Source organism: Eulemur rufifrons, chromosome 7 (assembly GCF_041146395.1).
Source record: "Eulemur rufifrons isolate Redbay chromosome 7, OSU_ERuf_1, whole genome shotgun sequence".
Classification (NCBI taxonomy): Eukaryota; Metazoa; Chordata; class Mammalia; order Primates; family Lemuridae; genus Eulemur; species Eulemur rufifrons.
Window position 1 is genome coordinate 147,996,037 of NC_090989.1, and position 288,358 is coordinate 148,284,394.

Here is a 288,358-nt window from a genome sequence, read left to right on the forward strand (position 1 = left end):
GTATGCATGTGCATTTTTCTGGCTTAAGGGTACATGGGTTTAATCAGATTCTCAAAGATGCCATTGAGTCAGAAAAGTTTAAGAACTCCTGCTATAGATAATTATAAGACAATATCACAAAAGACAAACTAGAAAAACATGGACCCTATTCAGTGACCACTTCTGGCCCAAAGATTAGACCTTGACAGGCATTTGTTCAATTTGAAAAAGAGTTGAGTGCCAATAAGGTTCTTGAGTAGGAGAGAGCTAAAACATCATGTTTTGAATTGCTTAAATTCCTGAGTGCTTTCAGAATGTCCATTACTTTAACCTCAGTTTTAGATTTTCATTCTCATTATAATTTATAAGAGGGAATCTGACATGAAGGATATGAAATGCTGAGTTTCTCAGGTAACTTCCTCCTCTCAGGAACACCTAATGCCTCATCTTCCTCACCTCCAGATGATCATAAAGAATGTCTTGATTCAACCACATGGAAATTTCCTTCTTTAGGCAGAGCACCGTGTTAGATGTTGTAAAGGAGAAAAAAAAAAATCTTTTTTTTTTTATTTATTTTTTTTTTTGTTGAGACAGAGTCTCACTTTGTTGCCCAGGCTAGAGTGAGTGCCGTGGCGTCAGCTTAGCTCACAGCAACCTCAGACTCCTCGTCTTAAGCGATCCTACTGCCTCAGCCTCCCGAGTAGCTGGGACTACAGGCATGCGCCACCATGCCCGGCTAATTTTTTCTATATAGATTTTTAGTTGTCCATATAATGTCTTTCTATTTTTAGTAGAGACGGGGTCTCGCTCAGGCTGGTCTGAAAAAAAAAAATCTTTATTTTCTTCCTACAAAGAAGCATACGTGAATAATAATGATAATGCATGTAAAGTTAGTCAAAAATTTTTATGAGGGAAAGAGAAAACAAATTAAGAAAATTCACTTGGATCCTGGAGAGGAGTTAGAACAAAAAATACTAATTTTGGAGGCTCTAAAGGACTTCAGAGGTGCTCAGCGTGTCCCCTAAGAAAGACATTCCACTTCCACTTAGAGGGGAGCAAAACCAAGACACCCAGGAAGGGCTATAATTGTCCCCACAAAATAATTTGGATTTAAGATTCAGGATGAAGAACTGACCATGTGAATTTACCACAAAGCCTTCTAAAACCTCACTGAAATGACTGGATTGAGATTGAAACCCTAAGGGCTTAAGAACAAGGAAGTGAACCATCATCAGATGGAAAATCAGCAGCATTTTTGGTACACAAATAGCACGTGGCTTCAGATAAGAAGACAGTCCATAGCAGAAGCAAACCTAACTCAGCCACTAACGTGTGAGTCCTGGGGCATTTAATCTTCATCTTGATAATGGATGAAAGGAATTCCATCTCCACTACCCATAGACCTTACCACCGAGGGCAATGTCTTCCTGCAGTGGCTTTTGCCTTCAAGATAAAACATGGAAATATTAATATTTTCTAAGCAACATGAACAAAAGGACAGGGGCAGTGGAGAATGAAAATCTGCCTTTTGAATCATGAAGCCTTTCCTTTGGTCCCTTTCCTGCAAAGAATCATGGCAGCTAGTCTTCTAATCTCTGGTCAAAAGATTGGAATATTATTTGTTGGGAAAAGACATTTGAACAAGAAATAATACTAACATCTGGCAGGAGGAAAAGTCTCCTGATAAAAAGAAACTATGCTTCTAGACGTCATTTTTTAAAAAATTACTTCACTGCCTTATCACCACAAAATGACTTTCACTAATTAATAAACCCCCAAAATGTGCAAAAAAACCCCCACTGAATCAGCCTTTTAGTGCTATACTCTTGCATATGAACACATGGTCAGAAATATCAAGATATGTGAGGAAAGACTTACGTGAAAGAGATTAAAATAAACCAACCAACTATACTCCGGCCTGGGCAACAAAGCAAGACCACATCTCTTTAAAAAAATAAAATAAGCAAACCAATAATTCAAAGGAAGAAAACACAATGAAAAAGCAAACTTTTTTTAAAACTTCAAAAATTACAATTAATACCTCCAAAGATATAAATGCACCACAGTTTGCATTTTATTTTTACAAGTTGTGGTTTTTTAATTGGCAGTTGGATAGATTTTGTTATTTGGATTTTGGAACTTATTGACATTTTCTTTGTGGTGTAATGAGTGGCTACTATTTTTAAATGTTCCCCAGGTGTTTAAAAAGAAGGAGGTACATTTCTTATCTGTTGGGTTCAAAATTTCATATGCATATTTTCAAGGTTAGTGGCTGACATGTTCACATCTTCTAAACTTTCTTTTTATGTTGCTTTGTCCTACTTGCTCTGCTAGTTCCTGAGAAAGGTGTTTTGAAGTTGTTCATTATGATTGTGGACTTGTCAATTACTTGCTGGGTTTAATTCAAGGATAGTGAACTTAGAAAAATAACAAAATGGTCACAGAAGAAATAGAAGGCAAGCATTACTAAAGATAAAAACATAAATGAATGAATTAGAAGGGAAAAAAAATCCACTAACCAGGGGCATAAATTCAGAGGACAGGAGATAGTGTCCATGGTGCTCTTCCAGGTTGTAATTCCCCACAGAACCAGGCACACAAGCTGGCCATGATGGCATGGGGTCTCCTCTCTCAGGTTACACCAGCTCAGAGGATGGATTCTCCTGGAGACAGAAACTGAAGTCTGGGAGCCTCAGAACTAATGCTGTTCATTACTCTGGAAGTCATGCGAAGGAGCATGATCATCTTTCCGGCACCAGTGTATTAGTGTGAAGAGCCGGACACTACCTCCCTCCTGGATGGGATTTTCCCCCTTATAATAATAACAACCTATGAGCCCTTAAAATTTTATGACATTTTGGAATGTTTTTTTCCTTTAATAACAAAATTAATGACTCTAGCATCCATTGCACATACTGCATCAACTCCGGGGTAGGCTAGATTTTCAGGAAAATTTTATTTTTTGGTCTGTTCTCACAACATATTCATTAAGGCTTGGTCCCTTCTCATCATCTTATATCTAGCACATCCTATTCACATCTGTGCCTGCTTCCCCTCACATATCTGACAGTGTAGAAGGGGAGAAATTTTCCTCTAGTCTCATAAGCTCTGTGACTGGGCCCTGTGAATTGAACTGACAAAAGAAATATTGACAGGAGAAAAGCATACAAATTTTATTTGATGTTTACTCTTTCATTTTTTTAATGTGTACATGGAGGCCTTTATAGAAAAGAAATGAAGATCCAAATAAATAGCTAGATCTAGGGGCTCATATACCATTTTAACAAAAAGTAATAAATGGTAGAAACGCAAAAAGACAATAGAGAAAGAGATTTGGGCCAGGAGGTGGTAAATTGTAGGAGAGTGACTAGGAAATTTATGCAAAACAAATGGAAGATGAGCATTATCTTAGTAAGGTTTGTACAGATTCACCTTGATGTCAACTCCCTACCTCAGTGCTAAGAATGTTCTCTTCTTCCTGGTACAGAGAGGTTACCTTCTCACAGGAAATTTATATCCTGCTTTTAGAGAGAAAGAGGAGATTAGGGAGCCATTCCTGCATCTGCTGCTCCTCCCATCCAAGTAATAACCAAGCCTGACCCTGAAATCTGCTGTTTTTCAATTGCCTTCAGTTCAAAATAGTCAATATGTCAAAGTGGCATGTTTTGTGGTGGCATGTTGTGATCCTCTTCAACAGTACTTTTAACAGTACTTTCCGCCTCCTCCTTCGCTCCCCAAAGCCCATGGTACTGTGTAGTACAGACTTTTGCTGAAGATGTGGCAATAGCAGAGAGAGGTTATGGCATAGAAAAGGAAACAGATTAAAACTGAGTATTAGCCATGGTAGTGGTAAGGGTATTAAAAAGCAGGTACTTGCTCATTGCTGATGGGAGAGCAATTTGGTAGTATCTAGGAAAATGACAAATGCATATCCCCATTGATCCATCAATTCCACTTCTAGGAATTTATCCAATAGATATATCCTTATATTGTCAAAATGACCTATGCACGGGAGTATTCACTGCAACCTTTTTTGTAACAAAAAGAAATCAGTTATAACTCAAATGTTTGTCAGCAGGAGACTGATTAAATTAGAAATGAATTTGTGAACTAAAAATAACATCCTAGGACCTCTGCTAACTGAACGGACCGCTCTCAGCCAAGGGGATCCCAGAAACAGATTAAAACTGAGTTCTCAACCATGAGCAGATGGGAGACATAAAGCATAATTACAAATGTGCATGATTTCTCTTTTCGTAAATATTCATGACTCTTATAGCTTGTTGAATGTGTATATTTAACCACCCTGCTCAGTATAAAGTCTTGTTCCTTTTGTCTCTCCTTGGAAACCTGTGTTCCTGGCTTCTGACTGGGGCTCTGCTTTCCAGCCTGTTGGAATGGCCACCCACAGGTTGCTACCCTTTTATGAGAAATAAAGTTCTCCTTTTCCAAAATATAAACCTCATTTTTTTTTTTAGTTAACAAATTTGATCTTTGTGTACTGAGGTGAAAATATCTTCAAGATTAGATATTAAGGGGAGGAAGCAAGGTACATAACACTGATTATTGTATGCTACCATTTGTGAAGAGAAAAAAAGAGGGGGAAGAATATATACAGATATTTGCTTACATTCACAAAGAATAGTTCCAAAATCTCCTGAAGAATACTGATTGTATATGAAACCAATAACTGCTGACTTAAGAGAGATGTGGATGGGTGCAAGACTGGGTATAAAAGATGCATTTTGTACATTTTGAATTTGGAGCCACATAACTGTACTATCAATTTTATCTGTACATCACATAATTTAAATGAATATATATATTTTAGTTGTATGTATGTATACAATTATATATAGTATATATGTGTATATACACATACATAATAGATGTATGATGTATGTGCACATAACATGCATATAATATGCGTATATATTTTTATATATAACATATTTTATATATATAATGTATTTTTATGTGTATATATAAAACATTTAAATGGATACAATGGAGTATGGCACATTTATATCCTGCAAGCCCCTGAGGCATCTCACTCACAGGTGCCAGCCTCCTCCCTAGGACTCTGCCTGTAGCTCCTTCTTTTTTTTTTTTTTTTTTTTTTTTTGAGACAGAGTCTCACTCTGTTGCCCAGGCTAGAGTGAGTGCCGTGGAGTCAGCCTAGCTCACAGCAACCTCAAACTCCTGGGCTCAAGCGATCCTCCTGTCTCAGCCTCCCGAGTAGCTGGGACTACAGGCATGCACCACCATGCCCGGCTAATTTTTTCTGTATATATTTTTAGCTGTCCATATAATTTCTTTCTATTTTTAGTAGAGATGGGGTCTCGCTCTTGCTCAGGCTGGTCTCGAACTCCTGAGCTCAAACGATCCGCCCACCTCGGCCTCCCAGAGAGCTAGGATTACAGGCGTGAGCCACCGCGCCCGGCCTGTAGCTCCTTCTGTTTTCCCTTCTCACCTCTTCTACCCAGTCCAGGACTTTTCCCCTGTTTCTTCCTCATCTTCAGGGAAAAATTATAGGTCCCATCAAGTTATCTGGTGCAGCAGCTGACCTCTCCATTAATCACCTCTCTCTAGACAGAACTGACTCAATCTATTATCATCTGCAAGGGTCATTAAGGAGTTTTCCTAAACAAATGTTTCCTATTCCTTTTACCTTTAACAATACAAAGAATCTGCAGATTATTTGAATTTAGAGTTTTCTTTTACAAACCTAGGCCAAACTATTAGGCCATCCTCCCTGAACAGTCTCTGATGGGGGAAGGGAGAGGCGCTCTCTCCTCGTTCCTTTCATCTTTCCTACATAGTTAACACTGAAATAAGCATTGTTACACATCAATCTTGGCAACCAGCTCTGATTTTTTGTGAGAATAAATTCCTGTGTGATAGGGTGGTGTCAAAGGTTTAACATTTCCTCTGTGATTTTTAAAATATTATTTTTGGCCGGACCCAGTGACTCACGCCTATAATCCCAGCACTTTACCAGGCTGAGGCGGGAGGATCATTAGAGCCTAGGAGTTTGAGACCAGCCTGGGCAACATGGTGAGACCACATAGCCACAAAAATAAAAAATAAAAAAATTAGCTGGGCATGGTTCTGGGAGCCTGTAGTCCTAGCTACTTGGGAGGCTGAGCCAGGAGGATCACTTGAGCCCAAAAGTTGGAGGTTGCAATGAGCTCTGATCACGCCACTGCATTCCATACTGGGCAACAGAGTGAGACCTTGTCTCTGTCTTGCTCTTTCTCTGTATATATGTGTGTGTCAGTGTGTAGATATATACACACACATACATATATATAAATATATATACACACACACACATATATATATATAATTTTTAGGTTAGAAGGGCATTGCCCAATTGGAGATTAGATATTTGCCTATTTTTCTACTTTTACTATATCAATTTTACATCAGATTATTTAATCATCTAAAATTTATTTTGATGAATATTGGGAAATTAGAATATAAATTTATTACTCCTTATAATAATTAACCACTTATCCCAGCACTAGGATTCTCCCTTTCCTCCACAATTTGTGATGCCTCCCTCATTATAGACCAATTTTTTAATATATACATTAAGGTGTATTTCTAGCTTATTAATTTTGCTCCATTTTGAGCTGTTTTGCACTAGCTGGAGACAATTGTTAATAATTTTTGTTTCAAATTTTTATAATGAAGGAAGAAAAATTATCTTCAGAGAATGAAAGAGCAGGGATGATCATGAAGACGTAAAGAGGAGGGAAATGGTTAAGCCAAGACAGTGGGGTGTGTGTGACAAGGAGTCATTTAGAGTTGAATAATTAGGGCACTGAGCTGCACTAATGGCCTGGCTATAGACGGAGAACATCAGATTGCTGTGAGAGGAAAAGTCTGGCATTAGTACTCCCTGGAATCCACAGCAATATAAGAGCAGAATCAGAGGAATCCTGTGTATTATCCATCCATTCATTCAAAAAATATATGCTGAGGGCCTCCTATGTGCCAGGCACTACATTAGCCTGAGTCTAAATCAATGAACAAAAAGATAGGATCCAGCATCCTGGAGCCTCTTGAAAGTAGAGAGGGAAACAGTCTCTGGAGTAGGATATGTAGTCAGTGGGGGTATGTGTCCTGTTTTCTTTTGTAATTAAGATAGGCATTGTGGATGTTTGACAATTTTGGCAGTCAGAACATGAATCTCCTTCTTATATATGAATTGTTGCTCACTGTGAGTTGCCTAAAAGTAGAACCTGAGAAGGGGATTCTTGTGCATGTGATTTATTGGGGAAGTGCTCTTAGGCAGAGGGGAGTGAGGGAAGCAGGACAGGTCACAGGGAAAAGCTAAGCAAAGATGAGTCTAGCCAGAGACCTGATTTGGCCTGAAGCCATTGGAAGCTCTAAACCATAAACTACACTCCAGTGTTGGCCCCACTTTGAAACAACAGTGTCATTTCTGAATGCCAGAATTAGCCAAACATTGGCTGCCAGCTACTAGAAGTAGGCAGCCTAATTTCCAAAGCTGAGGTGGTTACCATCCAGATAGGAGTAATTTTTGTGAAAGTTAATGGAAGATGAGTGCATTAGCTTGATAAAGAAAACATGTATGAGACATCAAGAGCACTTACCACATCATAATGAGAGACTTAACACCCCCTGAGGAATGAACTCTGATCTTTTTCTTTGCCCAAAAAATTCCTTTCTAAGAAGGCCTGGTGAGTCACACCAACAAATGATAAAATCTCTCGGTAAACAGGTTTTTATGATGTGGTTTACTTCCCAACCTGATTCTGTCACATGAAGGATAGAAGACCCTTATCTTAACTCAAGCATTCCTTTCCTCTGATTCCTGGTCTTTGGACAAAACCTAACTCTTTCAGCGAATTGTCAATTAAAGAATCCCTAAATCCACCTAGTGACCTGTAAGACCCCTGCTTTGAGATGTCCCACCTTTTTGGGCCAAACCAATGTATACCTTCTACGTATTGATTTATGACTTTACCTGTAATCCCTGTCTCCCTAAAATGTATAAAACCAAACTGTAACCCAGCCACAGCGAGTCCACTTGCTCAAGATTTCTTGGGTGTGGCTCCAGGTCATGGTCCTCAAATCTGACTCAGAATAAACCTCCTTAAATTATTTTACAGAGTTTGTATTCTTTTCCCTTGACAACCTTATAACCATAATCCTAACTATAGGACTAGGCATAGCCCGGGCTCTACACTTAAGATTCTCTTTGAACTTAAGTTCACAAAACCCATAAGCCTAATCCAAGGTATAACAGTGAAACTGCCCCTTTTCAATGCTAGACATAACCCTAGAAGTAAACCTAATCCTAGCACCATTGTTACCCTAACTTTAGCAATACCCCAAACATCACTCTGGCACTATCCTAGCCCAAACTGACCCCAGCTGTAGCTGTAATCTGAGCCCCGGCCTAGCCCTAACACTAGCCCTGTGGCTCTCTGTATCCCTTCTAGTTTTTTATCCCAATTCTCTAACCTTTGCATTAAATCTGTGAGCTGCCCAGTATTTTGTAATGTATTCCTGTTTTATTTAAGTTAATCAATGTCCATTTCTATTGCTTCAAATTAAGAGCCCTGATTAATGTAGAAATTGGTACCAAGAGTAGATGCTGGCAAAAGACCCTCAGATATTAGGGGAAAGTTGGAGTGAATATCTGGTCTGCTTGGGAACAAATGCAATGAAATACAGTTCATTTAAAGAGATGGGAATTTGTCAGCCTTTAGCTGAATGTGAGAAAACAGTTGTTTAAATTGTTATCTGTAGTCACTTGGAATGGATATTCATTAGAAAAAAGGCTTTAAAGCCATAAGTGATTGCCACAGGAGACACATACACACAAACACAAAGAATTTAAAACCCATGAGTTGAGATGGCTTCTTTTAGTGATGCTGGAGAGTGTAAAGTCCTTAAAATCTAGATTCAAGGCATGGAAGGAAACCTAGGGAATCATTATGACTGTGAAAAAATAATCTCTCATTTTAAAACTACACGGCTTGAGTAGGAAAAAAGTTTAATTCTGTGGCTTGTAAATTACATCAGTTGAATTTACAGTTTTGTCTATGTTCTTAACTGATTAACTGAAAACTAGATTCAACAGTGGTCTGTGCTAAATGCACTTGTGATACCAGAAGTTCTTTGTATTATAGGCCATAGATTCTCAAACTTTTTGGTCTCAGGATTCCTTACACTCTTAAAAATTATGGAAGACCTTAAAAAGCTTTTGTTTATGAGCTACAGTTACTGACTGATATTTATGATATTAGAAATTCAAACTGAGAAAATTTTTAAAAACAGTTAATAATATTTAAGAAAAGAATAAACCGATTACATTTCCATACAAGTAACATTTTAATAAAAATAACTATATTTTTCAAAAGAAGAAAAATTAGTGAGAGGAATAGAATTGTTGGAGGGAGAACTGAATTCTCATGTCTGTTTCTGCATTCACTCTAATGAGATGTCATGTCATATGGCCTCTGGAAAACTCTGTATATTCATCAGAGAATAAGAGTAAAAACTCAGATAACAGTATAGTATTATTAATATCATGAAAATAGTTTTGAGATAATACATCCTCTGAAAGGATTTCAGGATTTCCAGTGGTCCCTTGGCCACATTTTGAGAGCCAGTAATATGGAGAAAGGGCTCCAAAGACTGAGAAGACCTAACCACTCCTTATATGTGTGCCAGAAGACCCTTTCTTCATCAAGGTCTTGAGATATATATTGGGAAAGAAGCATAAGCATCTCTTAAAAGCAGTTGGGTGGCTTTTCTCTATAGACTATGGATACTAGTGGGAAATGTTACAGTTGGAATGGGTATATTCATTTCAATAGGAATAGCAGGTTCCCAGGACGGTTTGATCAAATAGCGGTTCATGACTGTGAGAAACAAGGTGAGCGTGGTTACCATAATTAGCCAACAGGGATGGAGAGAGAAACAGAAGGTTCTCACCCACAGGGATGTTTAAGAGGGGCTATTTGATCACGTAATCTCTATTACTAAAATAGATAGCAGTACACTAAGATACTATTTGGTTTGTATAGCCCTCCAAAAAATTCAGGTCTGGAAAACAGAGGTATAATTTGAGACGCTATGTTGGGGAATCATGGCCCCTAACCTAAGTGCCAGACCTAAGACATATCAGAACACAGAGTCCTTGAATGAAACGGAGGCCCAAATGCTCGTGAGAAAACATGCAGTAAGAGCATACAGAAATCTACTGTATATATTCTTCCTAGCCTTTCCCAACAAGACTTGAAGCCATAGACCATAGTAACAGTACACCAGGGAAAGGGAAATACCCAGACTGCTAGGGGGACGATTGGGCACTAGCTTTGAAATAACAGTACTACCAAAGATCCCAGAATCCATGTGGTCCATCAATCAGGGTGGGACTTTTGGGTATTAAGTGATTAATGGGGCTTCCTCAGTGTCCATCTCAGTAGCCACAGCAGGACTCCAAATATAGCCTATGATTATTTTCCTAGCTCCCAAGTGTGCTGTGGGAATATATATATTCAGTAACTGAAGAATGAATATATACTCTGTGACCTGTGAAATAAAGGCTATTATGGTTCAAAGAATCAAGTAAACACTCCTGTAGCTACTCCTACCCACTAAAATAGTAAATACGGCATCTACATGGGATATACCACCATCAAAATTTGAAAAAGGCATGGATAATAATTCCTATCACATTCCTATTTGACTAGCAAGACTGACCTGGACAAAAGATGTTGAAAAATGACAGTGGATTACCATAGGGTTTGTCAGTTGGTGACTTAAACTGCAGTTGCTCTTCCAGATGTGGTCTTCTTCCTAGAGGAAATCAACCTTCATAGAATTTGATAGGTCACCTGATATTTGGCAAATGAATTTTCTTTATCCCAGTATTATAGAGAACACAAAAAGCCATTTGCTTTCACCTGACAGGGTAAGTAGTTTACTTTTAAACTTTGCCTCAGAATTATGTCCTCTCTGGCTCAGTGCCATAGCTTCGGCCACAGAGACACTGACCATCTCATCATCCTGCAGAATATCACATGGGTTCATCATATTAAGGCCATTATGCCGATAGAATCAGGAAAGATGAAAGTAGCAGGTATCCTAGATTCCTTGATAATATACATATTTACTCTCTGAGTTTAGGAGATAAATCCTAAGAAAAAGCAGAGCCCTTTTATCTGGTTGAATTATCTGACAACCCAGAGGTCCATATACGTAGGAATATTCCCTTTGAAGCAAAGAATAATTTGCCACATCTTGTTTTCACAAGAAAGATGTACAATGTTTGGTGGACCTCTTTGGATTTGTGAGGCAACATATACAATATTCAGATGTACTAGTCTGAATTTTCTAAGTGATGTGGAAAGAATGCCAACTCTGAGCAGGTCCCTGAACCAGAGAGATTCTCCAGTTTGCCCTGGCTAGTGAGCAAATAGCTCTACCATTTGGTCCACGTACTCCAAGGAAGGCAATGGTAATCTAAGTGTCCATATCAGGTCCATACAGATTTGTGGCCAACCTTGAGAGCACTATCACAGGAGTGGTCCCATGACTTTAAATGGAGAAGCGTTTCTTCATCAAGTAACTCCTTTTGAGAAACAGGTTTTTTTGTTGTTAGAGTTGTTCTATTTTATTATTACTTATTGTTGTTAATCTCTTACTATGCCTAATTTATAAATTAAATTTTATCATAGGTATGTATGTATGTATATATAGGAAAAAGACATAGTATATGTAGAGTTCAGTATTATCCATGATTTCAGACATCCTCTGAGGGTCTTGGAACATATTCAGATATGGGGGGACTACTGTATAATATATTGTTATTAACTATAATTACCATGTTGTACAATAGATCTCTTGAACTTCTTCCACCTATGTAGCTGAAATTTTGTGTCTTTTAATCAACATGTCCCCAATCCCCCCTTCCACTGCCCCAGCTCCTGGTAACCACCATTCTACTCTCTGCTTCTATGTTCGACTTGAGGAACAGTTCTTGCTTTGTTAGAGGGGCCTAGTAGATACCACTGGACATCAAATATCCTTGAGATAGGAGCTGCTTATCATGAACTGAGTTATAAGATCCAGTAAGCCATAAAGATGGGTGTGCCCAATATTACCGCATCATTAATTGCAGGTCCTGAAGACATTGGTAAGTTACCCGTGCAGCTTTTTCACACTACCAGCATACCTGCTCGTGATGCATGTCCAACCCTTTCTAATCCATATCTCTCGAGGAGTTCCCTTTGACCAATTGACTATGGAAAAAAAATTTAGGCCTGACTTACAACTTGCTCTGCAAGGTTTCTTGGAAACAAACAGAAGTGAATTGTTTTAGCATTACAGGCATGAAGGACAAAGAAAGATGGCCACGGAAGACTTAAAAAACAAGAAAATCCTTCTGATGGGGGAATTTTGAATAACAAATCCACTTCCCTGAGTGGAGAAAAGGCCTAAAGTAAAGAGAACCAAGATTCATAGGCAGGGACTAATGGCCACAAGAAATGAAAGCCTCCAGATTATTGTTCCTGTCTTGTACTTTTATCCGATGCCCTCTGCACAGCAATCTCCCACACATCCTTCCACTGTTCCTCCATTCCCAACGCTCCTCCCACGTGCTGTACAGCCTGTCGTCAGCCAAATCCACTGGCCATTTGCTGAAGACGCTGCTTTTCCCACAACCCTCTCAAGCCGAGGGTATTTTTTTTTCACCTACACCTGAAGTGATTTTTGCATTGTCCTCCACTCCCTTCTTGTTTTTACTTCCCCAATCACTAAAATTACTCTTCTCTGTAAACTCTAAACTACCCTGCCCTTCTCTTTCTTCGTTAAACTCATCTGGTCAAACTCAAGTTTGGTTAGGCTCAACTCCCTTCCTCCCTTCTGTGCCAACATGGGAGCAGAGGATTGTGACTGGAGGAAAACACATACTCCTACTGACCTAGGCCTGTTTTAGAAATATGACCCACAACTCACAAATGGCTACTCAGGTCTCCAGGAAATCCTACATTTTCTTAGGCAATTCACGTTCTCCTCCTTTCAGCTATTTTGCAACTTCCCTGTCTTTCAACCTCTGATATTCTCATCACTTCCCCTACTCTCAGCAGAATCACTAAATCATCTCACTTCCATAGATCTGAATCCAGGAACTCTGTCATCCCTAGGATACAATGCCTGGGCTGCTCCTATGTAAGGGTGGCCCCTCCACTGGCTCGCGGGACCCATCCCCTCTCATCCGCACACGGCCTTTGTTCCTCTCATTCTCTTGAGTCAGCAGTCTGTTCCACTCACAGTAATTTGCTGTATTTTAAAGTCTTTCCTCTTGTCAGATGTAATTTCATGAAAATAAATTAGAAAATTTAATGAAATTGAAATATTTTTAGCAAAATTCAAATTAATAAAATGAGGTCTAAAAAAGATAGAAAATCAGAAAAAAAGAATAACCAAAGAAGAAATTAAAAATTTTGTGAAAGATCTCCAGCCCCACCAAAAAGCTATGTCAAGACAAAAAGCCACATCAAGGTGAATTTTGTCGACCCAGCCTCACGAATAATATGTAAATTTAGGTAACTTGTCACAAAGCACTTCTTTTTTTCTTTTTCTTTTCTTTTTTTTTTTTGAGATAGAGTCTCGCTCTGTTGCCCGGGCTAGAGTGCCATGGCGTCAAGCTCACAGCAACCTCAAACTCCTGGGCTTAAGCAATCCTTCTGCCTCAGCCTCCCGAGTAGCTGGGACTACGGGCATGTGCCACCATGCCCGGCTAATTTTTTTCTATATATATAATTTTAGCTGTCCAGATCATTTCTTCGTATTTTTAGTAGAGACGGGGTTTCGCTTTTGCTCAGGCTGGTCTCAAACTCCTGACTCAAACGATCCACCCGCCTGGGCCTCCCAGAGTGCTAGGATTACAGGCGTGAGCCACCACGCCCAGCCTTCACAAAGCACTTCTTATCTTTTAGGGATACACACTGAGATACTTATGAATAAAATTATATGATGTCTGGGATTGGGATTTTCTTCAAAACAATTTAAGGGATGAAGGAATTGAGTGCGAGTAGAGATAGACTGGCTTTGTATTGGACAATTGTTGAACCTAGTGCTGAGTACGTAGCGGTTTATTATATGACTCTTTTTTTTTTTTTTCTTTCAGACAGGGTCTGGCTATGTTGTCCAGGCTGCAGTGCAGTGGCTATTCACAGGCATGATCATAACGGCTACAGCCTGGAACTCCGGGCCTCAAGCAATCCTCCCGCCTCAGGCTCCCCAGTACCTGGGACTGCAGGCTCGCACCACTGCGCCAAGCTATAGGATTCTGTTTGTTTGAAAATTTACATAATAAAATGCTTTTTAAAAACTGTTAATCTTGGAAAATTAAAGGATGAGATAAGGCTCCTATGGAACACAATGTCAGGATCATCTCTTCAAAAAGAACTGAAGTGAGAAGAAATTAGAGACTAACCGAACACTTAGAGAATTTTTTTGAAAAGTATTTTATCTAGGTTGGATGTTTCCCGGGGTTTTGCCTAAAACCCGTGTCACAGTAGCCACCACATGATTAATACAACTTCTTAAGATTCTCTTCCACTGTAACAGTTTCTATTTGAATTATCCATCCCCCCCCAAAAAAAATACGAACCACTAAAAAGGAGGGAGAATAGTGTCCTGCTAGCTATAAAACTAAATTCTCACAGATATTATTCTATTTTTCAACCCTCAATTCTGTGCAGTTGATGTATTTGTCTATTCCTATGACAGAAATAACTCCTTCATTACTGTTACTTCATGTTATAGTTTGCTTTCTGGTCAGGATTGGTACCCTTGATTGTTTTTTTTTTTTTAATTGTCTTAGATATTCTTCCAGTGTATTTTAGAATACATTGTCATTTCCTTAAAATAAAATTTCTTTGGCATTTGGTTGGAATTACATAAAATTCACTGATTAATTTGAGGATAAGTGACATATCACAACATCAAGTCTTTCCATCTGGTTAACTCAGTTAACATGTAATTACTATCCTCAGGTCTTAGTCAACACTAATTAAACATGACAGCCTTATATTAGCTGTGGCTGGGCAGACATCTGGGGGGCCTGGAAGTGGCAGAGCCAAGAGGCCTGCAATGAGTCATTTAGAAGCCCAGGGCAAGAGGCAACAAGAACAAGGGAAGAGATTTTTGGAAAGTATCAACGTTTTTCAAGATGCTCAGATTTACCGGGGAAAAGAACAGAATGTTCTGCGATCAGGCCTGATGGGGACTCAGGTTGCCTGTGCAGTAACTGAGGAAGGCAAGAGGAGAGAAGGTGAAGATACTGCTGTCGTAGTAATAAGGTCACCTATTCTTTCTTTTTCTTTTCTATATTTACTGCACATTCTTTTGTTATATTTTTCCCCTTTGTTATTTTCGCCTTTTAAAAAACCACGTTCTTTCAGGTATGTTTTTACAAATGCCGTTAAGCTGGATTTTTTTTTTTTCACCCATTCTGAGAGTCTTCTCTTTCTAAAGTAGGATTTAACCTTTTAATATCTGCTGTGACCATTCAATTACTCATTGGCCTTATTCTTGTCATATTTTGTGTTTTGACTTTACTGTGATTTATCAGTTTCTCCTCTCTTGATCTGCATGTCCTACAACTATTTCAGTTTCTCTGATAATAACTCCTCACATCTAGACAATATATATTTCTCTGTAAAAATCATACAATATATGGACAAAACCTTTAGATTTACCTCTTTTCTCCATTCTCTTCCTTCTATACCTTTCTAGATTTTGTAGAAATAGTGTATTTTAATTTCTATTTTTATATGTTTATGTTATTTTTTACACTTAAATATTTCTTTAATAACCAATGCATTAAATATCCTAATCATATTATAAATAATTTGGACTTTATGCTGGTTTCAATGTTTACCACCATTTTTAAAATAAACTTTTCACTTTAAAATAATTTTAGATTCATAAAAAAGTTTTACAGATAGTACAAATTGTTCCTATGTGCCCCTCACCCAGTTTCCCTGTTATTAACCTCTCATATTAATATGGTATATTTGTCATAACTGATGAACAATACTGATACATTATTATTAACTAAAGTCCACGTTTGAATCAGATTTACTTAGTTTTTACTGAATTCCTTTTTCTATTCCAGGATTCCATCCAGGATACCACATTACGTTTAGTCATCTTGTCTCTTGGGCTCTTCTTGGTTATGACAGTTTCTATGACTTTCCTAGTTTTTGATGATCTTGTCAGTTTTGAGGAGTACTTATCAGGTTATTTTTAGACTGTCTCTCCATCGGGATTTGTCTGATTTTTTTCTCACAATTAGACTTGGGCTATGGTTTTGTGGTTTTTGTTTCTTTGTTTTTTCAGTTTGTTTGTTTGTTTGTTTGTTTTTAGTATCCCATCAATTCTGCTCAATAGGTTTTGGGGAGGAAGAACACAGAGGTAAAGTGCCATTCTCATGACATCCCACTAAGGGAACATGCTATGCATGTGACTTAGTGCTGTTGATGTCAGCCCTGATCACCTGGCTGAGGAAGTGTTTGTCAGCGTTCTCCACTGTGTAGTTACTGTTTTCTTCCCCTCCTTTCCATACTACAGTCTTTGGAAGGAAGTTACTATGCACAGCCCACACTTACAAAATGGGAGTTATGCTCTACCTCTTGAGAGTGGAGATCTACATACTTTATTTATAATTCTTCTGCATGGGAGATTTTTCTCTTTTTCCCCAGGTATTTATTTATTCACTCATTTATTTATGTCAGTATGGATTCATGGATATTTATTTTTTACTTTGGGTTATAATCCAATGCTACCTTATTTACTTTGTTGCTCAAATTATTCCAGCTTTAGCCATTAGGAGCTTTTTCAGTTAACTCTTGCGCCCCTTTGACATAAACCCTGAGATTGTAGGTTTGGTTTTTGTTTTAGCATTTCTTTACTTTCTGGCACTACAAGATAATCCAGGCTCATCTTGTAGCACTATGTTTTGCACGTGCTCTTTTAGCTTCTGTATTCAGAGTATTTTTATTTGCTTTCCCAGAGTACATCCTTAATTAAGATTAATGTATTATTTTGATAAAGAAACATAAAATTATTAAAAATTTTAGGGTAAATATATTAAAAAAATAGAAATAGGTTGTAAAATTTTCAAACCTGTTGAGGGGGGAGAAAAAGAACAAATAAAATATTCTATCCAACAAACTTTTGCAATGAGAGGTAGGGATAAGGAAACAATGACTCCATCAAGTTTCTCCAAACTGTGTGTCATTTCTTCTTCTTGGCACGAGGATGTGCAGCCTTGAAGGATGCTTCAGACAAGGCTTCTGCATGACAGCAAACTCAACTTTGAGTTCTTCTCAGGAAAAATAGCCACTGTCTCTGCAGCATGTCCAAGATGATCAGATATAGGTGCTCCTGTACTTTATTCTTGGTTTTGTGCTTTTGTTGGCAAAAAACAGCATCCCACATGGGATAGGATAGCTTTTGTGTTCTGTCGAATTCAATGATTAAAATAAAGTGACAGGCCTCAGCACTTCATTCCCATTCTTGAAAGTCCTTCGTTGTCCACTCAGCTAACCTACAGGCCTGGTACCTTCCTTCAAGAGCCTGCTGCTGCTGAGTCCTCAATTTAATTAGTCCATGTAGGGTGGGTTTTGAAGGAATAAATATGTTCCCCCTGCCACATTCCCTTGGCTAAGTCAGCCTTACCTTTGCCAAGTTCTTATAACTTACATAAAGGTTACTTCTTATTGGCTTACTCATTCCTAAGGCCCAGGCAGAGAAACAGGAGTCTATTCATCTTGGGTCAACTGCTTTGTTTTGCTAAATGAGATAAATATAGTAACACCAGGAGGAAAACATTCTACTTGCTGGGGCTGAGCAGTGTAAGATTGTTACTTCTGTTTTCTTTTCACAGTCCTTGCAGCACAGAAACAGCTGACCCTGCCTCCCCTCGCCTCATCTCCTAGTGTGGCATCATCACAGCATCTAAGACGTTTCCTTAGAGGCTCTTTCTCTGCTTTGATGGTTACCAATGTAGACTTGTGCTAAGCTAAACACTGACCAATATGCATAATAGTAACAGCAGGAGAGGTGTCTTAGTTTGGCTTCCCCCAAAAGTAGCCTCTGAGATTTGCAAGCAATTATTTGGGAGTGATCCTAGGAAGCATGGGTCGGGGGCAGAGAAGTGAGACAGAAAAAGAAGGTAGCTAGTGAAGGATGTTTTATCAAACAAAAATAACTGGAGCTTAATCTCATGAAGGAAGTCTGGGAGCCAGCATAGAACATATATTGCCCAGAGGGACAAGGGAACAGGGACTTCTGGAAGAGAAGATCTCCAGTTCTTCAGATCTTCCAGCCCAGTGCAGTGAGCTGTGCAGGCTTCAGTAGCCAGAGGATGTGGTCAGCAAAAGAGATGCAGGTGCTGGCAGCTGGCACTGGCTGCACTACAACTGCAAGCCTGAGAGGACATGGGCAGAAGCCCAGCAGCATCCCCCCATGATAGGTTTTTCTCAGTTCTTATCCACAAGTAACTATTTCAGATGCTATAAGGTGGTGTGACGCTTGTACTTTGCCTGACCACATATAGTGGCAACTTCCTTGGTAAGCCTTAACCCCTAGTCCTAATAGTCACATGACCCAGCTGGGCCAATTATATAGCCTCACGCTTCCTACTGAAGCATAAAGTAAAATAAAACAATAACCTTGTAATTTGAACTGATAAAGCAATTTTACAGTATGTTTTCAAAATAACACAAAATAAATTGAATAAAAAATATATTTGGGATGTGTGTGCCCATTTTTCATACTCCCTGTGGCAGAAAATGCTAAGTACCAAAATCTATTCTCCCCCTCGTTCTGGTTGCTCAGCTAGACTACATTTCCCAGCCTCTCTTGCAGTTAAGTGTGGTCATGTGACTAAGACTTCTAGCAGGTGAAATCTGAGTGGAAGTGATGTGTGCCCCTGTCAGGCCTGGCTCATCAAGCCTCTCACACATGCTCTTCTGTGCTCTTTCCCTCATCTCCTGATAGGGTTGACCATGCCAAGGTGACCTAAGATGGCAGAGCCATGATTTGCCCAAGTCCTTGAAGGAGTGTATGGAACAGAGCTCCTCCACCAAACTAGAGTCACTCTGGACTGTTACTTGAGCAAAAACTGAAGCATTGTGTTGTGGCATTACATTTTAGGTTTACTTATTACTTCAGTTTAGTCCATGCTAACGAATATGTTCCTTTTTGCTCACCCTTGAACCTCCATGGATCCTGGGTGAAGAATCCTGCTTGGGGAAAGCAGAACAAAAACATACACACACAACACTAGGCAACAGACATCTAGAAGCATGTTTACCACACTTAAAATATCGAGTACCAGAAACTCAGAAAGGAATACGAATTTGAAAAGTGCTAGATAAGAGCAACTAAAGAATTAAAATAGCAGAGTTATTTTCCCAATAGGATAAACTGAGTAAGACTCTAGCTTAGAAAGAGGATTAGATGAGCTCCAAGTGCATGAAAGCCTGCGGTTTGATGGGTGTCAATAGTCATGCGATGAGACTGAAGAATCCTAGAACTTGGAGAGAGGAAGCAGCCAATATGAACATATATACCATAATGACAAAGTAATACAGGACCTTAATTACCCCAAGAATAATATTGTATATCTTGAAACCAAATAGGATCTAGTAAGTTTTTGATATAGTCACTTTATAGTGGGTTGTGGAAGGGAAACAAAGGATGTTCAGAACATATTCTCAAAAATTTTTAACTCCGAGATGAAAAAGAGAATTACTACACTCTTCACTCCCAAAAAAGCAATAAAATGTTAATTAGTGAGTACACTCCAAGTCATATGGATCTTTCGTTAGATACTGAAGGATTGATCTAGTCAACAAATATTTATTGAGCAACTACTATGGTCTAGATATTGTGCAGAGAATATATCTAGGAATAAGACTATCTTGTGACTCAAGAGGTAGGAAACAGAAAATAAACAATAATAAATAAATAAATTATATATTAAAATGGGCTAAATAATAAAAAAAGAGCAGAATAAGGGGCATTGGGAGTGCCAGGGGAAAAGAACGGTAGTATTAATGAGATGGTTAAAAGAGGCCTCAGTGAGAGGAGGGGAAGAGTCTCAAGAATAAGCAGAGGAAGCAATTCCAGGCAAAAGGAACAGCTAATGCAAAAGTTCGGGGGTGAGAGTGTCCCTGGCATGTTTAAGGAACAACAAGGAGACCATTGTGCCTGTGGAGCGAAGTGAGTGAGTTGAAGAGGAAAATGAGGTCAGAGTAGACCATGTAGGTCTTATGGGCCATTGTAAAGACTTTTGCTGATATTCTGGGAGGGATGGGGAATGATCAGAGGGATTTGAACAGAGGAGAGCCATGTTATGACTAACATTTTTAAGATCATTGGCTCCTGTATTGACAGTGGCCTGAGGTAGGGGGCAGAGAGCAGGGGAGCAAGTAAGAATTTAGGAGGTTCTTGCAGGTATCCAGGGGAGATGATGGTGGCTTGGACCAGGATGGAAGTAGTGGTGAGAAGTAGATTCTGGATTATATTTTGAAATTCAAACCAATGGGATTTCCTGATACATTGGATGTGGGGTGGGAAAAACAGAGAAGCCAAAGATGATTACAAGGGTTTTGGCTTGAGCAACTGAAATCTAGGAGACTATGCAAGAGTAGAGCTTAGGAAAAGACCAGCCGTTCAGTTTTGGGCATAATGAGGTTGAGATGCCTATTAGACATCCAAATGGCAGTGTCAAGTAGGAAGTTTGTTTACATGAGTCTGGAGTTTAGGGGGAAAGTTTGGGCTGGAAGTATAAATTTGGAGTTATCCATGTATAGATAGTGTTTAAAGCCTCGAGATTAGATGAGATCATTAAGAAGTGAGTATACAGTGCAATTTCCTAGAGGCCAAGTGAAGAAAATGTTTCCAGGAGAAAGGTCACAGAGGTTGTGTCAAATGCTGCTGAGAGGTCAAGTAAAGGGAAAACAGACTGGGTGCGGTGGCTCACGTCTGTAATCCCAGCACTTTGGGAGGCCAAGGCAGGAGTATCGCTGGAGGCGAGGGGTTCAAGACCAGCCTGAGCATCTCTGCAAAATAAAAATTAAAAAACTAGCCAGGCAAGGTATGGTACCTACCTGTAATCCAGCTACTGGGGAGGCTGAGGCAGGAGGATCACTTGAGCCCAGGAGTTTGAGTTTGCAGTGAACTATGATCACACCAGTGCACTCCAGCCCGGGAGACAGAGTGAGACTCTGTCTCAAAAAAATATTTTTTTTTTTTTTTTTTTGAGACAGAGTCTCACTCTGTTGCCCAGGCTAGAGTGAGTGCCGTGGCGTCAGCCTAGCTCACAGCAACCTCAAACTCCTGAGCTCAAGCGATCCTCCTGTCTCAGCCTCCCGAGTAGCTGGGACTACAGGCATACACCACCATGCCCGGCTAACTTTTTCTATATATATTTTTAGCTGTCCATATAATTTCTTTCTATTTTTAGTAGAGATGGGGTCTCGCTCTTGCTCAGGCTGGTCTCGAACTCCTGAGTTCAAACAATCCACCCACCTCGGCCTCCCAGAGTGCTAGGATTACAGGCGTGAGCCACCACGCCCGGCCTCAAAAAAATATTAAAAAAAGGAGAATGGAGAATGAACACTCAATATGGCAATATGGAGGTCAATGGTGACCTTGACAAGGGCTGTTTGGGTGGAGTGGTCTGGACAAAAGCCTGGGTGGCATGAGTTTAAGGAAAAAATGGCGAAGAATTGAGACTGTGGCAGTAAACAACTCTTTCAAGGAGATTTGCTATAAAGGAGAGCACAGAAACGGCATGTAGATGTGGAAGTGAAGTTAAGAGAGTTTCTTCTTCTGTTCAACATGGAAGGAATAACAATATGCTTGTGTGCTGGTGAGAATGCCCCAGTAGAGAGGAAAGCACTGATAGTGGAGAAGAGCAGGGAGGATTATTGTGGTGATGTACAGGTGTATTAGTTTCCTAGGGCTCCCATAGCAAATTACTACAACTTGGTGGCTTAAAACAACAGAAACTTGGTCTCTCACAATTCTGAAAGCAGAAATGTGAAATCAAGGTGTTGGCAGTAAGGCACTCCCTCTGGAGGCTCTAGGGGAGAGTCTGTTCCTTGCCTCTTCCAGCTCCTGGCAGCTGTTGGTTTTCCTTGGCTTGTGGCCACATCTCTCTCTGTTCTGCCTTCATATTGCCTTCTCCTCTGTGTGCCTTCAATTATTCTGTCTGACTCAAATCTTCCTCTACCTTTCTCTTATAAGGACATTGTCATTGGATTTAGGGCCAGGTGGAGAAGGAGGGAGAGAACAGAGAGAGAAGGAAAAAAAAAAAAAAGGATTTAGGGTCTCCCCAGATAATCTAGGATGATCTCATTTCAAGATCATTAATTTAATTACATCTGCAAAGTCCCTTTTTCCAAAGTCACGTTCACAGGTTCCAGGTATTAGGACATGAAATACGTTTGGGGTAGGAGGGCTACCATTTAGCCCAATGCAGTAGGTGAGAAGGAATGGGGTTTACTGCACATGGGAGGAGGTGGCTTTTGACTGGAGCAGAGATGATTCATCACTAGTTTCAATAAGGTCAGTAGAGGTTTTGGTCCCAGTCACAGGTAGGTGGGTAGATGTAATGGTGGGAGCTTGCAGAGGTTCTTTTGATTGCTTCAATTTCCTCAGTGACATAAGAAACAAGGCCATCGTCTGACAGTGAAGATGGGCAAGGAGTTGTTGGAAATTGGATGTAAGAAGAAAAAGTGTGTTGTAGTTTTCATGGGGGGTGGGAGAGGGACTGGATTAGAGAATTATTAATTGTCCAGTAGCATTAAAGCCCACCTGATTGGGCTGATGGTTATGAATTTAAAGTGAGACCCATCTCCAGCTATTAATATGTCCAGCTGTATGAGGCCAGGTGTAGAATAGGTAGGAAGTTGGATTTTTTCAGGCTTGTCTTGCCAAGTAAGTATGAAGAGAGGGTGTTTACTGAGGGACGAGGTAAGGTAGTAATTATAATGATTGACCATGGAATTTAAGATTAGTAAGGAAATCAGATGGGGTATTAGGAGTGTGAGAGACAACGGAAAGTGAAATATAGGTCCTAGAAGCACAAGATTGTTGGGGCCAGAATACCAGAGAGGAGGTGGTGGTCATAAAGTGAGATGTATGAAATCAAGATTGTGGAGGGTTTGGAGTCATGACCACACCTTGTCTAGGGCCTGGCCATAGTAGTAAGTAGTAAAGAATTCAAAAATGTTCATTCATTCATATTTATGGTGGACCTACCGTGTGTTAGGTGCCAGATAGACAGCAGTGAACAAGGAGTTCATGGTCCAATGGAGGAAAGAGACAAGGAAAGAGGCAATTCTAACATCTCATGCTGAGAGTCATGGTGGGGATGCAGAGAGACTACAGGTGTTATGGTCCCTGATAGGGGTTGTATGGCTTCTTAAAGGAAGAAACATCCAAATGGAGACCTGAAGATTAAGGACGTATTGGCAGAAAAAGGAGAGATAGGACCAGGAAGTATTGCAGGCAGTGGCACCAGCTGGCACAGAGGGCTGAAGAGTACAACAGGGAAACCCAAGGTCACAGATCTTTGGCCTGTGGCTGGATCTTACCTGTGACCAGGTTACTTTCAGGCTCTTCAATATTGATTTTTTTTAATTTCCAAAATTTAAAACAGGTACATTTCAGTTATAATCCAGATTTCTGACTTCTCTGAGAATCTAGGAGATGAGGCAACATTGGGTTTGCATTCAGACATCACAAAAATTGCTGAAGCTCAGTGGTCACCCCATAAAGACAGAGAAGACAGACTCCATATTGCCCTTTTGCCTACCTGCTTTCCCTCACACATTGATGCCACCTGCCTGGCTTCTGTAGGCATTTGAGTCCAAGGCCCCTGAGATAGGGCATCCCAGTGGTTCAGCGTAGCTGGAGGAAAGGGTGGTGAGGGAGATGGCTGAAGAGGTGGGTGAGGGCCAGGGAAGAATACTGTACCCTGAGTGAAGGAGTTTGGGCTGCACATGTAGGTCATTGGGGAGTTATTGACAAGTTTACAGCACAAGGGTAGTAGCATCTGGTTTGTTTTAGGAAGGTGAATGGATTCAAGGGAGAAGATTAGATGCAATAAAGAAGTTACTGGTATAAATCCATGTTTTTCTTCTAAGAAGTCCATGAGAAATGGGTCTGCATTATAAACACAAGGCTTCATGTCTTAATCCTAGAATTCTTTTCCCACTCTAGTCCTCCCCTCTCCATTCTTCCCATCATCCCAGACGGAGGTTGACTCTCCTTGTTTAATCAGTCAATGGAGGTAGAAGCCTGGACTGAATTCTGACTTTGTCAATGGTGTGTGACTTTGTGTAAGTTAATTAATGGTTAATTAACTGAGGCTCAGATTTCTCATCTATAAACTGCAGATAATAGTAGCTATCCCACAGAGCTGCTGTGAGGATTAAGGAGCTGATGTTATTAAAGCACTTAGCATGGTGCTTGGTGCATACTCTGTGTTCCATAAATGTGAGATTAAAACTGGGATAAAAATATCCATGATAATGTGGATGTGACATGATTGGACCTTTGTTCTTGTTCTGGAATGGTGATAGGTTCCAGTTCTTTTCTTGCAGTATATATAGGTGAGTACCCTACAATTATTTGGGGTGCTTTCAGCTCAGTTCAAACTGATGCTTTATTTGTAATAATTGATCTATTTCCTATACAGCTATTAATAGAAAATATTTTTTCTTCCCCCTCCCCACGTTATCTGTAAGATTGTCTGAGAAATATTGGTGTTAATAAATCTTCAGTTATGTAACCCTACATTCTACCAATTGTCATGTCAGGGCCTGCTGATGTTACAGTGGGGTTTTAGAATATTACTGAAGGATTACTGGTGGCAGTGGAAGTCGGGGAGGGGAAGCTGTGGGAGCTAAGCCTCCATGGCTGGCCCTTAAGCAGTCTGGTCTTCCTCATACCCGCCACGGCCGGCCACTGGCTGTTCTTCATTATCTACTTGAGTGCATCCTCCACACAGCAGCTGGAGGGAGTTTTTGAAATGTGATTTTGTCCAGATCACTTTCTTGCCTGAAACTCTTACTCCTTACCAAGTCCATCATGGCCCGCGATCTGGCTCTTCCCTGAAACCCCACCGTGGCTCCAGCCATCGAGGGTCTTTTCTGCCTCCTGCCTCTGGGTCTGAGGCTATCCCTCCCCTTTGTAAGTTTGGTTTCTGTTCCTTCTCTGAGTCTCACCTTAAGTGTTACGTCCTTAGATCCTCCCAGACCAACTAATCTATCATACCCCCAATCTGTAGCACCTGCATCCTTCTCTTCATAGCACTTTTCACAAGCTAATTGAACGTGTATGTGTGTATCCTATCATCCGACTCCTCTCCTGGACAGAAAGGGCCACTAGGGCCAGGAATGTATTTGTTTCCCTCATTGTTCTATCACCCTAGCCTAGCCCCCCAAAAAAACAAAAACAAAAAAAAACCAAACAGGTATACACACACAAAATTGTTGAAAAACAACTTATGTATCTTTTTTTTTATATCTTTTCTATTGTTGACCTGACTTAGTGTTTCATTCATTGTGTATCTATTTATTGGGCACCTATGACAAGTCAGGCACTGTTCTTGGTGCTGGGACTGCAGCAATGAATTAAGCAGGCAAAAATCCCTGACCACAGGGTGCATTTTTGCTGGTGAGTCAGGTATCTTTCGTGTATGTCCTGTGTCATATCCTCTTAGTTCGCTTTTTTGCTCAGCATCCACTTGACCAATGGGAGACAGGAGCTCTTTCCATCTTGCATTCTATGCATTTCCTCAGAGGGTCTCAGTGGGACTAAGCCCTAGTTACTCAGAGGTTACAAAGTCCTGGGTAGGATTTCTCTCCCTCCCTGTTTCATTCTTTCTGCTCCCAATTGCTTTTACCACCCCTACTCCACGGGATCACTTCCCAAAAGAAATGACCTGTCTGTGAGTCTTTCTCCAATGCTGCTTTCGGGGGAACCTAAGCTAACATAGCTAGCATCTTAATTCCTTTTTTTGGGCCATTTTCCACATTTCCACCTTAGGTCTGTGCTGTATTTTGAGTTCCTAAAGGTTAGGGATCAGATATTCTTTTTTGTGTTTTCCCACAGTTATTAATTCAGGGCCTGGCAAATGCCAATAAACATGTTGATTTTGATTTGATTTGACAAAAGTAAAGAATACAGTGGCTATCTGTGGCCCAAGGGGAGCCAGTTGCTTCAGGTACAGAGACCTCTGCCTGATATTGGATAAGGCTAGGACCTGCTGGGGCAATTACTGTTTTTTCTTCCATGTACCTATCCTGCTTCTCTCCCGGGTCCCTGTACTGTTGGCTTCCAGTGGCAGCAGGTTGGCAGCTACTCCAGGTAGCTCATGAGAGCTTGGGCAGGCCCACAGCTGGGGCACTCACTGGGGCCCCGGCTGCCACCTGCTTCCTTCCAGCTGGGAGTGGGAGAGGGAAACCAGCCCCACCTCATCGGGGGCGGTATCCACATGTCTGTCACCTGGCACCAGAGGACAGTCAGGGACTCCAGTGAATGAATGACTTCTAAATTCTGTACCAGCCTTGAGTGAATCTCACGGGTACAGGCAGTGACAGGGAGCTGGTGAAGGTGCAAAGAGAGTTGGATATATTCAGCAGACAAGAGTTGTACTTATGGGTCTACCACTAATTTGATGCTCCTGTGGTCATGCACTACTTATCTGCCCACAGTTTCCTGAAAATGACAAGGTTGGACTAGATGATCTCAAAGAACTCCCAGCTCTAGGATTCTTAAATTACATAATTGGAAGGTAACTGATATGTCAATTATACTTCAAATAGTTTTTTTACTTAAACTCCTTCGCTGTTGGTAACAGCACCATATCTATTCTAGATCCACTATGAGCCAGGTCCAGCTTACTTGCTCCTGCATGCTCCCAGGCTGCCATGCCCATTTATAGAAAACATGGTAGATACATGATTTCTTTTGTAATTGAAATTTTGATTGAGATAATTGTAGATTCACATTCGGTTGTAAGAAGTAATACACTTTGCCTAGTTTCTCCCAAAGACTACATTTTGCAAAACTTTAGCATGATATCATAACTAGGATATTGACATTGATGCAATTCACCTATCTTATTCAGATTTCTCCAGCTTTACTTATACTCATTTATGTATTAAGTTCTGTATAATTTTATCACCTGTACCACTACAATCAAAATACTTAACAGTTCCAAAACCACAAGGATCCCTTGTGTTGCCCTTTTATAACCACAGCCCTACCTTCCTCCCACCCCACCTCACTCCTCCACTTGATGGTTTTTCAGAATCTTTTTATTTGGAAATAAGTTCACACTTATGAAATGTTCCAGTACACCTTGTGCACAGACAGATTCACTGATAATATTTTGTCCATTTGCTTTACCATTTTTGCCTGTCAAGATGTTTTTCCCCCTAAATCACTCAAAGTTAAGTTGCATACATCATGATTCTTTTGCCTTTCATGATACTTCAGTGTGCTATTTCCTGATATTCTTGTACATAACCATAGTAAAAGTTATCAACATCAGTAAATTTAACATTGATCCAATACTTTAATCTACGATATGGATTCTGCTTTTGCAAATTGGAACGTCCATTATAACATTTCCTGTCCTCCAGTCTAGGATCAGGTATAGCATTTGGCTGTTTTGACTCTTTAGCACCCTTTAAGCTAACATTTGCCAAGCTTTCTTTTGACTTTAATGATACTGACATTTTTGAAGAATATAGCCCCTGCCCCCTTTTAATAGATGTTTCGTCATCATTAGAGTCAGGTTATGCATTCTCCTCAGGACTACTACACAGGTGATGTGGACATGATCTCCATCTGCTCTCACTGCTGATGTTAATTTTGATCACCTGGTCAAGGTGCTGTCTTCCTGGCCGTTTATATAGTTAAGATTTCCCTCTTGCTACTAATAGGTCTAAACCATCTATGGGGAGACACATTAACCCAGGCAAATATCTGCTCCCCAATAAGCCCCCCCCCACCCAGAGTTAGCATCGAGTGATGATTCTTGCCTTAACCAATCTTTATCATACATGAGATGATCTCTTCAAGTCTTCTGCCAGTATCAGAAACCAGGTTTTGTAGGATTTAGTTTCCTTGCATCTTTGGTTCTAGTCTGAGTCTTCTCCAAGTCCTCCCAATGTCCTCTATGACCTCTGAGCAAAGACTAGGCCAAAGAAGTAGACTCAGCAGCCTCAATTGGAAATGAGCTCATGTGGGTAGTTCCCCGTTAAACCGTCCACAAGTAATTTGCATAATAGAGTGGCCTGTGAGCGCTTACTTCCTGGATCGTTTCCTGATCCCCCTTTTTGTCCTTCTTCGCGTCACCCCTTGGTGTCATTTTGCTCAGACTACTGCTTACATTGTCCCCGCTAACCCGGCTCCAGCCTCCCCCCGTTTAAGCCTAAGTGCTTTCCTAGAAGACAGCCTTCCCTGAAGGGACGAAACGCCTGGACTTCCACGGTGTTCACGACAAACAGCCCAGGAGCGCGGGACAGGGCTGCGGAGCCCCATCCTTCCCTTAGACTGACACTGGAAGGACACCGATTAGTGCTAAAAGTAAATAAGCGCTCGTGGAGGGATGTGATAAGCTTTTTCCGATCCAAGTATTTCGCAGGTACTTCTCCATGCCCGGGGGCGGCGGTAAAATTGCAGGTGCCGCCCGAGGGCGGCCGTCTGAGAGGCAGGAGGGGCGCGGCTTCCCGCGGCTCGGACGCGCCCGGCGGGCATCCTGGAGGGCCGCCCGCAGGTGGCGGCGCGGGGCGGCGGCGGGCGGAGCCGGCAGAGGGGAGGGCTCGGCGCGCGTCGGGCAGTGACGGCAGCGCGGAGGGGAGGTGCGAAGCGCCCGCTCGCGGGGGAGCCATGGCGAGAGGCCGCGCCGAGGCGCCCACATCAGTGCCCGCGTCCGCAGTAGCGCCCCCACCCGCCGCCCCGGGGCCCTCCCGCCCGCCGCCCCCGAGCACCCCCAGCCCGTGACGCCCGCGCGGCGCGAGCAAGGCGCCCCCCGGAGAGGGGCCGCGCGCGGGAGGGATCGCGGGGGAGCCCGAGCGCAGCCCCAGCGCCCCCAAGAGTCTCCAGCACTCACACGACCTCCGCGTCCCGGAACCCCGGACCCCGAGCCCCGGAGCGCCCCGGTCGGCGGGCGGGCGGGCGGGCAGCAGGAGGACGCGGCGCTGAAGCGGAGCCCCGCCGCGTGCCCGGTGCCGCCCGGCCGGCTGCAGCGGAGGGAACGGGAGCCTCCGGGCGGCGGGGGCCGGGCGGAGGACGACGCGAAGGAGGCGGTCGGGAGAGCTGAGCTCCGGGCCAGCCCCGCACCGGAGACCCCGGGACCGCGCCTGCTACGGGGCCGCGCTCCGTGCGCTTCTTGCGGGTAAGCCAGGGGTCCGCTTGCCCGTGCCTCCGGCGCCTCGGGCCCGGGGGATGGGGAAGGACAAGAGTGTTCCGGGAGTGTCGGCGCGTGATAGAGTGGCGGCGGGAGTGGCTGGGCGCCGGGACCCCTGGGTGGACAGTCCTACTCCTGCATCAGCCGCACCTGCAGGAGGCCCTTGGGGACCCAAAAAGGTGCCCCTTGGGCACCGTGTCGGCCACGCTGCTTGGCCTGGATTCCGGGCTCTGGCACTCCGGGGTGACAGTGAAGCGACCTTCAAAGAGCCTGGAGCTGGGCCAGGCCAGAGCGCGGGCAGCACCCCGATTCCCACTCACCCGCAAAACTTAATGAAAATGACGTCTGAGCGTGTCAGGGACCAGACAGATGCTTTTTAAAGCTCCCCTTGCCATCCTGAGAGTTAACAAGTTCACTTGTCACTTTTTTCACATGAGATTTTAAATTCATTTCTAATCTCCAAGGTCAACCTCTTGCAGGTAAAAATAAATAAAATGAAATGTATTGTCTCTTGTTTTGTAAAGTTATGCCTAGGGAAGATGTCACATGTCCGCCTGCTTTTGGGGCTGGCACTGAGTGTCCCTTCCTGTTAAACCTCCCGGTTTTAGAGCCCTTCGCTCCACTTGTTCAGACACTGAAATTAGCTTCCACTTTGAGAGCCTCCCAAAGTATGAATGTTTAGGCCTCTGATTTATTTTTTGTCCTTATATGTTTCACCAGAACTTTACTTCAAACAAATATGTAAGTGTTGTCAATATTATCTGCCAGTGTATAGCCAGGATTGGTACATTTTCCTGCAGGGTCTTTTGGTTATCTGGGAAGTAACCACAGGGAAACTAATAGTTCCAGGGCCCTTTCCAATTTCCAACTACAAGAACAAGAGTAGCAAAGAGGGAGGTGGTCAGACTGGGTGCTGATCTGCCCTGGAGTCTGCACTGGGGAGCGTCTCTCAAGTTTGAGTGGAGGGGACGACAGGCAGGGAGTTTGACTGGTAGGTTCAGAGAGTTGGACCTGGGGTGACAGATGGCACCTACCCCACCACCGTGGTGAGCTGGTTAGAAAGCCCTTGTGTGAGTGCAGAAGGTTTGGCAAGAGTTGGGTTTCAGCTTGGCCTCAGCACCAGCTGTTTCCTGTTTGATACCCCAGGGACCAGTTTCCCGTTCCCAGCACTTGGTTGAGGGTGTCTCCACTCTGGCTGTGTTGCTTCTGCTCCTTCTCTCTGGTGAGTTAAGAAGATCTCTGGCCTTGGAGTGGGCAACTGGGATTCAAATTCCAGTCTCTGGCTCGCTATTGGCTGTGTGACCTTATTTAACCTGACCTGGCTCTCCCCTCTCTGGAATTTATCTTTTTGTTACCCTCTCCACCACAAAACCCCCAAACCTAATTGGACTGTTGTAAGGTTTAAAGAGACAGTGTTTTAAATGAAAGTATTTGTAAAAGTTTGACACAATGACATAGGAAGATTTTCAGGTCTCATTCCAGCATGATTAGGTTTGTGATTTAGTAACCTTTTTGAGCCCCAACAGAGATGATAAAGTAGATATTAAAATAGTAATTAGTGTTTTATAGGTTTATTGTGAGGGTCAAATCAAATAATGTAAAAAGGCTTGGAAAATAATGGAGCATTATTTGCATTGAAAGGAGTTCCTAAATTTTTGGTTTCCAAACTAATAGCATCTTAAGGTTTGCCTTCTGAAGTGGACTCTTTTTCTGTCATTGCATTCTGAGCCTCTGTCTCTGACCTTGCATGTAATGGGTAGACTTCTGTGATTGTTAGATAATTCTTGAATTAACCATCTGGCCTCATCTTGACCAAGTGCTTCCAAGGTGGAGAACAGACTTTGGGCTTTCTCTTCTCCATGAGCTGTTGGTGTTTTTGTAGATGTGATTGTTCTGTTGCACCATACAACTCATAAGAGAGGCAAGGAGGGCAGGCAGGGAGGTGGCCACTTTTCCTACAAGGGACAGTTCTTTTTTTCTCTTTTAGTGCTCAAGTGAGAAAGGCATTGGAGGGTGAAGAGTTCATTTAAACTCACTGAGGGGTGCAGCTATTCAGTAAAGTCTTTTGTGCTTGCTGCAGTTTAATGCTATATGGTTGGGAAGTTTGATAAATTTGGGGGTGATGTTACAATAACCAGCTTCTTCAAATGTATGATTCTGTGACCCTTGGTTTAGAAAACGGACTCTGATCTATATAACTCATCTGCGTTTGGTATGCACAGTGATTTTTGTGGGAGAGGACAAAAGGATGCTCCTTGTAGAAAATGGAGATGTTAGGGGGAGAACTGTTTCCACATGAACCCCAGGGCTTATATGGGCTCTTAGATTTTATTTATTTATAGTGTCTGTTGGATAGAGATACACTGTTGAATGGGTTTTCTGGCTCCTCACCCCTCTTTTTTCCTCTTCTTTCTGAACAAACGTTCCCTATTCTGACTTGCCTTCTTAGGTATATCCAAATGGAGGCTACTTTCAGTGTTGAAAAGTTCAAAATTTTAGTGAGGAGATAGTAAATAATAGCATATGTGTAAATCCTTGAGGATGATGCACCTTGTTTTCCCTGGGGTTCTCGGGGCTCCCCTTCAGTGTAAGTACATAGAAACCAGTTTGAGAATCTTGGAGCTAGAGTATTTCCAGACTCTCTGCTAGTTCTAGACTTTATAATATACCAGGACATTCAAAAGCAGAAGATAATCTACCCAGAGGAAATGGATTTTGTATTAACATCTGAAAAGCCCCAATATTGAGGGGACATAGGTATATTAGTAAATAAAGGAATCACTAGAATATAAGTTATTAGGATTTGAATGTTAAGTAAAACCATTCTCTGCATATTCAGGAGACTATAAGATCTTTTTTTCCTTTTAAAAATTAGTTGCAAATAACTGAACATGTGGATTAAGTGGCTTGACAGTTTCTGAAAATTGTCTCGTTAGCATACCATTCAGAGCACTTCACTCTATTGCACTCCTTTTTAATGACTAGACTTAGATACTAGATGACATGATTATGTTGATTAAAAACTGCCACTGTCTGCTGACTTATGTTCATACAGATTAGCTATTAGCACATCCTACATTCCATTACACAGATGAAGGTTTATGTCACTTAAAATGGGTATTAATTATAGTAGGGATAGGATCTTTTTTCTTCCTTCTCTCTTTAGGTTTGGAGAGAGAAAGCATCTATGCATGTGGGAAACTGTGGAATTTAAGAAGTTCTCCATCAGTTCTTCTGGTTGTTTTGCTAAAATCAAAAAGTCCTTCCGGGTAGTTCTTTAACATCAACAACATATTCTGTGGGTCAGTACTTTTTTGATGTTAACATTCTCTGTGAACTCTCAGTTTTTAAGTTTTATAAAAAATAGAACAGATATGATCCAGTGCAGGCTTGCCTCTCTATCAAATAACTTCCAGTTTGGGATATGGCCAAAAATAAAATATCTCCCTGTAATGTTAGAAGTGGTTTGGTTTCACCTGAATCATTGAGTCAGGAATTTAAACCTTGAGTGCAGAAGCCACCCTTGAATTTATGTTTATCTGGGGACCATTTCTTGGAGAGCAGGAGCATCGATTGTCCTCAGTGTGATGAGAAAGTCCTGGAGTCAGTGACTGTGGGTGGCTCGGCTGTTCATGCCAAAGGGATTGAGAGTCCAGGTTCATGGTGGAACCAAGTGGCCATGTGCTGGGTGGAGAATAGCAGTGGGAAAGGCCAATGCTCATAAGAGTTGTTTCTGTTTCTCCCTGACTTTTGGTCTCTGATGCGATGTGTGGAACCAATACTTTACATCATGTTGCATTACCATCTAAGAGTTGACAGATTAACTATAACTTTTTATTATCTTACATATTTAGCTCCATTAAGTTTTACCTACATGCACACCTTGTACTGTTGATACCCGTCGGTAGGTAACCACTAGTCTGAACTCTGTCAACATAGGTTAATTGTGCCTATTTTTGAACTTCATGTAAATGGAATCACAGTGTGTACTTTTGTGTCTGGTCTCTTTCGCTCAACATTTTGTCTGCAACATTCATCCATTTGTTGCACATATTAGTGCATCATTCCTTTTTACTGCTGAGCGGTATTCCATTGTATGGCTCTACCATAATTTGTTTATATGGTCACTTGTTGATGGACATTAAGTTTTTTTCTGTTAATAGTTTAGCATAATCATGAGTAAAGCTGCTATGAACTAAATCTATAAGTATCATTTCTGTTGAGTATATGCCCATGAGAGTTTCTCTGGGTCATAAGGTATATGTTTGGCTTTAGTAAGTATTAAGTTTTCCAAGTGGTGGTGGTTCTTTGGATGTGGTACATGAGCCTTCCAGAAGAAAGAAAGGTTACTCAGTACGACAGTACATTTTATGATTCTGAATATGGGCTTCTAACAGTAAGTTTGGTTTGCCTATTGGACTTTGAGTTAGGGTGTTTGGTGGTCTGATATTTGAAGAGATCTGGCAACACAGTTATAATATCAAGGGCCATTTTTTATTAAATGAGAGGTCCAAAGATATGGGCCTTGCCTGCACTGCAGAATTTCAAACCTGGGAAGAAAATTGGAGGTTGCTTACACTAAAGAGGCAGCAGATTCTTTTCATATTATGAAGCTGAGATTGGTAAGCTTTGTACCAGGGAATTAAAAACACTAAACAAATAAAAAAACAAACCTATGATTCAGGAATAGCACTATAATGATCTAGAGGAAAGGTGGAGAAGGGGAAATGAGCAAATTTGTTATGTGTATGACTCACTGGTACTGTGTCTGTGAGTGCTACCTTTGGGTGCAGAATTCCTGAGACAGTTGGTTTACTGGCTTTCATAGAGGAGAGAGTATCACCCTGACAGTGAGTATTTCATTCTAACTTTTGTATATATAATATGCTTTCAGTAAAATGTTGAATACTATGGGACTTGTACAATTCTGCTTTATGTACCTGAGTGAGGTGTAGCTTTGCTTTCATTCATTAGTTAAAAAATAAAGACTTTGAGATTCAACGGTCTGGATAAACTGTAGCACACCATTGATGTGTTTGAAGCCATGTTCCTTTTTTCCCCTGTAGGGTTGATGTTTAGATGTGCTGAACTCAGCAAAAAAGTCCTGTTTATAACAGCCAGTCCCTGAATCATTACTTTATGTGATAACCTGATATAGTTATTAAGAGGAGTACCTGAATTAGTACCTATGCTTGGCTCAGAGGAAGCACTTTGTGTTAACCGTTATTATTGTTGTTGTTACTGAACTCCTTGTGACCCATTCATCCACAAATAATTTTGGAGCAGGTATTCTGTGCCACACTCTGTGGGGGATGTGCTGGCCTTCATCTATTTGGCACTAATAAGAATACCGCTATGGCCTAAGGCATTCATGAGGGCTGTGGTTTTTGCTCAGCTGGCAACTAACTTCCCTGCTTTGATTTTGAGGAGAAAGGGTTAACTTTACAACGGTGCCAAGGTATTAGAAAAATCCCTTTGGACTTGATATCTGGACACAAGAGACAAAAAGTTTTCTTGTGGAAGAAATGCAGTTTGGTGTTATATATTTGAGAAAACATCATTCTATTTGAGAAAACAAGCAGAATGTTAAATTACGACATTGAATAAAAGGTGTGACAAGTCATTGGCAAAATAGACTACAATGTTGACTGATACAGTAGATGTATTTATATTGTAGTTGAAAGATAGGAAAGGATTTTGTGTTATTAAAAGAAATTAGCACGAGTGGAACGTTTTCACAACTGCTGAATGCTAACTTGAAAAACGTTTAGCTGGGCTAGGTCTCTTGATGTTAGAAGAGACATGATGCTCATTTGGGGGTAAGGAAAATCAATATTCCTGGACGTCTGGTTATCTTATAAGCAGATTTTTATTCTTTATAGTATACTGAATTCTCTATTTGGCAAGAGGCAGCATGGCAAAGAGTGATAATCTCAAGGGGGTTTGAGAATTGCCTTCACAGACTCAGAAGTTGCATCCACATTTGGTCAGTAGGGCAGAAAAGGAATGCACTTTGTAAATTTTCCAGAGAGAAGGCCCATGGCAGGGCAGGGTATCAACAGGAGAGGTGGTCAACTTCATCTTGGTAAACATGTCCCAGGCCAGTGTGTGATCCTAGGCCTCACCCACCTCCACAGCAACTGAGACCTGCCATGGAAGCTCTGGCTTGACTCAAGGTTTTGACTACAACTGGGGTAGTGACTGATGGTGTGGTTGGAAAGACGTGGGTGGGCTTGAATGATGTTTAGGAGGTAAGGCTTGCTTGTTGAGGAGGTGGTGGTAGGGTTATGGAGGGGGCGGAGTCAGGGACGAGGCTGAGGTTTTGGGGCTACTATAACTGAGCTGTCCTAGGGCCGAGGATCTGGAGGGTCTTGTTTTGAATGGGTTGGGTTTGATGTGCTAGTGAGATTTCCAAGTGGAGATGTTTAGGGTACTGAGACATCTGGGCCTGACACTTGGAAGAGAGATCTGAGTTTGAGGTTAGGCTTTGGGGCCTGCGTAGACTGTAGTGCTGTCAGGTGTAGAAGAACTCACAGAGGAATGACCAGCCGGAGGAGAGACTGTTCTTATGGTGAAGGGTGGGGTTCACAGGGTTACTGTGCTTTGAGAGGCCAAGTGAGATAAGGGCTAAAATGTCCTTTGAGTTTGTTTATACATAGTAGGTGTGCAAATACTTGTAATTGTATAACTTGGTTATCTGTTTTCCTGAAGAGATACTGGCTTGGCCTTATAAACATCTTTGCAGGTTTCCTTGCCAAGATCATCTTTTTGTCTCATGGATGTTCATATTTATGTGTTTCTGAAATTAGTGAGCTCTGAATTAAAGATTTTACTATATTTTCTTGTGATTCTTATACATCTTACTTGAGGTTTTACAGTTTATACTATTGGAGTCATAGAATCACAGTAAAATTGGAGAGACATGAAAATTCCTTGTTTTAGCAAAGATACCTCTGCAGCCCCCATGAGAATAGATAAAATAAGAAATCTGACAATACCAAGTGCTGGTGAGGATGTGGAACAACTGGAAGGCTCATGTACTATATGAAGAACAACCACTTGGAAAACTTAATATTTCCTAAAGCTGAACGTATGCCTTGTGGCCCAGTGGTCACTTCCTGGGCATATACTCGACAGAAATGACACTGCCTTAGTTCACAGCAGCTTTACTCATGATTAGCACAGACTGGAAAAAACCCAAATATGCATCAAGAGATGACCACATAAACAAATTATGGTATACCCATACAATGGAATACTACTCAGCAATAAAAAGGAAATGAAGCTCTAATATGTGCCACAAATGGACAAATGTTGCAGACAAAATGTTGAGCAAAAGAGACCAGATGCAAAAGTACACACTGTGTGATTCCATTTACATGAAATTTAAAAACAGGCACAATTATCCTATGTTGGTAGAGGTCAGATTAGTGCTTATCTGTGAGGGGTATTGACAGTATAATGTGTGTTTATAAATAAAAATTAATGGAGCTCAGTGTGTAAGATAAACGGTTCTAGTTAATTTGTCAACTCTCAGATGGTAATGCAACATGATATGAAATATTTGTTCCACAGAATTTCGCTGTGCTACGTGCACACACCCCCACATAGCCTTGTAGATGGTCCTTAAGGCAGGAATTGCCCAGTCTTTGGGGTAGTTAATGAAGCCTGGGTATTTATTCTTCCTTTCTTTGGTTTGCCCAGGGTATATTGTTATTATTGTGGGCAAGGGCCTGGACTAGGGTGAAGCCACTGAGGCACTGCCTAGGGTACAAAATTTAAGGGAGGGTAAAAACTGAGTAATCAAGATAAATACTATTTTAATTCAGTACTTTAAAAACTATAAATGCAAAAAGTGTATGATGAACAAAATAACAAAGTTTTAATTAGAGGCAGGATCAGTATTACTGGTTTTTCCTTTTGCCTCTGGCTCCCATATGGCTTGGCAGGGCACTGTCGTGGGCGTGAAGGTGGAGCCAGGAGGAATCTCTCAGACTTGAGAAAGAGTGACTTGACCTGGATGTGTGACCTAAAAAGAGAGAAAAGACAAGGTTGGAAGGCTAAAGACTGAAATAGCAATTGATTATATTAATGCTTTCAATGTTTTATGATTGTATAAAGCTATGTTGTGTCTTGGAGAGGATTCTTCTCAGTATATATTGAACCTTCCAACAAAAGGGAATCATGTATAAAAAGTATTTATTATAGTCCTCAAAATACTGTAATTGTTGTATTTGAATGTTTGTGAATTTTGCACTGTTTAACTTATGACATCAGTAGTATTGGTGTTGTAAATCCAAGCAGGAAATTGTCAGTGTTTACATAGCTTATTTATGGTATTAACAACGAATAAAACACTATGTTTTAAGGTGTAACAGTGTTCAACAGTAGGAAAAGTTAATGATTGTTCTGCTTGTAGCTAATCATGGGATTGCTGTTGATATAATTACCAGGTAGACAGGGATAGAATCTAGTAATTTGTTAGCTTCAATACTGCAGGCGTACAAACACATCATGCTATTGTGTGTTACCAAGTGTGAGTTTTGAAATGTGGCCTTCTTTGTTTTTCTCCTGTGAATAAGCCTCATATATCATATCCATTTGGCTCTTCCCAGAGGTCAGGATGTGTTGCCCAGACTGAGAGTGAGAGATCCCAGATTTTTCAGCTCTTCTTACAATTGCTATGGATACCGCCATCAGTGCCAACAGGAGTCTCCTCACTTTCTGCTGGACTTCCCCTTAAAAGCTAAAATCCTGCCCCTTCCTAATGCTAAGGTGCAGTTTCTTAAAATGCTAGAGGGTTTTAAAAAGTATACTGTGATGGGAATTAGTTTCAAAAAATTATGCAAGAGAGGGTTAAAACTTCCCAACCTTGGAAAGCCTCACTTCTTTGTTTGCACTGCCCGCCACCCCCAACAATTCTGCTGAGCTTGGTTTCTTCCTAGCAACATGCCCTGGTCAGTGAGAAAGTCTCCCTGTCAGACATTCCTCCCCTGCCCAGGGCTCCTGGAGGCGCCTGTATCCTGTATTGCGGAAAGGTTTTTCATTGGGAATTCCATTTTTGAAATAGATACAGAGTTATTCAGATCCTTCCCTCTTCTTACCGTAGTTTTGGTAAGTTGTATATTTTAAGGACTCTGTCCATTTTTATTCTAGCTGTTGAATTAACGGGTGTAACTATTACTCTTTTAATGTCTATAAGATCTGTAGTGATGTCCCCATCTTTTATTTCTGATATTTGCCTTTCATGTTCAGAATGTGTATGTCCAAAGGAACTGCTGGATCAGAGTAACTTCGTTCGGGAAAATGGGAGCGGGTGGTTTCTGGAACAGGAGAATGAAGGCAGTGGAGGAAATAAAGCATGAATGTGGGGGAGGGTAGGGGGTGGGACTGTCTCTGTTGTTGGCTGCCGCCTCTCTGAGGAGCGGCTCGGGAAGGAGCAGTCACGTGGGTGGTGAGCTCATTAGGCTGGGGACACCAGCTGTGCTATTATTAGGGCTTTTAAAGTCCTTGGCAGATGTTCTTAGGCAGAGTTCCAGCCTTGTTCACTTCCCACATATGGTATAATACAGTACATGGAAAAAAGACTCTAACAAATAGCTTTTCCATGGAACACATCACTATTTTTTTTTCCCATGAACTTTTTCCTTTTCTTTCTCCTTCTGTGTTTTTTTCCCTGTGTCTTTGTCACTTTTTCTGTTTCTCTGTGTTTTCTTTCGTTCTTTTTCTTTTCTTTCTTTCTCATCCTTTCCTTTTCCCCACCCCCCACACTAACTCTCTCTCTCCTTTCTCTACTTTTCTGTGTTCTCACTCTCCCTGTCCCTCCTTTCTATAATTCCTTCTTTTCTTCTTTGAGGCCCTTTTCATTTTATCCTGTGTGGAACCAGAAGAGGACATAGTGGGACATGAAGGTTTGCCCGTTTTAGATGAACCTGGGCATTTCACAGAAAGAGTAAGGCATGTGAGTGGGTAAGTCCAAGGCTCATCATATTCTGGATATATTTTTGACAGGAGCGTATTTTGAACTGCATGGTTAGCTGACTGTCCTCGTCACTGCTGTAGCACAGGAGTGGCTGTTGTGTAGGACCACTTTAACCTGAACATACTGATGAGCCAGGGATGCTGATTATTTTTGTGCACTGATTATTTGTGCCCAGGGAGTTTGGCTGATCTCCTCTCCTGCTGCTGTTGTCCTGGATCTCATTGATCAACTTTTCCAGTAAACTTCATGCGAACTCTCCCTCTCCCTTCATTTGTATAGTTACCTGCATCTCAGCTTGGAATCACAACGTAGAATCAATATCCCATTGACATAAATTATTGCTCTGAGGGACTGAATTTCTACAGCAGATGGGCTTTTATGTGACACAACCTCAATGTATACTTTTTAAATTTCAGAGTGATGTGATATAGAAGTTTCCTACTGTTTTATTTCAAAGTGCTGATATTTTGATATATTTACATTGATTTTGAGGCTATGACACAAAATTAATTACCAATTGATTATATTTTTATCTTAAAAATAACGAGATAATATGTGCATATATATTAGTGGCATCTCTTATTCTAATAATAGCCACAACTGCCAGAAGTACATTTTAAGAAAAGTTTCTATCATCTGGGCATTTTTCTTCAAAAGAAAAATGAAAAGTACTTCTGGATTTAAAAAATTTAGTTGTAAAGAAGTTTTTTTAAAAAGCTAAAAGCCTGAACTATGCAGTGAGACTAGTATGAGAAGAGAGGTGCTGAACTGGGCAACTAATTATTCACATTCATTTCTCCACTAATTCAGAGACTGGAAAAGAAAACCAGGAACAATCGTTTTTCATCTCCCTAATTTATGTGAAGGAGGGGAATCATAAAGTGAAAAGCCCTTTCTCGAAAAGGCGGCCCCCCGCCCTCCCCTTACAAGTGGCTGCAGGCTGTCCAGGCTACATGTTTACATGTGGCATCCCAATATTTTCTGAGTGGTTTATGCATATTCCAGGAATGTATGCTTGGTTCTGATTTCCTAGGTCTTCGGCAGGTAAGAATGACCTTTGGTTAGAAGCAGGGGATTCTGGCAGAATGGGGAGCTATAGACAGATCAGTGATTGCTAAGCATGTGTTGAGTGGCTTCCCTGGGCCAGGCATTGAGATAAGACAGTAAAGGAGATAGTCCAGGTCTGGGGGCAGGTGAGAGAGACACAACTGAGTCACAGATGTAGGATGTGATGCCAGGTAGTGACTAGGGGAGGGGAAGGGGTGACAGCGAAGATTATGGGCGAGCAGAGGCTGAATAATGGGGAATGAGCCATGGGAACACATGAAGGCAAAGCTTCCCTGGCAGACTAAACGGCAAGTGCGGCAGCAGCCTCGGCAAGGACGCCAGTGTGGCTGGAGTGCAGGGAGCCCCTGGGGAAAGGGGATGTGGATGAGGCCGGGGAGATGGTCAGGACAAGGCCCACATCCCCTGGCCTGTTGGCCACTTTTAGGAGTTGAGATTTTAATTTGAGTGTGATTGGTAGCTGCTGGAGGGTTCTGAGTACGCAGCAAGCTGCAAGGAAGTGATGCACATCCATTGGCTTTTTAAACAGATCCCCAGCTGCCCTGTGGAGCGCCAGGGAAGGTAGGGGAGGTAGGAGTGGGAGAAGGGAGAGAAGAGAGGGTTTTGCACCAGGACAGGCTGGAGGAGGAGGGTGGTGGCTCAAGGACGCCCCATGCCATAGGGGTAGAGGCTCGGGACACGTGAGGAACCAGGGGATAGAAGAGGCCACCGGTGATGCCTGGGTCTTACAGGCATTCTAAATGGAATTTTTAAAATCAGGAAGCATTTACATAATTTAAAAACCCTGGTGTTAAAAATCATTGTTATATGTAATTTTGTTGGTCAGGCAGTTAGTAGGGACTGCTTGGGTTAAAGTTTTCCCAGTATCAAGAAATAAGTGGGGGCATCCTCATCTCAAGCCGGGGCTGGGGGTGAGGAGGAACGAGAATGTTCCTTTCTTTTGTAGCTGAGAAATCACTTGTCTCCTCAGAAGAAGGTAAACTTCATCCCAAATCAATGAACCTGAGGTAACTGTTGAGCAGATTACAAAGACAGAAAGGGGTGATGTGCCTCAGAGCACGATGTCAGTGGCAGTCGATGATAGTTAACCTCAGCTATTTGAGTTTTCAAAATTGAAAATTTTCTGAAGATTCTTAAAGAGATTCGAGAATACCTAGTGTTATGTGTTGTAAAATTTGCTCAGGTCGTGTCTGGGTGCGGTTGCCTCATTTGAAATGTACTGTTTTAAATATGATCCTGTTACGTATTAGAGAGATGCGTTTCCACTTTCTTCATGAGGCGGCTGATAGCACGTCCCCCCCACCCCCATAAGGATCGGCATCTCAGGGACCAGGGAGATTATAAAAAGATTAAACAGCTGATCCAAGGCTCGCCATTATCACTCTTGCTGGCCTCAACAATCCGAGATTAGTTCGCACCCCGCAAAGCTGCTGGCCTTGAGGAAAGTGTCGGGGAGACAGCCTGAACTGTTCCACGTCTCCCGAGAAGTGAGTGGGGGACGGGCTCCTCCACCTGCAGGCCAGGAGGGACCCAGTCAGGAACGCTCAGCGGGTTCCCTCCTGAAGCCTGTGCCGGTGTTTCAGGTGGGTAAGTGGCTGAAGTTATCAGTAAAGAATCTAGAAGGTGCAGTTCTCTTGGAATCTGAAGTGTTTGAGGACAGAAAATAATGCCGCTTTCTGGTAGGATATGGTAAGAGTAGTCCCCATGAGAGCTGGGCTTGTTTGGGACGGCAGTGTGAGGACGAGTGGGGCACGAGTGGGGCACGCCTGGTTGTTCCAGAATGTGCTGTTGCTTCCCGGGCAGCAGCCGTGGGGCTTGTGTCCTCTCTGCGGTGCGGAGGGGCTGCCCAGTGCCCTGCGCTGTTCACGGCTGGTGAGTCTTGCCAAGTACGGTGTGAAGCCCTAGGATTTTTCCCAAATATACCTAGAGTGTGTCAACCTGAAGAAACATCTTCGTGACCTCTGAACTCTTCCAGGCCTTTCCACTATGTCTTGTTGACATCCAAGTAAATAAATACCAAATTATTGAAGGCCCACTTAAGTGTTAATGTTGGCTACAAGACTATTGTTATATCTTTTATTTCCTCAAGTTTTTTTTTTTTTGCCCCAAGACAATGGCACCAAACATTTTTTAACCCCCTGAAACAGGTGCGGTAGGCTGCTGTACTCCTTATAATGAAACTCCATTGTCTCTGGAATTAAAACACTGGCTGCTTTGTTTGGAAATGTGGGAAGGAAGGGATTTTTCCTGTTGAGTTATGATCAAGTCAGCCCTTTTAAACATATAAATTCTGGGCCAGTGTTTCCTTAAAAACTGATATTTTGATGTGTTTGTTCTGGAACTATTAGCACATCACATTCTGGGTGCTTTTTAATGGGCTGTAGGTAATTACCGCTGCCTCGTCTCAGCCTGTACAGTGAGCCATTCAGGAGGACAGCCGGCCCCTTATTACCCTGCAGCCTGGCCGCCCTGCCCCCTCCTCCTTGGAAATGGTGTGAGTGGCAATTAGGGAGCTCTTGCATGGGGATGAGTGATTGCTGGGGCATAAATAATGCAATCTACTCTGTCTCTCTGCGACTGTGGTGGGGCGGAGCTAAACCTCAAATTCTGGGCACAGCGTGTTCAGGCTCTGTGATCTTGGGAAAGTACTTAGCCTGAGCCTCAGTCTTTTCATCTGTAGAATAAGACCGTGTAGCATGCCTGTGGGGATTAGATATGGTAATATATATGCAGATCGGCCTTGTTCTTGCTGTTAGGCAGCACATGCATGTACTCAATGAAGGGGAGCTCTGAGCTCCATCCCTTTCAGGCTGGTGACATTTCTGTATTTCTTCTTCTTCCTCCCTCTGCTTCCTTCCTTGAAGACTGGGTTATTTGGTTCCAGATCACCTTCCCCTGACTGGCTGCATCATGCTGGGTTCTGATGACTCACCTGGCACCCTAACCATCTTCTCTCCAGTGGTACTCTCTGCCCTGCTTCACCCTCTGCTTTGGTCTCAACCTGGACTGTGTCATCTCCTAGAGTTACCTGGTCACCTCTGAAATCCTGAGCATAACCACCTTGTTCTTGGAATGTCAGTTCTCCCAACCTACTGCATGTGTTCCTTGCCCTGTCCAGGTTTCTGCCTTCTCCCCCTCCACCCCATACTTTCGTCACCAAGCACCATTGTCCTTCCTTGTGCACCTGGCAGAACTCAGCGCCTGCCTTCCTAGAGCTGCTGGTGAAGTCACATAATCACCTGTCACCCAGCATGGTGACCCTATAAACCAACTTCAGTTGGGTCACAAGATCTGCCAAGGGGTCCTTTTGTGTGTCTTTAGGCTTATCTTTCGGCCTTTGCCACAGTGACTGTTCTGGCCTTTCCCTCTGCCTTTAGTAGATGTCCTTAACAGTGTGAGCAAGAGCCAGTGGATTTGGCTACCGCCCAGCCCTCACACCCAGCCGAGTAAGAGCTGTTCTTTTAGCCTAGCTCCTGTTCAGCAAAGGAGAGCCCCTCTTCCTACCTGAGCTGATTCGTGCCACCATGTTGGGTCTTATACCATCTACTCAGGAGCAGCACTTGGTCTGTTGGCCCCTTTCTGTCTCTTCAGCCTCATCCTTTCTCTGGGCTCTATCCCATCATCATATAACGTTCTCAGTTCTCTACCATATTTCTGGACACCCACGTTCTCCACTCCCCTCTGCAATAGTTGTTTCCTTCCTTCATTTGTAATCTCACTAAAATGTCCTCTGCATCTTTTCTCTGTCCTATTGCCATCAGACACCTGAGCCTGTCATTCCACCTCCAATAACTCTTGACTTTGGTACTAAGTCCACAGCACACCTTCCAGTCCTGGTATTCTTAATGTTTGACAGCATAGTCTACATTACTTTCATTCCTTCCTTCTTGAAATGCTCTTTCCCTTGGCTTCTGGGAAGCTACAGCTTTCTGGTTTCCTCTTACTTCTGCAACCACGCTGCCTTGGTTTTTCTCGTAGGCTGCAGGCTCCTCTACCCCATGCAGCCTTTGAATGTTGGTTACTCATGGTGTGCCCTGGGCACCTTGCCCTGCACACTGCCCCTGGTGATCCTACCAGGCCTGTGCCTTAGTTGCCGTCACAAACAAATCTTGGTCCAGATCTGTCTCCTGAGCTGTGGACCCCTTTATCCACCTGGCTGCCCTCGTATACCGCCATAGTAGGATGTACAAACACTGCTGAGAACACCCCCATTACCCACTCCCCCGCCCCTCCCCACCGCCCTTTAAAGGCAAGGGTCTGCCTGTGAGCAATCACATAGAGGCCACTGCTGTCCCCAGCTGCTCAGGCAGGAACTGGGACCTTTTCCCGGCCCCTGCTTTCTCTCACTCCTGCCCCTCCTGGTCAGTTGCCTCCCAAATTTCCCTGATTGCCTTGTTGGGCTTAGCGACTCTAATATTTTTCTCTACTCTGCTGCTGAGGTGACCTTTCTAAAGTGCAGCTCGAATCCCATCACTCTTCTGCTTAAAATCAGTTCGGGAGCTCCCCATGGGGCCAAAGAGGCTGCTGCCTCTCCTTCCCTTGCTAAAACTATTCAGAGCTTTTTCAGTTTCCTATATGCTTTCTTTCCCTCCTCCAAGGCTCTGCCTCTGCTGGTACCTCTGCCTGTAGAACCTTCCCTACCCCACCCCCATTCTCTGCACAGCCTGTTCTGGCAGCCCCAGCTTGTTCTGACAGCTTGGCTAATTTCTGCTCACCTTTTAGGTCTGGCCTGAGGTTGGGAAGCCTTTTCTGACCCCAGGTGACCCATCTATGTCAGCAGTTTTCACAGTGGCCTGTCACTGCAGATATTTTTGTCTGTGGCCTCTTGAAGTAAGCATCTGTGAGAGGCTTCATTTGGACAGTGGGGGACACCCAGATGGCTGACCTGGCATCCGACACTTGACCTAAAGGGCTGTTCTTGTCTGTGTGTTGTAGGAGGCAGAGATGTTGAGATCAGTGCTCCCAATAGATTTGTAGGTTTCACAAGGGCAGGGATTTTTTTTTGGATTCATTTTCTTCTTTTTAAAAAATTTATTTATTTTTTATTTTTTTTTTGGAGACAGAGTCTTGCTCTGCTGCCCAGGCTAGAGTAACAGTGGCATCATCATTGCTCACTGCAGCCTTGAACTCCTAGGCTCAAGTGATCCTCCTGCCTTAGCCTCTTGAGTAGCTAGGACTCCAGGTGTGTGATACCAAGCCTGGCTAATATTTTTCTTTTGTGTAGTACAGGATCTTGCTATGTTGCTCATGTTGGTTTCAAATTCTTAGCCTCAAGCAGTCCTCCTGCTTTGGCCTCCCAAAGTGCTGAAATTATGTGTGTGAGCCACTGTGCCCGTTTTCTTCTATATTCCCAGCACTAGTAGTACCTCACAGTAGTGTCTGGGGCACAGTAGGTGCTCAGTAAATATTTATTGAATGACTAAAAAGAGAACTTTTCAACTTTTACTTGGTGGTTTTCATGATGCTCGAAGTGTGTTCCTTTCACGACTCTTAGATTTAAGTTGGTCTGTTCCTCTGCCAGGGTGACTAGGCAGGCACGGATTTAGAAAAAGGAGCTGGCCCAGTACAGCAGGCTTCTCTGCAGCTTCTCTGTGCTTTCTCCCCACACATTTGTGAACCCCTTGAAATCCCAAGCTGTAATCACCAGAGCAGTGTAACAGAATTCCTGGGTCATGAGATAGCCATGGCTGTTCTGACTCATGTCACCACTGGAAAAAATATGTGCTTCTAGTCCTGAGAATTAGGGGCTCACCAGGCCTGACTCTATACAGTGAAATGCCTTTTAGCCTTCTAGGGAGTTTACGCTACTTTGAATTTAACCTGGCCAAGTGCAGCAGATAGCGCTGTGGTGCCACAGAGCCGAAAGGTGCTGTTATTGTGGTGTGATACAACAGAAGCTGTTCTTAGAGTTTTAGGATTCAAGTAACTGATTAATTAGGTAAGGTTCATCATCATTCATTTATTGGACAAATATTTATGCTGTGCCCATTTTATGCCTCTTTTCTTCTTCTTCTTTTTTTTCTTTTTTGGTGCCTATTTTCTTTAATGATCTTATTCACTGGGTTTGGGTTTTGTTTTTAGCCTTTCCCCTGAGTAGAACGGAAGCTGCTGGAGGTCAGGGGCCTCATCCATGACGTGTCCTGTGGACGATCAGGACTTATCACGGTGCCTGGCAAATGCTGAGTGAATGGCAGGCAGGGTGCTGGGAGTGGTGAGCAGACACACAGGCCTGTAAACTCTCCTGGAGTTCACAGTCTGGTAGTGTAGACTGACACTAATGCAATCTCACAGATACCAAGTTGTAAGTGGGACAGGTTCTGTGACAGAGGCCATTGTTTCGAGGGACTAGTGTAGGAGCTTTGGCGTACTCAGGGAATTTAGTAAAAGCTCCCCTGAGGAGCCAAGAGCTTAGGGAAAGGTATGCAGGTGGAGGGAGTAGCATGACCCTTGTCTGGAGAGCATATGTTAGAGGAACCAATTGGAGTGAATTTGGGATCATCTCTGTCTCCAAAATTGGGCTCTATCACCTGCTTTTCCTTTCTTGATGATAATAACAGATGACATTTAGTGAGCGTTTGTGTGGATTATAGCAGTATAGCATTTCATCCTCCCAGTGACCCCTGCGTGCATCCCGGGAAGCCAATTAGACTGAGTCACTGGGCCAGGTGGCTGGGTGAGGGGTTTGTGTCGAGGTGGCCTCTCCTCCTCTCCTCCTTCCTGATACGAGTTGTGTGTGGTGTGATGTACAGAGGATGCCATGAGTCCTGGATTCCTGACAGGTCATTCAAAGGGACACTGCCGGGAGGGCTGCTGGACCACGCATAAGTGAAAGACAGGGTTGTAACGCCCTCAGCAGCTTGCCCGACAAGGCTTTAGTTCAGAGAGGTCAGTTGCCTTTTCTAATGGGGGACCTCAGCTGGAAAGGGAGGCAGTGGGTCAGAGACTCCCAGAGGTTTACAGCAGGGTGGGTAACATTAGAGTGCTTACACATTTTTTAAATAGGTCTCCTTCTAGGGATGGTGCGAGGGTGCTGGGACAGGGTCAGGAAGGCTCTATTGCATTTCTCTAGACTAAAATACCAAGGGTACATTTTTTTTTAAACAGCCTTGACCTATAATTCATGTACCTTAAAATTCATCCAATTTAGTGATTTTTAGTGTATCATAGGGTTGTGCAACTGTCATGACAGTATAATTTTAGAACATTTTATCCCCCATAAATGAAATCCCATACTGATTAGCTGTCAGTGGTAAATCCTCCCTCCCCCCCATTTTCCAGCCCTAAGCAACCACTAATCTGCTTTCTGTGTTAGTGGATTTGCCTGTTCTGAACATGTCATGTAAATGGAGTCATATAATATGTGATCTTTTATGTTTGACTTCTTTCATCCAGCATAGTGTTTTCAAGGATCATCCATATTATAACATGTAGCAGCAATTCCTCATTTCTTTGTATTGCCAAATAATACTCCATTTATGGATATGCCATGTTTATCCATTCATCAGTTTAGTTGATGGACATTTGGGTTGTTTCCACTTTTCATGTATTATAAATAATGCTGCTATGAACATTTACATATGACATGTTTTCATTTTGCTTGAATATACACATCTAGGAGTAAAATTGTTTTTCATATGGTAACTCTGTGTTTAACTTTTTGAGGGATTGCCAGGCTGTTTTCCAATGTACCTACACCATTTTACATTCCCACCAGCAATGTATTAATATTAGGGTTCCATTTTCTCTAGATCCTTGCCAAAATTTTTTGTTGTCCAATATTTTGATTATAGCCATCCTAGTGGGTATGAAGGGCTGTTTCATTGTAGTTTTGCATTTCGCTGATGGCTAACGATGTCAAGCATCTTTTCATGTGCTTATTGGCCATTTGTATATCTTTGGAGAAATGTATATTTAAGTCCTTTGCCTACTTTTAAATTGGGTTATTATTGACTTGTAGGAGTTCTTTATATGTTCTGGATACAAGTCCCTTATCCAGATATATGATTTGCGTATATTTTCTCCTATGGTTTGTCTTCACTTTTTCGACAGTGTCATTTATAGCACAAAATTTTTATTTTTGATGAAATCTTATTTATCTTTTTTTTTGGTCATTTGTAATTTTGGTGTCATGTCTAAAAAAACCATTGCCTGCCTTAAGGTCATGAAGATCTATTCCTCTGTTTTCTTCTAAGAGTTTTTATAGTTTCGGCTTTTACATTGAGCTCTAAGATACATTTTGAGTTAATTTTTGTGACATAGGGGTCCAACTTCATTCTATGAGGTGGAGGTTCAACTTTATTGTTTTGTATAAAGCAACTTTACACAAACAACTTTGTATTTGTCTGGTTGTCCTACCATCATTTGTTGAAAAGACTGTTCTTTCTACATTGAATTTTCTTGTCGAAAATCAGGGGACCATAAATGTAAGAGTTTATTTCTGGGTTCCCAGTTCTCTTCCATGATCTGTGTATACTTATGCCAGTATCACATTGTCTTGATTACAGTAGGTGTATAGTAAGTTTTGAAATAAGACAATGTGAGTCTTCTAACTTTGTTTTTTTAAAATCAAGATTATTTTGGTTATTCTAGATCCCTTATATTTCCCTGTGAATTTTAAGGCTAGTTTGTTAATTTCAGTAACAAAAGGCATCTGGGATTTTGATAGGAGTTACATTGTATCTGTTTCAGGAGACAATATTAAGTCTTCCAGTCCATGATCCTGGAATGTTTTCCCACTTATTTAGATTTCATTTCTTTAAACACTGTAGTTTTCACTGTACAGGTCTTGTACCTTTGTTAAATTTATACATAAGTATTTTATTAGTTTTGATGCTACTATAAATGGAATAATTTTCTTAATTTTATTTTTGGAATGTTTATTGCTAGTGTGTAGAAATACAACTGATTTTGGTGTATTGATTTGTATCCCGCAACCTTGCTGAATTTGTGTATTTGTTCTAATGGTTTTTAGTGGGTTCCTTAGGATTTTATTTATATAAGAGGTCATCTACAAATAGAGATAGCTTTACTTCTTCTTTTCTAATATGAGTGACATTTATTTATTTTTCTTGCCGAATTGCTGTGGCTAGAACCTCCAGTATAATCTTGACTAGAAGTGTCAAGGGTAGACATCCTTGTCTTATTCCTGCTCATCAGGGCAAAACATTCAGTCATACACTGTTAAGTTTTGGTGTTAGCTGTGGATTTTTCAAAGATACTGTATATTGGGTTGAGGAAGTTTCCTTCTATTTCTAATTTGTTGAATGTTTAATCCTGAAATGGTGAATTTTGTCACATGCTTTTTCTGCATCCATTGAGATGGTCATATATTTTTGTTCTTTATTTTATTAATAATGGTATATTATAATAAATGATTTTCAGATAATTACTTCATTACATTTTTAATATTATTTTTTAGTACTTCCATTAACTGAAAATACTTTTTTTCTTTTCAATGAAATAGAGACTTCCGAGTAGAAATTGTTTCTTGCTTGCAAATTGTTTTTTATTGAACTAAAGTTCTTTGTTCGTTTTCTTTTGGAAAATGAACCCATGAAAATGATTGCTTCACAGTATATGTTCCAGAGAAGGAATACAATTCTTAATGTGGATGGTGCATGAGCTTCTGTTTTTGTCACTGCTCTGATTACTGTCTCTAATATTTAAGTAGACCCTGACCTATTGTGGTCTGAAAGTGTTGCTAATTATACTGATCTTCTTGTCTCATCTTTTAGAAGGAATGATCCTAGGTTCTTGTTACCAGAGGATGTTGGCCTCCTTTGTAAAGAATACATTAGGAGGGATCTTTCTGCGGAATTTGATCCTAGGAACCCTGACTTTAGAGTTCTTGCTCTTTCCTCCCCCTTCTGGGGTAAGGATTAGCATATGTGCAGCCATCTCCTAGTTTAAGCTTTGTTGTTGTGGGCTTATGGGCAGCAGCTTAGCAACCGTTTCAAGGCGCTCAGCTGCCCCTGGGTTTGTCTCTGCTTGTAGCTGTCTCCTCCTGTCTTCCCTTTGCGCCTTTCCTCCTCCCTTCTTTCTTCCCCCGTCCTCCTCCTGCCTGCCTCCTCTCGTCTTTCCCTCATTCCTTTTCTTCCTGCCTCCTCCCCACTCCCTCTCGCTGTTTCCTCCCCTCCCCCCTTCTGGTTTTCTCTTCCTAGTCCCTTCCCCCTGATCCCTGCCCTCCCTTCCCCCTTAGTCTTTGGGAACCCTTTGTCCTTGCTCTCACCGTGTCCCCCTCCACTCCCAGTGCCCCCAGCCCTGTGAGCGAACGTCCCCAGCCTCTGGTGGATGTTGTCTTTGGCTTTTCGCCTGTGTTTCTCTAACTCCAGACCCTGGTCTTGTTTTCTCTGTGGAGGTGGGACGTAAAGGGGATCTCATGGTCGCAGACGGGCTCTGTCTGCAGGCCTTGGCCATGTCTGAGCGGTCCCTGGCTTTGCTCACAGTGGCCTGTTGGGTGACAGGAGTCCCCCATCTTGCCCTGAACCTCCCAAGAAGGGACATCGGTTTGGAAGAGGACCATGCATTGGCCTCTTAAGAACACTTGATTACTTGACAGATATAGCCTTCTTCCCAACTCTTTAAAATGATTTTCAGCTGGCGGTTGGCCAGCTGTTTCTTCTTTTTTTTTTTTTTTAATTATTTTAAATTTTATTGTTAATAAAACAAAAAGATTTCAGTGGTCCAAGTTTATTATTTTGTGAATGGGAACTTGAGTGTACATCCTCTGGTTGTGATCCTTTGCTCTGATCTCAGAAGTGGGTTGGTTGGAATAAGAATGGTGGCCCGCTGACCAGCTAGTTCTCTTGACTTGCCGGGGCCCCTATGCCCTGAGCCCCAGGCCTAGGCAGAAACCCAGCCTTCAGATGGCCCAAGGCCCTGAGTTGCCTTAGATTTGAGACCTTACGACTGATATTGGAATTTTAAATAATGCTTTTTCAGTTCTGCCTCAGCATCGAGGCTATGCCCCCTACCCCTATCTGCTTTTCATTTTATTTTCTTAAAGGCCATTTGTATTATGTTGTGTTGTGTTATGTTGTGTTATGTGGAAGGAGTTCTCTCTGCTTAAGAGGAAACTTTCCTAGAAAGTAGAGTCAGTAAATTGATTTGTAGAGGCTGGGCTCTGGAGCCAGGCGGCCTGGGTTCAAGGCCGTCTGTGCCACTTGCCAGCCGCCTGTTTGTTAAGATCCCGAAGTCATAGTCTCCTCCTTGTAGAACCAACATGGGTGCCCCCTCCATTGCCATGGGGAGAAGGGGCGTGCCAAGGGTTAAGTGCTTATTAATAAATGCTCTATTATTAAGAAGATTTAGTGCCAGAGGTCAACCATCGAAACAGCCATGAGCCTGCTGCCAATATTCTGTTTTCTGTTCTGTGCTCTGTTTTTTCACTTGAATTACGTGATTTCTCTGGATTCAAGTTACCTCAGTTTTAGAAACTAGAGCTGCAAAACCATCTTACTTGAAGAAAATAAAATCTTTACCAGCTTATGCCTGTGTGTTTATTAAAGAATTTTTTTTTCCCATTAGGAAACTGGAAATGGCAATTTAAATGTGATGATTAAAATTTCTCAAAGCAGAAATCTATTGTTACCATAAACTTCTGCTTTTGAGGACACTTTTCATAGTGTTACATCTCTACATGTGTGTACCTTTCCTTTCTATAACTTTATTTAGAAGCTGGATTCATACCTTCAGTTAAAGGAAACCTGTGGAAACTGTTCAAGAGTAAATTTTAAAGGTGGAATCGCACTGTTATTCATGTAAATGAAAACAAGAGTGCTCTCTGTGAGGTGTGTGCTGGGTCACCACTGATCTGATTCTAGGTGGAGGGAAAACATCCTTTGCCTAATGCTTGTGCTTAAAGTCTTGCTGTTGTGTACACCTTGAACTGGCTTTGGAAAGGTGGGAGTGGGGGGGCATTTGCTGGACTCGCTATTCACTGCCAGGGCTGGGACCCAAACTGGCCATTTGGAGACTGGGAGTCCAGTCATTAGCCCAGTTATTCTGTGATCCCAAGCGTGTGGTCTGGCTGCCACCTTCAGCCAAGGCTCCAGATAGTTAGAAATCAGCCTGTTGTGTTTAGTAAACAGAAGCACTGCATAATGCACTCTTCATTCAGAGGTACTTACTTCTGAATCAGGGCCATTGTTACAATTGCCCATTAGCATATAAAGGTAATTAAAAAATCTGTTTATTTGAGCTTTACGTGGCCTTTGGATAATCGAGCGTTTCGGTGTATTATATAAGAGGAATTATATAAGAGGAGTCCTTGTGCCTTCACATCTCTGAGCCTGCAGAGAATGGCCGTCTTCACCCTGTTACCTCTCTCCTATGTCAGCCAACATCTAAGCCTGTAATGTGTGTTCTGAGGCAGTGGTCCCCAAACTGAATGGCAACTGGGGACTCATTTGGGTAGCAGATCCATATTTGGAACTGGAAACTTTGCCTCCTCGATAATCATGGTTTTGACTGAGCAACTCTTGCAATTTTTTTTATCTTTTTGTTGATTTAACACTTGAGGAAAAAAACCCCACACATAATTTTTACACCTTTCAGGAACTCCTAAGAGACCCTCAGAGGGCCATAGCTTGGGAAGGCTGGGAGTAGGGTCATGTCTGTGGGCCAGGATGGAGTCAGGGGAATGAGGGTCTCTGAGGGCCTTGGTGGCGCCTGTGCTGTGTTGCCTGGCTGTGAGCCCCCCTCTCCCCCAAGTTTGTTGGCTTATTTGACAAGCCAGGATAAACTAACTAGCTGGTGCCTGGAGTTCCTCTGACTGTAGTATCCCCACTCCTGGAAGATGGAATCAAGAGAATGTCTGCAGAGTGCTTGGAGCCCTTCATGGAGGGGGAAGATGAATCAATGTGTTTATAGTTGTTAAGTTGGTTTACACTAAAAAGCACAGTGTCTGCTAGAATTAAAGTACTTGCTTTGGGAAGAAGAAATGTAAAATTTTCCCCCCCAAGACTAACTCCCAGTCATAAACCCCTAAGTACTAATGGGTTATATTTCTGGTGGTAATTTTTTCCTCCTTTTCAGTAAGTATGCTTTTTAGTTATTGATTCTGAATATTATGACCTTTGGTATTTCCTGAGTGCCTGAAATAAATTTATTTTTTTGTTTATTAGCATTACCTTAATCTTATTTAGTTTTTAAGGGGTGATGGAAACTTTGATCGAAATTGAAGATACTCATAGGTACATCTTGCCTAATTCAGGGTGACATTTTAGTACTTAATATTTACATTTATTTTTTAGGTTGAGCATGGCCAAGGTATTAGATTGTACTTTTTAAAAGGAAAAGCAGTTTTAAAAATACATAATTCTTATATACCTGAATTATCTTTAAAGGAAACAAGAGGAATGTAAATGCTCTCATAAAAGCTGACCTTTTAGCAGATCTGCAAGGTAGAAAAATGAACATACTTAAGATTTCCTTTTTCCCATTTTAGTCCCTCAGCTCTGGGTTTGACATCAATTGGGTAAAGTAGGAAGACAACAAGGAAGATGGAAGCTTCGGCACCCATAGATTTGAAAGATTAGCCCATAGATACCTATGGTTGACTTTTTGAGTTTAAAATAATGGCTATCGTTTTTGTATAAGAGCCAATTTTAAAGGTTCCAATTATTTAGGAAAGAACAGAGGTGAAAGCAAAAATCATACTACTCAGAAATAGTCACTGTTGATTAACAGGAAGCATCTTGCCAAGGAATCTTGCTTGTGTAATGTCTGCTTGACTTTATTTTTAAACAAATCATTTTCATCCAGGCAATAACATGCACATAACTTTTCAAGAAGCTTCTATTTATTTATTTATTTATTTTGTAAAATCACGCAGGGAAAGCCATATTAAACAGGGTATAGGATAGTGAATTACAAGATGAATACCTTGTATAACAACCGTCCAGGTCATGAAATAGAACTTCGCCAGCTTTCTCAGAAGCCCCTCTCTCCCTCCCTTCAAAAGTAACTGCTGTCCCTTTATCATAACCACCAGGCACCATAACATTTTGTCTGTTTTTAAAGAGCTTGATATGTATGTTAAGTCCCTTTTAATCTGTAGACTTCCCCTCTATCACTTTCCTTTCTCACAATTTATCTATTGAAAAATAGGCAGGTTGTGGACCTGGTGGGGTTACCACGCGTCTGAGTCGCTTTACTTTGTGCATAGTTGCTCACGGTGCAGGTCACATGGCTCTCAGTCCAGGGTATTTCCTGCTAATTCCATGTATGTGGTTTTTCAAAAGCCAAATAACATAAAAGGCCGATTAAAACCATTGTGGTTTCCATTGTTCCACCGGCTCAACCCTCAGTCTTATTCCCCAAAAGTCATTATTCCTGACTTTCAGCTTTTTCTTCTGGTATTTGTGTCTGTAGTTCTAAATACTATCCTGGCGTATGGGACATGATTCTGCTGTCATGCTCGACTGGTGGTTGGAGTGGGTATGGAATTCCAGGTGGAAGTAAGTTTCCTTCAGCGATCAGAGGGCACACCCCGTTGTCTTTTAACCAACCTTACTGTGGTGTCCTTGAGAAGTCCTTTACTATCCTAGTTCCTGTTCCTTTTTATGTCATCTGTTTTTTTCTCTGAAAGCTTTCAGAAACTTCTGAAATTTCCAGATGCTGCACTGAACTTTTTTTATGCATTACTCAGGGCACTTAGTGGGCCCTTTCCATCTATAAGCTTATATTCTTTAGTTCTAGGAAAGTTTCTTACATCATTTCTTTGGTAATTTCTTCCTTTCATTATCACTCTCACTTATACTGGAGCTTTTCTGGGATTGATCCTCTGTTTTTCTTTTTTTTCTATTCTTAACTCTCATTCTTTTATTTTCTTGGAGATTTCCTCAGCTTTATTCTTAGTCCTTTTATTTTCTTATTTCTGCTGTCAATTTTTTCATTTCCAAAAGCTCTGTCTCCTGACTTCCAAAAGCCCTTCCTACTTTTTTGGAATATGTCCTATTCTTATTTTCTGGATACAGTGCCTTCTCTCTCTGAAGGCATTAATGATAATTTTTTTGAAGTTTTCTTGTGTTCCCTTCATTGTCTCTGTTTCTTGAGTTCCTTTTTCTATTTGCTTTGGCCTCTGTCTGCAAGTTAGAGGCTTCCCTCAAGTGTCTCATAGCCTTTGGTTGTCCATGTTTGAAGGGCTGATTGGTTCTGTATGTAGGACAGGGCCTGTTGGTAATAAGGCTGTGTGATGAGTGCTAAAAGCACGTGTACCTTTTTCACTGGGGACTCCGAGTACCTGTTGTTTTTTCTCTTGGACTGGTCAGTTTGTCCAGGGGGCAGCCCTCCAGTCTCCTGCCTGGCTGCTTGCGTGTGGTCAGTCGAGTTGGGGAAGGGAGCTGGGGCTGGGGAGATGAGAGGGCCTCTGTTTTTAGTCCATTCTCAGTCTGGCCTTCTTTTGTGCCTGGTGTTCTGGAGCCCAGGCTTCTATGTTCCAAACTCTCTGACCCCAGTTTCTGCAGGAGTGGAGGAAGGGACCATTGCCTGCCTCGATGTTCAGGGAAGGGAGGAGGACCTCGGGAGCTGCGAGGGTGTCACACTGCTCATTTATATGAACCTTTGGCCAATCCCCCCATTTTTGGCCCCACGCCTGGATCCCCCTCACACAGTTCCTACAAGCCCAGAATCTTCTCGGAGTCCCTTGCTTCTCCTTGGGACCCCACTCAGGCACTAGTTGCCTTTGTTCCGTGAAGGCAGTTAGGCCTGGTCCAGCTGCTTTTCATCTTCTAAAATTCTGTCGAAAATTTTCATCCTTTCCTCTTTCTCATATTTTTGTCCTTGAAGCTTTGGATGGCCCAAGGCCTGGGTGAAGTGGCCTTCAAAGGCTCATAGGAGATGGCTAGCGCTTTGCCACTTGCAGTTGAATGCGCCATTATGAGAAAGAAGAGAAGGAGAATTATGGGTGCTATGCGGGTGACCTCAGAGGTTGGGAGACCTCCATCTTTTATTAATAAATCATGAAAGACAGTGGAGGCCCAGCTGCTTCATCATCAGCAGTCCTTGTGGCTGTCCCAATGTGTGTGGCTGGGGTTTTCTTTCTTATTAAACTTCTCCCCCTTCTAACCCTATCCTCTCTACTCCCCAGCGACACCCTGGTGACTCATTGGGAAGATTTTTATGATCTGAAGCTGCCCTATGCCCTTGTGATGTGGAAGCTTAGCACGTGCCCAACTTTTGAATGAGTAAATCTGCAGACTCTATCACAAGCGAGGAGTAATCAGTAAAGTCCAAACTCACAGAGAATTTAAAGATGATCATAAAGAATATGACACCGCTTCCCAGGCAGGGCTGTAGGGCGCGGCATCAGCCCTGTGCTGAAAAGTTCAGTGTATTGGTATCTTAGGGACATGTGCGGCTTGACATGGTTTAGAGCAGTGGCTCTACGTATGGTCCCCAACCAGCATCATCTGGGAGCTTGTCAGAAATGCAAATTCTTGGGCCTTGCTCCAGATCTCAGAAACTCGGACGCAGGGGCCCAGCCATCTGTGTTTTAACAAGCTCTCCGGGAGGTTCTGATGTTCCTGACTGGTTTAAATGATCTTGTAGACTGGTACCGAAGTCAGTCCCACAAACTGGAAGGAGGGAACGGTAATCTCATCTGAGGCTTCCTGAGGGAAATTACCCCTGCAGCATCACTGCTTAAAGCCCTTTATGCCATCGTTGAACGGATTCAGGCTCTGAGTTTGGGAAAGCAGCCAATTGGACCAAAAAGCACGATTCAATCTTGAAGGGAAAAAATAACTTGTGTTATCCTGCGTCATGTGAAGAAGTAACTAGGGCTGTGTGTGGATGCTAGTGATGACAGCAGTCGGCATTCTGGGGATTTCCTTCCAATCTGCATTCTGTGTGCATGCAGGATGGGCATTTAACCTAGCTGAGATCTCTCTGCGTGCATTGTTCTGTGTCGTGCCCTCCCCTGTTATGGAAGAGCCCTAGACACCACAGTGTTAAGGACCGAAGGTAGTGAGAGCCCTAGGACTTGAGTTCCGGCGGTCAGAGGTCCCCTCACCGTGAGAAAATTGGGGGCTGGATGCACAGGCCCTCAAGAATTCATTTTCCCATGGCATTTGGAGTTGTTGGTGCTCCTGGCTGATCCTGAACCTCTGTTAAGGAGGAAAGGCAGGGGACGCTGACTGACTGGGGCCACTCCATTGCCATTTAGATTCCCTGACTCTGCAAGCCGGCTGAATGTTGCTTTTTCATGTGCTGCCTAGAATAAAGCCGTCTGATTCTTTCCTCCTGAACAATGGCTGTTTTTATGAGTTCTTGCTTCTCCCAGGCAATGTCCCACACAATGAAATCTTTTCTTTCCCATTTGTGTAAGCTGGTGGGCCTTATGGACTCTGTCTGGTTGACTTTTATCTAATGTTTACAGTTAGCGTAGTGTGATAGCAGAGCTCATTTTCTGTGTGAAGAAAAAGAAAAGGTGAATGACACCCCCCACCCCCAGCCGGAAAGAAAAGGCACCTATGAGAAGGAAAGCACACAGTCTCATTCAGAATCAGGGATCAAGTTGGTAGCAGAGGTGGGTAAAAGAGGACCCCTGGGGCAAGTGAGTGGCTGCTCTGGGGGTGGGGTGGGAGTCCCCCCTCGTGGGGGAGCTGGGTACACTTTGTGTAAGGCCTCTATTCTATGGTGTGGGCTCCTTTCCTACTGGACCCAGGCGAAGGCTGGAAAAATCCTTATTGGAGAAGCCACTGCCTCCCCACCCCCACCCCAGGAACCAGGCCCAGAGAAGTTGGCAAGAGCAGGGTTGGCACCCGTGCTGAGGGCCTGCCCTGAGCCAAGTCCTCGCTGACCCTGCCTAACCTGGCTGGGCAGGTAGAACAGGCCTGAACTGCCCAAGCAAAGAGGTGTTCCAAGTTCACACACGCTGCCTTTCCTCCCTCCCTGAGTGAAAATGAAACCCCAGACCCTAATGCCAAGGGTCCCCTTTGCTTTTCCCATGTCTTGTGATGGATGTACTGCTCATCCCACACAATTGGGAACCAAAACCTGTGTCCCTGCAGACAGTCTACCCTACCCTGACACTTGCTTAAGTTGTGACAAAAGGTATTTGGATGCACAAAGGTGTGCTTTCGATTTTAGTAGAAATTTCTCTAAACATCCTGGCTCTTCCCAAATCTTCCCTGTTCTCTAAGACCAGCATCATGGTGTCAGTGTGTTTATTGAGCACCTGCTTATGTTGCCATTGGGTTGTTGAGGATACAGAATAGACAGAGACCTGTCCTTGGGAAGCTAACACTTGAGTGTGTACGTGCAAGTAGGCTCTCATAGAACTGTGCACGTCTATACCAGTAACAACAGCTGCTGTTTACTGAAGGCTCTTTCTGTGCCAGGTACCGTGCTAAGCATTTCGTCAACATGGTCAGTGAGTACTTGTGCAGTGAATGACCTCCTTCCATCTTCCCTTTGGCTGGAGAGTCGGGCTGGTTCCATGGCCTGCCCTGTTGTCTTGCCTCCTCCTGTTCCCAGCCTGGCAGGCAGGGTCAAGGAGGAGAGGAAGGAAGGTACGGGCTGCTCTCCAGAGCCTTGCGGGCCAGAAATCAGAAGCTTGGGTTTTAGCAATGATGGGAAGCTGTGAGCGGGTTTAACCAGAAGGATCAGAAAGAACTCACCACTCACCAGCTAACTAGTTGTATAGCCAGACCTACCTCTGACATACTTGTTTCCAGCATAGTTGCAACATTTTGAAGATATATGTGGTAGAAATTTTGTGTCTGGTGGAAAGTGGGAATAACTTGGTTATTTTATTCACTGCAAATATAACTAAATCAGCCAGAGGTGAATCATTTCCCATTTTCCAGACTAATCATTGGCATGATTATCTCTGAACATTTTGTTAATGATATGTCAGCCGTGTATGCCCAAAGCTTTAGACTTTTGAGAAAAATTTTATTTTTTAAATGATACAGCAAAATGCTTCTTTTGGCGTAGAGTTGAATGAATTTTAACTCCTCCATACAGAGTTGTGTCACCACCACAAAGATACAGAGTAGTCCCGTCACCCTGAAGACTTTTTAAAAAGCTTTGTTAAAGTAACAGCTTTTTAAAGATATAATTAACATGCTAGATAGTTCACCCGTTTTTTAAAGTGTAGAATTCCATGGTTTTTAGTCTATTCAGAGTTGTGCAACATCACCACAATTTTAGAACACTTTCATCACCCCCCAAAGAAACCCCATATCCATTAGCAGTTATTCCCCATTTCCCCCCGTCCAGCCCCAAGCAAACACTAATCTGTTTCTGTGGATTTTCCCATTCTGGACATTTCCTGTAAGTAGAATCATACAATAGCTGGTCCTTTGTGACTGGCTTCTTTCACTTAGCGTAACATCTTCAGGGCTCACCCATGTTGTAGCGGGTCCCAGTGCTTCGTTCCTTTTTATCCCTGGATACTATTTCATCGTATGTATATATGATATTTTGTTTATCCATTCATCAGTTGGTGAACTTCTGGATGATTTCCACTTCTTGACTATTGCAAATAATGTCGCCATGAACATTCATAGACAGTTTTTGTGTGGACACGTTTTCATTACTCTTGGTTATCATCTGGTAACGCTGTATTTAACTTTTTGAGGAAGTGCCAGACTGTTTTCCAAAGTGGTTGCACCATTTTTCATCTCACCAGCAGTGTGTGATGATTCCAGTCTGTCCATGTCCTTACCGACACTTGTTATTATCTGTCTTTTTAGACATTCTTATGGGTATGAAGTGGTATCTCATTGTGGTTTTGATGTGCACTTCCCCGATGACTAATGATGTTGAGCATCTTTTCATGTGCTTGTTGACTTTTAAAATTATCTTACTTGAAATAGATCTTGGATAAGTATCCTTCAACAATGCTGAAAATATTTCAACATAAACAGAAATAGCCTCTTTTCTCCTATATAATTGATTTTTAAATTATATTGAGGAAGCTTATTAACTGATATTAAATAGATTATTTTACCCAGGCGAATTATTAGAAATTATAAAATTCAAAAAATTTTTTTTACTCAGAAATCTAGAAAAAAGGTAAAAATATCTGCTTTTTAATATTGTCCCAAATGTAGTGTAAAAGTATGCATTTTTCATATCTTGACCTTTAAATGTTAGGAAATAATATTGAGTACTTGGTATATTTTTTGAAATTCACAGTCTTTACTTTTGTCTGGCCCCGATTGTAATAATAGGCTGCTCTGCATCCTATTTAATACCTTTAAGCTCGACATTTCTATTTCCAATATTAGGGTTTTAAAAATAAAAATCTTGTGTGAGAGATAAAGTTAAGTACTGAAATTGCCTTTGTCCGAGGAGTCAGTTTTATGTGGATTTGAACCAACCTGTAACCTGAGTCATGCATGGCTGCTATGAATAGAACAGGGCCTGGTGAAGGGCACCTTCTGCCACTTGAGCGGATCTCAGATCCAGCACCTTCCTGGCTGGCAGCAGTCATGATGATGGCAAGTAGGCCACTGGTGCATTTTAAGGTGCAGTAATTAAAATCACTCCAAATTACTCTTTGCTATTTAGACCACCTGGGATATCCAGTGCTACTTTGGATATCAAGGAAAATGGAATATTCTTACATAAATGTGGCTGGACCGTAAGCTTCTGGAGGGCTGGAATCCAATTTTGTGCAAGTATTTTCTTCACAAAGACAGCAGGCTCACAGTGGTGCTTGAATGAATGAATGAATGAATGGGATGAATGATGGGAGTTGTGGAAACTGATTACCAGCCCACATCCATCTTCTGCCACACTTTCTTCTTTCCTAACAGAATCTGGATTTTGTTTCACTCTTCAGCCTGCTTTGCAGTGTGCCTGGGTGGGGGTCCAGGGGGAATCAGGTGGGTGTTGATTGGTCCAGGCCAACATGGTGGCCCCATTCCCTCTGCCATAGTTTTGAGGTGGGCCATTGCTATTAGGACAAGTTCTGCTGCAGTCTCCTGAGGAGGGTTTTTCTTGTGAGTAAGGAGAAGACATGACGTCATGTGTGCAGGTGATGCTGTATCTGCTGCCCTCTTCTTGTGACCTGAGGAGAACCTTGCAGAAGGCAAACACTGACCCACTGCATATGGCCGAGCAGAAAGGGAGGGATAGACTTAGATTCCGGGTTAGCTCTGTCTCATTTGCATCTTGGGCAGGCCATTTGTCCCTCCTCCATCAAGTCCTCAAGTGTCCTGTAACCTTGGGAACTTACCCTGCTTAACCTGCTGCTTGGCCTGCACTTTATTAATCTATTTGATCTCTTCGTGTTCTTTCTTTTTTTTTTTAGAGACAAGATCTTGCTCTTTCACCCAGGCTGGAATGCAGTGACATGATCATAGCTCCACTGTAACCTTGAACTCTCAGGCTCAAGTGATCCTCCTGCCTCAGCCTCCTGAGTAGCTGGGACTACAGGTGCCTGCCACCACACCTGACTAATTTATTTTTTTTGGGAGACAGAGTCTCGCTCTGGCACCCAGGCTAGAGTGCAGTGGCATAATCATAGCTCACTGCAGCCTCACACTCCTGGGCTCAAGAGATCCTTCTGCCTCAGCCTCCCAAGTAGCTGGGACTAGGGGTGAGTGCCCCCACGCCTGGCTAATTTTTCTGTTTTTTGTAGAGACGGGGTCTTACTGTTGCTCAGGCTGGTCTCAAACTCCTGACCTTAAGCAATCCTCCTGCCTCGGCCTCCCAGAGTGCTAGGATTACAGGTGTGAGCCACTACTGCGCCCAGCTAATATTTTGTTTTTTGTAGAGATGGGGTTTCACTATGTTGCCCAGGCTGATCTCAAACTCCTGTCCTTAAGTGATCTCTCTCCCTGGCCTTCCAGAGTGCTGGGATTACAGGCATGAGCCACTGTGCCCGGCCATGTGCTCTTAAGTGTTTAAAGAAACCAGAAAATACAACTAATTGAAAGAAATTTTCATTTTAATGCCAGTAAACCTGAACATGTCATTTTATGAGCGTCCTCGCAAGGCTGAGCTCAAACTTCACTTCCTCTTTTACTCCTCCCCAGATTTGCCCTTTGTCCCTGTGCTGGGGTTACTTTTGCCACGGTTGCACTCTCCTGGCTTGGCGTATTCTTCTCTTACTGCTCTGCCATAGTGGGCATTTGGTCGGGAAATCAGAACTGTGGCCAGCTTTTGGGTAAATTACTCCTCCGAGCCTCCTCATCTCTAAAATGTAGCTAGTGCTCATGTCCCCTGGCAGTTGTGGAGATGAACTGAGATAAGGTTTGTTTGTAAGTATCCCTTTCCCCTTAAATTCTGTTTTATCATGTTCATCTTTATTGTGATAACTGAGGACTGGAAGGAACCTTTAAAGTCAACCTGTCCTACCTCCCGGCTGATGCAAGGATCTCCCCTAACGTCCAGTGTGGCCTTGACCAACGTTTTTGGGCCATTGTAATTGAGCTGAACATCCCCTGCTCCCTCAAAGCTGGAGGAATGACTGACTTGTCTGTATTTAAGTAGTTTTGTTTGACTCAACCTTTTGATATCCAGGAACCTCTCCTCTGCTTTCAGGAATGCACAAAGGTGTTTGTCCAGGGATATTCATTGCAGTACATGGCAAAAGATTCACAACAGTTAAAATAGTCTAAATTACCACCAGAAGGCAACTGGTTAAAGTTACGGTTTGTCCATTCAGTGGATTACTGTGCATCTGCAAAAGTCAAAGAGACATCTCTATGTGCATTGATAAGAAATATTCTAAGATATACTGCTAAGCAAGAAAAGCAAAGTGCAGAACTGTGTATATAGCATGCTGCCTTCTAAAGAAATACCAGTCTTTGTGTCATCAAAAGTTAAGGTACCAAGGAGACACCACAGATCATAAGATACACCATTGCTTTATGTACCTCTAAGAAAGAAAAAATATACTATGAAGTAAACATAGATTGGCTATAAGACATACTTCAATTTCAGAGATATTGAAATATGAAAAAATGTGCGTCTTCGGAGGCTTACTCTTTACCATCTGCCCTTTGTGTGTGATTTTCTTTTAAGATAAAGTGCACATTTACCTAATTTAAAAGAAATCCAGGTGTGTGTGTTTATCTGTATATATATATATATATATGTGTGTGTGTACATATATACATTCATATGACATAAGTAGGCATTGGACTTCAGAGAACTTCAAGTGTGCTTCTGTTTATATACAGATTGAGATTCCCACCCCCACTCCCCACCCCAGGATTGGGAACTGAGTTAACTGTGTTCTAGAAAGATACCAATTTGTCTTCACCAGTAGGCTTTCTGGTAATCTTTATGAAGTCTCATAAAATTTTGAAAACAGTGGCTAAGTCAGAATTGTGGCTCATTTTTTCTTGTGCCTCTCATCAGCAGACCTCAGATGTTTCCTTTTATCTCTCTTGGTATTTCTGTGCATTTTCCTGCAAGAATATGTATGTGATGGATCACGTATAATTTTCTTTAATATTTGTGTTGCATTAAAAAAAATCATCCAACTCAGAAAGCTTATTTTTTTCTAGGAAAACATTTAAAGTGACTTATTTCAAAGTGTTTTTTATTCCCCTACAGAGAGACAGCTAGCTCTGATGGAGACTGTTTCAGGCAAGGTGTTAGGTAAATTAGATTCTTGTCTTGGCTTCAGTTTCCTCCACTCTGCAATGGGAATGATAATGCCTGCTCCTCCTTCACAGATTTGTGGGGAATGAATGAGATAATTTACATAAAAGTAACATATACTGAAGTATATACTTTGTATAGACACACACAGTGTTTAAAGTGTGAGGGGACAGTGTTATATGCACATAGCAGATTCAGAAAGTGCTTGTTAATATCAGTCACTTTTTTTCCTGCATAAGAACTGTCCTTTATTTAAAATGTTCTTTTCTCATTGATCCTAGAAAACCGTGTCAGTAAGACTGACAGGGACAAGCCCATAGAAGATTTTTAAGAAGTCCCATTAGCATCGAACAAAACATACAAAAGCCCCACCCACAGGGGGCTTATAGTCTGTGTGGAGGAGATGGACAATAAACAAATGCATAAAGTATATTTAGTATACTAGAATGAATAGCTGCTAAGAAAAAAAGTAAAGACGGGAAGGGGTTGCAATTTTAAACAAGGTGGGCAGGAAAGGGCTTCCTGAGAGGTTGATATGTCAGCTAAGATCCGAAAAAAGTTAAGAGAAGACCATTAGGATCCGTGGCGGAGAGGTTAGCAAGCACCAAGACCTGGAGTTCTGGGGAACAGAGAGGTGGTCAGTGTTTAATCACTTCTGGAAATATTTGTTTAAATATTGAGTAGGCAACGGCATGAAAACTAAATAAAAATGATTTTAGGTGCACTTAAAATGATAAAGGGCAACCAAAGGGATATACCTCAGTGTTGCCCCTTTGGGTTTGGGAGGAGGGGTTCGGGATGGCAGAGTAGTGTAGTGGGTGGAGGAGTGCTGTTTTCCAGGTGTCCCTTAGCAATCGCACCGGTTTATAGCTATAGTCTGTTATCGGGAACAAGCTTTAATGGGAACATTGTCATATTAAAGTCACACCTGTTTGTCAGGGTTTTCCTTTTCTTCTTCCTTTTTTTTTCAGTCCCTTGGAGATCTCATCAGCTTCATTTGAGGGCTAAAGAAGACCTCCAAGGGATTTAATGACTTAGGCAGAAAGACCCTGTGAAAACTGGAATGGTGTGCCTCCGGCCTTGGAGCTGACTTAAAGTTTTGTTTTTTTAAACTCTTTGTTATGGTATAATTTTAGATTTGCAGAAAAGTTGCAAAGAGAGTACAGAGAGTTCCCATACACCCTTGACCCAGCTTCCCCTAGTGTTAACATCTTACGTAACCATTGCCCTTAAGTTTTCAAGACTGACGGGTTTGTGTGTGCACACAAATGCACATGCACCCAGTGTGAGGGAGGCAGCTCTGTTATCTGTCAGTCCTTTGAAAGCGTCTCATACTTACACCTCCTAGGTACAGAGTGGACTGGCCACAGCAAAAGCAGGCAAGGAGCTACTTTGAAGCTGAAGTTCCAAAGCCGGAGATATGGGGAGAACAATCAGCTGCTTGGAGAGCTCTGAGTATCATGTGAACTCAATGCCACTTGAACTTTATTTAGTAGAATATTGGCCTGAGATACTTAATATAGACATCCCAGCTATCATGTGAGAATTCCATTCTGCTTAAGTACAAATACAAGAGAATTTAGGAATGTTCACTTTTACTTGTTATGCTAAGTCATCTCACTTTTCCCATCTAATTTATGAATCAGATGATCAACGATATATACCAATTTATTAATTGATAGATCAGGAGCAAAAAGTCCATCCATCTGCCTGGATTTTAGCTTTATTCAGTAGTACTTTTTGCCCTGGAAGTGGTCCAGGTTACTTTGGAAGGAGATGTTCAGTTTGAATGATGACAGCCATTGGCACTGACTCCAGGCTTAAGAGGGAACCCACACCCTTTTAGGATGTTGCTGACGCCATCTCTCCAGAACACAGCTGTCTCTGGCGGAGGCTGTGGGACAGCTGCCTCTAGCTAAGGCTGCCCAATTGTGGCTGAGATCCTGCTCATGTGTGCCGCAGGAATCCTACAGCAGATGAGGTTTCGAGCTGAGTGACTTGGGCAAGTCACTCAGCTTTTAATATGTCCACTTCCCTGTGGATGAAATTAAATTTTCCAAAAGCAGGTGTAGAATGTGGTCAGTTATTCCTTCTCTCTCTTTCTTTCTTTCTTTCTTTCTCTTTCTTTCTTTCTTTTTTTTTTTTGAGATGGCGTCTCACTCTGTTGCCCAGGTTAGCATGCAATGGTGTCATCATAGCTTACTGCAACCTCGAACTCCTGGGCTTAAAGTGACCCTCTTGCCTCAGCCTCCTGAATAGCTGGGACTACAGGCATGCATCACTGTGCCTGGCTAATTTTTATTTTTATTTTTTTTTAATTAAAAATTCTTATTTTTTTGAAGACAGAGCCTTGCTCTGTCACCCAGGCTAGAGTGTAGTGGCATCATCGTAGCTCACTTCAACCTCAAACTTCTGGGCTCAAGTGATCCTTTTGCCTCAGCCTCTCGATTAGCCAGGACTACAGGTGCGCACCACCACGTCCAGCTAATGTTTTCTATTTTTAGTAGAGACAGAGTCTCGCTGTTGCTCAGGCTGGTCTCGAACTCCTGAGCTCAAGCAATCCTCCTGCCTCAGCCTTCCAGATGCTAGGATTACAGGTGTGAGCCATTGTGTCCAGGACACCTGGCTAATTTTTAAATTTTTTTTGTAAATACAGGGGTCTTTCTATATTGCCTGGGCTGGTCTCAAACTCCTGGGCTCAAGCAATCCTCCTGGGTTGGACTTTCAAAGTGCTAGGATTATAGGTGTGAACCAACACTCCTGGCTTGTTTTTGTGGAACTCTTATTCTCTTGGTGGACTATTGATATTATTAATATAAAGGGTTACCCTACTACTGGAGATGCAAAGAAAATACTTCAATACTTTTGGTTCCTTTTGGCTAAGGATCTTTTTAAAAAATTTTTTTGAATGTTTTAATTCTACCAGGGCCAATTTCAGAAAAGGAAAATTTGTACCTACATGTTAAAAAAAAATTCTAGTTATGCTTTTAGCATTAAAAAAATGCTTATCTGAGAGACTATTTTTTGTTTAACCTTTCAAAGGTACAAAAACCAGCTTAAATATGGTATGATTATGCTGCTGTGCCTCTGAAAAAATTTTGTATTTGAGTAATAACACTTCTGAGGCTTGTTTATTTTGGTGGGTTTTTCCTTCTCACTGACTATGCACTTATTTGTGAAATATGGTTGTGTCAGTGTTGTCTGTATGCCTTAACAAGGTATTTTCCTATTGAGAAAGAGCAAAACAGTGCCAGGTGTTTAGGAAAGATGGTTTGGGCTGCTGCACAATATAATTTTCATCAGTGAAGGCTTCATTTCTTTGGAGAACAGTGCCCCACAGTCCCTTCTCTCCTGCCTGGCTGGCCCTCCCTACGGCACCTGTTCTTCAGGCCCTCCCACTGGAGTGAAGGTGTGTTTGTTTTCCCGAGGGGGTGTGCAGTGCACTTTCACCTGTGTGATCTTACTCTGCAAACCACCTTGGGAGATGGGTGACATTATCCCTGTTTTTTAGATGTGGTAGATACACTTCAGACCCTTTGAGAAATTCAACCAAGGTCACACTGGTAGTGAGCAGTGAAGTCTGAATTCCAGGCCTGGTTTTCCAATCCCAAATCCAGTGCTCATTCTCCCAGACCAGGGGTCAGCAAATTGACCTCTGGGCCAAATCTGTCCCACCACCTGTTGTGGTAAATAAAACTTTATTGGAACACAGCCATACCCATTCATTTACATATTGTCTTTGGCAGCTTTTGTGCTACAACCTCAGAGTTGCATGGTTGCAACAGACACCATATTGCCCTCAAACCCTGAAATAGTCACTGTCTTGTTCTTCACTGAACAAGGTTGCCAACCCCTGCTCTAGATCATAACTGAGGAAGCATTCAGGTTCTTTAACACATCAGACTTTTCTACCAGGAGTGCCTTTGTGAGGGAGTGTTTGCTCTTTTGAGAAGTATGATGAGCCACACAGTGAAAAGAGAAATAGATGGGCAACCTGGCTGGCGCTGTAGTCGAAGGGGAATGATGCCATCCGGCTGCGTGGTGGGCCGCAAATTCTCGCCACATTCCCATCGAGAGGTAGAACCTACATCCTTTCCCCTTGAACCTGGGCTGGCCTTGACTTATTTTGACCAGTAGATTGTGGCAGAAGTGACACTGTGTAACTTTAAGACTGAATCTAAAGAGATCTGCAATTTCTGCTTCATTCTTTGAATATCCCTTCTTGGGATCCAGCCACCATCTGAAAAGCCTGAGTAGCCATGTGGAGACAACATGTTGCCACACAAGAGAGAAGTCCCAGTCTTCCAGCCATCCCTGCCAAGGCACTAGACACGTGATCGAACCCATTTTGGTTGCTCCAGCCCTTGTTACCATATGACCCAAGGAAGACCAGTGACAAGTCATGGGTGTGAATGTTTTCACAGATAGTCAGGTGTCAGTGTTGGAAGACTTTAAGGAATGAAACAAATTTTTGAACTTGTTGTTTGAGTTAACCTAAATGTAATTTCTAATTCTTAAGAACTCTGGAATATTGTCAGCTGGAATCCAGGAAGCTACCATGTGATTCTAGACTAATAAGCATAGAATGAATGTTACTTTATTATGAACTAATCATGGAAATACAAGTGCATAATAAACATTTTTAAGCAGCTTATAGATGTTTCCTAAAATATTTGTTAAAATATTTGTGATAGACTTCCCAGAAATGAAAAGCTTTTCTGATAATGATTTATGAATTGAATTTACCTTAGAATATTAATGGTATATTTTCAGTGGGTTAAGTAGCTATGCTATACTTTTTTTTTTTTTTTTTTTAAATACAGGTTGAGGATTCCTTATCCAAAATGCTGGTCCCAAGCATTTTGGATGAGGAATGAGTGTTTCCAATTTTTTCTGATTTTGGAATACTTGCATTATGCTTACTGGTTGAGCATCCCAAATTTGAAAATCTGAAATCTAAAATGCTCCAGTGAGCATTTTCTTTGAACACCATGTCAGTGCTCAAAAGGTTTCAGAGTTTAGAGAATTTCAGATTTTGAATTTTCAGATTTGGGGTGCTCAACCTGTTGTTATGTTGGGGAAAGTCTCTTTAGTCTGATATATTTTTGTTTTTTTTTGAGATGAGGTCTCGCTGTGTCACCCCAGCTAGAGTACAGTGGTGTCATCATAGCTCACTGCAACCTTAAACTCCTGGGCTGAAGTGATCCTCTTGCCTCAGCCTCCCAAGTAGCTGAGACTACAGGTACCTACCACCATGCCTGGCTAATCTTTCTATTTTTTGTAGAGATGGGGTCTTGCTCTTGCTTAGGCTGGTCTCAAACTCCTGATTTCAAGTGATCTTCCTCCCTTGGCCTCACAGAGTGCTAGGATTACAGGCTTGAGCCGCCATGCCTGGCCTAAGTTTGATATTTTTTTATTCTAATTAGAGGTCATAGAATTGTGGAAGTACTGGAATGGGTTTTAAAACGTGCCTTTCTGCAGATCTAAATCTGTGGTGTGTGTTTGTACTGAGCATTCCTGACCACCTGGTCAGGAAGCTTTCTAATGTCAAAGCCCATAGTTTCATTTAATTCATTGAACATGTCAGGGTGGATTTTGCAGCTGAGAAAACGTCTGCCCTGGTGGATTTATCTGCTGGTTAAAGGCCAAGCTCTTTTTACCATCGAGTACAAGGCCAGGGCCACCTTAGTGTAGGATTATGCTAAATGTCGTGTGCATAGATTACAATGTGAGTAGTACCCCTTGAGTTGTGTGGTGGAGTGGCCTGGATCTGCCCCTGCCTACCTCTCCAGCTTTACCTCTGGAGTCTTAAACTCTACCCATGTTGAACTTTTTATGGGTTTTCTTATTCCTTCTGACAAAAATGCTTTCCCTCCCTTACAACTAAACAAACCCATATTAAACTTTTATTTGTGAAGAGGAAGCTCTGGGATGTGTTAGGCCCACCAGGGCCATGGAGAGATGCCACTTGCTCTGCGATGGGATGGTCATGGAGAGAAAAAGAGGTAGCCCAGCTTGGGAAAGCCGAGTGAGGACATTGCTCCCCGTGAGCAGCAGGGTCATGAGCTGTGGAGAAGTGGGACTGCCCGCCGTTGGTGTTCTCGGGCTTGGTGGCTGGCAAGGACCGGGGAGGAGCGAGCATTCTTCTGCTTGGGCATGCCTCAGTCCTCCCTGCCCACCATCCGCCCAGCTCCTAGCCAGTGTATTTCCGCTTTTCACTTCCTGTCTTGCTCTTGCCTTTATATGCTGTGCTTGTCATGGCTGCTCACTCTGAGGCCATCTTGCTGTCCCTTGAAACTATGTGACTGAAGGCCCAGCTGTCACTCTTTGCTCAGTGTGTACATGGCTGTTTTGACCAGCTTCCTAGTAACAGCCCTGTGAATTTCAGTGAGAAAGGCTAACTGGGTGCCTTTTGTGGGGAAGACACGGCATGCTTCCTTTAGCCCCTCCTGGCCCCTGACCTCGCTGTTTCCTGGGCTATTCATACACAGAGGCTCTTGGCTTCTGCCCTCAATTCCGCACATTTCTAACTATTCACGCTACTTCTTGAGAAATCCCAAGGTCTGCTTTGGATTATTTACCAAAAGTGGCTGAAAAAAAAAATCAAGCTACAGTTTCCCATTCTTTCTTCATTCTTTCTAGTCGCCTGTGTTAGTGCTTTGTAGAGAATTTCTTCTTTGCCATCAAGCTGGCTTAAGTCCAGAATGTTACTTCTAATGTGGCCCAAGTGAAACCCACTTGCCTCTCTGGGGATTATTTAGAATTAATAAAATCAGGCACTTCTTCACACATGTGCCTGAAGTATGAATTGTTAGCTGAAGGAACTTTTATGGGGTACAATTTGTCTAGAAAATTAGAAATTTAAGGGCTTTATTTATTGGTTATGGTTAAGCACATTTTACTGACAAGGACAATATGTGTAGCTAAGCAGCTGTGTCCGGGCTGGGATGTTTCTTCTCACTGGATCCTACGGTGAAGTCAGAATATAGTGACAACTTCTGTTTCCATAGCTGCAGAATCTGTTTTCAAAAACACAAGGCTGTGATTTCACTGTAGTTCAGTGCACATTGAGAAGCTGATATGGAAATGAAGCTTTATTCAAAATACGTGCTTTAAAACAAAAACTTCAGTTCCTCTTTGGTGCTTAGATGAGGTTTTTTTTTTTGTTTTTTTTTAATCAAGCTTTATAAGTTTTGCAGATTTATTTCAGAAGCTGACCGTGACACAATCCTGGTTGACCGTCATTCTGTCCTGTCACTCAGGAAGTCCCTGAAACATTTCATTCCCTAATATGACAGGTGACTCAGTGAAAATCCATTGTACTTTATAGGTTGCTACAATTATAATTGTCCTGTCATGTAGTTGTAGTTAAGACAAAAGAATTGGACTGGTTATCTTCTGTAGGCTTGAGCATAAAGGGTGAGTCACTAAATTCATTGTGCACTCATTGAGTTTTACTATGTTCCTGGCATTGAGCAGTGAACTAAACAGGCAGAAGTGGGTCTTTATTTTAATCAATTTGTGCTCATATAATATGGGGAATGGAATGTAATTCATGGGTAGTTGGAATTTGTATATAGCCTGATTGTAGGAAAATGCCTGTTAAAATAGGGTCCTCCTTTCCCCAACAAATTAACTCCCTCTTATTGGGAGTTAACTCAGTGGTAACTGCAGCGCGGTCATTTATTGAGTGTTATGCTATATGCTTAGAGTATGTTTTCCTTGCTTTAGTGTATTAGTTCATTTAATCCTTACGACAGCCCTGCATTGTTAGGTTAATTTATTACTTCCCATTTTAAAGATGACAAAACTGAGAGTTGTAGGGGTTAACTGACTTTTACTTGGCCAACATCACATAGTGACTAATGCTGACTGTGTCTTTCTGTCCTCAGAAGGGTTGAGCTTGTAGTGGAAATGCTTTATGACATGCATTTGTGCCCATGTGGTCGTGATTAGGAAATGTGCTCATGTCCAGGCTGTTTAAAAGTTGTGGGTGGGTAGGATGGTGCAGTGGTGCTGAGCTCACTCAACCACGGAGAGGTGCGGCTGTCGTGTTGGAGGTCAGCCACAGACCTGAGTAGGAGGGTGACCCAGGACTGTTGGGTGCAGGTCTGTGGGTGGGGATGGGATGCCTGTGAAGATGAAATCCTACTGGAAATATTCTTTTTTTTTTTTTTGAGACAGAGTCTCACTCTGTTGTCCGGGCTAGAGTGCCATGGCGTCAGCCTAGCTCATAGCAACCTCAAACTCCTGGGCTCAAGCAATCCTCCTGCCTCAGCCTCCTGAGTAGCTGGGACTACAGGCATGTGCCACTATGCCCAGCTAATTTTTTCTATATATATTTTTAATTGTCTATATGATTTCTTTCTATTTTTAGTAGAGACGGGGTTTCGCTCTTGCTCAGGCTGGTCTCGAACTCCTGAGCTCAAACATTCCGCCCGCCTCGGCCTCCCAGAGTGCTAGGATTACAGGTGTGAGCCACCGCACCCGGCCTGTTAATATTTTTTTTTTTTTTTCTTTTTTTTTTTTTTGAGACAGAGTCTCACTCTGTTGCCCGGGCTAGAGTGAATGCCGTGGCGTCAGTCTAGCTCACAGCAACCTCAAACTCCTGGGCTTAAGCAATCCTCCTGCCTCAGCCTCCCGAGTAGCTGGGACTACAGGCATGCGCCACCATGCCCGGCTAATTTTTTGTATATATATATTTTAGTTGTCCATATAATTTCTTTCTATTTTTAGTAGAGACGGGGTCTCACTCTTGCTCAGGCTGGTCTTGAACTCCTGACCTCGAGTGATCCACCCGCCTCGGCCTCCCAGAGTGCTAGGATTACAGGCGTGAGCCACCGTGCCCGGCCTAATACTCTTTAATTATATTTGTATGTGTCTTATTTTTATTTAAATAGAGATATCATATTCTGCACCCTGTTTTGTGACCTTCCATTTTCCCACTTAATCTATCCCAAGCATCTTTTCTTGGACACCATGTGTTTCTTTGCAGTGTCATTGGAGATGATGTTATGGTGAGAAGTGTGCAGACATGATATATGGTGGACCATGCCTTATTTAATTGAAATCCGTATTATTAGACATTTTCATTTTCTATTTTTTACCTGTTACGTAAATGCTAAGAAGAGGAAAGTTAGATATCTGTATACAGTTACGATTTTTCTTAGAAAATAATTGTAGAAGTGGAATTGCTTTTGATGCATGTTCCTGGGTGTGAGTGAACTCATCACCTGCACCCTTGTCAGCAGCACAGGTTATAATTATGATTGATGCCAATTCCATAGGTAACATGATTGTATCTCATCTTAATTTTCATTTCTTTGATTACTAGCGATATTTTTTTCCTGAAAACTTTTATTATTAAGTTTTCTTTAATAAAGATTCATACATGACGGCTGGGCACAGTGGCTCACGCCTGTAATCCTAGCACTTTGGGAGGCCGAGGCGGGAGGATCGCTTGAGGTCAGGAGTTCGAGACCAGCCTGAGCAAGAGTGAGACCTCGTCTCTACTAAAAAGTAGAAAGAAATTATCTAGACAACTAAAAATATATAGAAAAAATTAGCCAGGCATGGTGGCACATGCCTGTAGTCCCAGCCACTAGGGAGGCTGAGGCAAGAGGATCACTTGAGCCCAGGAGTTTGAGGTTGCCGTGAGCTAGGCTGATGCCACAGCACTCTAGCCAGGGCAACAGAGTGAGACTCTGTCTCAAAAAAAAAAAAAAAAAAAAAAAGATTCATACATGAGTGTTTTTATTGTGGATTTTAACATTTTTTAGTGTGAAAAAATCTTCATGATTTCTTTGAATGCATTTGCCTTGAAATTGACATTATGTTATAATCTTAAAATTTCTTTTTTCATGTAGGGTTGTTCTTTTTATATCCCAACTTTTTGTTCTGAAAAATTTCAAATCTATGTAAGGGTGAAAGAAGAATACAGTGAACTACATTGATGTTTACCATACACATTTATTGGCATGTTTCTTGTGTGCTATGGTAGTGAAGAGGCTTGGGTTCAACACCAGCCTCACCTTTGGGTTCTCAGGACTGTGGGCAAGTTATTTCCAGCCCCAGTTTCCCCATCAGCGACTTGCGGAGGGCAGTGACGCAGGCCCTGCAGGCTGCTGTGAGTTTAGGGCAAGCGCTCCCTGGAGTAACGTGCCTGGGCCTGGCTAGCTATATAGTTACTGTGTGGTAAATGGCAGCCAATAGTGCTCTTTTCCTCGTCATAGTCATTATATGTGGGTTTTTTTTTTTTTTTTTCTTTAAAGCCAAACTTCCAAACTCCTCTTAGGGAGTGAGTGCAGTAAAAGCCAGGACCTAAGAAGGGGTCACAAATAGAGAACTGTTTTCTTCCTCTCCCACCCTCCTCCTGCATTCCTAGGCCTCTTTCTCACTCTATTATTATATTAACTTCATCCTGGAGTGTGACAGCTGGGCAGCCGCTGGTCTTGCCTGGGTGAGGTTTATTGCTACTCCAGGCCTGTGCATTGGGAGGGCAGGTGAGGCCCCATGTGCTTGCCTTCCCGTGGACCTCAGCTCTCTTTCTCCCCTTTCTTTCTCCCCCAGAGACCCCCTGCCATTCAAAGTGATGACACATGTAATGTGGGCTGCAGAGCATCCTGCTTCAGGACATCTGGCCCTTCTCAGGCAAAGTTCTCTTCTTCAGAGCAATAGCTTTTCAGCCTGGAATCTCAGATTTCTGATGAACCACCCCACAGGGATCTGGGCTGAGGTTATACCACTCTCGCCACCCTCTCAGGCTTTGGCCTGGCTCCAGAATTCCTGCTTATGTATTGGGAATGTGAAGAGAGCCCTGCAGTTTCTGTTTAGGACTTACAGTGGAGCATGGAATGTACCACTGTGATGCTGCTCTGAGAAGCGCCTCCATCCTGCCTGCTGCCTGTCAGGCTGGCCTCGTGCCCCTTGGCTGGCAGGATTAGGTGTCCAAAGGGCCACTCTCTGCCCAACACAGCAAGCCTTTTAGCCAGGTGAGCTAGGGAAGCCCCTCTGCAGAGTAACGTACTATAGTTACCATTCCTACACTGGCCTGGGAGTGCTCTCTCTCAGGGGAGGACACCAAGTTTTAAAATATCTTGACTAGCTTTTAGGGTCTCTCAAGTGACACACGTCTGCACTGGGCCCAGGCCAGCTGGTCTCACTGAGCTTGCTTTGTGCTGGAAGGCACATAAAGGTTCCATTGCAGATGAAAGAGGAGAGGCAGGCTGTGAGCGGGCTCTGCAGCTCAGCCTCTTAGCCTGGTCGTCTTTGGCAGGAGAGGGAGCTATTTATGGTGTTTTATAAATCTGCTGCCATCAGCTAGAGGGAGATGCAGACTGTTACGTAAGACTGTCAGAGTGTACTGTATTTTTATTCTTTTTCTTCCTCACTCTGGGAGACAGGGATGGGCTTACAGAAGGCAGCATGGTTGGGCATTTCAGTTCTCTTAGTTGCAGCAGAATTATTTTTGGAAAAAGGGATTTGGTTACGTGACAGTACTTTTCATTCATGAGACCTCAATCAATTAAATGGATTTGTTCTCACTTCATAGGTGCTACTGGCAGCAGGGTGTGTGTTTGCTTCTGTCCTAAGCAAAGTTTAGAAAAGAGAGAGGGCTGGATTTTGGAACTAAATTGGGTCAGACTCATTTTTCTCCAGTTGCCTTGAGTTATGGAAATTTTCTTTGAGTGATTATTGATTTCCTTATAATTTGGGGGGATTAACTTTCTCCATAGCCAGAGAAAGGTTTAGCCTTAAAAGTGGCATTTATTTTGTGTATGTGTATGTGTGTGCATGTGTGTGTTTGCACGTGTGTGAACCTGAGCATGGGAAAGAAAGAGCAAGAGAGGACAGGCACGTGCTACAGCCCACGCAGGTAGCCCCTAGTCCATGTGCAAATCTGCCCTGAAGTCATTCTGGCAGAATCTGTAACGGGCTGCCCATATCCCCCACCTGTCCTGGCCTCTCCTTTTCAACGGGCTGTCGAGGGCTCTCACAGGAGTTCACAAGAGGCCCTGGCCTGGTCTCATCTCTGAGACCATTTGGCATCCCTTTCCTGGGCCTTGGTTACCCTGACACTACTCTCACTTTCTGACTGCAGTTGCTGGTATCGGCTCCTACAACCAAATCTTTCTTGTTCTGTGGGTGGTCAACATACCCTTTCCTAAGATGCTCCTTCCCTTTGCAGCATAGTACAGCAGTAGTTGAAATTTCCAGGTAATAAGGAATTGTGTTCCTGCTTCCATTATCTGAGATAAAACTTTGATCAAATCACTTAACCTTTCCTTAAGCCTTTTCCCCACCCCTAACTCACAAAATGAGAATAGATCTCCCAAGCTATAGCATTGGGTTGTTTTACAGGAGGGACACATGGCGGAGTGCTCCTGAAAGCCAGTCATGAGCTGTGTAGTGAGTGTCCTGTGAGCCCGATGGCAGCTTCTTGATCCCTTGCTCTTGCATTGACCTGGCATCGTTGCTGTAAACTTGCAACTTGTCTCCTCTTCGTCTCCCAAATGTTCAGCTCTTACATGATATTTTCCACTACTCAGCCACTTGTCCAGTTATTTAAGGAGCTGGCCTGGACTGGTGGGAATGCCAGAGAGGTCAAATGAGGCAGGAGAATGGTAAGATGAAGTTGGGGAGGAGCAGACTTCTGCATGGTTGCCCACCAGTTGCCTACTACCTGGCATGGCCCCGGGGTCAGCCCCTGTCTTTGGGCTGGCTGGGGTGTGCATATTTCTTACATGGATTTGAACAGCCTCAGTGTGTCTTTGCTAGAGTTCCTTTGCTCTAGTTGTGGGAAGGGGGTTGTTTTAAGAGACAGTGGACACATGTAGGAGAATGGTTAGTGGTCAAGAATCACACAGAATGTCTGACTCTCCATGGGACTCTGGGCTTCTGTAAGCACAGTATTACTCAAGTTGTAATAGAGTAAGCCATTCAAAGCTGGGCTCGGCTGGGTGTGGTGGCTCACGCCTGTAATCCTAGCACTCTGGGAGGCCGAGGCAGGAGGATCGCTCGAGGTCAGGAGTTCAAGACCAGCCTGAGCAAGAGCGAAACCCCGTCTCTACTAAAAAATAGAAAGAAATTGTCTGGACAACTAAAAATATATATAGAAAAAAATTAGCTGGGCATGGTGGCGCATGCCTGTAGTCCCAGCTACTCGGGAGGCTGAGGCAGAAGGATCGCTTGAGCCCAGGAGTTTGAGGTTGCTGTGAGCTAGGCTGACGCCATGGCACTCTAGCCCGGGCAACAGAGCGAGACTCTGTCTCAAAAAAAAAAAAAAAGCTGGGCTCAAATCCTAGACAAGTTATTTAGTCTCTCTGAACCTGTAAAAAGTGGGTGCTGATATTACTTAATAGGTTGTAAGCCTTAAACAGGGTCACACATGTTAATTACTAAACATAGTGCCAGACCTGTGGCTCCTTTTACAATTACAGCAGTGCTGGAGTTGTCTGCACTTTAAAAGAGCACATGTTGGTCTCCTCCCCTTCGAAGCAGGCAGCAGTTTGCTCAGAGAAGTAGCTGTAAGATGGCAAGAAAAAGAATATTGCCCTGGTCAGAGAGTGGGGAGACTGCAGTGCTGGTTGCGCCTTAGGGGGGGCCCTTCAGAGTGAGCTGGCCTCAGATGAGAGCCAAGGTCCTAGAGTGCCCACCCTGCTTCCAAATGACTGGTTTCCTTTAGGACCATGTACAGCCTGCAGGTTAGCTGGCCTTCCCATGTGATTGCTCCTCAGACAGAAACAAAGTGTCTAAAACATGCCTCTGTTGCATGTTCATTGGCTAAATACTTACGACCCCTGAGGAGAGTCTCAGGCCTCCCATCTTAGGCCCGGCAGGCTACCTAATTTAATCATGTCTGCTTTCAGCAACTTGACAAGGAGGCGATGGTACCCACCTCTTGTAGACGAGAGAAATCTCACAACCTGACCAGAGGCTGCTGTCAGTAGGTGGTGGCTGAGCTGGGACTAAAGCCAGGTCTGTCTGGCCGTCACTGTCAGGTCTAAATCATCATCTTCTGGGGCCAGAGGGTCTGGGTGGCTGTGGGATGACTGTGGTTTGCCTTCTCACTAGGCCTGGGGCAACAGGGGCTCCCAAGGCAGCCTGTGCCTTCAGAACGGAAGGTCCTTGTGGGAGGCAAAATCCTAAACTCATCCCCTGAAGGTTGCCGCCCACCGGTTATGCAGTCGAGCACTGATCTAGGCGCTGCCACAAAGGGACTTTGTGGATGGAGTTAGGGCTATGAACCACGTGACCTTGATAGGGAGATTATCCGGGATGACCTGAATGGGCTTAGTGTAATCTCATGAGCCCTTAAAAACAGAAAAGGAAGGCGGAAGAGGAAGCTAGAAAGATGTGGCAGAAGGGGAAGTTGTGGCCATTCCAGCACGAGAAGGATTCCATGTGCTGTTGCTGGCTCTGAGATGTGGGGGCCACATGCAGGGACAGGAGAGGGGCCTCCAGGAGCTCATGGAAAGCATAAGGAACACGGGCAGCCTCTAGGAACAAGGACCAGTCCCAGATGACAGCCAGCTGGAAACAGAGACTTCAATCCTATAACCACAACTGAATTCAGCCAACGACCTGAATAAGCGTGGATACCAGTTCTTTCCCAGGGCCTCCAGTAGTGGACACTCCCCTGCCAACACCTTGGTAGGAGCTTGGTGAGATGGATTTCTAACCTGTGGAAGTGGGATTTGAGCAGTAGGTGTTAACTCAAGCCATTAAGTTTGTGGTGATTTGTTACAACAGCAATAGAAGACGGACATAATCCTGGTGAACACTCTCTTTTTGAAAACTTTTGCTGTACTTGGACCTGTTTGTTCAGAATTGTTGAATAAAATCCCAGTCTCTGGGTATGTCAGATGCATCTCCCCAGAAAGAGAAAACCCTGAAAGTTCAAGCACCTGGCTGGCCACAGAGGGGGTCACCCAGGACTGGTTTCTCCTTGTTACCTGTCGGAGCTCCAATCTGGAGCTAATTCTGGTTTTCTCCTTACAAATTCTGAGTTTGTCCTGGAGGAAGCTCCCTTTTTACTCCTTGTAAAAATAGGTGATTTATTGTTCACAGAGGGCAGCTCTGTCTGCTGGTGACTACTTGGATCTCCTGCCAGAAGTCACCTAGGTGTGGGTGGGGATGGTTTCATGGTCGTAGCACGAGGGAGAGTGGAGAAGCCCTCCTGCAATTCTGCCTGCCCTTTTTTTTGCAGCTCCTGGAGGGGTGTAGCTAGAAGGCTGCTTGTTGATGCTTGTTCAGTTCTTTCCTTGTCCAGATGAGAGGGGTCTGAGGCCCAGAGATGTGACACCATCTCCTCAGTGTCACACAGCTCCTTGGGTTTTAGTTCAGGTTCTGAGCCACAAAAATACATATTGGAGGGAGAGAAAAAGCTTAGGAACTTGCACAGGTGTACTTTGTCAGCAAATTTGAGCCCAGCAACAAACTGAAATAAACTTGAGCAGCCCATCAAGTACTCTTTAACAACCTGGGTGTTGCAGTCATTGACTACTGAGTTGAGAAGAGTGAGGCAGTGGACCTGGGCCAGTGCCGCAGGCTCAGCTCAACGGCAAAGCCTCCTCCATGTATACTTTCTCCTACTTCTTTTCCTGGCACCTCTTTTGCTGAAAAACTGACCAGGTTGCAGAATTTCTCACTCCTCTGCTAAGAAAATTCCTGCCTTCCTGCAGGCTCCCTAGGCAGAATTTGATGAATTCAACAGAGACGCTTTCATCTCTCAGGGCTATCCACCCTCACTTTTCTTAAGCCTTGTTTGTTTCCTCTGCCTGAAAGAAGCCTTTTGCATGGTGTGCCAGGGTTTGCTGGAGCCAGAGAGCGCCCAGGCTGGCAGTTGCTTTGTTCCAGAGCCCCCTGTGAAGCCCCAGAAATGCCCGTGTACTGGGTGAAGTTAGGCATTGCACCTTGGGGAAGCCTTATAATCCCTTCTTCCACAGTTCCTGGGTCTCCCCAGAGGGCTCATGCTAACTCTTTCTTCAACCTAGAAACTGGATGAGGGTCTCGCAAACCAGCTTTTGAGGGGTCTGTAAATGAGGCTTCCTGGTCTATATATGTTTGGCCATTAAATCACATTTGATGTGTATTGATTTGTATTGAAAAAGATGACATAGGGTTAAATTGGAGCCATCCAGAGAGCCCATGGGTTGTGGTTGGTCCGTATACCTGGAATACTTCAGGTGGTTTTCCATTGATTTCTGTTAGTCTGAATTCAAGGTCAGCAGTAGGTAATTTGGTTCCTGTGTGGATCATAGAACCACAGCTTTATAGTGTTGCGGGGTCCTCAAAGTCATTTGGACCAAACCCCTTATTTCATCATTATTGTTGTAAACATTTACATAGTACCTAATAAGTGCCAGGACCAGCCGATGCTTTCAAGGAGCTCACAGTGTTGTGGGGGAGATGAGCCCTGGATAAGTGGTGTTGGATAGACAAGGCATGAAGATTGTGTCCAGAATAGAGTGTCCCCCAAAGTGTACTCCATGAAATAAATGCCATGTGAATAGGTGTGTGGAAAAAGGTTTCATTGTTAAAATAGTTTTGGAAATGCTGACATATGAATATTGTGGTAGAACCAAGAAAGGTGCCTGATTCTGAGAATCTGGAAATTATAATGTCGATGATAACAATTATTTTGAGAACTTAATGTGTACCAGGCATGGAGGTAGGTGCCCTGTATGGATTATCTCATTTTACAGAATTCAGTAGTTTGGATGTGTGGTAGTTTATAACTGGTTTTCTATTGATAGAAATGTAGGGTATTTCCTACTTGATTTTAATAAGTGTGAAAGATTAGTCTTTTCACTTCAAAAGATACCTCTCAAGCTTTTGAATGGCTTTGCCAGTTGCTGCACATATGAAGTGTTCTTTGGACTTCAGAGCTGTTGCTTGTGTTCTCTTTTAAGGCTTGAGTGAGCATTTGCTGATGTCTCCGAATTTTGTGTTTTTAGAAAGTGCTTATACTTGAAATATTTATTTTATAGCAATATGTTTCCGGGCTAAGTGAAAGTTCAACTTGTTAATTCATTTTGTAGAACCTTTTGAAGTCCATGTTCATTTTCTTTTTCTTTCTTTCTTTCTTTTTTTTTTTTGAGACAAAGTCTCACTCTGCTGCCATGGCTAGACTGCTGTGGCATTAGCCTAGCTCACAGCAACCTCAAACTCCTGGGCTTGTTCCTCCTGCCTCAGCCTCCCAAGTAGCTGGGACTATAGGCATGCGCTGGCACACCTGGCTAATTTATTCTATTTTTAGTTGCCCAGCTAACTTATTTCCTATTTTTTAGTAGAGATGGGGGTCTCACTCTTGCTCAGGCTGGTCTCAAACTCCCGACCTCAAGCGATCTTTCCGCCCTGGCCTCTCAGAGTGCTAGGATTACAGGCGTGAGCCACAGCGCCTGGCTCACATTCATTTTCTACTTTCTGTCTGTCTATGGCATCTTTCCATGTTGACAAATTCATACCCACTCCGAACCTTCCTTTTCATGGTGGCGTAGTTGACTTCTCTATGACTGCACCGTAATTAATGTCTCAGTGCTCTTCTGTTGCATGTTAGGTTGTTTGTAGCAGTTCACTTTGATTAACACCTCTGACCTGTGCATACACAGGCCAAAGAGCCGCATGCATTTTGTCAGGCTGTCTTTGTGAATTTGTACTCCTCACCCTACTCCAGTAATGCATAAGACTATGAGTTTCCTAAAACAATTACCAAATTGAACACTATTGTAATTTTTTAATCTTTGTTAATCTGTTAAGAGATTTTTAAAATCACCATTTCCTTAAAATATTTGGGGGGTGTATTTTGGCAGAGGGAAAGAATTTTTATATACTTTGCCCGTTTCTCTTTGGGGCTGTTTGATTTAGGTTTGTGAATCATGTGCATTATTTAGACATTGATTTTTAAATGTTCCTGGCTTAATTTCACTGTCATTTTTACTTTACCATATTTTCTTTACCTTTAAGTTCTTGATGTTGACCTGTTGGTAACAGCTCATGAGTTGTTGTCAGCATACTTGGACCCCCCTCAAGAGTATCAGGGTCTTTAAGTTTTGAAATACCTGACAATGTTTTTCTGTTGCCTTTGCATATTATAATAGTTTAATTGGGTATAGAAGTGTTACATGATTATTTTTCACTTAAATTTCTAAGAAACTTATTCCACTGGCATGGCATATGGAGATATGGGGTTACCTTTTTATCTACATCTTTGGAATTTACAATTTTCTCTAGATTATATTTAGGATTTTTTTTTCATTAATTTTGTCTGAGTCTTGGAGTGGAAACTTTTGATTTAAAGGTGTAAATCTTTAGCTCTAGAAAATCCTTTAAAGATTGTTTTTATATACTTTGCTCTTTTTCATATTAAATCTTTATTGATTTTTCTGTAACTCTAATCAATGTGCCTTTTTATCTTCTTAGTTTAGGGATGATTTTTTAAGCTAATTCACAGATTCAGGATCTGCATTCATGAATCTGTCCTCCAGTTTATGGAACTATACACACAAAAAAGTGTATAGATGGGAGAGTGTAGCTTCGTGGCTTTTCACGCACTGACTGTAGTTGGCAAGTCAGCATCCAGACCAAGAATCAGAACTTGACCAGCGAGGAGAAGCCTCCTTGGGCCTGTGGCTGGGTACGTGGTGGTAGCGCCCAGCTTTCCTTAGCGTCGCCCAGTGAATCCTCATCCTGGCCCCTTGACCACTGCCGAGAACTTCTGGGAGTCTTCTAGTCTACCCTCTTCCAGCCCCTGCTGCCCACGTTTTGGGGTTCTACTTGTGGATTCAGGAATTTTTTTGTGAGGCAGCTTATCCATTTGTCTGTATTCAGGTCGCTGATTAGATACGACAATCTAGTTTTATCTATGCATTGTCTTGCAGAAATTCCTAAAAGTTCCAAGCTTTTCATGTTAGCTTTCCCTTTTCACCAGGGGTATATGCCCACACCCCCTTCCCATTTTTATGGTTTTTTTGCCCATTTTAATGAGGGTGGAAAGTTTATCACCTGGGCTGAGTTCATTTCTACAGGTTGAGTATCCCTAATCTGAAATTCTGAGATCCAAAACTTTTTGAACATCCACATGATGTTCAGAGGAAATGCTCATTGGAAAATTTTGGATTTTGGATTTTCAGGTTAATGGGATGCTAAACTGGTAAGTATAATGCAAATAATCCAAAATCTGAAATTTTGAAACACTTCTGGTCTCAGGTATTTCAGATAAGGGATCTATCTCTCTTGGTGTCTTTTTGTAAATAAACTCTTGATGAGGAAAAATGTCATGGCTTCAGGGTTATAGTTTTTTTTCAGAACTGACTGTACCATGTTGGGTAAAATGTCTGTTAACTTCTTCATTTTTCTGTTTTTGTTTTTAAAAAATGAACTATAATACATCATTTATTAAAGCAGTGGTTCTAAAGGTTTATTATTAATTTATATATATTTTTTTGGTCTCAGGACCCCTCAGAATTATTGAGCATCCCAAAGAACTTTTGTTTATATAGTTGTCTTGATTCATATGTATTGTATTAGAAATTAAAACGTAAGATTTTCAACCACAGAGATACCGAAGCACAGATTTCATTAAGTATTCTTCAGAGCAATGGCATCATCGTACATCATGTCGTCTCTGGAAAATTCCACTGTACCTCAGTGAAGGAATGAGAGTGAAAGAGTCGTAGAAAATAGTTTTGACTTTGTGGACCCTTTGAACCAGTCTCAGGAAACCCCAGGGGTTCTCAGACCACGCTTTGAGATCTCTTGTGCTAAAGAGTGTTTTGTAGACTTCCTGCCGTGTTCACTGAGTTCCTGTTTGACATTCTGCGAGGCGTGTGTGTTTGTGTGTACACACGCACACGTGCAGTGTGTGTGGAGGTGGGCTGGGGGGAGGGGCAGCAGTGCTCTCCGGAAATATGTGAGGAATCTCCTGCGTGTAGGTTTGTATTACTGAGGCAGAGTGGAGTCCTCAACAGCCGGTGTCATGTACCGCCCCTTTCTCAGCAGTCTTCTTAAAGGGGTCCTCTAATTTCTTGCTGTAGCTTAAGGTAGGGGCATACCCTAAAGTTCTTAGAGAGTTGAGAATATGACATGGATGGAAGAGTTAGAAACAGCACATCTGCCATGATTTAATATACAAATAAAGATGTTACCCACTTTGTGTGCATAAACCCTGTAGGAACACATCAGTTTGTGTCTGCTACGGGTTGCAAATGCACAGCTGTTCCCACACACGGCATGGTTGCCAGGTCTCCTGGATATCCGCACTTCAGGTTAGGCACCATCATTTTAGCTGTGGTCTAGTTAATTTTTTGCACAGAGCTACTTTAAGGCGGGTTTCAATAAGTAAAGGAAGCCATGTGCTTCTTATTTTGGTCTGTATTGATGCCTGATTAGTTGAATGAAACTTCGCTGCAGTTGTTTTATTGAAACTGATGTGATTGGAGATGCCTTGACTTGAAGGAAACACTTTTCAGAATTTGCGGTATGAACCCACATCATCTCGGGGCCCTTATTTTTAAAAGATTTGTCCAGGTTTATTCATAGACTCTGAGTAACCGTGCCCCTCTCTCTGGATTGTCCTGTAGATTCCCTGTGAAGAGCCCCTGCTGGTGCACCAGACCTACTGGGGGCCATCTGCCCGACTGCCCCAGACTCCGGCAGTGGGGCCCCCGATGGCAGTGGGCACCTCCCTGTGAAACCTGCCAAGCTGGACGCCACAGCTCTGCACGAAGACACTTTGGCCAGCTCCGTGCCCCCTTCGGAGGTGTGGAACCATGCAGTCCTAGCCTGCAGCCCGGGCATCCCTGAGGAACACTATATAAGTGAGGCTGTGGAAGATGCTCCCAGCTCCAGAGGGTACCGGGATGCCTGCACCATTACCGGTATGGGGACCCTTTCCCTGCTAGGGAGGAAGGGAGGGAGGCGGCCATCAGTGAGGACTGGGGAAGGGCTGCAGCTGCAGGAGTCAGTCTGGGGGGGAGGGATGTTTGGAACCACCAAGTGCAAAAGAGTCTGAGCTTTGGCATTATGAGACCTCCCATCCAGAACCTGCTTTGCTAGTGAATCCTTCTGTGACTTGTGTCAGTCACTGACCTGTCTGAGATGTAGACAGCACTTTCCAGAATTGTCATGAATGTTAAAGACTGTAACTTTGAGCTGTGAGCAGCATGCCTGGCCCCCAGCAGGTGCTTAGTGTAGTTTAGCCCCTTTCTCCTCTCTCTGAAGCTCAGTTCTTCACAAATAAGTTATGTGCAATGGAAGTAGCATGTGCTGTCATTGTGGGATGCAGAAACGGAGAACTATGTGCTGTGCCCTTTCTACACCATCAGAATTTGCGAAGGTAGTGGTTCTCATAGATACCTATGTCAGTCACAACTTCCCTGTGTCTCAGGAGCAGGACGATCACCTCCAGTTCACTGGCAGCATCTGCTATGCAAGCATTTTGTACTAGAGCTCTTTCTTGTCTCTTTTCCCCTGGGAAATACTGAGACAAGTGCTTGGAGCCAGCACAAGAGAGGGCTTTCTATGGAAATGGTGTAGAATCGTGTGCCTAACAGCAGCAAGTAGAAACATCATAGTTAAATCCAGTTGTGTTCATGCAGAAGTTTGCTCTATTTATTTTTTTATTGACAAATTATAATTGTACATATTCATGGGGTACATAGTAATGTTTCAATGCATATAATGTATAGTGATCTGCTCAGGGTAATTAGCATATGCATCATCTCAAACACATATCATTTCCTTGTGTTAGGAATCTTCAGTATCCTCCTAGCTATTTGAAACTATATATTATTGTTAAGTATAGTCATCCTACAGTGCTGTAGAATACTAGAATTTATTCCTCCTATCTAGCTGTAATTTTGTATCCTTTAACAAATCTTTCCCTATTTCCCATTCTTGCCTGCAGTTTTTGCTTTTGTCCTCCTGTTTAAATTAATGCCTGATGATAGTTTAATATATGCAGGTTTGCTTCTAGTAGGTTCTCATTGTTCTGTGTTACCAGTTAAGTCTTAGGACCTCCTGTGTGTCAGGAGTTTCCCGGCTATAGATGGGCACAGGGACGGCCCGGTGCCAGACCCCTGCACACCTCCTCTCCCATCCTCTTGAGTGGCCCACACATGTTGTCCTCCACCTGTGCACTGAGTCCCGCCCCTGCTCATCTGCCCCCTGAAGGACACGGTTTCAACTTCTTCCCTTTCTCTACTGCATCATCCTTAACCCCTCAAACATACATCTTTCCTGTCAGCACAAAAACATGCTATGATCTCTCCCTTCTTAAGCAGAATCCTTCTCAGCCTCACGTTCCCCACAGGCCAGTACCCTGTGTCTCTGCTCCCCTGTCTGTGTTCTCCAGTTTCTTTTCTGTTCTCTCCTGAGCCCACTGTGGACAGGCTCATGCCCCACCATCCCCCAGCACTGACGGCCTTGTCAGTCCAGGGGTACGTCCTCATTTTTTGCCTTCCTTCAAGGTTCAGCTGTAGTTGACACTGTCAATCACTCCCTTCTCCTGGAAACACAGTCCTCACTTGGGTTCTGGGCCTCCACCAGCTCCTCATCCTCCTGCCTTGGCGGCTACAGCTCCTCTTCTCCCAAGTCTGGGGACATTGGGGAGCCAGGGCTCAGACCTTCCGCCCCTTCGCTCTCCCATGCACGTCCACACACCAAGTGATCTCGCCAGTATCTGGGTTTTAAAAGCAACCTGTATTCTATCCTCAACCCGGACCTTTCTCCTATATGCCAGACATCTCAGTCTAATTCTACGTAAGTTTCTACTTAGATGTCTAACATGCACCTCTAGCTTACGCAGCCCAGAATGAGCTCCTGATTTCCACTGTCCCCCCCCACCCCCACACACACACTGCTTTGGGGGCTTCCCTATCCTTGTAAATGGTCGTTGCATCATTCTGGTGGCTCAAGGCAAAAACCTTGGAGGCCTTTATTACTTCTGTTTTTCTTTTACACCCGTTTGCCAGGAGTTCTGTTGGCTCTATCTTCAGAGTGTGTCCAGAATTTGGCCATTTCTCACGGCTCCCCAGCAGCCCAGCCACCTTCATGGCATGCCTGGGTGATTGCACTGGCCTTCCAGCTGGGCCTCCTGCTGCCGCCCTTGCCTCTTTGCAGTCTGTGTTCCCCCAGCCGCGACAGTTGGCTTGTAATATAAAGTCAGATGGTCGAACTCTCCTCCAAACCCACAGTGAGCTCCATCTTGCAGTGGCCTCTGAGGATCTGAGTCATGGGCTCCCCCTTCACCCCACTCCGCTCCAGGCATGCCGGCCTGCTCACTAATCCTTCAACAGTACAGGTGTGCCAGCCTCAGGGCCTTTGTTCTTGCTGTTGCCTCACACCTGGATTGCCTTAGCCCCAGATGTCCTCATGACCCCTCTTCCTTCTCCAAGTGACATTTCATGGGATGCCTTTTGTGACCACCCTAAGTAAAGAGTGATCCACCTCTTCTTTCCCTATCTCCCTTTCCTGCTTTATTTTTCTCCCCAGACTTAACCATCCTCTGGGCTGTTGTGTGTTTGCATTTTGTCTGCCCAACTTGCAATTGACTGTAAACTCCTCAAGGACAAGGACTGTGTCTGCTTCGTGCACACCTGAATCCCAGTAACTAAAATAGTGCCTACATGTGGCCAGTGCTCATTGAACATTTGTTGGGTGAATAAATTGTGTCGTTTAATTATTACTGCAACTCCACAAAGTGGGTATGGTTATCCTCTTTTTGCAGGTGAAGTGACTAAATCTCAAAAGCGTCAGCATCTTGCCTGCAATCCCTGAGCTCTGAGGGGCAGGAGTTGCATCCACGTCTGGGGGTCTCCAGGGCATGTGTTCTCTGCTGCCCAGGAATGCAGTCTGGTTGGGGAGATGGATGAGTGAGTGGAAATTGCCTGTACCCGAGGTTGACGCAGTGGCAAGCGCGGCACACAGGAGGGTGCCACAGAGGGTGCCTGGCCGAACCTTGGAGGGGAAAGGACAGGGGAGGACCAGGACGGCTTCGTGGAGGAGGTGATGTCCCAACTGCATCTACATTTGTCCAAACACGTGAACTTTGTTCACAAAGGGCAGAAGTTAAAAGAAAAAAGAAAGAAAAAAAAAAAAAGCCCATGTGAAAAGCCCTAGGATTCTAGTGGTGTCTGTAGCAGTGAAATCCAGGAAACAGCCAGCCTGTTAAAGTAGTTTCACTTTCTCTGGACTTGACCACTGAGGGCAAAGAAACAGCAGAAAGCAGTGCTGAAATGTCAAACCCTATAGGACATGGTAATGCGAGGTTCTTCGTTGGGACCGGGGGGAGCTGAGAAACAGCTCAGTGCTGTCATGGTTAGCAGAGGCTTGGTACACAGGCATGTAGACACAAGTGCTGTTGTGCGTTTAAGGTGCTGGGCGGCCAGAGGATGCAGAACATGCTCAGATTAAAGTCTTACTAGATGGTCATGGAAAGGAGACATAAAATGGAGACAGTTATCCGAGGGACCTAGCGTAGCCCCAGGAATGCACGTGTGGACGCCCAGCGCTCTGCCAAGTGCACTCCCAGGACGCTGCTTGGCACGCAGCCTCTGATAAATACTTTCCTCCCCCAGTTCCCAGCGAGCCCTGAGACGAACAGCAGACTTTTTGTTCCATTCTAATTTTTAGGCAAAACCAAAATGCCCGTCACAAAGCCGTGATTTCCCTGCTACTCCCCGGCCCCCAGTCTAGAGGTATCACATTTTTGGGTGCGTCATTTTGGGGTGGTTTAACAAGATGAGCCGATAGGGCTCCCAGGCTGCCCGGAGTTACGTAACCCATTGTGCTTCTAGGGCAGCTCACAGTCTTAGGATTTGCCCTAACAGGCACACTCAGAAAACTGCTGAGGAAGGCAGGCGAGGGTGGCTGTGCCCAGGCTGGGTTCTCATGGAGGATCACTTCTTTCTCTGAGTTGCGTTTGGAGTTTACGTCCGCACATGGCATTGGTTTTTCAATTCGGGCAGCCCGTAAGGGCCCAGACTCTGCCAGGACTCGGCCAAGGCAAGCTTATTGGGACAAACTCATGTGGTAAGTGTGTTTGCCGGGTGTGTCTGCTGTTTGTTTTCTTTGTGGTGTGTCCGGAAAGGAGAAAAGACCACAATAGAAGTTGTTTCTGTCTTGCTCTCTGCTGTTTCGCAGCTTGTCCGTGGCCATGTGGTAGGGAAATGGTGACACTGAATGATTGGCAGGCAGAGTGGAGGGACTTTAGAGGCTGCTTCCCCCTATCCGCTTGTCCCGTCATCCCCTTGTCCAGGCTCACAGGAGGCAAGTGACCCCTGTGGGGTGTGAGCAGCAGGGCTGAGTGGGGAGGAGGGGCCCCGGATTCCTACCACTTTCTCCTTCATAGTTCTCTGCAGCCGCAAGCAGGGTCTCTGAGCCCCCCTCTGGCCTCTCTAGCTCCATGATTTCTCTAATCCTGTGTCTTTATCCTCGTTTCTTAGAGCCTAGCCTGGTGTCTTGGGTCAGCAAGAAACTTTTCAAAAGGTGAAAAACAGAGTTAGACCAGCCTTTCTCCCTCTCTCCGTCTCTCCCTCCTTCCCTCTCTTCCGCCCTTACTTTCTTTTTGTCCTTTACTAGGTGCTTGGCCCTGTGACTCCAGTCCACACCTGGTGATGGAGAGCTTGCTAATCCTCTGCTCCGGCTCATCTGTCTTGCTGGGGGCTGTGTTTCTCCTCACTTCCTCTAAGCTGGTCAGAGTCTGATGGTTGATGACCTGTCTGGTTTCTGTCCTGTCTACACAGTGTTTCCTAAAAGCTCTCTGGGCCTAAAAACAGTAAATCCTTAAGAGGTGTGAGCTCCTCTTGTCCTGTTACAGTCAGTTTTAGGTTTTAAGACACATAAATCTTACTGAATAAGCCTAAAGACATTTTAAGCATGCATGAATCAATAAGATTATATTCAGGGCCAGCTTCTGGCTGGGGCTTATGTTAGTTGCTGGGGTCTGTCGGTGAGGACTGGTCCTGCCCTCAGAGCACAGAGGTGAGCAGAGCTGTGAACAGGGAGGACTGCTCAGGAAGAGTGTGCTCCTAGGAGCAGTCCTGCCTGCAGTCCTCCTCATCAAAAGGCCATGGTTTAAGATGTGTTCCTTTTCTGTCACCCATTAAAGCCATCAGACTTGATATTGTATCTTCTCAAAACATGCTCAAACAAAACATTATGGACTTCATGCACATTTTATTAATTAATATCTTAATTTCTGTCCAATATGTTTTCTTTTGAAAATTTATAAATTAGGCCGGGTGCGGTGGCTCACGCCTGTAATCCTAGCACTCTGGGAGGCCTAGGTGGGCGGAATGTTTGAGCTGAGGAGTTTTAGACCAGCCTGAGCAAGAGCGAGACCCCGTCTCTACTAAAAATAAAAAGAAATTATATGGACAGCTAAAAATACATATAGAAAAATTAGCCGGGCATGGTGGCACATGTCTGTAGTCCCAGCTACTCGGGAGGCTGAGGCAGAAGGATCGCTTGTGCCCAGGAGTTTGACGTTGCCGTGAGTTAGGCTGACGCCACAGCACTCTAGCCCAGGCAACAGAGTGAGACTCTGTCTCACCAAAAAAAAACACAAAAGAAAAGAAAATTTATAAACTAAATGATACTTATTTGGCTATATTAATGAATGAAACAGGAAAGAATGGACAGTGAAATATCCCTTCTTTGACAGTGAGAAGAATATGAATTGGAATTAGACTCTAGTTCTAAGTCTGTAATTTGGAAGTGTTTTTTTGCTCCTTCCCTCAGTGGAATGTCCTCTATTTAACAGTTGATTTGTTTTTGCAAATGGAATGCAGGATGGGGCCCTATTGTGCTGCTTTCTAGAGCGAGCATTTGGTCTTTGCAAAAACACAAAAACATTCACCTCTGCCTTTTAAATATGCTAGAAATGATTTTTGTGACCACTGGCTGATCATCCTCACCAGGGATGGATGGACAGAATATTTGTTACACAGGGTTTTTGACATAAATTGTAAAATTTAGTTAATGAATTTGTAAGATTCTTGACATGATTGGGGAGGTTATAGTTCTCGGGTGTTTGATATTTTTTTTTTATCATCTTCCTAATTGGTTTTAATTCTTTATTTGAGGCAGGTTTTTAATGTGTCCCCTGAGTGTTACAGACTTTGCCCACCTCAAACCATTTTAGAAATGTGGCAATTAATAAATTATAATAGAAAAAGATGCAGTTGCTGGCAGAGGGGCCGGGTATGGGCCTCCGCCCTTGGCGCCATGTTCGTCCTGCTCAGCTGAGGTCTGCTGTGTGGGCTTTGACTGGGACTGACAGACAGGGGTGCGCCTCTGCCAGGATCAGCCAAGCAGGTAGATTTGGATGTGACTCTGGACTCACATGAGCCCCACGAGGAACTTTGGAGTCAGAAATTTGTCTGTGTTCACTGACCCTTGATCTCTCGTGAATATTGAAAAACTTGAGCAAATCAAGCGGAAACAACAATGAGCCGAAACATTATACATTATAATTGTAATTAGACCTGAATAAATTGAATTTCATAAATCCTGTATTAGGGTTTTCTGGAGAAACAGAATCAGGTGTGTGCGTGTTTGTGTGTGTGTGTGTGTGTGTGTGTGTGTGTTGTAGGAAATTGGGTTACTCCATTACGAAGGCTGACAAGTCCCTAGATCTGCAGTTGGCAGCCAGAGACCCAGGACAGCCAGTGGTGTGGTTCCAGTCTGAAGGCAGATAGGTGTCAACGGAAAAGAAGCCAAACTCTGTAAAATAATTTAAAGAGGTTTATTCTGAACCAAATTTGAGGACTATGACCCAGAGCCACGCCCAAGAAGCTTATACATTTCATGGAGACAGGTATTACAAGTAAAGTCATAAATCAATACATGGAAGGCACACATTGGTTTGGCCGGAAAAGGTGGGTCATCTCAAAGCAGAGGGACTTACAGGTTAAGGTTATAGGCAGGTTTAAAGACTCTTTGACTTGTAATTGGTTAAAAAAAAAAAAAAAATGAAGCTTTGTCTAAAGGCTTGTAATGTTTTTAGATAAGGAAGAGATAAGCCATGGACATACATTTGTGTAAATTGAGGACCTGCAGGTTGGTCTTGCATAGCCTTAGGCCTGTTAATGATTTACAAAGGATATCTCCAAGAAGGGAGGTGGGGAGCATGATGAAGCATATCTGACCTCTCTCATGGCCCACAATTCAGTTTTAGGGTATCCCCTTGGCCAAGAGGGGTTCCATTCAGTCAGCTGGTGTCAGGGGGAGCGTTAAGATTTTATTTTAGTTCACATAGGCTTGAGACCCATGAAGAGCCCGTGTTTCAGTCCGAAATTGGGAAGGAGCTACCTCCCAGCTTGAAGGCAGGCAGGAGGAATCTCTCCTACATGCCGGAGGGCCGGCCTTTTTGTTCTATTCAGGCCTTCAGCTGACCAGATGAGCCCCGTCCCGTCCGTGGTAGGGAGGGCAGTCTGCTCTGCCCAGTCTCCACATTCAGATATTAATCTCACCTAGAGTAATTTTTAACCAAATTTCTGGGCACCCCATGGCCTTAGTCAAGTTGACATATACAATTAGCCTTCACAAATCCTGACAACGGCAGACACTGAGTAGTATCTCTGTGCCTGGCAGGCCTCCAGACACTGCTCCTGGAACTCATTTTGTCCTCAGCATAACCCTGTGAGGTGGGTGCAGTTATCACCCCCACCGTTAAGGAGGCACAGAGTGGGGCGGCTTAACTTCTTATGTAAAATGGGGATCCTTGGGGTTTAGACCCGGCAGTGTTATTTTCTGACCCAGTTTAAGTTACTGTCCTTCATTGTTTTTTGTTTTAAATAGTTTCATTTAACTAGGATTTTAAATTATAAAAATAACACACATAAGTGGTAAAACTTGAAAGTATACCAGAGCATAGTGCAGAGTAACTCTCACCCCACCATCAGTACAATTTCACAGTTAAAAAAAAATGATTCCAAGAAGTTTTTTGCGTATACTCTTTTTCTAAAAAACACAGATGGGACCACACCATACACTATCTGCTGGTGCTTTGATCTTGACTTCCCAGCCTCCAGAAATGTAAGAAATAAATGTTTGTTGTTTATAAGCCACAAGTTTATGGAGTTTTGTTATAGCAGCCTGAACAGACTAGGAAAAACCAGCAGTTCTTAATCCTGGAAGACGTAATGTTTCTTTTTGTAACAAACATTTTGTAATTCTTATTAATCTGTGATTAAATGAATAGATAACTAATCATTTTAAACACATAATTTTAAAAGAATCAATGTAATGCCTTACTGTAATATAAAGGAGAAACTGAAGTAAATGATGTAACCTGTATTTGAGTTGTAACTGCATGGACGAGGCCTCGTTAGGATGCGTAAGGAGCAGTTAGGCCCTGCCCCTGCAGGTAGAATCGCCATGAAGGCGGCAGCCACAAAGGCAACTAACTAATCTTGCTGGCTACTCAGGTCCAAGAAAGAACCACTGCAGCAGTCCCTTATTGTTGAGTACTGTAAATTGTTTCCAGTTATTGTGTTTAAATGGTGCTCCAAGAGACTTTCTTCCTCACCATCAGAAGCGCTGACTTAAAAAGTATGCAACAGAACAAACACAAACAGCTTAAAGAATGCACCTTGGGGTCTTCCACCCCAGCAGATCCCCAGACCGCTACCTTTCCTCCCCAAAGGAAACACTGTTTCTTTCTAAAAGTATTCTATGCATGTGTAAGTAAGTATGTCCCCTCCATTCCTTTAACATTTTCTCCAAATGGGGACATACACTAAACATACCATTGCTTTTCTGTTTAGTAATCTATACTGGAGAGCTTTCCAGTTAGCACACATCCATCATTTTCTTTTTGTCAGCTGCATGTTACTCATCGCCTGCGAGACCTATAGTTGATTTAATTACTTCCCTATTGACAGACATGTGGATTGTTTCCAGTACTTTACAAATACAGATGGGGTTGGGAGATAGATCTGTGTTCCCACGTCTTTGAGCAAATATGTGATGAAGGTACTTGTGAGACTTCCTAGAGTGGAGGCTTCAGTTCTGTGGGTAGTGTCAGAGTTGGTGCTGTGGGTGTTGTTCAGATAATGTGGGGAAGGGTGTGGGCCCGCACCATCTGCACCCGGGTGTTAGCAAACGCTTTGCTCTTTGCCAACTGAGGTGTATAAAACGGCAGCACATGTGATCTTGATTTGAATTCCTTTCAGTGTGTAGAGGTCGGGCATCTTTCAATATTTCCTAAAGGAATTTTTATTGTCTGTCTTGTGACCTGAGATAAATGCTTCTTAACAAGTTTCTAGTTTTAGCTCATGGAGTGGTTGCCTCTGTCATTCTAAATAAGATAATTACTATTTATGCGTTCCTTTCCGCCCCCCTCATTTAGTACTTCATTGTCTGCTAGGCTTGGATTTTGAATTCCAGAAGTGAGGGATCATGTTTTGGGTCATCTATGGGTGCACATGGTGCCTTATATAAGTGGAGCAGGGCTCACCATATATTTTGCAATTTGAGTCTTTAAATTTCCCAGACATCTGTCTTGGAAAACGGAACAAACACATACTGATAGGTGGTCAGTTGAGGTGTGGTCTAGGAAGGGCTGCAGGGGTTTCACTTTTTAAACTGTGGTGATACCAGGAGCTGGGTCAGTCCTGGGGTCACTCTGGTACTGATGGTAGGTGCTCTGTTTTCAGAGGAGTATCTTGCAGGACGTTTATTTTCAGTTTTCCTTTCCCTTCTTCTTTTTTTTTTCTTCTCACTCTCTTCTCTCCCCCCTTATACCCCCTCCTCCCACCTTTCTTCCCCCTCTTCCTTCCTCCTTTCTACCTGTCTCTCTTCCCTTCCCCTTCCCCTCCTCTTTCCCTGTGTCCCTCTTTCCCTCTTCCCCTCCTTCCCTTCCTTTCTCTGCTCCTCTCCTCCTCCTCTTAAAGAAATAATTTTTTTATTTTTTAAAATTATGCAACCAAGGTGGATTTAGGCTGTTGAAGCCTTTGGAAGCTTTGCAGCATTCAGTAGAGCTTCTTAGATAGAAGTGACAGGTCACAGGCTGTGCTGGGTTAGTGTTCTTTGGTGCTTTTCTGGCTCATGGAGGAAGGGAAGTTGGCCCGTCCTAAACCGGCCCTTTCCCTGTTGTGTCTGGCTAACAGGCATTATACCCTCTTACCCAGACACCGATGGTTGAGTTTGCAACGAATGGTCTGTTAGCACTCACTCAGCGTGTCATCAGTGTGCAATAAGACTTTTGAATTATTAGCTAGAGTTCAATGGGAAGGAAGAGGTGAGCATTTGAATAAAATGAAGTGGGAAGGCTGAAGACTGAGTTCTGCCCGAGGTAATTTGACCACTGAGGGGGTGGGGAGAAAGAACACAAAGAGCCAGCTCACCCTTCCAACTGGAGGCTGCACAGTTAGTGGTTTTGCCCTAATTTACTTCGTTGTCGAGAGGCTGTTTCATCCCTTATCCAGGCCGTCTCACTTCCTACCATGCCACCCTCTGTCACCGCATTGGAGGAGGAGGAGGAGTGCTAAGCCCTCTGGGAATGGGAGCCCGAGGTATTCTTGGGCTCGCAGTCAGCCCTGTCTGGAAGTCCCGCTTCAGGGAGAGCAAGGTGGACAGTGGTTTCATGCAGAATTGGGTTTTGCCCTGTGGGTGCCCTGAAAGTACCGTGGGAACGAGGGAAGATGGCCTCAGGCACCAGCAAAGGGCTGAGAGGTTCAAGCCGGATGGGAGTGGGGCGGTAGAGGCAAAGTGGAGGGATCCTGGGGCTGGGGGCTCGGCGTGGACGAGTGGGAATGACTGAGGGAGAGCTGTGAGGACAGGGACTATGGTCAGGGAGGGGGCATCTCAATTCCAGGTCTCAGAGGTGGCCGGGCTGTGGCTGGCAGAGGTGTATGTCAGGAGGACCACTGAGGGTACCAAGGTCCAGGAATTGATTGAGAGGTGGGGGAGTCAGACAGTGTCAAGCCCTGGGGGTGACGGCTACAGCCTGGACGAATGGCTGGACTTGGTGGAAGACGACTGTGAGCCTGGTACCCGGCTGGAGGTGCTAAGGGGTGGGCAGGTGAGCAGAAGGCAGGGGATGGCATGAGTGTCAAGCGAGCAAAGATTTTTAAAGGCAGGTGGAGAAAATGAACTGGAGGTGGCCCAAGGAGCCAGGGGATGCCGGCACCAACTCCAGACCCCAGTGGGCCAGCTCAGAGCAAGACCCTCATCTTCACCTTCCAGGACGTTTAAACCCTAGCTTGATTTTGATCTAAATGATGGACCATGAGTGTGGGACAAACTGGACCATCTCTTAGTGGGAGAGAGGGACGGCCTTGCTTCCGAATGGTCGGGAAGATGAGGGCAGGCGGAGGCTGTGGGCAGGGCGTCCCCTTCACACCCCCAGCACGCAGAAAGGGGAGCCGTGCCGAGGGACCCTGACATCCTGCTCTTCTCTTGGTGGGAATTCTGTTCTCACTCCCAACCCAACATGTTAGGATTCAGCTTATCTGATAAATGTAATTATGCTCTTTTTTTTTCCCCCCCAGCATTGAAAAATCCTCACCGCTGACCATTCAGGTTGTTCTACCTGCAGGTTTGAACTCCCTTGTCCAGTGCTATTTTAACTGCTATTTCTCCCTCTTTATGTGGGATTTTTTGGTGAGCAGAAATGGGAAGCGGTTTTCTGGGGCCGGCTCCTGCCTTTGCCGTGTTTGGAGTTGGAACCCTCTGGGATCGGGCGGGAGGGACGCAGCACCACCTAGTGGGCCCGGGAGGCACTGGCGCCGAGAGTCAGAGCTCTAGTGGGTTTGCAGCTTTGAAAGCGACGGAGGGAAAAGGGCATTAACTGTCACCGAGTCTGACAGGGGAGGCAGGCAACTTTAGGTGTGTAGAACAAGAGAAATCCTAGCCCCCCCCCCCCCTCCTGCCTTGATCCATCAACCTTTCTTCTATGCCTGTTCACTCTGTGTGCTGGAGCTACTTCCAGAAGTATTTTTTTTGTAAGGGAGGTTGTTATTAAAGCCAAATGTGGCCACGTTTTTCTTGCTTAGACTACGTGCACGGAGATTCTGATGGTGGCGAACTTTGTCCTAGCTGTCAGTGGTCGTACTTGACAGGACTGTAAGTTAGGGGTGTGTCGGGCAGGTGTGGCTGTGGACGTGCTGACGGACAGACAACTCCCAACTCCCGTAACAGTTACTTCTCACTCGTGCTCATGAGTCACCTGGGGTCAGCTGGGCTTCCGTTCAGGTCTGCTCCGCTTGTCTCTCATTTGGGGATTTGGGATGTGAGGCCAGTGGCTGCCTAGGGACAGGCTCTCCTCCTGGCGGAGGACAGGAGCTGAGAAGGACGAACCCGGCCACACCGGCACAGTCGGAGCCTCTGGCTGGATCTGGAGCTATGTCTACTCACTTCCCATTGGCCTCAACAAGTCACGTGGCCTGGCCCAAAGTCACAGAGTTGGGAAATGATACTTCATCTGCAGTGAACCATAGCAAGGGTGGGGAGTGAAGGAAGAATCGTGGACAACACAAACAGGCTGGGTTTTAGAAGATTCTTAGGTGACAGGAGTGGGCCTTGAGTGGCTGAGGGGCATAGGAAAGGCCTCATGGTGCCAGTCAGCTCTGAACCTTTGCTTCTCAGCCTTGCTGGAGAACTTGGGGTGGGGAGAGCTGGGGAAGGACGTGGGCTCTGATGGCCTAGAGCGGGGGTCGGGAAACTCCTGTGAAGGGCCGGAGAGTAAGTATTTTAGGTTTGCAGGTACGATGGTCACAGTCACAGCTGCTGCTCTGCTGTGGTAGCACAGAAGCAGCCATGGCCACTGCCTAAAGGAAGGGTGCTGGGTTTTATTTATTTAAACAGCAGAGGGCTGGGTTTCCCTCTGGGCCATAGTTTGCAGACTCCTGTCCTAGACCTTCAAGGACATCAACTTAACAATAAGAGAGAAATAATTCGTTTTAGTTGGGAATCCAAGTAAAATTCAAAGGGCTGTTGGTGTGTCCAGTAACACCCCACCCATTCAGCAGTGTTAAGCCGTGAACAGTCGTTTCATGTCATTGAAAATCTAGGAACCCAAACTTTATCATTTCTAAGCACGAAATCTCATTTTGCTTACTCTATCTTCAGTAGAAATGTCTGTAAAAGGTATTAGAAGTTCCTTTTATCTTGGGTTTTCTAAACAGTTGATGTGGAAGGCAATTTAACCTTTCTGGTAGCTTCAGATTTATCTTTTGTGAGCATTGTTTCTATGTTTCAGAGATTTGCTGATGAATTTAAAGGTAGTACATGTGCTCAGCAGCCCTACTTTCAAATTCCTTGTGGTTGTTTTTTTTCTTTTTTTGGTAACAGCTTCATTCAAATATAATTCATACTCCATATAAGTCATCCATATGAAGTGTATAATCAATGGCTTTTCGTATATTCTTAGGGTTGTGCAATCATCACCATAGTCAGTTTTAGAACATTTTCGTTACCCCTAAAAAGAAATGCCATACCCTTTAGCTGTCACCCTCCAGTCTGCTCCCATCTCCCCCAGAGTGGCTGCGTGTTTAATAAGCTTTCAAACACCTCTCAGTTTCTCCTGCCCTTATTCTTGACTCTTGACAGGCTCACTCCTAACCTTGAACAGCAGAGTGAAGATCCTTCTCCAGTGGTCCTCTGTGCTATTCAAGTGTACTCTTAACAGGCACTTTCTTTGCACTGGACTTTTGTGTGTAGTGACTACAACACCTGATGAGTTACTTTAAAATTTTTCCTTTATTATAACTTTATATTTCTTTATTTGTATTCTGCTTTGTAATGGGTTGTCCTTTGTAATTTTTTACATTTAGATTTCACATTCTTGTTGGTTTCAAACTAAGTAGCACAGAATCATTTTACTGTTGGGTTTTATTTGTTTTCTTTGTCTATTTTGTTAACTGCCTATTGTCAGGCTGTAGTAATATGTTTTGGATGAGTTTGAAATCTTTTAATATCCAGATGATCTCATTTGATGTTTTGAAAAAGTAACTATTGTTCACTTATAATTAGAATTTCCTGTTCAGGAAATAATTTAGATTAACAATAAAACAGATGAATGCATTGCATGGTAGTGGTACAGTTGGCATTGTGGTTTCACAATATTTTGTTCTATTCGTAAAATAAAGATTTTCTGATCTGGCACTTAACTCTCCTTTATTTTTTAGAGATAGGGTCTGCTCTGTCACCCAGGCTGGAATAATCATAGCTCACTATGTCCTTGAACTCCTGGGCTCAAGGGATCCTCTTGCCTCAGCCTCTTGAGTAGCTAGTGCAACCTCACCCAGCTAATTTTTTCTTAAAAATTTTTTATAGAGTTAGGGGTCTCACTGTGTTGCCCAGGCTGAGCTCAAACTCTTGTCCTCAAGCAATTCTCCTGCTTCAGCCTCCCAAAGTGCTGGGATCACAGATGTGAGCCACCTTGCCTAGCTAATCAACTTACCCCTTGATGCTGACTGACTTCCACTGCTCCCTAGTAAGGGCTATTTTGGGGGTGAGGAGAGAACAGCTGGAGGGATGTGGGCCCTGAGCTCTGGCAGCTGCTCAGGCCGCCTTTGAAAGCCTTAGAGAGTCTCACTGTAAATATTGAGTAAAAATGTTTTTGGTCAACAGAAAGCAAGTATAAGTGTAAGAAATTATTAATCATTTGAAAAATGGGAAACTTTGATCTGAACCCCTAGATTAGAGCAGCAAAACCCAAGAGGTGGGAGGGAGATCGGTGAGATGAAGTACAGTAGATTATCCTATTTTTGCTGTGGATAATTAGAGAAATACAGATGTACTTTCTAGTCATTTGAAGGTAACTATCTGTGTCAGAAGGGATTAAGTTTGGCTATATAGAACAGTGGCTTCACCCGATACAATTCATTTTTCTCTCACACGTAAGAAGTTCAGAAGAGGCTTTGCAGTGCTGGTACAGCCCTGTTGTCCTCAGAGGCCCAGGCTCATCTTGTCCTTTGGTCCCCCCATACTGGTTATGGTTCCTACCCTTAAAGTCACTTCATGTCTAATAAGGCTGCTAAAGCTCCAGCCATCATGTCCGAGTTCCAGGATGTAGGAAGGGTAGCCTTTGGGAAGGGGTCACATGCCACTGCTTATATCTCATTGGCCAGCACTTAGGCTTTGGGTCTCATTTTGCTGCAGGGGAGGCTGAGAAATGTAGTCTTTCCATGAGGCTCAGGGTTTTATAGGAACGAGAGCATGAATAGTAGGTGGCCACAAATAGTGTCTACCGTGCCTCCTTGACCAGAATTTAAAATATGACGTGAACCTGCAACATCAGCGTTCCCTCATCTTTCACTTCATGACCCTCACAGGAAAACAGTGGTGTCTGCGTAGCACGTGGGTAAATGGAGGTAGTTCCTGGCTGAAGGCCACCCTCAGCACTGCTTGGCACCCTCCATTCCCATCAGTGTTTGAGGAAGTTCTGTTCTAAATCACTAGAAGAAAAAGGAATCTGATAGTACATATTCTAGAAAGCAAAAAGACAGCAAAGTGATGAAACCTGCAGAAGCCAAACCACCAGGAGGCATGGCAGGAGTACGGTCTGTCATATCGGACATGACTGTAATTAATGCTCCTGGTCGGAGACACAGTGTCAGAATGGGGCAAAAGTGAAGCTTTAGCCATGTGCTGTGTTTAAGGAACTCTCAAAGCAAAGTACCCAAGAGACTGGATGTTGGGAATAGGAGAAAAATTTAGAGAAAGAAGAGTTATGAGGAAGAATTATTTAATCAGTGAGGTCAGGGTCTTTAGGGCCAGAGGCAACAGGGGTGGTGGTTAGGACTGTCGCCTCTGGGTCCAGACTGTTAGGAAACCAGATCCACTACTTCTATCTGTGTGGTGTGAGTCCGGTTATTCGATTAGTGTATTCATCCTTCTGTACGATGAGGATAAATCTCCACTCTTAGGGCCATTGGGAGGAGTAAATAAGTTGATGGATGTAAATGCTTGTAAGTGCTTGTGGTGGCACTCCATACATGTTTGCCATTATTCTTGATGGGGTGGTGGTTATAAAAAAAAGTACAGATGGATCCCTATATAACTCCTTCAAACCCAATAAAATCCAGATGGTTCAAAGAAATTATGTTAAAAATGAAGCCGTAAAAGTGCTAGAAGAAAATATTACTGGCTATTTCAATAATCCTGAGATGGGAAAGGCCATCCTAAGCATGGCATGAAGGCTAGAGCTATAGAGAAAATGACCAATCAATTTGAGTATACAAAATTAAACTTTATACTGGCATTCTTACTGTAACATGATATATTTGTTCCTGAAAACCTTGTGTGTGCTTCAAAATTAAATGCTAAAAATAACAGGAGTCATGCAACTTTGTAACCAGAACATTTACAAAAACTGTCCGTGGGGAGATAAATTGAATAGGCCAGGCAGGCAGCTCCAAGTCTGTGGCTGGAGCCACACAAACAATAGAGGGAAAAAGGCTGTGGGGTGTACACAGGGAACGGGGGCTCTGAGCCTCCCATGAAGGTGGGCACAGGAGAAAGTGCAGTTCTCCGCGAGCCGAGAGCCATGCAAGGCTGGGGTGCATCTCTCTGGGGATGGAGCCCTGGAGGCAGAGCTTATTTTAAATTTCTTTAAAATAGGACTGAAAGGTTCTTGGGTTTGCAGCACAAGAGCTGAAGGGCTTTTTCCTTTCCTGTTGAAGATCGTAAGTATTCTCACTATTCTGACTCCCCTTGCTTAGCAAAAAATTCTGCATGAACCAACATAGTGTCCCTGCCACACTGGTGTCCCCCCCCTGCTCACCAGTGCCACAGCAGCGCATCACAGAAAGTTAGGTTGTGGCAGTGGGGAGCAATTGTGAACATAAGTAGGGTTGCAAGGCAAAAGACAAGCTGGGAAAAATAATTGCAATATGTTGGATAGACAATGGATTTATATAAGACCCCTCTATGTATCAATAATAGAGTTGAACACCCCCAGAGTTAAAACAAGAAAAAGGACATGTATGAACAACTTGTCAAAACAATGGCCACTTTTTCTAAAAGAAGATGTCAAATACTGTAATTAATAAAGTATGAATTTTATTAATAAGAATAAAATTATATCAGTGATAAAAGCAAGATACCAGTGGTTGTCCATCAGATTGGCAAAACTTTAAAAGTTGAGCAAAACCATGTAGTGAGAATGTGGGGACACAGAATTGTCATCTCTGGTTTGTGGGTATAACTTGGTATGGCTGTGTAGGGGTCAGTTTGGTGATAGGAACCCAAATGTCTCCCTGTAATTTCTGTTCTAGGAACTTATCCTAAGGAAATAATTGGACAAGGGTGAAGAGATCTGGTAAAGAAGGATTTTTATTTCAGTGTTCTTTAATTGCAAAAGTGACCTTTCCAAGGTATATGGAGAGGGGAGAAATAAAGGCAAAGAAGTAGAAAAGAGATTTTCAAAATAGTTTTGGAATTAATGACCTGTGCCCAGGTGCTTTGGGACCTTTTTCCTTCCTCCTCCTCCTCCCGAAGCTTACCTGTGAAGTTCTCTCAGGACGTCTGATTCCATGTCCCTGAAGTCATAGAAGTGCCAGCTGAAAGGTTGATTTGCACCAACCTCTTAATTTTTGTTTCAAAATATTTTTAATTTTTAAATTTTGAAATACTTTTAGATTTTAGACATAAGTTGCAAATCTAGTACAACTAAAATTTCCCAAATGCTAACATTTTACTTCATTCGATTTATCATTTCTCTCTCTCTCTCGTCTCTCTTTTGAGAGTAAGTTGCAGATATCAAGACCTGAATACTCAGTATTCTGTATACATGAGGACATGCCCTTATAAAACTGTATTGTAATGATCAAAATCAGGAAATTAATATTGACACAGTATTAGTATCTAATCCATAGCTCTCATTTGCATTTTGTCCACTGTCTCACTAATGCCCTTTAAAGCAGTGTCTGAACTGTGGCACTGTTGTGTCACCGCTGTCATTTAAATGTGAAGTTCTTTGTTGTGGGACTGCCCTGTGCATGGTAGGATGTTCAGGAGCATCCCTGCCTCTACCTGCTGGATGCCAATAGCATCCCTCCCAGTTGTGGCAACGAGAAATGTCTCAGACATGTCAGTGTCTCCTAAGGGGCAAAATTGGAGAGAATCACTGCTTTGTAGCAAAAGAAAAACAAAAAAACCCCCATATTTTCTACTTCAGGACCCAATCCAGCACCATATGTTGGATTTTGTCATCCTGGCTCAGCTCTTTGCCTTTTATAGGTGGGGTGTGAGCTCTGCCATTTGGCAGACAGGCCCTTTGAAGCCCAGGGAGGAGTAGAGGAGTAGAAGATAGAAAGCAAGTCTTGCCTTGTGCATTTTTGTGACCAGGAGCGAGGCGTCATTTTGTCAACAGCCCCAGGTCTCTGGCAGGACATTCAGTGGAGGTCCTCGCTGCTCTGCCTGGTGTTGGTGAGGGCCGGCTTCCCCAGCACAAGGAGCAGGGGGTACTTGTGAAGAACCAGGCTGGTTGCCCTTTCCATTATGCAGCATTTATTGCGTGCCTGCTCTGACCCTGAACAGACCCTGTTCTTGTCCTCATGGATCTGTCGTCCAGTGGCAGAGACTGGTAATCAGTCACCAAATCAATGACTACAGATTGTGATTAGTGGAAAGTGCCAGGTGCAGAGAGAGGGTAACTTTGGGCCCCCTGCCTTGGCCTGGTTTTCCAGGAAGGTGGCCCTGCAGAAGTTACTCTATCTGGGATCTGAGGGCAAAGGGGCAGTTTTCAGGGAAAGGAAAAGTGTTCAGGCAGAAGGCCCAACATGAGCAAAGGCTCAGAGGCAGGAGGGAGCACAGTGCATGCTGGGATGGAAAGAAGAGCAGGGAGAGGATGGTGGAAGGCAGCCTTCGTGTGTGTGTGTGTGTGTGTGTGTGTCAGTGTGTGTGTCAGTGTGTCAGTGTTTGGGTCTATTGTGTGTATGTGTCTTTCCCTCTCTGTGTAGAGTTGGCTGAGGGAATGAGGGGACTGGGCTGATGAGTGTGGACAGGTGGGCAGGGGCCAGCGGGCAGGGCTTTACCACCTGCTTGAAGCTCGCATTGGTGTGTTGTGTCCTGGTCTGTTGGGCACAGTGTAGACAAGAGTGAGGGATAGGGTTTGTGCCTCCTTTGGAAATAGCAACAGGAGGAAGGCGGTCTGGAGAGGGTCTTTGATGGTGCTGGAATTGGAACTGAAGCCTTGGGGGACATGTCTGTTTTTCTTTATTCTCAGCCTCATGAAGGAGAGTGAAGACTGGGAAAGTAGATCATGGATGGGAATAAATCCAGAAGTCAAGGAATGCTGCTTGAAAGTGTGTTAACTGATCCCTCTGCTCCTACATCACTATCATTAAAAACAAACAAACAAAAAAAGCCAACATTTTCGTTTTGAAAGGTGCCGTGTCCAGGGCTGAGTTGGGGGAAAGATTGGACTGTGTGGTTTACTGAGACTCCCTCAACAGGGTGAAATGATTATTGTCTCTGTGAGGACTCAGCTTCAGGGACTGTGGGTGCTTTTGGGTGACATTATCACTGCTGACTTGGTTTGTCACTCTAAAGGTTACTTTAGGCAGCAACCCAACCAAAAAAGTAAACAAATAAAACAAATTAGGGCATCTTGCAATATTTACTTTTTTGTTAAACCCAGAAAAGGGTTTTCTCATTCCTGAGTCTCTCTTTTTCAGGAGACTTGGCCCCCGGTGTTCCTGGTTTTCAAAGCACCTTCCCATAGCAGGTGTGTATCTTCAGTGGTAACAAACGAGTCCCTACTCCAGAGTGTGCCAAGACGCCAAGGAAAGTTTGGGAATAGGGATTCTGTGAACTTAACGGCAATCTAACCCCTCCCCTCAGTTCTTTGAAGAGCAAATTTTTTGTTTGAATGAGTAAGCTCTAGTGTATTTAATTTCTATATAATCATTATAGCAGCTAACAATGACATTTTAAAAAAGAATGTATACTGTTCTAATGCTCCCTAAAGCCACTACTTATCACTATATAATTTGAAAAATAAATCTTTTAGAGAAATATGGTAGTTTTAAAAAGCCTCCTTAAAACCTTTGCACAGACCAATTTATATGGGTTGATGTAATATCGAATTCTGTAATAAACTGCTTATAAAAAAACAACATATCCATAGTTTTCACATAATTGTAATCTATATGAAAAGTCCCTTCTCACCCTTTATTTTATAAGCATTTTTCTCTTTGGCTGTGTCATCTTCATAACTCCACCCAGTCCATCGGCAAGCACTGCTATCTCTACCCTCAGAGTGTTTCCGGAATCCAATCACTGCTCCCACTAGTGTTGCTCTCTACACACCCGCCATGTTTCTTGTCTGGGCTGTGGCAGTGGCATCCTCACTACCCCCCTGACCCTTAGCCCCTTCATCTGTCCACACAGCAGCCAGAGTGACCGGTTTAATCCTTGCCTCAAGTCATGCAGCTGTTTCGGAGTGGCTTCCCATTGCAGGTGGAGTAAGTCCACACTCCCTGCTGCTGCCCAAAGCTCCTGGGTGCCGTGGCCTCTCTTTCCTCGTCTTCCTTTGCTCTCCCCTCCCTTGGCGCCAGCTGTGCTGGCTGCCGCAGGCCTTTCCTTGTGTTTACTGTTCCTCTGCCAGAACACTGTTCCCCCAGGTCTTCATTCCAGTTTCTGTCCAAGATGGCCCTCCCCAGAAATGAACAGATAATTGATTCTCATGGCTTTGTAACAGTTCGTTTAGCTGATATGATTTACTTAAATACTGTCCTTTTGCTAAACCTGGACGTTGTTTTTGGTAATACAATGAACATCTTTTAAAAAGTCTATTGAAGATATGACAGTTAACATATAGAGATGTGCAGAAATAATTTATAAACATATATGCACTCCCATTTATATTTAATAACCTTTTGTTGTTTTGATTTCAAAATTATCTCCTAAATGATTGGCCAGAGCTAGGGTGACCATTTGTCCAAGAAAGGACACTTTTGAAAAACAGCTTTATTGAGGTATAATTTATATGCCATAGAATTCACCCATTTAAACTGTACAATGCGATGATTGTTTTAGTTGACTTACAGAGTTGTGCTGCTGTAAAAGTGGCTATTCCATTTTTCCTTCCCATCAGTAATGTTTAAGTTTCCTCTCTGACTCTTGGCATTATCTGTCTTTTTGATGATAGCCATTCTATTAATAGGTAGTATGTAATAGTGTCTCATTGTGATTTTTAAACAGGGACACTTTTTAGTTTTTGTGTGTATGCGTGTGTTAAAATACACATAGCATTTACCATGTAATCATTTATTTTTCCTCTATCAAATGTTTATCGAGTGACTACACACATCAAGCGCTGTGGTGGGTACTGGTTTTCTCTCTGTGGTGGTCACTGGGACGCACTGCTCGGATTCCCCCTTCAGGGCTGAGGGTCTTACTCCGCCAGCTGCTAGGGATGCTGTAGGCCAACAGCTCTCAGCTGACAGTCCCTTTCAGCGATGGCCTCAGTTGAAGAGAGTTTCCTTGCCTAAGGGGACAGTCCCTTTCTGGGGTGGTCTGCATTCAATTACTGGTCTGTGTTGGGGGGGATAAAGGCCCAGCCCTCTTGCCCCAATTCAAGGCATCTTTGAAGGGTCATCCCATCTTCAGAATAGTCCAGCCTGAGGCTTCCCCCTGTCAGACCTCTCCCTTTCCTTGCGTTTCCTTTCGTAGGTGATGACCCCCAGAGCTCGCCTAATCACCCTTCTGCCTGCTAATCTCCAGCTCAGGATCTACGTCTCCAGGAAGCCAGCCGGTGCCATCTCTCTCACTGATTTCTCTCTGGAGCCAAGAAGGACCATTGTTTTTCAACTTTTTGACTACTAAACACTGCTGTAATTTATAGCATTAAGGCTTTATGCACTTCCCTTTGTCTGCTGCACTTTCCATCTCCTGGTCACCTAGCATGGAATGGGGAGATTCAGAGTCTAAGAGAATTGGGAACAGAAGGCCTAAGTGGAAGCCAGGGTCTGTCTTGGGAAGGCAGGATTAGGATGTCGGGTTTGTCTCTGCTTCCACCTCCCCTTTCTTTGCTGTTTCCCCCTTCTTCCCCCCGTCTCCTAGTGATCCCTGTGTCCCATGTGTTCATACTGATGGCTCCTCCTTTTTCAAGAGAGTAACTCATTCTCACTGAGGTGTCAGGACTTGCCTTAGTTGCAGCAGCTGTAAGTGAATACAATAGACTGGGCAGCTCAAGGTGCTGGCAGATCTGGTGTGTAGAGAGGCCCCGCATCCTGCTTTGCAGATGGCCATCTTCTCCTTTTATCCTCCTGTGGCAGAGAGAGCAGAGAGGAGAGAGGAACGTGAGGTGGGGGGGGTGTGGAGGGAGAGAGAGCCATTTAATAATTTTAAAGTGTACAGTTCTGTGGCATTTAGTATATTCAAGATGTTGGCCAGGCACGGTGGCTCACGCCTGCAATCCTAGCACTTTGGGAGGCAGAGGTGATTGCTTGAGGAAAGGAATTGGAGACCAGCCTGAACAAGAGCGAGACCCTTTCTTTACAAAAAATAGAAAAATTAGCTAGGTGTGGTCGTGCCCTCCGTGGTTCGAGATACTCAAACAGGCTGAGGCAGGAGGATTGCTTGAGCCCAGGAGTTTGAGCTATAGTGACTCCACTGCACTCTAGCTGGGGTGCAGTTTGTTTAGCCATTCATCTGTTGATGGACTTTAGGGTTTTTTCCTACCTTATGGCTATTGTGAATAATGCTACCATGAACACGGGTACAAAATCTGTTCCATTCCCCACTTTCACTTCTTTTGACTATATGCCCAGAAGTGAAATTGCCTCATCATATGGTAATTCTGTGTTTAACTTTCGGGAAACCTGGTTATGCATGTTTTTAACTTTATCAGGTATATCATAAACATGTTTAATTATTTTGCACTTTTGATTTTTTGGATGACTTTCTTAGATTTCATTGCAGGTGTAATTACTGGTTTAAGGATCATGGACAAATTGTTGGTTTCCCAAACCTGCTGTCAGACTGTTTACTGCAAGTGTTTTTCCAGTTTATACCGGCTCCATCTGTCTAAACACTGGTTCAGCCGTGAGCACTTTAATTGCAATCATACAACACTGGATATTTTCATGTAAAATAATCTTCCCCTGGTTATTTAATAATTGTAAGATACACTTTTAAGAGAAATTATCGAGAAAATCAGAAATCCAAAGTATTTTTTCTATTTCCTAGTAAAGCAAATTTAAATGGACAGTAATACTTCATTTTTTGAGTATTTTCCTAGAGGTTTAACTCTGGGCTGGACTTACAAACATGAATTTTTCCCTTTAAAATAAAATAAATTTCTGCACAATTATAGCTTTCTGTCTTAGTATTAGAATCGATCTAACCTGTAATAATTATCACCTGCTTTTGTAGATTTCTGTATAAAGCCTGTTGGAGTTACTGTTTCTGAAAAACACTGAATTTGGTTTTGAGAGTTTGGGGCCTCCATAGCGGGATCCTTCCTTCTTCCCCTTGCCCTGCCCCCTCTTGCCCTCTCTTGTTGCACAACAAGCCGGCATGTTCCAGTGGACTGTGCCGCTTTCCGTTGCACAAGATCGCCCTTTAGCCTCACATCGAAGACCCTGTTTCTACATGCAACTAAGTTGGGTGGACAGGCTATGTCCGCTCAGCTGCTCCTTTCAGGTATGTATCATTGGAGGGGGGGTGTGTGTGTGTGTGTGTGTGTGAGTGAGATTAGGTGATAGCTCAGTACCTGACACCAGTCTACGTGGAATTGAACCGTGTAGTTGTTTATCCCCTTTCTTAGAAAGAGTTGCTTTTGGTGGTAATTAAGGCCACAGCCATTCCAGAGAACTCCCCAGTGTCGGTTTTTGTTTCTGTCTCTGAAGCGTGGTTTCATTAGCCTTTCCTTTCCGGTTCCAGGCGGGTTTCTCTGATTGTCCTCCTCCCTTTTCTGGAGACCCTCTTTGCTGTTCACAGCAAGTGAGCTGCCCCTCAGTGGGGAGAGGCAGAAGGGAAAAGGAAGACTTGGACCTGTCCCTTTGGGGTGGAGTGTGAGCCAGGAGGCAGTGCTGCCGAGGGGAGGGGAGGGGGCTGGAGGGAGTCAGAGGTCCTGCTCCTGGTCCTCCACTGCTTAGCCTCGGGACCTCGCCATGTCTCTGAACCTCGCTGGGCCTCAGTTTCCCCTTCTATCTTTTAGACATTGGTTTCCTCATTTATGATCCTTGTCCTGCACTGGCTGGTTTGTGAGAGTAAATGAAAATACTGTAATAGATACAAATGCTTTGCATTTGTTCAGCAAATATATATTAAGCACTTACTGTTTACCAGGCAGGGTTCTGGATGCTGGGCAAACAGTGGAGAACAAATCAGTATCTGCAGCTTTTGTTGCTACTTTATGAGGCCCCTTGCATGGTGGGACTTGGAACAGGCTGAGCACCAGTCTCGGGTTTATTGCTGGTTTACTCTGTGACATTTGACCACTTCCTCAACCTCTCTGAGCATAGTATCTTCATCCATTAAATGAAGTGATTGAGTCATTAGTTTTTAGCTCTGATGGTCCCTTTGTAACTTGTGGAATCACAACTTTTGTGGTATAGAAAATAATGACTGAGACTGAATTTCCTTAGCCAAGCATGGTGGCTCACACCTGTAATCCTAGTACTTCGGGAGGCTGAGGCAGGAGGATCGCTTGAGGCCAGGAGTTTGAGACCAGCCTGGGCAACATAGTGAGACCTCTCTACAACAATAAAAAAAAATTCAGCCAGGTGTGGTGGCATGTACCTGTAGTCCTAGCTACTTAGAAGGCTGAGGTGGGAGGATTGCTTGAGCCCAGGAATCAAGATGACAAGCTGGGTGCAGTGGCTCTCGCCTGTAATCCTAGCACTCTGGGAGGCCAAGGCAGGTGGATTGTTTGAGCTCAGGAGTTCGAGACCAGCCTGAGCAAGAATGAGACCCTGTCTTTACTAAAAATAGAAAGAAATTATATGGACAACTAAAAATATATACAGAAAAAATTAGCTGAGCATGGTGGTGCATGCCTGTAGTCCCAGCTACTCGGGAGGTTGAGGCAAGAGGATTGCTTGAGCCCAGGAGTTTGAGGTTGCTGTGAGCTAGGGTGACACCACGGCACTCTAGCCTGGGCAACAGAGTGAAACTCTGTCTCAAAAAAAAAAAAAAAAAAAAAAAAAAAAAGGACAGTTAGCTATATTCACACCGCCGTACTCCAGCCTGGGTGATGGAGCCAGAGCTTGTCTCTTAAAAAAAAAAAGTTCTCTGACTCTAAACTGCATGATTCCATGATAGAGAGGAATTTTCTGGAAGGTTGTCTCTTAGACACCAGTTACCAAGTATCACTTATGTCCCTGTCACTAATATGGCCTATGTGTGAGTCTTTGAGTCTGTGCCCTTTAACATATTGACTGCCACGCAAAAAATCAGAAACTTTTCCTTGGGTCCACTGTGTTTTATTATGAAAATAGAATAAAAACTTCGATTATAATTTAAAGGTAAACATAAACAGAAAAATGAAATTTATTGACTTCATTTAACCCATGTTTTTAGCATTAAATTGTCCATATTGTAGCAATAAGAACATCAAGTAAGATTTTATATATGCTTCACGTGGCCACGGGGTCAAAACTGGAGTGAGTTAAATGCAACTCTCATGGCAGTTAATGTGTTAATCCTTACAATTTCAAGAAAATGTTTCCAAGTCTGTACAGAATGGTTTACCAGTGGCTGAGGAGGTGAGGAATCTCGTCTTAGGGAGCCTTTCAAACATTGCTGCGGGTTTGCAGTCACTGCCAGAGGTAATGGTTGGAGACAGAATTTGCTCAAGCACAGACCTGGGGTCACGCTCCTCACCCACTGCCCTTACGGCCAAATGGAAACCTGATGGGCAAAGAAATGGCATCGGGTAGGGACAGGGAATTAAAAATAGAAAAAAGACAAGCCACTGTAATGGGGCCTTATCTGATAAGTGAAGGTTCCTTTTCTTGTTCTTTGATTGTCACCTTTAACGTAGCCTAAAACGTTCTCCCAAGACCCTGAGTGAGGCACCAGGATGGGAGATCCCAGCAAGCAAACCGGAGGCACGCATGTTTAACTTGGCCCTCAGTTAGTGTCTGGCATTTAGAAATCAGGGAATCTCACACAAAAATGCAGATCCCCGGTCTCTCAGAAGGAGTCAGCATGTCGACGAGGAGGGGCCCGCTGCCTCGGTGGGGCAGGGAAGTGCTGTGAGTGGTGGCCGCCCTCAGACACAGCCCTTGGAGTGTGTGACCCTGTTCTAGCTGCTCAGAGAAGTTGAGGATGTGAAGAGAGCTTTTCTGCAGCCTCATGCCTTTGTTCTACAGATAAAGAAACTGAGTCCCAGACAGATGAAGATGTGACTTGGCAGGGTGACAGGGTGAACCAAGGCTGTGATCCTGCTGGCTGGCACTCAGCTCCTCTCAGATCTTACCAGCAGGTGGCAGTCGTGGTTCTGGTTTCCTCCCATCGTCTGTCTCTCCCCTGGCGTCCTTCTTTCCCCTTTCCTCTGTGCCCTCTGCCTTTCCTCTTTATCTCCCCCTTCTTTTATTCTTTCCTCTCCCCTTGCTGTTTTCCCAGGTCTCCTGCAGACTGGGTGAGTATTTAGGGCTATTTTCCTTCTAGACAGATTTCTGCATACTCTGCCCTCCCCCGAGCTGTGCAGGTCTCAGTTCTCCTGGGACCAGAGCCCTCCAGCTCTGGCGTGCAGGCAAGAGGCCAGAAACCCCTTTGGGACTACCCTACTCTCCATGTGGGGGCAGCCACCACTCAGAGCATCTAGCGGCTCTGCTGAGGGGGAGGGCCCTGGATCCTAGATATGCTGCCTTCTTCCAAGAGGCCAGGGATCTGTATATTTACATGAGAGTCTCTGAGCTCTAAATGTTGGACATTAATTTGGAGCTGTTGCCTCTGCTGTGAAATGTAAGCATTGTCTCAGACACCTGGCAGGTTTTGTGAAGCTGGCATGTCACCTGAGCATCAGTGCAAATCCCTAGATGGAGGAACCTCCTCCTATCCCCTCTGTGGGGGTGAGGCTGTAGCCCAGCCAGGTGTAGAATGGAAGTAGCTGCTTCTACAGCCCTAGACCTGCCAGGTGCTGAGCAGGCTCCAGCACCCTCTGCTACCTCCGAAGCTGCCCTAAAGGAAGCCCTTGTCCCTGGTAGGAGGGTCTACTCCAAATCTTATGCCTTGGAGAAAGCCAAGGAAGGGTTATAGTTCTGAAGAGGTAAAGAGCCCGGTAATGTTCTGCTCCCAAAGTGGTGCCATAAGAATGGCGGGTATTGGATCAGCATTTGCCGAGTGGTTGAGGGGACATTCATTTCCCCATGGGACTTTCCTCCATGCTGGAAAAAGACCTAGGGTGATACCAAGGGGTGCTTGAAAAGACATTGACACGAGGTGGCTCCACCTGCTTCGTGCTGAAGGCTGGGCTTGTCCATCCTGGGCAGGCGGCGGGTTGACAGACTAGACCTGCAATGGTTGCTGCTTCCTCCTCCCCTTTGTTCCGTTATTTATCTGGTGCTTACTGTTGCCGGCAAGGCGCTGAGGGCAGGGTTGATGCAGAGGTGGGTAATTCAAAGCCCTTTGTCCTGAGGGGCTCACAGTTAGTGGGGAAGAGACATGGAGAAAACACTTATCACATTGTAGTGAAGTCATTTCTGTACTAAGTGCTGTGTGTGGAAGCCAGAGCAGAGAGGTCCAGGGAGGCTTTGCAATACAGGGTGACATTTGAGTGACATTTTAAGATGGAGTTTGCTGGGCGGTGAAGGGCATTCTGTGCAGCTGAAACAGCCGGTGTGAAAACCCAGATTTGTGAAAAAACACGTTTGGAGAATGGTGAGAAGTTGGTGTGGCTTAAGTGAGGGAAGATTGGAGAAAATAGCAGAGGCTGAGTGTGACAAGAAAGGCTGTTTGGGTATCGATTTAGCTGCTTTAACAGAGACCAAAACATTTGGTAACCATCGCTTCACTGAGGGAGCCGTTTATTTTTTTCCCCTCTTAAAAGTCTATACAGAAGGTGGTCCATGAGCACTCTCTCCACCAGGTTGTCCCAGGCAGCCAGGGCTTCTCTGGTCATCTCCTGGGCATTGTCTTTACCTGTGCAGGTGAAGATGGCTCCAGCACCCGTCCAACTCAGCAGCTGAAAGGGTGAATGAGCACGACTGGCAAGTTCTGTTTACATCCCATTCCCCAGGCGTGTGGATCTGCCTTACTGCAGGGAAAGCCGCGAAACGCGGTTTTCAGCTGGGTGGCCATGGGCCCGTCCACGTCTTGGGGGTTACATTACCAAAAGGAGGAAGCAGGATGTTGGGAAACACTCAGTAGCCTCTGCCCTAGGAAGGTGCAGGCTGAATCATGAAGCGCTTTATAGGGAGCTGGGAGGTTTTTAACGGAGAGCAATAGCATGATTTAAAAAGCACCTTCCAAAGATGGCACCAGCAGCAATATAACTAGTGGTAACTAAAAAAAAAAAAAAAAATTAATGAGGTTTGTACTTTGGAAATAGGAGAGCTTTATTTCTCATAAAGCATAGCAACCTGCCCACTAGCCATCCCAACAGGTTGGGAGGCAGAGTTGTGCCTAAAGCCAGGCACACCTGCTTCAAAGAAGAGACTAAAGGGAACAAGATTTTATACTGGGTGGGGTGATCAAATGTACCTGTTCAACAAGCTGTAGGAGGCGTCATGAATATTTATGAAGGGAAGTCATGTCTGTGTGTAATTGTGCCTTGTCTCTCCCATCCGGGCGTGGCTGGGGACTTAGTTTTGAGGGGCTAAGAGGGGTCCATTCATTTAGCAGAGGGCTTAGGGTTTTATTTTTGGTTCACACTAGTGACCACGAGGGCTGTCATAGTAACTGGGGAAGGAGGAGATGCTGAGGGTTAGGTGTTCCCCTGATCTTCCTGCCCAGCCTGGTCTTTTGATGGTTGACAGGCTAGGGGTCGGTGGGGATTGGGCTGTTGCTACTACAGATCTGCCAGAAGCCGTGGACCTGTTAGGATTTGGGTTCAAAAGGAAATTGATGCTCTCTATTCGAAACTTACCTGAGAACACATTTTTATAGTTTGTTACTAGTATGAGTTGAAACTGTGGAGAAATGACGACCACAGAGAGCATGAGGGTTCCTTTCCTCCAGGCCGGGCCAGCAGTGTCCTTTCAGACCCGGAGCTTGAATAAGCTCCAGGAGAGAGGGCAGGGCTGTCCTACTCTGGCCACTGACCCTCCATGGTTCTGCAGACAAGCTACTTCAATTCTTGGCTCTGTTTCCTGTGCTTTAAAAGGAAAAATCATTTCTACACCCTCCTAATTTGTCAGTGTGTTTAATTGAGCATCCCTACCACAGGTAGGAAGTCTTCTACCTGTGAAGAACAAAAACTTCCTGATGATGATATCCTGGAAATTCCCCAGCATTTCAAGTGTACCCTCCCAGGACATGGGCAGAAGGTGGCAGAGAGAAGAGGGTAGCTTTCGGTCATACAGCTGAGGCTCCTCATACTGGATCTGCCACTTAGTTGGCGGCAGGACCTTGACCAACAAGATATTCCACAGTCCCTGTGCATCTCGGTTTCCTCATTTCCAAGACAGAGCAAATAATATCTATGTTCCAGGTTGCTGTGAGGGTCAGAGAATGCTCTGAAGCCACCTGGCCTGGTGTTTGGCACGCTGAGAGCATTCTTGGGGAATTCTTGAAGGTTCCATATTAGATTTACCAGTCCCCGGGCTTTGGATGTGTCTTCCCCATGTGGCAAACATGGTGTCCACTTCCACAGGGGGTCTTTGGGGCCTCTGGCCCTGTGGCCAAGGTCAAGGAGAGCTCCATAGGCTGTCTCCACAATCCTCTCCTGTGCCCTGATTCTCTAAGTCTTCCAAGCATCTGAAAACTTGTTTATATGGCTGGTCACGTTACAGAAAAAATCAAATATACAGAGTTTTAAAAAAGGGCATTTTGGCACAGCCTCACCTTTTGATACTTTATCTCGCTGGTCATCATATGCTTTAAGGAAAATGATATCTCTTAGGCACAAGGACCCACACTGTAAATAGGTTGACCTTCAGCCCTGGAAATGTTGAAGGACAGGTCAAGTCTCAGCTTTGAGCAGCTGAAAGCATGCTCACGAGTGACATGTTATTCTTAGAAGGGAGTTTTCTTTTCCTGGCGTCTGTTGCCTTCCCCACGACCAAATAGCATTGACACCAGAGGATTCCAGCCTGCCTGTGGGTGTGTCATGCGGGAATGTGTTGGTCCCCTGCCTGTTCTCCTAGGGACAGGCTGGCACTGCCTTTTGTGGAGCTGCTGTGGAATGATGGTTTGATCCGACCCATGTTGAGCCAAGAGGTGCCGCCGACTGGGCCCTCCTTGGCCTCATGTACCCTAGGCCACATGGTGGCATTTTATAGCTGTGAGGCCTTTCCTGGAGACGAGCTTTATGGGAACTTACCCTTCACTCGATGGTGAGAAGAGGAAATATTTGCTTATTACAGACTCATCTTGATCCTTTTGGATGATGTTTTGTTGCTAGTGGCAGATGAGAAGAAATATGAGAAATCTTCTGTCTTAGGTTGGGCTGTTGTTCTGTCCTGAAGGAGGACATAATTTCTGTTCCTGGCAGACCTTTGCAAAGTGACAGAGCTAGTCTGATCTGGTTTTTGGCTGGCTGAAATGCCAAGTGTGCTTGCTGTGAAATTTCCCACATTAGGCAGAGAAGCCTCAGCATTCAGATGGAGTCCCCCTGCAGGACTGAGCTGCTTCCCTCAAGCTGCAAATCAAATTCTGAATACACTCACCTCCTAATTATTAACTCTTTCCTTAGCTCTTTGAAAACCTGTGTTGACTTCCTGGAATGCAAATGTTCTATGCAAATGTTCTAGGCAATATGCGAAGGTTTGCACATTGAATTGAGTGAGAAAGGGTGGTGTGGGCTGGTGGGAAGTTGTGGGAGGGGTGGGTGCTGACAGGTGTTTTCAGTGGGCTCCTGCCTGAGGGGCGATGATTCATAACTGTGCGTTCTTTTCCTGGGATTCCATATTTTTCCCCCCCACTGCGTGCCTGCCTTATTAAACACAAAAGGACAGGGATTTTGGTAACTCTCTGGCATGACTGTTCTTCTAGGGACAGGTGTCCCAGGTACTACCTGGGTGTGACCAGTGCCTGCTGTTCCTGCTTTGGTTCTCCAAGGAATCCCTGCCCCAGGCCCTTCCTGCTCCCTCTGACAGCTGCCTCCTAATGTGGAGCACCCCAGGGTCCGCTCCCGCCTTTGCATTCATTTCGTGTGTGTGTGTGTGTGTGTGTGTGTGTGTGTGTATACGCACACGCATGCATGCGAGGCTAGGCCTTTCTCTTTAAGTTGGATCCTACCTTCCATGTTTTAGGACTAGCTCATAGTTTTGATCCATCCTCAGCACCTCCTCCTCATTTTCCCATGCTGTTGTGTGGTTTGATTTATCAAGAGTGTTTTTTTCTCCCCTGTCTTTTCTGACACTTTGGGGAGGGACAGAGACTGCAGTATGTGCTCAGTCCTTCCCACCTTTGTTTCCCACTTTAGGGCAAGAACATGGCACAACAACTTTGTTAAGGTTTGACCCCAACAGTATCCTTATCTTTTGATTGGTTTTTCTTGGTTGAAGATTCATTCCTAGAACAAAAGACTGAGTTAACCGTCTGCTCCTGCCCAGCTGTGTGCACCACAGGCACTCAGTTTGTTTACAGGTCGACAAGCCCCCTGCTGCTCCCACCAGCCCTTTCCCATCACAGGTCCCAACGCCTTGTGTGAAGTGGACTGATCCAGTGGGTGAAGTCAGAATTAGTTGACAGATAATTGTCACTCACCCGTTAGCATTTATTTAATTCGTTCTCTGCATTTCTCCTTTGATAAGTAAATGCTGGGGTGAAGAAGGAGGGTAAGATTGTATATGTCCTGGTTATGTTTGCCATGTTGTCATGCTCACAGTTTAATTAAAAGGCCTGAATGAATGTGATTGGTTCACCATACAGCCATTATTACGCACCCCGAGCCAGGAGCTGTGGGGTACAGGTGGTGGATCGAGGATAACTATGTATGGAAATTTGCCTTCTCACAGTAAGATGAATCAGATACTAAAATACCCAGAAGATAAAACTTAGTAAGTGTAGTAACAGAAGTTCTGACAAAATGCTGTCTGAATATAGAATAAAAAGGGGAGGGAGAGATTAATTCTTCTTGGAGTGCTCAAAACACCAGTCAGGGAAGAGGTGATAACCAAGCTATGCCTTGAAGGATGGGCACCTCCTGGAGTAATTGTTGAACACCCCCCCCCCCCCCCCCGTAAGAATACCAGTGTTGCACAGGCAAGACCATGACTATTGTGTTCACCATTGTGTCTCCTGTGCCTCTGGTATTCAGGATACATATGGATGGATAGATGGATGGAAGGAAGGATGTATGAATGAACAGGTGAATAAATAAATGAAGACAAAATTCTAGGTGAGGGGGACAGCTTGAATGGTAAAAGAGTGGCAGGAAAAAGTTAAGTGTATTGTTGAAATTATAACTGGTTTGACTTACATGAAGGGTGCTTGAAAGAGAATGGCCACAGAAAGAGTTAGAGGAAAGAGCCCAGATAATGAAGGCTCAAGAATTTTGGCTTTTCTCCCCAAATAGTGGGCACTAAACAGCTGGAACTGTCTTGGGTAGGTGTTGGCAGTGTGCATACATAATTCTAAATTATTTTAGAGAGAGGGTCTCACTCTGTTGCCCAGGCTGGAGTGCAGTGGTGCAATCATAACTCACTGAAGCCTCGAACCCCTGGCCTCAAGTGATCCTCCCCCCTTGGCCTCCCAAAGTGCTAGAATTACAGCCAGCATGCCTGGCCTTCATAATTCTAAGTTTTGAGAATAGAATTTAAATTGAAAAAAGACTCCGGGTATGGCCTTTTCTGGCTTCTGCATGCTGTACATAAGTAACCGAAGACCCTTGCTGTAGGCCACAGTTTAGTTAACTAGCAGCAGCGAGGCCCCAACTAGTTCTGGTTGCTCATTTCTTGGTCTTCTCTTTAGATGTGTGCAACAGCACCGATCTTCCGGAAGTCGAGATCATTAGCCTGCTGGAGGAGCAGCTGCCCCATTATAAGTTAAGAGCCGATACCATCTACGGTTATGACCACGACGACTGGCTCCATACACCTCTTATTTCTCCAGATGCCAACGTTGACCTCTCAACCGAGCAAATTGAAGAGACACTGAAATACTTCCGTAAGTAGTTGCTCTTTCATGTTGTGACATCAGTATGATGACCAGTCCTCCTCAGCCACGGCCTCAACTGAGACCTCGTACTGGTGAGCATGTGCTTTGGCCTGCCATCTCCAGAGAGGCGGTCAGAGAAGTGTGGCTAGAAGGATTGGTCACCTAACAGGTCTCGATGGTAAATGTTCTAAATGGAAATTTTAGAGTAGTGGGGACTAAGTATGATTTTCATTTGGAGCAACGTTTTTTTAACCATACAGAAGAATTTGAAAATGCTCTCATTTCCCCCTTTTTATGAAAAGTTCCACGTTAGTCCTTAGAAACTCCTGTTGGGAAGGAGTTTGTCTGCATTTAAAACCAAAGGTATCGGGAGCTAGGCAGCTCATTTATGTGACATAGCAAGACATTTGTACCAAGGCCGATGACTCTTATGTGAAAGCTCACTATGCTGGTTATTCTGGAGAGCCAAAATATCCCTGTCGCAGTGGGCCGATCATGTGGATGGGCTGCAGAGCTAATCCCTGGTAGGGTGCCCAGTACACTAGGTGAGCTTTTTTCAGTGTGGTCCTGATGAGAAGGTTGTGCAACTTGACATTGCAGACTTGGGGGAAAAAAGCAATAATTAAAAAAATTACTTGATATTTCTGATGTTTATTCAAGAGATGCCTTTTTAGAAACAACTGTATTCTTTAAACATTCATGGCAGCCTGGCATTTATGTATCTGTATATCATTATGTCACCTTCTCCATGGAAAAGCAGATGTAGTCCTGCTTTTCCATGGAGATAACTTGGTTCAAAACCAGCTTATAATGCATCTCTAAAAGTTTTCTGTAATGATTTTCACTAATACAGACTGATCTCTCCAATTTTCTTGAATTTGTGAGATCGTTTATAATAAACAAGTTGGAACTACAAGTATCTCCTTTAAGGTGCATCTGGGGCTGTTTTCAGGATCTCTCTATTAGATATTAATAAGAAAAGACAGCCTGAACAAGAGCAAGACCCCATCTCTACTAAAAATAGAAAAAAATTAGCCAGTGTGGTAGCGCATGCCTGTAGTCCAAGCTACTCGGGAAGCTGAGGCAGGAAGATCACTTGAGCCCAGGAGTTTGAGGTTGCTGTGAGCTATGATGATGCCACTGCACTCCAGCAGGGGTGACAGAGCAAGACTCTGTCTCAAAAAAGAAAAAAAAATGATTTTTGTTTAAATTGACTTGTGTTTTTATACCTGATGCAAACCCTACAATTTCTTTGTGAAAACTGCGGATGATCAGTTTCAATAGGAGTAAAAATAGGGTAATCCACCAGAGTAGATATGAAGCATGTTAGACTTGCACTGATATTAAAGTTGAAGCTTTAGAACATCTATTGTGTCTTGTAGCATGTAGGAAGCTCTTTGCAAGTCATTTTTATTTACTCATGGCATTTGTACCACCAAGGAAGTGTGGTATTAGGTGGTATTAGGAGTAACTTCCTGGCAGGTTTTGCATTTGCTTTCTTCAGCCTGTAGAGGAATTCTTCAGTAGAATTCACAACAGAACAGTAGAATTCATAACAGAATTATTTTTTGGAAAATCTCTCTGTGATACTTAACACTTCCTTAGGAGACCCTCCTGTGATTCTGCAGGACCCCTCAGGGACCATTTCTATTGTAGGAGGCTCCTTTGCCCCGCTCGTAACATACTGATTAATCACTTCATTCACAGTGCAATAGGAACACCATCCATGGGCAACACCACACAGTTTTCAGAGAACTTTCACACGAATTGCCTCATTTCATCCCTGTAAAATGTCTACAGTTGGGCAGGGTTGGTTTTATTACAGAGGAAATGGAAGCATGGAAGGCTCAGTGTTTATTCCATAACATCGACCCACAGTTTCAGTAGACTTGAACAGAGATTGTGTCTTTTTGTTTGTTTGTTTACTTTTTGTTATATATTTAAGAAAAACAATCCTGGTGGATTTGGCAGTGGTTAACACAACTAATAATAAAACTGAAATAACCAACATAAACATCAAGCAGAGATTCTCAAGTTCTTACAGCATGGTTGCATCCAAGCCTTATCTTAAATCTGTATTTTTTTCTGTGGTTCCTGTACTTAGAGCAAAGTAGCTATTTGTTCAGTATCTAGTAATTGAATGATCAGACGTTAACTCTTAAACATAGGACACTGTAGAGCAGGGTTCTCACACTGAGGTCCTGGGACCCCTAAAGGACCTGCAGAGAGAATTTAGGAGTTCTATGAACTTGTAAAGGAGAAAAAATTATGTCTTTAGTTTCGTTAACTTCGAACTGAAATGTAGCACTTCCTTTCATCATGACTGTAGACAGTGGTATTAGCAGGACCTGTGACTTTGTCACCGGCAGAAATCATAGATATTTTCATGTCATGTTACAGTAGAGGCAGATACTTTGAATTACTGCCTTTACTCATCACTTCATTGAGATTACATTTGTTATTAGATGTCCTGATAGATTTTGTTATTTAATGCATTAATAAAGAAGCACTCACATCACAGAATTTTTCTTTTTCATATCCCAGACTTTTCTTAAGTTCTAGATACAATTGTTTCCCTTTTTATGTTATTTTATGACTTTAAGTCTTGTGAGCCATGCCAGATGGGCAGAGAGGTCGCTGGAAGACACAGGTCCTGGTCTGTACCTGGTGCCTTTTTGGGTCTCATGTGTTTGTTTACACACGTGTAACCTAGGAGATGCCTGACTTGCAGTGCTATGACTCACTGTTGTGTTGTTAATGCGTCAGTTGTGAGGTACGTGAAAAGACAACATAACCTCTTGTTTCAGTCTAGATTTACTTTCCGCATCGGTTAGGCCAGTGCTTCTCTGTTGTGGGTGGGAGTGGGGATAAGGAGCTCCCTGTGGGCCAGCTACACATCGCTGCACAGACAGGGCAGACGTGGCCTGGCGGTCAGGCAGTGAGACGACTCAGCCCCCTTTCCTACGTGCCATTCCCCTGAGTGGAGAAACAGTGCCCAGCTTTTAAAATCCAGCCCTCAACCTGTCTCGCTGAGAAGAGGCGAGAGAGCTTTGGGGCATCCACCTTTACCAGGTGGTAGAATAACTTTTTCAGAAAAGTATCAACACTTCCCCAGTCAAGTGGATTTTTAACTCCCGATGAATCCAAGAAACGCACAAAATGAAAATGACCCACAAAGCAAATGTAGCCATAAATATGGGACATTTGGCATTTGATGGTCAAACAGGAAGAAAGAATAGTCAACGTTTGGTGCTTGCTGTGTGCCAGGCACTGTTGTTGGGGCTGCATGTGTCTCATTTCACGCTCATGACCTACCTCTGAATTAAATAGTCTTGCTACCCCTGTTCCACAGATGAGGACACTGAGGCTCAGGGAAGGTAGAAGCCTCCCCTAAAGTCACAACACTAGCAAGGTGAGGTGCTGAGATTCAAATCTGCATTGTCTGGTCTAACTCTGTCTTTTAACTTCTCTCTCTCAGAACAGATAAAAAAGAGAAAAAAAATCTAGTTTAAGAATAAACCTTGCCTGGGCACAGTGGCTCACGCCTGTAATCCTAGCACTCTGGGAGGCCAAGGTGGGAGGATCGCTTGAGCTCAGGAGTTTGAGACCAGCCTGAGCCGAGCAAGACCCGTCTCTACTAAAAAATAGAAAAAACAATTAGCTGGGCAACTAAAAATAGAAAAAATTAGGCAGGCGTGGTTGTGCGTGCCTGTAGTCCCTTTTTCTCAGGAGGCTGAGGCAGAAGGATTACTTGAGTTAAGGAGTTTGAGGTTGCAGTGAGCTGTGATGAGGCCACTGCACGCTAGCCTGGGCAACAGAGCAAGACTCTTGTCTCAAAAAAATAAAGAATTAAAAAAATAAACCTCATCTGGTGAAATGCACACACGCACACACACACACACACACACACACATACACAAAACCCACTCCAAAATCTTAGTTTCAGAATATATCAGTAGTTTATTTATTTAAAAAAATGTCTAACATATTCAAAGTTCGTTTTTTTTCCCCCATGGCTTGTGGTCACTGTCCCAAGTGACACTCAGCCTGATGTAGCTTAATTTGAAGATGAGGTTTCCTTCCTCCCTGCAATTTTCATCTCCAGCGTGTGATCCGCAGGTCACGCTTTCCGATCCCAGGTGGAGATGACTATGTGTCCTGTAGACTTCTGTAGTCACGTAACATTCAGCAGACCCCAGACACAGAGGTTGCTGCGTTGGTCTTTAGGTGGCTATGACACCTTTAGGTTCTTCCTTCCAGGGGCCTCTCTGTGTAGCTTTTTGGCAAGGAAGCACTGGTCTGGAAAAGAAATCTTTCTGTCTTCCTTGCATACGATCTACTGAGCACTCTACCTCTGACTTTACCTGGGACAGTTTGTTTTCCTAAGAAGAGAAGGTTATGAAGCAAATAAGAATTTTAAGATACTGTTCTACTGTTTGCTTTTACTGTAAAATAATTTTAATGGTTCAGCCAACAGTATTTACTGAGTGACTGGTATGCACCTGTAATCCTTTGAGAACTTGATTTGTTTGAGTTCCACCTGAGGTTTTCTGACTTAGGAGATAAAAACTCTCCTGGGTTATGTTTTTCTATTACCTACCCCAGGGACTTTGCACTGGGTTGGACCAATGCAGGCAGCTCTTGAGGCCTTCAGCGGCAACCTGCACTGAATTGCTTATATTGCTTATGTGGGAGGAGGGAGTGGGCTCTGGGAACCTGCATATTAAACTAGCTCCTCTTAACCATTTTAATTTAAAAAAAAATTTAAATTTAGATGAAAAGTTAAAGACCATTAATCTAGTCCAACTTAATTGTACACATGGGGCTCCTGAGGCCCGGGGTAAAATGACTTGCTAAGCTTGTCCAGCCGGTGGTGTGGGGCCAGGAACCATGTGTAGTCTCCCCACTCCTCACCCCAGCACTCGAGAGTTGTGCCCATAAAGTGCAACCTCCAGTAGTATTACACCCCCACTTCTGCCTTTATTCATTTACTCCTGTCTACGCAGTCACAGGTGTGACGAGCGTTCGTACAGTTGGTTTCACAGGTGTGCAGGAGGAACCTGATGCCTTACAATTTACTCACATGGGCCTCATCCTAGGAGAGTGGGAATCTGCCCAGAATAAGACATGAGGACCCAGAGCATCTGGCATGGGAGTTTGACTAGACTCTCCCGTCCCCCACCACTGTACCTGGAGGTTCCTGTTTCCCTCATCCTGCTCGACCCTTGAGCAGGGCAGACATGGAGGCCACTTCCTTCTGGACGCCCTCCTGGCTTGGCTTCCAGGACCTCACTTGCTCCCAGATTTCCCTCCTGACTCTCTGGCCAGTCTTTCTAGCCTCTTTCGCCAGTTCTTTCTCCTCTTCCCCTCAACTTCCAAATAAGTGGCTCTCAACTGCAGATACCAAAATCTGCGGATACTCAAGTCTCTTATGTAAAATGGCAAAGTATTTGCATATAAACTATGCACATCCTTCCGTATACTTTATATCATATCTAGATTACTTGTAATACCCAATACAATGTAAATGCTATGTAAATAGTTGTTATATTTTAAAAATTTATAATAATTTTTGTTGTATTGTTATTTTTTGCTTTTTTTCCCCTAATATTTTCGATCTGTGGTTGGTAGATTCTGCAAATGCAGAACTCGTGGACACAGAGGACCAACTATGTATCCTTCCCACGCCCTGTCCTCAGAAACAGCCCTTCTGATCTTCAGGTGGCTGTGATGAGCTGCGCTAATGTTGGTGCGCCCAGCCTGCTTCTCTGTATCCTCTCTTCCCAAGGCTGGAATTCCGGCCACATGCTGGTGGCTGCCAAATTTATGCCCACCCTGACCTTCCTTTCTTCTCCTCTCCTCCCCCAGCCTCATCTACCCAGTCATTAGCTTAACACATCCGCTGCCCAAAGTGCATTTTCCTCCCTCCATACACATTTGTCTTAATAACTGCAACATGATCTAGTTTCCATGTCCTCCTGGCATCTGCCGGTCCTGTTAGTTCTTCCCCGGGGTATATCCCAGACCCCTTCTCTGGCCCCGCTGCTGCCACCCTCATTGAAGCCACTGCCATCTCCTCCCTGGACGGCTGCGACTGCTCTCCTGGCTTCCACTCTTGCTTCTCTGCAGTCCTCTTTCAGCATAGCAGCCTGGCTGGTCTTTTTGTGAAATCCAGTTGGGTTATGCTGCTCGATTGCTTCTCATTGCCTTTTGGATAAAATGCAGGCTCTTCAAAGACCCCGTGACCTGGCTCTTGGTTGTCTCCAACCAGCTTCATTCTACCCTCCTCTTACCCAACGGCAGCCACCCTGGTGCTTCAGACCCCCGGACACACAAATCCCACAACTTGGCTGCTGCTCCCCTGCCCCTCCCCTTTCTCTTCTCTTCTTTGTTTCTCAACACAAATGTGTTCTCCTTGAGAAGCCTTCTTGGGCCGCCCCATCTGTGGTGTCCTCCCCACTTGTATTGCTTTCCTTTTTTCCTGCCTTTGTAGCTCCTGTCACTCTTTGTAATTATTTGCTTATGTAGTGATAACCAATAATAATAACGGTTCACATCTAGTGAGTGCTTACTGCTTGCTAGGGTTGTGCTAAGTGCTTTACCTTCATTGAGCACCCCGGGACGTAGGTACTAGGTTTGCAGTACATAATCCTCTTTTTGTTTAAATGATTTTTTTCAAATATATGACAGTTTCACCTAAATCTAATTGGCCATTTAATCCTTAATGTGTCTTTGAAGATTTTAAACTTCGTTTTCATAGAAACAATGCTTGCTTTTTATAACTGTTCATGAAATAATAAATGCAATTATGTAATGACATTAGTAAGCATAACGGATGTAAACAGGTTTGGGGACACACAACCAACCACTGGTAGGGAAAGAGCACAATTCACAGGAGCCCCGATGCCCAGGCACATGAGACTGGGGCCCACTGGCTGGCAGTGTCAGTGAGCTGGGCACTTTTTGAGGCCATGGCAAATGCAGGCTCATCAGGGGAAGTCCCTCTGTCACTGCTGTTGCTTTTTTGTGCCAGGTAGTCTTTGTAACTTCAAACCCACACCCTTACCCGCCATGTTATGCTCATTTTACCAACCAGATAGCAGGGGCCTTGGAGGCAGAGATCATGTTACTTTTGTTCCTCCTCCTGTGCAGAGGGTGGAGCCTGGCACCTGGCCCAGCCCTTGGCTGCATGAAGGAATGTGCTGCTGCCTTCTCTGTATTTCCAGGTACTCCTGGTTGACTTCTAACCAAAACAAGGAGCCTCCTTATCGTGAAATACCATCTTCTAAGCGCTCTTGTTGGAGGAGGTACGAGGGTGATGATTAAACATGAAAAACCTTATTCAGAGTGTTTCCCTCTGGAAGTTTTATTTTCAGCATGTTTTTGTGTGTGATTGAATCATTCGTGGCGACATCCTAGTTCTCCTCTGCCTCCTCTGGCTAGTAGTTGTCTCTGGCTTTTTGTCTTTGGCTAAGTCCCTTTTCCTTAAATGTGGACGTTTGTCAGTGTTCTGTCTTGGGATCTCCTGTCTCCCACACCTTCTCTGCTTTAGTTGTTGCCTCTCCGCAGGTGACGTCTACATTTCTCTCTCCCACCTGGATGTGTTGCCAGCATCTCCCATAAACCAAACGCGTGCTTGTCATCCTCACACCGGCTTTTCTTAGCACCTGCCAGGCTTCTGTGGGGGCCCATGTGTGGACATGCAGCAGGTGCTCAGCGGCACCCCCTGCCATTCTCAGAGGGTCTCCCCCGAGCTCCTAAATCCGTGGGTGCTAAATCTGCACCTCGGCCCTGGCTCTGAAACCTCTCGCTGCTGTCACCATGAAGAAGTCACGGAACTTCTCTGTACCTCAGTTTCCTTTTGTGTGGGTTTAAAGAAAAGTCTGTGACTTTGTTGGTGGTGGCATGGCCTTGAGAGGTAGGGTCCGTTTCTGACTTTCAGGTGAGAAAGCAAGCACACTTGTCACGATTTTAAAGAGTCATGGCACCGTCCCCATTCCTCACTCTTGGTGCCTGGCCTTTTATTGAACACAAATGGTCTTTAGGGGAAGGTAGGCTTTAAAAATAACAGTTCTTTCCGGTCACAAAAGTGTGCTGGTTTTAGGTAATTTGGAAAATGAAAACAAAAAGATGACTGATTTAGCAACCACCACCCACTTTTTGTGAGATTTTTTTCTAGTTGTTTTCTTTTCTGCAACAAATGTACATATTTAACAACATAATGCTTTTTTTTAAAGACAGAGCCTCACTCTATTGCCCTGGGTAGAGTGTGGTGGCATCATCATAGCTCACAGCAACCTCGAACTCCTGGGCTCAAGCAATCCTCTAGCCTCAGCCTCCGGAGTAGCTGGGACTACAGGCGCATGCCACGACACTCGGCTAATTTTTCTATTTTTAGCTGAGACTAATTTTTCTATTTCACGTAGTCTCACTCTTGCTCAGGCTGGTTTCGAACTCCTGAGATTAAGCAATCCTCCCACCTTGGCCTGTCAGAGGGCTAGGATTTACAGACGTGAGCCTCTTTGAACTGCATTATTACTAACTTTTAGGTTAAATAATTCTTTAAATGGCTTATTCTTGGTTAGCTGATGTTGAGTCGTGGAGTTAGTAGGAAATCTGGATGAATGGAAGTTGAGTGAGTGAGTGAATGGGGCACCATTCTGTGAGGTGGTAAGATTTAATCAACTTCCTGGTGTTTCCTCCCCTGAGAATGTTCCGTGGAGATTTGGATATTGTTGGATGCCTCACTCTTTGGATTCAGAATTCTCCTTTTCAGGTTTTCTCTCTAATTTCTGCTGGATGGTTTGTAGATGCTGGTGGTTAGTGATGAGTGAAAGTGACATCCATTGAGCGTTTATTATGTTCCAAGTACTTTTAGTCCTTCCAGTAACCCTCGGAGGTGAAGAATGTTCTTATCCCCATTTTAGAAATGAGAAAGCCTGTTTTCCAGAGGGATCCTTCGTTGTCTGCCCAAGGTCACACAGGAAAGGTGAGAAACAGAGTCTGAGCCCAGTGGGACCAAGCTCATTCTCTTCCATAATGTGATATCTCCAAGTGCAGCTCATACCTTTTCTTTCTTTCTTATTATTTTCTGGTTTGAAAAGATCTTACCTGCTTTTGAGGTGCTTAAAATGGACAGAATTTAATCTCCTCTTAGTTTGTGCAGGTTGTTATTAGTGAATGTTTGGAAATACCTGTAACTGCAGCACTTTGGGAGGCCGAGGCAGGAGGATCACTTGAGGCTAGGAGTTCAAGCCCAGCCTGAGCAACATAGTGAGACCCCATCTCTACAAAAAAATGAAAAACATTAGCCTGCTTTGGTGTGCCTGCTGTCCCAGCTACTCAGGAGGCTGAGGCAGGAGGATCACATGAGCCCAGGAGTTCAAGGTTACAGTGATCTATGCTTGTGCCACTGCGCTCCAGCCTGGGTGGCAGAGCAAGATCCTGTCTCTAAAATAAAATAAAGTTTATGTGAGTGTGGCAAATCATTTCAAGAAACACATTTTTTTTTTTTTTTTAATTCAAAGTGTCATCAAGGGATCAACTTCTCAAACTTTTTACCAGTGGCAGTTTCATGGGAGAGAACAGTAACACGTTTTCTGTAGAAGTTTGACTAGAATTGAGAGATGCAGCTAGTCTGGGTAGGGGAGGTGGAGGTGATGTCTCTTTGAGGTTTGGGTAACTTTTGCTTACAGTGAAGGTTTTCTTCTTCTGAATGGTCCTTGGGGGATAAAAGTGATTGGAGACTCACCAGTCCTGTGTCCGTCAAGGAGGGTCTTGTCTCATCATCTGCCAACTAAATGTGTGACCTTGGAAAAATCATTTATAACTGTTTTGGGACTCAGTTTTACTATCTGGAAATTAATCAGCATTAAACATTCTATGATTCTCTGAAGTGTGTGTTTAAGGATTTTTCACTCTCTGGTCAAAAGTGTTCCTTGATAAAATTTAAGAATTCTCAAACTGAACACCATTGAAATATTTAAAAACTCTCTAAGTATGTTTTAAATTACGTAGAACTTTTCTTGTTAAGATTTAGATATGTGCAAGGCTTAAATTCTAAAAGATTGCAAATTCTTGAAAATAATCACCATATTCAGGGAGTAAATTCCTGGAGCAGAGCCCGTGTCTGCTTGAATGGGCCGACATCCTTAGCCCAGGGCATTGCATTAAATAAGTGCTTGATAAATGCCTGTTAAATAAGAGAAAATGCAAAGACACATGTTTTTAAATTAAAAAAAAAAAAAGATTTTCTCCTTCCTTGTCTTTTTTTGTAAAAACACAACAAAATTTAAAACCCACACATATGGAATAACAAGATCGTTTTGTTTGTTGCCACCTTCTAAAGATCGCCTTCATCTTAATTAAAATGCTGAGTGAAACAAAAATAGACATCACAATATGCACTCAGGCTATGCGGAGTAAATGAGTAAATACCATACAGTGCTGACCTTCTGAAGGGGGTGGGCAATAGTTTTATGAGGTGGTGATCTAAGAGGAAGCACGTGTGTGGTGTGAGGGTGTGTGTGTGTTTGTCTGTCTCTATGTGTCTGTGTGTGTATGTATTTGGGCGAGGGGTGCCTGGTAGGACAATGAGGAGTCTGTTCTCCTCCAGACTCGTGGGTGTGTGTGGGGCAGGGTTGAATGAAGGAAGTAAAAGATAACTTACAGGGGTGGTGGGGTGGAGGTTGTGCTGAGGTGGAAAGGTTATCTAATTGCCAGGAAAAATTTATTATCATTTGCTAACAAAAATAATAACAAAATGTACACATAATAATGTATTTATAAATAGTTGCCATACCTGCAATCCCAACACTTCGAGAGGCCAGGAGTTCCATCCCAACCAGGGCAGCATAGCAAGACCCTGTCTCAAAAAAAAAAAAAAAAAAAAAAAATTTTTTTTTTAAATTAGGCATGGTGGTGCATTCCTTCTCTCCTCTCTTGCTTGCCCCTCACACGAGCAGACTATTCCAGGGGCCAATCTTCACCACTTTTAGCTGACATAGATGTCTGCAGGGTCAAAGGTACAAGCAGAGAAACCCTGGCTGCATAGTTACTTCTGACATGTTATCCACACAAGGACATGATGCCTCCACCCAGGCTGGGCACCAGGTGCTGGGGGGAATTGAGGGTACCCTTCTTGGGGAGAGGATCAAAAGCAGCCCACGCCAGGGCGCATGGCACAGTGTCTGGTGAGCGGTGCAGCCAGGTACTCATACTGGTGGGCAGACGTGCCCTCATGGTCCCTGGGCTTACTCTGTGACCTGCCACCTGCCAGCTTCCGTTCTTTCTTACCAAACCAGATGCCAGCGTTGAGTATCTTTCTTTTTTCCTTTTTAAGAAGAAAAACGCTTGGCAAGCAATTCTGTGCAGATTGACCATTTTCCTTTTCTTGTTAATTCAGCACGTCTAAGACAAAGCTGGAATGGACTCAGGTGGGAAATTGACATGACAGCTCAGCTCACACCCCATCCGCTCTTTCCCAGCGATGGGCTCAGGCTGTGCTGGTTCATTCAGCTGAGTTTTGGCAGGAGTGAAACTGGGGCTGTTTGAGCTTCTGGTTTATTTGTGTTTTGAAGCCCATGGCATCTGCTATATGACCTTCTGGTCATAGGAGTGAGATTTCCCATACAGCTCTCCCAGGCTGGCAGGAGGCAAACTCAGAACCGTGTGGGTTGTATACTGATGCCCCAGCACATCTGAGCTCTTTCTCTTCTCTCCGTCCTCTCAGATATAGGGTCGATTTTAATGAGAATTGCACTGAGGCCAGGATGCACTTCGGCTCTGTGGTGCTCCGCCGAATGCCACCTTCCTGCTTTTGGATATGTTCCGTAGGAGTCAGGGTTTGTTCCCCCGCATTCCCCCGGAGGTGGGATGGGTGCCTGCTTCTCCTGTGCCTGAAATGAGGAGGAGATGGTTTGGGAGGGGGGTAGTTGACAGCAAGCTGTTCATTAGCAGCCTGCCTTCTGCCGTGGGTGCTCAGTGACTGGCAGTGGCAACGTTTAAAAAAACAAAGAGCAGAAAGAGAACTCCACAGAAGCATCCTGTTCAGTTAATTTTCTGAAGCAAATGGAGGGAAGGCCTGCTTGTGAGGCTGCATTTCACACGAGCCCCGTGGCCCGCTCAAGAGGAAGATTAAGAAGCCCCTTGTGGATGTTGCTCTCTTCTGTCTCGGGCGTCCCAGCTGCCCTGGCCTGCAGGTAGAAGGCCAACAGGGAGGACTGGGAGCATGCTCCAGACGGGGCTGGGCGGCTGGGTGGTTCTGCTTGCTAGCAGCAGGGAGGAGCCCAGAGGGCGCATTGCAGTGTGACCTGCTTGTTCCTACGGCCACAGAGGGCCTGGGGGCCTGGAGGAAGGTAGCATGTGGCAAGATTTGTGAGGTCTGAGACATCCTGGGGCAAACTCATAACTGTGTTGGCGTGCTTTAGTCTCAATTGTTAGTGTTCATGCATCTTTTCACTGTATTAAATAAATTTAAATCTTCATATACTAGTACAACTAATAGACTCTTAGAAATTTCATTAAATTCTTTTAAACATTTACATTTGATTACACATATTTAATTAATTCTCTTTAACATCACAGACCAACTCTTCGATTCTCTTAAATGTTCCCAAAAGGGAACATATAGGTCTTACAGCAGTGACAACAAAATTTCTGATGCTCCAGTTTAACTTAAGCATTGGTACTGTAGGTTTAATAATTTCTTCGTGAGTTTTGAACCTGTTTTTTATTTTTTCAGGGGTCTGGAAAGAAAATAATATCTCAGAGTAGCTGTGTTACTTTCCTAGGCCTGCCATAACAAATTACCACAAACTTACTGGCTTAAAGCAATAGAAATTTATTCTCTCACAGTTGTGGAGTCCAGAAATCCAAAATCAAGGTGTCAGCATGGTTGGTTCCTTCTGGACACTCTGAGGGACAATTCATTCTGCACCTCTCTGGAATTTCTGGTGGCTGCCGGCAACAGTTCTTGGCATCCCTTGGCTTGTAGCTGCATCACTCCAGTCTCTGCTTCTGTCTTCACATTGCCTTCTCCGTGTGTCTTCTCCCCTCTGTTCTCTTCTAAGGACACTTGTCATTGGATTTAGGGCCCGCCTGAATCCAGGATGATGCCATCTCCATACTTTTAACTTAATTATACCTGCAAAGACCCTTTCCCCACATTCACAGCTTCCAGGTGGAGGTATATATATATCTTTGGAGGAGCCACTTTCAACATGGTGCCGTTCCCTGAAATGACCAAGTCTTTACGTTTGGCTATAGTGACATAACACGTTGTCCCACCCTAATGACACATTCATCTGGAATGTGTTTGAAAGTACGTACAAGGTTTGTTTGTCTTGCTATTATAATTAGCAGGGTCATATTGAGCTTTTATCTCCCAGGAATTGGGGGTTCTGGTGGGCAGTCAGCTCTCTTCCGGAGCCTCCTGGCTAATCCATCGTCTTGCAGCCTGGGTCTGATCCTCCTCCTACCCGGGTGCAGTTAGTGCCCACAGCATCGGGCCTTTCTGTTCTTGGTACCTGCTTCCTCATTCCAGATCCGGTTGGCTTATTCATAGCCATCCTACTTAGAGACATATTTGTACAATGTTTTATAAAAGGTATTAGTGGCAGAAACAGAGCAGCCATACACGCCCACCTCTCCTGCTTTCTGAAATGGATTAAGAATAACTTCCTAATATATCCTTCTTTCCTTTATATATCAGTTGCCTTGTTCACTTGGTTACCCCTTTTCATTTTGATATTCATTGAGGACTCATGGCCTTTACAGACTCAACTTGTCCCCTCTAACCATTATTAACTGTATTCTCTTTTTGATGTTCAAATTGTGACACTTGGCCCATGGCTCCTATACCTAATCACTTCCACCCCAGACCTTTTGGAGTGGTCTTAGCTTTCTCAAAACCTAGTGTTGCAGGCCCATCTTGTTTTTTCCCTGCCCCAAGACGTGGAATCGGCAGCTCTCCAAGGAGCCCTGTTAAGGCCTAACCCAAAGCTGGGCACCAGAGTGTCATTGTGCTGCTGATGGGTTGGAGGGGAGTCCTTGTAGGGCCACTTTTGTGACAGAGCTGGAAAGAGTATTTTTTTTAATATCATAAAGTCACATTGATATTTTTAATTTAACCCTTACTTTGCTGATCATTTTTTATTTTGTTCTTAAAAAACTTCTCAGTTTGTTTTCTCTGAGATGCTAACTTGAGTTTTTATCTTAATTGTTGTTCTTCTTCTCCCTCCTCCTCTTCCTCCCTCCCTCCTCCTCCTTTCTTCTTCTTCAAATTTCATTTGCAAATAATCCTTGGATATTTTCTCAATCACTTACTGAAAAGTGGAAAAGGCTTAGGATGTGGACCATTTTGGTTTATATCCAGATGCTCTTCTATTTGCTGTGTGAACCCGAGCGAGTGACTCAAACCATTGAGCCCCTTTTCCGTGTCTGCACAGAGGGAGCGTCATTAGGTTGCAGGGACTTGAGGATGAAGTGGGATGTAGAGCATTGGATGCTTGGTGTGTGGCAGGCGGCATCCTAAATGGTGTGGTTGAAGATGCAGGTGACCGAGAGGAGGCTGACCAGGTGTCAGTGAGGCTTATCTGAGACTGCTCCTGGTACCTGTCCTGTTCCACTCCTGACTTTCTCAGGTGGGCAGTGATGGGAGAGCGTAGGATTGGTTAGGAGGAGGTTGCTTCTTCAGCTGCAATAAGCCAGGGCCGAGGGGGTGCTGGAACTATTAATGTGAAGGAAAGTGGATTTGAAGCCACATAGACCTGGATTTTGATCTTGGAACTATCTTTGCAGAGCTATGGACGTATGACTTCATCCTTCTGAGCCCATGCAATAGTTTTCAAGTCGAAGTTCACTTTGGAAGTGCTTGAGGCTCATAAAATTTATCCATAATGACGATGTTTTCTTTGTGCGTATTTATACACTGTTTTGTTTCTTTCCCATTTTCTTCAGAAGTGAATTGGATATGTGCAGTCATCGGACTTGATGTACGTTGTGCTCAGTGATGCATTATCACTGTTTAGAAAGGTCCCTTCCCCCTTCCCCCACCCTGCCTGTCACTCCTGCTCATTACTGTGAACCCAGTGCCTTTGAATTAATTACACTGGGAAAAACTTATAAATGGCGTTTCTACCTCATTTCTCTAATTATAGCTTGTACTGTCTTTTTAATTGCTCATTTCCTGGCTTATTTCATTTTTCAAAGAATTAGAGTGATGAAGACGCTCATAACTAACATTTGTTGCAAACTCAGTTTGTCCCAGGCATGGTGCTAGGTGCTCAGCCATGCATTAATTAATGAAAGCTTTATCCTGTCTCTGGGGCATGTATTGCAGTCACCCCCATTTAGCAAATGACACTGATGTGTCTAACAAGGTCACCAAGATGGCAAACAAGGGGCCTGAACCATCAGACCATCTGATTCCAAAAGCCTATGCTTTCTGCTATGAAATTACATTGCCATCCATCCATCCATCTGCCTGTCTGTCCAACCATTATTTTTCATTTGTTCTTATGGGTGACGGGGCATGAATAAAATATTAAACAAATGCATAGCGCTGCAGGGTAAATGTGCCAAGCCTTTGTTTAAGAGGTTTCTGTCCTCATCTGACTTTCATGTCGTGCTTTGAGGCGTTTGCATTTCCTGTTTCTTTTTTAAATCTTCATTTTGCACATTCATATTGGACGTCCTCCCCAGACATATTGGATTGAACCTGTTGAACGCTGCTGATTTCTGAGGAGTCTGTTAACTGTTGATTTGTGTATTTATGGAGGTTTATCATTATCTTTTTAGAAATACCTTACGGAACTTTAACAAAAACAAAACTTCAGAAAACCTGGGGATGCCAGCTCTGCTCCCGTGTTTTGAGGAATGATGTCTGAGAGGGCCATTTGGTGGTTTGCTTGGGGCTGTTTGTCAGAGAAAGGGATGATAAAGGACCAGAGGGACAGATGAGATGTGTCAGATAACAGGGGCAGTTACAGGAAGAATTAGAATCATCGACAACTTTAAATACTCACATGTCCTAGAAAACTTACAGTGTACATTCAGGTTGGGGTTGGGAAGAGGGATTAAAGTAAGTGAGGGAGGCCTAGGGATATGATCTCTACTTTGACCAGGAAGAATTTGGAGTAAGGTTGGAGATGCCTTGCAGGAAAAGGAGATGACAGAGGGGCACTGGTCCTCCAGAGTACAGGTGACAGCCAGCAGCCAACATGGCCAGGGATGGTGTCATTCCTTTGTCCTCTTCGTTTTCTGAACTTTTCTGAAAACGTGTTAATAACTTTAGCCAAGATTCCTCACCAATGTCTGTGGTTCCTCTGCCCCATGCAGGGATGGTTTCCCTGCCTGCTTGTGGTTGGGTGCCCTGCCTTTAACTTCTCTTTTCCCTTCTGGGATTTGAGGCTCTGCTATTTGATAGTGCTAAAGGGTGGAGACCGCACAGCCCACAAGGGAACAGGCTGGGCCAAATGGGCTCAGCAAGCCACCTGGCAAATGGGAAGGTAGGCTTGGTCTTGCAGTGAGGAGAGGGTGCCCCCGAGCAGGGAGAGGCTTCTAGAACAGAGGCAGGGGACAAGAAGCCAGCTTTGAGGACCTCACAACACAGCAATACAGGCTCTTCAGCTCCCAATCATTTAGGAAGATTGAGATAAATTTGTATTAATACAAAGTATAGATTCTGCTCAAGATTCTGTATATAAGATGTGTATGTGCGTATATATAGTTTTCCTCTTAATTTTCTGTTACACACACACAAGCAGGCACACATACACACACACATATACATATATAGATACACACATACACATTTATATACATATGCTGCTGTTGACACCAGCAGATACCTATAGTACCTGGCCAATGGGCCAGTGAAGTAAGCAGTTTTGGTTTAGGGGAGGGTTCTCAACCAGGTGATTTTGTGTCCAGGGGACATTTGGTAATATATGGAGACATGCTGTCACATCTGGGGAGTAGAGGGTGGCACTACTGGCATTTAGTGGGCAGGGGCCAGGATTGCTGCGAAACATCCTTCAATGCCCAGGACAGACTTTCACAACAAAGAATTATCTAACCCCAAATGTCCGTAGGGCTGAGGTTGACAAACCCTGTTTCAGGGGATGAACTTTAACCTATAGTAGGTCTAAAATCTGTCTAATTCTCTACTACCTTATTTTTATTGTGAAGTATGTCAAACATGTCAAATTCTTAGGACTAATAAATGTTAACTCTCTTTTTTGAAGGAAATAAAACATTACAGGTGCATTTATAAGGACAGTTTTAAAGCCCCGTTCTCTCACTCCCTCCCCAGAGGCAAACATCTTCCTGCAGGTGGGCTGTGTCCTTCTGGTGTGTATTTTTACTCTGATCGCACGCGTGAGCATTCCTGAAACGGTATGTCCTGCTGCCTGAGCCCTTTGTGACGGTGCTCTCCTCTATCCCCTCTGTGTGTGGCAGGCTGCTTTCCCAGAAGTTTGAGAAAAGGCATGTGCAGAGAATAGTACTGTATCTAAATGAAAATGTTTCCATTTTATAAGTAATTTACATTTCCTTTAGGTATGGTCAAAAATTTTAAACGATGTTTAATGTTTTAAATCAGGTTGGGGAAAGAAAACCAGAAGTAATGGTTTGCAGATTTTAAAAGATGGTGTTTTCCAAATTTAGAATCTTTCTGTGGTGACCCAGAATAGAGCAAATAAGCTTGTCCTCACATTTGTCAGAGGTGATGGCACCAAGCCGTCCCCCACCCGCCTGCACCCTCCCTGTGTGGCATGTCTCAGCCTCTGCTCCCGACATCCTTGGAAGACATTTCCTCCATCTCTGCATCATTTTTTAGAGCCAGCCAGTTTCTATGGCAACAGTTAGATTGAAAGATGAGCAGTGAGCAGGAGACGTGGCTCGAGTGAGACGGCCGGTGGTGGTGTGTGTCCCTGACGTCACCCTCCGGGCGTCTGGATAGGACGATCCTGGCTACTCCCATTCAGGGCTGCCGTCCAGTGCCGCTTTATTAGCAGGGCTGCCAGGGTCTTCGATAGCTCTGCAAATTGCCTCCCTTTCTGCTCCTCCTACTCTCCCTCTCCCCCGTAGGATTTTTCTTTTCACTGCCCCTTTTCCTGTTCTGGCTCCAGACTGTCATTGAGAATGCACAGCCTAATTCTGGTGTGTTTCGGGATGCTCTTCTGCCCGGTGTCCTGGAAGGGCAGGGAGGCATGGCAGCGTTTTACTTGACGTTGATGGTGCTGTGAAGTCCGTTCTTTCCTCTGCAAGAATACTGACTATGCAGAAATTTATCGAAGCGGATTATTATGAACTAGACTGGTATTATGAAGAATGCTCGGATGGTAATTATGGCCCCTGCAAAACAGAGTGGGAATATATAGGGACATTGTCTGCCACCGGGGAGCGGGGGGTGGGGGTGGGGGTGGGTGTCCTGAAACCTTCTCGGGAGACGGGCAGGGGAAGGCACTAGAACGAGCACCATCGGCAAACATGCATGACTCTGACAATTCCAAAGGCATGGTGGAGGAGATGGCAGGTGGGCAGGGCTCTTTACCGTGGAGACTCCTCTGCGATATGTACGGTCATTTGCTCAGAAGGGGGAGATGGGTTTTGGTGTGCTAGGCTTGCAGGCATTATACTTCTGTTGGATTGAATTCTCTTTGGTGTGAGACGTGAGTGTGGTATTGATGCTTGTATGTGTGCAGGTGGAAATGTGTTCACTGTGCTCTTGCCGTCAGAGGGGTTAGGAACCTGGAGACTGGAATAATGTATTCAGGAGGTGGCTTCTTAGACTGTCAGCAGCAGGCCTGGAGGGTTCTGCCCTTTCCTGAGCCCAGACCCGGAGGCCCTGGGGAGGCTGGAGAAAAGGCAGGAGCAGCTTCCCACTAAGCGGGTGATTCAAATAAATTTTGCTTGTCGGATCCAGCAGAAATGGGTGTGGGGAGGTGTTGGGAGGGGCAGGGAGAGAATGTATCCTTCTGTCACTATCCTGGTTTATGCAGGGAGGGTGTGGCACATTCCAGAGGAGAACTGGGTGGAGGCCAGTGTGTGGCAGGACAGGTCTCGGGAGGTTTCAGGCACACGGAAAGTAGTGCTCTGGTGTGTTCTCAGAGATCACACTGTAGGGAGGGGTCTCAGGTTCCTATGTCATTGGACATCAAAATTGTATATTACACAGTTAATCTGTCTTTAAAAATTTCTTCGTGAAAATGGCCCTTAAATCACATGCCTTTACAAAAAAAAAAAAAAAGGACATAGTTAATATATATACTTTGAGGGTCTGTTCCCCAGCGATATGTTCCCAGCCCCACACAAGCCATTAATAGGTAAGGTAACTGCTTTTTAATTGAACCGGGAGTTTCAGATTGCTCTAACAGTGACTACGTTTGATTAGCCTGAATGATGTAACAGGCTGGGACCTGGCCTAGTTAGTAAGCTGAAGAACTACATAATTGTCTCTCATCTGCTGATTTTTGCCATTACTTTGGGCTACAGAAGAGGGGCCAAGAGGCTTTCTCAGGTGGTGGTATTTAAATACCTGGAAAACTTTGCCGGTTGAGCCCCACTGTCCCCTAGCATTAGGTGAAGACCTTGTCATGTTGGGTCTGTGTGCGTCTTTCAGTATCTTGAGTAACAAGGTTTGGAGGCAGCTCCCAGGGTCATGAGGGAAAGGATGAGTGAATTCTTTTTTCCTTTGGATATGCTCATTCTTGAAACAAGTTCCCATCCATTACCTAACTCCAAGAAGCAATTAAAGAGATACTTCTTTTTGGAAACCGTAGTTGACCTCTTCTCATTTCCTTGGCAATTTGTGACTCCATAACTTAAGTAATTGATTAAGTACCATTGGATTAGGGAGCGTTGGTCACAGCAGAGTGCCTGTCACAAGGCCTGTGGAAGAGTTAGGTGTGGCCATGTCCCCAATGGATGGCATCCTGGAAGTGGGGGAGGGAGATTTCTTAATGTCTTGACCCAGTTGCTACACCGTCCGGTTCTCTTTACACCCTGAAATAAAGCCAGTCAGTGGCCGTGGTCAATCTGGAGGGCGAGAGAAGTCCTGCTCTTATCTGGGTGTCCATCAGCAGGATTTTCTTACCCGGCGCTTCCTCAGTTGAGTGAGTCTTTTGGCCCTGAGACACCCTGATCTCTCTTCCTCCAAGAGCAAAGGAAAATGGAAGAGGAGACGGCTCATCTGTCCAAGGGTAAATAAATATTGACCACTGTTACTGTCCGAATGTATGTTGAGCAGAATACTTGCCCTTTAACCTCTTGTGCCATTATGGATGAAGGGAAGAAGGTTGTTGGGACAGAATTTACTGGGACAACTGGCATTTTTGTAATCCCATCTAAAGAGGCAGCAAAAAAGGGAATAAAAGGAACTGAAGCTCCAAAATGGTCTGGTTTAGAAAACCCACAAAAAGGGGATTTCAGGTATGTGCTGATTGTGTGGTGACTTGTTTACACGTTTCTAACTAGTTGGGTTTGTTCCTGTGTCGGGCAGTTCAGTCTGGAAATGAAATCTTCCCCTGATTACGTGCATCTTTTTGATTGCAAATCAGCAGACACACAGCATTGCTTTGTCTCTCTTATCATTTGGCACCTGAATCATTAATGAAGGAAACTTCTAGGGAACTTCTGATACCAATAAAAGGTGAGTCAAATGTTTTGAAAAAGATGCAAAATCATCGTTTATGTCAGAGTTACTGACTCACACTTAAATTGCAGTGTTAGCACTGAAAAATTAACATGTATGGATGGGAATACAGATTGCAGCTCAACTAGGACCCCTCTTTAACAGTTAGAATTAAGAGATGACACTGTTCCCTCATCTTTGAGGTTTAGGAGAGCTTTATTCAGTGTTGAATAACTGCATCTGTCCCCTGTATCAATTTTAGTTGTGGTGGTCCTAAATCCATCTTATCTCTGCCTCCCTCTCTTCCCCATACAGTAAGAGGCATGGGGCAGAGGCTTATAATAGTAAGAAATTGGCAGGGGGAGAGTTTGCCCAATACCTTAAGTTTTAGAGATTTGAAATAGCCAGTGATCAACATAATATAGCAGTAAACTGTAAAATTTGCATATGTGTACTCAGTGTTTACAGTTAAACTCTGGTGTCAAGTAGAGTCTTAGTACCTCCATTGGATAGGTCTGATCTCTGGCACAGAACTTCTAAAACTTGGGAAATCATTGAAAATCACATGCTTATTAAAAAAGCAGATTCTCAGACTCACTTCAGACTAAGGGAAGCCCTGAGAAATCTAAATTTTTAGCGCATGTTTTGGGGGATTCTTTATATCAGGTGTGTTTGGGAAACTGTGCTAATGTCAGCAGGGAGCAGCCCCAGGAACCGGGGTCTGAAAAATAATTCCTTAAGTCAGTCTCGGAATCTTAGATTGTTTCTTGGCTACCCTGGTCACTTTTTAAAAAGCGTGCTTATAAAAGGTTGGGTTCATTATATATCCTTAAGTTAAACCGTGCCTTTTTGTAGTTATTCTAAAAATAGGTAGAATAGCAGAGTTCTGGCTTGGAGTCTGTGCTTGAGGCCTGTTTTGCACTTTGCGTATGGACACGCCTGGGGACTTCCTCGAGCCTCTGCAAACCCGGATTCCCCATCTGGAACGTGGGAGTAACCACAGTGGTTGGAGCTGTGTGAAGAGTGTAAATAAAGGAATAGTTCTTTGTAAGTGGTGAAGAGCCAGGTCAGAGTTTTATTTTATTTTCTCAGAAACAGTACTAGTTATTAAGTTCTTTGAAAATATATCTCTTTGAAAAAGGCGAATGGTATTTTGAACAAGGTGCAGTGTTGTGACCACCTGTTTCCTACAGTAGAGTCTTTTGTGATCAGACTTGCTCTCCATCCCACACCCCCACCTTTGACGATACTACAGATTTGAGTGTCGAGGCAGGAGGTGGTCCGTTCATACTGATTTGCAAATGAGGAAACTCAGGCAGATTGCTGCAGAAGTTGTTTTTGTGACTTTCATAACGAAAATCCCTGGCAATACACAAGGGCGATCACGTATGTTCTGTTACTCACTTGTTTTCAGTGACCTCCAAAATGTCACCCCAGGATGGGGGTGGCTGGCTCCTGAGTAAAGTTCTCTTAGGGTTATTTTAAGCATTAATTGAAGAGCTAGGTTTCTGAGATGATTTTTCTAATTTTCCTGCACTTCGTTTCTCTAAGAGTCAGTGCAAACAGACCCCCATTTCTTTGTCTTGTGTTTATTGTGTGATGCTTCCTCGAAGGTAGAGGTTGACTTTTCTCTTTCCAGGCACTGCACTCTCCTAAAAGGTCGTTGAGGTGATTTAAAAAAAAAAAAAAAAAAAAAGGAATGAAATGTAAATAGTTTTATAATAGGTAAGTGGCATAAGCAAGGTCCTTGGAGTCATGACCTTAATGTCGGGCTAGCCCTGCTCTCTGGGAGCAGAGGAGTGAAATGCAAGGGCGGCACATAGAGCATGGATGGGACAGGTAAGAAGAGACAAGGATGCCTGTGCCCCCCTGAAGGAAAGGGGAGTCGTGCTGAACCAGACTTTGGAAGATGGGAAGATTTAGGCCCAGAGAGGTGGCGAATGTTACAGGTGTAGGGGAGGAAAAGCTTCATCCCTCTACCCCGCTAGCTTCAGTGGCCAGGACTCTGCAAATTAAACTGATAAAAGACAGATTAACAAGAGAAAAAACAGATGTAATTATATACATAAACAGGGACAATCACAGAGAGGCAATTAGAATTTGGAGGTATATATACCATCCCAAGGGGTGACAAAGTGTGGAGAAAAGGTGAGACAAAGGAAAAGGGGTTTGGGGCTCTTGTCGGGGAGTAGGTTAAGGGGAGGCAGTGACTAGGAAGGGTGTGATAAGCAAAGATGGTTTAGTAAGGTGTGCACAGATTCAAGTGGGTGCCTTATCCATTGAAGAGAGATGGTACAGGAGAGGGAAACACCTTTACAAATGTAAATTTCCTATTTTTAGAGCTTTTCTTGCATCTGCTTTTCCTCAATTGCCTTCTGCTCAAAATAATCCTTAAGCCAAGGTGGCATATTTTGGGGTGGCAGTCTGGTCCCTTTCACAGGTGAGCTAAGGCAGGAGCATTATGTGGGCAGAAGTTAGCAGCTCATTTTGTATGAATGAGGTGTGGTGGGAGGTCAGGCTGGAAGCAGAGGCTCCAGGGGAGAGGGAGGGTGTGGGGCCAAGAAAGTCTAAAGCTCACAAATTAAAAATGAGGGGCGCCCTTTAGATCAGTGCTGTCCAGTGAAACCTTTTGTGATGGTGCAAATGTTCTCTTCTGTGCTGTCACATATGCTAGCCACTATTCACATGTGGCTGTGGAGCACTAGAAATGTGGCTAGTGTGATTGCATTTTGAATTTTATTTTAAGCCATTTAAATTTAAATGTAAATAGCACCAATGGCTTGTGGCCACCCTTTGGACAATGCTGGGTAGATCTTTGGGAAGATGACTTCTATGGTGGTATATTGGTAGATGCGGAGCAGGGGACACTTACAGAAGGATGTCCCTCTGCCCTGCAGGAGGTGGTTGACACCCTCCTCCTCTGGCCTTCCTGTCCAGCGTTCCCAGAGATGGGTCAGGAACCCCTCGCTGCCTCCCTGCTCTAGGTCCCAGTGTCTGGTCTGTGCCTCTGGTACAGCACACGCATCTCTGCTACCTGTCTCTCACCCCTCCAGCTCCAGGCTCCGTGTGCAGCCTGGTCTAGCTCTCTCCATCCCTCACTGGGCACAGGGATTCCCAGGCTTTATTGCTGCCCTCTGGGGGTCATGTTTTGCTTTGACTTTTGGAGAAACTGCTCTATATCAGAGAAGATGCTCTTTGGGCCATCTTTGGCTTTAACCTTGAAGTGAATGCGGATGTCATGCGTGAGTTCTGAGAATTCCCTCATATCCCGCATAGTGTGAGGAAAGAAGAGATTGGCTGAGGGGTATCCTGAAGAGTGTCTAAACCCTGAGAAACGGGGCAACATGAAGAGTCCAGGGTGGTCCTGTGTTCAAAATGTCATGTCCTCCGCAGCCTGAAGGGGTTTCAACTGGCCTAATGTGGGACCATTTGAAGATCCAAATAAATAGTAATGGTAAAGGATTATAGCCTATGGAATAAAGTAAGACAGCACAAGTCCATGCGGATACAAATAAATAAATGACTAAATGGGAGAGAAGAAAAAGTTATTACTGAAGTAGAAAGTTAACTAATGAGTGCAGGAATGATGGAATTAGAAATTCACCATTTTTCATCTATCCTAATAACTGATTAAGGCAAGAATCATCAAAACTAGTGGTCTCAAAGTATATCACTTTTGAACAACAAAGGGGACAGTAGTAACTTTGTAGTGGAGAAACCTGGCAGGTGTCACCTGAGCCAAATGGACAAAGCATGGGCAGTAGTGACCCACAGCAGGGCCTCCCGGTAAGCGCGCTGAGAAGGCAGCGCCGCTTCTGTGGTGGTCTTGCCTGAAGCCCATAAACCGAATCTAACCGTAAGAAAACATCGGCATACCCAAAGTAAGGGACAGCCTACAAAATAATTGGCCTGTGTTGTTCAAAAATATCAACGTCTTGAAATACAAAAGCTCAGAAACTGTTGCAGATTAAAGGAGAGTAAAGAGACCCGTCAGTTGAATGCAGCACATGATCTTGGATTTCTTTGCCATAAAGGGCATTATTGGAACAACTGAGGAAAATCTCAGTAAGATCTGTGGATTAGATAAAAGTAATATCTTGATGTGGAAAGAGAAAATAAATGTAGTAAAATGTTAACATTTAAGGAATCTGGATGAAAGATATCCAGGAATTTTTTTGTACTATTCTTGTAACTTTTCTGTAGCTTTCAACGATGTCCCTCCTAAAAAGCAAAATATTCATCGATCAGTTCTGGTAGAGGCATACAGGTGTTCACTGTAGCATTATTATTACTATCATTATTATTGTGAGGCATTATTATTGTGAAGCATTATTATTGTGAGGCATTATTATTGTGAGGCAATCTCGCTATGTTGCCCAATCTGGCCTTGAACTCCTGGGCTCAGCCTCCACCTCCCAAGTAGCTAGTACTACAGGGACGCACTTTCACACCCCACTGTAATATTCTTTAAACTATTCAGTATATTTAAATATTTTTGTAATTAAAACTTGGAGAATAATTAATAAAAACTATCATGTTCTAAATGTTTATTTAATATATAGACACTTGGATATCATTTGTTAAGGGTAGCCTAGATTGAGTTAAAAGATGAGTATAAACGACTTGGTTATGAGTGAAATCACTTGAGAGTGTTTTCAATTAGCTTGTGTTTTCATTTATGTATGGTATGGCCCAGCACAGTCTCCTGCCCTTATAGTCATTCTGATACTTGCTGAATGAATCATGCACAAGGTGGAAGTTCTGCTTTCCTTCCTCCCTCCTTCCCAGGGGTTCAGAATACCTGTCTCATTAAGAAGATCTTAAAGATGTGCTCAGTGTCATCTGAACTGAATTAACAAATCCAATCTGATGTTTATTGAGATTAAAGAAAGATTTTTTTCTGAGCATGTTTATGTAATATTTAAAGCTTATGCAGTTTTCAAAACGCGATTTTGAACTCCTTGCCTCTGAATTTCTGTACCCTCTTTTTACAAAGAACACATCTTTACCATGGTAGAAGGTGGCACTCATTTTCATGTTCTAAAAAATTAACCAAAGAATACAAACGTTCCTAGGTTTTATAATAATTTTTTAATAAAATCTTTATTATATTCTGATTTTATATTCAGAGGCACTTGCATATGATCTTATATTAGTCTTTATGGAGGTAGCAGTTAAGTTTAGCAGACATTGTTAGCTACCTAAGCAGAATCCTCAGCGCTGAGGATTCAAAGATGAATGAGACGTCGTCCCTGAACTTGTGCAGAGTATTCTTTTATGATGATCTTGCCTCTGCTAAAATCTTTTCCCTTGGTTTCTTGGGGGAGGCAACTTGCCAGCAAGGTTGAATAGGCCCCCTGGTGTAGCTTTTAGGAGCAGGGAGATCTGCCACGGAGCGTCTGGGAGATGGCTGAAGCACGGGAATTGCAGAATGTGCTGCGATTCTCTGAGATGCCAGCACCGGAGGCCACTGTTCACTGGGTTGATGGAGCAACTTGCCGTTCCCACTTTACAGGCAAAATCAGACAGTACAGAGGACTTGGTGTCAAGATGTGCAATTACACTGTGGATTCTTTTTTTCAGGCAGCACTGCAAGCTATTAGGCTTTAGATTTTTTCTTGCCTTGTTCTAGCAAGTGGAAGAGATCTTTATAAATTTGGCTGTGAAAACACAGATTTAGGGTAACAGTGGGATTTATAAAATGCAGATTCATGAAGAGAAAAGGCAATGTGTTATTACCAAAGAAGGACTGGGATGAATTAAGCTTAACACAGTATTGGTTACTGCATTTTTTTCCTTTTGCTAGAATTCAGAATGATCACTCCCTTCCCCTGCTTAGCACTGTCGTCAGGCTGATGTCACAGTCAGATTTGTCTCTGCTTCTCAAGCACGCCACAGGAAATCTGTCATCTGAAGGCGTTGGGCATTGCTTCACCAGGGCACCTCCTCTGCTAGCAGCCTACCTTTAGACACATATACCTGCCTAAGGCTGGTTGGTATCATCCTGTGCAGTTGCTATGAAACTTCCAGGAAGCTACCATTCCTCATTGCTCCTGGGGGGAGAAGAAGCGGAGAGAATCTGGAGGTGAGAGCTTGCTGTGGTCCTGTACCTGCCTGCCGGGCACCCCTCCAAATCCACTGCACCTGCTCCGCCAGGTGCTTCTCCCCGCCCCATCCCTCCTCCAGGCTCCTGGGAGCCGCCCTCTTCCGGGTCCTCCGTGTGTGATGCTGGGCTGTGTCTCTACACACACCCCTCCACTACAGCTGAGCCAGGGCATGCCTGTGGCCCAGGCCAGGGCCCAGCGTGTGCCCCGTGGGCCCAGGCCCCCATGGCTCCTCTGGGCTTGCAGCCCAGAGCTCCCTCAAGGATGGCCCCTTAGGGCGGTGTTTCAGTTTGGGGCTGACTTCAGCAATGTCCCTGAGAGACGTGGAAGGGGAAGAAGAATGTTTTGAGTATGACTGCCAAGATGAAGAGAGGAAACCCACCCACGAGCAGTATGACAACTTGGACCTCTTGGAAGAGGGTAAATTCTGTACTTTGCTCAGATTTTATCCTTTTATCAGTAGCATCTAAACAGGCTTAACTGTTTTACTGATTTCATAGCATTCTTATTTTTTTTTAATTGAGGTACAATTTAAAATACACATATCTCATGTGAATGGCCTAAAGCTGCCCTTATAAGATGCCCAGCCCGAAAAGCAGCATTTCCAGCTGCACTGGAAGTCCCCGGGCCCCCTTCTAGGTTACCTCCCCAGAAGCCATTGTTCTGACTTCTGTCACCTTAGATTTGTTTTGTCATTTCTTGATCTTTGTGAACAGAATCAAACAGTGTGTATTGAGTCTGGCTTCTGTTGCTTAAATAAGGTCTTTGAAATTCATCCATGTTGCTGCAAATGTCAGTAATTGTTTTTTTTGTCTTTTTCCTTTGTGGCACTCCAGCACTCTGTTTTAAGAGTTTCAACTGTTTTCTTGAAACTGAATGGGTTTCTGTAAGTTAATGGACAACAGACTGAGTCGTTATTAAATAAAGCATGTTTTTGTGCTGGCAGTGTTTATTTTTTAAAAAATGATTAATCACTGATCTGAAATAAGGATTTTTTTAAACTTAGGAATATTTCAATGAGAAAAGCCCAAGGGCCGACATTGGAATCACCTGGGAGCCCACTGTTGGGCTCTCGCTGGGGGGACGCCCCTCTGTGCGGGGAAGGAGGGTGTTAAGTAAAGATAGGCCCAGATGCCGGTGTGAGTTCCTAGAGGGACTTCTGGGGCCTTCACCCACAGCCCAGAGAAGGGGGCTTTTGAGGGTGATCAGGATGTTTAAACAATGACTACATGGACATTCCTTAGGTCTCTTGAGTAAAAATAATCAGAATACATTTTCCAAAGTCTGCTTCAGGATGGTCTGTTTTCATGTCTCAGGATAACTTTTATTTTCAAAATTATTTATAATCTGTTATATATTGAAAGTGTTTTTCTTTTAAAGTTACTGTCCTGAAAATATTAATACTTCATCTCCAGGACAGCTAAAAATATTTTACTGGAGAAAGGGAAGAAACAGTGGGACAAGCCAGAGAGCAAGGGGCCCAGTGCTGAGGCCTGGAGCCTGGCTGGCGCCCTCCTGGCCCTCTCAGGAAGGAGACGGGAGGGCAGAGGAGTGACAAGAGAAAGGCATCCATCTGCTCCTGTGGAACTAGGGCCAGCCCAGATTTTGCTGGGTTAGCTTCCTGTCCCTTAAAGCCAAGCTGCTGCAAGTGCAGCCAGTGCCCGCATCACCTGGGAGCTTGCTAGAAATGCAGACTCTCAGGCCCCAGCCCAGACCCACTGAGTCAGATCTGCATTTTGACAAGATCTCCAGATGGTGTGCGTGCATGTTAAAGTACGAGATGAGCTGCTGCCTTAAAGCATAATAAGATGATTTAAAAAACCAATCATTGAAACTTATGATTCTAAATTAAAGGCTATACAATATTCTGGAGCAATATCATATATCCTAATCAAAAGAAGAAAAAATTGTGTTGTGCACTGTTCATATATGAAATATATATATATATATATATGAAGAGATGTGTGCATGTATACACACACACACACACACGCATATATATATATATAAACACACACACACTCCATATATTTTGTTGACCAAATGAAATAACAGGACTAGAACTTAGAGAAAACAAGGCTAGATTTACTCTGAGCCAAGTTTGAGGACATAAGCCCGGGCTGGGACACAGATTCAGTACAGACTGAGAGTATGTCCTGGAGTAGGTTACATGAGGCACAGTATACACACATTTTCTAACAGGGTATGCGTGGGGCACAGAAGGTGGGGGAAGCAGGTAGTGAGGCAACAGTTACATTCTCGTGGTTCTGATTGGTGCTCAGCAGGGCTGTGCATAAGATAAGGTAAATATGCGTTGAGGGAGAAAGTTTTGGTGTCTTAGGTTCTGGTGGAGGGCGACTGATTCCATCTGTCTTTGTTTTGCATCTGATACACAGGTTTATGATGAGCACCTGTCAGTGAAATATTTAACAAACTCCAGTTACACAGGCAAGAGGTCAGCTTTAGGGCCCAGGTTTCATTCCCTGTGCGCCCATTAGTGGCCATCATGGGCTACTGTTAAAATTTTCTTGTGAATTTTCCTTTTTCTGATTTTATATACATACATACACACATATAAGTTCATATATGAACTTTTTTAAAAACTGAGAGCCAAATGATGGTAGCAAATGTTTATTGTGCACTAATTATGTGCCAGGCACCATTTTATTATTATAATAAGTACTGTATGTGGACGTATGCTTTCAATCCTTAAAACACTCCTGAGGTTAAGTACTGTTGTAGTTTCCATTTTATAGCGTTATAGGAGAAAACTTAAGTAACTCATTTAAAGTCACACAGCTAGTTAAGTGGTCCCAACTATTTGGAATGGCTATAGAGCGCTCTGCTCTTGCTAGCAGTTCTCAAAGTGGAGTCCCTGACCAGCAGTGTCAGCTTCACCTAGGAGCTTGTTAGAAATGCACATTCTTGGGCCCCATCCCAGACCTGCTGAATCACAAACTCTGGGTTTGAACACGCCTCTGGGTGATTCCAGTGCACGTTGCCCTGTGCTGATCATATCGCTTAGATAGCAGTGTCTGTCTCTGCCTGTGGTAGCACTCAAGGGAGGGGACCCTGCCCTGTAGTTGCCATCTTACGATAGACAATTACTGTACATTCTCTTCTTTCCCCCCTTTCTCCAGTAAAATATGTTTGCTGGTCTTGTAGGTGAAGTATTAATAATATTTTCATGACAGTAGCCTCAAAATACTTCATTATCAACATGCTTTGTTTTCTTTGTAAAATAAAACCAACTCACTTTTAAGGTTTGCTTCTGACCTGAACGAAGTCAGTGGTGCAGATCAGGAAGATAACAACTTGGAAGGTTTGCTTTTGTGGCCAGTTTTGCTGGAAACGTGTATCCCAGAGCAAGCTGGGCAGGACTCCATGTGTCACTGTCGCGGTCACACCACCTTGTCTTGAGTTCACAGGATGCAGGTTCCACATGTGGAAGACAAGTGCTCTTTGAGTAGTGGAAATACGTGCAGGGATTTGGGTCTAACTGTGTTACTTGGATTCTGAGGTGGTTTTCTACGTGGTCTAAAAGAGGCGCTTTTGGTTGAAAACTGCAGGACACAGTTATTATAGTATTTGAGTTGCTTTGATAGTTATGGATATAGGATACATTTGTTGTCCTTTCCTGGTCACCTTGTGGGGTGCTGGGCACTTTCTGATGTTACCCATTTAATCTTCAAAACAGCCTTTGGGATGAACATTATGCCCATGGTGCCATCAAAGCACCCGAGGCTCTGCTAAATTGGCCTCGTGCAGGGTCCCCCGGCTGGAAGCACAGGGCATGCATGGGATCTGCCTTCCACCACGCCCCAGGCTCAAAGCTGATACGGTTCTAGGTCCTTCCCTGGTATCATCTCGTTGAATTCTTTTAACCCATGAGGTGGGTGCTCCTGGGAGACCAGGCACCAGGAGAGGCAGCTTTGCTCTCACTGTCTTTCCAGAGAGAGGAAATATTTGGGCTGTGTGTTTTCTGGCCACTGCAATCTTGCACAGTGCAGAAAACAAAAGTGATCTCAGGTGCTGAGTGGAGTTCTTGGAGGAGGGCTCTTTTTGCTTTCCTTTCTCCAAGCCTGTCTCCTCATGATAAGGTCAAGTAATGGGTCATTGTCCCTCTCTGTGCCTGAGCAGCTGCACTGGCATGAGGAAAACACTGGTGAAAAGGGCAGTTTCTGATCATCAGTTCCCTGTGGTTTGTTGCATGACAGATTCCCATTGTTTTCTCAAGGAAATGCTTTAAAAAGCCTGACTTCCTAATTTCTTCTCACCTGGGCATTTCCAAGGCTATTACCCATTTGCAAGCTGAGTCATTTAATTTCTGGCAAGTGTCACTCAGGATTGCTCAGGAGGTGGCAGGATTTGGAAAGAACATGTGCAGTGGTCTGGAGTCTGAATGCTTTCATTAGCAGGTGTAGGTTCCCCGAGGCCACAGGCTTAGAGAAAAGCGTACATCCCACCCTCTGGAGGGGTGGCTTTAAGAGTATGTGAGCAGGCAGCATCAGTCTTTTGCACAAAGGCAGTTTTCAGGTATTGAGCACTGACCAGAAATTATAATCTGGCAAAACAAATGAAAAAAAAAAAAAAACCAGTTGGTGGTAGGAACCTAGAGCCTCCCATGTTTCTGTCCAGTGGCTGCACCTGCTGGCCACCCAAGTTCTCCAGTTGGTTCCCAGGCAATCTGGAGAAGCAGCACAAATAGAGCACATTCCTCGGCTTGAGAGGGCATTCCTGGGCTGCAGGGGGTGGGCTGGGCCTGGTGGGAAATGACTGGGCCTGGGATGCTGAGTCCCCATTTGACGGATGAGCAGTAAAATGAAGCCAGAGCTGTCATGCTTCAGTCCTCTGCACGCTGCGGAGTGGGAACGTCAGCCCCAGAGAAGGGGCCTGGGTCCTGGTGTCTGTGTTAATGCAGTGTGACCAGCGGCACTCAGGGGCACTGTGCATGACTGTCCCGCTGGGTCATGGATGAGGGAGGAGCTGGCGCGGCTTATCAGTACCCACTCAGCACAGTTACAAAGGTCTCTTTGCTCATGGCTTCCCTTGTCCTGGTCTCCACTTGGGGGTTGGTTCTAGGTATCTGTGGCTCTCCCACATAGACCTCCTATAATGTCAGTCACTTCTGTAATGTCACTCGCATTAGGGTGGCTCTGTAATGGAGTTGGGGGGTACCAGCATCACCCCAAGGCTGGCCACAGGCAAAGCTCCCTCACAATCTGTATCTTGGGGTCCTTTTGCTGCTCTCCCCACATCTGGCATCCCCAGCCTTCTTGTGTCTGAACTTTCCAGCAGCACCTCTCACCTGGCACTTCCTGCTTGCTCCTCTGTATTATGCTAATTTATGCGTGTGTCTTACCTTTTCAACTAGGTCAAGAATTCCTTGAGGGTAGGATTCATTTATTTACTCAACAGAAATTAAGAATTCAACTCAGGGCTCAAACAGTTGAGGCCCTCCCGAAATAGCTCTGTGATCTTGGGCAGTTTCTTCCTAATATGGGACAATAGTCATACTTTCCTCATGGATGTAAACATTAAAAGAGTTGATGTACACACAGCACTTAAGAGTGCCAGGCACCTGGCGAGTGCTCAAGAGTGAGCCATTTGGTTATCACCTCATTAAATGTCTTGATGATAAAAAATCGCTGTGGATAAACATTGGGTGTTCCATTTTGGGGTGGGGTGAACGATTATAGCACACAGCAAACTTGGTTCAAGTTCATGGTTATGTCTCGCCTGACCTTGGCCTAGCCACTTGGCCTCTCTCTCTGTCTGGTTTGTTAAATGGGGATCATATTTGTATTGCGGGGTTGTCCTGGGTTTTAAGTGAAATAATATTCATAAAATGCCAGGGGAGAGGTTGGCATTTCTGCCTCTTAAATAACTCACTTTGGCGCCCTGCTCTCAGCCTACCGAGACAAGGGAAAGTGAGCCAATAAGCTAGTCACACTACAGCCGCAGTTAATAATGGCACTGATGAGCAGTGAAGTGAAGCCGCAGCTGTACTGTGTAGGTCTCTGCCCTTGGCAAGTGACACCTCACTCCTGCCTCCCAGGGCAGAGATGGGCACCACACAGACATGGGTAACGGCCATACGGACTGCTGATCGTGGTGGGCCTGGCTCTGGGCTGGCCCCTGCCCCTGCCCCTGCCCCAGAGACCTTCACCTGAAAGCTGGGGTACCCAGTGCCTGTCCGGTGGGGGGAGGGGTAGCAGGCTGCCCATTTGCTTCCGGCCTAGGACCACAGCCACTTAGTTGATACCTTCTTGTTAATGCATCTGTCTTAGCAGCTTCCCACCTCTTCTCTTAGTGTCCTGTGAGGGCTTTTTTTGCAGAGCCTTGTGGCCAGAGACAGGACTCATGAGATATACACCAGGGCTTTTATGTTTTTCACCCCTCTCTGGGGTGTTGGTTAGAAATGAGCTGTTCTTTGCAAATAAAACAGATTTTTCCATTTTTTTTTTTTTTTTTTTTTTAAGTATCAACTGTGTGTCTGACCCCAAATGAGTAAGACTCAGCTGCCTTCATGTGACTTAAACAGGCCTGGCAGGAAGAGAGGTTTGTAACCATTTGTTAGGTTTGCTCTGGCTGCCCTGCTGTAGCCATTTTTGACATGAAGACATTTGGATCAGAATAAAATGAAACTGTGCTGCCTTTTTTTGTTTTGCTTTAATTGTAGAGAAGTGAGCATTATTTTTTATTGCCAAGTACTGTGGGCCCTCACCCATTCCCAGTGTCCATGTCGAGGCCTACATCAACATAGTTACGTTTTGTTTTGTTTTTAAAACCAAGTATTGTGTGTCTTATAGGACTTAGTAGTTAATTCACTAGGACTAGTCAGTGAAGGCCAAGTTATTCTGAAGATAAATATTGAGGGACAACAGCAAAGTGAGAGACTTGGCTGCGCCTCCAAGGAGGTGGCTGTAACTTGGGAGCACAGAAGAGGTTTGTGCCTGGGGAGAGAGTTCAAAGTCGAGCTCTTGTTAAAAATTGGGTGGAGATGGCTCTCAGGTATGGATGTATCATGAAGTGCTGTCTCCCATCTGACTGAATTTTAATGACAATTCTCTAATTAAAAACAGTCTACATGGGACAGATTAGTACCTTTCTGTGTTCTTTATCAGTGCTGGTTTCTTAGCGGGCGATTTGCCATCCTGAACAATCTTGCTGGCTGACCGCACCATTGTAGCCCAAGGACAGCTCAGTCAGGGGTTGAGATAATAAAAGAATGGCTGGAATATGGTGTGCTTCAGGGATGCTTGTTTGCATGTTATTTGGTAACATAAAATATTGACATATAATTTACATGCTGTAAAATTCACCCATTTGACTGGATAACTCAAGGATGAGTTGTAAATTCACTGAGTTGTGCAACCATCACCATAAAAGAGTTTTAGAACTTTACACACCCTCCAGGGAGATCCCTCAATCCTGTGTACAGTTAAGCCCTGTTTACACTTCCACTCCTAGGCAACCGCTAATCTTTTTATCTGCATAGTTTGCCTTCTGTGATACTTTATAAGAATAAAAACAGAAAATACGTGGTATTTTTGTGTCTGGTTTTTACTGAGGAATTTGGGGCCTATCTCTGCTGTAGCATGTATTAACATTCATAAGTACTTCATTTTTATGGCCGAATAACATTCCACTGTATGAATATACCACATTTTGTTTATTCATTCACCAATTGACGGGCATTTGTTTCCACTTTTTGGCTGTAATGAATAACGCTGTGAACACGTATATACAAGTTTATGTGTGGACATACGTTTTCATTTCTCTTGAGTAGATACTTGGGAGACTTTAAAAAGTCTTTGTGACCTTAGGCAATTCACCCGACTTCTCGAAGTCTCAGTTTCCCTGTCCTAAAGCATGGGGATAAATGCACCTAACTCAGCAGCGCTGTGTTTGGCAGAGAGGGGTGGGTGTTGCTGCTGTAAGCTGAGTCACAGCAGCCACGCAAAGATGTCCCCCTATCAGGAGCGCTTTGCCACGTTGGCCTGGTCTAGGTGTCTGGGCAGACTGTAAAAACTAGAGATTTTACAGAAGTGGGCAGAAGAGGCGAGACTTGGATAGGGTGTCAGCCACATGGACGTACCTCCATCTTGCTGGGCTGTGGGAAGGGCGGGAAATTCCCAGATGGAGAAGTGGGAGAAAGTCCCTGCAGAAGGAAATAGCAGGCACACAGTGCCAGGCCTGACATCTGAGAGTGGCGTCACTGGGTGTGGATGTGCTACGAGGGAGAGCGGGCTTGGGTGGTAGGCGAGGAGGCGGGAAGGGGTGCGCTGGGGCCAGGCAGGGACGGGCCCTGTACGTCCCAGGTGTGGAGGCTGCTGCTTGTAGGAAGTGGCAGAGCTGGGCAAGATTGTTAAGCAGAGCAGGGGCTGAGTAATTCAAAAGCACGTAGACAAAGCTTTAAGGGACTTCTGTCTTATAATAGTTGGAAACTTGGCATGAGTAGTGACTTGTTTAGAATTTTACGGGAAGCTTTTCAGCTATGGCTCCCAGATTGTGAACCTCCACTCCTTGCCCCTGTGAACAGGGCAGACGGTATTTATTAAGTTCACTTCCTGGAGGATCAGGGGCAGATGTAGTGATGCTTTTTCTTCCTGGCAACTGCTGCTGCTGGTCAGAAGTGGGAGAGGGGCAGTCCACTGGTTTGTGGACCATTCTTTTCTCTGACACCCAAGTACCAGCTCTGCTCAACTGGGAGTATCAGAATTTCTAGGGGTATATGTCTATTTTGGAAGTTTATTCAATTTGCTTCTAGATTTTATAATAAAAATTATAGAAAGTAAAATGTGATTTCTTAAAAAACTGATGCCAAGATACAGAAGATAGGAGGAAAAATTATTGGGGGGAGATGGAGCTCAGGTTCTTAAAAAAAAAACGTTGAAAAACACTGTTTTAATTAAATGACCTATAGATAAGGCAGAAAGCAAATAGCCCAAAATGCAAATATAATAGGAAGTCCTGAATATCTTCTCTCTATTCGGGGATGTTGGCTACTTGTCTTTGAGTGATAAGGAAACAGTGTCGTCTTAAGGATTTGGGAGATTTTTAGTTTTACGTACACATGCACACATGTATGTGTAAAATATTTATTCACTCTAGAGATATGTAAAGATGACGTTAATGGGAGAAATGTAATCAGAATTAGATCAAGAAGTGATGAGAGCTGTTTGTTCTAACAACCTTGTGGGAATCTTTCCACCAAAATACATAAATGAGAAGTGAGATCTTGCAACTGTAGTTCCTTAAAGAAGGATAAGGCCAAAATGTCAAGGAAGCTCGTCAAGCCTGTTAATGTGACTTATAGCTGGGAGATACGGGGTTCCTTGGGGAGGACAGGTTGCCATGATGGAACCGTGGAGGTCCCCACCACCCACCCCACCAGCGAGGCCCCTGGATCCTGCCTCCTGGATAGGTCTCAGACCTTACCTGCTCGAGCCCCCCCCCAACCTGAACTTTGTGCCTACCCTCTGTTCCCACCCTTGCCAGAGGTCTCATTCGGAAGGAAGCCCAAGTCCAACCTGTCAAGATCAAAACCCCAGCGCCCCACGACTGCTGTGTCTTCCTCTGTGGGGTTTCTCTCAGGGACCTCTCAGTTACAGTCATTCCCGAGCCTCCCACTGGCCGAATCTCCTTGGCATCTCATATTTATGAATAGGAGCTGGAAAATGTGTGCCAACGTTTATTTTATTTATCTACTTATTTTTGGCTTGTCAACAACAGACATTTATTTCTTACACTTCTAGAGGCTGAAAGTCCAAGATCAAGGCACCAGCGTGGTTACGTTCTGGTGAGGGCTGTCTTCCGGGTTACAGGTGGCTGACTTCTCCTTGTGTCCTCACCTAGTGGAAAGAGCAACATTTATTCTTAAAATTGTTTTGGACATGGCTTAATTTGCGTAAGAGTTGCATTACTGATTTCCAGATGAGGGCACCCTGCCTCTGTTACCCCAGTGAGCTGTGACAGCCCAGTCACATGTCTCCCTCTCTCTGGTCAGCCAGCCTAGGGCTGCTCATTCAAATTTGACTTCATGATTCCTTACTTTACTGACCATCCCGAGAGGAAGAACTTGATTCTCCTCTCAAAGTGGATTCTCCCAAACCAAAATGTCACACCTGCAGCTCCTGGGAGGGTGTTTCTGTCAGGTGGGCCTCCTGCCACCTCGGGTTATGGGCAGCCTCTGCCTGGCATGTTATTCCACAGTGACATCAGTGACTGTCCCGATGCCAGAGGTCTCACTGGGCAGCCCCATCTCACTCCTGACCTGCCACCTCACATGCCAATCTTGAAGGGGGACATCACTCTTGTCCCCATTGTCCCAGTGAGAAGCCCAGATCCTATACTTTTTGATTTACCTCCCACTCAGTCTTGTCTCTTAAATCTCAAGAAAAGAGCCCCCTTCTTTCCATCCTGCTGCCACCCGGGATCTCCTTGGATTACTCCAACATCCTCGATGCTGGACCCTCCGAGTTGCCTTGCGTCCCCTCCCCTGTTGCTCTACACTGGAGCCAAGATGTTTTCTGGAGTACAGAGCTCATGTGGACACTCCCCCCTTGAAAGCCTCCAGTGGCTTTCCAGGCCTCAACCCCCCTGGGCACATCCCCTAGGCTGCCCTGCTTTCTGTGTGCCCCGGGAGGGCAGACATCCTGTTATGTTCAGTACAGAGCCTGGTGCAGGATAATGGTGGTTTAGTGTTAGTTTGATAGTGCCAGAGGTACAGAGTGTGCACTATATCACTTTGCCATAGTAGGTAGACAGGTTACATTTAACTTCTTTTTCCAGGAGTTGGACCATAATTTTCTCACATTAAGTTATTGTAGAGGTTTATGGCTGCTCCTTTACTTTTTATTTCCTGACACATTTTTGGGTGGACGTGGATTTATTTGGTAGTGCTCTCTGGGTTGGAAATGGAACTTCTATTTGAAACACTATTCCTGTGGGAGAGAAACTTGACCACAGTTTATTGGAGATTCAGTGTCTAGAAAGTTGGTAATACTTGAAAAGCACAGCCTGTTCTTATCTTACGGTTTAAAGGCATGGTTTGTTACTTTCCCACCCTCACTGGTTGCACCCCTGTGCTTCATTTCTTGGAAGAGGAAAGCCGAGACACTGCGGTTGATTGACAGCTGTGCAGAGCTTCTTGGCCTGACAGAGTCGCCTTTGAAAAGCTGGGCCTCAGAGCCTGGGGTCAGGGTTCGTTCTCTCCCCACACCACCAGTGCTTCTCGCTCTGTTCACACGCTTCCTAAACGTTGATGGTTTGTGCCAGCCCTCGCCTTGGCCTCGTGTCCTTTGTGGCTGTTTTAGCCCAGGCGCCAGACTGGCCTAGGTGCAGCCCCTGCAGTGCAGCCTCATTCTCTGAGACCTTAGCTGGGTCCTTAATGGCGGATTCTTAACATCTTGGAGCCTCAGTTTTCCCATCTGTGGAGCAGTCATTGTAAGAGCGCCTGCCCTGCAGGGTTGCTGCGATTAAATGAGAAACCCGATCCAACCTCTTGACAAGTAGGGGCACCATAAATGCTGGCTGCTGCCTCTGCCGGGAGTCTTCCTATTTTGAAATTTGCTACTTGCTAGCTTTGTGACGTTGGGTGAGTTACTTAGCCTTTTTGGGCCTTGATGTCTAAAATGAGTGTTAATGTAAGTGCCTACCCCCGCAGTAGCGCCCTGAGGATGACACGAAATACCCATGCAGAGGGCTGTGTCGGTGCCTGTGCCTGGCCACAGCAAATATGCCCGGTAAAGGTCTTCTGCTGCTGTCGGTTTCTTTTAAAGTAAGCCCTGGGAGAATCCCAGGACCCTATTTTATAGTCAACTGCAGATTTTCTGAAAAACATTTTAAGTAATTTTTTTCCCCATCAGTGCACGGTCATTATAGATTTTTTTTTTTTTTTTAAGAAGCACAAAAAGTTAAAATTTGTGATCCAATCCAATGTCAATACTTTTGTGGCTATCCTAGTTTTTTTCCATGTACTCTAAATCTATACATTTCTTTCCCCTGCCCCCAAATTGGAATTATGTGTATTTTTAAAAACATAACTGGAATAATCACTTGCATAGCTTGGGGTAGACAGTAGTTTTTCATTTATGCCTCCGACTTGTGTAGTTAGGCCTAGTCAAAGGCCCTGGGACTTATGGGAGGTTCCTGCACCCCTTTGTACCCGGAGCTGCAGCTGTCCTGTCTTGGGGACATGAAAGGGCACGCCAGACCTCCTGTCACTATGTGCATGGTAATGATGTCACCATGCTGGAAAGACCATTGGTCCAGGTATGCATTTTATTAAGTTCAATTGTTAAAGTATTTTAAAGCTTTTTAAAATTAGATTTACAAAAGGGCAACACAAGGGATCTTTGTGATGGTGGATTCATGAACCTACATAGGTGATAAGATTGACTAGTCATTTGAGGAGAGCAGAGGAATGTTAGCAGGCCTTCCAGTCACAACACAAGTTTAAACACAGAGGCCATTTAACTGAGGTGGTCTGTTTCCTGGCGTGTACAGGGGGTGTGGATGCTTTGTAGCCATGTGCTAGCTGGAGGGCTTCAAGGTCTTTATCTACACTCTTGCAGAGCATCAGAGCTGTGCAGGGGGGGAACTAACTCCTGTCGGTGGCACAAGAATCTTCACTTAAAGACTTCTCATGACATTGAGCTGATGAATGAACTAAGAGCAATTTGAGCAGGACTTCATCTACGTCAAATTAGATTCCGGTTTAAACCCACCCTTATAAATCTCCGTTGCCTTCCCCTCCCTGGCAGTTCTGTCTGAGGGAGCACGCTTCCCTCCCTCCTATCGGATCCTGCAAGAAAGGCTGGGTGGAGGGTCTGTCTCCCGGCTCTGATGGCGCCGTGTTGCTAGGGTTTCAGATTTAGAGCCAGATTTTAGGTCTTCTGCTTAAGCTAGAAAATCATTCCAGTAGATCCAATTTCTCTGAGCTCACTTACTAGGATGATCTCTACTTGCATTTAATAAAATATTTAAAGACCTATTGAATTCCAATGCTGTTTGCTGTTAGTAATGCTACTGAGTTTGACTTAGTAATATACTTCAATTCCCAAATGCCTTGCATGGGCTCATCCTGAATGTGGGTCGAAAGCTTCTACTCTTAACAGAATTATTCTGTAGAGTCTTAGTTACAAAGAAGTTATAATGTAGCCCCAAAGAGACAGGTTTCAAACAATTTTATACTTTGGCCCTAAATCCATTTATATTCAGTCCTTCCCCCATAGAATAAAACTCATGGTACCTTCTTGGTGTTTATTGAACTGCAAATCAGTTCCTTGCCATTGATTGAAAATAAAACAACCCTGAGGTTTCTGTGTTTTTTGTTTTTTGTTGTTGAAGCAGATTAAAGCCTTTTGTTGCACACCCCTTTTCTCTAACGGAAGGAGAACAAAAATCTACAGTCCTAAAGTGGCTTGCATGCAGCCTCTTAGGACCACAGTAAATTGTACATGTAATGAAACACCACTCTGTGTGTGCGTGTATGGTGTGTGTGTGTGTGTGTGTGTGTATGTGTAGCAGCATTAGTAGTCTTTTTGGTGTAGATTAAAAAAATGTCACCCTAGTTTTCACGGTGTGGAAACCGGCTGCATAGCCTTAGAATTTAGGCCATTTGAAGAGGAGGGGGCTTTGCCAGTATGACATTATCAGCTTAACACTGTTGTTTAATAATTATACCAAAGTCTGCTTTCTGAAGGACCCTACTCTGTCCATGTGGTTGAGTGTGCGTGGTCAGTGGGGTCCGGATCCCACAGGCCTGTCTGAGGATTCGCACACGGGCAGCTATGCTGCTGACCTGACTCCATTGCCTCCCCCTCAGCAGTGCCGTTAAACACGCATGTGCGCGCACACGCAGACACTCAATGTCAAGGATTGGAAGTCACTCTCCCCCCTGGAAACTCATCTTCTGGTCACTAGGACTGGGAAATGAAATCTGGTCGTGTTGAGTGGAACCCCACAAAACAAGTGACCCCGTGTGCCTAATGTGCAGGCACAACTTTAGGGCCACTTTTTTAGATGGGTCATTTGTTTGGCAAGTTTGTGGCATCGGTGGTCTCATTGTCCTTTTTATTTCTTACAGTTTTATGTGCTGAAAGAGTTGGCCAGATGACTAAGACATATAATGACATAGATGCTGTCACTCGGCTTCTTGAGGAGGTAAGTGTTTCGGGGGAAGGGAAAAGAGTCGTTCATAATTGATTTCAATTTATTTCAATCAAAGCATGCCTTATTGTCTGTTTCAGTGAAGAATCTCAGAAATTTGGCCCTCTCAGGGTATAATTTAATGATTTTATTTTTTGGACTACTAGCTATGTAGGCCTTCGTAGTTGTAATTTTGTGCTTGCAGGTATTTTAGGTTTTTAAAGGAATATATTAATGACACAAAATATAGTGGTGTTTAAATACTTGCTAGAATACCTGGTTTAAGATTTTAAAAACACTAAAATACATTTTAACAATATATTTTAAATGTGTCTAAAAAATGTCAGAAAAGTGTATCATCCATGTCTTTCTTCCTAATGTATTTTAAGTTTTTACTGACATCAGGTTGGTGGAATATTATGCAGTATCAGCATGGAAATAAGCAAAATAAGCAAGGCAAGAAAAATTTAGGAAAGTTGCTTAGGATTAGGTGAGCTGCTTGTATTTTAGAGACTATGGTTTTCTCAGTTTCTCAGCATTCTCTTGGGAGTTGAGAATTAAGGTGCTTTGAAGGCCTCTAGACACAGACGTGTATGATGTGTGTATCTGCATGCCTAGAGCAGGCCAGAGCGTGGCAGGTTCTTAGTTTGTTGAATAAGTGCCCATCCTTATGCACCACCCTCACCACCAAACTACGCTTTAAATAAACAGGTGCGGACTTTCTTCTGCTCTAAAGTCTAGATGAGATTGAGTAATGTGACTGCTCATTACCATCTTCCCCAGGAAGAGGGTAGAATAACATGGGAGATGCAGAAATCGTTTTTGCTACCATTTTCAGCCAGTGGGAGGACAAGGTTGAAACACAGGACCTAGGCAGGAGCAATGGGACCCAGCGTTTTTGGGAGGGCTTTTTTTTCCACCGTATTTATGTCTCCCCCTTCCTGTGTTTCTCCTTCCGCACGCCCAGCATTCTCACACCTGCCTTGCAGCCCACTCCTGTCCAATCCGCAGAAGGGGAAGTCAGGGTTTTTGGGTGTGTGACAGGGTGTCAGAGAGGCATTTGGGAGCACAGGCCTTCTGCCTTCGGGTGGTGCTGCAGGTGCAGCCATGTTGATGCCGTGAGCGACGGGGCAGCCTCACTCGGCTGGCACCACTGACCTTTGAAAATGGTTTATTGATGACTCCTTCCTGCTGTGTCCCCTTCCCCCAACACTGCCACTGCTATGCAGATCTTACAGAATGTTTCTGGCATCTGCTTCTCACCCCATGTCCTCATCAAGTCTTCTGAGAGAGGTCCTACATCCATACCTTTTTTATTCTGAGGCCACCACTCAAACTCCTGGAGCCTCGGCAGTGGGATTTTAGCTTCTCTCTGCTCTGATCTTCTTTGCAGCCGCCAGCATCCCCAGCACCCTGTGATCACTGTGCCCTCTCCCTGACACTCAGCTCCTCGGTGTGGCATTTGAGGCCACCCCTTGTACATGGCCCTGAATCCTCCGCCTCCTCCCCACTGTCACCAGGACCTGCCTCTTGCTCTCCCACCCTTGGCCTTCTGTGCTGTTTGATCACCTAGGTCCTTTCCTGCTTCTCAGTCTCGTGCTGCGGGTCCACTCAGGTAGGACCTTTGAAGCTGGCCCCGGCCCGGCCGTGGGTAGTCTGTACCCCCACTGGGTGCAGGAGTCATCCTGCAGTCATGTTTGTTTTGTTCATCCTGCTGGATTGGTTAGACGCTGTTCCAAAGCGGGGCCTTATTGCTTTTTTTTTTTTTTTGCTTTTTTTTTCTTTTTTTTTTTGGAGTCAGGGTCTCACTCTGTTGCTAGGGCTGGAGTGCAGTGGTGGCATCATAGCTCACTGCAGCCTCCAACTCCTGGGCTCAAGGAATCCTCCTGCCTCAGCCTCCCTAGTAGCTAGGACTATAGGCATGTGCCACCATGCCAAGCTAATTTTTTAAATTTTTGTACAGATAGGATCTTGCTAGGTTGCTCAGGCTGGTCTTGAAATCCTGGTCTCAAGCGATCCTCCTGCCTCAGCTTCCCAAAATGCTGGAGTTATAGGCATGAGCCACCACACCCTGCTGCTGTTGGATGATTTCTTTCTCTTTTTTAACCTTAGAAATAATACGCCTTTGATAAAATGTTCACCTTTGTTGTCATGCTTATTATTAGGGGTAAAATTTTACTGAGAGCTGAGTGTTGTCCACGAGTCATCTCATTAATTCTACAGTAGCTCTCAGAAGTAGATACCACTGTTTCCCCTGCTTTACAGTGAAGGACGAAAGATGCCCAAGATTACCCAGCAGCTTTCCAACCCACGCCCTGAAACACGGACTCTGTTGCATTTGGCTGTTGTGTTTACTGCTCTGGTTAGTCTTTGTTAATGTGGTTAGTGGCTTGTCAGTGGGACATTTTTACCTTGAAAACATGAACTAGGTAATGTTTTCTATGGGAAGCTGCCTCCGTGAGTGTGCACTGCCTGCAGTTCCTGGCTGTGGCTGTGTCTGGGTGTGGGGCGATACCCCACAGGCCAAGACCCTTCTCTCTGCTTGTAGGTGCAAGGATCACTTCCAGAGGAGCTGAGGACTCGAGCCCTTTATGCAAATACAGGTGTCAAGAATTTACTTTTCCCCACAGTTAATTTCCTGAATGAGTGTTACTGTGTAACGAGTATGGTCTCATCTTTTAAAAAAAATTGAGTTGCTGGAAAAAAATATCAGTGGGGTGGATTCTTCATGTTCTTTGTTGTGCCTTGTTTGTTTTATTTATTTTTTTTATTTTTTTACTATGTTTGTTTTATTTTTAAAGGTTCATCATGGCAATGGTGTGTTTACACCTCTGTGTCTCTGTGTATAGGTTGCCATTCGGTTCCTTGTCCTGATAAGATTCATGCCTGAGTTACTGCCTTTCCTGGGAACTAGGCAGGTCTCCTGGTTGAAGTCTAACTGCCCCAGTCATGTGACAGTCGCACCATGCTGTGCTTTTGCTGGCTTTGGCTCTGTTTCTTCTGCTCATTCCCTTTGGTTAGCGTGCCTGCCACACAGGCGGGCGGGGTGCTGGGAGATCTGCACGTCCCAAAGCACAGCCTTGGCCAGCGTGGAGAGTTTGCGTCTGGTTTTAAGTGGAAGAGGATGCTTTGGCTTGCCCTGGCTTGCTGCTGTTCCGAATGCACCTTTGGGCAAAAGCTTGCCTCCTCCCCAGTTACAGAGAGGGTTATTCCACTGGCCCCTTAGTCATGCTTTTTATCCTGAAATTGGTGAATGAGATGAGTCAGCTGCAAAGCGTAGGAAGTAGGCTGTTCTGAGTCTCTAGTGGGTGTGTCAGCCTGTGTTCATTGGTGCAGTCTTTTTAAGCAAAGAGTAGCCAGCCAGAAGACGGAGCGAGCAATTAGAATGAGCTCCACCTTGCCTCAGTTCCTGGGGAATAAAAGAACTAGTTCTTTTAATAGCTTATTTCCAAGGGCCTAAATTATTTCTTTATAGTCTCATGTTCTCATTGTAGTTTAATTCAATGGTCATTACCTAGCTGTTTTCTTGTTTTTAGAAGTAAATATTTATCCTATGTTGGCCACTTGTGAGAAATGGGAGATTTTTTTTCATTCTTATAATTCTCAAAGAGAAACCCAACGAGCCTGTTGCCTTAGTAAAATTAGAAAAACTAGAGACACTACAAGAACTTTTTTAATTTCATCCATAAATATTCTTACAGTAACTTCTTGCTTTTTTTTTTTTCCCGGCAGAGTGTTCTTTATATTTACCCTAAAGATTAGATTTCCTGTGTAGACCAGGGGAAGGTGGCCCCCAGTGTGGGGCAGGGAGAGGTGGGGAGGCCCTCGGTCTGGGGTTTGAGGTGTGCTAGGTAGGGCACAAGGCGTCCTTGTTGAGCTCAGTGCCCCGCTTGTTTCTCTTCCCCTGCCTGTTTCCCGTCCCTCTGGGGTTCTGGCCCTCCGTGTGCTGGAAGCCTTTCCATCTCCAGGTGCTCTGGCAGTGCCTACCTGGCCCATCTTCATTCTACTTTGTGCTTGATTTGTTCGCACTGGAACGTGTGTATAGAATGTGGCTGAGGCATACAAAATGTCTGCGCTTGTTGGCACTTAGCAGCTTGGAAGCACGAAGGCAATGCAGAACAGGTGGTCAGTGTTAGCTAAAAAAAATCAACGAGGTTTATACTTTGGAAAAAGGAGAGCTTTATTTCTCATAAAGGGTAGCAGACTATTGGGCGGCCATTCCAACAGATTGGGAAGCGGAGCCCCGGCCAGAGGCCAGGCACTCTTGCTTCAAAGGACAGACAAAAGGAACAAGGTTTTATGCTGAGCGGGGTGGTCGAATATACAGATTCCACAAGCTATAGGAGGAGCCATGAATATTTGTGAAGAGAAGTCATGCCCATGCGTGACTGTGCTTTCTCTCTCCCATCCTGTCATGGCTGGGAACTCAGTTTTAAAGTGTTTCTGGGGTTCCCTTGGCCGAGAGGAGTCCATTCATTTAGCACAGGGCCTAGGATTTTAAAATTTTAATTCACATCAGATAGTGAGCTGATGAGCATTAATTAAGCACCTGCTGAGTATTCAGTCTGAGAACTTGTTCCAGTAGAGAAATTGAACAGACTTTCGTGAGATTTGTGGAGGCCATACTTGCAGAGAGAAGTGGACATTGGTATTGCAGTTTTAACCAAGAGTGGGCCCCTGAAACCGCCTGGACCAGGTGCTCATTGTGAGTTGGGCCCTGGAGACTCAAATTCTGTGCAGGTGCTCTCACGCAATTCTTTGAGTCCTTTCCTATAGATACCAAATAAACACAACTGTTGAGTCTGGGGAGTGACAAAGAGCCACGAGTAAACATGTCTTGGTAGACTGTGTAGCCAGGGGATAAATGCACAGAGATGAGCATCTGGGTTGACTGGGCAGAGTCACTGCGTCCCCTTTGCATCAAGGGACCTCTCCACACCTACTGTGTTTCTTGGAGCGGGGTGTGATGGGGAGGCACGCACTGTGGGAATGAGTTGGGAGTTTTTACAGCCCACTTGCTGTGATACCCGGCTGGCTTCTGGGATGGAAGACCCAGGGGATGAGAATACTCATCCTGCGGGAGGGAAGGAAATTGCTGTGGAATCCAGACTCTTCTCCAGGTGTACTTGGACCTCAAGTGCTGTGCGCATAATTCCGTGAAATGCCTGCAGTTAGCACAGGGAGGTGTGCTGCTATTGCAGGGAAAAATTTGGTGGATAGTTCAGAAGTTAGAAATAAAAGCTGCGTATTCTTTTTATCATACAACTCAGTGAATAATAAAGCTACAAGATTTTCTCAAGGATATCTCAACTAGCCTGCCCCCACCCCCCACCCCCATTTAACGGATAAGGGAACTGGGCCCGGGGATGTTCAAACAGAACCTGAACTCTCTGAGTTTAGAGTAGGATGGTTCACCCAGAGCAGTTAAACTTGTGACCAACACTTGCTGTGAGAACCGTACCTTAGGTTGTGACCCAGTAGTCACATAGGTAAGTAAGTGACAATACAAAAGTTTAAACATTCCCTTATTATGGGGAATGCACTTTGGTGTTTTCAGTTCTGTGCTGTCGTGTTTAACTAAAACAAAGTGCCAGTTGCCATTACTAAAATGGTTTCTCAACCCACCAGTGGCTTGAAAAAACTAATTCTGGAGTGTGCCAAATCCTTGCGAGGCCGAAGCCATTCACCTACGGCCACGTGGGTAGTTAATGGCCAGTGTCAGAGCAGAACCTAGGATTCCTCCCCAGCTTTTTTCCTACCCCAAAATATATGTTTCCATTCTGCTTTTAAACTAGGTGAACAGAGTAATGAGCACAGACTTCTAAAATGATTTAGTTTTTCAGACTTTTCCTCCCCTTGCCAGCTCCTTCCCCCAAAGGTGAGCAAGTTGAATCTACCCACAGTTGCAGAATCATCAGTCTGCATTTGGTGGTGGCATCTTTCCACTGTCAGGGGACATCTTGCTTCCCACAAAGGCAGCCGTGCCTTTATATGCCACTAAGGATTTTCCTCCGGGGAATGTCTGTCTTAATTGATGTTATCAGCTGAACTAACAGAACATGCTGTGCCCTTAACATTATCTTTGCCTCTGAAGTATGGCAATTTTATGCATTCTTTCTCCATCTTGAAAGCTTCTTAAGAAAATAAAGCCTAAGTAGCCTTTTCTAGGTAAAAAAACAAAACAAAAAAGCACGTAATTGTTTTTCAGAGTAACTTTAAACATTTTTGTTTCATATGAGGCGAAAATAAGGAACTTAGTAAATTCCAGCCTAATGTATGCTAAAGAGCCTGCCTCCCTGTGTCGGTGCTTACCTTCATTGTAAGAGCATTTTAGAATTTCTGTATTCATGATTCATTCTACAAATAGCTGCTGAGTGTTTCCATCTGCTGGGCCCTGGCAAGACAACAGCCCAGCTCTCAGCAGACACAAGTTATCAAATGATTACACAAATACCAACAGCAGTTGCAAATAAATGTTTTTGGAAGCATTTTTTTTCCCCTGTAGGAACAAAGGTATGTTTTCATTAAATTTTAAGGCTTCCCTTTCATTGCTTGATGTCCGCGTAGCTCTTGCACATTAAGTGGGCAGAGGTCACTCTTCTAACAGTCCTCAAATGCCAATGTGGGTCGTGAATTATTAATTCCTTTGTCATTTCTAGATGCCCTTGTTTTCCTCACTCGACACTGAGCACTATGGGCTCCCTCAGGAAGCATGGGTCTTTCGAATCCGTGTTCTCCCTCTTGCCTTTATAGAAAGAGCGGGATTTAGAATTGGCTGCTCGGATCGGCCAGTCATTGTTGAAGAAGAACAAGACGCTAACGGAGAGGAACGAGCTGCTGGAGGAGCAAGTGGAACACATCAGGGAGGAGGTAAGGAGCCGGTGGCCAAGACTTCTGAAAGGCCCTGCCCTGGGTTTGGGAGCCACAGGCCTGGCTGAAGGAGATGATATAATGGGGCCCCAGTTACAATGGAAAGGCCCTCCCGAGGGAACGCCCAAGGCCTGAGCCCAGAGCTGCCTGTGCTGAAGTGGCCACCTGGAGACCAAGAGCCGCCTTCCTGTGGCTCCTTCTGTTCCCTGTGGACGGGGTCGGACCTGTAGGCACAGTCTTCACTTAGTCGGTAGGCCCACGGTGCCCTGTCATGTGGGCAGGCCGGAGTGTTTGGGGCCAGCCTCGGTCCTTGTCCTCCGAGAGCCAGACTCTAAGCATGCGGGCTGATCGAGACGCTCCACACTTGGCAAAAGCACACACAGGCTAACACAGTGACGAGCAGGGGCTCCTGGGTCAGGCTGGGCATGGCAGCTGCAGAAGGAGCCCTGTTAGGCTCACACGCAGCGGAAAGTGGCGATTCACATTCGTCATTACAGTATAATTTTCTGCATGTAAAACCACCAAAAAAATAGCCTGTTATTTTCATGACAGAAACCCTATTATTTTCTCGATACAAATCTTGAGGAAGGGTATGAAACTTTCAGGTTTATCTTAAGGAGGCCTAGGTTCAGGTGGAATGGAATGATCTTCTGGGGGGGGGGTGTGGTGTGGACGGGGAGGGAGGCTGTGGAGTCAGACAGAGTTGCTGGAACAAGGATTAGAAGCTAAGAGCCAGGCCCTACTTAGTGGCTCCTTTCCTGTCACCTGTTCTTTTACCGCTAAATTTTAACTGTGAGGACTCTATCTGTTTCTTCTTCTTTGTTTTCTATTAGAAACTTTCTTAGTGGGAGGGGATGCTTTTGTTCATGTCCCTAAGATGTATTCAAAGTTTTTCCTTGATAAAGTTATTCCCAGTACATTATTATCTAGGTTTAATAATTTTACTATGATGAAGTATAGCTGCCACTATGTAAGAAAATTTTTAATCCTAGGCCTTCTATAAAAGATGATCAGGCAGAACACTGTTGTATTCTAGGAGAAATAAAGTGATTCCTGTATTCCCTGCCCCCTAGCATCAGGACCTGAATTCCTCTTCTTCAGGTGACTGGTGAGACAGCGTGCCGGGTCAGCCTGGCCTGCTTTCACCCCCTTTGGAGCAGAGGGACCTGCCACCTAGGAACCAGCAAATGGTCACCTTTCAGCTTCTTCACATTACTGTCCTTGCTTGGGACAAGCTTCATCTTGCACAAAGAGCCTCCTACTCTCCAGGAGTGTAAATACCTCGTTCTTCCTTGGAAAAGCTTTGAATTTGAAAACTATGATATGTTTCCCCTTTGGCATATCATTAAATTGTCAGTCTAAGTATTGAAGCTAAAACTTTTATGCACATAAAATTGGCTTCTCCATGGAAGACATGATACATTTGTTGTGTTGTGTAGGAAAGTTGCAATAAACCAAAGACCCCAAGTCAAATTAGAAACAAGAAGGAATTAAAATGGAATTGTGATTCTCATTTGCAGCGCTGGTTCCATATTCATCTATGGTGAATGATGAAAGGGCAAATGAAAAATTTTACAGCACAGTTTGTTTATTTTAAAACCTTAAACATTAATATAAATCAGTGCAATCTGCAAAACCATCTTAGCAGGAGTCAATATGGCCGGTCCCTGATGGTTGCCTCTTTTCTCCCTGTATCCGAAATTCTTATCTGGTGATCACTGAGTACAGAACAAGATCTGGCCAGGCTTCGCCAGGAGCCCTTCAAGGGTGTGTCACAGGGTGGGGCTGTGTGGTTGTCCAAGTGTGAGAGCGAGGGCTGATGACCTGCGCATGGTGGCCCACCCAGAGCTGGCATCTCCAGGATTCTATTCGGAGGTGGGATTTGGTTCGGGCAGAATCTAGGGGCCTTTTCTTTCACATGGTAACATGATCCACTGCTCTGGCTGTTTTCCCAGCTGGTCCTCTGGCTCCTTCCAAAGCCCATGAGTGGTTTCATTCCCCCAACCATCATTCTAGAGCCTTCTAGTCCCCTCTCTGCTCTTCTTCCAAATTCTCCCCACCTAATTCCTAAAAATAGGAATTGAGACAGGGAGGATGCTGCCAAAAAGTAATTGATTGTATTTTTCTTAAATGGGATCAAACTCAACCCTTTGAAACCCTATTTCTTCGAATAGCATGAAATCAGTTAAATGCCTTCACTTTTAGTGGGAAATTTTAAAAATGTTGTCACTAAGCAGTAAGTATTTGAGCATGAGTAGGGATGTTGTCACCTTTGGGAAGCAAATGACGGCCCTGGCTCTGTCTGTGCAGGTGTCTCAGCTCCGTCATGAGCTGTCCATGAAAGATGAGCTGCTTCAGTTCTACACTAGCGCCGCAGAAGAGAGTGAGCCTGAGTCTGTTTGCTCAACCCCGTAAGTCACCAGAGGGCTGTGTGTCTGGAGGCCAGAGCACAGGCTGGCTGGCCACCGTTGATGTCCTTGGAGTTGCCTGGGCAAGGTCACCTTCACCGGCAATGCTGGTCAGCTGCTCTCAGCCATCCCCAGACCATGCATCTGGGTTCAGGTCTTGACTCTGCGACTTACTAGCTGTATGCTGTTGGCCAAGTAAAATAGAGATACCAGAAGTACTTAGGTCATAGGGTCATGAGCATTAATGGAGTGAATACATGCAGAATACCTAAAACAGTTCTTGGCGCATAGGAATGCATCATGAGTATTTAAGTAAACTTCCAGGCATCCCAGGATTGTGCAGGCTTTAAATAAAGTGGACTCCCCTGAGTTCTGAGGCGATGTGACAATGGCAAATTGTGGATAAAGGGTTGGGATGTGGGTCCTAAGTGGTGTGAGCCCGTGTGTCGAGGGCTGCTGTTTGCCTGGGGTTGGGAGAGCAGTCTGACAGGTCATTGTCACACCTGCAGGTCTCATGAACTTTCTTTGAAGTAGCCCTTGTTTGTATCTCCATGTGGTTTCCAGGTGGTAGGAGGAAATGTCCCTCTCCCTAGATTGTGAGTGTACTTTCTCCCCAGGTTAAAGAGGAATGAGTCATCCTCCTCAGTCCAGAATTACTTTCATTTGGATTCTCTTCAGAAGAAGCTGAAAGACCTTGAAGAGGAGAATGTGGTGCTTCGATCCGAGGTGAAGTATACTCCTGCCCTTGGCCCTGCTGGAAGGGTGGTGGCCCCACTTGCCTCCTCTGGCTAGAATGGCCACGGCCACAGGGCTGTGCTCAAAGGTGACGCTGTGTGGAAGAGCTGCGCGGTGTGCCCGGGCACCACTGCTGGCACTGCACATGCCTCCCAGGCTGGGGCAGACGAGCCTGGTGAATTATGCAGTACGTGGACTGGGCACGAGCTCCCGCGGTGAGGTCTTCCCGTGGTGTTCTCCGGCTCTGGCCACAGCACCTGAGGGGAAACCCAGCCTCGATTCCATGTCACTGCAGATCAGATATGCTCTTAGGAAATAGTACACAGGAACTCGGGGCCATATTTCTTAAACAATTAACTTGAAAAGGTTGAGCTGAGGCAACGTGGGGACTCGTGCTCCTGAGTGTCTTACTGGCTAAGCATTGTGCCAGGCGCTTTGCCCACGTTATCTTTTTTAGTTTTCACAACAAGGCTTGAAAGCTGGTTACTCTGATTCTCATTCACGGTGAGAAAAATGGCCCCCAGGCTGTTAGGTGTATCCGTATTCCCAAGGTCATGCAAGTTAATAAATGACAAAGCCAGTATTTATAAGTCTGACTCTTAAGTGCCATGTTTCTCCCCTTTACCCACTGCCCCTCCCTAGAAACACTGATGCATGGATTAGTACTGTTTTAATTAGCGGTATGTTAATGTTTTCTAGCCAGAGGTGTGGTGTGGTGTGGCACAGTATGGCCCTGTTTATCGGGTGTGAGCTATGGGCCACCGAAGCTGGCCCTGAGATCCCCAAAGCCCCTCCAGTAGGCCAGACAGTCACCTTGAACTTGGCCACATGTTAGAAAGATCTTCACATCTGGACTGAACAAGATGCTCTCTTGTGTGTCCTATTCTCTTAGAACTCACCTCTTCCAGCCCCTTGTTTACTGATGGGAAACATAAACCCAGATTGACCAAGAACGTTGCCCTGGTTTCCTCTGCCAGCCAGTGGCATAGCCCAGTGTTTCCCATTCTGAGTCTGGGGCTGCCCCTTCCGGAATCTGCCCCAGGTAGATCCTCCAGTCCTTGGCACCCAGCTACATGGCCCTTTGTCAGAATCTTCACCCAAAGCCAGCTGAGGGTATCCGATCCCAGCTGCAGATTCCGGCAACCTCACCTGTGTTCTCAGGAATGAGAACCCAAGGGCTCCGGACATCTTCTCTCCAACTGGCGCATTTTCTTTGGGCCTTGAGATCTTTGTTGTCTCACCTTTTTAGTGGGGTGCAAGCTGTCCAGAGTCCTGAGATTTTTTGCATGCTTTCGTGTTGGACCTTGCTATTACTAAGCTGAACACAACAGGTTTAATTCCAACTCAGAACCTCATAGTTCAGTGTCTGGCAAATAGGTGCATGGTAAACGCTAGCCATTCTTGTGCGGTTATCCTTAGGATGCCACCGTAGGCAGGGCGGTGTCCTAGGCACTGTGATGGTCACAGAGCGTCCATATGCATGAGCTGGGACAGACACAAATGAATACACTGACTCAATGGCTGGGCGTTTTCAACCAAGCAGGGTGTGTAGCTCTCCTGCCCACTGCTGTGTGTGGCGCCCTCTAGTGGTACGCATTGTCAGCTTTTCTGCTTTGAGGGTACATACCCATCAACTAAGCAGGGAATGCGGATTTACTTTCTGTAATTGGGGGTGCAGTGGGTGGCAGGTGGGGAGATGTGGAGGGCGGCTTCCCAGACCCAGGTTAGTGCTGCTCCAGGCCTCAGCCCTGGCCTGCCCCACCAGTCGAGGTGTGACGTGGGGCCTCTGACCTGGGTCTTGCCCGCAGGCCTGCCAGCTGAAGACGGAGACCATCACCTATGAGGAGAAGGAGCAGCAGCTGGTCAACGACTGCGTGAAGGAGCTGCGTATGTCCCTCGCCCGCCCTCCCGCCTCCCACTCCTCCTTTTTACTTGCTCGAGTATTCCGTCGTGATGATTGGACAGTCCCCCTGCCGGCCTGTGGCTCAGTAGCATTTTTCTTAAAACTGGAGGCCTCCCTGACCTTGTGTGGCACCTCCCTCCCCATTTATGAACTGGGTGCTAGGCTGTCAGCCGCACATTATCTCAGTTTCTCACTGAGATGGGTATTTTAATTTTGGCTTTCTACTGGAATATTGCCCAGCTACAGAAACCCGTGTTGAAGATGTGGAAAAACTGCTCACCGCTGGTATTAATAATTTGATTTGTAGAAGTTGAAGTCAGGGCTCTCAACTTTGCAAAGACTTACCCCTACCCTCTTCATTATAAGTTTACAGGTTAAGGCAAATGGGCAAAATACTAAGTATTTTGCATTTTTGGCAAAATGCTAAGTAAATGAAACACACCCCATGTTCAAATCTAGTTAAATGAGTTGGGCCTCTGAACATGGGTTGGAAGCCCCAAGGGAATGGAATTGCAATGTGCACCATCAGTACCTTTCTGGAACAGGGTGCAGCAGGGGTTTCTGTCCGTGACATGGGTTTGTTCGTGGGTGGAATGAGGGGATTTTACTAAACACACCTGTGTCCAGTGTGGCACCTCCTGCCTGACCCCTGGAGCCTGCCTGATTTGCTTTAGGGAGACAGCCTTGGTCAGTGGGGTTGGGCTCCCACATCAAGCCCAGGAACAGCCAACAGCTAGGGGGGCCAGGTTCCTTCTCATGACTGGTTGAGCCCTGAAGAAGCTGCTTGGCTTCCCCATGTAGGAAATGATTACTGTGAGTTCCTTCCTCCTGCACCCTCTCCCCTGCTCTCCCCGTCTTGTAATAAAGATGGTTTTTGCTGTACAAACCACGAAGAAAACTGACTGCTCTCTCTGGGTCTGCGTGTGTGGTTTTCTGACTTAACTCCTGTGATTATTGTATTTTTGTCAAAGGAGATGCCAACGTCCAAATTGCTAGTATCTCAGAGGAATTGGCCAAGAAGACTGAAGATGCTGCCCGACAGCAAGAGGAGATCACACACCTGCTGTCACAAATCGTTGATTTGCAGAAAAAGGCAAAAGCTGTAAGGCATTTCTCTGGCTGATACAACAATGGCCATACTGAGATGGGGAAGGGACGTTTACTCCAGAAGACAGTGCTCTTTAGTTTCATATCTTAGGATTTGTGCTGCCCCTTTGGAGAAAAAGCTTAGTAGATTCAATGGTATAAAACTGGTTGCCCTGAATTGGCGAGAGGTCTTATTTGTGACCACTTATCTCCTAAAAATAATGTGCACATTAATAGAATTCATTAAAAGGATGCTATAAATATGGAGTTTTATCATTTAACTCATGGATCATCTAGTCTAGTATTTGTTTTTATACAGTGTGCCCAGTGTGTTCTGCAGCAAAACAGTATCCCCTTTAGATTTAAGATGAAGTAGCAGAATTAATTTAGTTTCTCGTATTAGGCCTTTGCTATTCGTGTGGGGTGAAATGCTTACGGAGAGCTTTGGAGCTAGGGGTGGGCGGCCTACGGAGAACAAATACGGATGTCGGAAAGACTCTGCCTTCAGAGTTGCATAAAAGACAAAGTTCTACTTCAGTGTAAGATAAACATCTCATTGTAGAAAATGATGAGATCACAGTAGATCAGGAAATAGAGGGGGAAAGTAGGGCTTACCTCAGTGTCCTAGAAGATGATTTATCTCTACCACATTTTAGTGCGCGGTGGAAAACGAAGAACTCGTCCAGCACCTGGGAGCTGCTAAGGATGCCCAGCGGCAGCTCACGGCCGAAGTGAGTGTCTCTCCCTCATGTCTTCAGGGCCTCTGATTGCAGTGAAGGTAGATCAGCCTCCTTTGACAGCTTTGGTCGTGTCCATCTTAACCGTTTTTATATTGAATTTAATTTTATCTTTACTCGTGAGGTCGTTCTCAGTTGCACCTACCTGATTCTGTGCCCACTGGCACCGTTACTGGTTGTGCACACCCAGGAGGCTGGGCTCTGCACCAGCTGAGCCTGCCACGTGCAGGTACCCGGTAAATGTTCAAATAAGTGAAACAGCCAACATGGAGCCCCGTGTGAAAGGAGCCCCGTTCACAGATGTGGCTTGATACGAGAGTGGGACGATTTGCCTTTTCTTTTAATTACAGTTGATTTTATCTCAGCTGCCCGTTGTTAGTATTTTAAAAGATTTCTGCGTCTGTAAGCTTGCCCCAAGTCAAAGAAAAAGCAAGGCTTGAGGACTCTTTGTCATTTGGCCACAGGCCCCCAGGGCAGCCGATTCCAGGGGCTGCTGGGGACTCTGGCTCTCAGGTAGGCGGGTGTGCGCGCAGCTGGGTGCTCAGGAGATCCTGACCCTCCTCCTCTTTCCCGGTCTCCCGCAGCTACGTGAGCTGGAGGACAAATACGCAGAGTGCATGGAGATGCTTCACGAGGCGCAGGAGGAGCTGAAGAACCTCCGGAACAAAACCATGCCCAACACCACCTCCCGGCGCTACCATTCGCTGGGCCTGTTTCCCATGGTGAGCTGCTGATTTCTTCCCAGCTGGAGGCCAGCAGGGGCCCTGGCACTAGGAGGGCGGCGTCTGACAGTCAGTCCAACCACTGGAGTTGGATCTTTACAGTTAGCTTCTCACTCTGCAGCTCGGATCTGGATCTGAGTCAAGGGTGCTTGAGCCCAGCTGATGGCTTCTTAACTGCATGAGATGAAACTGATTCTTTATTTTCCATCCCTCTAAATCTGTCGTCTTTCTCCTCCTGCCATTAAGAGATAAATTTAGTGGGAACCTCGGATATTTGGAAGATGTGACTTATACAGGTTGAGCATCTCCAGTCTGAAATCTGAAATGCTCCAAAATCCAAAACTTTTGAGCATCAACATGATGCTCAAAGGAATCAGTCATTGGAGCATTTTGAATTTCAGACTTTTGGATTAGGGATGCTCAACTGGAATGTATTCTGGAAAAATTCCAAAATCCAAAAAATTCCATAATCCAAAACACTACTAGTCCCAGGCATTTTAGATAAGGGATGCTCAGGCTGTACCTGATTTTTTTCTGATTAGAGTATGTGCTATTTTGGCCTCAGAAGTGCATTCTGGAATTCCTAAAGTGCCCATACCGTTTTGCTGATTCTTTGTATGCTTAGTAATCATTTTGTTGGTGGCTTTAAGTATCTGTGATCTAAAAAAAAAAAAAAATTCCTTTGTGCTTGGGCTGGTAATTTTATATTTTTCATATTATTTCCCCACAATCTAATTTTTTTAGCCCTGGCCTGATTTGTTTCATGTTTGGGCTTTGGGGGGGAACATTGTTGAGAAGGGAATTTTCCAGGAGGTTAATCTCCTTGTGGAAGTTGGGCAACACAGGCTGAATCAAATGTTACAGGGGTATGAGCTCACTCACCTTATCTTCTGTGAGACTGAAGCCCCTTGAAGGTGGGGACCAGGTCTTATTTGTAACATTTTCCCTCTTTTAATACTCTATACCTCGCACAGCGCTTGGTATGTTGTAGAATTGTAGACACTTAATAGATACTACATTTGGATGGATGGATGGATGGATGGACAGACTGAGAGATGGCTTGAAGAGCAAATTCTCAAGAACTCCTTTATATTCAGGGTTTACTTTCATGGCTTGATGAAACACCAAATTCTCTCTGAAGAGAGAAGAGATTTTGAGAGAAATTCCCCCAAATGAGATAGGAGCGGGCGGATAGCTGTATAAATGTGTGTGAAATTTGGTTCCTTCTGAATTTGGCCTTTCCTTGGAGCTCTCCTTCCCTTCAGCCTCCCATTGCCACCCCCAGCAGATCCTGCCCCCACCCTACTCCTTGTCTGGCTCACTCTCCCGAAATCAGGATCTCTTTTCTTTGCTTTTACATGTCAAAATCAGGCTAGAACTTTCTCTTTCTCTCTTAACTTCATTGAAATGTAAGAGAAACCAAAAAGAAAGACACAGTCAGCTTTTCAAAGGGCAGATGGGTGATCCAGTTATTCCAGGAATCCCAGTAAAAGCAGCAAAGAACATTCTGACCCCCACGTTCCCTGATCTAGCACTACCTGCACTCAGCCCACACGCTGGCCTGTGTAGCTCTGTGGGCTCCTTGCCTGGGTTCCCCTCCTTCCTGGCACCTCGTCTGGGTGCAGTGAGTTCCTGGGCACCCAGGTTCACTCCTACCCACTCTCAAGGACAAACCTTATCTTTGAAAACTAAACCATTGCATGAGATACAGCTGAATTGAAAATTTGCATTTCGGTTTCTTCTGGAGGGATTTTCAGCTTTCATATTTGCTGAGGTAAAGCTTTTGTTTGCCTTTTTCTGTTGCTGTTGGCATAGCCCAGTTTTTAAAGACGGCTATTTTAAAAGTGCATTATGCATTAAAGGTATTTAAAGCCGCCTAAAGATGGCACCATGCAGAATACCCAGATCTGCCTCTTTTGCTCCCAGCCATTCTAATTGCTGAGTAAAACAGTGAGTAGCAGATTTGGCTCAACTATGTTCAAGTCTCTTGCCTTATCGCAGGAGTTCTTAATATGGAGTCCAGACTGAATTCAGGGGCCTGGGAACTTTGGGGGAAAATGATATCTCTTATTTTCATTACTCTTTAAGTGTATTCAGTACTTCCTTCCTATGTGAAGGTTGGCAACAAGCCACGGTGATATTAGCACCGCCCGTGACTCTGTCACCAGTAGAAATCACAGGTATTTTCATAGCACATTTTAGTTGTTACAGATGTCTCAAAATACCACTGATGCTAATCTCCACTTCAAAATGATAGTACTTACCAGTCCTGAAGCCATATATATGTATGTATATATAGCACAAATGTTATCATATTGATATAATTGCCTTACTTTGTAATCCTAATAATTTTTTAAAAAATATTATTCTGAGAAGGGGTCCACAGGCTTCCCCAGACTGCCAGAGGGGGAGGGTCATGGCCCAGAAAAGTCCCAGAGCCTGCTTGTGACTTTATCCCAGCATTGTTTTGAAATTACCTTGGTATCCAGGGGGATTAGTTCCAGGACTCCCTACAGATACCCAAATCCTCAGATGCCCAAGTCCCTGACATAAAATGGCTTAGTACTTGCATATAATCTGTGCACATCCTCCCATATATTTAATACTTTAAACCATCTCTAGATTCCTTACAATATAAATGTTACGTAAACAGTTGTTATTCTGTATTTTTTTTAATTTTTTTTTTTTTTTAATTTTCCATCTGAGGTAGGTTGAATCCAAGGATATGGAACCCATGGATTGGGAGGGCCAACTGTAGAAATTTGATATCTTGTTTTTCATAAGGTGTATGAAGGTCCCTTCATCTCTATTTTGCAGGACTCCAAATGTAAATTATATGGTGAATAACAATATTAAGAAAAATAAGCTGACTTAAAAAGATGTCAGACACACCTAGGGAAGCCCTTTGCCAAACTGATGTTTAATGGCAATCTGTGGGTAATAATTACTAAATAAAATTGCATATTTGTGAATAAGAATTGGAAACAAGCCCAGCAGCCCTCACTTGATTGGGCTTCCTGCTGGCTCCTGTGGAGTCTCCCCACTTGGTTCCAGCCTCCAGACTGGAGTGTCCCTGTGAACTGTGGGACTGGGAGGTGGATGCCCTGGGGTCCCCATGTGCTGTCTGCTGGGAGCCACTGGACACGTGGCTATGTAAATTTAGATCAATTAAAATGAAATACAACTAAGAATTCAGTTCGTCAGTCACACTGGCCACATTTCAAGTGCTCGCTAGCTACCTGTGATAGTGGCTCTCATATATACGTGTCCCGGTGAAGAGAGAGAACATTTCCATCATTGTAGGAAGTTCTGTTGGTTAACACAGATTTAGCTCTTCCCTTTAGGTTATTCTGAGCTCTTCTGGTGCTCAGCAGGTGCTTTTGTGTACACACTTGGTCCTCTGGGCATCCACCTGCATCGTGTAAGCAATTGTTCAGAAAAGTAGCAAAGACTTAAATGTGTTTGGTGTCTGCTTGGGAGGAAATGCAAGTTTCCTGGTAGAAACAGGAATCTCGCATTTCCTGAGCAGGTCGTTAAAAGGTGACAGGCCATGGATAGTTGAGGAGAGGAACTTTCCTTATGGGAGGCCAGGGAGGACGAGAGCAGAGGCCTCTACTCAGGTCATGCAGGTAGAGACCTTCTCTTCAGCACAGAGCCAGAATGCCCTTTGTAGGCAGGGAGTGCTTGCTTGGGAGCCAAAGTTGGAGGGCCATCTGGGAGTGGGGAATCTGCGGCCATAAGGCCACATGTGGCCTTCTAAGTCCTTCAGTGGGGCCTTTTGACTGAATCCAAATTTTACAGAACAAATCCTTTTATCAAAAGGGGTGCAGCAGAGAAAGATGAAGCTTTTCTTCCCTCCTTTGGCATTTAAAAAAGAACAATCTTGAAATCAGAAGGCCGCAAGTTCCCCGCCCCTGCACGATCTGTGCTAGAATCCTGGGTGAGCTGAGGGATGCGGCAGACCCTGTAGACAATAGCTTAGCCTGGTGTGTGGGCTGTGATACCCTGCATGTCACTGTTTGTAAGCTTGGAGGTGTCTGGAAATTCACCTGTCCCCATCATTCTGAACGTACCCTTTCCCCCATAAGTTCTCTGTCCCTCCTTGTAGCCGCAGTTGCAGCTCCATTATTTGGCCAAGGGAATGCAGAGTTTGCTTTTGGACACTTAGCTGCTTGTGAGTTAGGGGCTTTACACTCAGTGCCTGATGGTACAGCTACATTCAGAATCTGCCTTGGCGATTGCTCAGCCAGGATCTCTAACAATGCAGGAAGCTGTTAGCCTTGTGTTGTGGCATGTCTGTGGGCTCCTGGTGGCTCAATTGACTGTGCGTGGATCACCTGGCTGCGTACCTCTTCTAGAGACAGCATTTGAATTGCTGCTCACTTGGGTGTGTCTTCTGGCTTTTCCCAGGACTCCCTGGCAGCAGAAATCGAGGGAACCATGCGCAAGGAGCTGCAGCTGGAAGAGCCTGAGTCTCCAGACATCACGTACGGCCAGACAGTTTTTATTGTTCTGAGCTCCTCAGAGACAACTTGTGACCTATGCTGTTTAAACACCAGCAACGTTTGGGCCTCCGACACCAACAGTGATGACTGTGGTCCTTACCGGTCCAGATCAAGGGAAATAATAGGACACAGCTGACTACATCCCTTAGCTCCTCATATTAGGTTTTAAAGACAAATTATGAACTTCCAGAAAGTTCTAGAAAAGGCGAGATGTATTTCCCATCTTTCTTAAGACAAGCTCCATCTTGACATAGCTGCAAATTTTTATCTTTCCTTTCAGTGGAGAACATTATTTTAAAAAACGTTTTAACGTCTGTTAGGAAAAGAAATATAGTCATGCAGTATGAGATACAGAATGGCTCCTCTAGGGGTGGGAGCAAGGCTTCCATTTCCTTTATAAATACAACCAGGGATGTCGGCTTCCACTGTCTCTCTTCCTAACTTCAGATCTTGTGGTTTATAAGGAACCTGTGGACCAGGTTTCATTATGATTTCTCTGTACCCAAATTCCATAGACAGAACGTCCATGAGATCCCGAGAGTGACAAGTGTCCACGTGAGCTTCAGTGTATGTGTGACGCCCTCTGTGGCCCCTAAGGAAGCAGCTGTTACAGAAACGTGCTTACCCATTTGTCTTTAAAACAGAACCAATTAGCATCAAAGTGTGGTTCTGCTCTTAGAAATAGCAGTTTCTAGAAATAGACAAATCGGGGATTTTTCATCTCATTGTAGAAGTTTAAGACTGATTTTAGGTCCTTTTTTTTTATGTGAATGGTCAAAAAATATCCATTTACAAATATTTATTGAGCCCTACCTACCACATGCTACACTGCCCTCCTGGAGCTTGCACTGTAGTGCATTATCATGAAAGAAGAAAACTAGCTGAGAGACAGAAGTAATACGTAAGTATTTTTATTTGTAGGTCAAGCTTTAGGGATGTGAAAAGCAGTATCACTAGCACACAGCTGTGCATTAGAGTCCTGGATTCAGTGGGTGTTGAGTCTCTCAAATTTCACATGGTGGAGGAGGTAGCCAAACACCCTGAGAAACATGTGGCAGGCACAGGATAGCAGGCCGCTTGGGGGCTCGTCGTGGGCCAGGTGCCTTTTTGGCTTCTCAGTGGATAATTTTTGGAGGGTTTAACTCCAGGGTCATTCCTGCATTTGCTTATTCGTGGGTGTTGTGCATTCTTCCCAGTCACCAGAAGCGTGTCTTTGAGACAGTGAGAAACATCAACCAGGTGGTCAAGCAGAGGTCTCTGACCCCTTCCCCCATGAACATCCCCGGCTCCAACCAGTCCTCGGCCATGAACTCCCTCCTGTCCAGTTGCGTCAGCACCCCCCGGTCCAGCTTCTATGGCAGTGATGTCGGCAACGTTGTCCTTGACAACAAGACCAACAGCATCATCCTGGAAACAGATGGAGCAGACCTGGGGTGAGTGAGCTGTGAGTCTTATTTTTCTGTTTTGGGGAGAGGATAGGTAGTATGTTTGAATGCAGTTCAGTACTCGTAAGAGGGAGGTTGATGAGAATTGCCTGAAAGATAGATATTACAGTTCCCCAAATCTGTCCTAGCAACCCACTGAGCATATGCATATCCTTGATACTGATATTTTAACCAGTTTAAAGAGGTATAACAAGATGATACCAGAAAGTCTCCTTTTCTGTAAACTTCTAGAAGGGGAGGATTAGTGAATATTTCTTCTGTTAATCTTCACTGTTAGACTACAAAATAGACATTGTTTTGTAACCCCTTTGTACCTCGGATGTTGGAAAGGCTGGGGAGGACTCAGGTTCTCTGTCTCCTGGCCAGAATCTGGTTTGCTTCAGAAGGTGGGGTGCAGAGAGTCAGGGCACCCAAAAGTGTCTGTCACGCTGTGCATCTGTAGAGTGGGCCTTCCTCAGCAGTGGTCAGTTCCTCTTTGTCCCGAGGCCTTGCAGAACTTCCTCCCTCCACCAACATTGTCTACTTTGTGTACCCTTTTGCTTAATCAAATTGATTCTTCTGGACTGATTGGGTCAGATGGGAAACTCCTTGATCAGAGCTGGGGTGTTGTGTTTTGTTTTTTGAGACAGTCTTGCTGTATCACCCCGGCTAGAGTGTAGTGGTGTGATCATAGCTCACAGCAACCTCAAACTCCTGGGCTCAAGCAATCCTCCTGCCTCAGCCTCCTGAGTAGCTGGGCCTAGGGGTGTGTGCCACCATGCCCTGCTAATTTTTTCTATTTTTAGTAGAGACTGGGGGAGTCTTACTCTCGCTTAGGCTGGTCTCAAACTCTTGAGCTCAAGCAATCCTCCTGTCTCGACCTCCCAGAGTGCTGGGATTACTGGCGTGAGCCACCGCGCCCGGCCCCCAGGGCTGGTTTTGTTCACAATTTTCAGCTCCTTTGCTTCAAAAGGAAAGAGAAGCGTCCCTTGAACCAGTTCCCTTCTGGTAGGCAGGAACTGCATCCTGCGGGTTTCTTCCTAAATGTTCCTGAGGGAGATGTTTAGAGCGACTGGATTTTACTTAGTATGTGCAAATTTTCATTCCACCTTAGTCCTCAGCACCTCCCCGCCCCCCCCCCCCCCCCAAACCCCACAAAACCCTAGTGAGGGGAGCAGTTCTTCAGGGCCTGCATTTGTCTCAGGTTGTCGCCTGCACGTGAGCAGCCTGTCCTGCCGCGCGTCCTCAGCGCCCCCTGCCGGCAGCCCGCTCTCACGCCCGTTTCTCTTTCCAGAAACGACGAGCGGAGTAAGAAGCCGGGGACGCCGGGCACCCCGGGCTCCCACGACCTGGAGACGGCCCTGCGGCGGTTGTCCCTCCGCCGGGAGAACTACCTCTCAGAGAGGAGGTTCTTCGAGGAGGAGCAGGAGCGGAAGCTGCGGGAGCTGGCAGAGAAGGGCGAGCTGCGCAGCGGCTCCCTCACGCCCACCGAGAGCATCATGTCCCTGGGCACGCACTCCCGCTTCTCCGAGTTCACCGGCTTCTCCGGCATGTCCTTCAGCAGCCGCTCCTACCTGCCCGAGAAGCTGCAGATCGTGAAGCCGCTGGAAGGTGACCGCAGCGGGCCCCGGCCCCTCTCCGCCCTGGTCGGCGACTCCCTGTGGGCCCTGCTGCACCTGCGGCAGGCGGGTCCCCTCTGTAACGCCTACTCCTTCTTCTTCCGCGACAGCCACCCGCGCTGCTGGTTCGAGTTCCTCTAGCCAGCGCAGGGGGACGGTGCAGGAGAGGACGGGCGCGCCGGGCCCTTCTGGTTCTCGCCTGTGCCTTTAGAACCTTAGAAATAAAAGCCTTCCATGGCGGTGTGGGCGCGGCTAACTCAGAAATCGACTGGATCAAGCCTGGGGGGGTCTCAGAAGTGCAGAGAATTAAGGCTTTGGCTTGTCAGAAATTTTGATGTCAGGCAGGGCTGCCAAGCACACACTGGTTTTATTTTGGTCTCCCCCACCCGCCAGTAACCACCTGAAAGTGATTTGTGGGCTCCCATGTTTTCTGATTTGATCTACATATAAAGAGACTGCAGAGTCCGAAGTTCGGCCAGGAAGGGCGTGGCTGTGGAGGGAAGCGAGTTCTGGACCTCCAGCTGCCCTTTGCCAGGGGCGGCTCACGATTTGGGTATCGGGGGCTCCTCAGATTACATTCATGGAAAAACTGCCTTTCTTCTTTCTTTTTTTCTTTTCTTTTCTGTTGCTTTAGGCATTATAAAATGTTTTGCCTTTACCTACTACGACCCTACGAAAAGCTACCAAGTGTTTTTATTTTCCATTTTGTATGCCTTTAGTTTGGAAACGCATATGAATTTGAGAAGGTGTTTTAGAATTCTCTGTTACATTTCTAATGCAAAGCCAAATCAGAATTTCTACAAGCAAATATTTCTCAACTTTCTAAAAATTATTGCCTCCTTTAAGGAGCCTTTTTAGACATTTTTTCCTAATCTTATCCCTCTCACAAACTTTTAATATAACACAGATATATTGTTGTACTATACGTGTATCTGTGCTCTGTGCCTTAAAAGAATACCATTATTTTCACCTCAAAATAACCTGTTTGTCCCCTTAGGGGCAGTATTGCCCCTGTTTAAATTGCATGCTCTGAGGTGAGGTTGTGCTTGTTAAAGACCCAAGACATGATCCTATATTCTCCTAAGGAAGGAAGAGTGGGCTATTCAGTTTTTGTGATGATTTTTAAATTGTATAATTGAGGTCCTTCCTAAAGTTCAGAAAAGGTATGGCTCATTCTTTTTAAATTGTTTATTCTGTTGTAAGCTTGGTGATTGTTTGCTGATCCACATTATATCTGTTTTTCTTTCAATAAAATCTTTCATTTCTGCAATTTTACTTTCTGCCTTACTTTTCTTTTTTTCCTCCTTTGTCTCTTAAAGATCATTAGAATTTATCATCTCTGTCTTGTCTGCTTTCTATATTTGATTCTGTGTTTCATTAGATCATCCAGGAATATGTTTTTGGATTAATTTTCAAAGCACATTGCAAGAAGAGATTTTTAAAAATTTGTTTTGACCAACTCATCTTTATTTCTTTTAATCTTGTGACTTAGTGGTATTTTTGTGATCAGTTAATAAAAATAAGAGGAAATCCCATTAGATTTGCAAGATGAATTTTATCTATAGTATTCTGCTCCCCTGGAGGCTAAGTCACTACCATTAAAAAGTCGTGACTTATCATTCTGGCCTGTAACATATGATACAGGTCCATTTGGCTCCATTTTGTAGTTCTGTCTTCTTAGCTGTTTAACGTACATCCAATATTTTCTTTCTTCCTTCCCTTCCCCGGTAATTTTTTGTGTTACTATGTTAAATTTGATAAGGTGGGGTGCTGACATAGAAGTCTGCCTGACTCCAGGTTCAGCACAGTTCTATGATGTTAGATAAGTTACCCCATCTTTCGAGCCCTGTTTCCAAACTTAGTGTGAAATAGCCTCATAGCTATCAAACAAGATTGCGGTGAGGAGTAAATGTGATGTGTTTTGTATTGTGCCTGGCACCTACTAGGTACTTATTAAACTTGAGCTCCTCAAACTTGTCCCTATTCCACCAGCTAAAGTCTACAGGGCCAAGTTACTGGTGTTGAGACCTGGACCAGCATCCTACTAGGGTCATGTTCTTACCTTATCCTTTTCCATTGGCCTGCTGAGAAGCTGATAGGATTCCCATGATCTCCAGCAGCCCAGGTAAAAGTACCCTGGAGAATGTTGGCTGGGATCACAGTAGATAGCCAATCTTTGTCTCCCATCTGTGTCTCCCTTACCTGTTTAATCTTGCCGTCTGCTTATTGTGTCAGCCAAAGTAGCTGAGCTAGGTGTTAAGAATGCTAGCACTCTTGTCTGTTCATCTTACCTGATAAGTTTTAAGCCAGTGAAGAACAAACAAAACATTCAAACTAGAGAGAGAGATCTGTGTTAAAAAGACTGAGGCAGGCAGTATTTCTTCTCCTGAATTTTGCTCTTCCCTTCTGATGAATTATAACCATGGTAGTATTTCCAAATAAATAGTGTGTAATTAAGAGAAAGCATATACTTCTAAGCTGTGCGTTATCCCCCAGGTTTTGTTCTTTTAAGTCCTGGCTGCTCCTCTGACATAAAATGGGTTTGGTTTTCTTCTCCTTTGATGATGTGGAAACTTTTTAGTGGGAACACTGGGGTGTAGAGAGAAAGGGGCAGTTACCCTCCTTAGGTTTCCCCTGCTGTCTACGCCCTTGTTCCATAGAACATTATCTTGATGGCAACCACGAACACAAAGGTTCCTCTCTTTCCTTGTCCTGTTGCCTAATCCCTGCCTCATTTTTATGTGGGTGGGAGGAGTGGGCCAGTGTTATGTTGAGTTGGTAATGGGAGCTAATACAGTGATTCTTCAGCTTCCTGTTTGACAAGTAAAGGAAGCCAGGCTGCATATGAGCTGGGGAAATGGATAGGAAAGAGGCAACCTGGGCTTTTTACTTTTTAATTTGTATGCCCTCTTGTGTGAAAGGAGGGACTCAGGCAGCCAGGAGGATGGGTAGAATTCCTTCCTGGTGGCTCAGGCAGCGGCAGCAGCAGGGAGGTGAAGTGTGAGGTGTTCTGCCCAGGTGCTGGGCTTGGCAAACCTTCCAGGGGCCTTGGGACCAGCCAGGAGTGGGGATAGTCCACGAGCAACACAGCATTACATAACTGAAACAGCACAGTAGGATTTGAGAAAACACCTGCATGGGGGTTAGAAAAGCCTGTTACTGATTAGATTTCTGAGGCTTGGTATGTGAGGACTCTTCACTGCTGAGAGGCAGTGCATAGGGGTGAAGAGAGTGGATACTGGAGCCAGCCTCGGTTTCAGTCCTGGATTGGCCACTTGCCAGCTGTGCAACCTCTGGCAAGTTACTTTACCACCCTGTACTCAGTTTCTTCATCTGTAAAATAGAGACAGCAGGGTTATTGTGAAGAATTAACAAATTATAAGTGTAGACCTCTCAGAAGAGTGCCCAGCGCTTAGTAAGTGCCCAGTAAAGGTTGGCTGTTCTTATGTGAGTAAGGGATGTCCAAAGCGTGGGGTAGAAATCCATGTATGATGCACGTTTCCACATCTTTTAGTTGTAATCTAAGTCTCCTTGGCTGTGCAGTTCGGGGAATGCATTTCTGTACCCTCTTTCACACCACACAGCAGACCCTTTGTAGCCTCCTTTCTCTCTCGAGCCCATCGGTGGGAGGTGGAGGGATGAGGCAGCCTGTTGAACAGATGGAGGAGTGAGGCCTGCGGGACTCTTCTTGGGGCCCCGACTTCCAGCCTCCCTGGGTTCTTTCCCTGTGGACCATGGACATCTCAAGCCCCTTTCAGAAGGACAAGGAAATTAGGCCTTTCCTTGCCATGGTCCTTCACTTTCCAGAGTCTGTTGGCTTTCCCTTTCTTCCCCTTCCAACAGTTGAGGTGATGTGGCCACGTTGTACCTGGGATTTCTTACCATCCTTCACAGACCCCAGTGTGCAGAGCTGAACATGACAATGGCTTGTTTAAGACTTCTCCCTGGTGCTGTTTTGTTGTCAGGAATGTGCCTGTGCAGCCAGTGAGCACATGGACAGAGGCCCAGTAGGTAGTGTGCTTGGGGTCCCTAGGGGTGGCAGAGAATTCCCATCAGCAGGAGAGCGTATGTCCTGGCAGGCCCTGGACACCCACCGGGAAGTTTTGCTGCTGACCATTTATGCAGCTAGGGGCCAGGGCTTCTGGATGGAACACGGATGTCCTCACTGTTTTCAGACCTGTGGATTTGGGGGAGCGGGCAGTGTGAGATTTCCGAAAGAACCTGGCCTTTAGCTCTGAAGCCTGGCCATGCCACCACTAATTAAGTGACTTTGTAAATTTATCTAACTTTAGGCAGCTTCTGCTCCCCCATCTTAAAAGTATATAATATTACTTAGTTCATAGGGTCATTTTGAGGAGTCAGTTGATGTAATACATGTAAACAAACTGCCATACAGGCATGCTTCAATACATAGTAGCTTAATTAAAAAAAAAAAAAAAAAAAGCTGTGGCACCTGGGACTCAGAATCCCGGGAGCTGGTCTCAGCAGGTCTGTGAAAGTCCTGGCAGTGTTTGACAGTGTTGCTGGCATGCGAGCTCCCTTTCTTTGGGGAACATGTCCTCCCCCAAGGGAGCTCTCCTGCTTCCTTCAGATTCTCAAAATATCTGAGAGTTAGGAACTACAGCTCTAGAGCAAGGTTTCTTAATATTGGCGCTGTTGACATTGGGGGCTGGATCGTTCTTTGTTGTGGGGCCTGTCCTGGGCATTGTAGGATGTTTGGCAGCATCCCTGACCTCTTCCCACCAGATGCCATTAGCATCCCCCTCGTCCTCCACAGTTGTGACAATCAAAATGTCTCCAGACATTGCCAGATGTCCCCTGGGGGTAAAATCATCCTGAGTTGAAAACCACTGCTCTAGATGTATATTGCCACCTAGTGAGAGAACAGGTATGTGATGCCCTCTTTCATTATGTTCTCTCTTAACTACCTTTTTTATTTTTTGTCTTTGGAGTATGTTTACTTATATTCAGTAGATCCAGATTAAGTAGATTGCTATTATACATGTACACACATGACACTGGGATAGACCTTGAAGTGGTTGTCTAGAAACTCTTTAAACATGTATTAGCAGTGTGTATGGTTTGTTTTTTTTTTTTCTCTTTTTAAGTGGATTTGAAATTGTCCACTTACAAAATTTTTTCAACCTTCCTGGCTGAGATTGTTCCTGCCTGAGAGATTATGTCCCAGTGGTATTTGGGCACACAAGAGGGTCCTTCGTCATCCCACCACCTGCTGGTGTTTCCCTTCTTTTATCTTGGCTTCTGAGCTGCTGGTTCCTAGCACCCCTGGTTCCTTTTCTTCGCTCCCCGGGGCAGCCTGGTAGCCTAGGGGGATTCTCGCCTACCCAGTAAGTATCCCCTCAGTAAATCCATGGCGACTATCAGGGTGTCCATTTGTGTGGGCATCCATTGTGCTCCTGCCTTCTGTTGCCTGAGAACCTTTTCAAAAGTGTCTTTTGAGTGTAGAACATTTGTTTGTGTGACTGTGTACACTTGGTTGACTTCATCTGTAGAATGGGGCTAGGACTCAGCCTCATAGTCCGTCCGCCAGTATAACCAGCATCATGTGAGGTGTTACTGAGTATTCCAAGGGGAAAAAAGGATTACTTTGTCAAATGGGTTGGGCAGAAACCCAGGGCATTATAGCACACTAAAGGTTCTGAGATGCTCCTTTGTAAATACACTTCGTAATCCAGGTTTCCTAAGCACACTTGGCCTTGGAATGCTTCTCTTTGCAGAGCACCTGTGACACCTTGAGGTCCTTAGGGACACACTCTGGTGTTATTACAGACCTTGCCCGATGTCATCTGAGTCCCAGATTCTGATGTCACTGAGAAGATGGGCTCCTCTGCTTTAGACCTCTGTGTGAACTTAACCATGTTCTTAAATCACACCTCTTTAACCTGACTCCTCTCCCTAATCCTGCGGCCTCTTGAGGTTGCTGGCAGAATACAGAGAACCTAAGTAAAGGAGGTGATGGTCACACCTATCACTTATCTCTGTGTGCTGCTTTAATTTCTTTTTGCCTTTCTCTTGTGAGTCCTGGGGTTGGTTTGACGTTATTTTATTCTGCCTGAGCTGTGTCCTCCCTGTTAATCAGCAATCTGTATTTGGCATCAAATTGGTACCCATGGCACCTTCCTTTTATGTTTATCCTGCCATTTTTTCCCCTTCTATTTGTAAAATGATAATATGTTGAATTTGGGGGTTGACATCAGTTGATTAAAATAAAGACTTTGTCACCAAATCCTCTTGACACGGAGTATGGGTTTAATTTTACTTTTTAAAAAAATTGTTGATTCCTCCAATTGGTTCTCCTTCTGGACATGGCAGGATCTTAGCTACTATTGCATGGCAGAAAGGGCCAAGGCAGCTCCACCGAAGTTCCCACCATAGTGCACCTATAAAGGCTCAGGTCTTACTGGGGTCACACTAAGCACTTTGAGTTTGGAAAACAGCCATCATCTTAGTCTTTCATCCTAACTCTCTCTTCTCCCTGCTCTCCCTTCTTCTCTTCCCTTTCTCCTGCAAGGTTCTGCCACCCTTCACCACTGGCAGCAGTTGGCCCAGCCTCACCTTGGGGGCATCCTGGACCCCCGGCCTGGTGTGGTCACCAAGGGCTTCCGGACGCTGGACGTTGACCTGGACGAAGTATACTGCCTTAACGACTTTGAAGAAGATGACACAGGTGACCACATTTCTCTCCCGGGCCTAGCTACCTCCACGCCAGTTCAGCACCCAGAGACCTCAGGTGAGAGGTCCCGAGCACACGTGACTGTCTCAGGCAGCAGAAGTTACCAAAGCCGGCCTCAGGCTTCCCCAGAGGAGATGCAGGAGCTGCCAGCGGCCACGGAGGAGGAGGAGGAGGAGGAGGAGGAGGGGTCTGGTGAGGGCACCACGATAAGTCCTGTAAACTTGGCACCTTTCCCGGAGGCAGAGTTCTGGGCCATTCTCACCTCTGTTCCGGGCACCATCCGTAGTGGCTCTCTGTCTGTAGCTTCCGCTCGTCTGTGTGGGTGATGATTAAAGCATTCCCATCGCGAGGTTCTGTTTTTAAATACAGAGTCTGATGCCTCCTATTTGTAACAAATGGGTGTAGCTCCCTGCCCATCTTGGAGGTGCATGGCCCAGCAGGGCTCTTAAAGTGGGAGCAGGAAAGGCTGCTAAAAAGAAGTGGAGTATTGGGTCCCCTGAGTACATCAGCACCCTTCTTCCTGTTACGGGTGTCTCCCTGTGTCTAAGGAGCAGATTTTCTAGTCCCCTGGTGATTTCCAAACTGAGCTGGGCAGTTTTAGGGAAATTATGACTGCTGGGTCATTCAGAAGGTGAAAGAAAGAAGCTATTTACCTGTATGCTATATTAAAATAGAAAGAAGCCCAGGAAATAATCAAGATTTCAGACCAACATTGATAGATCAGCCTTTTACTTTCCTAACTTCAATGAAGGTACATAGGTTGTTTTCTTTCTAGCTTATGCTTGTGTTCGAAGTGGATTCTGAACAAGTGTTTAGGAATACTCCTTAACTAAATAAGCCCCAAGAGATTATCATTAAGCTCTTCTAGAGAGAATACACTAGATGAATCCAGAAAAGAGCTCTGCCTGACCTCCCCCTCCCCCCAGCATTAAAGGTGTGGCCCTGAGTTTGAAAAATTACCAACTGGGACAAAGCTGTGTATTCAGGGCCCCTGGGACTCATGGGGTCACCTGGTTACTGTTTACCCCAACAGTATGCTTTGGCCTGACTTCGGGACCTCTCAGTTCCTTGTGCTTGGGAGATAGAGCTCTTGTGGGATAAGGGGAGAGACCCAGAAGAAGATGAATTAACCCAATGTGATCATCCTCATAACGTTCATTAGTCACCAAGTTTGAAGAAAGGACATATATCCTTGTGATTCATGATTTTCATTTGTCAAGGCCACAACACTCCCCGTGAAATACAAGGCAGGAAAGAGCTGAGGCTCTTGATAGTGTCGCGCATCCTCTGACTAATTTCAGACAGCTGTGGTCAAGGGACTTTATTTGGGGCCAACTTTTCTCTTTTTCTTTGACATAAATTTTAGAGGAGTTATCAAGTAAAATGGATTTGTTTAGCACATAGGTTTGTTTATGGTTTGGTTGGGTTTTCTTTGATTTTTTTTTTTTTTTTTTTTTTTAGCAGTGATCAGATTAAGCATGTGAGGGAATGAAAATGTTTCTTATTTTGTATCTACACACTCAAGAAAGGGAAGAAAGGGAAACCAGCTGTGACATCATACCTCCTTTGTTATTAGCACGGGTGCCCATCTGGAAGGCAGGCAATGGTGCAGAAACACAACGTCTGGCTGAGTTCTATGGCTGAAGGGGGTAGGCATCGTGTTAAGTGGGATGTCCTTGCTGCAGACTGACAGGTAGAATAGAAGATGAGTCCTAGAAGTTCAAAGAAGGACCATTAGGTGCATCTTTGAGAAGTTGTACAGAAGGAATAAAGCTTATCAAGTCAAAAAGGAACTTTTCCCAGAGCACAGAGGGAGAGAGGGGACCAATGATGAGGACTACAGAGTCCTGACCACTTTCCTCACCATAAACGGAGACATATTTTGTGCTTATTCTCTCCTGACTCAAACCTGCAGCTCAGTCATCCCAGCAACTTTATTTGAAGAGAGGCACAAACATTTTCAATTGAAACTGTAGAAGAAGGGTAAGGTTGGAGGTATGTGATCAAAAAAGAATTATCTGGGTTGCTGAAGGTAATTTAGGAAGGATCTGATCATTTAGAGCAGAGTTCTTTGGGGCTTCTTTTCTGGGTAAGACTCATCTTTAAAAGCTGGATGCAGAACAAAACTGTAAACAATTGATTTACCTCTTTTTTCTCTATTGGGAGTGACAGGACCATTTTGATTGTTAGAACGTGAGATGCACATCAGTCTCTAAATAAATCATCCCGGAGGCTCCGAGTGGTTCTATGCCACATTCATGGAGTCACAGACAGGTGGACTTCAGGAGGAGGCCTGGGGCATCCTCTGTCTTAGGCTTTGTATCCAGGGTGGTCTGGTGCCTGCCTTGGTCCATCCTCAATGCTTGGGCTTTTCTGTTGCCAAACAGCACTATCCCAGGAGCTGCCATCTGCCTGGGAGGACTCAGTAGGGAGAAAACTGTTACGATGGGAGGAAATTTGGAAGACTTGTCTATTAGGCACTTTTGTCTAGGGCCTGCTGTCCCATAGAGAAAAAGTTTCGAGCACTGAAAAAAATTATTAATATATTTTAATGTATTATTTGAAGCATCATTTGCTGATTTTTCTAATCTCGTGTCTTAAAAAGGATGATTCCATGTTATTGTATTGTAAATAATTTAGATGATTAAAATGAACTATTTAAAACAATTTTTAGATTATAGTTTTACTTTATTTCAGTGACATGTCTTATGTTTTAATTCATGTAGAAAGTACACTTTATCAGAAATAATCATTAACCTGTCCTGTGAGTATTCAATTTTAGGTATTTGTTTGTGGGGAAGAGCCTGCATGTGGTACAGGATTAAGAGTTAAAGTCGCACAGTTAAATCAGTAGTTGACTAGTGGGATGGACGGTTCAGTTGAATTGTCTTGACCCTTAAAAGTGAGAAAGAGGTGGGATTAAAGCCAACCCACATTGATAGAGAGATTGAAGGTCAGTTAATTTTAATGCTCATATACGCAGAGACTATTTCACATGGGGGAAATATTCTCAGACAAGCTCATGGTATCCTCTCTGGCAGTGGCCCTGCAGTGGAGCTGTGTCATAACTGGGGCTGAGATCCTAAAGTCAGTGCAGAAGGCAAAAATCATACTTGGTCAAAATTGCTCTTGAAATATCCTCTAAATCTCGCGCATCTGGGCCCCCAGAGGCAAAAACCAAGAATTAGCCTCTTTTTGTCTCTTCCTCGTTGGATACTTGGGTCCAAGTTCTGCTCTTGAGCAGCGACTGAGCGAGGGAAGGGAAGAGAACAGCTTGTGTGGAAAGGAGCCAGACATTAAGGCCAAAGCCGAGGATTCCTGCAGCTTTGCCTGGTGGCAGGGCCAGTTAGAGCAACGCCAACCCGTGTCCTGTCTCGCCCTAGTTCCACCACAGGCCGCAGAAGCAGGGTCCAGATGGGCCTGTGAGGACAAGTTGGCCTGGGGGCTCCATGGATCTGAAAGGAAACATCTGGTACACTCAGTTCACAGACCCTTGGGTGTAGGGAAGTTTCTTTCCGTGGCCTCCACTGAGAGAGTGACAGTGAGTTCCCACTCTGATGGGAACACCTCTCCATCCAGCCCTGGTTCTGTGGCAGTTCCAGGGGAGTTTGGTCGTTATGGGCAGGGTGGATGGTCTGCTCACACCCACCTCTATTAGGAGATGTGGAGGAAGCCCTTGTGCTCTTGCACAGAGTGTGTGTTAAACCAGAGCAAAACAGGCCAACTACAACCCAGAAGTGGAAAAATGAACAAAGAATTAGAGCATTGACTCCTCCAAAACAAATGGCATGGAGTCAACCCTGCTGAAAGTTTCCAGAACAAAGCCCACTTGTTGAAAGCGGTTTCTGTGTGGCATCCTCACCTCTGAAAACCATGGAGAGCCCTCTAGCGCTCCTAGAGGCACCTGCGTGGGTTTCAGAGCAGCAGGCGTCTGCACCTGCCGCTTTTCTGACGTGGTCAGGGAACACACGGTGTCCAGGTCTGGATGCGTTGTACTGCTGCTCTGCCTAGAAAAGCTGGGGAGAAGTGCTCTCAAACTGGCTTGGAAATCACCAGCGAGGAAAGTTCTCAGTGCAGCTCAGCCAGGCCAGCTCCCTGTGCCTGTTGGTATCTGCCAGCGAAGGAGGGACGGAGGGCGTCGGGGTCCAGCCTTGTTATCCTGGGAAAAATCCAAAGAGATTTTTGCATTTACCCTTTTGACATTTTAACAGCCTTCAAAAAAATCCCCTTTTCTCTAGAGGATACCCCAGGGGCACCCGAGAGAATTTCTGGCCCTCTTTGTGCGATGCTGTGAAATTATTCATGTCGTAAATCACATACTTCTTAGATGAAACAGAAAGTAGACAGCGTGGTCTACTGGGAAGAGTTGACTTTTAATTTTGCAGAAACCAAAAATAAGTTGTACAGAAACCAGAGCAGGATCTTGTGGTTCAAAGTCTGTGATAAAAGCCTCTCGAGTTCCTGCTGGCCAGATGTCTGAGGGCCAGGGCGGTCACAGGTCTCTACAGAGCTGCAGGACCAGACGAGGGCTCTGTTGAAAGATACGTAAGCAGAGAAAAATAGTAAACAAGCCAGTGTTAAGCCTGGAAATAGGGCTTAATATCATCCTGTACAAATACTGTATAGTTTAAGATCACTTTTATCCTATTACAAAGAAAGCTGCACTGCTACATCTGAAACTGCTCTTGTTTCCCCAGTCCCTTCCTCCCGAGGAAAATACTCGTTAAAGCTGCCTTAATCCCTAACACAGTATTTACATTAACGATGAATCGTAGGGCGAGCAAAAGTTATGGCGCTTTCCCCACACAAACTCATCATAGAACTTTTTTTTCCCCCAGAAAATGTCATGGGTAGAGTTATATAATGAAGTGACAGAAAAAAGTCTTTGAAGTATTTTCTATGTCTTGATATTTTAGTCTTTTAGAAGGAATTCTGAAGCATTGCTTCTTCCCTATTTGTTTAATGAAAAGGGAGCTATTTCTTACATAGCTGAGAGGCAAAGGAACATCTTCCTTCCCTCTCCACCCATCAAGCAAAAGGCAACAAAGTCCTTAGAAGCGAGGCATTAAAAAAAAAAAATACTGATATTCTTAAGGCTTAGTTCAAACCACGCCTTTAAGCTGGGTGGACAGCGGCTTTTATTTTCAATAGACTTGATTTGCTTGGATAGAAAAGGCTGGCCTGTGGGCACCACTGTTGGGTGGGGGGTGTTGGTTAATGGCTTTATAGAACTTGCAAGGCAGATCGAGATCATGTCACGGCAGCATCACACACTACATGTTCAAGTTAGGAAAAGGAAAGAAAGGTCGGGGCAAACACAAGTGGCCACTTCCCATGAGGAGTTAGGGAGAAGAATATGGAAAGCTGTCAGTGCATTGCAAAGATGGGGTTCCAAGATTTCGAGGTGCATTTATAATTTTATTTTACATTTTTAAAACTTATTTATATGAAATTTTAAAAATACAGCTTGGGTGTGTGGCATGGCCAGTGTTTCTCCGTCCGTAAAGGTCTCCTTTGAAGCAGCTACGTGTGGGTGCGTGTTGTGCTGCCCCACAGAAACACACCAAGTGCAGCTGTATTCTCTGACGTCCCTGTGGGCTCATGTGGGAATTCTTTTAAGGACTAGGTTCCATGCTGCCTTCAGAGAGAAGAAAGCTGCTTTTATCCCCAGCACATTACCAGTCTGCCCTTCCCCACGGATGGGGGAAGAAAAGCACCACTAGGACTGAATGACGTGCAGGAGCTGGCGTGCACAGAGCTTCTGTGGGCAGCTTCTGTGGCAGAGTTCCAGTCATCCCCCATGTCTCTGTGGCACCCCTGGGCCCCACCAGTGTTGCACCTTGTCTGTGCTCTTTTCTTCTCACGATGAAAGCACTGGGCTTTCCTGCCCCTGGGAGGCCTGAGCATTCCACACAGCAGCAGCCACCTGGTCTATACAGTGCAGTCTGCGGGGACATCCAGGGAGGAGGCCCCAACTCTGTTGGAGACTGGGGGCCATGTCAGGGCCCCTTCATCACTGGCTGCAGCAGCAGGATCCCAACCACCGGGTTTTCTAGTCAGTCCTAGGCATCACAGGCCCCAGAGGAGCAGGGGGAGTCAGTGCCACGTACCACGTGCACCTGCTCCTGCCGGAAAGCACGCCGGAGTCCACCTGAGGGCAGGTGAGCAGGAGCACTCTCGCCCCGTGAAGTCCTCTGATGCCCCCACCTGCGGCCAGCTGAAGGCTGTGTCCCTGCATGTGATATGTTTTCGGGGAAAAAAAATGTACATGCTGGTCCACCAACATAGAAGATGTTGAATAATCAAGGATTAATCAAATTTTGTACCAGTGTCAGAACTTGGGGGGGGGAACAATTAAAAATAATAAAAGACTAGGGTTTATTATTGGCAAATGCAAATTGAATCCTAAATAGTGAAAGTACTTGTCACTGCTAATACTCTAACCTGTTTAATGTCTGCCCTTCTCCTCACAAGGTTGAGAGAGAGAGTAAGTAGGAAGTTAAAGCATTAAATCTAAAAAACCTGTCCTTTGAACTCCCGAATTGAGCAGCACGAGATGAACACATAATACCTGCAAAGAACTTCTGGTTTAGATGAAGCTTCAGTGTGTGCTGTGGTCTTGGTGACTTCAGTGGGGAACCCTCGCCACGAGTCCCCTATGCCCTGCCAAGAAGAATGTTTTATGTGCCTCTTGTTTTTCTTTTTTTAGAACTTGCTCTCTCCCTGCATCCAGGGCTTTGGGGATCAGCCTGTTGCTTCTCTGTGGCAAGCACGAGGAGCCTCTGGCGAGCCCAGCCTTGGGCAACTCACTGTGTCTATGTTGTGTCCCAAGGAAGGGTGGTGCAGCAGCGGCCTGGCAGTCAGTGGTGACATGCGGACAGCTCGCGGGTCCAGGCGTCCCTGTGGTATTTTGGAAGGGCTGAACCTCTGGCTTTGGCACTTTTGATACTTGTTGATCTTCCTTGGTCTTCTAAAGCTATTCATTGCTTCTGGGGAGTGGTGACTTGTGAATTTTTAGCAGCCTTTTCCTGTCCCCAAAACCCATTTGTATAAGATGGGTTTTGCTTCTGCTGATCCAACTACGTCTCTAAAATGTCCATCTTACGCTACCTGTTGTGATTGAAGATCTAATACATGAGGGTGGGGGAGGAAGACGTGAACATTTGGGACCTTTTGATTGGATATTCTGGCCATGTGTTTAAATGGGGTACACTTCTGATTTTAAATCCAGCCTTATTTGATTTTTTTTAATGTTATCTCTCTTTCAACTATTTTGTCTTAATTATTTCTATTTCCTGCTTTTTCCTCCCTTCCTTCCCAAATAACCCCTCATGCCTATTGTTTGGGATGCTTTTCTCAGGCATTTTGTTGCTTTTGTTTCTAGACCTGATTGCAGTAAGAGAATCGTGATTGTTTGGTTGCCTTTTCTTCATAGCTTATTCCATTTTTGTTTTGCTTGCAGCAATTTCTTAGTTATCGGAGTTCCGAAACCATGACGTTTATTGGTTGGGAGACAAAGATTCATAAAGGCTATTTTTATGTGTTTTTTCCCCTCTCTCCCGCTTTGCCTGGAGCTCCCTACGGAGAGCTTGCTCTCGCGGTCGTGTGCTGGCTGTCCGCCAGGTGCCATGGGGGCCTCCTTTGACACAGAGCTGGGTCAGACCACAAGGGGGCAAACCAGCCTTGCCTTGCTCCTCTAGTCACTGTCACCATTTTTGTGCTCTGGTTTGTCCTGCCTGCTTCAATTTGTTTGTCTCCAGCATTTTTTTTTTTTTTTTTTTGTTCCTCGTTTTCTTTTAAGACACAGTTAACTGTGTGTGGATCTGTAGGTTTGGGACACCAACTTAATTCTGTTTGTTTCCCTTTCCCTTTTTGTCAAATCCGAGAGAAAACTTACCATAAGGAGCTAGAAGTTTCTAGTTCACAGCCTTTTGAATCTTCATGGCCTCTGATATCCTAATCCGTTTTCTCCCAGGAGGTCTCTGGGGGCTGAGCTGCTACAGGGGCAGAGGGGAGGGAGGGAAAGGGTGGGGTGGGAGAATCATCCCAGTACTTCATTGTGCATGCTATTTGGTGCAGCATCTTTTTTTTTTTTTTTCTTTTTTTTCCCCTGATGCCTGAGTTATGAATGAGGTTGACCTCTGCAATCATGATGTCTCCCATAGCCTCTATTACTCATTCCTTTGCCAGCTTTCTGATGCATGGTCCTAGCACTTCCGTGATTTACTCTGCTCCTGGACATAGTCCTCAGCCGCCTCAACAACAGCTTGTTAGAGCATTAAAAGGAAGTAAATTGAGGACAACGTGTTGCCCTCTCATTTTCATTAGAAGTCAGACATCACAGAGATGACAAGAAAGCAGCAGGGGGCGAGGAGGGGGGACCCATGCTGCTTGCACCACCGTGTGTCAGACCACACTTGATCCTGGAGCTTAGCACCCCAGAGAGCCCCAATCTCTGGAGCTCTTGCCCCATTGTCGCTGAGGCAGCTGAGGTCCCCATCTCCCACCGTGACGATCACAAATAGGCAGTAGTGGAGCCAGCTTCCCTAAGCCCCTTTTTGTGTGAACAGAAAAGGGAGCCATGAGCCTTGCCCTGTTTCCAGGTGCCAAGTGCCCTTCCCTGCCTGCACCTCTCCCCTTCCTCCAAGCAGAGTTTTGGCGCCTGTTTACCAATGAAAAAAAATACAAAGCAACAAAAGAAGATACCAGATTCTGACCTGAGGAGGGAAACCAAATTTACCCACAAAAGCCCTTTAATGCCCTCCCCCTCATTCCAACTGGATCCACTACTGGCCCAAGAATACTGATGAGGAACCTTGTCTGGATTGGGTCGGAAGCTGGAATTCTATGCTCTGCAGACCACTGCTCAAAATTGTAGTTATTTTTTGAGGAACCACCTTCAGTCCAGAACATGTGTGTTTCACCTTCCCCGCCCAGATCCAGTCAACAAGGTAGCTCATCATTTCTTGCATCTGTTGAGGGTCATGCTGGATTTTTATTTTTAACATTGTTATACTTAGATGCAAGGAATTTGTTTTGTTCCCCCCAATTTAGCGCACCACCCTGGGAAGTGCATGTCACAGACCAACTCCACCTTCACCTTCACCACCTGCCGCATCCTGCATCCTTCAGATGAGCTCACTCGGGTCACACCAAGGTAAGGGGTCCCAGCTCCATGGTGGGGTGAGGTTGGGGCACCCCCTTCCCTACAAGGTTTAATGTTGAGGAAAGCCAAGTAGAGAGGGTCATTTAAAAACCAACTGTAGCCAGCTTAAGCATCTCATCAGCATTTGCAATCATCCATTCTGGGTCCCGTCTTTCCTTTTGAATTGAAGATCTTACTGATTCAGATCCAGCTCAGATAAAGAGACCTGGACCCACCTTTAGTTGCCCTTTTAATTGGCCATGGAATGGATTCTTAGGCCTCTCCCTAACAGCTGAAGCTGACACTGCCACAGGCCCTACAGCCAAGCCTCTTGGACATTTGCCCCAAAGTTTCATCAATAGAGCGTTACTGAGCCCCGTGGAAGGCCCTGTGCCTCTGGAATAGATGCCAGGAGCCACTCACCGCAGCCAGACTATAGTGACCGAAATGATGAAACTCCAAGACTGAGCCGTGTGCCCAGCTCGACACCGCCTGTCTGTCGAGAGGACTCGCGTGGGGTGGGTTGGTCTGTTTGGCTTGATTTCAGGCCTTCCACAGCTTCCAGTGAAAGGGAAAATGGTCTCCCCCGACACAGAAGAGACCCCGCCCCCAGCCGTCCTCTCTGTGACGCAGTCAAGCAAGGTGCTGGGGTGACGGCGCAGCAGGAAGGGAGGGCGGTAAGGAGGGCTAGCTCGCAGGCAGCAGCCACCCAGGGAGCACCTTAAACTATGAATGATTCTCCGCAGGTCATGTGAGGACGACGAAGCAGCCCTATGCCCCGTTGAGCTGAGAGGAGATGTAGGGCAGAGAGTCTGAGCCCACAGGCAAGGCGGGGGGTGAGCACACCGCCAGCAGTGCCTGCCCTGGCAGGGTCACGTGGAAGGAGCTGTGTGTGCACGCGTGGCCGCCACTAACCCGGGGACTTAGCCGTGGGTGTGTCTCTGTGGTTGTACCTGGCTAACGCGGCCTTTGACAGTCGATACCCCTAACCCGTCTAAACACCCCCAGTCGAGCCAAGTGCCAGCACTAATAAAGGCCTAACCCGAAGTTCTCACCAGACGGGGATTTGTAAATTCTACTTTTGTCTTCCCCATCGCCCTCCCTGCCCCTGGAGAGGCTGGCTTCCTCATCCTGTGGCTTTGTGTTTGGAAGAGATTGTTTCTAAAAACCATGGGACAAAGCTTCCCCCGTGGGAGGCTGGTGCCCTGGGTCACTAGATGTCACTCTTCTGACTGTAGCCATAGAACTCAACCACACACATGTCTTGGTACAGCCATGTCGGGGGCACAAGTCAGTAACAAGAGAGAGCTCTTTTGCCTGAGTTTGAAAGAAAGGCCACTTGGAACAAAGTTGAAAATCTCCCTAGGAATGGCCATATAAACAAAGATTTTAAGTCTAGAACTTTTTTGCCCTCTGTTGACTGTAGATCAACATTTGTAAGATTACACCTGTGCCTTTTGAAAAATCCACATTTTTAACCTTAGGAATGTGCTTTGGTTTCTAATCTCATGTTTCTCGGAGTGTTCCCAACCTGCCAGCACCCCCACTCCTGAGCTTGTGTGAGATGGGCCTTTTCTGTGGTCCCCACCCTGTGCTGCCCGGCCCGTGGTGAGGTCACCTGAGTGTGGAGTCAAATGCTGCCTCTAGCTATACTTGCTTTTGAACTGTCTTGCCCAGAGGAGGGGGCCTGCTCCACGATGGGCCCTCTGCCTTCCCTTTCCCGTGTTTCGTGCTTTATCCAAAGCATCTGGACCTCCCGCTGCCGGTCTGGGGAGAGAGGTCTCGGTCCAGCTCCTGGGGACCACCCCAGCTGACCTCCAAGGAGTGCTGGCAGCTCCAGCCAAATCCTCAAGCCAGCTCCAGGGAGGTCCTGTGAGACTGTTAGGAGGGATGTTTGTCTTTGCCCCTTGGGTGTTCGTTTAGAATCAGTACAGGGCTTCCCCCGACCTCAGTAGCAGCTGTTAAAGGAGAACCTTTCCTGTTTTTTAAGCAGACAGCAGTACATTTCCCTCTTCTGTCTTCAGGTAAATTTTTCTGTCCTGAGGCCTTCATGGCTGGATCCCAGCTGCTGGAACCTAGTGGGTCTGCAGTCAGCATGACACAGTGAATGAACAAATCTTTCTGCTTTCCTTTGGGAACCCAGGTTTCGCAGTATTTAGCAGGCCTCTGTTCAGATAGCGCTGTAGATGCAGATCTACTCATACGTGACGTGGCCTCCCGTGATCCCATAGCTCCACTGGGCAAAATGGATTTGGACAAGCAGGGGAAGAGGATTCAGGGCAGCACAGTACGGAGGAAAGAGCACCGTGCCAGGGAGTTGGGAGCACACTGCCTGGCCCACCCACCATGGCCATTTTTGCCATTCCTAAAATAAGGAATGTCTCATATCCTGGTTCATGTCTTGCCTCAGGGAGAAGTAGGTAATAGGAATTTCAGTAAATTTCGTAGGGAAGGAAAGCTGCTTTGCCAAAGGGCTTCTTTCCCTCTTCTCTGATAGCCTTGGGGTCACTGAGACTTGCATTTGAATTTGGAGTTGTCCATTTAGTAACCAAGTGTGATAACTGAGGAAACCACCTAAGCTTTGAGTCTGTTTCTTCATCTGCAAGGGCATAGTTATACCCACCTGCCAGGGATGTGCAAAGGGGATCATGTGTAGCTTCCTGCCCCCATTTAAGGGAATCCAAGGCCTCCCTGGGTGAGGCAGAGGAGCAGACGTGGACAGAAGCACTGGAGGTCCTCAGCTGGGGGAGTCCCCTCATCGTGTCCCAGGCCTGCCCTGTACCCCCTGCAGGAGACTGGCCACTGACCCTTTCTGTGGTGCATGTGGGCGTTTGTGATGAATAACCTGTCGTGTCTTCCTTTCAGCCTTAACTCAGCCCCAACTCCAGCTTGTGGCAGCACCAGCCACTTGAAGTCCACGCCGGTGGCCACACCCTGCACTCCACGGAGACTGAGCCTGGCTGAATCCTTCACTAACGTCCGTGAGTCCACGACCACCATGAGCACGTCCCTGGGGCTTGTGTGGCTGTTGAAGGAGCGGGGCATTTCCGCGGCTGTCTATGACCCGCAGAGCTGGGACAGGGCCGGCCGGGGCTCCCTCCTGCACTCCTACACTCCCAGGATGGCTGTGATCCCCTCCACGCCGCCGAACTCGCCTATGCAGACGCCCACGTCCTCCCCGCCCTCCTTTGAGTTCAAGTGCACAAGCCCTCCCTATGACAACTTCCTGGCTTCCAAGCCGGCCAGCTCCATCCTAAGGGAGGTGAGGGAAAAGAAGAACGTGCGCAGCAGCGAGAGCCAGACAGACGTGTCTGTCTCCAACCTCAACCTCGTGGACAAAGTCAGGAGGTTTGGGGTGGCCAAAGTGGTGAACTCAGGGCGAGCCCACGTCCCCACCTTGACTGAGGAGCCAGGACCTCTCCTCTGTGGGCCCCCAGGGCCTGCACAAGCCCTTGTCCCTGGAGGCCTGGTACCCGAGGGCCTGCCTCTCGGATGCCCCACGGTCACCAGTGCCATCGGCGGGCTGCAGCTCAGCAGTGGCATCCGACGGAATCGTAGCTTCCCCACCATGGTGGGATCCAGCATGCAGATGAAAGCCCCCGTGACTCTCACCTCGGGCATCTTGATGGGTGCTAAGCTCCCCAAACAAACTAGCTTACGGTGAGGATGGGAGGGGCCCCGTTGCCCTAGAGGAGACCAACACTCTCCCATCTTGTGCCCCACCTCCCTCTCTTCCCCCCGCAGTGCACTCTCTTCTCTCTTCCTTTCTCTGTCCATCCCCTCCTGAACTACACAAATCAACCTCGTGCCTAATGGAGGAGGAGTGGAAACTCTGTAAAATGTGTACATAGGACTTGGAGCCCTCAGACCTGCCCTGCTCTGTCTTCAGATCACCACTTCAGGCACCACTTTCATGAGGACTTCGCCCCTGCTAACCTGGGGGAAGGTGGTGTCCTTTTCTTCTTTCCTTTGGAGAAGCACTGAAACTCCCAAGTGTGTTCTTATCCCATGGATAGGAAACCAGTGAATTCTGTGGCTGACCACCTGTGTCGCACACTATGAGCTGTCTCGGCGCGGGTCGTAATGCATCCGGGTGTCGTTGGACACCTGGCCCCGCCCACCCTGTGAGAGCGTGAGGAGCCTCCGTCCTCAGCCACGTGCAGCTGACGTAGCGTTCACAGTCGGAGAGCTTTTCTTTCTTATATGGGTGGCCCAGCTTCTTCAAGACCTTCACTCCTCTGCCTCAGCGGACAGTCGTTTCTTTTTCGAGGTGTGACCTTTTCTTTCCATGCCTTCAACTTGAAGTCATCCTGTGTTTTGTAATCAGCTGTCAGGCCAAACATCTGGCCCAAAAGAGAATGTATTTACACCCCTGCTGCGTTGTTCAGCAGCCCCTCCGTGTTCTGTGTGATTTGTTTTATTTTTCCAGTTTTTTATATGCAGGGAAGTAATGGTACCGGTAGTGTATGTTCTCTGTGTGGTTCTATGACACTGAAATACAAATTTCAAACACACCAAGCTGCTAAGGAGATAGCGGCTTATTTCTGGGACCCAGTGTCACAACCAAATTGACATAAGACCAGACCCAAGACAACCTTGACAATAGGATTCAAAGGAAAGAGGGTAGGGAAAAAGCTTATTAAAGACCTGTGTCAGCAGTAAACGTAAAGGGGAAGAACCACAACCAAATGCTATACCAGACTGGTTCAGGGGAGAAACGAGACCTTGGCATCCCTCCGGCCGCAGGCCGTACTCTGGAACTCGAGGGTGGCCAGTGAGCTCTCACCGCACGGTCCTGTGGCAGCCAGTCAAGGCCCACGTGATTTTCCCTCTTGTCTCAGAACAGTGAGTGGTCCCGACAAAATATTTTCTCCCCTCAAAGCCTTTTGTCTCTTTGTGCCACTTTTTATCCTTAGGAAAAGATAGAGGTGCTTGTGAAAAGAACCACGAACAAACAAGGGAGCCTGGTCCTGTTGCTGTCGCCGGTTAAGTTTCAAACTTTTATTTATTGTTTGTGTGTGCCGTATTTTAAACAAACATCCTCTCCTCCCAGCTCCAGTCCCCGTGTGTCTGTGGCATTCCAATCCGAGCAGTTTATTTATTTATTCTAATCTGAGGACTGCACTTTCATCCCGGTGTTCCATGACCACTTGTTCCAGACATTTATAGAAGGAAAACATCCTGTGTAAATGAAATGGTCATTCTGTGTCCTCCCTCCAGCAGATGTGTCCTTCAGCTAAGTGAGGGTAACCTTATGTCCACTGAGGATACTCTGAGAGAGTCCCCAAGGAGCAAGCTTCGGTCCCACGATTTCAGACTATTTATTCTCTGAACACAAAAGTGTTGGTTAATTATGATCTCAGTTCTCCTCGCTGTTGTATGTGTGCACTCACTGCAAGTAACTTATATCTTTTTATTTGAATGTATTTTAAAGCAGTAGGTAGAATAACAAAGGAATAGGAAAACTATGGACTGAATGGACCACTTTATGTATTCAGAGAGAGGAGCTACCCATCATCACCAGAAAAACCGTGTAAAAAATTGGCAATTCGGAGGTTGCAGTATTTAGTATAGTAAATAAAAGATCAACATTGTGCAACCACTACCAAAAGTGTGTTGTAATGCATCAAAAATCAACAATAAAATTTTATTCGCTAATGAGTATCAATAAAATAAGTTCATATGATGGAAACCACACTGGTATTCTGATTTTTGTTTTCTTTTTATATTTTCATCAAGAAGATGATCTCTTTATGTAAGATTTGAAGATGTTTAGCTCTTTGGGGAAATTAAATGAAAAGCATGTACTTGATGTACAATTATATGCCTCTTTCTTTCAATGTAATACCTTAGACACCTTTCCAACCAGAACATGAAGCTCTCCCTCACTTTTCAGGGCTGTGTACTATTCCACCGTGCCCACATACCCACTGTGAATACATACCCCTATGAACCAATCTCCTACAGGTGGTCATTGAATTAATTCTAATCTTTTGCTATCACAGCTCTGTAATGAAACCTTTGCACGTGATTTTCCACATGTATGAGCATATCTGTGGGATAAATGCCTAGATGTTGCCAGCCAGATTGCCTTCCATAGAGTTGTGTTAAGAGACGTAGGAACCAAGGACAGCGGAGACCCACTAGATGGGGAATTGTGAGAATAAAAGGATAAAATAAAACTTATTCAGCCACCTTAATATTTGAAAGCAGTGAAACCATGCAAATAACACACTAGTAGAATACGGCATCATGGATTTTAAAGCAGTTGCTACCATTTGGTAGTGGTGTGACCTTGGGCAAGACACTTAGCTCTTTGGGTCTTCCATTTTTTTTAACCTGTAAAATGGAAACAGTAATACACTTCAGCATTTATTGGTTGAGTAAATATATTTTAGCACCTACCATGTGCCAGGCATTGTTGTAGGTACTACGGAGACAGTGATGAACAAGTGAGCCAATTTTTGCTCTCATGGAAAGGACAATCTATTGAGAGAACAGTGATACCGAGCATAGAATAATAAGTGCTGTGCAGAGAATTAAAATAGGGTGGTGTGAAGGAGTGGGTAGGTGTTTTGGTTTGAGCAGAGAAAGCCTCTCCTGGGAGGGGACAGTTGAGTCAACCATGTGAGGTCGGGCACAAGAGCATTTGGGCAGAGAGCAGCTAGTGCAAAGGTCTAGAGGGTAAAAAACCGCTTTGGTGTGTTTGAGGAGCACAGAGAGGCCCATGTGGCTGTGGGCTGGTGGGATAAGGGGAGCACAGTGGTGGCAGAGAAGCCATGGTGCTTGCAAATGGTCTGTCTAATCCCCGTGTTTCCCAGCCACTGCCAGTGGGCAGGTCATATGATTAGTTCTGGCCAGGGGGCTGAGAGCAGAGAAAAATCCATGCATGATTCTCCATGCTCCCCTCTTCCTGTGTTACACCTGGAAGCCTCATATTGAAATGGAGTCTCAACATCCTGGGTCTCCGAGTGTGTGGACCAGAGCTCCCTGCCAACCTGTATTTGACATAATCTTAAGGAGAAACAAGCATTTTCTGTTAAGCCAGTGAGATTTTTGACTAGTGCATTAGAGTCTGTGGGGGTAGGGCCCAGGCATCTGTGTTTTAACAAGCCCTCAGGTGATTCTGGTGGGCATTTCAGTTTGAGAACCACTGCACGAGATCAGGTGGAGGTTGGGTGGGAGTTCTGCCCTGAAAGGGGTGGGTTCCTCTACCCCAGCCACTCCTTGTGTCAGGAGCTCTGAGAAGGCCAGACACTGCAAGCCCACCTTGCTTGAAGGGAAGGAAGAAAGAATGGGCAGGTTTATCTGCCCAGCTGGGGCCGGGGAGGCTTTGAGGCAAGGAGACCCTGGATCTGGGCTTCACGGAAGAGCAGGATTTGCCACGTGGGGAAGGATTCCAAGCAGAGGGTAAAGGTGTGGAGGAGGGGTGAAAAGGGGTCCTAGAATACATTCCTTTAAGCTCTTTCTTATAGTAATAGTAGAATGATGAGTGACAAATATAGAAGGGACAATAGAATTAGGAAAAAACACCATTTTGCAACCATAACACTAATAATAACTAATTCAGACCACACGGGATGCTAAAACCATAGGGTAAGAATTTGTCAGGTAGCAGAATATTTACACACATTGTATCTTCCCACAGAATGCTTATTAATTTACAAAGGGAAGGGGGGAGGTATCCTGGAGGTAGACAACCCTGTGGCACAGCGCTTTAAACAAGTCATGAAATTTACCCAAAATGGGGCAAACTGATAGCAGCCACCACATATGTGATGCACTAGGAAGGACACGCATGTCCTGTGCTGTTCCTACCACAAATGCAAAGCCTGAATCAGGAGGTTGACACACTGAGGGACATTTTATAAAATGATGTAGCTATCCCTTTAAAAAAAGTCAACATCATGAAAGACTGAGCAGCTGTTCTAGATTAAAGGAGGATAAAGAGAATTAATGCAATGCATGATTTGAATTGGATACTGGAGTAGAAAAGATGCTATAAAATATTGGAACAATTAGAGAAATTTGAATAAGAGCATATGTTTTTAAAATTGTGTCAATATGAAATTTCCTGAATTCAGTGGTTGTACTATAGCTATGTAAGAGCACATCCTATTGTTACAGCCTTACAGGTTCATTGCCTACTGTTCAGGAGGAAGCCAGTGCACTGAGCTAGCAGGGGCTACAGCAGAGAAAGAGTTTAATATTGCAGGCATCATGTGAGGAGGTGTGAAGAAGTTCTCAAATCCATCTCCCTGAGAATTTGGGAGAAAGAGTTTTTAAAGATAGTTTGGCCAGCAAAGGGTTAGGCAGTTTGGTCTGCTGATTGGCCGGGTTTGGGGTGGAACCATAGGGGTGCAGAAGTTGTCTTCTTGTGCTGAGTCAGTTCTTGGGTGTGGGTCACAAGACTAGTTGAGTCAGTTCCTTGGTATGGGCCACTGGTCTGGGTGGGTCAGCTGGTCCACTGGAATGCAGGGCTGAGAAGACATCTCAAAAACTAGCCCTTAGGTTTCTCAAGGATGTTGCTATCTATGGGAGCAGTGAAGCAAGCCAAGAGTCTTCATGACCATCAGCTAGATGACTCCTGAGCAGTGAGCAACTATAGGAAAGCAAGCTCGGGAACAATGGCTGGTTATACATATATTTCCCTACCACAGTTCCCACCTTGTGGTCATTTATTAATTTTATAAAGGGCGGTTTCACTATTTCCTAGGAGATACATGCTAAAAGGTTAAGAGAAATGGGATTGCTGTCTGCAAGTTACTTTCAAAGTTTTCAGAAAAAGCAAAGAATAAAACTTTTTTTTTTAAAGGTGCAAAAAAATGTTATTCTCAAAAGACAGGAAGCACTGCAATGATACACATTTTGTAAACCATTAATAATATCAAATGCATTCTTCTGTCTTGTGAGTGTGGCAGGAGGAAGTTCAAGGTTGTTGGGTGCTTCTTCCCTGTTCTCTGTTGAATTTCTCCGTGCCTATCCCGAGCCCTGCCCCTAGCCCAGGGAGTTCAACCAGAGGACACCATGGCCTAAGGGGGAAGTTGTCAAAGGGGCAGTTGATGGGACCAGAAAACAAAGATGTCAAATTCTTGGTTTTCAGTTGTGAGGAAAGAAAAAGTTGAGCATAGGTTTTTTTCCGCATAAGACCAAAAGATTTGGAATGAAAACCCGTCGAGCCAGTTTTTCTTGTTACTACTCAATGTCCCTCTGCTACTTCTACTTGCCAGACACACAGGACAAGGATCAGACAAAGGTTCCCCAAGTGGAGGAGTTGGAGACGGATTCCAGCATGCAACCAGTGTGGGAGCCCTTCACCTTTCCCTGTCCGTGGGCCAAGTTCAAAGTTATGGGAGAAGCCCTGGATGAGCCTGGGGATCCAAGGACGGGTGAACTCATTTTGCTGGGAGGCCTGGGAAGCTGGGATGTCCCAGAGCTCCTCCGCAGCAACTCACCCCCATCATGGGGCAGCAACAGCACGGGGAAGTGAGCAAGTAGAGATGGCAGCAGGTGGGTCTCAGCGGAGAAGTCTCAGGGAGATCCTGAAGTGCCTGGCCCCAGACAGGTGAGGGAATCATTTCCACACATTGCCTGGAAGCAGGGAGGCAGGTATGCCCTGGAGCAGGGTGAGGCCAACAGGACAGGAGATGGATATGTGTTTACCCTGCAGCCCTGGCCAGTGTGGGCACCCAGAACCTAGATGCCACCTGGGGAGAAGCTGGTCGAGGGGGAAAGTCATTCTGAATTATCTGAATTGTTTGGGCGCTCCTAACAGGGATTAAGTTGAGATTTAGGGGAAAAAAAAAAAACAAAAATAATTTTTTGTACATCTGAATACATTGGAACGTCACATCCTAGGAGGGTTTGTTTATCTGTAGCCAGTAGAGGGCACTCGGTGACAGCAGAAGACCTGAAGGACCCAGCCCTGGTGATGCAGTCGCAAGAGCAGGTGGGTTTGCCTTTCCCAAGAATGCAATTCAGGGCAGGCAACTGTGCCTCCCAGAGCACAACAGCGTCGCTGTAAATAGAGAGTTGTCCAGGGTGCAAGTTGGGAGAAAATGCCCAGGAGGAAGGCCTGGCCCTTCACATTCCAGAGCCCCTCCTCAGGACCAGGAGTCTGGCGTCCTTTCTGGAGCTTCAGTGGGTTTGGGCGCTGCAGTGGCTTAGGGGTAGTGGTGCAATGCCAGACCCCCAAGGATTCCTTAGGCTGAGTGGTCTTCTCGCCTGAGTTCTTGCCTCTCACTCTTCCTTTCAAGATGTCAGGACTCAGTCCCATGCTGTTCTGGGGATCCAGAGAGGACCCAGACACAGTCCCAGCCCCTGAGGGCCTCAGTCTGTGGGGGCAGCAGAAGTGGCCATGGTTATGGTGGAGGGAGTCCCTCTGCCGGGGGTCGGGAGCCACTGGAGGAGTCACAGGCATGGTCTACGATCTCCGGGTGAGCTGGAAGGAGGTGTCCAGGAGGGAGGGCAGCATGCCCACAAGCTTGGGGTGACAGTGAAGAAATTCAGCATCCTCCTGCCACACCCAGGAAACAGGAAGGCATTAAAAAATAGTTTACAAAGCATATTCTGCATTACTAGGGTACTTCCCACCTTTTGAAATCAACCCACTTCTTTTAAATGCATCTTTCTTTTAAAAATATTCTTGTTCTTTGCTTTTTTCTGGAAACGTTTGAAAGTGAGCTGCAGACATTATGCCCCTTTTCTCCTTAGTACTTAGGCCTGTATCTCCTAAGCCCTACAAAGCCCCAGCACGATTGACTCCGGGATTAAAGGAAGTGTTTGCTCGGCAGTACTAGAGCGTTCCCTGTGCCCAATGCCCAAGGTTCAGGTCGATCCTGCACTGAGGTCCCACAAACAGAACTTAAAACCAGGGCGGGAAATCCTCTCCTTTAGTGCAGACCAGCAGCCTCAGGAAGCAGCAGCATCGAGGCTCAGCAACGCCTGCGAGTAGATGTGACAGATCCAGGGAAAGGAAGTGAGAGAGGAACCTGGGGCCCACCACGGGCAGGGCAGGGCAGAATTCAGCAGTTTCCAAGCTCCGGGCCGCTGGTAGCACTGGGGACCATTGGTAGAGGAAATTCCCAAGTGGTAGGCAAAGGTTTTTGCACATCTTTTCAGAAAAGACAAAGTAGAACAATGCTGTGTTCTCCCACACTCCCCAGTACATAGACCAGAGTCCTTCCTAAGGGCCTCTCTTAGTCACCTGTGACACAGGCCCGGAGGAGCAGAGGCAGCGTTCAACTCAACTCTCCTGGTTGCCTGACTTCCAGCTAATGGTGGCCTTTGCCACCTTTGGGCCACCAGCCTGTGACTGGAAAAGTAATTGTATTGCATGCTCAGCTGTCCTGGAGTTCTGTGGAAACCGTGGAACTGACCCATCACAGAAAGTGAAGTTGCCTGACTCAGGAACTAGGTGTGTAGGTACCTCCACCCCATCAGCCGCAGTCCAGGCTCTGGTCCCTCTGGGGTGTCCTCTCAAGACTGGAGTCCTGACTCGGCATGACTGTGCACAGGAATGAAAAGGGATGGCTTAGCCAGGTGGCAATGGCCATCGAAGCCTCTGGGACACATAGCTCAGTACTTCTCAACCCTTGGTGGAGAAGGATCGTTTGTTGTGGTTGTTGTTGTTTTAACTTTTATCAATCTACCATGGGCCAATATTTTTGTAAAATATAATAATAAAGAATTACAGGAAAAATAAAATACAAAACAAGGAAATGCAAAATACAAGCCCACTTTTTAAAATATGAGATTCAGCAGACATTAAATTACCTTTCAAAAACATAAGAACAAGCATAGGAAAAAATAAAAGAATTCTGAAGACAGTACCCTTGTTCACTGAAAGTGTGCATGGCGCATTCGATACAGAGACTCACTGTGATACCCAACCGCTGTCATTCCGCAGTTGTAACTAAAAATAAGTTACGAGTGACGTAGTAATTTTCCATATCAAACACATACCCTCACTTTGAATGAGCACTGTGTATATCAATATTAACGTTTTTAATGTGATAAATGAGGACTGTATTCTTTCAATTTATCTCAGCTAGTTCAGGTTGGCAATAGGGCTATCTGCAGGGGATAGTGTCTAAGCTTGTTTTCGTTTAATAACACGATAGAGAAACCAGCCTCACAAAGAGATGCCGATGAGAAAGAAAGATGGTAAATCTAATTTCTCGACAAAAAAATTCCAGTGGAGCTTGTTTTGTTTTTTACAATCTGTAAATTCTGGCTACCAAATAAATAATACAAATTTTACATCCCCACCTTAGATAATAACGTTGAACTATAAGTTTTTAAAAAACTTGATTAGAATTAACTTGATGGTAAAAATAGCGAGTTAGAAAAATAAATACATGCTTACATTTGCTCAGATTTTTATATGTTGTTGGCTTATGGCTGACCAACTGACCTTAGAGTCTCACACGTGGTAATGTGGCCCCATTTCCTGCATCTGTTAGCAAACAGTCGCAGGCCACCTGCAACTCGGTGGGAGAGTGCAATGACCTTGAACTGGTCCACACTATCGGGCACACGCTCGGACGGAGTGGCAATGCCAGTTGCTTAATAGGCATCTAACCAGTTTCCGGGGCAGGGTCTGGGGAAGGGGTGGCAGCACCATGTCCTGCCGCGAAGGTGGCAGGAAAGAGCCCCTGAAACAGCCCAAGAAGCAGGCCCAGGGGATGGATGAGAAAGATAAGGCGCTCAGGCAGAAACAAAAAGAGGAGCAGAAGAAAATGGAGGAACTAAAAGTGAAGGCCGTGGGGAAGGGCTCCCCGGCCACAGGTGGGATTAAGAAATCTGGCAAAAAGTGAGCTGTTCCTTGTGCCTGAGGCGATGGCGACCCTTGATTCCTGTTTAAACATCTGTATTCTCTGCCATAACATCTTTTGCCATCTTTTAGCCAAAATGAAGTGCTTTCTTAGAGCCTATTGTACATTTAAGAATAAACTTTTGTTTAAAAAAAAAAGCATCTAACAATTCACTCTCACTTTCTGGGTTTTTTTGTTGTTTGTTTGTTTTTTTAAGATAGGATCTCATTCTGTCACCCAGGCTTGAGTGCAGTGGTGTCATCACAGCTCACCAGCTCGCTGCAACCTCAAACTCCTGGGTTCAAGCAATCCTCCTGCCTCAGCCTCCCGAGTAGCTGGGACTACAGGAGCGCACTACCATGCCGGACTAATTTTTCTATTTTTGTAGAGATGGGGTCTATGCTCTTGCTCAGGCTAGTCTTGAACCCCTGAGCTCAAGCAATCCTCCCACCTTGGCCTCCCAGAGTGTTAGGATCACAGGCGTGAGCCACCGCACCTGGCCTTCACTTTCTGTTCTTATTCCATGGCAGACAGTTTGCGGCCTGGCATGGGCTCACAGAGCACCCTGTGAACGGTGCTGGTGTGGAGGACTCCTAAGGTAAAAGGCACCTTTTCACTAACCCTAAAACTCTCTGGTTGTTAAGTGAGGAAGATTTATAAAAATAATTTGTTATTTTTGCTTTTAGCAAATCACCCTCATGGTGCAGAGGGGTAGGAAGAAGGCGATGCCTTGGAGTGAAACCCGTGGGCTCCCCTCTTCCTCAGAACGTTGCCCCCTCAGCCGTTTCCTCCTGGAAGCCCAGTTCCAGGTAGAGAGAATCTCTCACGTCTTTGGACGTGGGTGACTCAGCCACCCATGAAGACGACCCTTTTAACTCTGAGCTCTCAACTCCTCCACCTCTTCATCTCTACTGGCCTGCGCCATGCTCATTTCTGCTGAGCTCCCCAAAGCCACATTCTTCATCTCATCAGCTGAAATTGCTCACCTGAAATTCAATCACCCCACCCTTTGATGACAAGCTCATGGCACATGGCTGTCTTAGTCAGCTGCCCACTTACCATGTGTTCTTAGACCTCACAGAAACATCTAGTCCCCTGCCTCCTCTGCTTCTTTATTTGCCATCCACCACCCCCCCATCTTCTTACTTTTTCCCTTTCCAGCCTGGACTGTGCCCTATCATTTCAATACCTCCAGTCCCTAAGTGTTGGGGTCCACCTGTTGCACCCGTCTGTCAAAACCCCAATTCTGGGTCATTCACGTGTTCATCTTTTTTTTTTCATGACCAAATCGGGACTGCTGACTTCTAGTGAAGAAGACAAACTATGAATATGGGTAGCAAATGTATTGTACCCCACCTCAGCTGGGCCTTCAATAGGCCAGGTGAGCCTATGTTTCTCTCCCCAGCAGTCTCTCTCTGTCTTTATGTTATTATTACTAGGTATTATTTCAAACCTACCTCATTCCTTATTTTCTACTCCATCTCTCCTCACTCTCAACAAAAGACCTGGGCCTTCTCTCACAGAGAAAACAGAAGCAATGCACGAACTCTGCCAACCTTCTGTGGCCAAGCTTGTGAGCTTGCTGCAAGCTCACTCATTATTGTCTCTGTCCTGTCTGTCACAAAGGAGGATGGGATCTTCATCCCGTTCTGGCCCATTTCTCCAACGATGCCATGGATCTCAGCCCCTCCCTCCTCTCCTGGGGCCTTACTTTGTCTGTTATGCTCTCACTCACCTGCATTCTAAAACATTCTTTATGAAGAATTTCAAACAAATGGAATATTCTTACCGTCTGCATCCATTAAGCTGCTTCGTTATAAACAAGAGAAACGGGCTTTTGTTTAAGGAGAAAAAGAGTTTGTAAAGGGATAATGATTAGATACCAGAATCTCCCTAGAGACAGGGAACATGGCCCGGAGGCCAGGGCCATGGAACATGCCCAAGTCATACCACAGCCCACTGTAGGAGAGCTACTGCCGCTGCAGCCCACACCTGTGCACCAGCTGCAAGAGAGGCTCAGGAAAAAAATTTCCTGTTCCTCCTTGGGTTTGTAGAGGATTCTCAAACAAAGGAAGGGTGTTTAAAGATACTGAACAGACAAAAAGAATGTCCAATGTCCACTACAGTCCACCCCTTGGCTGTTTAACAGTGAATTACACTCTTCCTCCTTACTTAACTTCAAAACATAAACATCATCAATAACAACAAACACTTTCATTTAGCACAACGCAGCTATCCCTCACACAAACAAAAATGAATGTGTGATCTTCTCCAAAGGGAAGCTCAGGATCAACAGAAGGTGTTCAGACCTCATTTTCTTCCATCATGACCCTGCCTTGGTATACTGGAACCTGTGCACGCATTGTAATGTTAACCATGATAACACATCCTATGTTTAAAAAAGTAGGGAAAAATTAATTGTGCTTGTTAAGGGCCAAAAGCTTCAAGACTACCGACTGTTATAACTTTTGGCCATATAATGTTAAAGGCTAAAATTTTAATATTATCAAAGCTATTTCTGTAATGTCACAGTGTGAGTTTCGCGCCAAAAAATCATTAACCTGCTATCTCGCTTCTGTAAAACTGCTTGCTAAAGACAGTGCCCCAGGTGTGGGAATGCAACACCCATGTTCTGCATGACCAATCCTTAAACTGCCCAGATCCTGTTGCACCAGGACATGAGAGTGATGTAATGCTACTTTTTGCCCCTATAATCATGCTTGCTCTTCCCCAGTGATTTTTCACCTGTGATAAAAGCTTTCTGCTTCAAAGGCTCAAGGCTGCTCTCTGTGCCGCTGCCTTTGGGCGGAGCAGAGAGTAGTCACTGGCCAGTTAATAAAGACTCCTAATTTGGCTCAATTCGGTCTTTAGGTGGTCATTCCTCGCATCTCAGACCATAACAGTGCTAATTATTAAGCTACTGTCTCTCAGCTCCAGATGAGATTGGGTGTGTTCAGGGTGGGATGCCAGTAGACTGTCTCTCAGCTCCAAATTCACCACTTTACACCCTGCTGGGACTGGGACCCTGCAACCCACTTCCATGTCAGGTGCTGCCGGTAGTGTTACCACTGGGGCTGGAGGACGGAGGGGAGACTCTTTTCTTCCTGTCTGGGTGCTGTTCTCATCGGTGTCATCCAAGCAACTTCTTCACCCTGGCAACTGCATTTGGTTCCAGTCTGTAGTTTTCCCCTCATTTGCAGAACGTCACCCTCTTCCCCAGTTCTGCTCGGTGACAGCAGCCAGCGCTTTAGTTCGCACCTGCTCAGGACCACTCCTCCAAGCTTCTCAATTTTATTAATCTCAACCTATTCCCTTTGTTCCCCTAGCCCTAGAGAGGTGGGCGCTCTGATTCCTGCCATTACGAGCACTATGCTATCTCAATATTCCCTTTTGCTTTCTCAGTCTTCCAACACCTGTTTAAATAATTCTCTAGGTCCCCCATGTTGGAAAAAGCCAGGGTGATAGTTCTTGCTACTGGTTGGTCATTGTGACTTCATTCCTCCACCACCTGTTTCATGTTCCCTTTGTCCTCAGCTGGTTGTAAATTTTTACTTAGTGGAAGGAATACAATTTTTCATTGCAGAAAGATTGGAACCGTAAGTGGCCAAGCATATGTGGGCTTGCCGGGAACACAGACTACATGGAGAAGTCATGATTGCCAACTATGGCCTCATGACTTGTTCTGAAACAAGGACTCCAGTGCACTGCTGTGGTCAGGTATATAAACTCCGGTAGAAGTGGCAGACCAGTTAGGGACTGTTACAACAAGCCAGGGGAAGGATAGTGGTGGCCCAGACCAAGGTGGTGACAATGGCAGTGGTGAAAAGTGAGTGCATTCTAAATACATTTTAAAGTTAAGCCAAGAACTGATGGGCTAGATGAAAGGTGCGAAGGAAAGAGAGGAATTGAAGATCATGCCAAGATTTTGGCCTGAGCCACTGGAAGGATGGAATGCCATCACCTGAGCTGGGGAAGGTATTAGGGGGAGAAAGTTCAAAGGGAAAGTTATGAATTCAAGTTTGGATATATTGAGTTTGAGATGTCTATTAGGCATCCAGGTGAAAATGATCCCTAAACTTTGCCTTCGGACCAGATTTGTCACCTCCCACTAGAGTGAGAAAGCCCTGAACTAAGGAAGAGATGTCAGTCCCTTCGGGTCCCATTTAGCATCTTTGGTGCTCAGCACAGTGCCTGGACCACAATCATTTCAGTGAATGACTTTTGAATGAATGAATGAAAAGTTAATGAACAACTTTAGGGGGTTCCTATATAGGTCAAAGTTTGTCTTACCCAGGTTCCAATCCCACAATTCTTTTCCCGACAGAGGAAGAGAATAACCATTTTATTCTGTGTACTGTGGCTAGTGTTTGTTGGAAACCCATCTTGTTAGTTCATTAACTGTAGGGAAAATCTTTCTCCCTTGCAGCGGAGATATCCCCCAAGGAGACAAGGGCCTTCCCCTCCTCCAGTTGTAAGCATGTCGCAGCCCAGATTCAGCTGGGGACTCATTCAGATAGAAGATAGGGCCTTGACAAGGGTCTCAGCTCCGGGAGAGAGCGAGGAAACTGAGATGTATGCAGTAGATGCTGCTTCCTCTCTGTTCTGTGTGTGGCTGTGTTTTTCGTGTTGTGGCTCCTTCTCACAGGAATCCTAAGGTGGGCCCCAGAACAATTCCTCTTGGACCTTCCCTCTCTGCCCAAGCTCAAATCCCAGAAATGATTAGGTACTTCTGATGGGGAACATAGCCAGGTGCATCTGCTCCCCAGTGGCCAGCACAGAACAGGAGGAGTTTGTCTGGGTAGCTTACACTTTCACCGTAATTCAGCCATTGTTAGGACTTCGGTGTTGGCCCGACTCTGCAGTGAGCTGCCTGTCCTCCTGCGTGCTGACCTCCGGTGTCACCTCCATCAAGGAGATTTTCTTAACTCCCCGTTTTGGTTTGTGAGTCCTTGCTAGGCAGGGAGAGACATAGAAGGGGAAGAGGAAGGTGGGGAGAGTTGGATTTGTTATTGACAAACTTCTGTATCTTGTTTTTATGTTCATTGTATGCACTTGATGGAACTTAACATTTTTACTTATTTGGAATTGTTTTCCCTTTCGGTTTTTCTTCACTCAAATCTGGAAGGCATAAGGCACTCACTAATTAGAGGTAACCATAGTTACCAAGTTGCCTTCAAAATACCTCAGAGGTTTTTGGGTTTTTTTTTTTAATTTTCTCAGTTTTAAATCTACAAAAAATGTTTCACTTGTCAGTCTTCCTTGCTCTCTCTTCAGTTTCGTGGGGTGATTTTCCAAATCCAGGAGCCTTTTAGTAGCCATACTAAAAGTTCAAAAGTAAAATAATAAAATAAACCACCCATTCTTAGAAAATAGCCCCATGCCCTGAATTATCAGGTTTTCAAATTTCCGCTGACTCGGTGGAAAGGAGAAATGGGCCCGAATCTTGCAGATTTCAGTGTGTGGACAGCAGTTCCCCCTTATCTGCCATTTTGCTTTCTGTGTTTTCAGAGACCCACAGTCAACCAACCAGTTTGAAGATATTAAGTAGAAAATTCCAGAAATAAACAATCCATAAGTTTTAAATTGAGCAATGTTTTGAGCAGCATGGTGAAATCTTGTGCCCTCCCACTTCATCCTGTCGTGATGTGCATCACTGGTTTGTTCAGCATAGCCACACTGTAGACGCTCTCCCACCACTAGTCACCTAGCAGCCGGCTTCGTTATCAGATGGAAAAGCATGTAATATACACAGGGTTCACTACTATCCACGGTCTCAGGTATGCATGGGGGGGGCGTCTTGGACATGGACCCCTCCCATGGATAGGGGGGACTACTGTATAGCCAGAGCCTTCAACAGAGAGAAGCTGGCACCTTGAGGAGTGCTTTTTAAAAATATTTCCACTTGAGGGTGCTGTTGTCTTCCGTAGTGGGTGGAACAGACTGCATTTCTCCAGTTAGGGAGTATGAAGAATTTCACTGACTCCTGGGTTCCTATTTGCTGCGGTGGTATCAGAGGTTCCTTAGAGACTGGTACCCCCAGGCCACTGCCCGGCTGACCACCCATGTCAGTCAGCTCTGCTGTTCTGCTTTTTTCCTGCCTCCGCATACTATCCGTCATAGTTCTTGTCACATTGTCCTATGACTGCCTTTTCTGAATCCCCCACGTGGCTGGGTCTCTGTACCTGCTACGTCAACACAGTACCTGGCATACGCCTACATTTCAGCGCATTTTGTTAAGCCAGTGAAGGCTTGGAATAGTCCACACAAGTTGATGCAGGAGAGCTGTTGACTGTTTTCTGGAATCGGACTGAGAGGAAGATCGAGCGTGTTGAAGTCATTGTGGCTGCAGTCCAGAGGCATTAGGGCAGGTAAGGCTCCAATGACTGCCCACTGTGCCTGTTTCTATTTGCCCAGACTGGCATGCGAGCCCTGGGAAGGAAGAGACAGAAAATATGCTGGTGCTGGAGCTTGATTAAATATAACTCATCCCACTTGTCAGAGACTCTTCTTCCCTCTGGAGATTTTCCACATCAGAAGCCTCTTGGGAGTCATTAAAGGATTGCAAATTAAGATAATAAAATTAACCTCCCATTCTTAGAGAAGAGCCCGATACCATGAATTACTGGGTTTTAAACATTCAGCACATCTTGAGATAATATTTCATCAGGTTTAGAGTTCCAGCAGAAACTACCAGGCCCTGGCAGGCAGAGAGAAGGCAGGGGCAGGCCCTGAAGGTGGTGTCTGGTGCCCTTCTCGAGGGCAGGTGGCAGGCAGATAGCCATGGAGCAAGTCCAGGGGGGTGGAGCTGGGCCCAATGGCTCAGAGTGGGGCTGAGGTCCTGGGGGAACAGCAGGAGGGAGAGAAGCCAACATGAAAGGAAGAACAGGGGGATTGAGGGAAGATGAAGGTGGGACCCTAAGAGGAGGCTTCAGCCAGGCCTTCAACAGGTGAAGTTGGGCCAGAGGCTGGGAAGAGAGGAAAGAGCTGGCAACAGAAGATGCAGTGAGCCGAGAGGCAGCTGCGCAGCTGCGTCTGGGTGGTGCCCACACAGCCCTACCTTTGGGGAGTAGGGGGTTTCAATCTTCCTTAAAGCCAGGGTTGTAAACGTAACACAGATGTGTGAGGCTGGCCTGTGAGAGAGTGCACGCCTGTCTCAAGTGACAGCCAAGCCATGGCCCCCACATTGTCACCATGCAGAAATGCAGACTCATCATTGCCAGATTCTCAGAGAAAGTTGGGACATTAATGGGAAATTTCTTTTTTTAATTTTTTTTATTTCAGCATATTACGGGGGCTACAGATGTTTAGGTTGCATATATCGTCTTTTCCCCACCCGAGTGCGAGTTTCAAGTGTGTCCATCCCCGAGACGGTGCACACCACACCCATTAGGTGTGAATATACCCATCCGCTCCTCCCTGTTCCCTTCTGCCCGACACCCAATGAATGGAAATTTCTGCATTTAAAAACTCTGATGCTCTGATTCCAGGTAAGATGTAGTAAGTGCATTTCCCCCATCCTTTCCACTGATGATAACTCCTGGAGAGAATGTATAAAGCAGCTAGTTGAGGACAATGAAAAGAAAACAGCAGTAGGCAGATTGGGGGAGAACACAGAATTTGAAGTACATCAAACAGTAGTGAGCTTACCATTCCCCCAGACCCCTGGCATCCACTAGCCTGAACTTACCAGAGTGGGAAACTGGAAGAGGGCTCTGGGGGACACAGCTCCAGGGAAGTCCTTTAGCTCTGGCTCAAGGGGTGAAAAAGGGAACTCCTTGTGCCCAGAGGGAGCATGACCATTCTCCGGGTTTTTATTTATTCTCTTTCTTGTATGTCTGCAGTGGCCACAGTTGGGGCGAGACGGGTAGGGGCCAAACTCTGAGGAAGGGAACCCCACTCTTTGTTCAGAGGAGCTGTGATCCCAGCGTGGGCCATCCTCCACCGATTTTTTTCCTCTCTCAGTTCTCTTGCCACTTGGACCTGAACATAGGCCCCAACATGGATGTGTGTAGCATCAAAGTAACCAGGACCCCAAGTTTCTGGGTGAAGGACCAAAAAGGGGAGCCCCAGGGTACCCAAAGTACTGTGTCAATTACAGAGAGGGAGGAGCTCTGGAAAATGACTCCAGGCAGTTTATGAATTCTGGGGCTCACCCCAAGCCACACATGGTCCTAATTAGCATGCCAAAGGCTTTTGAGAACTCAGGTAATGGATAGACCACCACCGAGTCCCCAGTCTGGCCACTGGGTGGCACACACCTGAAATGGAACCAACAAGCCGCATAAATCTTTGAAAACTGAGCAGACATTGGACCCACAGCCCACAGAAGATAGGTAGGAACTTGCAGACTGAACCTAACCAGGTCTATCCCCTGGTAAAAAAAAAAAAAAAAAAAAAAAAAAAAAAGTCAACCTTTTTTCATAAGATTTAAACAAGATACAGAGTATCATCATGTAATATTTAAATTGTCCAGGATAAAATCCAAAATTACTGAGCATATGAAGAATGAGGAAAATTTCAATTTTCTCTGGAAAAGACAATCAACAGGCATCCATGATGAGATTTCACAGATGTTGGACTTAGTATAAAGTCCGACATCTTTATAAAGCAGCTATTATAAAAGTGCTCAAATGAGCAATTGCAAACATTCTTGAAAACAAATGTTAAAATAGACAATCTTAGCAAAGAAATGGATGTAAATAGAGATTTTGGAACTTAGAAATACACAAACTAAACTAAGAAACATTGGTTGGACTCATTAGCAGAATAGAAATGAGAAAGGAAAGAGTCAGTGAACTTGAAGATATGTAAACAGAAATTACCCAATGTAAACTACACAGACAAACAAAAAGAATGAAAATAAAATTAGCAGAGCCTCTCTGACATGTGGGACCACAACAAAAGGTCTAACATTTGTGTCACCAGGATCCCAGAGAGAAGAAAAAGCGTGATGCTAAAAAAATATTTGAAGAAATAAAGGTTGAAAACTTCCCAATTTGGGTGAAAAATATAAACTTACATATTCAAGACATGAACAAACTCTGAACAGGGTAAACTCAAAGAAATCCACACCCAGACAGAACATAATCAAACTACTGAAAGCTACAGATGAAGCTAATCTTGAAAGTAGTCAGGGAAAACGGGCTCATTATCTACGGGGGAACAATGGCTTGGATGACTGCAGATTTCTCACCAGAAACCACGGAGACTGTAGGAAGTGACACGGTGTTTTTAAAATGCTAAAAGAAAAGAACTGTTACCCTAGAATTCTAAATCCAGCAAAAATATCCTTCAAGAATGTAGGTGAAATAAAGGCATTCTCAGAAGAAGGAAAGCTAAGAGCATTCGTAGGAGCAAACCTGCTGTAAAGGAATTGATGAAGTTCCCCAGACAGAGGCTATGCCCTGGTTCCATCCCAGCAGCAGGACTAGTGGCACCTCAGCATCATCTCTTCCTTGCTGAGCCCAAGGGTAGCCACCAGGTATAAAGAATGGATTGCCCATGTGATTCAACTATCATTTTCAATTTACAAAGTAAATGCAGAGACTTTAGAGGTACAAAAGTGGCCTTCAGAGGCTAATGGTGTCTCTGGAACACAATAAAGCCAGGTAAAGGACTTGCACACTGAAGGGTTGCAGTATAGTCACCTGGCTGGGGCAGCTGGTGTCTTTGACAGTAACTGCTTATGACAGAGGTTCCCATGGCATCCAGGCCCTGCAGAATGCTGTTGAGACCCAGAGAGACTAAAATGCCAGCAGGATGGCCCAGGCTCCCATGCTGAGGATGGGAGGCATCAGAAGACTCTAGACGCTGGGCCAGAGCATGTGGGTGGGTGCGTCAGATGAAACACTCTCACTTCTGCCAGCAGAGGTGATATCTCCTGGGGGCTTAGTGGCCTTAGTGACAGGGAGCTGAGGAGGGGAAAAGGGTGGACATGTGGGTGGCCACGCAGGCGACAAAACTCAGCGATTGGCTAAATCGTCTGCAGAGAATTGGGAAGTTTCCTTGGTAAAGGAGGTGGGTGAAGAACTAGTTTTGTGGCTGTTCTTATGACTATATGTTTCTCCGTAGACTGGCACAGCCTGAGAGCTGAGCCTTATAACAGTTGATGTAAGGAGAATCTATCAATATTGCAGGTAGTTTGGAGAAGAGAAAGAAAAATACCTGTGATCCTGTGACCCCACCATGACGACCATCGTTTTCACATAATCCCATTAATTGGCCAATAAACTTAAAGTGATCAGAAGACCTTTTCACTTTACGTGGATCACAAGCATTTTTCAATTTCTGCATCATCCTCATACTCATTATTTAAATAATTCCTTAATTAACTGGATGCACATTAACTAACTGGAGGTACATTAATTTGGGTAGTTTGCACTTCTTTAACATTCTGAGTAAATGTAGTGAGAATTGTCAGTGCTCCTCTTTTTCCTTCTCAGATATTGCCAACCCTTTCTGGATTTTAACTGCAGCAAGAGAAATAGGGCAGGACGTGTGTGTGTGTGTGTGTGTGTGTGTGTGTGTGTCTGGGGTGGGGCATACTTTAGAGGACACTGTCACTCTCCATGGATGCCGTGCATGCTGTCAGCCATCTTTTTGTGCAGGTGGTCTGCTCTGCAACTTATGCCTGTCTTGGAAGGACCTGGCCCTGTCACTGAGCCTGCTTTACCTCTCTAAGTTTTAAAACAAATTATCTGATGAAAATGCTTCTAAAACCAATCTGTGACCCGAGTAGCAGGGATCCAGAGAGATTTTTCCCTTACCGATTAGTTATGCAGATAAACAAATATTTGCTAAATATCTACTATGTACCTAGCCTGTAGTAGGTGTTGGGAATATAGCAATGCACAAAACAGACAAAAATCCCTGCCCTAACAGAGCGGGTGGAACATTGGTGTTCTGTATTCACTGATGAGGCAGAACCAATGAATAAATACATATACAATGTAATTCCAAGTGATAATAAGCATGAAAAGAAAAGGGAAGGAGATAGAGAGCTGGGAGAGGATTTTTAAATTTTTTTTAATTAAAAAAAATTTTTAGAGGTGGGGTCCAGATGCCCAGGCTGGACTCGAACTCTTAGGCTCAAGTGATCCTCCTTCCTCGGCCTCCTGAGTAGCTGGGACTACAGGCATGCGCCATCACACCTGGCTTGGAGGAGCTTTTTTTTTTAAGAAAGGATAGTCAGGACAGCCTCTTTGACCAGGAAATGTGAGAGCTGAATGAGCTGAGAGGTCCAGCCATGCTTTTGGGAGGGAGAGTGAACTAGGCAGAGGGAAGAGCAGGTGCTAAGGCCCTGAGGTAGGAGGAGTTCAGTGTTTTCAAGGAATGGCAAGGGTGGCAGTGAGGCTGGAGTGGAATGAGTGAGTGGGGGGTGGTGATAAGAGACGAGGTCAGAGAGGTGGGAATGTCGATGAGGCTGTCTGGGAGCAGGTCTGTCCAGCATGGGCCTTGGGGATGTGGGGAGTCAGGGCAGGCACTTTCTCATCTGGGACCCCCACCCCCATCCTGGTTCTGTGGGAGGATATAGCTCAGAGCAGGAGACAGAAACAAACAAATCATTTTAATGTCTGGTGGTAGATGTTTTCAGAACCCAGAACCCAGGGGAAATTAGCGAGGCAATGATTTTCTCTCTTTCTGCTTGACTTCTGTTTAATTTATCTTCAGGACTAGCATTAATTTGAAGATGCTGGGAAAAAAATTCAAAGTACCTGGAAATCTAGCTAGGCGGACAGGATTCTTTGGCTCTTCAAACCAGAGGCGAGAAAAAAGGGTGGTGGTTTTTGTTGTTTGTTAAAAGAATGAACTTGGACTATCTTTCTCCCACTCCTCCCTTTCTTTTACCTGGGATTGGCTGGGCCTGAGAGTGAAGATGCCATTTGAGTTCCACAGGTTAAGGGTATATGTTCCCTTTGTTTACGAGAGAGATGTTTCAGGCACGTTTTGGTAAAGTAAATCTTTTTTTTTTTTTTTTTTATCATCTCCAAAAAAGTTTATTAGCATGATTAAAAACATTTTCTTGAATAACAACAGAAAGAATCTCTAAACATGAAAGAGTATCAGTGGCTATACCTTATAACCAATATTTACAAGTGAATGGACAGCTTTATTGCCAGTCTTCATTTTATTAAAAACAATCCATTTATTGGTTCCACGAAGTCATGACTACTGCTTTGTCTGGGAATGAGTCCCTACTGTAGTTAAGTATAAAAAATATCTTCCATCGTAATTGAAGTGTGCCCTGCATTGAAGTGTGGCTCTAACTGAGTAAAGAGTTGATAAAAATCCACAAAGAGTTGGGTTTTTGTTTTTTAAAAACATTCCTTTTACACACTACAGAGAAATAATTAGTATTTTGGCTTTTTAAATTCCTACATGATATTTAGAGTGGCCATACCACCCTGAACGCGCCCGATCTCCTCTGGTAAAGTAAATCTTGGGCGAGTGAATCCTGCCCACCCTCTGGCTGCTGGCCATGGTGAGATTTGCATAGCCACAGGTCAGGGAAGGCCAGGTCTCCTAAGCCAAAAATCCAGAAGTATCAGCAAATGCAGGGACCACCAGGCAATCCTTTATGTCTCAGCCTGGCAGGGAGTTCATTCCAGAGAGACGCCGTCACTAATTCATTATGTGATTTGGGGCAAGTTTGTGATCTATAAAATGGGAGTGGGAGTAGGGTAGGATGTGTGCGGGGCTAGAATGATAGCCGTTGCCATTTTCAGCTTTCAAAGTCCAATGGATAAACATAAGGGAGCCTTTTAAGCAGGCTTAATTGGCAGAGATGAAGGTGGAAACAGCAGGAACAGCTGTAGGGGGACATGGCCCAGATGGAGTTCCTACAAGCTGAAGGGATTCCAGAAGGACAGACAGCTAGCGGGAAAGAAGAGCGAAGGTGGGGAGGAGGAGTGGGGTGTGGAGCAAGTGGAAGCCAGGTGGCGGTGGAGGGATGGGGGCGCAGGGCAGAGGGCGTGGCTTTCTGATTGGATGTGAGCTCTGCGGGACTCTTTAAAGTGGAGCTTGAGGAGCAGCTGGCTTGTCTGTGAGAGTCAGCTTAGCTGCGGGAGCCTGGCGTGACCCCCTGAGGAAGAAAGGGCTGGGTTGTATGTCCTTGCTCCTGGGCCCCTGCGACAGCATGTGGCATAGAGATGAGAGCAGGGGCCTTGCAGTTAGAAGGTGTCAGCCTGAATCCAGCGGTGGTGCTGGAACATTAACGGACAGGTCTCTGGGCTCTCCCAGCCCTGCCCAGTGAGCTCCATCACGTCCCCTCAGAGACCCCACACACTATCACACACGCTAATTCTGCATCCTCACTGTGTAGGTGCAGCTTCCAGACAAGTCTCCAGGATCCTTTCCTGCCAGATGGTGGCTCTAAGTCCTCTCACACAGAAGTTCCAGAACCAGCTGCTTAAATCCTGGCACTGCCATTTGTGGGCAGTGTGTGCACCTACAAGTCACTTAGCTTCTCTGAGCTCTGGTTTCCTCTTGGAGCAGCGGAATCGTGGTTACCTTGCAGGATTGGGACAGTTTCCTGAGCTGATGCTCACCAGGCTCTTTGTCCAGTGCCCTGCACCCAGGAGGAGGCCAGGAAACGTTCTTTCATTTCGCTTTCCCACATTAGGAAAAGTTGTGAAAGACTTGGATTATTGGGTGTCCTTTCTATGGAACCTTTCTGGGCATTTATCTGATGCTGTTGGGGTCTGTGTCTTTGACTGGGCTACTTACACTATTCCAAACATTGCACTTTATTGACCTGTAGATATGAACCAGTTTTCGGTCTGTTAGCAAATTCATTTCAGCATTCCTGACTGTCCGGATGTGTCGTCCTTTAGGATCTCCTTTGAAATGATTGTAACATCTTACAGGTTCCTTTATTAATTGATGAATTAAATGACATCTTTGACATGTGTTCATTTTGTATTTGTATGAGTCATGACTTTACCTTTGAAGTGATATTTTCAGGAACACCCACTTCCCTGATGATTCATAAATCGTTAATTCAGATCAGATTTTCATCACTCAGTTTGCACTACTGATTTTATATTAAATTCCAAGTCCCTCATTCATCCCCCAACCCCAGTACACACACACACATACACACACACACACGCATACACGGGTGCACATTCTCCTTCCCATTCACAGCCAATGTCCCCTACACACCCATAAATATAGTGTTTTTTGCAAGCAGGGGGTTCTAAAAAAACAGGCATCTGGATATTTTGGATTGAATTGGGATTGGATACCTATGATATGAGGCAGTCTTGGAGACCAAATTGTAGGGAGTGGATGAGGTAGGACTCTCAGGAGGGAATAATATCGTGTGTTATCTATTTGGAGTCTAAGTTTTACACTGAATCCCAACTTTAGCTCAAATGAAGGAATTGCACTGACCCAGTCTTCCTGGGGCTCCCTCTGAGGACTTTCATAGTGTCCTGTCTCCACCACTAAGGGAGATGGCACTGCATGCCAGCTGTGGGAGATGGCAGGCTGGGTAGAACCCCTCTGTGACCACCTATAGATTTGCCAGGATTGTTTTCAGTGTATTTCTCTTTGGGGCTGTCATATTCTGCTGCACTGGGCCACCTAGGGCCTCTGCTAGACGAGGATCTGAGGGTCCTGGAGGCCTCAGCAGGAGGCATGGGAAGGCTGCACTGTGAGTGGTGGGTACTGGATTATCTCTGGGTGTCCTCTCCGCCTAGTTCCCTTTACTGATCCCTGCGGAGGACCAACGGATGGATTGGCTTCTGCCCTGGATAACTACCAGAGTCCTCCCAACACTCCCACTGATTTTAAAATATGGCAGGGCTCCAGGAAAAGCAGTCACAGGCTCTTCTCTCCACCACGAACTGCAGTCTAGGACCAGCAGCATTGACGTCACCTGGGAGCTTGCTCAGGCCCCAGCCCAGACTTGCTGCATCAGAAAGTGCAGTTTAACAAGATTCCCAGGGTGATTCCCATGCACTCTGGAGTTTAAGAAGTGCTAGAATGATGAAAGTCCCACTAATCTAGCAGTGTTAAGCCCTCAAGTCTGTGCATGTCATTAGCTGGGGCATGTGGCCAGTCACCATCACCCATCAGAGCCTGTTTTCTCATCTGTGAAGGAAGGACAATAACCTCTGGGCCACAGAGCCCCAGAGCCCCAGAGCCCCAGAGCAATCAAATGCATGCAAAAGCACTGCCCAGTATTGGCCTATAACTTGTGTAAAGGCCAAGAGAACCTCAAGGAAACCTTGGTGTGGGGTGGGGTTGCCTGATGAGAGCAGGTGTCAGGGTGGCCAGGGCTGGGCCCTGGACCTGGCCACAGAAGGCCCTTTCGCTGGCTGCCTCCCCTGCAGCAAGGAAGTGAGCTCCATGACCTATCTTTGATTCCCAATCCATTTCTGGGACATCTACAGGGGTTCACCCTGGGGTGCCGTATATCAGCCTTCCCTCCTCCCACGTTCTCAGGACTAAATGGAGCCCTTTGCCCTCAGTAGACACGGGGAGTGAGGGGCAGAATGAAATCACTTTAATAGGATAGCAACATTTTAGGACCAGGAGTCACAGACGAAGGAAACATTTTGTCTTCCATTTACACAATTCTGCTGAGGTGTATGGTTGCACTGGACAATCTTACAGACAGATTTTTCACATTGAGAACTTAATAAATAGCTACTTAAAATGTCAAACTTCAGAGACAACGAGTTATGAGTGTGATTGTTTTCTTATTCTGTCTCCTCTGGGTCAGGAGGTCGCTTTCTGCCGGGCTGAGGGAGGCCAGGTCCCCTAGGAGGGGTACTCGTACTCCTCGGCACTGCGCCGGCCAAAATCCATCCAGCCCATGTAGTCCCGGTCACTTATCCTGTGGCTGGGGTCCAGGCTCTGCAGGTTCTTAACGACGGACATTCGGCCAGAAGGAGCTGCAAGGAACAGGGAGGAAGGAAACGGGGGCATCATATCTGAGGGCTTCATTAGTTCAGTTAGTGAATGAGAACAATGGAAAAAGCCAGACAAAAGATAATGTAGACCTTCTTAAAGGTATCAAGGAGCTATCAAGGCAGTGGAATTGTTGGACCAAAACCTAAGCGAGGAAAAAGACCCATATCTGTGTCACTGGAGAGAGGGCAATATTTACTCATTATCAGAGTGTTTTGTGTTCTACGAGTATTTAGGTGGATTCATTTCCTCCTGCCTTGCACAGACTAGGCCCTTGCATAGGTTTTCCTATAATCTCCCTGCCCCAAGAGTGTTTTGCTTGTGTAGATGAACCAAGGAATTCTCCAGTACTTGCCCATTTCCAAATTTCACCTCTTGATATCCCTGAGCATACGTGACATGTTTGGAGAGCTCGTGTCATTAAGGTAGTGCAATTACTATATCTTGATGTTGAAATGATTTTTTAAAAAATGGAATCAAGTCCCATTGCTATATAAATAATGTTTAAAAATTATTAATTTGAAAGTTACCTTCTTTTAAAAAAATTATATTCAGATAAAGGCACATTGTCAGATTAAAGTCTTGGCACCTCAGTAACACTCAAAGAAGGGTGGGTGACAGGTGATAATAGAGGTGATTTAAATTAGCCATTTGACCAAAATGTAATAACTGAACCTGAAATGGTCCTTTGGGATGGACGTCAAGTCTTCAGGAACAGGGTGATCCTCCTATATAATTCACACTAAGGGAGCAGGGACATGAAGAGATAGTTTCTTGGGAGGCATGTGACACATAGTCTTAGCCCACGGGACAGACAGTGGCCTCAGGGGTATGAAATCAGTATAATGCCTTCTCCTGTGCAAACTAAGGGTTAAGAAAGAAGGCCCGGCCGGGCGCGGTGGCTCACGCCTGTAATCCTAGCACTCTGGGAGGCCGAGGCGGGTGGATTGCTCAAGGTCAGGAGTTCGAGACCAGCCTGAGCGAGACCCCGTCTCTACTAAAAATAGAAAGACATTATATGGACACCTAAAAAAATCTATATAGAAAAAATTAGCCGGGCATAGTGGCGCATGCCTGTAGTCCCAGCTACTCGGGAGGCTGAGGCAGTAGGATCGCTTGAGCCCAGGAGTTTGAGGTTGCTGTGAGCTAAGCTGACGCCACGGCACTCACTCTAGCCTGGGCAACAAAGTGAGACTCTGTCTCAACAAAAAAAAAAAAAAAAAAAAAAGAAAGAAGGCCCTTCAGGAGCAGAGGAGTGGAGCTCACTCAATGGTTCCCATTGTGTTGGGGCTCACCGTGTCCCCACCTCTGCTGATGCTGGCTACAGCCCTTCTGCATGAGGCTGCCCTTGCCAGCTCCTGCCCATAGGCGCACTGTAGTCAGACCGTGGCTTATTTACTGATGAATGACACTGCAGAGGCCGTTATCCTGTCTTACTGGGTAATGCAATTAAGTAAGCTAAGTTATAAACAGAAAGAACATCCCCACTTTTCTCTCCCCACCTCTATCTACCCTCAGTCTTGGAACTAAGAACCAACGCAGCACATTCCAGCCCTTTCTGCAGATATCCCAGCCTATGCAGAAGAATAACAGCCTCTGCTGTTTAATTGTGCAACACCTTTCACCAGCAAAACCTGCAGACCCAATTACCTGTATATAGTCACATGGAAATATGACCCATCCTCCCGCCTGCCCTGATGAAGAATGCCCACTCTAAGGGCTGGGCACAACCTGAATACCCACAAAGTGGAAGCAAAGTGACAGCTTCAATGTGAACAAGCAGCCTCGGTTGTTGGTGGGGGCACCGTGTTCAGCCATGGAAGTGGCATTTACTACACACCTCAATTTCCCCATTCCACACCCAGCTCTGTCCTCGTGTCATGTTTTTACCAGAGTCCTCACTCATTTCCCCGCGCTGACATAGACTAGGGACTCACAACTGATCTATGGAATTGAATTGAAGGGGCTGGCTTCTTCACACTTTCAAATGCAGAATGGACAGTGCAGCTGGAAAGCCGCACGGCTTCCAGATCCTCTGGGGAGACAGGACTTGGAAGAAGTCTCAGCCCTACTGCTGCCTAGATGTACAAGCACATGTAGATTGTTCATGCTTCTAGAGCTCCAGCTTCCACCCTGACAAAATAGGTATAATAATACTTACTGTTCATGACTGTCGTGAGGACCGAGAGAGGCAATACAGATATAGGATCGGGGCTTTCCTGGCCATGGGGCAGGTGTAGATGCCTCAGCCCCTCAGCCCTCCAATAGAATTGCTTCTTCACAGATCATTGAAGGTTGTACAGATAATTACTAATGATAAACTCTTTTTTTATTTATTTAAAATTTTTATTGTAAATTATTATGGTTATATAATAGTTGTCCTGATGATAACCTCTTAAGCACTGCTCAAAGAGTACATTGTCATGTTTAGAACCTCTAAGCATAATATAAACTATAGCTGAGTAAAAATATGATATGATCTAGAAATATGCAAAATAGTCGAAGAAACTGTGCAGTATTTACCTGTGTAAGTATTTATTCCTAGTGCACATTTGTCAAATAAAAGAACAGAATTGTTTTCTGGCTAGCATTGATCCTGGGTTTTGGTAGCTAAATTTCCAAATGACTGCTATTCCCACCTGGTTTTGTTTGGCACAATAGGCTGAAGGCAGAGGGAGAGGGGAGTTGAGAAGAAGGCCTAGGAAGAACTTCCCAGCTGAGATTTGTACTATAAGAGCCATTGTCAAGTGTTGGTACTAAGAAATAATTTGGTAACTAGCTTTTACGCTAGAACAGTTTCTCTGTTCCCTAAAGTTGGGGAAGGGGTTCCAGATTTATGGCTCAATGAATAGCCTAGGATATATATTTCAGACTGGTTTGGCTGAAATTCAACCCACAGCTGAGGACAGACACTGAATTACTTTCAGACAGAGAATCAGCAGGAACCCAAAAGCTTTCAGATTGCTCTGTCATCTGACTAGTATTTCCATCTCTTTCAAGTTAACTAGCAGGAAAGCAAAACAGAAGGTGGTAGTTGGGGCAATTTCCCAAAGAGAGGAAGAAATATAACAAATTACCTTGTTCCTTCCTTCTGAATCCCCTGGCCAAGGAATTCCAGTCTCACCTTTATATAAAACCACAGGAGACTCTGGAGAACAGAGCCCTCCACTTTCTCCCTCCCCAGTCAAGCCACCGGTTAGGGTTCAAATTCAGGCCCTGGCACACCAGTTGGGTAAGAGAGCTTCATGGCAATGGGGACCCACCTCCCACATCTCCTCTACTGTGCTTGCTGAATGGTGTGTTTGCCCAGTTTAGCACACTGCCCCACAGCCAGTGTTCATCGTCAGTGTCACCATGGATAAAGTTGGTAGAAAACACTGCCTCCAGCCCAGACCAGGATTGCCATCTGTGTGGCTCCCAGGTCCTGTGCATTTTCAGTAGAGGGTATTCAGTACATCTGGGAACCCTTTTCTAGAGGTCAGTAATTATCTTTTAATGTCTTCATAAAATGATGTTGAACTTAAACAGCACCACTGCTAAAAATTTGTTCAAAGAAAGCTCTTTAAGAAGGTTCCCCTTACTAATAAATTAAGTCCTCCACACTATCTCTGTTTGCTACAAAGGACGTCCAGAAAACTGCACAGTTCGGTGCAGCGTAACTCAGGAAAGGAAAGTGAAAAACCTATCAGTTTAACCTGTCGCCTGTGTTTCCCACCTTGGGGTTACTTCCAACAGGCAGGCGCTAGAGAAGAGGGTCAGAATTGGGAGCCCGGGGCAGGGGAAGAAGTGAGGGATGGGGAGGCAGCGCCCTTACCTTTCCGGGCCTGCTGGATGTATCTGGCCAGCAGCGCGCCCAGGTGCGCTCGGGACTCGCCGTCCGTCCTCTGCACCGACCTCAGCTGCCTCCGGGGCGCCTCCTCTGCCCGTGGCACCCCGGAGCCCGCGGGATCTGCCGGGGACACGGGCTGCGTCAGAGCGCCCGCCGCCAGGACGGCCATCAGCACGCAAAGGCACACGCCCCTGTTCATTGCTGTGGAGAGCAAAGGAGGAGGGGGTGTTCACGGAAAGGCTGGGCATCCGAGGCCTCCTGCGGGGGGTCGGGCACCCAGAAGCAGGCTCAGACCAAACGCGGGCGCTCCAGACCTGCCAGGCAGGCGCCAGCACCAGGACTCGCCAAGTGCAGACCCCAGCCCAGGGCCACGGTGCGCGTCCAGGTGCACCTGGCTTGTCTTTCGGGTTAATTCACACACAGTGCCCAGGGGCGGAGAGAGACCCTGTTTTGTGCCGCTTTTAGCAGAAGGAATGTCTGCGTTCCTAAAGTTTGAGGAAGCTGTTGTAGAGTGCCTCTCTTCTAACCGGAATAGCATGGGATTAAAGATAACGTGGAAAATACCCCAAAGGGAAGACGCCGTGGGAGGAAAGGAAGCACCTTTCCAGATACCTAAGAAACTTTCAATATGCAAATACAATCGATGGTGAAAAAAAGAGAAGCACAGTTTAAAATGTAGGAGGAATAAAAGCCATATTTATAAAGTTTTCTCGAGGTGCACACGGGAAATGGCAATAAACCACTTCGCAAAACACAGGCAGGGTTTAAAAAATGAGAAATATGTGCCCAGCCCTCAGTCGCCGCCAAAGCCCCGCTGCATTTTAGATGCGGCAGCGGATAAAACACCCGCACGTTTCTCTCCCTCCCCAAAGCTTTGAAATTTCCTTCGGTATTTAGAAAATGAATTTAAGCCTTCAAACCTCTTGGTGTTTTATTTGAAAATCCTGATTTGCATGCGAATCCTAGCAAATGGGTATTTTAGCGTTGTATGCAAAAGAAAAGAACGATGCGGGCGTGGGAAAGTCTCTAAAGCGGCTCTACCCACCCGGCCTCCTTTTTAGATCCACAGCCATTATTTCTGACTTTAAGAAATGTCTTTACAGCTGTCGGAGGGAAGACACAGAGGAAAAAAAAAAAAGGAAAGGGCTACAAAGCTGAAGACAGCATTCTTCAAAGACGCAAGACAGTTGACTCCTTCGAGGGCGAGCGGAGGGACCTACCTTTGGATGAGACGCCGCTGGTTTGGCGTTTCCACCGGATCAGCCCCGCCGCCGAGCCAAGTTCAGGATCGCCGGGCGGGCGGCTGCCTCTTAAAGAGCCCCGCCCGGCGCCGCGGGCCAGTCATCTGTTTACCCAGCGCTGACGCAGACCCGCGGCAACACGTGCTCAGAGGGCGGACACTGGGGCGACAACCGTTTGAAGTGGCTCCTGGGGGGAGAGGGGAAATAGCCCAGTGGAGTGGGTTGGCGGGACGGCCTGGGTCCGGTCCCCCTCCCTGTCCAAGGAGCTTCTGTCCCCGCCCCTGACCCGCTGCCTCCCCGCCGCGCAGTCCCAGCGGGGCTCTCCAGGGTGGGGAACGTAGGTTTCTGGAGTCTCCTCCTGGATGGATGGAGAAACTGCCCGGGTTTAGTCCGCTTTGGGGCCACAAAGGAAACTGAGGGGACACTAGGCAGGGCTGAGAGTCAGCAAGGCGTAATTCTGACAGGGAGGGGGCGGCGGCCCCGCAGAGCACCGGAGGCTCTGGCCTTTGGACCTGTGGGGGCTCCCTCGAGGGAGGGAGGAGGAGTCAGGGTCTTCACTTTCTTCTCAGCCCTTTTAATAGTCCTCCTCGAAGTCCCCCAAGATTCCGAGGGCAACAGTTCCCGGACCAGTGAAAGGGCTCCGGCCACAGTTGGCTGTCACCGTCCTGAGCCTCTTCTTAAGCAGCTGCAAAATGGGGATGACACCGTCTGGCTTTGCTCAGAGGCACCTGGTTTGGGAAAGGGCTGAGTTTCCTTCCCGGGCTGGGTTATCCCGCTCCTGCGGCGCCCGCAGCTCCTCGTCCGCGCCAGCGAGTGTCTTAGGGAGCTGGCTCCCCACCGCCCGCCAAGCTCGGGTCGACAGCGGCATCCGCCCCTCCCACCCTCCCGCAGTACTCACGTCCCAGGCTCAGTCCCCGCCAGAACCCGGGCTGCTGGGCCTGGAGACCAGGGCCTCGCCCCTGCCACTCACCGCCCGGAGGAGAGAAGGAAGGCACCGAGGCTGCCAGGCGCCCTTCCCTGCGCTGTTGCTCCCCTGGCTGCGCAGCGGGGCCACCCGGAGTCGTGGTCGCCTACACCCTGAAGCCCTTTGGGTTGGAGTTTGCTGGCTGGTGCTTGAGCTCACGCGTCCCTGCAAAGGCACGGCCAACCCCATTTCACAGACGATCAAACCGAGGCACGAGGAAGAACAGCGCCTCGCCAAGGCCCTCCGGGTCTCTGCGCACCGGGGTCTCCTAGCCTGGGACCTGGAGACACCATAGACCATCCCGAACCCCAGGGCCTCAACTCCTCCCCTCTCCTTCCCTCATCCCTCTCAGATGCAAGGAGGAAGATTTGGAAGTGTTTCTTTTAAAATCGGAATCTGTACTCAGCTCTGGAACTCCCAGCTTAGAGGGACGATGGGACGCGGGTTCGCTTGTGTGGGTCGGCCGGCGGGGGGGGGGGGGGGGGCGGGGGGGGGGATGCCCCTAGTTGCTGCCTGCCTTTCTAATCCTGAGAGGCAGCTGCATTTCTGCAACCTGCAGGCAACATTTTTGAAAAAGCAGCTGATTAAATGCTTTCCAGTGATTTCCCCACAAGGCTGCTAAGGTTTGTGTAGTTGGGGAAACTAGTTTTATTTGTGAGGGTGGCAAGACATGTCTGGAACCATAATCTTGTTATAGAGCAGAATCACCTAAAGGGCTTGTTCAAACACATGCAGAGCTTCTGATGGAGCCCGGGAATCTGCATTTCCAACAAATTCCCTGGCCATGATGAAGCCGCTGGTCTGACCACACTTTGAGAACTCTGAGAACACACTTCTATAGAACTTCCCTACTTTATACCAGTTATTTAACTCCCTTCCCTCTGTCCATTTAATTTACTATTTACTGAATGCTACTTTGTACCAGGCCCTGGGGATGCTGTGTGAACAGGAGCTGACAATGTGATGTGGAGCTGGAGGAACAAGTAAATAAACACCTCCCCATGCTAGCGATGTATATGGTCACATCTCGGAGAAATGTTTTGATGAGGGGACCTAGGGAATGAGGTTAGGGTTTTAGAAAGATGAATCAGATGGTGATGCAGAAGACATTCCAAGGCAGAGAGACTGGAAGGGCTGGGTGGGAGGACTTGGGGATAGAGGGCCACAAGGGATCAAGGGAGATTGATATTTAGGATAATAAACCACTATGAAACCTATTAATTATTCAGAAACATAATAAACATTATGCAAGTCATAAGTGTTCAGAGAACATCAGAAAATAAATAAAATTACAGAAAAGAACAAAGATTCTAGCCACTCAGGGAACAATCGCTTGTGGTTCAAGAAACCTGTGGGAACAACCGGACCTAGTGACTGAGGCTGACCTTAAGTTTCCATGTTGGGTGACAAGGGCGGGTGGCAAAGTGTTACTGGAGATAGGGAATTCAGGAGGCAAAGCAGGTTTGTGTGGAGGTGGGGTGGGCCATGAGTTCCATATGAGATTGAGTTTACCATTTGTGCATGGACAGTCCAAGAGGAGGTTAGGAACCTGTGTCCTGAGCTCAGGACAGAGGGACACTGGAGATGTGGGCCCAGAGTTTGACATGAGGGTGGTGGCTGCCAGCCTGGGAGTTGTAGCGAGTCAAGAAAGGCAGATGGCGTGGGGGAGTGTGCCTCTAGACAGACCCCTGAGGAGTGACACCATGCAGGAGCAGGTAAAGGAAAGAGCTGGATCAGAACCAGAGGAGTGGCCAAGAGGCCGAGTGCAAATGCCACAGGCAGAAGCCAGAGGGGAAAAGGTCTATCAGAAGCTGGGAGAGAGGCTGTGTGGGGGGCATTTTCATTTACAATAATGCTGTAGCCACTCTGCCTCCCACCCCCTAGAAATGGGAATTCTGAGCAGGAGTGTGTTATAGAAGATCTGTCGGGAAAATAAAACATCAAAAGGGGTCTGAACTTCTTGGCTATAGTAACAATTTTTCCTTCTTAATGGGTCAGAGGACACTAGTAATTCTGACCATTGTTCCTAAGCTGGTTGGGCCTGGAGCCTGCACTTTTTCTGCAATGCATATGCATATCTGCATTAAAGAGAATCCATTTGGTCACCAGAAAGATATTTGCCTGATGCCTCCTGAAGCAGATGCTTTGGGTGCTCTGCACCACCCCTAGCTCCAGCTGGGCTGGGCAGTTTTCAGCTCTGAGACAGCATTGCCACCTCACGCTTCCAAACCACCTCCGTCTACTTCTTTCCCTCAGAGATCAGCCCCGGCAGAGGTTCAGTTTAGAAGTAAGGGTGTTAACTCCCCAGAGGGCAATCTTCAGCCAGTGGGGGATCAGAGCCCCAGTCTCTCATCTGTATGGACCGTTCTGGAAGCTTCTGGAAACTTCTCAAAGGTCCTTTGCCAGCAGCAGTGCCCTTGATAACATCTCATTAATTGGCTTTTCCTCCTTCCTTGTCTTATATGTCTCATTTCTTTCTCATCTCCCAAATAAACCACCTGCCCCAAGTCTGTCTAATTTCAGTATAATCCTGCCAAAGTCAGCAACTCTCTATCAGGTAGAGTTGGGATGTGACAGTGAGCAAAACAGACACAATCCCTGTGCTCTTGGTTCTTCCATTCCAGTGGGGGAGACAATAATAAACAAGAAAAATATATCTCATGCATGGCAGGTCAAGGATGGACACACATGCTTACAAGAAAAGTAGAGCAGGGTGAGGGTCTTGGGAGGGCTGGGCAGGGAATCTGCATGGACACATGCAAACCCCTGCCTGAGGACCCTCTGCTAGGCTCTTTGCTGTGTCCTCACTATGTACCTTACAAAGAATGGTTTTGCTGAATGGTTTGGACTGAATGGTTTTAGTCCAAATAAAGAAAATGGAAGTTGTGATGAGAGTTCACCTCATTGGAGAGTTCACCCTTGCTTGGAGGTGGTTTTGTATTTCATCAAAAGTGAGATGACAATTACATTTTATCCTAAGCCCGTCCTCTTGTCTCAGGAAAGGAATAAAAAAGGCAGTGGCTTCTCTGTTCTTCCTTCCCCCAACTGCTTTCTAGTACCTGAGTGAGATTTACCATCTGGGGCCCGGAGCTCCTTATGATGTGGATGTGGGAGGTTATAAAAGACCAAAAGCACAGAGATCATGTCCACGTGCCCCATTTGAAAGGGAATAGCGGTGAGAGGAAACCTGTGACTGCTTACTGGCTTTGGAGTCTAGAAATTTCCATCTGATTGTGTTGAAAAGAATTTAAATGAGGTCTGGTTCAGAGTTGGGGAGGCATCCCCGAAAAGCAGTCCCTGAAATAGATGTGATGTTTTCAATGTGCGATGTTTTGGTCACAGGAAGTATCTCAAAGTCATGTCCATTTTGTGTTTGTAGAAAACTTGGAATTTCCAGGAACATGCTAGAGCATCCTGATTTATTATTCATAGAATTTAAGCTTGTTACAAGTTATCCCCATTTAACAGAGGTCAGAAGACTGTTTGCTGTGATCAGAAATGCAATGGTTTGAAGCTTTCTGTTTTGGGTCTTGTGTTTTTTCTCCTAAACATATATTAATATTAGAAATACATTATTTGTCCTGGAACATTTCAAAGGCCCAAATAGCCATTGTCATCTGTGCATATCTAGAATGATTTGACTGAGAAGAAGGAAGTAGCTGTCAACAGAAAAGAACCAAAACTCTGTAAAATAATTTAAAGAGGTCTACTCTGAGCTGAATATGTGTGACCATGGCCTGGAGAGCCACACTCAAGAAGCCTTGAGCAAGTGGTCTCACTGTGGCTGGGTTACAGTTTGGTTGTATACATTTTAGGGAGACAGGAATTACACATAAAGTCATAAATAAATACATGAAAGGAGTACATTGGTTTGGCCCTAAAAGGCAGGACATCTTGAATCGGGGAGTACAGGTTGTAGGTGGGTTTAAAGATTCTTTGATTTGCAATTGGTTAAAGAAATGAAATTTTGTATAAAGGCTTGGACTGTTTTAAGTTAAAGAAGTCTGTTAGGGCTGGGCGCGGTGGCTCACGCCTGTAATCCTAGCACTCTGGGAGGCCGAGGCGGGTGGATCGCTCAAGGTCAGGAGTTCGAGACCAGCCTGAGCAATGAGCGAGACCTCGTCTCTACTAAAAATAGAAAGAAATTATCTGGCCAACTAAAATATATATAGAAAAAAAAATTTGCCGGGCATGGTGGCGCATGCCTGTAGCCCCAGCTACTCGGGAGGCTGAGGCAGTAGGATTGCTTAAGCCCAGGCATTTGAGGTTGCTGTGAGCTAGGCTGACGCCACGGCACTCACTCTAGCCTGGGCAACAAAGCGACACTCTGTCTCAAAAAAAAAAAAAAAAAAAAAAAAAAAAGAAGTCTGTTAATCAGAGACAAGCCGCTGGACATATATGGAGATTCAAGTGATTTACTTAAGTAAATCAATGCCAGCGGGTTTAACCTGTGCCTTACATGGCCTTAGGCTTGTTAATGATTTTGTATTTTATTGTTACAAAAAATAACTCCAAAAGGGACAGGACATAACTAGGTGTCTGACCTCCCTTCTGCTCATGGCCAGCAACTCAGCTTTAAGGTTTTTTTTGTTTGTTTTTTATGGGTCCCCTTGACCAAGAGTGGGTCAGTCCATTCAGTCAGTGGGAGCAGGAGGGGACTTTAGATTTTATTTTAGTTCACATAGCTGTGGTCATTGTGAACAGTGTTTCCTTTTCCTAATGATCAATGTCTTTGGAATGTCTTGTCTTAGTTTGGGTTCCTACAAAAGCAGAGCCTGAGATAAGCACCTGGGTGTGAGGAATTTATTTGGGAGAGGTCCCAAGAAAGCAGGAGTGAGGGAGCAGGGGAGAGAGGGAAGACAATGAAGTGGGAGTAATGAGCGGGTTACTGCTGTGGATCAGTCCCCCTGGGGTCTCCCTGAGATGCTTTTTGGAACATGTCTCCTAACCAGCCTACCTGAAGCCAGGAGGTGAGTCTGCGGCGTTTACCCACCAATTCCCATTTCCCCGTTAGTTGAGGACTGCTCCAGGGGGTGTTAGCTCCCCCTTCACTTCCAAATAGACCTCCTGCTCCTGCAGGGGCAGAGGAGAGAGAAGCGTATGGCTAAGGTGGGAACAGCTACAAGGGGAGACAACAGAAGGACATCAGTGGTGACTGTGTCTTAGCCCAGGCTGCTCTAACAAAAATACCACAGACTGGGTGGCTTTAACAACAGACATTTATTTCTTACAGCTCTGAAGTCTGGTACATTCAAGATTAGAGTGTCAGCATGGTAGGGTCCTGGTGAGGGCTCTTTTCCTGGCTTACGGGCGGTGGCCGTCTTCTTGTTGTGTCCTCACATGGCAGAGAGAGAGAAAGAGAGAGAGAGAGAGAGAGAGAGAGAGAGAGAGCGCGAGCGCGCGCTCACGAGCGCGCTAGTTTGTTCTTATAAGAGCACTAATCCTATCATGAGGGTCCCTGTCCCTCAAGACCTCACCTAAACCTGATCACCTTCCAAAGTCCCCACCTCCTATCATCACACAGGGCTGGGCGGGGGAGGGTTAGAGCTCCAACAGGTGAATTTTGGAGGGACACAAACATTCATGTAGACCGGGACGTACCTTATTTTTCACTGGAATTTCTGTAAGGTTGGTGGAATAAAGTAACTCTGAATCTGGGGGGACCTTTAGGACCCTGTCCCTTCAAAAATCATGATTCCAAATATCAGCCGGTGGAGTGAAGCAGGAAGAGCACAAGCACAATGTCAAAGGCCCAGTGATGCCTGTGGGTGGCATTAACCCCTCACCCCTCGGGCACTCTGGGGCCTTAGAGTCATCTCACCTGGGGGTGTGAGGGAGTAACTGTCCACTCCCGCCAGTTGCTGGCTGAGAGTAGTTCCCGGGGGCATTCGTTCATTCCCTGACACTTCCGGCCTGCAGGTGAGTGGGCCGAGGGGTCCTCAGAGGAAGAGCTGCAGAGGCTGAGACCGGAAGCTGGGCCTGCAGGCACCACAATGGTGAGGCCCACGGGGATGTGAGTGGGGCAGCCACGGAGCCACCACGCCCCTAAGACTCCGGTGCTCCGTGTTAGAACAGACCACATTTTATCTTAATTTCCTGCAGTGTGCTTGGTACCTAGCAGTTGCTCAATGAATATTTGTTAAATGAGTTCTTCATCTATGTGAGCATCTCATCTGCCCAGGGCAGAAACTGTGACTTAATCACCCAGTACACGGATTGTGCTGGACACGTGCGAAGTGACCTATAAACGTTTACCAAGTTCAGCTGTTAGTCTCGTCAGTCTAGTTGACTGAATTTAGAAGCCTCACAGTTTGAATGAAAAGTCCTCGCCGACTCTTGATGTGTTCTTTGCCTCCCAACTAGCTGCAGGGATCTGTCTTAGCACCATTTCATTTAGCCAGGGACGTAAGAGCCACCAGAAATGGGAGGTCACCTCATGAATGGATGACAGGAATGAGAAGCCAGCTCCTAGCTGAGTGACCTCCAGACTTCCTTTCGCTTTCCAAAATAATATTGAAAAGCCAAGAGGAGCTGCGTAGTTGCTGGAAAAACCAGGCACCAGTGTCCTCAGGCCTGTCCCCTGGCTCACTTTCCTTTGTGGAGGGTTTAGAAGAAGCCTCTGCGGCTCTGCTTGAGAATCGTTAGTAAACAGTGAGACCCAAATGATTTGAGGGGCATTTGGGAGTCTTTGTGGTCCTGCTGATCCAGCTTCCCTCTGAAGCTGAGGTCCCCTCACAGTGGAGGGCAAGTCTGTGTCCCCTGGAATGGTCCCAGCCACCAGCAGAGACGTCTCCCACCTTACCAACATGCCTGCTGCCCGAATGGCAGCCATTCCCTCTCCTTTAAGGCTTGGGGACACAGCTGTTCCCAGACAACCGTATGGGGGAAGGCTCATAGTTTTTAAAAAGTAAAAGAAAATGGTTTGAATAGGTATTAAATGCACATAATTCAAAATGTAAAAGGTACAAAAGGGTATATAGTGAAAACTAATTCTTCCCCTCATCCCTGTCTGTCTACCACACAGAGGCGAGAAGCTCTTCCAGTTTTTAGTAAATTCTTCCAGATAGAGTCCATGTACATATGAGCAAATCAAATTAAGTATCAAACACACACACACATACACACACACACACACACACTCATATATGGTCTTCAAAGGAAACATATAATACATAATTCCTCTAGTTTGCTTTTTTCACTTAAATATGAGTTTGAGGTCACTTTATATTGTTAGCATAATTCTACCTCAATGTCTGTAGAATATGCCATGGTATGTACCTTAGTTTACATAGCCAGTTCCTAATTCATAGAAATTTAAATAGTTTCCAATATTTTCCAGTTATTACCAGTGCTCCTTAAATATACATTTTTCTACACATCCCCAAGTTTACCTAGCAGTGGAACTGCTGAATTAAAGTGCAGCTAGTACTGCCCTCCAAGTGATGTTTTGGAAATTTGTGGTGGCTTTCTGGGTGGTCACAGTCATGAGAGTAGCTACTGGCATTTGTTGGGAGGGGCCAGGCTGGACAAGCACATGATATCGAATGACCTACTGGACATTCACACAGGTGAAAAGTCTACCTATAACTATCCAAGCCTCAAATCTAGCTTCATGTAACCTATAAAAACTGAACTCATTCCTAAGTGGGTGCATGTCGGACAATTTCCTGTGTCTTCTAGTTAGTTGTGCCTGAACATTTACATGCTGAGATACATATCATTGCATTATAAATTGCTTTCTTTTTAGTATATAATGTATTTTCTATTCATATTACATTTGGGGCATTATATTGATTTTTAAAAATATCCTGGGTGTAATATAAAAGATAAACAAAGCTGGACACTAGTTAAAGTGATAAGGACAGATTTTAATCAGTAATATGCTATTAAGAGTCCAGTGTGAACCAAGCTTAACTTCGATTTGCACAGAGGTGACCAGATGTTTTAAAGGGGGAATAAGGACCAGGGAGGCGAGTGAGCGGAGGCTTAGTAGAGTCAGGGAAGTGAACAATTACAGAAAGTGGGAAGCAGGTGGGGGTGTGCATTGGTCCATGTGAAACCCATCTGGGTTTGTTAATTGGCGCTTTTCACAGTTAGGCTCCTTCCCTCCCGCAGAGGCTGGAAGTCAAGGGCCCTATCTTCAGGCCTTGGCTGGAACAAGCAGTGAATTCTCGTGGTAACCTTTCTCAGGCAAACACTTTAAAGGGGGCTAGAGTCATCCTAAGGTTGTGGCCTTGGGCTGTTAGAAACTCTGTTAGTGTTTGTTCAAGTCTTTATAGGGCAAGGTTGAGAAAAAGCTCAGAAGAACCTGGCTAGAGCTTGGTCAAGGAGACAACCTTTGTCAGTAGATACGTTGTAAGAGCTATAAATGTTATTTCAAGATACTAAAGGGAGAATGTGAAATGTGTGTTGTCAAAGGGGATGTTGAGTCAGACGGGGTTGGGGATCCAGACCTTAAGAGTGTGGACATCTAAGGCCTAATCATGCCCTAATCATGCTCAACCTCTTTCTTTGTACCCTAACTCAACCTGCGGAAAGCAGGAGAGCAAATGTTGGGAGCAGGGATGGAAAGCAGGGGCTCCAGCAAAATGCAATGGAGTGTGTGTGTGTGTGTGTGTGTGTGTGTCGGGGCCAGGATGTGGTCATCAAAAGAGAAAAGTGGTGCAAAAAGATCACCAAACACACACTTCTTCTTCCTCCTCCCCCTGCTAATTACTGACCATTGAGTCTGACCACATTACCCGGTCCGTGCCCAACTTCTCCTGGACAAACCTGAGATCCAAAGGTGGAAAGAAAGGTCCCGGATTTCAGCAGGGAGGTGGACAGTGCAGCCTTAATAGTTCTCTGGAGGTCCAGGTTTTAGGAAAAGCAATTTTGAGGCTACTTCGCATAGGGAGAATGCTGAGCAGTGTCCAGAGAGCATGTTGGTGGGGAAGGCAGCCAAAAGAAAAAAAGAAAAACATCTCATCTTAAAAAACAGTGGTATTTGGACAGCAGGAATTTTACAATGAACATAAAAGTTCTATTTAGATTTGCACAACATCCTTTCCTTAAGGAATAGCATGAACCTCCATCCGGTGCAACAAAATGCGGAAAATTGGCAGCCTGGAAATGAGGGGTCTGTGCACATATTTTTCTAGCACCCAGGATGATGAGTGAAGGAAGGAGTTTGTTTACCAGCTTCTTTGACTTCCCCAGAGACAGCATCTCCAGACGAGCCTCCAGATGAGCGGGGAGCTTCTGGGTGCTGTGCCCAGGGGCTACTGAGGACTTGAAGAGGAACGAGAATATGATTTTATCTGCCAGATTGCATTTCTTATGTAAGTTGCTAGAGCTTGGAGTTGGGAGGAAAAATAGACTAGGTCTTCAAACAAGCATCTTGGTTTATATTTTGGATCCTGTCTTGGTTTGTTTATTCCCACCCCAACCCCCCAAACAGACCATGAGACAAAGACCTGGAGGCAGGCGGTGTCATAGTGGCGGGCATCCCAGAGAGCTGAACGGTCTAGGTGGGGAAGTGAGACAGGAAAGAAAGAAAAGTCCGTAGAGTATGGGTTAAATCACTGCTGGGGACAGCTGGGGCTCAGTCTTGCTGGGGCCCCTCTGAGAAGCTGTATGAAAACACCTTAGAATTGTCCCCTTGGAGCATTTATCCACTGCTCCTATCTCCTACTGTTTGGGGGTTACTGTGGAAGGCAGGGTAGGGGCAAGTAACACTAAGACAGGCAGAGGAGAAAGATGCAGGTGCTCGATGTGGGAAGCCAGCAGCCTGCACCAGAACTGTCCCCTGCAGCTGCAGGTGGACTCAGAGGGCTGAGGGGCTCTGGGGTGAAGCATCAACAATGTCTCCTGCAGCTCCTAAGTGCAAACCTCAGGAAAGACACTGTAGCATATTCGAACTGCAAAAACACACAAGTCTTCTTTTGTTCTTGGTTGTGGGGGAACATGTGTACCAAGAGGAGAAATGTTCAAGACATGTGTCCTCTTTCTCATGCCGGACACCATTCTCTTTCCTCTCTGATCCTGGGGTTTCATAGTGAAAATGATATTAGACTTGAGTCCTAAGACTCCCACCCTCTGTAACCCAGAGCAAGCCACCGTGGTCTCACAACCCTGCATTTGCACAATTCTCAAACGAGGTGGGTCAGAATCACTTCCTAGAACATTGTGAGATCTCAAGGGGATAAACCACAGTGGTAAGAGGTGAGGCCTTGGACACAAGAAAACTTGCATTTTTAGTCCTTTTCTACATTCAGCTCTTCTGAGAACAAAAAGGCTGGTCTCAGAATGAGGAATCATGGAGGAAACAGCCTACGGGAGGACGGAGTAGAGGTGAGAGGCATCTTTGGGTTGTCTCAGTTACACAAATGCATTCCAAGCCTCCTGGGTTCTTCACTCACTTTCTTTTTTGGGAAAAATGGCTTCATTGAGATAAAAGTAGAGGGCAAACGACACTAAAAGCTCAAGTCCACTAAAACTGTCAAGTTGCAGGAGGTTTATTCTGGGCTCCCTGTGGACGACCCCTTGTATAACAAGATGCTAATTTTAAAGAGGAATTATGGATGCAGAGAGCAGGAGAGAAAGTGCAGCTATTTCTTGGCAACCCTAATTGCTGCAAGAGGTGCCAGGCTGCTAAAGGCATACGCAAGTACTGTGCACACAGCCGAGAAAATCAGACGCCAGGAGCTGGGTTTGTTAGCAGCCAAAGCCCTGGAACTTACAAAGCAATCTGCTTTCCTTGGGTAGACACAGATGGGCCTAAAGGATTCATTTAGAGAAGGTGCTGCTGGTTTCATGGATGTGTTGTGTTTCTTTTTCTTCCACTCATAACTATTTGCTTTCTTGCTTGAAAAAGGATCCTACAATAGGCAGTGTGACGGAGTGTGACTGGGGAGAGCTTGCCTTCGCAGGGCAGGCTGGCAGCTACTAATGTAGATGCTTTATTAGACCCTGTGGGTGCCCTGCCCACGTCTTTTCTCTGCAAGTTGGCCTGACTTTCAGCTCCCTGCCCTGTGACTTTTTGCTCAAGTGTTCTTTCTGTTGAGGGAGCCAGGGTTCAAGTCCTGGGGAATGCCCCCTGGGAGCAGCCCTCCACCAGTGACTGATGGCAAGTGGTGGACAAATGCCCCAGTGCTCCCTTTCTGTGGGTGGGCTCGCTCTGAGGCCATGCTCCACACTGGCTCCTGGAGTTCCGCAGCAGGACTCAGTCCCAGCGGCCCTTGTTGGTAACATGCTCAAAAATGCACCCTGTACTGGCCTTCCCTGCCCAGTCTCACTTCCTTATTTCTCTACCTGCGTTTCCTGGGGTCACCTCCTAAACAAACCACTTGCTCTTAAAGCCTTTGCTCAGGGTCTACTTCTAAGGAAACCCACACTATGATGGTTGAATTCCCAGCTTCCATCAACTTGAGTCATGTTCCAGAGTTAAAAATATGCCTCATGCGTATCACCCCCATGCACAGGCAAAAAACTTCCTGCTGGCCAGGTGGCTAAGAGATCTGCAGTCCTTCATCCTGTGATACGTGGAGTAGTGACGTTTGGCTTTGAAGAGTTTACTTCTTCCAGGGGCCAGGGGCTGACGTGTGGATATGAACACTAGGGCTTATCTTGGCAGGTTGAGGAGGTTCCTTTTATATAAGTTGATAAGGCATTTGCTTGTCAAGCTTGAATGTTCCACAGCTCTCAATGTTCCCATAGGCGCAGCCTCACCCCAGCAGCCAGACCCTCATCCTTTTTTAGGACCATCAAACCACACAATAACCCCTAAGTGTACATTTCCTCAAGTCTGAGTCACTAATTTTGGACCAATCATTCTCAACATGGAGTCCACCAATCCCCTACTTCAGAATCATCAAGACTGCTTGTTAAAAAGGCAAAGTTGGGGCCTCATCTCAGACCTACTGCATCAGAGCCTCTGTAGGTAGGGCCGGGGGTTTCTTTCTCACAGGCTGCTGGGATGTCTCAGGCTGGGCTCCCCAGAAGCCTACCTGAGTGATGCATCGGGAAGCATTCCCAGGTGGGACTGGTGGGGGGAGCAGGACACGGACAGGTGTTGCCAAGGAAGGGTGTGGTCTCACACAAAGTCCCACAGAGGGTGGCCTCAGCCTGAGCCTGCAGGGAAGATCTACCGGAGCTTGTGGCAAGGTGCTGGGCTCTCATACTCCCACACCTGCCAGTCATTGGCAGAGGGCTGCCCTGGGGCAGGTAAACTCACTGGCACTTGTGGTTCTCTGTAGGTGCAGGCAGAGAGACTATCACAGCCTGAACACAGCCCGCCAAGTCTGTGGTCCACAGGTCCCAAGTGGAAACCACTAGAAGGTGGAGGGGTATCAGGGGAGGATAGAAACCACACAAGGGACCCAAGGGCATCTGGGCAGAACACAATGTCCACTACAGCAGACGATTAGACTTCAGGCTACTGGCCCCCCATGCCCCATCCCCACCATGGAGTGGGGATGGGGGAGGGGGCTTCATTTAGGCAATTCCAGATGGGCTTGGACCCAAGCCAGCTCCTGTTGAGATCTCCCCACCACTGAGATGTGCAAATATGCCTTCTCATTCTTTCTAGTTGTCTGGTGGGTTAGCATGTGTGCGCACATGCATGCACACACACACACACACACACACACACATGCATGGCATTAGAGTGAGCATGAGCGGGTGAAACCTTCAAAGCCTCCCTGTGCTGGAAGGGAAGGAGGAGCCCCAGAGCTTATCGCTAAGTTCCTCTCCTCCCCACAGATGCTACAAAGGACATCCCAGTCCCCACAGGCTTCCAAATGGAGAGGCCGGGTTGTAATTATTTGAATGCTGAGAGAGAGAGATACACTTCACAGGCTGTTCTTTCTAAGCAGCTGTCTTGGTGTCAAGCACTAGGACTGTTCTGGGAAAACCAGGCTTATTGTTATTTCTTTTTGGTGGGAGAGAGATTTTGTCCACATAAAATAAATGAGTTGCTGAATCATCGTGAAAAGGAAAAAAGAGTGGACGCATTTAGGAAAGGGAAGGAGGGATGCCAGGTGCCACGGGGATGTGACACACTCCTCCTCTCACTCACATGTTCACCTGTATCTGCCGGGCAGCCACCCTCGAACACACTCCTTTGGAGGACTTGCTGGGGGGGGCAACGACGTCTCTGGTGGCTGGCACCTGTTCATCCCTGTCAGCCAAAACATGCTTTTCCTCTCAGGGCAAAGTTACAAACAGGCCCTTTTCTGGGGCAGCTACCAAAATGTCTGATGGTTTATTGTTCACTTTTGAAGGCTTTGACAGTGGGAATTCTGGTCGCAGGATTATTTGCACACCCGTCACAGCTTAGAGGCTCTGAGCTTTCTGCGTCAAATCAAAGGTGAATTTGGTTTTTTCTGTCAATTTCTATAGCTTAGGTCCTTGTTGGCTCTTACCGGGGCTCTTATCACAGCCTCCTGAATCCAACTCTTGTTCCCCTCCTTTCTTCCCTCCCTCCCTCCCTCCCTCCCTTCCTTCCTGTCTTCCTTTCTTCTTTTATTTAAATACCTATTGCTGCATAACTAATCACTCCAACACTAGCTTCTGCAGGAGCTCTTTCTGGTAGTGACCTCCACACTCCCTGACTCCGCAGTTTCCCCACCTGCGTCTGCCCTCTCTCTGGACTGGAGATCTGGGGCCAAGCCAGGGTAAGGACATCTAAGGAAGGATGTTTTTGTGCCCAGGTGTCCTTCAGTTCAACCCTGGAGCCTCCTCCCCGACCCCCCATACTCACAGTTAGCTGAGTTTTCCAGTTTCGCTTTTCATGCTTGTCCGGATATGGCCAAGAACACCTGAGAACAGATTCTCAAACCCCCCTTAAGGCAAACATGGGTTTAAGGGATCGAGTGGGTACTGGGAAGCTGGGAACCCATGGACTTTGTGTGATGTTGGTGAATCAAGTAAAGACCACGCCTTCTGTGCTTGGAAAATGGGGTGCTCACTGGGCTTCTCCCCACTCTTCTGGGATAGGACACTTGTAGCCAACTGTGAGCTCACTCTGCACTTTGAGGTGTGAGCTTAGCATTCATTTCTCGCCTTCTCAGACACTCCCTTGGGTGAAAAACCATTCTTAATTGAAATGGCAGGTTATACTTGAGGGGGGTTTGGATGAGGAAGCATGGGTGTTAGGGGAGAAAATTCTTTTAGTCATAAGAGCATGGACTTTGGCATCAGATAGGCTCAACTTTAAATATCTGCTCTGTCCTTCCTGGCTGTATGTCCCTGCCAGTATTACTCTGTCTCTCTGATCCTCAGTTTTTCATCTGCAAAATTGTTACCAAAAGTTTGGTACTTGTCCCCAAGGCCAAACAAAGAATAAGGACAAGTGGTTTGAGGAAAAGGAAAGAGAAGTTAACTAATTTGCCAGCAAATGAGGAGGATAGCAGACTGTTGTCTTAAAGAACCATCATCCCCCCTTGAAGCAGAATAAAAGGGTTTTTAGAGGGAGTTTTCAGCTTCGGGTGATTGCTGTTTAACTATAGCATCTCTGGTGAAGATGATCTTGTGACCTCGTCCAGATAATTCTGTTCAGCCATCTCATGTGGTTTAAGATACTAGAAAACAGAGAACAAAGAATACTCCTCTGCCTCTCTGATTACTGGCCTTGGGCAAGAATGCAGGTTTTAATTCCTCAAAAAGGGTGAGGGGTTTTAAAGAGAAAACTTGTAAAACATTTTGCCCTTTTTCAGACCCTTCCTTCTGTTACAAAATGAGCATGTTAATGGCACCTACTTCTCTTGGTAGCTGTCAGGGTTAGATCATGCATGTGATGTCCTAACACATAACCACACATCATATATGCCAACTATTACTATCATCATTGAAAACTGAAGTGTGCTTTTTGCTCGTTGGAATTTCCTAATAAATTTCCTAGACACTTGGAAAGTCAAAAACCAACAACAAAAGATGTTGCACTTTTAGGGTTGGCTTAAGGAAATAAACTCTCATCTTGCCTAAATATAATAGTTTCCAACTTTAGAAAAGTTAGATATATCGAAAGCCAGTTGTAAGGAGCCTGGATCATTCATGTACGTTTCCAGGGTTGAGGGTTGGGGGGAAGGTGTGGCATTATGGTCACCTGTGGCATCTCTCCCACAAAACCCAGCCTAGAGCTGGGAACTGCCTTGGTTCTGCTTTTAAGAAAGGCTGCAAGTCCTAGAGCAGCATCTTTTCCCCTCATGCTTGGGGCAGAAACATTTACAGTAATCACTGAGTTTGAGAAAGCAACCCTTAGCTAAAATCAGTCCCCACAGGAAAGGACATACATTTCAGATGATTTACACTTACCCAGCTGGGTGTGTGTGGTGAGTGCAAGGAATGTCCTTCACAATACCCACATTGTAATTATTTTCATTTTGTGAGAAGTGTGCTTAAATTGTAGTCCAGTTTGCAAAATTAGGCCAACTAACAGGTCAATGGTGATCTAACTTTGAAGTGTGCTTGAAGTTGTCAAAGTGGGAACTGCAATTAGAAGACCTTTTGTAAGCAAATTATTTCCTTTAGATATGGTTCTATGTCATATAATAAATGTGTGTGTTGTGTATATAAAAATTTGTGTTTACCATATTTTGTCAATTCTAAGTTTTAGGTATCTTTTCCACATTTAACATTTCTGAAATAAGGACATATGTCACAATCTACGGCATCTTACAATTGCTGGAGACTAGATGGGCTGTGGTTGTCAGGGCCTGCAGATGCACAAACTTGGCTTTGCTTGTTCATACTGATGTCACTCCAACAATGTGCATTAATTGGTATTATGCGTGTTAATTTTAAATGCTATTTAAAATGCCTCAGAAAGTTACACTCCAACTTAGCATTGAAATGAAGGGTTGTTGTGTGCATAGAAAGGCACAGAAACAGAGAAAGGCAGTAAACCTGGAGATGTTAGTGAAGTAAATATTCATTATCAGAGAAGTGATTGCAACTCCGTATTTTCTCAGAAAACGACAACCAAGTACTTTATATAGGTCATAAAAAGGAAGATACCCGCAAGCAGATGAAACTGTGCTGTGTTTTGCATTGAAATACTTGCAAAAGGATTGCCTAGTACGAGCCTAGCCACCTGAAGGCAGGAGAAATTGCCAAAAATTCCTTAGATTAAATAAATGTCAAAGCAACAAGTGGTAGTTGTGACTGATTCATGCATCATGTAGGATTATCAAAGAATTATGTTTAATGTGGATCCAAATTCTTCTCTTTTTCCCGGCTTTCAGGGAAGCGGATTTCTTTTTTGTCTGGGTGAATGTTTCAATTTTTACTAACTTCCTTATTTTATAATCCCATGTGACCAGCATGTTCCTTGAAATTAAAGTTGGTCACATTGTTTATGCAATTCATTATTTGAAGATGCTATCTGAGACTCTATTCTGGCTGTGGGGGTTAATAAAGTGATGTTAGGCTGCTTTATCACACCTTAATAAAATAACTGACGATTGAGCCGGGCAGTTTAATGAAAAAGTAACTATGCTACAGTATTTTTCAGTCGAGGCAGAAATTTTCCAATGAGAATAAATGAAATAAACCATGCAGGTAGATGTAAAGATGCCATTCATTTTCTTAAAACCTCAGTTTAATTTTCATTGACTCAGTGTAGCCTTCCTGATCACCCTAGGCCGTCATGCATCTATCTTAGTTTCATTTTAGTTATCTTTTAATGTATTGTATTCATTTTTTGATCTAGATGCCCTCTGTCCAACTCCTGAGAGCAGGGTCTGTGTTTTATATCCCTTTCTATCTCAGTGCCTACAATATACGACAGTGCCAGGCATACACATGTTTGGTGCTGTTGATGCATTTTAAAATATATTTATTAATAGTATCATTATTAACTGCAATTAATGTCATTTATTCAAGTTATTAATGTGATAGGTCATAACCTGCAAAAGATACATATTGTGGCAATTTAGATTCCCAATTGACTGATAGCCTGTCTGTTAAATTCATTTAAAGTATATAAAACTACCTAAATGAGTGGTTTTTAACTTATTAAGAAGTTGAGATCATCTCTGTTTAGGTGGCCATAGAAGAACAACTAGACTCTCCTAAAAGGAGACATTGCAATGACAGGGGTGGAGCATCCACTTTGGAGTCAGATTGGAAGCTAAGATCTGCCTATGGTTCTTGCTGTGTAAGCTTGGGGGAGTTAGTTTCCTCCTTTCTTGTGTAAGGTTTTGCTTTAAGGGCTTCCATCCTCTCCAAAGAGTGATAAGTAAAATGTAAAAAGTACAAATTAGAAAGCTACAGCTACAATTAAAACCAAAGTCTACAGATCCATGGATTAGAAACATATCGTAGTAACCTGAGGCTAAAGGTACAGGTGTGGGGCCTCCAGGTGCAGAGACAAGCAACAGCAGGGGTTCACCTTATTCAAGGGAGTGGAGGCTAAAAGTGCTCCAGACAAAGAAAGGCACAAATCTAGGGTCGGCAATGGAAGCCACAGGTTGGGCTGGAATTCCCTTGCCCAAGAAAAGAGGTGAGGAAAAAAGTCATATCCCACGACTTCCAGGAGCTATGGCTTCCTTAATCTACCTCTCCAGGGTGGACAAAGTAAGCAGACAGAGCTTCACAGCCAGAGCCCAGCCCAAGCCTAGGTAAATGGACATGTGAAATCTCGAATGCCATTATAGGGCTGGACGTCCTGCGAGGCTGAGTGGAGGCAGCAGCAAACAAACCAGTTAGTGGGCAATCGTGAACTTGAGGGGTGGAGAGAGAGAGGGAAAAAAGAGAGAGGAGACAGATCAAATCAAGATAGGCTGAAAAATAAATTTGAAAACACATAAGGAAAAACTAATTCTAAGAAAGACAGTCAATAAAATCAATAACCAAGAGATGAATTTGTGCCAGACAAAATGAAAATATAGTTGACCCTTGAACAACATGGAGGTTAGGGGGACCGACCCCCCATGCAGTCAAGAATCCATGTGTAACTTTTGACTCCCCCAAAACTCAACTACTAATAGCCTACTGTCGACTGGAAGCCTTATCAATCACACAAGCAGCCAATGAACACATACTTTATATGTATTATATACTATATTATTACAATAAAGTAAGCTAGAGAAAAGAAAATGTTATTAAGAAAATCATAAGGAAGAGAAATGTATTTACTATTCACTAAGTGGAAGTGGGTCATCATAAAGGTCTTCATCCTCATCTTCATGTTGAGGAGGAAGAGGAGGAAGAGACCGAGGAAAGGTTGGTTTTGCTGTCTCAGAGGTGGCAGAGGTGAAAGAAAATCCATGTATAAGAGAACATGTGTGGTTCAAACCTGCATTGTTCAAGAGTCAACTGTAATACAGCAATCTGAAAACTACACTAAGTTGGCTAAGAATTCTCAAGAGATGAATGAGTAGCCATAGAATGAGAAATTACTGAACAAACACAAACAGAAATGAAATGAGACCAGGTAAATATGCTAAGAACCAACTAGAAATCTTAGAAATGGAAACATATGATCATTGAAATAAAAGCTCAGTAGGTCAGATCAACTCTAATATTAACCAACTGGAAGTTAGTCCTGAAGGGTGAACACAGAAGGTAGCACAGAAAGAGCACTTTTGTGAGGATAAAACTCACAAAAAGGAGGTTAGTTTGAGAGTCTTTAGCAAACATCTAAAAGACATCCCAGAAATAAATTAGAAAAAGGTAGAAAGTAATATTCTAAGAAAATGCTCAGAATTTTCTAGAATTAAAGAAAGGCATAAGTTCTTGGATTCACAGAAGGCACCAAAGTCAAACAAGAGAAATAAAAATAAATCCATATATAGTCTCATTTGAGGAAAACTGTGGAACATTAGCAATAAGAAGGGAATTTTTTGTAAATTACCAAAGAAGAAAAATAAAAATCACATGCAAAGTAACTATAATTAGATTGACAATTTCTCAATAGTAAAAATAGTAATAAATTCCAGGGAACAATAGATTAATACCTTCAAAGTACTAAGGAAAAATTAATGCCAATCTAGAATTCTATGCCTAGCTGAGCCCCTGATCCTGATGAAGTTCTCCAAAGAAACACCAAGCCAGCATTCCTCCCCAAGCCTGCATCAAGCTAACTGTCCAAAGATTCAGCTAGTGGTCTGGGAATCCAGTCATTTAAAATCAAGAAAAGGATGAGAAGAAATCTCCCTCTGCCTAAACCTAGGGCAGTGGAGTCATCTTACCCACCCTTGTCTGGCAACCAAGGGGAAGAAATTATTATGACTCTAGGACCAAACAGACTGGAGGGGAAGAGAGGGCTTCTCAAACTTAGCTATCACCTGAACTCAATTACCCAAAGCTTGGGATCCACCAGTAAAATCAGATTATGGCAATCTTTCTAGAACTTTCTCCACTCCAAGTTACTCTCACATAAATTTTCTTCAAACTTCAGCCCCTGCTCTGCCTGATTCATAGGACTAATAATAGGACAAGAGGATATTTAACTTTCCTTAGTTAAACCCTTTGAGATTACCATCTGTTTCCTGGGACCTGGCAGATCCTCGCCCAAACCAAGTGTTCCTTGGGAGTGTTCCTTGGCTATAGGAATGATTGGAACCAGGAGTCTGAATACTACCAGCAGTTTGTCTCTGCTCCTGCCTCTTACACCTCACTGTAGCCCTGTTTCTGCCACTTGGCAGGAGACACAGGGACACGAATAGCGCACAGCAGAGCCTTTTAACACTGGGGCCCCCTGCCTGCCTGACTTCAGCACTGCCGTGGAGGACAGTTCCCCGCTGTGACTGGGGAGCCTCAGGCTCTCACCTCAGAGGTGGAAGATCACTGAGGCTGGTGCAGGCAGAGCCCAGAAGTACACCTCCCCATCCTCAATCAATAAGAGTTGATGCAATCATGTCCCTGGTCCTCTTTTGGGGAAAATTGGAAGTACGTTCTACATAGTTCTCACAGGGCGGCCACCAGGATTGAGCCCCAGTTGCCCACAAGCTCACTAATGCCATTTGTCGTAGTCCATTTTATGCCGCTATAACAGAATATGTGAAACTGGGTAATTTATAAAGAATAGAAATTTATCTCACACACTTCTGGAGACTGGGAAGTCCAAGATCAAGGCACTAGCATCTGGTGAGGGCCTTCTTGCTGTGTTCTCAGACGGTGGAAGGTGGAGGGCAAGCAGGGAAGAACTCCCTCTGCCAAGCCCCTTATTAAGGGCACCTGGTCTCATTAATGAGGGAAGAGCCCTCATGGGCTACTCACCTCTGAAAGGCCCCAGCTTTTAACCACATTGGCAACAGCTGAACTATGGAGGGGACACATTCAAACCACAGCACCATTTGCTTACTGTCTTGTCTCTCTTACTTGTCTCACTTTCCATCCTTCCTCACATCTGCCTCCTGGGACCACATCACCAACAAACCTCCTCCCATCACAAATCCCTCCTCACTCAGGGTCTGCTGTTGGTGAAACCTACTAATAAAAGAAGGTTTCATCTTTTCAGTATAGTAAGTGGTGTGTTCATCTTTTGAGAGGAAGGGGAAAAAGAGTTGGGTTTAGGTCTGAAATAGCAGTAGATGATTCAAGGGAGGTGGGAAGCATCAGCGGGGTCATTATGGAGGGGTCATTTGAGATTGGAATTCATCCTCTCGAGGGGAGTCCACCTGTTGCAGTCCTATGACTGTGCCCATAAGGCTCAGGTTAGGAGAGAGTGGCCGAGGATGGAAAATAGGCAACAGGAGCTTCAGGCTGCGGGTTGAGTTTAATTTTCTCCATGTGTCACTTATTTCTGGACCCAGGCTGCATGGGAAGTAACTTCCCGGGACATGCACTTCTTATGGCAGATGGCAGGAACCCAAGAGGGCAAGACAAACATGCAAAGACATTCAGTGTGTCTGGTTGAATGGGCATATACTGCCTCTACTCACATTCCAAGTTAAAAGGCCAAACGCAAAACCAGTGGAGCAAGGACATATACATGCCTCTAGTCAAGCCCTGGCAAGGACAGCAAGGGATGATGATGAACAAGTAACACCATCTACCCTCCCAGCCTACAGAGGCATGCAGCTGGCTTCTCCCTTTATGGCTCCATCAGGGCACAGGGACACCAACGGGTGCCTTCTGGTGACTATACCAGCCACTTCCCAGCCCCAAGAAAGCCACTTAACACTTTGTTAACTGCTCAAAAGTGAATTCCGGAAGTGGTCCTCAAATCTGTGTTCTCATGTCCTGCTCTAACCAAACCTAAGCTATTTTTTCTCTCTATTTGGCAATCAGGACAGGGCAGAGGGAAAATGACCAGAGAGCAGGGTTTCCGTCTATTCTGCTCTTCTGTGAGTGGAATAACTTTGCAGGAGGGCATGTGCCCCCCGTAGATATGAGGTTAGGGCTGGTTGAATGTGCACTCACACCATGGAGTCACCAGGCTTCCACAGAGGGTCCTTTTGGGAGTGGAGTCCAGATGGGAGACCTTCCGGAATATTTCCTTTATGGGCAGGAATGCACAGGTCAAATAATCACGGTACCTCCCTCCCTAGATTAGTGTGTGTGTGTGTGCTTATGGGGAGACACACACACGCACACACACACAATTCTCCCATTATTGCCCCAGTGGTGTTGATGGGGACGTGGGCTGGCCACGCATCAGTCAGGAGAAATGGAATGCAATTGTGAAAGGATTTGAGAAAAACATTTGATAAAAACACAGATCTTAGCATAGCACAGAGAGATATAGAATGTGTATAAATTAACATTTTAGGAGGTTTGGAAATTAACTTTCATTGGAATATAGCACACATTTCATAATAATAATGCATTTTGTTAAAAATAAGTTTCCAAAAACAGGCTGGGCGAGGTGGCTCATACCTGTAATCCTAGCACTCTGGGAGACCAAGGCAGGTGGATCACTTGAGGTCAGGAGTTCGAGACCAGCCTGAGCAAGAGCGAGATTCTATCTCTACTAAAAATAGAAAGAAATTATCTGGCCAACTAAAAATATATATGGAAAAAATTAGCTGGGCATGGTGGCGAATGCCTGTAGTCCCAGCTACTTGGGAGGCTGAGGCAGGAGGATTGCTTAAGCCCAGGAATTTGAGGTTGCTGTGAGTTAGGCTGATGCCACGGCACTCACTCTAGCCTGGGCAACAGAACAAGACTCTGTCTAAAAAAAAAAAAAACTGCCTCAGGTTTTGGGAAAGAAAGAAATTTTAGAAACTTTTTCTGGTGTGTCTTTCTACAAGAATAGGTCTGTTTCCACTTGCCCTTGAGAGAGAACAGACTTGGAGAGATTAAAACTCTTGCCCAAGGCCACACAGTCAATAAATGGCTGGCCGGGGACCAGGGCAGTGTGAGGCTCTGTGATAAAAGGACAGGCTCGGCAAGAGCTAGACCTGCTTTTGAGTCCCAGGGAGACTAGCTGAAGTGTCCTTTCTCTCAGGTAGAATGGTGCTGAGCAAGGGAGGAGAAAGAATCTCCAGTTGTAGACTTTCTGAGAGCACACACTTCAGGCATATAATGGAAAGTGATTATAGGTGCCCCTCTCTGCTGTGAATGTCTGTCATTATATTTCTAATTCTCACGGGTCAAGGCAGGAGTGATGATATTTCATTCATCAGTACTTCCTCCACCCTCAGAGTTATTTTCCTCCTGTTAAGGTCGAGTTTCTCTCCGCCCTGAATACATTAAAAGCTGGCATCGTGATTTTCCTGTGAATGGGGAGGGCAGGCCCATGGCCTTGTGTCCTGCTGCAGAGGCAAGATAGCACAGGCAGAGGCAGGGCGTTGACCTTCCCACCAGAGTTGCCGAGTCTCCTTCTCCCCCAGATGAATGAGAACCACGGAGGTTCACGAGAGAGAAGATAAGCTCTGTGACCCTCAGGTGGCAGCAAGTAGAGACAGTTTTTTTCTTCAGACAGTAGCCTTTTTGGTTAGGGTAGCAGCTCTTTCTGTTCATCTTTTTAGTGGACCGTGATCCTGTCCCAGCATGCTATTCTGTTCCTGTTCTGCTAACAGAACTCCTTTTAACTCTGGGACAACCAGTCCGTGTGGTTTGGATGGACCTATAATTCCTCTCCTCCCCCACCGCTTTAGTCCTAGCCACAGGATGGGCAGGGATCTAGGTGTGGCCAATCAGAGCACCCGTTCCCCTGGCTGCAGTGATTGGATCACAAATGAGCATTTAATCCAAGTAGAGCCAATCAGAGTTCCTTGATAAAATTTTATATGTTAACATTGAGGGAGCCACCTCTGTCTTTATTTTGGACAAAGTAACATGGTTGAGGCCTGTGTAGTCATCATTCCTCTAAAAAGCAGGAGTCTGTCTTGAGAACGCAGCCAGCATGGGGGACTGAGAGAGAGGTGGAAGAGAGGGAGACAGAGGCCAGACAGCATCCTTTAATACCTGGATCCACCTGTGCCTGAATGAAGACCCACAGCTGGCTTTCCTATTTATAGTAGTCAATAAATTCCAATTTTGTGTAAGCTTGTCCGGGCCAGGTTTATGTTGCATTCAATTACATTTGAACCCTGACTTCCATAAAGTCTATCCTGCTGTGTTTATCCAGGTGAATGGAGGAAGAAATATTTTTTCTTGTACTAAGAAGGATATTTGTGATTAGAATCAAAGATCCACACTCCTCCTTGGAGAAGCTGGTTCAGATGTGGATATGTGTGTTGATCATGATCCTCTCTAGCTTTCTTCTGCCTTGCCTTGGAGCTAGACACAATTTGAGCCCTTGCTCTGGAAGGCTCTGGAGTTGTAAGATGCTCAGTGTTCTTCCAATCTCTCTTCACTGCTCCCTGGGAAGGGAATGGAGGAAAAGTGCTGGTGGAAATGACATGGGGGAGATTTAGATCTCTTCCCCTCTCACACAGCTGGGATAGTCCTGGGAAGGAAATACTCGGTGAGCCCCAATTCACCCCAGGTAACACTTTGAATGAGTGAGACCTAGTCATAGCCTTGAGAAGGTCTTAGCGGGGGTGACAGTCTGTATGCACAAAGTTGAATGTCCTCTTCAGAATATCATCTATGAATGTCCATTGTACTGAGCAAGGTCTGCCTCTCCAGTGTCACAGGGTGGCCCACACACAGCTGAACTGCAAGCGTGGCACTCTCTGGCAGGAACAAATTGTAATCTACTTAATTTCTCTAAGCCCCATTGACAGTCAAGTGGTTACATGATTCCAGGGAACGAAGGCTGATTTACAAAGCAGGGCCTGTGTGAGGATGTCACTGCTGTGGTTTCCAGCTCTGGGGACCGGAGAGAGACAAGCTATCAGCCCTGCAAATTAGTAAGCAAAGGCTTCTGAAATTAGGATAGATCTCAAAGAAGTTGAACTAAAAGCTAATAAGAATTTTTAAAACAACTTCATTGAGGTGTAATTAAAATACAGTAAACCACACATACTTAGAGTGTATGATTTCATCAGTTTTGACATATGTACACACCCACGAAGCCGCCACCACCATCAAGATAACAAACATGTCCATCTCCCCCAAAAGTTTGCTGGTGCTCCTTCCCTCCCTCAGTTCACCTCGACCCAGGCAACCACTAACCTCTTTTCTGTCACTATAGATTAGTTTCCATTTTTCTAGAACTTCTAGTAATAAAGTTAAAGCAAGTCAAAAAACGGTGTCTCAATAGGACAGAGCTGCCCCCTCTGAACAGGTGGGGAGGCACTCTCTGCCCAACTCAACTTCCTAGAAGTTTTTCTCTCACCATCCTTTAAGAAACAAGCCATATGCTAGCCTGGGCGGTGGCACGCGATTTGGGAACTCTGCAATAGGAGCTAGCCAAGAAGAGCCAAGCATGTCAGGGGGTGGTGAGAAATGAGGGTGGAGAGGTGCGCAGGGACTGATCCTGGGTGCTTTGTCTTTGCCAAGCTTAGACCCAGAGAAACTAAGTTTAAACTGAAGCACAAGGAACGTAGGCGGATTGCCCTTAAATGCCAATGTCTCTAAACAATGAAGCAAATTAATTGCAGAAATAGTGAAGTTGCTCCTTGTGGCATTCCATTTTTTAAAAAAGATACATTCTTATCTTTATGAATTGAAGTAGCCATGGTCCATTCTGAAGGAGAGGAATGGACTAAAGGCATCCTGAAATCTCATCCAGGTCTGACTCTCCTAAAGGAAGGTTTAAAGTGCTTTATATAAACATACTTTAAGAGAAGCTCATTGGGTGAACATTTAAAAGTGCTGAGCATAACTTGACAAGGTCTATTTTGAGACTGTGGGAAGTTAGCCTTTGATTTGCCCCACCATTGCCACCAAGTAAACTACCTTTGGGACCTAATTTTAGGCTTGGAGACAGTAAGAAGGCGCCATTAAAACCGATATTATTTACATGTACAAATAAATCATGCTCAAATTTCCCCCATATATTCTCTCTCAGGCAATAAAAAATTGACGAGTACAATTCTATTGTTGAACAAATACCATCCCTCATATCTTGGGTCTTTTCAGTATTTTAGGGCTACAGGTGGCCAATATTTGCTACCTGAAAAAATCATTTTTTTTATCTCTTATAAAGCCACATTGCAATTACATTAGAAATTAATGTCAAATGAATTGGTAATCAATTCCTTAGTGCCTCGTCATCTGGGGAGATGGTGGGGCACTGGGGGAAACACATTGAAATCATTAAAGATGGAAAATCTTCCACCAGCCACCTCATCTCAGTTAATGGCAACTCCATCTTTTAGGTTGCTCATGCCAAAAACTTTAGAGTAACCACTGACCAATTTCTTTTCCTAACATATGACATCCAATCTATCAGCAAGTTCTTTTTCCTGTACTTTAGCTATATAACCACTTCCCAGTACTCCCTGGTCCAAGACACAGGTGTGTCTCAATTGGATTATTCAAGAGCATCCAGAGTAATCCTTTAAAAACTCAAGTTATCAAGCAAATGAGAAGACAAGCTACAGGCTGGGAAAAAAATATTTGCAAAATACATGTCTAATAAAGGACTGTTGTGGGGAGCGGTCTAGGCCTCCTAGTGTACCCGCCCAGGACATGCGTAGTCAGGCCCTCCACCTATCCCTGTGGGACACGCTTGTGGGACACACCTATCCGGGGCTATAAAAGCAGCTTGCATTTCCTGTTCGAGGTCTCTCGCCATGTAACTGTTGTAGGTGCCTCATTAAACTACTGCTGGAAGAACTCCAACTGGTCGTGTCGTACTTGCTGGCAACTGCGGCGCGACAGACTGTTATCTAAAATATACAAAGAACACTTAAAACTCAACAATAAGAAAATAAACAACTGAACTTGAAAGTGGGGGAAGACCTGAACAGATACCTCACCTGAGAAGATATATGGCAAATAAACTTATGAAATAAATGGCAAATAAATGGCAAATAAACTTATGAAAAGATGCTGCACATCATATGTCCTCAGGAAAATGCAAATTAAAATAACAACGAGACAACACTATACAACGATTAGTTGGTGAAAATCCAAAACACTGACAACACCAAATCCCGGCAAGGATGTGGAGCAACAGAAATTGCATCATTGCTGGTGGGAATGCAGAATGGTACAGCCACTTTGGAAGACAGTTTGGAAGTTTCTTACAAAACTAAAATATTCTCACTATATAATTCAGCAGTTGTGCTCCTTGGTATTTACTCAAAAGAGTTGAAAACTTATATCCACACAAAAACTTCATATGGAGGTTGACAGGAGCTGTATTTTTAATTGCAAAAACTTAGAAGCAGCCAAGATGTCCTTCAATGGGTGAGTGAATAAACAAATTGTGCTACATCCAGACAATGAAAATCATTCAGCACCAAAAAAAAAAAAAAAAAAAAATGAGCTATCAAGCCATGAAAAGACATAGAGTAACCTTAAATTTATATGGCCAAATGAAAGAAGCCAATCTGAAAAGGCTACAAACTATATGATTCCAACCATGTAACATTCTGGAAAACGCAAAACTATGGAGACAGTGAAAAGATGAGCGGTTGTCAGGGGTTGGGGAGAGGAGAGGGATGAACAGCCAAAGCACAGAGAACTGTTGGCAGTAAAACTACTGTGCATGGTACTATAATGGTGGATACATGTCATTACACATTTGTCCCAAACCACAGAATGTTCAACATTGAGAGTGAGCCCTAACATAAACTATGAACTTTGGGAGATAATGATGTGTCAATGTGGGTTCATCAATTGTAACAAATGTAGCACCCTGATGTGGGTTATTGGTAGTGCGAGATGCTGTGCATGGGTGGGGGCACAGGGCATATGGGAGCTTCACATGGATGGTTATATGTACTTTCTACTCAATTTTGCTGTGAACCTAAAACTGCTCTAAGAAATAAAATTTATTTTAAAAAACTTAAGTCAGATCATGCCATTCTCCTGTTTTGTCAACCTGGCTAAAAATTCCCTTCTCTGCATAGTTGTGAGTTGGCGTGGGCCACAAGAGACATTTGGAAGGCTGAAGTGAAGGAACACCCAGGTTCCTTTACACTGGGGAAGTTGATGACACAGGACATGAGGCACTGTGGTGGTTCACGGATATTGTCACAAATCTACTGTCTAGGTCAGCAAATTTTTCGTTTTGTATCAGTGTATTTTTTTTCTTTTTTTGAGACAGTCTTGCTCTGTCACCCAGGAGACAGTGCAGTGGTCTCACTGCAACCTCAAACTCCTGGGCTCAAGCGATCCTCTTGCCTCAGCCTCCCGAGTAGCCAGGACTACAGGCATGCACCACAATGCCTATCTAATTTTCCTATTTTTAGTAAAGGCTAATTTTTCTATTTTTAATAGAGACAGGATCTGACTCTTGCTCAGGCTGGTCTTGAACTCCTAAGCTCAAGCAATCCTCCCGCCTCGGCCTCTGGAGTGCTAGGATTATGGGTGTGAGCCACTGCTCAGCCTGTATCAGTGTATTTTTTTAGGAAGACTTAGAATTTCCTTTTAATTATAGCCAACTTGCCAACATACAAAAACTTCTTTCATAAATTCTTTCACAAACCTTTCATGACTTACACAGACTTTCCATGACATGCTTAGACTTTCTGCTTCGTCCTATAATTCCTTTTTCTTAAACAACAAGTCAATTTACTTTAGGGAAAAAATTTTGTCACACAAGATTCCTTCTCATACAAAATTATTCTTTTTTCTTTTTAACTTTCCTTACCCTAAATACATCTTCATACTTATAACTTTCTTCACATCTCTCTCTCTCTCTCTCTTACTGGTTTCTTTCTATCTTGTTTATATTTCCTTTCTAAATCAATATTTTGAAACAACATTTAACAACCTCTGCACTTAGACAAAATTCAAAGTTATTTTTTTCCTCAATAAAAAACACATTTTTATGCCTTTGTTATAATTTTTCTCATCTAAGATGCATTTCTGATACATTCTATACACCGGATTGATTATATATATTAATTAGGATTTTTAACTCTTAGTAACCTTAATTTCTAGTGAAAATCAAGGAAGCAAGAAATTTTGAACTGTCACATATCAGTATTTCATAGACCAGAATCATTTTATAATTTCATAAATATGTTTCCCTGTAACATAATTTTTATGTGTATTAATAGACCCAAATATATTTAGTCTTTCTATAAAACATAAGAGGCCAAGAAAAAACTTATATTTATGTTCAGCAATTTATTTTCCAGTATTTTTTCTTACTTGGAAATGACCCAGACATTTAATGAGTATCTATCACTTAGCATAACTTTAACATTTTAAAATTACATGAAAAGTTGATTTATAAACATTTATTCCATTTACATCCAATTTGTTTATTTTTTATCAATTATACCCAGATCACTTGTGAAAACTGAGATATTTGAGAAAGCTAGTAATCATTTCAAGTTATTTCCCTGTTAACCATTTTTATAGTCTGTGGATATCAGGTGTTCACCTAAGTAAGAACCTTAAAGTTAAATATATGGGTATCCTGCTGGTAACTCAGAAGATGCCGCTGCTTTTATTAAACCAACAATGTTAAACTAGTCTTACTTATCAAGGAGTTATACAAACAAAGATCATTTTGTTTTTAGGCCAAGTTTATAGTGTTATGATCTTAAAGTATTTAGCAGACACAAATAGAATCTTGTTTGACCAGTAAACCCAGACAAAAATGTATGCTAACAATTCTGAAGACATTTTTATTATTATCTTATCAACAAATTTAAAACCAGCTTATTTATTAAAGATTTACTTAAATCACCTACACTAATAGGCATTTAGGTTAATTACTATATATTTTATGTGAGAGCTCATTTTATTTAAGCCAACTAAAATAAAATTCCTTGAGGGATTTCTGGCTGACTATGTCAGATTTTACCATGTAGACACAACATACAACATGCATAAATACACAAACACATATACACACATATAAATAAAGAAGATCTTACAGCTTTCATTTTAGAATTAGTCATGAGACAGTAAAATATAGTAATACACACTCACTGGTTTATAAACAACAGTTGGATCCAAATTGTATTTTTTACAAAATGGGACCTGGTTCCCATGGCTAAATTTTATTTGCCCTGATAGGTAATCTAATGAAGACTATCGACCAAAGTTTTGGGTAAAGCAGTTTGTTTTGTTTTGTTTTTTTCAATCTTTTACTCTTTTTCCCCCTTTTTTCAGTTTCAAATGAGTTTAGGGTTATTCAATTTTTTTTTTTTTTTTTTTTGGCTAGAACTGGCTGAATTGTATAAGAAAATCTCCAAGTAGGCTTGAATTTTTTAGTAGCAAATCTATCTTTGTGTGTGAGTGTGTGTGTGTGTGTGTGTGTGTGGTGTTCTTGGCTAGTCAATAAGGACAAGGAAGCATTTTAGTGGGGTGTGTGTTTGTTTGCTTGTTTTTTGGCTTTTCCTGGCTCCTGCATGGCAGGCAGAGCAATTTTTATGCGAGACAGAGATACCTCACATTACTGCTCTGAGCTCAGGATTTTGACCTGCTTGATTTGAGAGCCTAACTTTTATAAACATTTATCTAGTTCTTTTCTTTTAGAATATCAATCCTCTAATTAACTGTTCTACATCCTAAGCAATTGTTAGTCAGGTAAACCTGAACTGACATTTCTAAAAAGTATCTGGGCTGTTGGTTGCCATGGAGCTGTTGTAATTTGTAAAGCCATTAATTTGAAAGCCCTGTAACACCATTTTTTAAAAATCCTGGGTGGAGAAAATTGGTTTCCCTGAACCACATCTAAATACACATCTAGGAACGACACCAATCGGATATCAGACTGAGGTGGGGGTGGGGGAGGGGATGGGGGTATGCCTACACAGTGAGTGCATTGCACACCGTTTGGGGAATGGTAACACTTGAAGGTGCTGACTCGGGAAGGGGGGGTGGGGAAGGGAGGGATATATACCTCATGATGGGTGCAACACACACTACCTGGGGAACGGACACACCTGGAGCTCTGACTTGGGGGGAAAGGCGGTACATGGGCAACGTATGTAACCTGCAATTCTGTATCCCCCATAACAATAAGATGAAATAAAAAAAAAATGCTAGAAAAAAAAAATCCTGGGTGGAATTCTATAAGCAGCAAATTTTCCTCAACACCAGCAGAAAAGTCAGCAGATTCAAAGTAGGCAGAAAAAGACAGAGAAAGAGAGAACTCAGAAGTCTCTACATGTTAACTCTATAGTTGCAGTTTTTAATTCAGCTCTATGAAAAATAAGCTTGGGGAGTTTGAATGATCCTCAAAATGGCCATTGATTTAAAAATACGCATTAAAAATAGCCATGTAACCAATGGGAGTCCCCGAAAATCTGGCACGTCTTAATGTTTGAGTATCTCATTTTGTTTCTTATTAATCTTTTGAGAGCAAAGAAAATCTTACTATTCTTGTCAAAGAGTTTGGACCAATGTTTTAGATAGTGGTGACTGTCCTAGTGGCTTTTAATTGCCTATCTTGTGCCCACACTTTAGAACGTTTATTTTTGCTCTCAGAAGATGTTCAGAAACAAGCAGGGGGGGGATAAAGAGCCAAATCATTTACAGATGCACATAACCAAATCAAAATGAAACCAAAAATAAGAGTGTTCACAAAAATTTTAAGCCAGGCATCCAAACCAAACAAAATATTATACCAGGCATGCAGAACCAGACGAAAGGAATTCCGTAGACATCAGAGTACTCAAGCCAGGAGGATATTGTTCTTATACCAGAAAGGGCTTGCCAGAAAAGACAAAAAGTCTTTTATCATCCCAGAAGAGATGCAAAGTACCTTATTAAGATGGCCTTATAACCAAATCAGATCCTACATCAAGTGAAAAAGAATCCTCCAAAGGGAGGGAGTGCAAGAGCTCAAGAGGAGATTCACCAGGGCAGAAAAGGTGACTCACAGAAGTGGGGAGTGCAGAGGGCTCAGTCAGTACTGATTCCAGGGGCCACCAGTCCACCCCAGGTGAGCTCACTTCAGTCCCACTTCTGAGACACCATTTTGTCAACCTAAATAACAGAGAGAAAGAGACTCCCTAAAAGAAAATGACATTTATCCAGGAATAGGCACTGCAAGGGGAATACGTGTGCCGTAGTAACTATGTGTGTACTCAGGGAGGTGAAGAAACACGAAGGTTTTTAAAGGAAAAATGAAGAGGATTACGTAATTGTTCTGAAATAATTATCCTTAGCTACAAAGATAACGAGGGTGGTGCCAGTCCAAGGTTGGACAGGCAGTTGCAGGGCAGATGTCCTCACGGAGTATTTTTTGTGTAATGCTGCAAGGGGCTTTGTGCAAGGTTATTGTTTTTGCATTTGTGATAGTTCTTGTTATCAGGCATTTGTCCAGGAGAACCCTCCCTTCATAGACTTCCCTGGCTCTATTTCTCAGGGTTTCTAACACAAGCGACTCTATTTTTATTCTGACAACTTTCGCAGCCCTAATCCAATAGGACTGGTGTCCTTCTAAGTGGAGAAGCAGACGTAGGCAAGCACAGTGGGAAGATGATGTGAAGATACGCAAGTAGAAGGCCACGTGATGACAGAGGCAGAGGCTAGAGTGATGCCTACAAGCCACGGAATGCCAGCAGTTGCCAACAACACCAGAAGCTAAGAGCAAAGGCGTGGAACAGCTTCTCCCCTAGAGCCTTCAGAGAGAGAAGGGCCCTGCCCACACCTTGATTTCAGACTTCCAGCTTCCTAACTGTGACAGAATAAATTTCTGTTGTTTTAAGTCCCCTAGTTTGTGATATTTTGTTATGACAACCTTAGAAAACTAATATACACTGTATGAAAATAAAAACATTGGCTCTGCAAAAAAAAAAAAAAGAAAATCATAAACTCAAGTAAATATTAAACGGTTGAGTTTTAGTGATGATGGAGTGAAAAGGACCCCAAATCCTCTCTTCCAAAAACAACTAAAAACCGGGTGGAAATATTTTAAAAAATGATGATTTCAGGGCTTTGGAATAAACCAAAGGCAAACAATAAAATGAGGAGCATTTGTTTTTTAAAAACTGCTGAACTTTGGGTGAGAATGGTAGGAGTCTAGTTTTGCTTAAAATGGAGTTGTACGTGACAGTAAAGAAAAGAAGGAAGATGCAATCTCATGCAGCTATTATCATGCTAGAAGTTCTCATTCATTCTCTAAAAAAAAATCTAAACACAAAATGAAATGTGCATGTATTCTCATTGCAAAACAGTAAGACAGACCAAGACAATAAAATAGCACATTAATTATCTTATCCTCCTTTCTCATTTCTCTCCTTTGACTCTAATGCAGCTATGAAGATAATTTGACTTGTGTCTGTTCTGATATTAAATAAATAATGTCATAATGTACTATAGTACTATAGTACTGTTTTTTGACTTGCTTTCTTTTCAGTTAACAGTGTTTTTGGAGAAATTCCTATATTGATAGACATACATTTTCTCCATCTTTATTTAATGGCTGAATGGAATTTCATTTATTGATGTATTATGTCCCTACTGATGAACGGTTATCCTCTTTGTGCAGATGTCTGAGTAGTTCTACATTTGGAACGACTGAGTCAAAGTGTACATGGGTGTTCAATCCTAAAGGTACAGTCCAGTTGTCCTCCAAACAGCCTCTATCCCTGCACCCTTGCCAACATTACATATTGTTAATATTTAATATTTTTTGCCAACTAGCTGGAAAAATAATTTCATGCAAAACTTTTATTTATTTTACCTCCTATGAATCTATAACCATTTCAAAATAAAAAGTTTAAAATTACAGACAAGGAAAAAAAATCCTTTTCTTTTACAGTCTCTTGCCACTTCCACAGCAGTGCTGGTATTTCTTGTTCATTATATAATGTTGTTTTCATCCTTAAAGAGGAGTATTTTAGGCCTTGGGCCTGTGGGTAAGAGGCTTCTTGCACCCACCTACTCATGCTTTTCCAGGCCCAGTGCTATTTTAGTGAGCAAGATGACCTAATTTCTGGGCAAGGAAGTTTGAGGGCTATCTGTTCATTTATAGATTGGAAAATAAAGAGAAGCCCAAGACAGAGACAAAAACATGTCCATGCTTTTATTATTTGTTGCATTTTCCACCAGATGACATACCTATGGCATTCTCCCGCCGCCTCCCACCGTCTCTGGGACAATCTCCACCTCTCACTCTCTACTTGTGTCTTCCAGCCCCTCCTTTCCTCTGGCTCTTCCTCTGGCTGCGCGTAAACTCCAGTCCCTCCCAGCCTGAAGCGCCCTTCCCAGATCTTTTCTTTCCTCTCTGTTGTATAATGTAGAAGAACAATCAGAGTCAGACAATCCTTGGCGCAAATCCACCCCTTACCGGTCTTGTGACCTTGGACCAGCAAGTTCACGAGCCTGTTTCCTTTTCTCTCATGCCGGGATGGTCCCCGTCTCCCAGGACTGTGGAGCGAAGTCGGTGAGGACACACTGCGGGAAGTCCTCGCTGGGTGAACACTAGCTCTTTTCCTCTCCCCACTTCTCCCCTCCCCGCCAACACTCTGCGGTTCCTCCGAGAGCGGCTATGGTGTTCTCCCCTCACCCACTGTGGTCTGGCTCGCCTGCCCACGTTCCTGCCCAGCGGAGTGTCCACGGGATTTACAGCTGGCTTCCTAATTGCCAGGCAGGACAGATTCTGTCTCAGTCTTCGTTCTGCCTGGCCTCTTCACGGCATTGGCGCACTCTCTCCTTCTCTCCTTTGGCTTCCACGGCAGAACACGCCCCTGGCGCTCCCTCTCACTCGAATTGTCCTCTCCCCCTGGCTTCTCTTTCTCTGCACCCTCTGCCCTCCTTGGACCCCTGAGCTCTGACATGAACATTTCTCTGCTCCCTTCCTTAGACTGGCCACGTCTTCACCATGGCTTCCAGGCCTCTTGTGTCCTGACTATTCCCAAATCCACATCTCCAGCTCTGGTCTCTCTCCTGAGCTCCAGATCTGAACTTCAACAGTTTCTGGACAGATTCTCCATGTGAATGAATGTTCTGTAGACTCTTAAACTCTGCCAACTTTTAACTCTCTTGCTTCTCCTAATATGATTTCCTCCCTTGCAGGGGACACTAAACTCGTACACTCTGTTCGGTTGCTTTGCTCCATCCCCTCCCTGACTCCCACCTACCCCGTCAGTCACCCTTGGAACATGAGATCAGACTTCCTAAATGGTTAACAAGGAGCCAAAAGATACAACCTAGAAGGACTGGGAGTTGTCTCCTTGGGAGGTAAGATTTGACCAGGGAAAATGGGAGATAGGAGGGATCCTGTCTCTCCTGTGACCACTTCAAGGTGTAATTCCTACTTGTGAGCTGTCATGCATGCTGGACAGACCTCCTCTTGAATGATTCTGCTTTGTTTGTTCTGCCTAAAGCAAGGCCAGAGACTAGGCTAGCATGCAGATCATTTACTTGGGAAGTGATCCCAAGGAGCAGGAGTGGGAGACAGGGGGAGTGAAACAGAGGAGGGAAAGCCAATATAAAGATCCATGATTAATTAGGCCCCATTATGGCTGGTGACTGGTGCTTGATGACGTGTGGTGATCTAAGGAGCCTTGTGAGATGCATTTCAGAACTCCCCTTCTGTGCTATGAAAGGGAAGCACTTATCTGTCAGCACCTGCTGCCCCCTGGATGTGAACTCCTGGGTACTCCCAGGTTGTGCATGCATGCGTACTGAGTGGGTTCCCCCAGCGTCCCAAGCCATGGCGTCAGAGTAACCCTGGGGCAGGAGGAGAGGGCCAAGGAAAGGCACTCTCAGACTGCACCTGTGTAAAGCTGGCTGGGACCCGTGTAGAACTGCTGCCGCAGAAGTGACTGGAGTAAGAAATAGGGCCGAGAAGATTTGAAGTGGTGCATAAACTTGTCAGCTGTAGGTCTACTGTGTCTCTTTGTGGCCTCGTTGTGAAGCAGTGGTGAGTGCATTGCCTCACTCATTTTTTCTTGTTTACTTCCCTTTCCCCTCTCCCCTATTATTCTGGGTTTGCATCTCCCAAATAAAATGTGAGTGCTTTAATTCTTGCCTCAGACTCTGATTTCTGAAGGATGCATTATAAGGCAACATCCTCAGAGACTGTATAGTAGCTTTCCTTAATTGCTATGGAAATAATATTAATTGAAATGAATATGGAACAGTCTGGCTATTTATGACAGCACAAGAAACTTATGAAAAGGGAATGACTGGCTCAGGGCAGTCAATCTACTTTTTTTTCCTTTTCTTTTCTCTTTTTTTTTTTTTCTTTCTTTTTTTTTTTCTTTCTTTTTTTTTTTTTCTTTCTTTTTTTTTTTTTTTTTCTTTCTTTTTTTTTTTTGAGATGGGGTCTCACTCTGTTACCCAGGCTGGAGTGCAGTGGTGCAATCACGGCTCATTGCACACTCAAACTTCTGGGCTCAAGCAACCCTCCTATCTTAGTCTCCAAATTAGCTGGGATTATAGGCATGAGCCACAGTGCCCAGCTAATTTTTTTTTAACTTTTTGTAGAGATGCAGTCTCACTCTATTGACCAGGTTAGTTTTGAACTCGTGGCCTCATGCAATCCTCCTGCCTTGACCTCCCAAAGTGCTTGAAGCCTAAGTCAATATACTTGTAAAGCCAGAGAGCTTCTATGGCAGCTTTTATTTTCATTATTTTAAAACTTTTTTACAATAAAAACTCTTACTGAAGTGTAACCTGTAGAAAAGTGCACATATTGTAACTATAGACCTTAATGAATTGCCACAAAGTGAACACAGACATCTAACCAGTCCCCAGATTAATACATATAATTATCAGCATCTGAAAAGCCTTTCTTATGTTCCCTTCCATGATCACCTCCCTCTTCCCAATGGTGACTACTGCCCTGACTTCTAACACCTGTATGGCAGTTTTTAAGGAGATCCTTATCTGCTGTAGTCACAGATCAGATTGTGCTGAAAATCAGACCTAAAATCTGATTATGATGGAAGAGATGCAGGAAAGACTGTATGAGGTAGCTAATAGTGAGAGAGTGAGACCTTTAGATCTGGGTTGGGAACATTTTGGTAGCTGAATCCAACATTCTTGAACCCCCACATTCCCTTGAACTCCCCTGGTTGGCAAAAGCAACCTCTTCCCTCTATCGGAAGAGAATAATTTCCCTTTGCCTGGAGGCCGTGTTGACCTCACTTGAATTGGTGCCTCACGAAGAGATACTAATTCTCTTCCAGACTTGGTCCCACCATTTCTCATTGCCTCCAGGCGAACAACTGAATCAGACCCAAGTACAGCCTGGATGGGGAAGAAATAGCTTAAATGTCAAGACAATTTATAGAACTTATTACTATGTGTCAGCAAGACCTAGAGGACATGTGTGGGAGCAGCTTGTGAGTGGAGCCTTCATGAATGGGACTAGTGCCCTTATAAAGAGGTCCCAGAGCTGCCTTGCCCCTTCTACCATGTGAGGACACAGTGAGAAGTCAGCAGTCTACAACCCAGAAGAAGACCCTCACAAGAACTTCCAGCCTTCAGAACTGTGAGAAATAAACTTCTATTGCTTATAAGCCACTCAGTCTATGGTAATTTGTTCTAGTAGCCCAAACAGACTAAGACACTGCTATAACAAGTGACTACAAATTGAGTGGCTTAAAACAACATTAATTTATTATTTCACAGTTCTAAAGGCCAAAAGATTCTCGAGGTCCAAAATCAAGGTATCAGCAGGGTTGGCTCCTTCTGGAGGCTCTGAGGGAGAATCTAGTCCATGCCTCTCTCTTAGCTTTCTGTGGTTGCCAGCAATTCTTTGGTGTTTCGACTTATAGATGCATCACTCTATTCTCTGCCCTCTTCACCTTGCCTTCTCTGTGTGTCTCTGTGTCTTCTCCTTTGCTGACTCTTATAAGGACATTTGGTGCCTGGATTTAGGGCCCACTCTATAGCCAAGGTGATCTCATATCAAGATCTTTAACTTAATTTTATCTGCAAAGACACTATTTCCAAATAAGGTCACATTCACAGATATTGGGGATTAAGACCTATACATGTTTTGGGGGACCACTATTTAACCCACCATGTGGATCTTTAGAGTGTTAGACCGGGCTCAGGGCAGATTATAAAACTGGATGGAACAGAATTCTTTACATAGGCGCATGTTTTCCTGATTCTTGAACCAGCAAGTTGACTTGGCAGGAGCAGTTTTATTCACCGCTGACCTGGTCTGCTAGCTAACCCACAGACTTGCAGTAGGGACTAGAATCAACTACTGCCACCCTAGTTGATGCATTCACCTACAGTTAGGAGCAGAGTCACCATAGCCACCCTGGCCACCACAGCCTGAAGTAGGCACTTAGCCAAGACTATCATAGATCGATAGGGCCCCACTTGACCACAGATACTTGAGTAATAATAAATGATTGTTGTTTTAAACCCTTGAATCGGTGGTTTGTTTTGCAGAAATAGCTAATTGATGCAGAGATTAACATATTTCTCAGAAATCAATAGCCATAACTTTCCGGCCTTTTGGCTAAGTTCAAGTGTAGAAATCAATAGGCAAATAACAAGCAAGACTTTACAGGATTTGAGTGCCAAGCTTGCTATAACATCTACGTAAAGAGCTCCATATCTTACGTGAAAGAACACACATTCTTTTTAAATAAATGTGGAACATTCACCAAAAATGTAAGCAGCATATTTTAGACCTAAAAGCAAATTTCAGCCCATTCTAAAAGGAAGTACTCTACAAACAAATTTAATAAACAACAAATGACAGCAATAAACTAAATTTAAAATTCCCCCGAATGATTTACTTGATTGGAATAGAAAACAATCCTTCCAAAATACTTGGAATTACAGAGAAAAAAATAAAACTGAACTTATAGACTAATTAGAAATAAATGACAAGAGGCACTATATACAAAAATCTGTGGGATACAGCCAAAGTCATGCCAAAAAAAAGCATGGTCTTAATATATTTATTAGAAAATATGGTATTTTTAAAAAATAAGTGAACTGAGCCTCCAACTCAAGAAGCTAAGAACAACACATAAAAGTAACCTCCCAAAGTAAGTAAATAATAAATATAAAAACAGAAACCAATGAAATGGAGCAATACAATCTGTAAGAGTACTTTTTCTCTTTTTTTCCTTTAAAAAGATTTTTTTGGAGGAGAGGGGACACAAATAGAATAGACAAGTTGTGACAAGTTTAATCAAGATAAAATGAGAGGAGACAATATGAGCACCATTATAAATGATAAAGGTTTTGTGACTGCAAATACAGTGGAGTTTTAAAAAATCAAAGAGAATATTACACAAAACTTTATAATAACAAATTTGAAAGTCAGAGAAAAAAACCCACATGATTTTGTAGGAATCAAATGAACAAAAGAAGTAGGAAATATAAAAATATCAATAAACATAGAGGAAATTGGAAAGATTGTCTGTACCAACATGTTACAAAGTTTAATCAATTTTTCTAGCAAGTTCTACTAGAATTTTAAGGGACTAAAAATTCCCATATTACTTAAGTAAAATTTCTATTAATAATATTTTATTTAAGTAAAAATATGGAAATCTTTTGAATATATTTTGCAAGTCTAGCATAATCATGATACCAAAATCAGAAGAAGGAAGGAAGGAAAGAAGGCAGGTAGGGAGGGAGGAAGGAAGGAAAGCCGTACACCTAGCTCACTTTATACAAATGAGCATTTTGAAGAAAAAAAGGCAAATTAAATCAAATAACATGTTAACAATAAGATTCATACCAGCTATGCAAACATTATTCAACTTTAGGAAATGTTTAATGTAAATCACTTTATTAACATATTAAAGAAGAAAATTATATGCACATTTTAATAGATGGTGGAAAAATTTAATAAAAATCAACTCATTCCAGAAAGAAAAATAAAAGCACTCAAATTAGGAATAGAAAGAACTTTCCTACAATAATAAAGGTATTGTTAGATATTGACCACATCTGAAGCATCCCATGGTCTACACTCTTCTCCAGCTCCCAGACTGGGAACAAAGGGATGTTAACAGGATTCTGGTGGGCTGTGGGTCCCCCATGCTTTTCTCCCCATAAGTGCTTCCTTCACTTGTGTTGAATTGTGCACCAGTCAGCCCACCTCTGAGTCTCATCTCATTTCACTATATCTTGAAAATATTCATGAATGTTTTTGGCATTCCATTCTAGCAGTATCCTCCCTCAGCTTTCCGTTATATTTGTTTGACCATCCTAATTGAAATTTGGAAAAGGATGAGGGATTTTAAAGAATGAGTTTAGAAGAGTGGTTCTCAAAATTTAGTACAAATTGGAATCATCTGGGGGTCTTTTAAAAATGCAGAGTTTTGGGTCCATCCCAAGTAATTTTTTTTTTTATTTCATCTTATTGTTATGGGGGATACAGAATTGCAGGTTACATACGTTGCCCATATACCGCCTTTCTCCCCAAATCAGAGCTCCAGGCGTGTCTGTTCCCCAGATAGTGCGCGTTGCACCCATCGTGTAGGTATATATCCCTCCCTTCCCCAACCCCCCTTCCCGAGTCAGCACCTTCAAGCGTGACCATTCCCCAAAGGGTGCGCAATGCACTCATTGTGTAGGCATACACCCATCCCCTCCCCCACCCCCCACCTCAGTCTGATGTCCGATTGGTGTCGTTCCCAGATGTGTATTTAGGTGATGATCAGGGAAACCAATTTTCTGGTGAGTACATGTGATGCTTGTTTTTCCATTCTTGGGATACTTCACTTAATATAATGGGTTCCAACTCTCTCCAGGAGAACCATAGAGATGTCGTATCTTCATTATTTCTTATAGCTGAGTAATATTCCATGGTATACATATACCATAGCTTACTAATCCAATCATGTATTGGTGGGCATTTGGGTTGTTTCCACATCTTTGCTATTGTGAATTGTGCTGCTATAAACATTCGGGTAAATGTGTCTTTGTTACAGAATGACCTTTTTTCCTTTGGGTATATGCCCAATAATGGGATTGCTGGATCAAATGGCAGGTCTACTTGAATCTGTTTAAGATACCTCCATAATGCTTTCCACAGAGGTTGCACTAGTTTGCAGTCCCACCAGCAGTGTATGAGTGTTCCTGTCTCTCCACATCCACACCAACATGTGTTGTTTTGGGTTTTTATGATAAAGGCCATTTTCACTGGGGTTAAGTGATATCTCATTGTGGTTTTGATTTGCATTTCTCTGATGATTAGGGATGTTGAGCATTTTTTCATATGTTTGTTAGCCATTCTTACTTATATCTTCTTTCGAGAAGTTTCTATTCATGTCATTTGCACAAGTACAGGGACACAGACCAGTGGAACACAACAGAAAATCCAAATATAGAACCATCCTCATATAGTCACCTAATTTTTGACAAAGCAGGAAAGAATATACTCTGGGGACAAGAATCCCTATTCAATAAATGATGCTGGGAGAATTGGTTAGCCACTTGTAGAAGACTGAAACAGGACCCACAGCTTTCACCTCTCACAAAAATCAAATCACGGTGGATAACAGACTTAAACCTTAGGTGTGATACAATCAGAATTCTAGAAGAAAATGTAGGAAAGACTCTTACAGACATTGGTCTAGGTAAAGATTTTATGAAGAAGACCCCCAAGGCAATCACAGCAGCAACAAAAATTAATGAATGGGACATGATTAAATTAAAAAGCTTCTGCACAGCCAAAGAAACAGTCACGAGAATAAACAGACCACCTACAGAATGGGAAAAAATATTTGCATACTACACATCAGATAAAGGACTGATAACAAGAATCTATTTAGAACTCAGGAAAATCAGCAAGAAAAAACCAAGTAATTTTTTATATAGCTTTTTCCAATCATATTAATGCATATTCTGTGTAGAAATTTTGGGGGGAAAAACATAGAGAAACACTGTTGTGAAATAAGGCCAGACTTGAAATATTTTAAAATATGATTTTTGAGGAGTTTCCACCAGCCAGAAGTAGATGACAATTCCATCTTATTTCTTTTTTATATATATGAGTGTAACACAAGACTCCCTCCCTCTTCTCAGAAATTGTTTTGAGAGCTATAGAAGGAGGCCCTTGTACTAAACAAACAAAAACAAAAGAAACCCACAAAACTCAGAGCATACATTTGAAAAGGATTCAAGTGTACTTTATGAGAGTAGGGAGAATAGAGTAATAGTAAAAAAAAATTAAAATATAAACAAGAAAGGCAGATCAAATCTATACTTGTAAAAGAATTATAGGATTTTTCAGAGTTTTTAACTTTTAGGATATGTGACATAAAACTATTTTGCTTATGCAGAAGGTACTGATTTCCCTCATTAATATACACACAAAATTCTTACATAATTTCACAACTCATTGATCAACAAAATCTGTGGAATATTCTTCAGTGTTTTTACTTCAATAACTGGTTTAAATTGAATATGATGTTTTGTAGCTGCTCTTAAATGTAAGAGTATTCTGTGAATATGTGCCTCTGTCATTAAATATACTGGATCATTTTTATCAGTGGTTGCATCATTTATTCTTGTATTAGTCAGGATAGGCTATGTTATGCTGCAGTAACTAAAAATCCCCAAATCTCACAACTTATTTTTCACTTAGGTTACATGTGGGGACTCTGCTGCTCTATGTCATTGTTAGCATTATTCCCAAACACAGTCTTAGGGAGCAACCATATCTAGAACATTGCCGGTCACTGTGGCAGATTGAACAGAGGCCTCTGGAAGGTATAGCACTGGTCATTATACACTTGGATTGAACACATGTTACTTTTGTTTACAATTAATTGGCCAAAATAAGACACATGACCACACCTGACCAGAAGGGGCCAGAAAATACAATCCTGTCATGTGCCCCAAAGGTGGAGAACCAACCAGAAATATTCAGTGGGCAGTATTAATGACTACTACATATATATGTCTTGCAATTTATTGAACCAATTCCCCATATTTGGACATTTACAATATTTCTGATTTCTATTTATGATAATTAGCATCCTTATAAACAAATCTTTGCTCAGGACTTGGTTTCTTTTCTTCTTGGTAGTGGAACTGCTAGATCAAATTGTATATATAATTTAAGACTGTTGTTTCACATTAACAAATCACACTCTGGGTTTTATCTGCTAATAGTCTCACAGTGTATTGGATGGACTACCTCAGTCCCAAGAATCAAAGTCTAAGGTCTCTAGAAAAGCTCTGCGGGAGAGATTCTCTGACTCTTAGGGATGCCCCCTGCCTACCCACATTTGGGTGTTGTGGGTCTTTGCCCTGTCATAGGTTCAAGCTTTTATGACAATATCTCTGTTTTCTTTACTTATGAAAGACAAAATTGGTGGGTGCAGAGTTCTTAGCTCACAGCACCTTCCTCCCAGACACTGCAGATGTTATTCTACTGCCTTCTGGAGTGGGGTACTCTTAAAGAGGAGGTTGGAAACTTTTGTCCCTTATGATTTGCTCTTGTTGCTTGAAGATTTAGCCTTATTTGGATAAAATGCCTATTGGCTTGCTAGCCATATGGTACCAAACTGACCCCCCAAAGTGACCCTCACTTATTTTGAGGGAGTGTCCCAAAGTTTATATTGTTCACAAACTAACATGTGGCATGTGCCTTTTTTCTTCCTTTCTCTTGCTGTTTGTCCCAATTGCTGCCTGCAAAGCTGCCTGGAGAAGCTCCCTGGTATTTGAACTTGCCTTCTGTTCTATCACAGGGTCTTCTGGGTATGCACCACCCCTTCATAAACACACACAGAATTCAATTTTTGTGATGTTTGCCTATTTATATAAAACTTGCCCAATTTTGTTTTGAAGCTGACTAATCCTAAAATCTATTGGAAGCAGCACAATGAGCCAGAAGTCACTTTGGCTGGGGACAGCTTGACATACATGCTATAGAAGCTTGTTCCCTTGCCCTGTGGGTACCTGTGAGGATCGGTTGCAAAGGATTTCAAGTTGTTGGATAAGATCTCCATCCATTGCCACTGCGAAAGATTTTCTCCTTTTATAGGCAGGCAACCCAGGCAAATCTCCCTTGAGTTACAGGTGTAAGGAACATGCCTTCACACTAGCAAAATTGAGTATGGGAATGCTTCCTATTTTTAAAATTTTCTTTTACAAAGCACAAGTCTGCATGTGATGAAAATAATAAAGCTTTACCATGGACATTTGGAAAATACAAAAAAAAAAAAACCATAAAAATTCCCAAGAGTCAGTCATAACCCATCATCTAAAGATGATTACTCTTAGTTTTTTGCATATTCTTTTACTTTTAGAAACAAATACATATCCTAAATGTCTTATAAAAATGTGATTGTATTGATGTGAAGTTTTATATCTTGCTTGATTCATTTTACATACCTTGAGCACTTGTCCTTCTAAAGCCTGATTTATTTTTTTCTGAAGTGAAAAATCTCTTCTCTGTCTTCCCATCCCTTTTTTAGACATAACCACTGTAGCAGTTTGGCACATACTCATCGAGATATTTGTTGTGTTTCTACTGTTAAATTAAGTTTAGCCTAAAGCTGTCTCCTTACATATTTTAAGTTCAGCCTGAAGGTTTCTCTGCACATAGTGAACTGTAACCTAATGGGATGTATAAACAGATTGTAACCTACTCTTGTACCAGTCACAGAGTTTTGGCCAATCACAGGTGGCCATCTGTTCAAATCATGTTCAAAGAAGGCAAACGCTGAGCAGTAACCATCCCAGCTGTTTCTATACCTCTCTTCTGTTTTATGTCAGTCGCTTTCCTTTTTCTGTCCATAAATGCTGTCCAGCCAGGTGGCAGCCCTGGAGTTTCTCTGAACCTGTTCTGATTCTAGGGGGCTGCCCAATTCCAGAATCATTCTTTGCTCAATTAAACTCTGTTAAATTTATTTGTCTGATGTGTTTCTTTTAATATATAGATATGAAAAAATATCTTTGAACACATATATCCCTTTTTAAATGGAATTATGTTCTAAGTATTGTTTATTTTTGTTCACTTAACAAAATTTTGTTTGATTAAGTTTTATCCACTTATTTATTTAATAATTTTTTTTTTCTTGGTGCTGTCTCTATGCCAGGTACTAAGAATCATGGATATCTTCTCAGGACACAGCAAGGAATTTCATTTCATTTTTAAAAAGAGATCCAGAGTATTCCATAAATAATTTATTAAACTTTTCACCTACACTTTTAGGTTGGTTCTAATATTCTTGCTTTGACCAACAGTGTTCCTCTAATTTGTCCAACACTCTGCTAGCCCAGATGATGAGAAAAGTGGTAATTAATTCAGCAGATGGATTAATTATCCTGTCATATTAATCATCACCTCTCTTCTGGATACACCATTTAAAAATACTAATTGCTATTATATCTAATTAGCACTGCATTGCAGTCTTGCACTGTTATTGTTTTAAAAATTCAAGTAGCTTTGTTGCCAGATGCAGGTTCAGCTGTCTGCCACCCTAGAACCAACCATGAGAGGTGATGACAGACTATTGTCTCAAAGACCATCTCATCTCCTCTGCTCACTGAGCAACTTATAAAGGGAAGGGGTGAAGGGGGTTGGTGGCAAAAAGCAAGCTTTGTGCAAGTCATCATGACTTGCTCGATGGAGGTAGGATCTTGTCATGGGCCATCTGTGGGTGGCCTAGTCTGGACTCTTGATCTGTTTTTTCTTAAGGTCATTTTCTGATCTTGTACCCGGCAGCTGTGTAAGCAAGCAGCAGGTTAATTCTAAACCTTGAGACAGAGCAAGCCAAAAGCATATGAGAGGCAAAATGGCTTCCCTTTAGCCTTGCAATATAGTCTGAATGGCCCTTGGGTGCACTTACAGTTTTATGTTTGTGATGAAGCTTTTAAGATGAAATAGGTGTTTGATTTACAAGTTCCTGGGACCCATGTATGATATTGTGAAATATATATCTGGTCTTTGTCCCTATTTCCTGGCATACAACTCCTAAGATCCTCAGACTCTCCAAAGAGATGTCTTTTTGTATGCCAGTGAGCTGGCTGCTGGCTGGCAGCCTCTGGATAGCTCCAGGATGGGAGGTGGCCGCAGGAAAGACCTAGGCTGGATTAGGGGGTTGGGACTTTTCAGCCCCACCTCCAGCCTCCAGGCAGGGAAGAGGGGCTGAAGGTTAAGTTCACCGATGGCCAATGATTTAATCATGCCTACAAAATGAAGCCTCCAGAAAAGCCCTGAAGGACAGGATTTTGAGAGCTTTGTACAAGTGGAGGCTTATTTGTCCCCATGCAAGGAGCAGGGAGAGTGGCACACCCCAACTCGACAGGGACAGAGGCTCCTGTGCTGGGGACCCTTCCAGACCTCCTCCAATATATCTCTTCATCTAGCTGTTTATTTGTATCCTTTAAAATATCCTTTGTAGTAAACTGGCAAATGTGTTTCCCTGAGCTCTGTGAGCTGTTCTAGCAAATTAATCCAACCCAAAGAGGGGGTTGTGGGAAGGCTGATTTATAGTCAGAAGCATGGGTAGGACACCCCGGGACTTGCTTTTGATTGCCATCAGAAGTGGGAGCAGCCTTCTGGGACTGAGCCCTCACCCTGTGGGTCTGAGTCTATCTCAGGGTAGATAGTGCCCATTGAACCGGGCTGGAGGACACCCAGCTGGTGTCCACTGCAGAACTGCTTGCTGGCTTAGCTTGTGACCCCACACTTTGGTGACAAACTAAAATTTGGTCTTCTGTGTTGGTTGTGGCGGTGTGAGAGCAAAGACTATTTTTTCTACTCAAATCTGAAGGCCTTTCACCTGCCGCTGGCAAAGCCAGTGTTTGTCTCTTAATCTTTAGGGCGGGAGCTGACATATTGTTTCTATTTACAACTTCAAAAGGCATTTTTTTGATAAGTTATATTGGTAGGTCATATTATTTCATAGTAAGTCAAATTTTAAGACTTTGAAGTGTCTTCAGTTATGATTTTTAGTTGTTGAATAATACAGAAGACGCTTGCCATGTCAGCCTAACTCTGCTCCATGTCGCCTCTTCTTCAGCAAACCCGTCCCTCTTGCCAGCTCTTCCTGCCCCTTGCTCCGATGTGCTTGCCGTGGGTAGACCCCTTGGCTTGTGCACAAGTCCCCTCCTGACTTGCCCTTGCTGCTGCTCCAGCCTCAGGTACCAGACCCCCTGCCGCCCTCCCTTCAGTTGTGTGGACCACCTGCAGGTCCTGGAAGGAGCCCGGAGTCCTCTCCTTTAACACAGGCTGTTTCGTTTGCTGGGAGTAAACCTCCTCCTCTCCTGGGCTAAACTCCTCTTAAGAATATTCAGATTCAGTACCATACCGAAACCACCCAGCTGGCACACTGCAGGGAGAACAGTTCAGTTATCGAGAAACACACACAGGGGCGTCCAGTCTCAGGTTCTGAAGCCAGTTCATAACAGGGCAAAAATCCCCATTTAGTTAAAATATTACATGGGAAGTAAATACTTATGCTAAATACTGCATAGTCAAACAAAGTTATATCCTCTAGAGAATTATATGATCATTAGGAGGCTTGCTGGAGAATACTCTTAGTATGATATTGATTGGCTATGTCATTTTTTGCCTTATCTCCAGGGTTTGCATTATTTTCCTTTTTTTTTTCTTTCTCTCTCTTTCTTTTTTCTTTTCTTTTCTTTTTTTTTTTTTTTTTTGAGACAGAGTCTCGCTTTGTTGCCCGGGCTAGAGTGAGTGCCGTGGCGTCAGCCTAGCTCACAGCAACCTCAAACTCCTGGGCTTAAGCGATCCTCCTGCCTCAGCCTCCCGGGTAGATGGGACTACAGGCATGCGCCACCATGCCCAACTAATTTTTTCTATATATATTTTAGTTGGCCAGATAATTTCTTTCTATTTTTAGTAGAGACGGGGTCTCGCTCTTGCTCAGGCTGGTCTCGAACTCCTGACCTTGAGTGATCCACCTGCCTCGGCCTCCCAGAGTGCTAGGATTACAGGCGTGAGCCACCACGCCTGGCATCTCTCTTTCTTTATTTTTATTTATTTATTTATTTATTTTTGAGACAGAGTCTCACTCTGTTGCCTGGGCTACAGAGCAGTGGCATCAGCCTAGCTCACAGCAACCTCAGACTCCTGGGCTCAAGCAATCCTCCTACCTCAGCCTCCTGAGTAGCTGGGACTACAGGTGTGCACTATGACACCCGACTAATTTTTCTATTTTTAGTAGAGGCAGAATCTTGCTCTTGCTCAAGCTGGTCTCAAACTCCTGAGCTCAAGCGATCCTCCCATCTCGGCCTCCCAGAGTGCTAGGATTTTACAGGCATGAGCCACCGTGCCCAGCCACATTATCTTTCTCCTACAGTAGTCCCCTCTTGCCCAGGGGGATATGTTCCAAGACCCCCAGTGGATGCTTGAAACCACAGATAGTACTGAACCTTATATATACTATATTGTCCCATATATACATAGCTATGATAAACTTTAATTTATTAATTAGGCACACTAAGACATTAACAACAACTAATAATAAAATAGAATGATTGTAACAATTATACTGTAATGAAAGTTAAGCGAATGTGGTGTCTCCCTCTCTCTCTCTCAAAATATCTCATCGTACTGTTCTCACTCATTTTTGAACCATGGTTGACTGCAGGTATCTGAAACCACGGAAAGTGAAACCGTGGATAAGGGGGTACTGCTGTTCCTCCGTGTCTCAGTTTCCTCCTGTATTGAATAAGAACAATGTTACTTCCTATCTCGTAGATTGTTTTGAAGATACAATGAGTTAATGTGTGTAAAGTGCATAGCCAGTAATGCCTCCACTAATTGGCTCAACTAAGAATACTTTTTAAATTGTTACCTTGTTACATAGTAGAAGATTGATAAATTGCACATGATTTCTGCCTAGTAGAAAGGATTGCCTCAAAGGTTAGAGTTTTAGTGCTGTTAGGACATTGAATAGTTTTGTGTCTGACTTTGCAATCTTACCCATAGTAAGGTATTAAATAAACGCTAGCTCTTGTTATTAATCAGCAGTGGTGACAATGATCTTGTTTGGTGATAACGATCTTGTTACAGTTCTAACTCATGAAAGTGCTCCTCTGATACGTTAGAGTAGGAGGCAGAGGCACCATGCTCAGGAAGGGAAGCTGGTGGCGCAAATGCTCAGTGAGGAGTGCTAGGGAAACCGTGCCCGGGTTGTGCTGTCTGGAGAAGGTCAAGTGGCCCCACGGCAGTGTGAGTCAGGCTCTAACATTTGGTTTGGCCAAGTTCTGTCCACTTATAGCCTTTGCCAACCACCAGATTGGCAGAGAAAACGGTACTCTGGTAGCTGCAAATGTGCAACTTTCAGACGAAGCCCAGAAAACAAATTCCAGTTGGTTCCTCCTGGAGTAGCGTCTACGTGGTATTGTTCCCTGAATTCCTCTTCCCGCTTTTGGTGACAGCACACCAGATCATGCTGCTCCTTGGGATCCTTTCTTACCCTAGAAGAGACCCCATGTGCAGAAGGGCAGTGTTCTCACCTCTCTTCTCCCAGGTTCTTCAATACAGAGTGCAGCCAGGTCTTCAGCTTTTCATGTGTTTGTTTTAAATCTTCTATTCTTGTGGCTCAGCACACCTAGAATATGCAACATCACTTCCAGCAACATCTGAAGTTGTTTTGTGGTCCTCTAAGGGAGGACAGCAAATTTCACTGAGATATAATTGAAATATGCTAAACTGCACACATTTAAAGTGTACGACGATCAGTTTGGCACATGTATGCGTCACGGCAATCAAGACAGCAAACATGTCCATCACTGCCAGAAGTTTCCTTGTGCCCATTTTTAATCCTTCCTTCCCTCCACCCATATTCCCAGGCAACCCCTGATCTTCTCTCTGATGCTATAGATGAGGTTGCATTTTCTAGAGTACATGTAATTGTATATAAAGGATTAATTGTATAAACATGAAAGCATACAGCAAGTATTTTTTTAATCTAGCTTCTCTCATTCAGCATCAGATTTTGAGATTCATCAATGTTGTTGGCGCTATCAACAGTGTGCTCTTTTTTTATTGCTGAGGAGTATTCTACTGTATGGATGTAGCACAAATTGTTTCTACCTGGTTATGGACATTTGAGTTGCTTCCAGGTTTTTGTGTTTTGCTGTTACAAATAAAAACTTGTAAGAAGTATATAAGTCTTTGTATGAGCATATATTATTCATTTTTTTGTGTAAATACCTACTACTAGAATAGCTAGGTAACATGGCAGGCATATGTTTAACATTTAAGAAACTACTGTACTATTTTCCAAAGTGTTCATATCATTTTACATTTCTGCCAGCAGTGTACGAGAATTCTAGTTGCTCCACATCCTCACCCACACTTGGTGTCAGTCTTTTTAATTTCAGCCATTCTAGGAAATGTATTGTAGTATCTCGTTGTGGTTTTAATTTTTTTTCCCTAATGACTAATGTCGTTAAACATCTTTTCTATGGTTCATTGGCCACTTATATATCTTACTTTTTTCTTTTATAGTTCATGTTTTGTATGTTCTAAGAAACCTTTGCCAACTCCAAATTTGTGAAGATTTTTCCACTTATGTTTTATTCTAGAAGTTTATCGTTTTAGGTTTTACATTTAGACCTGTGATCCATTTTGAGTTAATTTTTGTGTATTGTGTGAGTTAATTTTATGTATGTTCCTTTTTTCACACATGGATATCCAGTAGATCCAGCATCACTTATTGGAAGGACAAGATGAGGTTTTGAGATGTAACCACCTTCCTGGTTAATTTATTCAGGAGATATTCTCATTGGTGATTGGCTGGACACTGCACTCCGGAAAAGATTTGATCTGGGCTCAGTGAGGGGTAGAAGAAGACTGTCATCTCCTTTGTTTCAGATGACGTATTTTTCCTAAATGCAGCCATTATCAGATTACTCATTTTTGTCATGGTTGTTATTATTTTGTCAGCTACATCGTACTGATGATTCCTATTAAGTTTAGAGACAACTAAAACTCTTACATGCTGCTCTTTAGTCACATTACCTCTACTGCAGCTGAATTTTGCAATTCAAGTCCATGATTTTATATATTTGAGCAGCAAATTTTGTCTGGCTTGCTTTGGCCCATGCTTCCAATCTATTGATTCTAATTTTGTTGACCAGAGCAGTTTGGTGTCATCCACAATTTCCATATGCAAGCTTCGGTCACCCAGGGTATGCCAGTCACCTGTGGCAGGTACAGAGAGTCCATGATGTTCCAAAGAGTTACTCACTCAATCTCTACTCATTCAATCTCTACCTTTTAGGGGCTTAGGGTGCACAGATGAGCAAACACATATCCTCAGCTCAGGAGCTTCCTGTCTAGAGAAGGTGGCAGGGATGAAGCCAGCCATTGCAGTAGAATGTGGTCTATGGCAATAGAAGAAAGTATTCTGGGGGCACAGAGGAGAAACATCCAATCATTATGGGATGGCAAAAGGTCACAGAATACTGCCAAGTATTTGCTGCTGCCCTAATTCTCTCCCCTTCCTTTTTCATAACACTCACTTTGGAGGACCACACCTCCCCCATTTCTATCCAAGCCTTTGGGTAAGGGATTGATCTCATCCTCAGCTCCACGGAGTGTTACACAATCAATAAATTAAAGCCCCAAGTTGCCAGCCTCAGTATGGAGCAGACATCAAGGAAAGCAAGTAAAAACACCTCAAGAATGTATGTATTCTTTTTTCCCTGTCTCCCCCCTTATCCTCTCATTTAAGTCAGCGTGGTACTCATTGCTTCAAGGAAGGCATGTGGCAAGTCAGAAAATATAACTACCCTAAAGATCTTGCTGGCTTGGGCTTTATACTTAGAAGTGAATTCCCATGTTTATTCAGTCATAGTTGAAGAAACATGAAAGGAAAAGGATTTTCCCCAGACTAAAAATTTATTGTTCCAGGCTTAGAAGAAAAGTAGGAAGAGTGAGGCTGTGGTTCCAGGAGTTAGAGGGGGCATTATTCTGTTTCCTGGTAGCCCTGCTAGGGCAAGACCCCAGAGAAAGACACATTCCAGAAAGACTCCCAGCAGGTACATCCTAGAGCTACCTAGCCTGGAAGGAGTCAGGAGAAGATGACAGATGTCATTATGACATCCCAGGGGCACTGAAGACTAAGGACCAAATAGCTTTCTTCTACTCCAATGCCTTGGCAAGACCCCAGGATAATGTAGGCTTCCGGAGAAGGACTGAGGTTGCTTTTCCTGTATCCCAGCAGAATGGAGACTCAGAAAGTAAGTAAAGTCATGGACTATAAAGCAAGTTCTAGCTCTTGAACCCCTTAGTTCATAGGCTGAAATTTACACTCATCAAACACCCAAGGATATTTAAATTTACTTCTGCCCCTATTCTACCCCACCTCCTTTCTTTGCAAAAGGTTTCTATGACAGAGTGAACAAATCATCACCTCAGTGCTTTGTCTAACTCATACAGTGCCCAACCACAAACTCTCTCTGTTCCATATAGCAGTGTTCTTAGTAAAGCAACATCAGACAAAGCTCAGTGCCATGGTAGAGAGAGGCTGATCCTGCTCTCCCCACCCCAAACGCCACTGGACACCCACCTAAACATGACTTTGGGGGCAGACAACCTAAACAATATTCCAGGTCCATTTTTCTGAGTGTCAGGTATCAAAAGAAAGTTATTTAGGTGACTCAAATAGAGATTAAAGATGTTATTCAACTGATCAACATCAGAGAGTGCCTAAAGAACAGGTGACCTCCAGCTTAAAGCAGGATCAAGATTTTTATAGGATAGGAGAAAGCTGAATTCATGAACTTGTGGTTTTGGCTTAGGTAGCAGTTTTTGGTTTTAATCAAAACTCGTAGTTGGAGGTCATTCCTGTTCTTGTGCCTCATGCTTAAGATCATGGGTGCAATTCCAATACCATCAAAATAGTATTTTCTAAGAAGTGTTTTTGTAAGCCTTGTAGCTTATTGTCTCGTCAATTCACAATGTGGGGGAGATACACAGCAAAAGAGAAAGAAAAGGGGGCAAGGTTAGAAGTCAAGAGAGAAATATGCTCCTCTACCATGTGGGCTTCAGTCCTGTTATACAAGATCACAGATTGCGTCACAAATGAGAGCATGCAGGCAAAAGCTTGCAGGGAACTGCAAGATGCCACTCATGTGCAGAGTCCTCCCGTCGCCATTCCTGAAGGTCATTACTGTGGATCCTTCTATAGGCCCTGGCTTTTCCTGACTCTTCTCAGGAAACATCCCTGTCCCTCTGCTCAGACAGTCATCCTTTGTGACTATCTCAATTGTAGCCAGTGACAATGTTCCCTTCTGTAAGCCCCAGGGACAGGTATAAATATCCTGAGAGGTTTTAGCCCTACCTAGCTCAGGCTTTCTCTGCCAGCCTCTCTTCATCGTTCCTGGCTTCCCTTCCTGGCATGTTAGGCCGCTGCCCTGGCCTGCTGGGTGAGCTCCAGCATCCTCTCCTCTGTTATCCAAGCCACCATCTCCTCCTGGGTCATTGCCTCAGGCTTGTTTGTGGTTCTCTCTCCTTCAAGCTCTTCAGTCCCTTGTCTTCCACCAGCCCCTCTTCCTTCCTGCTCTTCCTGGGCATTCTCCATCAAGGGTGTGGCATCTCTATTTGGAAAATTCTAGTGGCTCTCTGGCAGATGTCTACATTACCTTGGCCAGTTGTTTCCACTGATGTTGGAAATGGAGCCACGGGAACCCCAGGTGTGGAACTTGGAAATGCTCCTCTGCCTTAGGACACGGGCCTGCCATCTGCTGGAAGAGAGGACACTCCCTCTTTTTCCAAAACAGAGATCCGACAGCACTCTCCTTGTATCTAATTTGAGTAGTATGTCTTCTGGGAGAAGAGGACAATTTTTGGATTCCCCTAAGTTAAAACAGTCTGTGTGAGACAAGTCTGAGCAAGAGCGACACCCCATCACTACAAAAAACAGAAAAATTAGCCAGGTGTGGTGGCATACACCTGTAGTCCCAATTATTGGGGAGGCTGAGGCAGGAGGATCACCTGAGCCCAGGAGTTTGAGGTTGCAGTGAACTACGATGACACCACTGCACTCTAGTCCTGGCTACAGAATCAGACCATTTCAAAAAAAGAAAACAAAACAAAAAACCCCAAAACCAAACAAACAAACTTTCTGCCCTTGGTTATTTTACGAATGAGGAAACTTAACCCAACCTTCCCAAGCGAGGGGTGTGAAGATGACTGTGTAGTTTCCCTGCTGGGAAAGGTGTGGGCAGGGTTCCAGTTGGTACCCAAGGCAAATTTTTAAAAGGCACCCCTTCTGAGCAGACATGTTCTAAAAGCTCTTTTTTTGGACAGTGGAATTACAAAATGGAGCCCTCCAGGTGATGGCCTTAGCAGGTGGAGTGCAGGCGGGATTTCCTCCCACTTACCCCCTGGCAGGCCCTTTGTGCCCTGGTACAAACTGCAGAATCCCATGACCCTGTGGGACATGGTGGCTGGAGTCCAGCTGGCTCCTCCTCCCGTGCACCAAAAGCCCTCCATCCAGCTATTCATGACAATGCTCTGATTGGATATCAACACCTACTGAAACAAATAATGGGCCACACATAGAGTCCAGTATTGGCAATTTATTAACATTTCATCAGGATGAGGTCCCCATTGATCAATTCAGATCATTCAAACCTCACGAGAAACACATTTTCAGCACATCTAACTTACTGGCAGGTTGGGGCTGTCCCATCCACCTACCTTCCACCATTTATCTTGAAGTGTTTCAATCTCTTAACAAATTCCGCCTTCTGATCTAGCACAGCCCTGGTGGCCGCAGGAAGAACAAAATAAGCAACTCTGGCTCCTTGTCCCATTTCTGTCCTCTTTCTCTCCTGGCCGCCCTCATACTGCAGTCAACGAACTTTCCTTCCCTTGGGCAGTTCTCAAAAACTCCGTCACTTAAGTCCCTTTGTTTAAGTTTTCTCAGTGCAGTGGTTTCTTATGTTTGAGGTTCTAGTCTTGTTCCTTTTCTTTTCCCTTAATTTGGGGCATGGGACAGTCAATAATATCAACATTAATAACAATTATAATAGCTACCAATTATTAAATGATTGCTGTCCACCAGGCATTGTGTTTGGTGGCTTGCCTGTAATATTTTATTAAATCCTCATGAAAATACTCTGAACTTGGTACTCTCTTTAGCCCCATTTGACAGGTGAGGGGATTGAAGAGTTAGAACTCACAGCCGGTGCGTGGCAAAGTCAGGGCCAGAGCCGTGTCTGACTGACTCCAGAATCCAGGCTTTACCGCCAGCAGCCCATTTCTGGTTCCTCAGGGAGCCCAGGAACACTGTGAGGCCTGAATCCAGCCAGGACTTGCTGGGCTAGATGCTGGTGACATTTATACTCCTGGAAATGTCTCTTTAGGGGAGCACAAGCGTTCAAAGAAAAAAGCCATTTGTTCTCATCTCCTTGTAATACAGCAGAAGAGGGCACGGCCTTGTTCTTGGTCATTGCTATGTCTCCGGTGCCCACAGTGGTCTCTGAGTGAGGTGGGGGCCATCAAAGGATTTCAAGGGAGGAGGAGCACTATCTGACACACTTTTGAGAGGATCGATCTGGTGGCATGAGTAGAATCAGGGAGAGCTCATAGGCTCAGAAGCTGTCCCAAAAATCCAGGCAAGATTTTTGATGCTGGCTTGGAGGAGCTATGAGGATGAGAGAGAGGATCAAACATGCAGTGCAAGTGGATAGGATAGGTTTACTGACTGATTCAATGTGTGTGTGTGGGGGGGGTGCTTGTGAGGGTGACAGACCTTCTAAGGATTTTGGTCTCAGTGAGTGGAGGTTGAAGTTTCCATTTACTGCTGTGAGATGGGGAGAGCAGGAGTTTGGAGTAGGACGCTGTCAGACATGCACAGGCAGGTGCCTGGCAGAAAGCTGGAGGTGAGGGTCTGGAGCTCAGAGGAGACCTAAGTGCTGGGTGGAGATACACGTTCAGGGTCATCAGCGGACAGAGGGATCTGAAGTCCTAACGGGGCCCAGTGACATTGCCAAGGGAGTGAGGGTGAATAAAGAAGTCCAGGGCTGAGTCCAGTAACAATCAGGCCAAATTTTACTGTCTGCAAAGCAAAATGTGAACATCCAAAAGAATGATGATGGCAGGCACCACTGAAACACACCGGATATACCATAGTCCGTGAGCTTCCAGTATCCCAAACTCACAAGCTCATTGTCACAGTTCCCTCACCTCCCAGTTTTTAGGTGCTCCTCATTGTTCCTCATCCAGGGATAGGACCGCTTCTTGTGGTCCAGTGCTAGTATGGTTTTATTTATTTCTCTGTCATTTCTAGGATTTGGGCTGGTGATAGAGGCTGAGCATGTGCTAAGTCCACCATGTTGATGTAGAATTCTGAATGTTGCTAAATAAATAAAAGAAATGAAGCTGGCTGTCATAGAAGAGGAGGATTTTTTTTTTTTAATCAGGACTCTCTGGGATAGCACCAAAAATGGTTCCCTCCCTGACTCTCTCACTCACTTATTTATTAGGTAGCAAAGACTTACTGGTTACCTACCATGTGCAGCAGTTATGCCAGGGATTTTGCCAGGGGTAAAAAGGTGAATGGACATGGATGTGCTCCTGGAATTCCATGAAAGTACATTCTAATGGGAGAGGTGGATTCAGAATTACAGCATTGCATGCGGGGCAATTGGAGGGTGTAGGAGAAGCATCAGAATCTCCCTGGGGACTCAGACAAGGCTTTTAGGAGCAGATGGCATTTCAGATGAATCTTAAAGCACATTTGGATGTGTCTAGATAGAGATAGGAAAGGAGAAGGGCATGGGCATTTTAGACGGAAGGAACAGCACACGCTAAGGCAAGGAGACATGAAACAGGCTGGCTGTTCTGATGCCTGAAGACCAGTTTGATATTTCTAGAGCCAGGAACACTTATGAAAAATGGCAGGAGGTGAGGTAGGGAAGTCTAGACCACAGATGAGTTTGGGGGTTAGCTCAAAGAGATTCGGAGGAAACAGAGGTCCTTGAAGGTTTGCAGGCAGGAGAGTGACATGATGAGCTTTAGAAAAGTCACTCTAGATGCAAAAAGATGAGGAATAAGATGGAAGTCAAGGAGATTTGGGCCAGGAGTGGTGGCTCATGCCAGTAATTCTAGCACTTTGGGAAGCTAATATAAGAGGATCGCTCAAGGCCAGGCATTCAAGCCCAGCCTGAGCAAGAGCGAGACCCCGTCTCTACAAAAAATAGAAAATTGAGCCGTGCGTGGTGGCACATGCCTGTAGTCCCAGCTACGGCAGTTACAGTCACCTAGCTATGAGGAAATGGGGACCTGAGCT

General features: G+C 44.6%; 3 protein-coding genes across 12 annotated transcripts; 2 read left to right on the forward strand and 1 right to left on the reverse strand.

Moving 5' to 3' along the window:
* The first annotated feature begins 84,721 nt into the window (after window positions 1-84,721).
* Window positions 84,722-200,999, forward strand: TRAK1 (trafficking kinesin protein 1). Of its 9 annotated transcripts, none has more exons than XM_069475569.1 (16): window positions 84,722-84,982; window positions 118,089-118,283; window positions 159,109-159,185; window positions 165,924-166,040; window positions 168,351-168,451; window positions 169,066-169,174; window positions 170,992-171,070; window positions 172,058-172,188; window positions 172,829-172,903; window positions 173,494-173,631; window positions 178,042-178,118; window positions 179,333-179,569; window positions 180,855-181,171; window positions 187,712-187,930; window positions 196,928-197,030; window positions 199,884-200,999. In XM_069475569.1, the coding sequence occupies exons 3-16, from the start codon at window positions 159,135-159,137 to the stop codon at window positions 200,680-200,682; spliced, it is 2,553 nt and encodes an 850-aa protein (XP_069331670.1). In that variant the 5' UTR covers window positions 84,722-84,982; window positions 118,089-118,283; window positions 159,109-159,134; the 3' UTR covers window positions 200,683-200,999. The 9 variants fall into 9 exon arrangements, with proteins under 9 accessions (XP_069331670.1, XP_069331664.1, XP_069331665.1 ...); XM_069475563.1 differs by lacking the exon at window positions 84,722-84,982 and adding an exon at window positions 89,045-89,135; XM_069475564.1 differs by lacking the exon at window positions 84,722-84,982 and adding an exon at window positions 89,045-89,135 and having other exon boundaries at window positions 187,712-187,867.
* Window positions 201,000-209,641: 8,642 nt separating this feature from the next.
* Window positions 209,642-209,836, forward strand: LOC138386800 (translation machinery-associated protein 7-like). The gene has a single exon (XM_069473487.1). The coding sequence runs from the start codon at window positions 209,642-209,644 to the stop codon at window positions 209,834-209,836; it is 195 nt and encodes a 64-aa protein (XP_069329588.1).
* Window positions 209,837-225,329: 15,493 nt separating this feature from the next.
* On the reverse strand, window positions 225,330-230,844 carry CCK (cholecystokinin). 2 transcript variants are annotated; one of them, XM_069473489.1, is made up of 3 exons: window positions 229,972-230,100; window positions 229,566-229,781; window positions 225,330-225,735 (listed from the first exon to the last, which is right to left on the reverse strand). In XM_069473489.1, the coding sequence occupies exons 2-3, from the start codon at window positions 229,777-229,779 to the stop codon at window positions 225,602-225,604; spliced, it is 348 nt and encodes a 115-aa protein (XP_069329590.1). In that variant the 5' UTR covers window positions 229,780-229,781; window positions 229,972-230,100; the 3' UTR covers window positions 225,330-225,601. The 2 variants fall into 2 exon arrangements, with proteins under 2 accessions (XP_069329590.1, XP_069329589.1); XM_069473488.1 differs by lacking the exon at window positions 229,972-230,100 and adding an exon at window positions 230,801-230,844 and having other exon boundaries at window positions 225,352-225,735.
* Window positions 230,845-288,358: the final 57,514 nt, after the last annotated feature.

Excerpts from the sequence above, each read along its gene's own strand:
- CCK (XM_069473489.1), bottom strand. The coding sequence starts at position 229,779 with ATGAACAGGGGCGTGTGCCTTTGCGTGCTGATGGCCGTCCTGGCGGCG. Across the intron at positions 225,736-229,565 it reads CATCCAGCAGGCCCGGAAAG|CTCCTTCTGGCCGAATGTCC; the intron begins GTAAGGGCGCTG and ends TGTTCCTTGCAG.
- TRAK1 (XM_069475563.1), top strand. The coding sequence starts at position 89,045 with ATGGCATTGGTTTTTCAATTCGGGCAGCCCGTAAGGGCCCAGACTCTG. Across the intron at positions 89,136-118,088 it reads TATTGGGACAAACTCATGTG|ATGTGTGCAACAGCACCGAT; the intron begins GTAAGTGTGTTT and ends TCTTCTCTTTAG. Across the intron at positions 173,632-178,041 it reads CGCTGGGCCTGTTTCCCATG|GACTCCCTGGCAGCAGAAAT; the intron begins GTGAGCTGCTGA and ends GGCTTTTCCCAG.
- LOC138386800 (XM_069473487.1), top strand. The coding sequence starts at position 209,642 with ATGTCCTGCCGCGAAGGTGGCAGGAAAGAGCCCCTGAAACAGCCCAAG.